This window comes from Saccopteryx leptura, chromosome 2 (assembly GCF_036850995.1).
Source record: "Saccopteryx leptura isolate mSacLep1 chromosome 2, mSacLep1_pri_phased_curated, whole genome shotgun sequence".
Taxonomy (NCBI): Eukaryota; Metazoa; Chordata; class Mammalia; order Chiroptera; family Emballonuridae; genus Saccopteryx; species Saccopteryx leptura.
Genome location: NC_089504.1, coordinates 109916254 through 110204611, shown reverse-complemented (window position 1 = coordinate 110204611; position 288358 = coordinate 109916254). Strand labels below are relative to the sequence as shown.

Genomic DNA, 288358 nt, shown 5'->3' with positions numbered 1-288358 from the left:
AGTTTCCATGTCTTGACCTCTGTGAATAATGTTGTGATGAACATGGGGGTGCATATGTCTTTACATGCCAATATGTTCAAGTTTTGGGGATAGATACTCAGTAGAGGGATTGCTGGGTGATATGGTAGTTCTATTCTTAAATTTGGGGGGAACCACTATACTTTCTTTCATAATGGGTGGTAAAAATTTTCTTTGTAATTTTCTATATTTTATAATTACCTTCAATAAAAACCTATTATTTTGATAATCAGAAAAAAAGTTATAAAACAAAACAAAAAAATAAATTTAAGGAATTTGATTTAACACCTACCTAAGAATTTAAAGCACCAAACAGCATACTGAGTATCCCATAAGCTATGTGTAAAACCTGCACTACCTGATCTGCTTCTCATCACATCTTTTTATAAGGAAGTAACTGGATACTTACCTGGCAGGGAAGATACCATGATCATAGGAGGTAACTGGTTTCCGATATCATCAAGTCCAAGGCAAGATGAGAAAGGCAAATATGTCATGGAGTAAGGTGCTGGTGCCTCTTCCCAGTTTAATGCCTCAGAGAGAACCATTCCTTACCCTGCACACCCAATTAGACAGTCTGTGTTCATATATTCTGCTATGGACTGAATGTTTGTGTTTCCCCCAAATTTATATGTTGGAAACAAACCTGCAAAGTGATGATATGAGGAGGTGGGGACTTTGGGAGGTGAATTATTAATGAGGGAATTTTATGAATGACATCAGTGCCCTTATAAAAGAGATCACAGATGGCTCCTTGGCGCCCTCCACCATGTGAGAACACAGTGAAAAGACACATCTGTGAATCAGGAAGTGGGTTCTTACCAGACACCACCAAATATGCCAGCATCTTGATCTTGGACCTCCCAGCCTCTCAAACTCTGAAACAAATTTCTGTTGTTTATAAGTCATCCAATCTATAGTATTCTGTTATAATAGCCCTAATGGACTAAGATACCAACCACCTCTTCCTCCTTTCAGTTTCCCTGAGAGCTACTAGTGTCAGGCACTGGAAATATGAAGATAGTCGTTGCCTTCTTGTAGCTCTGCTGGGAGGAAGAGTAAAACAATGTGATAACTGCCACAAAGAAGTAGACTCGGATGCTTCAAGGACTCAGAGGATACCTTAGCCCAGCCTCTAATTACCAAGGAAAGCTTCTTAGAGAGATTGATGGATACTTCAAATTTACTCGCAAGACATGTATGTCTCTAACCCCTGCAGCCCACATCATAGCATGAAAATTCTTTTACTTGTCCTTTGTCAATTCCATCTTTCATCCTGCTTAGGAAGTCCTCAGTCTTCCCTTCCTTCCTCACCCAGCTCACAATCTCCTTATCCTCAGCAGCCAAACACACCTTTCCAGAAAACTTGCATTCTTCCTCTTGTGTGCCAATCAGAATTACATAATTTGCCACCATTCTATTTTTACCATTGCTACCAGGAAAACCAGAGTTAAAATTAAGAGTTCAACTGCTACTTAATCACATATTATCTGCCTTTTAAGTGATTTATAATTTTTAGTAACCATGATATTGTATTTCATTATTAAGACTGAGGCCATCATATGCCAACTTCCTCAGCTATATCCAAACTCACTACTTTTATATATCTGTACCCTCTTGTCTTCCTATCTGCTAGTGTCAGGGGAATACACTCAAATTTATAAATACTGCAGGTGACCTTTGATGGATTCAGCCTCTCTATAACCTTGCCTTGTAATGAATTCTTGACTATAGACATGCAAATGATTTCCATGTGGTGGACAGACAACCATTCTCTTCCCAGCTACTCTGGCACCCCCCATCCTCCCAACCCCATGTACAAAGCCAGTTTTGCAATCATTTGTTAAATTCATTTCAATATTCTTTTACTCCATATAAATTTCTATGCTTATAAATGTGCCTCATCCTGAGAGGGAGACCTGCCCGAGCTATGCAGCTGAACAGCCATGAAGCTTTAGACCAGTGGTAGTCAACCTGGTCCCTACCGCCCACTAGTGTCATTCCAGCTTTCATGATAGGCAGTGGCAGAGCAACCAAAGTATAAATAAAAAGATAGATTTAACTATAGTAAGTTGTTTTATAAAGATTTATTCTGCCAAACTTAGCGAAAATTCGACATAAAGTACTTGGTAAGTAATTATTATTATATGCTTTAACTTGCTGTAACTCTGCTTTATGAATTTTATAAAGTAAAGTTACTTCCCTACTTTATAAATCACCATTACCGTGGAACCAGTGGGCGGTTAGAAATTTTATTACTAACAGAGATACAAAAGTGGGCAGTAGGTATAAAAAGTTTGACTACCCCTGCTTTAGACCTTTGAAAAACAATGTAGTGTTTTCCCATAATATCTTGCAATATTGCTCTTTTTAGAGAAAATCCCTTAGTTTCAATGTCCTCTTCCAGATGGAATACTCTAGAGTTCAGTTTTCATATCTTTGTACTTATTCTTCAGTAGAAGGTGTAAGAAACATATTTGGTCATGTTTCCTTCTCATTACATTTTTTCTTCTTTATTCTTTGCAAGTGTCTGGTATTAATTTGGTAATTAGGGTGGATAAATAAGGATTGGCTTGAATAACCTCACCAACTTTCAATACTTGGGTTCAGAGACACTGCAGACCATCCAAGCAAAAATATGGCCTCATTTGCTCCTTGGGGCAAATGGCAGAACACAGCTCATAAAAACTCTTGACTTCTATATACAGTATTAATAATCCAGGTCCTAAGTGACTGACTCGACTCTCATGGTCTCCAGTTGAGTGGCCTTTTGATCCAACACAGGCCAGGTGTGTACCTCTGGTCTAATCAGCTATGGTGAGGAGATGAAGTCATGAAGCCATGGGTGAACGGAGTCAGCACGGAGCAGTTCCTACTGCCAGACTATGGATGAAGTCAGGAGAGACAACTTCAGACATAAAGGGATGAGAAGAGAATGCCATAGATATCCACTGCATTAGTAAAATATTATTACAGAAAACATTTGAGATTTTCTACAATGTTTATAAGATTTAAGTACAAATGTGAAGTTGTACCCATAACAAATTTATGTACAGTATTTCAGCTTCTTTAAGGAGGCTCATATCCTGAGTATTCAAAGAGGCTCTAACTTCTTGAATATTTTACATAGCAAAGCTTGCCCTTTGAGAAGGAAAAATAGTTGACTTGGTTTTTGTTTGTGTTTGTTTTTGATTATGTCCCTTTCTTCTTTATTTAGGAGAAAACGGCAGCTATATTAGAAATCATATGTTTTGGCAACTGATGCTTCTATATCTTTCTGCTGAATGATGAACTGTCAATATCTGAATTTTTAGTAAATGTAAATTAGAATTAACTAATATTTTTTTGAATACATGCACTTGGTGCCTATGCTACCCTGGCAAATAATGCAAAGCATTACAAACACAAACACAAACAAAACAGCCAGACTGTTTTCTCTTCTGCTAGAAAATTTGTAGGTAACATAATAAAATAAAAATAATTTATTTTATCTTGCTCAACATGAGCTTGTATATTTTTTCCACAAAGAGTGTCAGACCAGGAGTAATAAGTCTAATGATCTAGTAGCTACTAACTATCTGTGACACTAGACAAATTACAGTGGCTCTGGCTGTAGTTTTGCCCATGTAAAAGAAATTGTTTAGAGTAGATGTCTAAGGCACTCTAAGTCTAATTATGAACATTTGCTGGATACTGGAGTGCTCTAAAAAAGTTCAGAACAAGGTTAACCTATGTTTTATAGACTACAGTAAAGCCTTTGACTGTGTGTATCATGAGAAGCTGTGGGTTTCTCAGAAAGAAATGGACGCATCTCAGCACTTGGTTGTCCTGATGCATAACTTTATTGTGGACGGGAAGCCACTGTCGAGACAGAAAATAGAGAAACAGGATGGTGTCAGACAATAAATAGTACATGTTATCTCTATTTGTTTAATCTGTACCCAGAACATATATGAAAAATTGAGCTACACTTCAAGAAAGGAGGAGTGAAAATTGGCGGAAGAAATAACTTAGATATGCAGATGACACCATTTTACTAGCAGAAAGTAGCAATAATTTAAAATGATGTCCGATGAAAGTGCCAAACTAAGGCTGTACTTGAACTGAGGACAAAAATCACAACTAAAGAAGAAATACATAACTTTAACATAGTCAACGAGGATATTAAAATTGTTAAAGATTTTACTTACCTGGATTCAGCCATCAATTTAAATGGAGACTACAGCCAAGAAATCAAGAGAAAGCTGAGATTCAGGACAGAAATGGAAGAATTAAGATCATCAATAGCAATGATGTGTCATTAGAGACCAAGGCTAAGATCATTCATATCCTCATATCCCCAGTTGCTATATACGGAAGGTTGGACAGTGAAGAGGGCTGAAAGGAAAAAAAAATTATTCACTTGAAATAATGGTATTAGAAGAGAGCTCTATAGATACTCTGGACTGTCAGAAAGATAAATTGAATGATTCCTAAATCAAATTAAACCTAAAATGTGGCTGAGAGCAAAAATAATAAAGCTGAAGTTGTCTATTTTGGGCACATCATGAAAAGACAGGGTTCTTTGGAAAAGACAAGAGTGCTGAGAAAAATCGGAGGCAGCAGGAAAAGAGGAAGAGCAAATAGGAGGCAGATTAACTATAAAAGAAGCCTGAGCTGTTGAGGGGACAGGCTATATTATTGGCAGCACTCATTCATAGAGTCACCAGGTGTCGGAACTGACTCAATGGTACGTAACCCACGAAGAGGGTCCCCCCCCCCCAACTTTCAGAAATCTTCTTTGCTAATTTTGAATATCAGAGCAGGTAGGTACACAGTTATCTATAGAACTAACACTTACTGTAAGGGTAGGAGAGCAAAAATTGTAAAGAATCTTGAACTCCTAAAAATACAAGTAGACAAACTGTTAACAAGCAAACGCTCAGTTTATTTGAAGTCACTGCTGTCAAAGAGAATAGTGCCTTAACATAATAGAGAGGGAGGAGTCAGAAAAGAATGATACAGGATTTGGGAGGTTTGGGCTCACGGAGTTTATGGCAAATATTTCAAAGTGGGAAACAGATTACGATCGGGCAAGTTTGTGATATATAGTTTAAGGTTGGTGGACATAGTGAGGTAAGAATCTTGAAGTGAATCTTGATAAATAAATCACGGTTTGAAAAGGGAAACTGTTGTCTCAAATACACTGATCTGCAGGGATTTCCTGAAGCAAACAGTAAAGTTATTCATTGGCTAATGGTTTCATCATCTCTGGGTCATTTCCTGAAACAAATAACTAAGTCATGTTGACACAGGTGGTCTCAGTTCTTAGGCCTTCTAGCTATGTTATACCTATGCAGATGGCCACAGTGCTCATGAACTTTAAGTGGATATAGGACAAAATACCCTGTAGCAGAGAAATGTTTGATGAAATGTCTACACCTGGTTGCTCTTGAATTCCATCCTCATATATTTAACTTCTGATTTGACATTTCTTCTTGGATATAGTATATATTTCTCAAATTCCAAATAGAACAAATAAATTCCAAAAATAACTCTCCTTAATAGTCCTCATTTTAATAAATGGCACCACCATCCATCCAGTTATTTAAGTTATTAAAAAACTAGGAAATTTGCTTTTCATTGGACCCCAACATGTTGTCTCTTGCCCAGACAGAGTCATTACATAAAATGTCATGCTGGTCTTTTCTTTTTTTTAGAATATGCATGTTTATGCCTATGTCAGGGCTCTTATACTTGTCCCTGCTTAGACCACTACTTCTCCAGATCTTCCCATAACTCCTTCTCATAGTTAGGATCTCACCATTGAGAGCCTTTATTTCTTCAGAAAGGACATTCCTAAATCATCCTAACTAAAGCCAGCCTCTCTTCCTCATCATTCTACCCTATTTCCATATCTTGTTTATTTTATAGTAGTCAGCAATTTCTGAAACTATATTATTTTATACTTTGTTTCCTTGTTTTCTGTATGTCTTTACCCACTGAATATAAACTTCATCAGGGAGAGATTCTCACCTAGCAAGTTACAGACTCTGTGTTCCCACTGCCTTGAACAGAACCTGGAATACAGTATATTCTCAAGAAATCATTTTGTAATTATTCAAGAAGAAATTTTCAGCAAAAAAATTAATGAATGGGTAGATGGCAGTATGAATTAATATATTAATTACTTAAAATAATAACTATTTAGTGGTAATATAGTCAAAGATGCTAAGTATATAATCTCTCTGTTCTCATTCATGACTAAACATACTTATCTTATTCCTTAAATGATATTAATCACCACCTTTTATCCAGTGAATCCCAATGTTATATAATGAAATTTGTTTCATGATGGAATTGAGTACTATCAAATTCATAATTAATATTTTATTTTTTAAAAGATCTTATTTATTAATTTTAGAGAGAAGAGAGAGAGTGGAAGAAAGGCAGTGGGCAGGGAGAAGCAGGAAGCATCAACTGCTAGTTGCTTTTTGTGTGTGCCTTGACTGGGCAAGCCTGGATTTTGAACTGGCAACCTCACCATTCCAGGTCCATGGCCCATCCACTGTGCCGCCACAGGCCAGGCCATAATTGATATTTTTATCAGACAATTTAAAGAGGCAGGAAAGAGAGAATGATAAGTGATGAGAGGTTCAGGGGATATCTGAATAGTTAATTAAGTAGCTCTGAGCTAAAACCAAAATCACTAGGACAGTTTGGCTTAAAACTTAACAACTTCCCTGACTAAATAGTATTTATTTGTTCATTTATACAGAAACTAAATGTCAAAATAATTTTCTGGGGTTTTGAAAATATATTTAAATACTATTTCTTTATTTCAGAATAACAAAATTGAATTTTAGTGATTAAAATTAAATACACTAATTTTTACATACACTGTACTCTTGCAACTTAAAAGAGCATTGGTTTTCAGTTGATGATGGAGAAGGGTGCCCACAGGCAGTTCTTTGGGAAGTAAATCTGGCTATGGTCTAAGATCACTGATTTACATCAATCAAGAAAGAATCGTGTCATAGTGTAAGTATACAAATGCTGGTGAAGGTTTGGGAAACAGACATAAAGATGGCTCTGAGAGGGCTGATGGAGAATTCAGGAAGCTTGTTCACTTCAAATAAGCTTCACTAGATTGAGAGCATATTTTTTAAACCATAAAACAAAGCTAGATACTTCTTGACAGATGTGAATTGAACACCTGCTATCTTCCAGGCACTTAGCTGGCAATGAGAATATAAAAATTAAAACACAAACAAACAACAACAACAAAAAACTACAGTCCTTGCACTTTGGGATTTTTATTGTTAACTGACTATATAGGTGAAGACCTAAACAGGATCCTAATAACCTAAGGTCTCATGTTCCAACCTTTGGGGCTTGAACTTCATTCTGAGAATAATTAGAAGCTATTGAGGGATTTAAGCAGCAGAGTAGCATGGTTAGATTTTTTTTTTATTGATTTAAATTTATTGTGTTTACATAGACTTAAGTGTCCCACTGAATACATCCCCCCATCCTTGTGTTCCCCTCAAAATCCCAATTACCCCCTTCCTCCCAATGCCCTCCCCCTTCTCTCAAGGATTTGCTTTTCTGCTCTCTGTAACACTGAGTTATGTATATATAATTTCACCAATCTCTTTCCCTTCTCTGATTCAATCCTCTCATCCCCTTTCCCTCTGTCTGCTTTACCTCTGGACGCTTTGATCCTGTCTCTGCCTCTATTCTGCTCCTTAGTTCACATTGTTCATTGGATTCCTCAAATGAGTGAGGTCATATGATATTTTTCTTTCTCTGCCTGGCTTATTTCACTTAATATAATAGTTTCCAGGTCCATACATGTTGTCGCAAAAGGTAAGATTTCCTTCTTTTTCATGGCCCCATAGTACTCCATTGTGTATATGTACCACTGCTTTTTAATCCATTTGTCCACTGATGGACACTTGGGCTGTTTCCAGAGCTTGGCTATTGTAAACAATGCTGCCAGAAACATGGGGGTGCATTTCTTCTTTTGAATCAGTGATTTGGTATTCATAGAATATATTCCTAAAAGTGGGATGGCTGGGTCAAAGGCAGTTCAATTTTTAATTTTTTGAGGAATCTCCGTACTGTTTTCCACAGTGGCTGCACCAGTCTGCATTCCCACCAGCAGTGCAGGAGGGTTCCCTTTTCTCCACATCCTCGCCAGCACTTATTCTGTGTTGTTTTCTTAATGAGCACCATTCTGACTGATGTGAGGTGATATCTCATTGTGGTTTTAATTTGCATTTCTCTAATGATTAGTGATGTTGAACATTTTTTTACCTGCCTATGGATCATTTGTATGTCTTCTTTGGAGAAGTGTCTATTCATTTCTTTTGCCCATTTTTTGATTGGATTGTTTATCTTTCTGGTGTTGAGTTTTACAAGTTCTTCATAAATTTTGGTTATTAACCCCTTATCAGACGTATTGTTGAATATGTTCTCCCATTGTGTGGGTTGTCTTTTTATTTTGTTCATATTGTCTTTAGCTGTGCAAAAGGTTTTTAGTTTTATATAGTCCCAATTTTTCATCCTGTTCTTTATTTCACTTGCCCATGGAAATAAATCAGGAAATATTTAAGTGTCCCACTGAATACATCCCCCCACCCTTGTGTTCCCTTCAAAATCCCAATTACCCTCCTTCTTCCCAATGCCTCCCAATGCTGCGAGAAATGTTAAAGAGCTTACTGCCTATGTTTTCTTCTAAGATGCTTATGGTTTCATGGCTTACATTTAAGTCTCTTATCCATTTTGAGTTTATTTTTGTGAATGGTGTAAGTTGATGGTCTAGTTTCATTTTTTTGCAGGTAGCTGTCCTATTTCCCAACACCATTTGTTAAAAAGACTGTCTTTATTCCATTGTATGCTCTTACCTCCTTTTTCAAATATAGATTTTTATTTTACAAAGAATAGTTGGTCTGCTGGAATTTTAGAGGATGATTTTGGGGGTAGTTTGGTAGCTGAGTTTAGAGGCAAAGGAATTGAGAAAGCATTTGGATGGCTGCTGCGGTAGACTGAGCACAGATGATGAACCCAGAGAGCTGCCCTAGAGATAGGAACACTAAGGGTGTGGAGCTGACGGGACCCAGTGAACGGTCTGATAAAGGAAGTGCATAATTAGGGAAAAGGAGCAGTCAAAGTGCAACAGTGCGTTGGCAGTGAAAAGATGAAAAGTTTGCCAAAAGGATTTTGGCTTTGATTTTTGTTTTATTTATTTATCTGTAAATGTTTTTATGTAAAAACAAGCAAGCATTTTAAAGAAATCTCTATTATATTTATTTTTTCCATAAAATTGCTATTGCAAATTATGTCTGTGATTAAAAATAAGCAAATACTGTAGAAGAAAGGGAATTTTCCTTTTTTATTTTTAGCTTTCTAATTTATTGATTGATGGGGGTGAGAGTGACATGGATTTGTTTTTCCACTTATTTATGCATTCATTGGTTGATTTCTGTATAGGGATTCTTGTACAGGAAATTGAACCCTCGACCTTGGCATATTGAGATGACACTCTAACCAACTGACCTACTTGACCAGGGCTGAGAACTTTTCTTAATTACAAATTTTCTTAACAGTCTATTTAATATTTTTAAGTAAATTAATTAATATATTTAACAGAAAGACTGGTAAAGAGAGCTGTACTTTATGTGTGCTCTAAGTAAATGTTTTTGTGTAGTTGGAAAATGTATGATTCTCACATTTTAAAAGAATGCTCTAAATGGAAAGTCATGAGTAGTAGTGAGGAGACTACCAACATTGGTTTTATATAGTTGGACTCTAAATTATCCATGTTAGAAATGTCCTAAGCACAATCTTTTCTAATTATTGTGTTGCAAAAAGTTATCCTTCAATTAGTCAAATAATTATATTCAGTTAATTCTTTCATAAGTCAGCCATGAAACAGTTTTAATAGTCTCTAAAGTTAAAAATTTTTTTTTCTTAAAGAAGAAAATTAAAGAAACAGGCCTTCCTATTTCATCCATAGGTATAGATAACACTGGGAAATAAAATTTTTGTTGCATCCACAAAAACATAATTCTTACATAATTCGAGTGTGCTGATCTCAAATCTGACATTAGTTTTATCCTGTAAGCTACAGTTCTTTTGCAATCGAGATTTAAGTTTTCATTTTATTGTAAAATTCTCAACATTTAGTTTAACAAAATGAAGTAGAATGTCTTCTTGGGCATCATCTTTGTGAAAATATAATAATTTATATAATGCAGTAAATACACTAATATACTAAAAGATATGATTGCATCAGAATTTGTCTACAATTTCAAACTAGAACATATTAAAACACTTATTTTAATCATAAAATTTGCGCAAAACTTATTTAAATTCTATTTAGACAAAAATTTGTGTTTGTAGCTCTTGCGTTTGTGTACTTGTTGAGGACAATCTCGTTTGATGTTCCAGCAGTAGTCTGCTCATCACTAACAGTTCCAAGATTTTTGGAAAACTTATCAAGGTGACTGTTCAGGAAGTGAATCTTAACACTCATGTTACATCCAATGTTGCAGAAAGCCAACAGCATCTTTTGAACCAGAAGTTCATAGTTTTCTGCTGAGAAGGAAGTTCTTTGTAACTGCCACAAAAGACTGCCATGCTGCTTTCTCCTCCTTATTCATCTTCCTGGCAAATTCTTCATCACATATGAGGGTTCGAATTTGAGGTCCATCGAATACACCTGCTTTTATTTTCTCGAAAGACAAGGCAGGAAAAGCAGAAATAATATGTTGAAAGCATTCACTTTCTCTATTCAAAGCCTGAACAAACTGCTTCATTAAGCCAAGTTTGATGTGAAGTGGGGGAAAAATGATCCTGTCTCAATTAACTGCAGGTTCATTCACAATATTTTGCATCCCTACTTCCAGAGCTTCATGTTTTGGCCACTCCTTTTGTGTCCAGTGTTTCTCCCGAGCTCGGCTGTCCCCCAAACACAGAAAGCAAGGATATTTCATGAAACCTCTCTATTGTCCTAGCAGGAAATTTACCATTTTAAGATCCACACAAATGATCCAGTTATGCTCCAGAAAGGCAAGGACAATTTTTATGTCATTCTTACTAAGTCATTCAATTCAGATTGGCTAAACTGCTGAGGGGTTAATGACTGCTTGGCATCAGAAGAAGTCCCTTTAGATTCTACAACCATTTCCTCATGCATCTTATCAAAATACACTTGATCACCATGTTCACTTTCTTCATCCTTAGAAGAAATAAAACCATTGTATACTGGAACCGGGAGTGTTTCAGAGTGTGGGATAGGTCATATTGCTGAAGGAATATTAGGATATATGATCATATGCCGTTTTTTCTTGCTGATGCCCTTTGTATGGATCAGACAGAAATAACAGTCACTGCTGTGGTCCTTAGGTTCACGCCACACCATGGGAATACCAAAAGGCATTCCTTTGCATTTTCCTTTTGTCCTGTCATGAAGCATTTCCTCACAATTATGACACACACTATGAGGAGCCCAATTCTTGTCTTAATAGCCAGGGGGAACTTGAAAATAGTCAATATATGCTCGTGTCACAAATGATGAAATATTGCGCCTTTGATGTTGAAGTGTGTAACAGCCACATATATAACAGAAGGTGTCAGGACTATTCTTACATTTACGCCTACTCAAAGAAGCCATGATTCAATCTTAAAACAAAATAAGAGGGTTTTTTTATCAGATAATAACTTTTTACATTTAAAAACAACTACAATTATGTAAAAGCGATGTTTGTAAAACATTAATTGCCTTGTGGTTGGTTATGTTCAATCCAAGAGTTGTTGCCCTTTAACTACAATTTAAAAACCAATGCATGCCATTAACTGTAACAAAAAGAAATTAAAATTGCATAAAAACAAGAGCATGCACCAAAAAATGAATTTCATATTTGGAATCAGTGATGCAGAAATAGATAGAAACAGTTCTAAAACCTCATGCAACAGAAAATGAAAAAAAATTGCTCAGGTCATTATTATTGTGCTAAATACATCCTGGTGGATTTCTATACCAAAACATGGTAACTCAAAATAAACCTGTGGTTGCATCTGTTTACATTTTTAGCAAAGTGTTTACAATTTATTGATTACTGTATTTCAATTGTTATTTTACAAAGCAAGGATTTTATAAGTCTTTGCTCATTAAAATGATTTTCTAAATAAATGTGCATCATATAAATTAATGTGTAGGCAATACATTGGGGCAAGGTATAGGTGAAACACATAAAATTGGAAATAGTTTATTTAGTTATACATTTACAAAGTCTATAAGGAGTGGATGCACTTACAGATACGCAAAATCACCTTAAAAGATGGGCTCAGCCTGACTGGGCGTTGCACAGTGGATAGAGCTTCGGACTGGGATGCTGAGGACCTAGGTTCGAGACCCCGAGGTTGTCAGCTTGAGTGCAGGTTCATCTGGTTTGAGCACAAAGCTTACCAGCTTGGATGCAAGGTCACTGGCTTGAGCAATGGGTTACTCAGTCTGCTGTAGCCCCATGGTCAAGGCACATATGAGAAAGCAATCAATGAACAACTGAAGTGTCACAACGAAAAATTGATGATTGATGCTTCTCATCTCTCTCAGTTCCTGTCTGTCTGTCCCTATCTATTCCTCTCTCTGACTCTTTCTCTGTCTCTGTAAAAAAAAAAAAAAAAAAAGATGAGATCATTGCCTGAGGAAGACCTAGTTAAGGTCTAATTGATTAAATTAATATTTCCCAACAATAAGAATTAATAAACATACTAAAACATGACAATCACGGCAAGCAAGGTCCTAGCATTAGGTTATTTCAGTTCATGGAGAATAGGATCCTAGTAGTAGGACTCAATTTGGGGACAGACTGTTAGCAGCTCCAGAATTTCCCATGGGGAGGGCTTTGGGAGGCAAGCCTTTGCCATGAAAAGCTAGAAATCTATCTTGAAATTGCATGTGCAATAAGCACACTGTTCTCACTTCAATTTCACTGTTAAGTTAGGGCTGCTGGAAGAGATTGGGGGAGGCTAAGGAGCTCTTTAACCATCCTTTGGTACTCTGCTGTAGAGCTGCATGCCTCAAGATATCCTGAGGACACTGGGATTGAGAGAAATTTGCCTTGGTTTTCAATACCTATTGTAGCAGTTATGGGCATGATACTTTCATAAAATTATTCAATCTTTCTAATTTTGGTTTGTTTATCTGCAAAGGGGTATAATAGTATCTTGATCTTGTTTGGTTATTTGGATCAACACTGAATGTGTGAAAACACTGAGTATATAGAAAACAATGATTAAATGCTAGTTATCTTTACAGGAGCCTAATGCATTAAGTACTTAACTCATTTTGTCACCCATCTCCCAAATTCCTTATCATTGTATTCATTGCCTATTGCTGCTTAACGAATTACCACCAACACACTGACTTAAAACAACATGAATCTATTGTCCTATAGTTACGGAGGTCAGAGTAAAAAATGGGTCATGCTGGGTTAAAGTGAAGGTGTTGACATGGTAGTGTTCCTTCTGAAGCTAGGGGAGGATTTCTTTCTTGTTTTATCCAGCTGCTGGATAATAAGCTTGGTTTGTGGCCCCAGGTAGCAGTGATGACATTTGGATCTCTGCTTCTGTCATTACATCTTTTCTCACTCTGACACTTCTTTCTGTTTCTCATAAGAACTTCTGAGATTGCACTGGGCCTACTGGATAATTTCAGATAATCTTATAATCTTCCCATCTCTAGATCCATAATTCCATTTCACCTGCCTTCTACCTTTTGCCATGTAAGATATATTCACTGTATTTGTCAGGGGTCCTTCAGAGTAACAGAACCAATAAGTATATATTTTATTTATTATAAAAATTAGCTCATGAGGCTGGCGTGTCCAGAATCTACACTGTGGATCCTATGTTCAGGACCAAGAGAGTTAATGTTGCAGATAAAGTCTGAAGGCAATCTGCTGGGTAATGGTCTCTTGCTCACAGAGCCTAGTCTTTTTGTTTTATTCAGGCCTTCAAATAATCAGATGATGCCTACCCACATATGGAGGGCAATCTATATTCACACATTTGAATGTTAATCTCATCCACAAATCAAAAACACAATGAGATATTACCTCACATTTGTCAGAATGGCTATCATCAATATATCGACAAATAACAATTGTTGGAAAGGATGTAGAGAAAAGGGAATCCTCATGCACTGCTAGTGAGAATGCAGATTACTGCAAACACTATGGAAAATACTGTGAAGCTTCCTCAAAAAAATTAAAAATAGAATTGCCTGGCCCTAGCCAGCTGGCTAAGTGGTAGAGCTTTGGCCCAGTGTGTGGAAGTCCCAGGTTCAATTCTTGGCCAGGGCACACAGGAGAAGAGCCCATCTGCTTCTCCATCCTTCCCTCTCTCCTTTCTCTTTCTCTCTCTCCTTCTCTCTTCCCATCCCACAGCCAAGGCTCCATTGGAGCAAAGTTGGCTTGGGCGCTGAGGATGGCTCCATTGCCTCTGCCTCAAGTGCTAGAATGGCTCTGATTGCAGCGAAGCAAAGGCAGAGGGGCCGAGCATTGCCCTCTAGTGGGCATGCCGGATGGATCCTGGTCTCGGGCACATGCAGGAATCTGTCTGTCTGTGTCCCTCCCACCCCTACTCCCACCCCTGCTTCTCACTTTGGAAATAGACCAAAAAAAAAAAAAAATAGAATTGCCTAATGACCCAGAGATTGCACTTCTAGATATATATCCAAAGACACTCAGAACACTAATTTGAAAGACTATATGCACACTCATGTTCATTGCACATTATTTACAATAGCCAAGATATAGAAACAATCTAGTTGCTTGTCATTAGACAAGTGGATAAAAAAAGTCATAGTACATATACACAATGGAATACTACTTGGCTTTAAAAAAGGAGCTTGATCTGTGGTGGCATTGACCTGGAATGCTGAGGTCACCGGTTCAAAACACTGGGCTTGCCCGATAAGACATATATGGGAGTTGATGCTTCCTACTCCTCCCCCCTTCTCTCTGCTTTCTCTCTTTCTCTCTCTGGCTTGCTTCTCTCTCTAAAATGAATAAAGTATTTAAAAAAGAAGGAAATGTCACCTTTTGTGACAGAATAGATGAACCTAGAGGTTATTATATTAAGTGAAATAAATCAGTCAAAGAGAGACAAAAATACCGTATGATTTCACTTATATATGGAATCTAAAGAGCAAAATAAATAAACAAACAAAATAGAAACACTCATAGATACAGAGAATAGACTGATAGTTGCTGGAGGGGAGGATGCTGAAGGGCTCCGTGAAAAAGGTGAAAGAATAAATAAGTACAAATTAGTAATTACAAAAGTCACAGGGATGTAAAAAGTACAGCATAGGGAATTTGGTCAATAATATTGTAATAACTGTTTATTAGTTACTATAATATTATTGTGATATTTATGTAATATATTGTTATGGAACCAGGTTAGTTCTTAAATATTGGGGGACCACTTTTTAAAGGATATGATTGTCTAACCATTATACTGTACACCTAAACTAATGCAGAAGAACAGTGAATGTAAACTTTAATTGAAAATTAAAAATAAAAAAAATGTTAATCTAATCCAAAACTACTCTTCTATTTGACACATAAAACGAACCATAACAACAAATTTCATGGATTAAGATTTAGATATCTTTTGGAAGAGGGTGGCAATTATTCTGCCTACCACAAATATCTATCCCTTAATAGCTGTCTATTGAGCTCTGTGCTGGCCACTAAATCTATAAAAACAAGTTAGCACAGTTTCTGCATTTAAGAAACTCACGTTTAGAGGAAAGAACACATAAATTGGTAAGTACAATACAACAGAGTAGGTGTGATGATATAATTATGCACAGTATGCCATGGTAATACAGAAAAGAAGCAAGTAATTCAGCTTGGGGGTGGGAAATGCAGGTGGAGAAGGAGGGGGTGACAAAGAAAGCTTTCTAAAGGGGATGGTGCTTAAGCTGAATTTTAAAGTCTATGTGGGAGTTAAAAAAGGGAAAAGGCATTACAGGCAGAGGAATCGACCTGCGCATAGAGAAATAACTACTCTTCCCTGTCTGAGTCTGCATTCACCTAGGAGCTTTCTCGTGATAGCTTCCTTCAAAGTTTTCTTTTGTTGTTGTTCTATAAAAGAAAAATGTGTTGACCAGAGAACTCAACCATGCAGTTCTTCTCACAGTAATATTTCTCAGTATAAATGAATAAATTGGTATTCAGCTGTGTATCAATCTTTGTGGCATGGTAGATGCTATTGGTTACTCAACAAACAATGAGCTTTCCTGAGAGAAATAAAATTTCATTTAGAGATTTGGTACCAATATACTTAGGGATAAATTGGTCTTCTTCTAGCTCTAGGGGATAAGTTATGAGTGTTTTAATTCAACGGAAATGTTTGTTCCTTTTTTGTAGGGATTGATTTAGGGGAGACAGGTGACAAAGTTGTGGTCACTAAGACAGAAGAGAAAAAGAAATTGACTGGGGAGCTTCTAGAAAGTAGAAAGAGAGACACATGAGTAGGTGCTCTCAGCCCTTCTCGCTTGCTTGCTTTTTGACTTTGTCATTTGAGAAAGTGATGTTTGGAGCTGAGGAAGCTATTTTGGTATCAGGAGAGAAACATCATACATGGAGCATAACAGCGGAAAGATGAAAAGAGCCGGAAGCTATAGTGACGTTACTGAGCAGCTGGACCAAAGGTGTTGGGTTAAGGCCAGTGAAGACTTCACCATTGAGTGCTGTCAGAGATTATGTGCAAAATAATCAAGACTGCATTACCTAGATTAATTTAACAACCTCTACATTATTTACAAAAGAGTATTTGTCTTTTTCTGTGAGAGGCTAGTATGCTAGACACCAGGAGCACACAGGGAGAAAAACAAGTCCACCCTGGGAAAAGGTATATTTATTTTCAATATTTTCTAACCTTTTTTATACATGTAATGCCAGTGGCCGAGGTCAGGCAGGTCCACATTGGATTTGGGCAGGTGGTAGAAAAACTGTGGAGCCGAAAAGGGTTGGGCCATTCTGTTTAATAAAGTCTCACAACAGTGGACAGGCACACAGGTAGGGAAAACCACCTCTCAGGCAAACAAACAGCAAAAAGGGCCCCTCACACTGGCAGGCAGGCAATCCACGCATCCGCAATCCTCCTGAGCGCAGGCACCCATAGCCTTACATAGACCACACACACATGGGGCTGCCATGTGCTCACACACTAATCAGGCAAAGGGCTTGCAGCTGCTAAAGCAGCGAATAAGTCTAACACAGCTGCCCCACAATACGCTACTAAGCTTTGGACTTAGAAATCAAGAAAATTTACCATATTTCCACATGTATAAGATGCACCCTTTTTAAAAAATTTGGGTTCTAAAAACTGGGTGCATCCCATACAGTGGTTGTAGATTATTTTACTTACATTTCCCACTTTTTCATGCTTGTTTTTGTGCTCATTGTTGTAGACAATTTGACACCAGCAAGAAGAGTGAAGAAACCTACTATAAGAGAGTTTGTACCTGGAAAAAAGATCCTAGGATAACAACAAGATTGTGATCATTGTCAAGTCATTTAAGAAGTGTGGCATTTCAAATACCATAGATCAGGGGTCAGGAATCTTTTTGGCTGAGAGAGCCATAAACGCCACATATTTTAAAATGCAATTCCATGAGAGCCATACAACGACCCATATACATTATGCATTATCCAATAAAAATTTGGTGTTGTGCCCTGGCCGGTTGGCTCAGCGGTAGAGCGTCGGCCTAGCGTGCGGAGGACCCGGGTTCGATTCCCGGCCAGGGCACATAGGAGAAGCGCCCATTTGCTTCTCCACCCCTCCGCCGCGCTTTCCTCTCTGTCTCTCTCTTCCCCTCCCGCAGCCAAGGCTCCATTGGAGCAAAGATGGCCCGGGCGCTGGGGATGGCTCTGTGGCCTCTGCCTCAGGCGCTAGAGTGGCTCTGGTCGCAATATGGCGACACCCAGGATGGGTAGAGCATCGCCCCCTGGGGGGCAGAGCGTCGCCCCTGGTGGGCGTGCCGGGTGGATCCCGGTCGGGCGCATGCGGGAGTCTGTCTGACTGTCTCTCCCTGTTTCCAGCTTCAGAAAAATGAAAAAAAAGAAAAAAAAAGAAAAAAAAAAATTTGGTGTTGTCCCGGAGGACAGCTGTGATTTGCTCCAGCCACCCGCAACCATGAACATGAGCAGTAGGAAATGAATGGATTGTAATACATGAGAATGGTTTATATTTTTAACATTATATTTTTTATTAAAGATTTGTCTGCGAGCCAGATACAGCCATCAAAAGAGCCACATCTGGCTCGCGAGCCATAGGTTCCCAACCCCTGCCATAGATGGAACTGAGGACGAGGCTATATGAAGACAGTGATTCGTCATCAGACACAGACAAGGACAAGCTAATGCATGGGAATTTTGACAGTGATGAGGAGTTGTATGAATTTTATGATGAATAAAACTTGAGTTCAATAACTTTATGTAATACATATTTTTTCCCAAATTTTGGGCCCCCAAATTAAGATGCATCTTATACATGGAAGCTTCTTATATGTGGGGAAATACAGTACTTCACCTAACATTTTATCCCTTTTTTCCTTCCAATTTTTAGAATTTTCTTATTCTAATTAGGTTTTGGATCTTAAGGAAACTCTTCTACTTGTAGTATTTTTTAACCTAACCATTGTATTAGGAACGTTTCAACTGTGCACAACATTGCTTTTTTTTTTAAAGACATGCAGAAATGTTTAAATTTAGAAACAATATATGATAGTTTAGTTTTCCTTTACATTTTGATTCATATTTCTACATATGAAATGATATCCTTCCAGAGATTCTCCAAATTAAAAAAAAGAAGTTTATATACATACACATCTTTAAAATCATGAATTTCACTGTGCTGAGTACTGCATTTAAAAATAATGAACAAAGAACTGGAGGTGAAACTTACAATGAATATAACTTTCAGCATCATTTTGAATTTTTAAAATATTTTTCATTACTATTAAAGTAACATTCTGTGCTCGCTTCGGCAGCACATATACTAAAATTGGAACAATACAGAGAAGATTAGCATGGCCCCTGCGCAAGGATGACACGCAAATTCATGAAGCGTTCCATATTTTTTGGAAGCCTTGGAGCTAAATGACAGAGAATTTAAAATAGAAATCTTAAAAATACTCAGAGATATACAAGAAAACACAGAAAGGCAATATAGGGAGATCAGAAAACAACTCAATGAACACAAAGAATATATTACCAAGGAAATTGAAACTATAAAAACAAATCAAACAGAAATGAAAAACTCAATTCACGAGCTGAAAAACGAGGTAACAAGCTTAGCTAGCAGAACAGCCCAGATTGAAGATAGGATTAGTGAAATAGAAGACAAACAACTTGAGGCACAACAGAGAGAAGAAGAAAGAGACTCAAAAATAATAAAAAACGAGAAAGCCCTACAGGAATTGTCTGACTCCATCAGAAAGAATAACATAAGAATAATAGGTATATCAGAGGGAGAAGAGAAAGAAAATGGAATGGAGAATATACTCAAACAAATAATAGACGAGAACTTCCCAAGCCTGTGGAAAGAACTAAAGCCTCAAATTCAAGAAGCAAACAGAACACCGAGTTTTCTTAACCCCAACAAACCCACTCCAAGGCACATCATAATAAAGATGACACAAACCAATGACAAAGAAAAAATTCTCAAGGCAGCCAGGGAAAAGAAGAGTACAACATATAAAGGAAGGCCTATTAGATTATCATCAGATTTCTCAGCAGAAACTCTACAAGCTAGAAGAGAGTGGACCCCAATATTTAAAGCCCTGAAAGAGAGGAACTTTCAGCCAAGAATACTATACCCATCAAAGCTATCCTTCAAGTATGAAGGAGATATAAAAACATTCACAAATACAGAAAAGATGAGAGAATTTATCAACAGAAAGCCCCCACTCCAGGAAATACTAAAGGGGGTTTTCCAACCAGATTCAAAGAACAAAAGAAAACAACACCACAAGTAACAGCTCCACCAAGAACACAATAAAACCAAACTTAAACTGTGACAACAAAGGAAAAAAAGGGGGGAGAGAATGGAGATTAACAGTAGCAAAGGACGATGAAGTGCAGAAATACTTATAAGATAGGGTACTACAATGAATATGGTAGGTACCCTTTTCATTACTTAATGGTAACCAACCTAGAAAAAACCACCACAAAAACACTTGACTTAAAAAAGGTAGCAACAGAGGAAAGAAGTATGGAACACAAACAAACAAAAACAAATGATAGAAAAACAAAAGAGAAGAATCAAACTAGATACAAAACTAACAGAAAGCAATTTATAAAATGGCAGTAGGGAACCCACAAGTGTCAATAATTACACTAAATGTAAATGGATTAAACTTACCAATAAAAAGACACAGAGTAGCAGAATGGATTAAAAAAGAAAATCCAACTATATGCTGCCTACAAGAAACACATCTAAGCAACAAGGATAAAAACAAATTCAAAGTGAAAGGCTGGAAAACAATACTCCAAGCAAACAACACCCAAAAAAAAGCAGGTGTAGCAATACTCATATCGGATAATGCTGACTACAAGACAGAAAAAGTACTCAGAGACAAAAATGGTCATTTCATAATGATTAAGGGGACACTGAATCAAGAAGACATAACAATCCTTAATATATATGCACCAAACCAAGGAGCACAAAAATATATAAGACAGCTACTTATTGACCTTAAAACAAAAACTAACAAAAATACAATCATACTTGGAGACCTCAATACTCCGCTGACGGCTCTAGATCAGTCATCCAAACAGAGAATCAATAAAGATATAGTGGCCTTAAACGAAATACTAGAACACCTGGATATGATAGACATCTACAGGACACTTCATCCTAAAGCGACAGAGTATACATTTTTCTCTAGTGTACATGGAACATTCTCAAGAATTGACCATATGTTGGGCCACAAAGACAATATCAGCAAATTTAGAAAAATTGAAATTGTACCAAGCTTATTTTCTGATCATAAAGCCTTGAAACTAGAATTCAACTGCAAAAAAGAGGGGGAAAAACCCACAAAAATGTGGAAACTAAACAACATACTTCTAAAAAATGAATGGGTCAAAGAAGAAGTAAGCGCAGAGATCAAAAGATATGTACAGACAAATGAAAATGAAAATACGACATATCAGAATCTCTGGGATGCAGCAAAAGCAGTAATAAGAGGAAAGTTCATATCACTTCAGGCCTATATGAACAAACAAGAGAGAGCCAAAGTAAACCACTTAACTTCACACCTTAAGGAACTAGAAAAAGAAGAACAAAGACAACCCAAAACCAGCCGAAGAAAGGAGATAATAAAAATCAGAGCAGAAATAAATGAAATAGAGAACAGAAAAACTATAGAAAAAATCAATAAAACAAGGAGCTGGTTCTTTGAAAAGATCAACAAAATTGACAAACCCTTGGCAAGACTCACCAAGGAAAAAAGGCACAGGACTCAAATAAATAAAATCCAAAATGAAAGAGGAGAGATCACCACAGACATCATAGATATACAAAGAATTATTGTAGAATACTATGAAAAATTACATGCCACCAAATACAACAATCTAGAAGAAATGGATAAATTCCTAGAACAATACAACCTTCCTAGACTGAGTCATGAAGAAGCAGAAAGCCTAAACAGACCAATCAGCAGGGAGGAAATAGAAAAAACTATTAAAAACCTCCCCAAAAATAAAAGTCCAGGCCCAGACGGTTATACTAGTGAATTCTATCAAACATTCAAAGAAGACTTGGTTCCTATTCTACTCAAAGTCTTCCAAAAAATTGAAGAAGAAGCAATACTTCCAAACACATTTTATGAGGCCAACATAACCCTCATACCAAAACCTGGCAAGGATGGCACAAAGAAAGAAAACTACAGACCAATATCTCTAATGAATACAGATGCTAAAATTCTAAACAAAATACTGGCAAACCGAATACAACAACATATTAAAAAAATAATACATCATGATCAAGTGGGATTCATCCCAGAATCTCAAGGATGGTTCAACATACGCAAAACGGTTAACGTAATACACCATATCAACAAAACAAAGAACAAAAACCACATGATCTTATCAATAGATGCAGAAAAGGCTTTTGATAAAATACAACACAATTTTATGTTTAAGACTCTCAACAAAATGGGTATAGAAGGAAAATATCTCAACATGATAAAGGCCATATATGATAAACCATCAGCCAACATCATTTTAAACGGCATAAAACTGAGGACTTTCTACCTTAAATCAGGAACAAGACAGGGTTGTCCACTCTCTCCACTCTTATTTAACGTGGTGCTAGAAGTTCTGGCCAGAGCAATCAGACAAGACAAAGAAATAAAAGGCATCCATATTGGAAAAGAAGAAGTAAAGGTATCACTTTTTGCTGATGATATGATCCTATACATCGAAAACCCGAAGGACTCCACAAAAAGATTATTAGAAACAATAAACCAATACAGTAAGGTCGCAGGATACAAAATTAACATACAGAAGTCCATAGCCTTTCTCTATGCCAACAATGAAATATTAGAAAACGAACTCAAAAAAATAATCCCCTTCACGATTGCAACAAAAACAATAAAATACCTAGGAATAAACATAACAAAGAATGTAAAGGACCTATATAATGAAAATTACAAAGCATTGTTAAGGGAAATCGAAAAAGATACAATGAGATGGAAAAATATTCCTTGTTCTTGGATAGGAAGAATAAATATAATCAAAATGGCCATATTACCCAAAGCAATATACAAATTTAATGCAATTCCCATCAAAATCCCTATGAGATTTTTTAAAGAAATGGAACAAAAAATCATCAGATTTATATGGAACTATAAAAAACCCCGAATAGCCAAAACAATCCTAAGGAAAAAGAATGAAGCTGGGGGCATTACAATACCTGACTTTAAACTATATTATAGGGCCACAATAATCAAAACAGCATGGTATTGGCAGAAAAATAGACACTCAGACCAATGGAACAGAATAGAAAGCCCAGAAATAAAACCACATATATATGGTCAAATAATCTTTGATAAAGGGGCCAACAACACACAATGGAGAAAAGAAAGCCTCTTCAACAAATGGTGTTGGGAAAACTAGAAAGCCACATGCAAAAGAATGAAACTCGACTACAGCCTGTCCCCATGTACTAAAATTAATTCAAAATGGATCAAAGACCTAAATATAAGACCTGAAACAATAAAGTACATAGAAGAAGACATAGGTACTAAACTCATGGACCTGGGTTTTAAAGAACATTTTATGAACTTGACTCCAATGGCAAGAGAAGTGAAAGCAAAGATAAATGAATGGGACTACATCAGAATAAAAAGTTTTTTCTCAGCAAGAAAAACTGATATAAAAATAAACAGACAGCCAACTAAATGGGAAATGATATTTTCAAACAACACTCAGATAAGGGCCTAATATCCAAAATTTACAAAGAACTCATAAAACTCAACAACAAACAAACAATCCAATAAAAAAATGGGAAGAGGACATGAATAGACACTTCTCCCAGGAAGAGATACAAATGGCCAACAGATATATGAAAAGATGCTCAGCTTCATTAGTTATTAGGGAAATACAAATCAAAACTACAATGAGATACCACCTCACCCCTGTTAGATTAGCTATTATCAACAAGACGGGTAATAGCAAATGTTGGAGAGGCTGTGGAGAAAAAGGAACCCTCATTCACTGTTGGTGGGACTGTAAAGTAGTACAACCATTATGGAGGAAAGTATGGTGGTTCCTCAAAAAACTGCAAATAGAACTACCTTATGACCCAGCAATCCCTCTACTGGGTATATACCCCAAAACCTCAGAAACATTGATACGTGAAGACACATGTAGCCCCATGTTCATTGCAGCACTGTTCACAGTGGCCAAGACATGGAAACAACCAAAAAGCCCTTCAATAGAAGACTGGATAAAGAAGATGTGGCACATATACACTATGGAATACTACTCAGCCATAAGAAATGATGACATCAGATCATTTACAGCAAAATGGTGGGATCTTGATAACATTATAAGCAGTGAAATAAGTAAATCAGAAAAAAACAAGAACTACATGATTCCATACATTGGTGGAACATATAAATGAGACTAAGAGGCATGGACAAGAGTGTGGTGGTTACCAGGGGTGGGGGGAGGTTGGACAGGGGGAGAGTTAGGGGGAGGGGGAGGGGCACAGAGAACTAGATAGAGGGTGGCGAAGGACAATCTGACTTTGGGCGAGGGGTATGCAACATAATTTAATGACAAAATAACCTAGACATGTTTTCTTTGAATATATGCACCCTGATTTATTAATGTCATCCCATTACCATTAATAAAAATTTATTTAAAAAAAAAAAGTAACATTCTGAGCCATTATTGTGATCCTTGCATTATATATTAATTTATACTTAATTATACAGTATTTAAGTAGCAAGCACTCTCACTGCTGTGAGTGCTTATGCTCTGCTCACTCAACATAAAAACATTTCAAATTACAGTACACTGAGATGTCTGTCAGTGATGAAAGGGAACGTTCCAAAAATAAAGTGATTTTTAAGCATTTTATCAAATGACTAACTTTTGTACTTTTAGCCAGTGAGCATATGCTCTTTTTTCAAATGCTTCTTAGAAACCCTTATGAAACAAAGAGACATACTTCTAATTAGTTTTTATTGGTGGGTTAGTTTCAAGAAAATAGTGTCTACCTGATTCTTTAGCATTTGTTATAATAAAATTAGACTTATAAACCTTGAAGGGGAAAAAAAAGACACCTACTAAGAAGGGCTCCTGGTGGCTAACTGGGCTCAAATAAAAAAGCAGAGCCAGGGCCCTGGCCAGGTAGCTCAGTTGGTTAGAGCATTGAGCCCACATGCCAAGGTTGCTGATTCAATCCCCGGTCAGGGCACATTCAAGGAACAACTAATGTATGCACAAGTAAGTGTAAATACAAATTGATGTTTCTCTCCCTCCCCTCTCCTTCTTCCTCTCTAAGTTCAATAAATTAAAAAAAAAATTGTAAAGCAGAGCCTGGTAGCCATTTCACACAAACTACACTTCACAGAGAAGCCTGTCCTGAACTGCTTGCCTTTACACTGAACTGCCTGCCTGCACTGGTTCTGCAGTCTGAGCCAATCCTTTTAAAGATTTCCTGGAATCCTATTTCAGTGAATACAAATGAGACTTTCCCCAACCAGTCAGAGCTACCAGCCCTGACCAATCAGCAGCTCTATCCTGACCAATCAGGACAGTACCTTTGGACCAATCAAACTGTGAGGATTCAGAGCAATCAGAGACCAGGGGTGGGGACTTCTGTCCATAGAAGCCAGCTCCCCTCTGGCTAGGATTGCGTGCTTTCCCTTTCCACCAGAGACTGAGGCTGCATCTCCCTGCATGAGATGCAGCTCAGAAGCTATCTCGCCAGAGCAGAGTGAAGCAGAATGGCACAGCACAAACCATGGAGGAGAGCAGGCCATTGAGGAGCAAGCAGAGCAGAGCTTTTTAGCTACAGCCATGCTGTATCACAATTGAGCTATTCCACAGCCATGCTCTTTTCACGGTTGTGCCCTATCATAATTGAGCTGTTTTGCACTGAATGAAGTTTCTTTCTTCACAGCACCACAATTTAGGGTTTCTTGTTGGTATTGAATTGGCACCAATGACTACTGGTTAACAGACTTATTTTTCAGGCAAGGATGAACCTTGCCATTCACAAAGATAAACTAATGTATGCTTTCTTGATCTTCTTGATTACTTTTTTATTTTCATTTTGGCTAAAAAAATATATCAATCTGATATTTTCAGGTAAGACTTAATATGATTTTCAGTTTTCACTCATGGAGTGAAAGAAATGTTCTGAAGTACTGCTTCCATGTGTCCATAAAATTAATTTACTACTTCTTTGCCCTGTGATAGCCTTGAAAATGTTCTCTGCTCCAGCCAGTTAGCTCAGTCAGTAAGACTGTTGTTCCAACATGCCAAGGTTGTGGGTTCAATTCCTGGTCAGGGCACATATGGGAAGCAGCTAAGGAATGCACAACTAAGTGGAACAACAAATGAAAGCTTCCTTGTCTTTTCCTCTCACCTCCCCACTCTTCTTTTCTCTGTCTGTCTCTCTGGAAACAATTAGTAAAAGTAAAAAGAAAGAAAAAAAGGAAGGAAGGAAGAAAGGAGAGTGAAAATTTTCTCTTAAGTGCCTGTGTGAGTCAGGAATTTTACTACCATTTTTAGAGTCCTCTGAGATCTAATGGATTTGATAAAACACTTCTTTTTCTAGATGGTTTATGAAATTATTGTTTAAGGAAAATCTAATTCCTGGTGAGCCCAACTTCTCTCTTACTTAGAGAAGAACTTCATTAGTTTATTCTTTCAACAAATATTTATTGAGTGCCTTTAATTGTATGGATGCTAAGAATATGTCAGTGACCAAGACGAAACTGGATCCCTCTTCATCTGTGTTTCAGTTTGGAGGAAAAGTGATGGAAATGAGGTAGCATGTAAGACAAAGACAGCTTGCATTAACTAGGGACCTTCTCTGTGCTAGTTATTGCACTGATTACTATAAATATTTTTGTTTGATCACATTTTCTTTTTAATTTTTCTTAAGTGAGAAGCAGGGAGGCAGAGAGATGCTCCCAGTAAGTCTCCTATGGGGTAATGCTCTGCCCATCTGGGGCATTGCTCTGTTGGGCAACCAAGCTATTTTAGTGCCTGAGGCAGGCGTAGAGCCGTTTTCAATGCTCCAAGGCTGTGCCAGGGCCCACTTGCTCCAACTGAGCCATGGCTGTGGGAGGGGAAGAGAGAGATGGAGAAAGAGAAGGGAGAGGGTGAGGGGTGGAGAAGCAAATGGTCACTTCTCCTGTGTTCCCTGATCAGGAATTGTACCTGAGACATCCACATGCTGGGCTGACACCACCACTGAACCAACCAGCCAGGGCTGTGATCACATTTAAACCTCACACAAATCCTATGCAGAAGATACTTTGTAATTATCCATATTTTACAGATGCGAAACTGGGACTTGGAGGAATATCTTCAGACTTGGTTAAATTTGAAGAGCTTATGATCAGGCAGAACCTCTGCAACTGAGCTGTCCCTCCTGATTTTAAACCTCAGTTTAATGTTGTGTGTGGGACCAGCCTGTTCTGTACCCATGATTTCCTACCAGTCTTGATGCCAGATTTCAGGCGGTTCTGAATGATGGTTGTTCTGTAGTTTAGTTGTAATTTGATGTGGTTATGAGAGGATATGAGTACCGCATTTATCTATGCTGCCATCTTGACCAGAAGTGCTCTGAAGCACTTTATGTGTGTGGCAATCCAATTGGGTGTCTTTGGGCTTAAGTTCTATCCCTCCTCACTGAGAGCAAGTGGGTTAAAGTAAGCCAACCAGAGAGGCCTCTGACATACAGATTATGGTAGATATATATATATATTTGTAATACATTCATACATACATACATGATACAAGAAATATATGCATGTGTGTAACTTTATATACATAGTGGGATAAGTCAACAATGTGTGAATAAATGGAGAATTTCACCAAAGGTGGAAACTTTAAAAATCAATTGAAATGCTAAAAATGAAAAAATATCAAATACAAAGATTTCATTTTATGTTCTTAAAAGTGTCTGGACACAGTAGTTACTGAACTTGAAGACATTTGAGTTAATAGACATTGCTCAAACTAAAACAAGGAGAAAAGAGAGTGAAAGTTAAATGTATTATAATATCCAAGATCTTTGGAACAATACCAGTGATCTAAAACATGAGCTCTTGAAGGAGAGATTATAGACTGAGGGAGTTTATTAAAAATGTCAATAAAGTTTTAAAGGCTTCAGCTCACAGAACCAGGAAGTTTAACCAAATACAAGTAAGATAAATACAAAGAAAACACAAATGTACATTATAGTCATACTATATCTTTAGAGTGCTGAAAGAAAAAAGAAGTCAAGTTACAATATTCCAAATAAGTTTTTTTTTAAAAAAACAACAAAACAAAATACATGTTCAGACATAAACAATGAGAGAATTTGTTGGCAGCTGACCTAAACGACAAAAAATGCTAAAAGAAAATTTTGGTCTAAAGGCAACTGATATCAGATGAAAGATCAACAGGAAGGAATAAAAAGCTCTAAAAGCCTATGTATCTTTTTAACATTATTTTAATATATAATGTTATATATGTTATATTTTACATATGCTTAGAAAGATATAGATTAGAGAGAGAGAGAGAGAGAGAGAGAGAGAGAGAGAGATGCTTGTAACCTGCAAAAAATGGCAAGAAACTGTTATGGAAAATAGGATCCCCTTTATAAGGACAAGGGAAAAAAGCACAAAGTAATTTATAAAATGCTACTAAGAGTGCTAGAGAGCCATTATAAGTGCAATTTAGGCATCAACAGGAGTGTCCTCAGCCTGGATTTTGAGTTCTAGATGTGATTGGCCAATTCCTCCATTTTCGTGCCCTGAATTCTTTTCTTATCCTCTGCATATTTGTATCTATTCCTTATCTCTGCTGTGACAGTAATGCAAGCCGAGGCATAGCCCATGCACACTATTTCCTTCTCCCTCCCCAAAACAATCCTGAATAAAAAAAAACTATCAAATCACAACAATTTACTGAAAGTAGGAGCCTGCATATCCCACGTCAAACAACTGAAAATTTTTTGTAGAACATTCTTGTTCTAAAACGTCCCTTGTTTACCTTGCTGGCCATTTCATCCTTGTACCAATCATCTTTACACCATTACATTAGCTTCTGTTGTTGTCCTGCCACCTTTCTGATTCTTTTTCTCTCTTCTCTTCCTCTTCCTCTTCCCCCATTCTCCCCTTCCCCCACCCCTTTTCTACTATTTCCTCCCCTCCCCTTTCCCTTTTACTCTCCCTTCTTCCCTTCCCTTCCCTTTCTTTCCCTTCCCTTCTCTCTTAGTAACTAAATCAGAATTTTCTCTCAAGCCACCTCTCTCTTTCTTTCGCCACATCTCTTTGCCCAAGGTACTAGCTCACTCATGTTCTCGCTCTCTCTCTCTGGAGCACACCAGCACCTTTCTCCCTCTTATTCCCTCAAAGCACACACCTTTGCTTTCTTCATCTCCTAAGCTCCAAGGGCCCTTCTTTTGCCTCTGTAACTTGTTTTTTGGGGCCATGCAGCCCTGCTGGCTCCCTTTTTTCTACCTCTGTGACTTTTGAAATAAAGTTTTGCTTGTATTTAAAAATATATATATATATTTTTTTCTCATGTTCTCATGTGGAGAAACTTAGCCACTTCTCTCATTTCTTGGTCTTTTTCTCCCTAGGACTGTTGTATTGCATAAAACGCCAGGGACCTCACTTACATTGTAGTCCATGTAAATGGGGCTCCCAGGAGCAGTGCAGTGCACAGACAGCTGCAGTGTGTGGTAGTCCTACCCCTACTTTATTAGGGTATTTTCCTAACCAAAGACTGCTCTGGTGTCAGCTATTATGCTAATATTATTATGCTAATAATCTCCCACTTACATTACATAAAACACCTACACAGACTTTATAGGAGATTGAAAAAAGAATAAGTACAAAACTGTGTAGTTGAATGGGAAGTCTAATGTAAAAATGTCTATTCTTTTCATGTTACTCTGAGGTGTCATCAATTCTAATTAAGATATCAGCAGGTTTTTCTATTTATTTCTGGTGTGTGACAATATTATTATAATATATTTGAATAATTAAACATAAAATAATAGCAAAAATAAATCCTTTGAAAATAATAAGTACAAATATTAGAACATATAATGGCCACTAACACATATAACTGTCATCTATGTGCTCATCTAATTAGCTAGTTTCCCATCTATCTATTTAGCTATCTTTGAATTATGTTTTGTGGGCATCTGAAGCACTTTTTTTCTCTTCTTTCAATAACATTGTCCCCTTTTTCAGGAGCAGGGCATCATCCCCATTGTGCATCCCACATGGTTTTTGTGGAATTGCCAATCATACGACCCTACTCCTTAGCCTAAAGGTGAATGTGCAGTGTAGGCAGGACCACTCAGACAGTAAACTATCTTCTTAACCATAATGATTGGTCCAAGGATAAGTAAATGATTCAAATCACTCAGAGTTTTCTCTGAAAATATTAAAAATGATGCTGAGAAAATATATCCTCTTCTGGGAACAATAATTGGGATGATGTAAGCCTAAAACTGATGGCAGATAGGTTTTCTGCCAGTGGGAAAAGCCCATCTGTTATCAGAGAGAAAGAAGCCAAGTAGAAGTAAGTAAATACAAGAGATAGAGTGAGCAAGAGAGAAAATCCTGGAGGTCTTGAGTCCTTGTTTGACTTTCGAAAGTTCCAAAACCTACCTGGTTCCTGAAGGTCCTTTCTCAATCTCAGAGTTTTCCTAGTATATTTCTAATAACATAGAGATAGATGATAGATCAATAGATAGATCTATAGATAGATAGATAGATAGATAGATAGATAGATAGATAGATAGATAAACTACAGGGAATATTATGCCCTTCTCCTGGTTACCTGACAAAAAGAAGGAAGAGAGACACCATCCTGATTGGTCAGTATCCCTGACATACTTTAAGGTAATTTACTATTGAATGATTTCCCTCTTAGCTAATGATGGTGGTTATGGGGGTGATGGTAATGGTGGTGGTAAGAGTGTTAGTACAGGCCCTGGCCAGTTGGCTTAGCAGTAGAGCGTCAGCCTGGAGTGTGGAAGTTACAGGTTCAATTCCTGGCCAGGGCATACAGGAGAAGTGCCCATCTGCTTCTCTACCCTTCCCCCTCTTCTTTCTCTCTATCTCACTCTTCCCTTCCCACAGCCAAGGCTCCATGGGCTCCGCCTCAGGTGCTAGAATGGCTCCAGTTGCAGTGGAGCAACTCCCCAGATGGGCCAAGCATCACTCCCTGGTGGGCATGCTGGGTGAATCCTGGTGGGGTGCATGCGGGGATTCTGTCTGCTGTCCCCCACTTCTCACTTTGGAAGAATACAAAAAAATAGTGTTAGTACATACTTGTAATCGTAGAGCGGCAGTAGCTCTGTTCTTAGGTGTGCCAGATGGTGCCTATATGCCCTGAAGTACCTGGGTGGGGCTCAGGTTTAGGAAGTAGGGCTCCATGGTTTAGGAAAACAGATGATATAGGCACCATATTGATATAATAATAGAATTGGAGCAGACAAATGCATTAATTATTTTACACAAACTCTAAGGGAGTTCACCAAAGGTGGAACTCTCCAAAGTTCTCCTCTATTAGGAACACTGGAATTGCCCTTATTAGGGGAAAGTTTGTACACATCCCATCTTGGATTTAAGCTATCTGACTTCAATAGTGCATTTCAGGTCACCCAAAGATGATAAAGCCTCCAAGTGTACCACACTATTGAGACAGCTCAAGATTCCCATCCTAACTCTTTCTGGCACACTCTTCCACCACTACCTCTCATTTGTGTCATCTAGATGTTTTTTCCTCCCTGTCTCTTAGGGATTTTGTGCAACTCTCTAGTGAGTCTTTCTTTTATTTTGGATATTCACTCATTGATCCAACTATTTAATTCAAAGCTATATTTAATGAGTAACTACTATGTGCCAATCATTGTGCTAGTTGCAGTCCAGAAGTTTTTTGCCTGGCAGAAAGACAGACATTGAAATTCTTAAATAAATAATTGCTAAAGCCAGGATCACTTAACAAGGCCATGGTATGGTTGGTATAGCAACCTTCTCAGTACCTCAGTGTTTCCTGCCCCTTCTTTTCTGTATTATTCTCGATCTCCTATTAGGCTATAACTGAGGATCTATAGTTCAATTTTCTAATTATAGGAAAATTCTAGCAAGTTCTACCCTCATTTCCTTGCTTACAAAGCAAGGGAAAACTGCCCCAGCTATAACACATGATGCTTTCATGCAGGAACCCTGACCCATAATTCAAAGAACCTGGCTTTTCAAAGGCAGAGATAAGAGGTGGGGAAAATACCATATCCCTGATCCTACCAAAGATATCAACAGGAAGGCAGCAGGAAGAGGTATGGACTTACTGTCATAACCTAAAATAGAACTCAGTAGTTCATTTATATTAGTACTTATATGATCTATGTAGATTAAAAAGTAACTAACCTTTAAATATCACTTTTATAAATTTTGTTTACTCTATCATACTTCAGTTTATTACCATTTAAAAATACCACCCACTGCTTGACCTGTGGTGGCACAGGGATAAAGTGTTGACCTACAATTGTGAAGTTGCTGGTTTGGAGCCCTGGGCTTGCCTGGTCAAGGCACATATATGAAGCAACTACTATGAGTTGATTCTTCCCATTCCTCCTCTCCTTTCTCAATAAATAAAATCTGAAAAAGAAAAGATTAAATTCCTCCTACTATGATTTTATAGCAGAGTATAATTGTGTTTTCTATTGTTTTATGGATTGTATAGTAATACAAAATTGTGACTGAATTAAAAAATACATTTTCTTATTGAAGTAGTATATGCTGCAAAATAGAAATAGTTGAGAAATAAGAAATCATTCCATCTTTTCCTCTCAAATCCTGCTTTGTAGAAGTCACAATTTTTTATAGGAATGTACAATTTTACCCCCACAAATCTCATAAATGAGCTTATATGTATTTACTCACAAACACATACGCATTCTTGTAATTAGCTTTCTTCATTTAATCTGTCCATGTCATATAAATGTTTCATAGTAGGAAGATACTGTAAATACCTAGAACTGTGTATCTATTGAAATACAATTAGAATGATTTTAGGGTTTTTATTATTACGAACACTGCTACAATAAACAAGTTTGTTAATATGTATGTATTTGTGCATGCTATGTGACGTATCTTTAAAACAAATTTCTAGAAATGGAATTGCTGGGTCAAAGAGTAGATATATTTGAAATTTAGATAAATGCTACAGAAATGCCATCCAAAAAGGTTGTGCTAGCGTGGTTCTTACCAGCAGCATGTTTGCGACTAAAAGCATCTGTTTGTCATCGTTGCCAATCTGGTAGTGAAACATGGTAAATAGCATTGTTATTCTGACATGCATTTCTTTAATGAAGAATGAGATCTAGTGCCTTACCATATATATATTAACCATTTGTATTACCATTTCTTTAAACTCAACTCTTTTTATGGCTGGGCTTTTTATGTATATATATTTATATATTGCAGATATTTTCCAAGAAGGAGTGTACATGTTTTTTAGTTTCACATGAAATAACTCTGAAAATTTTAAAGCATACATTTAAAATTAAAATTAGATTGGTGCCAGGGTCATATGTAATGATACAACGATTTCTGATATGAAGAAAAGATATTCAGTCCATGTAATTCCCCAGGCAGCTTCCCCATTCCCACAGTGCAAAGCGGCTACTTGCATTTGCACTGTCATGCTTCATACCTCTTTAACACCCTCTTTGAAAAGATGGACAATATGGTTTGCTATAGCCTCAAACATTGCAGCTCAAAAATATAAAAATCATAAAGGATGGGTTGCCTCTGTGCCAATAGCACAGAAAGCAGCTTTTCTGAGGTTATGTAAGAAGGGGTAAGAAGCAAGATGATAATGTCATGTGTACTACTAAAAGCTGGTATTGGCCCAGATTTCAAGAGCAGCTGTGAAAGGTACAGGAAGCAGAGGTCAAAGCAAAAGAAAATCATTAGTACCACAGTGAGTTTGAATGCTGGACTGCCACACAAAGATTAAGCTAAGAACCTGTTTATCTTCGTTCAAATTCAATTTAAGTGGCTCTCCAATGTAGAGAAAAGCCCCTGAGGAGGACATACCAACTGTTTTAGGTTCAAATTTGTTTGTTGGTGCAAGGGTAGGAGCCTGACTCAGAGTAGTTCAGGCTGAAACAGAAGTCACTGGTTTATGTAAAAGGAAGCTGATAATTAATGACTTTCAAGCATCAGTGAGTTCAGCACTGACTCGAAGAATACACCTTATCCCAGCTCTTTCCTGCTCTTCTACGCATGGGCTCCTCCTATGGTGGGCTCTCCCTAGGGTCGCCAGCAGCATTGAAATTTTCAAAGGAGCTTCTAACAGGTACCACACGACTTCCTCAGTGCCGGGAATATGAACATGAATAAGACATTTTCCCTATTCTTTTTTTGTTTAATAAAAATATATTGTTAAGTCAATTTTTAAAAAATTCTATTTCCTTTACTCAAACAACTAATTCCTTCTTTCCTTGGACTATTTTTGTTCTCTTTCCACATAATACCATTTAGTAAATTCCAGAGCATATACAATTTTTTTACATTTTAACATTCATATTACATTTATACTCGCTCATAAATCTAATCTTTATATTTTTATTAATGCATTCCCATTGTCCATTAATTCAATGTACATTTTTTTACATACACTGCTCACAAAAATTAGGGGGTCAGGGAATGTGCAGATACACCAGTGCTTTCAGCCTTTTGTGTAGTGCATTTTCACCAATGAAATAAAAATTTGTTTTGCATCTCATTTGCATAATCAAACAAGTTTCTTTGACTTGTCATTTGGTTTTCTGATGTTCTTGATTAATAAAAAAATATCAAATGCCTCTTTTTTATCGCTTCATATTCATTTTAAAATATCTCCTAATTTTTGTGAGCAGTATATTTAAAGACTTTAAAAGCAATAACAACAACACAGTTTTAGGTTCACAGTAAAATTAAGGGGAAGTGCAGAGATTTCCCATTTAGCATCCCCCCCCACACACACACACAGCCTCTCTCATTATCAACATTCCCCTTGCTAAAGCTGTCCCTTTGTTATAGCCGATGAGCCTACACTCACATCATAATCACCAAAAATTCATAGTTTACGTTAGGGTTGACTCTTGGTGTTGAAGTGTCTATGGTTTATTACCAATATATAATGACATGTGACAAGGAGAAAATTCTGAGATGTTCCAAATTAAATTACAGCATTTTCTCCTTTCTTCTATCTTCCTTTTGAGTTTTTTTTATTGATTTTAATTTACCGTGTTAACATAGATTCTAGTGTTGCCACAAATGCATCCCCCTCCCCTGTATTCCCCTCAACATCTTCTCTACCCCCCTCCCATCAGGTTTATCCCATCCTAACATCCCCTTTCCCTCTGTCCTCTTTTCCTCTGGTCCCTTTGATCTCTCCTCTGTCTCAATTCTGTTCCTCAGTTCACATTGTTCATGGGATTCCTCAAATGAGTGAGGTCATATGATATTTTTCTTTTTCTGCCTGGCTTATTTTACTTAACATAGTAGTTTCCATGTCCATCCATGGACATGGTAAGGTTGTCAAAAATGGTAAGGTTACCTTCTTTTTCATGGCCCCATAGTATTCCATTGTATGTATGTATATGTGTGTGTATGTGTGTGTGTGTGTGTGTGTGTGTGTGTGTGTGTGTGTATATATATATATATATATATATATATATATATATATATATATATATATATATATATATATACCACTGCTTTTTAATCCACTCATCCACTGACGGACAATTGGGCTGTTTCCAGATCTTTGCTATTGTGAACAATGCTGCCATAAACATGGGGGTGCATTTCTCCTTTTGAAACAGTGCTACAGTGTTCTTGGGGTATATTCCTAAAAGTGGAATAGTTGGGTCAAAATGCAGTTTGATTTTAAATTTTTTGAGGAATCTCCGTACTGTTTTCAACAGTGGCTGCACCAGTATGCATTCCCACCAGCAGTGCAGGAAGGTTCCCTTTTCTCCACATCCTCGCCAGCACTTATTCTATGTAAAAAGTTGATGAGCGCCATTCTGACTGGTGTGAGGTGATATCTCATTGTGGCTTTAATTTGCATTTCTCTAATGATTAGTGATGTTGAGCATTTTTTATATGCCTATTGATCATCTGTATGTCCTCTTTGGAAAAGTATCTATTCATTTCTTTTGCCCATTTTTTTGATTGGATTGTTTATCTTCCTGGTGTTGAGTTGTACAAGTTTTTTTATAAATTTTGGTTATTAACGCCTTATCAGACGTACTGTCGAATATTTTCTCCCATTGTGTAGTTTGTCTTTTTACTCTGTTCTTATTGTCTATAGCTGTGTAAAACCTTTTTAGTTTGATATAGTCCCATTTGTTTATTCTGTCTTTTATTTCACTTGCCCATGGAGATAAATCAGCAAATATTTATATATTGCTGCGAGAGATGTCGGAGAGCTTACTGCCTATGTTTTCTTCTAAGATGCTTATGGTTTAATGGCTTACATTTAAGTCTTTTATCCATTTTGAGTTTATTTTTGTGAATGGTGGAAGTTGGTGGTCTAGTTTCATTTTTTTTGTAGGTAGCTGTCCAATTTTTCCAACACCATGTGTTAAAGAGGCTGTCTTTATTCCATTGTATGCTCTTACCTCCTTTGTCAAATATCAGTTGTCCATAAAGGTGTGGGTTTATTTCTGGGTTCTCTGTTCTGTTCCATTAATCTATATGCTTGTTCTTATGTCAGTACCAAGATTCTTTAAGTACAATGGCCTTGTAGTATAACTTGATATCAGGAAATGATACCTATCACTTTATTCTTCCTTTTCAAGATTGCTGAGGCTATTTGTGGGGTTTTTTGTTGTTGTTGTTGTTGTTTTTTTTTGGTTCCTTATAAATTTTTGGAATATGTGTTCTATATCTTTGAAGTATGTCATTGGTATTTTAATTGGTATTGCATTGAATTTATAAATTGCTTTGGGTATTATAGACATTTTAATGATATTTATTCTTCCTAACCATGAGCACGGTATATGCTTCCACTTGTTTGTATCTTCCATGATTTCTTTTTATCAATGTTTTATAATTTTTTGAGTACAAGTCTTTAATCTCCTTGGTTAAATTTACTCCTAAGTACTTTATATTTTGGTTGCAATAGTGAAGGGGATTGTTTCCTTAATTTCTCTTTCTGACAGTTCATTGTTGTTGTATAAAAATGCCACTAATTTCTGAGTATTAATTTTATATCCTGCCACCTTGCTGAATTCATTTATCAGGTCCAGTATTTTTTTGACTGAGACTTTAGGGTTTTCTACATACAGTATCATAACATCTGCAAATAATGATAGTTTTACTTCTTCTTTTTCAATTCAGATGCCTTTTATTTCTTCTTGTCTGAATGCTATGGCTAGGAATTCCAGGACTATATTGAATAAGAGTGGTGAAAGGGGGCACCCCAGCCTTGTTCCTGATCTTAAGGGGATTGCTTTTAATTTTTGCCCATTGAGTATGATGTTAACTGTGGATTTGTCATAGATGGCCTTTATCGTGTTGAGGTATGTTCCCTAATTCCCACTTTGCTGAGAGTTTTGATCATGAATGGGTACTGTATTTTATCAAATGCTTTTTCTGCATCTATTGAAATTATCATGTGGTTTTTCTACTTCCTTTTGTTTATGTGATGAATCACATTGATTGATTTGCAAATATTGTACCAGCCTTGCCTCCCCAGAATAAATCCCACTTGATCATGGTGTATGATTTTTTTCATATATTGCTGGATCTGGTTAGCTAATATTTTGTTGAGGATTTTAGCATCTAGATTCATTAGGGATATTGGCCTATGATTTTCTCTTTTTGTGATGTCTTTGCCTGGTTTTGGAATCAGAGTTATGTTCACCTCATAAAAGGAGCTTGGAAGTCTTCCTTCCTCTTGAATTTTTTGAAATAGCTTGAGAAGGATAGGCGTTAGTTCTTCTTTGAATATTTGGTAGAATTCACTTGTGAAGCCATCTGGCCCTGGGCTTTTATTTGTTGGGAGGTTTTTGATAACTGTTTCAATCTCATTTGTTGTAATCAGTCTGTTTAAATTTTCTGATTTTTCCAGATTGATTTTTAAAATATTATATGTTTCAAGAAATTTGTCCATTTCATCTAGGTTGTCTAATTTTTTGCATTCATTCTTCATAGTATTTTCTTACAATATTTTGTATTTCTGTTGTGTCAGTTATTATTTCTCCACTCTCATTTCTAATTTTATTTATTTGAGTCCTCTCTCTTTTTTTCTTGGTGAGTCTGAATAAAGGTTCATCGATCTTGTTTACCTTTTCAAAGAAACAGCTCCTTGTTTTAATGATCCTCTGCATTGTTTCTTTAGCCTCTATGTCATTTATTTTTGCTCTGATCTTTTCTTTTTTTTTTTTTTTAATTTTTTTTTTTTTTTGTACTTTTCTGAAGCTGGAAACGGGAAGAGACAGTCAGACAGACTCCCGCATGCGCCCGACCAGGATCCACCCGGCACAACCACCAGGGGTGATGCTCTGCCCACCAGGGGGTGATGCTCTGCCCCTCCAGGGCATCACTCTGCCGCGACCAGAGCCACTCTAGCGCCTGGGGCAGAGGCCAAGGAGCCATCCCCAGCGCCCAGGCCATCTTTGCTCCAATGGAGCCTTGCCTGCAGGAGGGGAAGAGAGAGACAGAGAGGAAGGAGGGGGGGTGGAGAAGCAAATGGGCGCTTCTCCTATGTGCCCTGGCCGGGAATCGAACCCGGGTCCCTCGCACGCCAGGCCGACGCTCTACCGCTGAGCCAACCGGCCAGGGCTCGCTCTGATCTTTATTATTTCTTTTCTTCTACTACCTCTGGGCTTTACTTGCTGTTCTTTCTCTAGTTCTTTTAGATGCATGGTTAAGTTGTTTATTTGAGCTTTTTCTAGCTGCTTAAAGTATGCCTGTAATGCTTTTGCTGTGTCCCATACATTTTGAGTTGTTGTATGCTCATTATCATTTGCTTCTAGGAATTTATTTATTTTTTTATCTCATTGTTAACCCATTTCTTATTTAATAACATGCTATTTAGTGTCCAAATGTTTGGGTATTTTTCAGTTTTTCTGTTGTGGTTGATTTCTAGTTTCATGCCTTTGTGATCAGAGAAAATGCTTGATATGATTTCAATCTTCTTAAATTTGTTGAGACCACTTTTGTGCCCTAACATGTGGTCTATCCTAGAGAATGTACCATGAGCACTTGAAAAGAATGTATATTCTGCTGTTTTAGGGTGAAAGGTTCTGAAGATATCTATTAAATCGAGTTGATCTAGTGTGTCCTTTAAGTCTGCTGTTTCTTTAAGAATTTTCTTTCTTGAGAATCTATCTAGTGATGTTAGTGGGGTATTAAAATCCCCTACTATTATAGCATTGCTATTGATCTTGCCCTTTATATCCATCAAAGTCTGCTTTATATATTTAGGTACTTCTATATTAGGTGCATAGATATTTATAATTGTTATATCTTCCTGTTGGATTACTCCCTTTATCATTATGTAGTGACATTCTTTATCTCTTTGTATTAAAGTCCATTTTGTCTGATATAAGTATTGGTACTCCAGCTTTTTTAAATTTCCATTTGCATGAAATATTTTTTTCCATCCTTTTACCTTCAGTTTATGTGCATCTTTTGTTTTAAAGTGTGTCTCTTGTAGACAGCATATGTACTGGTCCTGTTTTTTTTATCCATGCAGCTACCTTATGTCTTTTGATTGGATCATTTAATCTATTTACATTTAAGGTTATTATTGATATGTAGTTGTTTCTTGCCATTTTATTCTTTAATGCTATATTCCTCTTTTGCTATCTTCTTTTCCCCCTTTGATCTGTTTACAACAGACCCCTTAACACTTCTTGTAGCATTGGTTTGGTTGTAATGAATCTTTGAGTTTTGTTCTTTTTTTTTGTCTGGGAAGCTTTTAATTTCTCCTTCAATTTTAAACGGTAGCCTTGTTGGATACAGTAGTCTTGGTTATAGACTTTGTTCTGCATTACTTTGAATATTTCTTGCCATTCCCTTCTGGCCTCAAATGTTTCTGTTGAGAAGTCGGATGTTATCTTTATGGGGGCTCATTTGTAGGTGATAGCTGTTTTTCTCTAGCAGCTTTTAATATTTTCTCTTTATCTCTTAGCTTTGGTATTTTAATTATGATGTGTCTTGGTGTAGAGTTCTTTGGGTTTTCCTTTAATGAAATTCTTTGTGATTCTTGAACTTGTGTGACTTTTTCCTGCATCAATTTAGGGAAGTTTTTAGCTATGATTCGATTGAACAAAGTCTCTATCCCTTGTTTTTTCTCTTCTTCTTCAGGAACCCCTATGATGCAGATGTTATTTCTCTTCATATTGTCACAGAGCTCTCTTAGAGTTTCCTCAGACTTTTTGAATCTCTTTTCTTTTTGCTGCTCTGCTTCCAGGCCTTTGTTTATCTTGTCCTCTAACTCACTGATTCAATCCTCAGCTTCATCCATCCTGCTTTTAATTCCTTCCATGTTGGTCTTTATTTCTGATATTGTATTTGTCATTTCTGACTGTTTCTTTTTTATTATTTCAATGTCCTTTTTATACTTGCTATCTCTTTATTTGGTTGTTTGTTATAACCATTTATTGTTGTTCTAAGATCTTTGAGCATCCTAACAATCATTATTTTAAACTCTGCTTCTGGTAATTTGGTTATATCTGACTCATTCAAGTCCTTTTCTGCGGATTTCTTTTGATTCAATTGGTTGCATTTCTCTGCCTTCCCATTTTGTCTATGTATAAAAACGGTGTGGCCACTGGAGTCCAATGGGTGTGACCTCTGTGTTCCCTAGGTATGGTCTGTCTGCAGGCCCACCACCAACTCTGCTGCTGCCTCAGGAGTTTGGGTATGGGCATTGCTGGCACCAGCAGACTGTGGCTGTTGCTGTGGTTTCTGCCTCTCCTCCATGGGAGGAGCTGTGTTCACATGCCTGGGTCTACAAACCTCGGCATTTGTTCTTCCCCCACGGGTGGGGCTGTGCGCCATGCCAGGGACCACAACCCTCGGCACCCCAGCCACGGGTGATACCTTTGCTCAGCCATGAGTCTTCACCTATTCCCTGGCTTTCGCCCTGCCCCCGTGGGTGGAGTTGTGCTCACGCATCAGTCTGCAAGCCCCGGCTCTGTGGGCTGGTCAGGTCTGCATGCCCACACTAAGCCATAGGTCTCTGCAGTTCCCAGGCTTTCGCCTTTCCCCCGAGGGCAGGATTGCAGGCAGGCCCTTAGCCGGCCAGCCTGCTTTCATGTGCCCCTTCCACCCCCGCTGGTGAGACTGAGCTCACACCAGGCCTCAGTCATGGTCAGCCTGGCTTCTGCCCCTGCTGACAGGACCACACTTCCATGTCCCGCTGCCACCTGCCCTCCAGCAAGCCCTCAGCAGTGTGGTTGGGGATGCTGCAGCTCAGACCCTAGCACTCAATACTGTATTCCTTAAGGCTCCCTCTTTCTAAGCTCCTCTGCTCTGAGTGCCACAGAAGAGCTTGTTTGGCTGGTGTCCTGCTTCCCTTTGCTGGTATTGCTGGTTCCAGGGGAAATATTCACTTCAGATTTGGGGAGTGACTCAGCCCAAGGGTTAGGGTGGCTGTCCCTCCCTAAAAGTGTTTCTGCTTGTGCCTTCTAGATTACAGTCTCTTCCTGCTACTCCAGTCCTCTTCTCTTTCCCCAGCCCCCAGAGCCCCAGGTGAGTGGTTGTGAAAGAGTTTTTCTGCAAGGTCCCTTTAAGAAGAATCCTGGGTCTGAGAAATCTATCTCTTTCTCACAAACAGTATTCTGACTTGTTTCACAGCTAAATAGTGTCCATATGCTTCTTCTAGGCTCTGGGTCTATAGGCTGGAACTTTGTTACTGGGGCCCAGGACCTTCCCCTTTCCGCTAAACTCACTTCCCGCCATGCAAGTCTTTCCATGCTGCCATTTGCTCCTGGGAGCTGGGCAGCCCTCTCCGAGTTTCTGCTTTTCCTACCAGTCTCAGTGTGGCTTCTTCAGTGTTCCTTGGTTAAATAGTCCTCTTAGTTTAGTCCAAAGTTGGTTTTTCCAGATGATGGTTCTTAAAATTAAGTTGTGATCCACTTTGGTTCTGGGAGGTGAAAGTTGGTACGTTTGCCTACTCCACTGCCATCTTGCCACTCCCCGCTTCTTTCTTCTTCTTCTTCTCCTCTTCCTCCTCCTCCTTCTTTTATTTATTTTATGCTATCAATGGCCTAATAAACCCTTCTTTTAAAAGAATTTTCAGTTGTGAAAGTTAAAAATTTTTTAACACATTTATCCATTATTATAGTATCATATAGAGTATTTGCAATGCCCTAAAGATCCTCTGCCTATTTATCCTTCTCTGATACCTACACTGCTGCCCTTACTGTCCCCTAGCTCCATAACCTCTAACAATCACTGATATATTTCTGTCTCCATAGTGTTGCCTTTTCCAGAATGTCTTTCAGTTGAAATTATACATTGTGTAGCCTTTCCAGATTGGTTTCTTTCACTTAGTAATATGGCTTTCAGAATTTTTCCATGACTTTTCATGGTTTGGTCACTTCTTTTCAGTCCTGAATAATATTCCATTTTCTTGATGTACCATAGTTTATTTATCCATTCATCTACCAAAGGACATCTTGACTGCTTTCAAGTTTTGGCAATTATAAATAAAGCTGCTATAAACATCCATGTGCAGGTTTTCTTTGTGTGTGTTAACATAAGTTTTCAACTTCTTTGACTAAATACCAAGGGATGCAATTGCTGGATTATATGTATAATAAGAGTATGCTTAGTCTTGTAAGAATCCAATAAACTGTCTTACAAAGTAGCTGTACCGTTTTGCATTCCCACTTGGAACGAAAGAGTTTTGCTGCTCTGTATCCTTCCCAGCATTTGGTGTTGTAGTATTCCAGGTTTTGTTTATTCTGATAGGTAAGTAGTGTAGTGGTGTCTCACTGCCATTTTAATTTGCATTTCCCTGACATATGATGTGGAATGTTGTATGCTCCTTTGTTATCTGTATATTTTTTGGTGAAGTGTCTGTTAAGATCATTGGCCTATTTTTTAACCAGGCTATTTATTTTTCTTATAATTGAGTCTTCAACATTTTTGTGTGTGTATTTTGGATAATAGTCCTTTAACAGATGAGTGTTTTGCAACTATTTTCTCCCAGTCTGTGGCTTGTCTTCTTATTCTCTTGACATTGCTTTTCATGGAGCAGAAGTTTTTAATTTTAATGAAGTCTAGCTTATCCATTAGTTCTTTGATGGATCATGCCTTTGATGTTGTATCTAAAAGATAATCACAATACTCAAGATCATCTAAGTTTTTTTCCTACGTTATTTTCTAGGAATTTTAAGATTTTGCATTTTATATTTAGATTTGTGATCAATTTTGATTTAATTTTTGTGAAGGTTGTGAAGTCTGTGTCTAGATTCAATTTTTTGCATGTGGATATCCAGTTGTTCCAGCACCATTTGATTAAAAAGACTATCTTCGCCCTGGATGGGTAGCTCGGCTGGTTAAAGCATTGTCCCGATATGCCGAGGGTGCAGGTTTGATCACTGGATAAGGCACATACAAGAAGCAACCAATGACCTGACCTGTGGTGTTGCAGTGGATAAAGTATCGCCCTGGAAAACTGAAGTTGCCGGTTTAAGTCCCTGGTCTTGCCTGGTCAAGGCACATATGGAAGTTGATGCTTCCTGCTCCTCCTTGCTTGTGTCTTCCATCTCTCTCTCTCTCTCTCTCTCTCTCTCTCTCTCTCTCTCCTGTTTCAAATGAATAAATAAAATATTTTAAAATTAAAAAAAGAAGCAACCAATGAATACATAAATAAGTAGAACATTAAATCAATGTCTTTCTCCCTCTCTTTCTCTCTCCCTTCTTTTATCTCTCTAAAATCAATAAATAAAAATTTTTTAAAAGACTGTCTTTATTGCATTGCCTTTGCTCAGTTGTCAAAGATCAATTATATATATATATATCTGGTACTATTTTAGTGCTCTTTATTTTGTTCCATTGATATATTTGTCTAATCTTTCACCAGTACTACATTCCCTTGATTAATGTAGCCTTATAGGAAGCCTTGAAGTCAGATATTGTCAGTTCTCCAACTTTGTTCTTTTCTTTCAACATTATTTTGGCTATTCTGGGTCCTTCACCTCTCCATGTACACTTGAGAATCAGTTTGTTGATATATAAAAACAACTTGTGGGGATTTTGATTGGGATTGCATTGGATTTATATATCAAGCTGGAAAGAGCTGACATTTTGACAATATTGAGTCTTCTTATTTATGAATGTGAACTATCTCTCCATTTATTTAGTTATTTCTTTTTTATTATCTTATTTACTGATTTGAGAGAGAGAGAGAGAGAGAGAGAGAAAGGGAGAGGGAGATCCATCCATGTTGCCATAAATGTTACTATGTCATCATTTCCTATGGCTGAGTAGTATTCTATTGTATATATATTTACACATCTTCTTTATTCAATCCTTTATCAAGGCACACTTTGGTTGTTTCCATGTCTTGGCCACTATAAATAATGGTCTGTATGTCTGTTTTTCTGCCAGTACTATGCAGTTGTGATTATCATGGCTATATAGTATAATTTGAAGTGAGGTAGTGTGATACCTCTGGCTTCATACTTTTTCCATAGAGTTGCTTTCGCTATTTGGGGTATATTTATGGCTTCATACAAATCTGGTAATTTTTTGTTCTATTTCTTTAAAAAATGACATTGGGATTTTGATGGGGATTGCATAAAATTTGTATATTGCTTTGGATAATAGGCCATCTTAACTACGTTGATTCTTCCAATCCATAAACATGGGATATTTTCCCATTTCATTGTGTCTTTTTCAACTTCTTTCAATAATGTTTTGTAGTTTTCAGTATATAGGTCCTTCACATCCTTTGTTAAGATTTTTCCTAGGTATTTTATTTTGTGTTTTTGTTGCAATTGTAAAAGGAATTGTGTTTTTTAAGTTCATTTTCCAAAGTTTCATTGTTGGCACATAGAAAAGCAATAGACTTTTGTATATTGATTTTGTGTCTTGTGACCTTACTATATTGGTTTATTGTTTCTAATAGTTTTTTGGAGTCTTTGGGGTTTTCTATATACATGATCATATCATCTGCAAAAATGGTACCTTTACTTCTTCTTTCTTGATGTGGATGCTTTTTATTTTTCTCTCTTGCCCAATTACTCTGGCTAAAACTTTCAGAACTCTGTTGAATAAGAGTAGAGAGAGTGGGCAGCCTTGTCTTGGTCATGATTTTAGAGGAAAAGCCTTAATTTTTTCACCATTTAGTATGATATTAGCTGATGGTTTTTCATGGGCTTTATTATGTTGAAGTCCTTTCCTTCTATTCCAATTTTATTGAGTGTTTTAAACATAAAGGGATCATATTGAATGCCTTTTTTTCATCTATGATAAGATCATATGATTTTTGTTCTATGTTTTATTGATATGCTGTATTACATCAATCAATTTCCATATGTTAAACTATCCATGTGCTCCTGGAATGAATCCCACTTGATCGTGATGTATTATTTTTTTAATGTGTTGTTGTATTTGATTTGCTAGTATTTTGTTTAGGATTTTAGCATCTTTATTCATTAGAGATATTGGTCTGTAGTTTCTTTTTTTGTGTTTTCCTTGCAAGGTTTTGGTATGAGGGTTATGTTGGCCTCATAAAATATGTTAGGGGATATTGCTTCTTCTTTTATTTTTTGGAAGACTTTGAGAAGGATAGGTACCAAATCTTCTTTGAATACTTGGTAGAATTCACTAGTGTAGCCATTTGGTCCTAAACTTTTGTTTTTTGGGAGGTTTTCGATAGTTGTTTCTATTTCCTCCCTGCTTATAGGTCTATTTAGATTTTCCACTTCTTTGTGACTCAATCTAAGGATTGACTAGTTCTAAGAATTTATCCATTTTCTCCAGATTGTTGAATTCGGTGGCATATAATCTTTCATAATATTCTACTATGATTCTTTGTATATCTATAGTGTTTGTAGTAAATTCTCCTCTTTCATTTTGGATTTTGTTTATGAGTCCTTGTCCTTCCTCTTATTTCCTTAGTGCCCTGGTGGGCAAATTGCAGCTTGCGAGCCACATGTGGCTCTTTGGCCCCTTGAGTATGGCTCTTCCACAAAATACCACATGCGGGTGCTATCTCAATAAGGAATGTACTTACCTAGTTTAAGTTTAAAAAAATTTGGCTCTCAAAAAAAATTTCAATCGTTGTACTGTTGATATTTGTCTCTGTTGACTAATGAGTTTGCCAACCACTGCCTTAGTGAGTCTAGCCAGTGGTTTGTCAATTTTATTGATCTTTTCAATGAATCAGGTCTTTGTTGTATTACTTTTTTCTATACTTTTTTTGTTCTCTATTGCATTTAGTTCTGCTCTAATTTTTACTATTTTCTTTCTTCTGTTTACTTTGGGTTGCTTTTGTTCTTCTTTTTCTAGTTCCTTAAGATGTGTTGTTAGGTTGTTTACTTGGAATCTCTCTTGTTTCTTGATATAAGCCTGTGATGATATAGACTTCTCTCTTATTACTGATTTCACTATATCTTAAAATTTTTAGTATGTTGTGTTGTCATTTTCATTTGTCTGTATACATCTTTTTTTTTCTGAAGTGAGAAGCAAGGAGGCAGAGAGACTCCTGCATGTGCCCAACTGAAATCCACCTGACAGCCCACCAGGAGGCGATGCTCTGCCCATCTCTGGGACATTGCTCCATTGCAACCGGAGCCATTCTAGCACCTGAGATGGAAGCCATGGAGCGTCTTCAGTGCCTGTGCCAACTTTGCTTCAGTGGAGCCTTGGCTGTAGGAGGAGAAGAGAGAGATAGAAAGAAAGGAGAGAAGGAAGGGTGGAGAAGCAGATGGTCACCTCTCCTGTGTGCTCTGGCCAGAAATCGAACCCAGGACTTCCACATGCCAGGCTGACGCTCTACTGATGAGCTGACTGGCCAGGGCCTGTATATATTTTTTGATCACTGCTATTATTTTTTCTTTGCCACAGTCATTTTTTAGAAGTATATTGTTTAATTTCCACATTTTTGTGGTTTTCTTTACTTCCTTTTTGTAGTTGAATTCTAATTTCAAAGCCTTATGGTCATAAAATATGCTTAGTATAATTTCAATTTTCCTGAACTTGTTGATGTTAGTTTTGTGGTTCAACATATGGTCTATCCTTGAGAATGTTCAATGCACACTGGAGAAGACTGTATAATCTGACATTTTGGGATGAAATGTTCAGTTAATGTCTATTATGTCCATTTGGTCCACTGTGTCATTTAAGGCCAAAATTTATTGATTTTCTGTTTGGATGATCTATCTAAAGCCATCAATGGCATGTTGAAATCTCCAAGTATAATTGTGTTTTTGTCTGCTTCTATTTTTAAATCAGTTAATAGATGTCTTATATATTTTGGTGCTCCCTGGTTCGGTGCATATATTTTAAGAAGTATTATGTCTTCTTGATTCAATGTTCCCTTTATCATTATGAAATGACCATCTTTGTCTCTGGTTACCTTTGTTGTTTTGACATACTCATATGTCATTGTCACATTGACTACACCTGCTTTCCTTTGGATATTATTTGCTTGGAGAATCGTTTTCCAACCTTTCACTCTAAGTATTTTTTTCCTTGCAGCTTAGATCTGTTTCTTGAAGGCAGCATATGGTTGGGTTTTGCTTTTTGATTTAATCTGCCACTCTGTGCCTCTTTATTGGTGAGTTCAGTCCATTTACATTTAGGGCAATTATTGACAGTTGAGAATTTCCTATAGCCATTTTATGTTTTGTTTTCTGGTAGCTCTGTGTCTTGTTTGGTTCTTCTCTCTTTTATTTCTGTCAGTTGTTTTTGTTTGGTGGTATTCCATACTTCTTTCCCCTATTTCTTTTTTTCAGCTGTGTATTTCAGTAGTGGTTTCTCCCCACATCTCAACAGACCTGGGGACTGGACATGGAGCACCTCAGTTCTTCAAGGGAGAGAGCAGCTTTGGAGAGCTAGTTGTGGGGTTTGTTGTCTCTGCCACCTCTGTATCATGAGGTGAGAGAGACAGGATCAGGGAAGTGGGATTTGGGAGCCTGGGGGGGGCCACACTTTAGCTTTCTCTGTCTCTGCTGAGTGTGGACTGCAGGCAGACTGCAGGAAAACTGGCCATGGCCCTGCACTCTAGCCGCTTTAGTTTATCTCCCTTCTCCCCCTCTTTCTTACCCTCCTCCAAGCAGAAGGAGACCCAATCACTCTGGGTTTCCTGCTCTGTACTCCTCAGACAAAATCCAGACAGCTTGAGCTTTCCTCCTCCCCACAGTCCAGCAGAAAAAAAAACCCCAGTCACTCTGGGTTTGTCTCCTCTCTTCTCTACAGTGCACTGTGATTGCATTTTATCTTCCATCCCCCTTTCACCCTGTCCCACCTTTAGTCCATTTGGTGCGTGGGTCTTTCAGGCGTGCCTGTGAGCCCAGCTGGGGTTCCTTCACTGCATTGTAGTTGTTCAATTTGTTGAAACTTCAAGGGGAGAGATCAAAAGTGTCTCTCATACCACCATTACTCTCTTAATTGATTTTTCAAATGTTGAACTAGCCTGCATAACTGTGATAAATCTTACTTGGTTATGATGTATACTTCTTTTTACACATTGGTGGTTTCAATTTGCTAATATTCTGTTGAAGATTTTTGCATTTATTGCTCATGAGAGATATTGGTCTATAGTTTTCTTTTCCTATAGCATCTTTGTTTGGTTTAGATAGTAGGGTAATGCTGGCCTCAGAGACTGAGTTTGGAATAGTCCCTCTGCTGTTAACCTCTGAGGGAGATTGTAGAGAATTGGTATAACTCCTTCCTAAAATGTTTGATCAAGGTAAAATTTTAAAGTATAGTTTTTACTTAGAAATTGTATGGTAGCTTAGGGTGAAATGGCTCAAGTCCTAAGCAGAGTTTCCTGAATTATCATCCCAGGAAAAGGAAATGCTAGATCACTTAGAAATCTTCCCTTAGTTTGTTTCAGAGCATTCCTCTTCTGATTTCTAGAACATTTACTGAAAATCCACTATACAACATCAAGTATTGTTCTAGGTGATTGAAAAACATACATACATATGCATACATATATGGATAAATACATACACATTCTTTTTGTTTAAAATTAATATTTTTATTTTTGACATAATTTGTTGTAATAACTGTATAAAGAATTTGCATATATCCTTTAACCAGGTTCCTCAAACATTAACATTTTATTATCATTTCTCTTTGAGACTTTCAGACATGATGTTACATTATCCTTAAATGCTTCAGCATGTATTTCTAAAAAAAGGGACATTCTTTTATATAACCATAATACAATGATTTAAATCACAAAATTAGCACTGACACAAAACTATTGTCTCATATACAGATCATATTCAAATTTTGCCATTTGTCTACATGTCTGCTATAGCAAAACAAAATGCCGGGTCACATACTGCATCCAGTTTTTATTTAACTTAGAACAATTTCACAGTTCTACCTTGTCTTTCATGACATTGATATTTTTTTTAGGAATACAAGTTATAAATTTTGTAGATGTATATCTCTCAATTTGAATTTGTCAGTTGTTTCTTCATAATTAGATTCAGAACATAGCTTTTGGTAGGAATGCCACAAAAGTGATATTGTCTTCTCAATGAATCACTTCAGGAGGACATAATACCAATTTACCCCATGTCTCTATTTTTAAAGTACTTAGCATCTAGGGTGGGTGATAAGCATACAGAAATATCTGTGATATAGCCTGATTAGCACAATAAGAGAGGCATAAGTGCATGCATGAGACAGCTTTGATTCCTTCTTCATATCCTGTTAGCACCTTTTTCTTTGCTCCAGCCATTGCTGCCACAGCCAGCTGTGCTCTGTCATGGCCTTGCCTCAAGTCCATGGAGCTTCTCTGGCTTTTTGCAGTAGACCTCTCTGGCACCACCACATGGGACTCCTACAGAAGCCCACTCAACTATTGTGGTACAGGCACAAATTGGGGAGTGTGAGGGAGTTAACACTTACTGGGGCTACTTTTTACTACTAAAGAGTAGGGCCAGTGAATCAATCATCTTCTCTTCTGTGTTAGATAACTCTGACAATTCAGAGGCACAATTCACTCAGCTCTCAAGAGATTCTCAGAGGGACCAAGCTTCAGGTATCCTCAAGGAGACCAGCTCAATAATGAGCTCTTGGATCGTCTTTTTTTCCTTCCATCTATTATTTCTCTCCAGACCCCTAATTCCTGCCCCTGGAATCACTTCCCAAAGTAAACTAACTGTATCCAATTTCTTGTCTCAAACTCTGCCTTTCAAGAGGGTCCAAGCTAAGACTTGACATCAGGAGTAGACTAAAAAGCAAACATCCAGGGAAGGCTTCTGGAATTGAATGCCTTGCCAGTCAGACACTTCCACTGCTGATGGAAAGTGTGGGAGGTGATTACCCCTGGCCTGAATCAGTATTACTAAACTTTCACTGGTAGATGATTAAGATGTGGTATAGATAAAAAATCAAGCACTTGCTTATGGACTAGGGATAGTCCTTCAACAGTTTAAAGACAGTGGCATTTATAAGACTTGTGGTTTGATGCACTCTTGTTAAGGGCTCTTGAAGTCTTCTAAGAAAAGAAAAGGATAAACTCAAGTTACTAACTTTCAATTCTACGCAGGCCATGAAAATCAGAAAACCTGCAAAGCATCATTTAAAAGGACGCTTATTGTTTGCATCCACAGAACAAAGTGGGCTGATAAGAAGACACAGGATTGAATTGTAAGGTGGCATAGTTACAAAAGAGACTGAAAATACTTCCTTGACAAGTCTATGCCAAAGGCAAGGCCCTGGTAGGGGAAGAATGGAACCTTGAGACTTGGCTATTATAGCATTTAGGTGGATAAACCTGAGAAATGTAAACCCCCAGCTTATTCTGAACTCTGTGTTGGCACAGTGGCCCCCTCTGCTTTAATTGAGGAGAACAGCCTTCTTTTGTGTGAAGACACTGCAAAAACCTCAGATAAGGAAATACCATATATATAAAGACTTGTAAGATCTGGTCACTATCACCCAAAGGAATTGAAGATATAGGTATACAAGTGAATTGTGAAGATTTTGGGTCAGGAAGGACAGAGTATAAAGGTGTATGGGAGAGAATTTATAGACATTGAAAACACTTGGAATCTTACAACATAGCAAGGAGACATGGAATTAATCTTAATATATAGCTGGAATGGCTTCCTAAAGCTTGTAGAAGATGAAGTCTTATAACAAATGAAGGAGAGATTTTAGAAGTGTCTTGAGTGCTTTAAGGAAACAGTCAGAAGGCGCAGGTTAGAGAGTTAAAATAAATTTAGTTCTAAGGGCCCACAATATGATGATGTTTTCTGTAAGGGCCCAGAGGACATGACCATCTCCAAGGCAGTAAGAAATACAGTGGTGAGGGTATCCCTGGCATCTTTGAGAAGCTCAGTGTAGCTCTTCACTGTAGTTGGCAGTAAAGATGCTTCCATGGAACTGGACTTCATAATATCAATCAGATTGAGTCCATAATATCAGAAACCAGATGGTAATCATAATGATGGGTGGTAAGGCCAGAGGGGCAACCAGAATGTCTTCACCTACAGGGTTCTGGGGTAATGATTAATAGATCATGGTATTCCTCAGGGCAAGTTAAATGAACATCCACTTGGGTGTTATCTGACCTATATGTATAACCAGAAAAAATCAACAGCTGGTGAACAGAAAGCTGATGCCAGCTGTCTCAATAGAAAATTGTAACCTCACACCTGGTTTACAGATTCAAGAAAGTTCTCAAAGTCCATCATTTGAAGAGGAGACTATTGAAAGACCCAGCAATATCAGCATAAGTATAAATATTACACATTCCTCCAATTGTTCAACAAAAGGATATATACCCACTTATGAGGGTAATTGTACATTAGCAAAAGGGAAACATATAGGCATTTTAAGCTTGTTGGATACAGGATCTGAGCTGGCACAAATACCAAGAAGCTAGAAGCACTGTTAATAGCCTCCCAGTAGAGTGGGGAACCAGATGGCTCAAATTCCTCTCACAGTGGTCCATTGGGGGAATCGAACCAGCAACCTCCATGCTCTGGGACGATACTCCAACCACCCGAGCTATTTGGCCAGGGCTTAATTTTTATTGACTTTTAGAAAGGCAGAGAGAGGAAGGGAGAGAAACAGGGAAGGGGAGCATTTGTTGTTGCAGTGTGTCATGCATTTTTCAGTTATTTCCCATGTGTGCCCTGACTGGGGATCGCACCTGCAACCCTGTTGCTTCAGGATGACACTCTTAACCAACTGAGCTAACTGGTCAGGGCCCACTTTGGTTTCTTGACTGGTGTAGTAATAATTTTTTTTTTGTAAGAATTAGTATTTTAAAAAGAGAATTAATATAGCAGGAAGGACCAGTGGAATACCTTGAAACTGTACATTCTTACTGGCTAAGATAGTGAATCAGAAGACTATAATATATATTTTGAGAGGAGATATAGAGACCAATGCTGCTATCACAGACTTAAAGGATTCAGAGGTGTTGTTACCCATTATATTCCTGCTCAACTCACCTATGTTGCTTATTTGGCCATTGTATAAACCAGATCCATCAACAGTGAACTACTATAAACTTAACCTAAGAATATCCCAAACCACACTTATTGTGGCATAGTTACTAGAATATAACCACATAGCCTTTGGTACCTACTGTGTAGTTATTGTACTAGAATAGGATCTTTTCTTTCTTTATATTTTAGAGAGAGAAACAGAGACAGATAGGAAGGGAGAGAGATGAGGAGCATCAACTCATAGTTGCATCACATTAGTTGTTCATTGATTGCTTCTCACATGTGCCTTGATGGGGGCAGGAGGGCTCCAACTGAGGCAGTGATCCCTTGCTCAAGCCAGCAACCTTGGGCTCAAGCCAATGAGCTTGGGCTTCAAGCCAGAGACCTTTGGGCTGAAGCGAGCAACCATTGGGTCATGTCTATGATCCCAGGCACAAGCTGGTGACCCCACACTCAAAACAAATGAGCCCATGCTCAAGCTGGCAATCTTGGGGTTTCAAATCTGAGTCCTCAGTGTCTCAGGCTGATGCTCTATACACTGCGCCACCACCTGGTTAGGCTAGACTAGGATCTTTTCTATCCCTATCAGTAAAAAGGAGCAAAAGCAGTTGCCATTATGGGGGAAGGAAAGAAGTGCACATTCACTCTTGCCCCAAAGCTGTATTAATTTTCTTGCTCTCTGTCACAATATGTGTAGTCCACAAGGACATTGATCAACTTGACATTCTGTAAAACAACATGCTACACTGATGGCATTATGCCAATTGGACCTGCTAAGCAGTGAGTAGCAAGGTGCTTCCACACCCAGTCCCTAGTGCTTCCATACTCAATGGTAATCATAAGTTGACAAAGACAACAGCTCTTCCCCAATCAGGCTAAAGAAACAAAGGCCTCTCGCCCCTCTAAGATGAAGAACTCAGTAACCCACCAGGCAAACAACCTTGATGGAGCAGATTGGTGGAAGAGAGAAAGGACGAATTAATCACTTATGGTCTTGAGACCAACCATGACTTCAGGGGATGTTGCTTGAAGTCCTATATTGAATCTTTTGTAGGTATTGCTGTCAGCTACCACCTTGATGGCTCTATAGACTGCATATAATGCAGATCTGTGGAATACACATTGTAGAGTGTATCAGACACCTTGTGTCCATTTCACATGGCTACCAGCTGAGCCAAAGTGACACCTGATTGCTGCACCAGCTATCTCTTACTTCTACCTTTGGTCTCCTCTGCTCTGCAAGCATGGAAGTAAAAAAGAGTGAACACTCTCTGGAGTAACCATATGTCAGTAGGGGATGAGATGCTCTCTTCTACGTCTCAGCAAACACTTCTGATTCTGGTCCCTCAGAAGCTCTCCAGCAGAGAATAGATGCCATTGCCTACAAAGGTAACCAGGTCAGTAATGACCTCTGCATTGGTTTTCTTCTTCCATACTCAACAATCCTGTTTTACTCCTAGTTCTCTCCCTCCAACTTTTGTTCCCTGGGATTATATCTCCAAATAAACAAATGTGAGTGAGCCCTTGTCAGGTTCTTCTTTTTAAGAAACCCAAGAAAAGATAACAAAGTAAGATAGAGCCTCAAGAATGATGCTATAAGGCTTTTCAGAAGAAATAACAATTGAGTTATGTCTTCAAGTTTCACCTTGGAAATTTTCCATGTGGACAAAAGGGAGGAGTGTTCAAGGTAAAGGTTACAGCATGGACAAGGGCAAAGAGGAAGAAAAAGCCTCAGTATTATTCAGGAAATTTAAGTGTTTCACAATGCGAGAAGCAATAGTCATGTACTGGAGGTGGTAGAGAATGCTGGAGAGATAAACAGGAGTCAGATGACAGAAGATTTTGTGTGCCATGTTAATTGGGACTTCTGTTTGTGAACAGTAAGTTAGCAATTAGATTAATCCTTATAACCAAACCTCTGCCCAGCCTGAAGTAATGTGAAAACTAGCTCCCTTTCCAACTTTGAGACAGACATGAGTTGCCTTTACCTATGAACTTTTAAAGATGAATTTGTTCTGAGAAAGCTGACTGAAATTTCTAGCGAAACTCTTGAGTTTAAATTTTTAGTTTTAGTTATAGTTAATAGGTTTAGTAATTAATGATTTTAGTTTTCATCTTAACTGATGGGTTTAGGAATTAACGCAACGCATGTAAAATGTTGTGTCAGAAGGCCAGCAAGCAATTAACCTTTGTGCCCCAGGAAGACTGCCATTGATCAAGTGGTACCTCTAAAATGCCCAACCTGTACATGTGACTTCAGGAGGCCTAGGAGCAATAAATCTCTTTCCCTGAATCCTGACTCCAGAAGCAATGAACTGCCCACCGCCTTGAATTCCATACACCTTGCCTACCTTTTTCTCCTCCTTTACAAAGGTCAGCTTGAGATGAAATGTTAAGATGGCTTTTAGGGTACATAACCCACATAACTTTGTCAGCTCACAGGCCATCTGAATAAAGCACCCACAAAGATACAAAGATTCAATCCCCATCTCTACTGGTTGGCTGGGTAGTGGCAGACAGCACAAATGCCTACTTTTCCAGTTTCAGTAATATAAAACAAACATTGTTGACTACTTAGCCAAATCCATTTCTTTCTTTCCTCTCCTTCTTCGTTGAGGAGAGCCCAAATTTTGTTTGTGCTTACTGATCAGATAGTCTGGTGTTTGAGGGGAGACTCCCTGGCCTCAGGGAATAGTCTAAATCAGAGATTGGCAAACTTTTCCTGTAAAGCAGTGGTCCCCAACCCCCGGGCCACGGACTGGTACCGGTCCATGGGCCATTTGGTACCGGTCTGCAGAGAAAGAATAAATAACTTACATTATTTCTGTTTTATTTATATTTAAGTCTGAATGATGTTTTATTTTTAAAAAATGACCAGATTCCCTCTGTTACATCCGTCTAAGACTCACTCTTGACGCTTGTCTCGGTCACGTGATACATTTATCCGTCCCACCCTAAAGGCCGGTCCGTGAAAATATTTTCTGATATTAAACCGGTCCATGGCCCAAAAAAGGTTGGGGACCATTGCTGTAAAGAACCACACAGTAAATATTTTAGGCTTTGCAAGCCATATGGTCTCTGTTCCAACTATTCAATTCTGCTGTTGTAGTGTAGAGGGCCGTCTTTAAGACTAATCTTTATTTATGGACACTGAACTTCGAATTTTACTTAATTTTCTTATGTCACAAATTATTATTTTTCTTTTGATTTTTGCAACCATATAAGAATGTGAAACGCATAGCTCATGGTCTGTACAAAAACAGGTGATAGGCCAGATTTATCCATAAGCCATAATTTGTCAACCCCTTGTATAAGCTAATCAGGGTGGTTTCATTTCCTTTGTCAAAGATTATCTTTAACATGAACAGGTAGTAAAATCCTGAACACTATGGACTGAATGGTGGTATTCTGCAAGCTTTCTTTGATTTAAAAACAAGGTAAATATCAATATGAAGGAACAGCTTTTTTATTGCCCATAGATACTGCTAAGCAATGAATAATGCCTACAACTGCTATAGTCATGTTGAGACCATGAGATTTCTCGCCTTTTTACTGAGAATAGCAGAGTAAAGAACCTGATTGAATCTTTATAATATTACTAAGCTGTTGAATTAACCTGAAAAATAATTGAATCTTCATGTGTTGAACTAACTTGACTCTAAACTTCTTGTTATAAGAAGCAATAAAGGTCCTTACCATATACGTCACCTTTTTCCCCCCACATAAGCTACTTTTAATCAATTTTCCTGTTACTTAAAGCCAAAAATATTCTGATGACAAGGACCCAGGAGAATATTACATGTCATTAGTAGAAGAAATTAGAACTATAAATGTTGCAATAGAAAGATAATCAAGAAAAATTCTTAAGTTAAAAAAAGCAAAATGTGTAACAGATTGTACAGTTAGGATGTCATCTTTTTAGGATATATATATTTTTTACAGATATATGTATAATGTATATATATCTTATGACTTATAGCTATGCCATATATCTCATATATGTACATGTATTCTCCTTAAAACTCGGGAGGACTATGATTAACCATGATTAACTCTGGGAAGTGTTATTGGGATGAATAAGGAGAAAAAAAAGTTAATTTTAATTGTAGATACTACTTTATTATTTAAATGTTTAAAATAATGCCCAATTATTACTTTTAAAACTGAAAAGCTGACTTAAAAAAACAAATAAAATTATTAATTTCTAGATAGACAGGTATCCTGAATAGGATTCTGCAGGAGTCTGCGGATGTAGCAATTTAATTCTGATGTCTAAAACAGAGTAAGGCTCTAAATTCAGGTACATGTCTCACTTCTATCTTATTCTCTTAATGTGGTATCTTTAGTTATGCCATCGTCTCTCTGACAGAAGAGCAGGAAATACTAGATACCACAACTACAACAGTTTAGCATCTCTTATCTGAGAGACAGAATATCTAATGGACAGCCTTTGGGTGTTAGGACCGTGTCTCATCTCATTTACCATGTGCATTAATAATTTAAAAGTGGGAAAAGGGGTACTTAGTGATTAAGTCTTCCTTAGGTTTCACTAGTTAGACTTTACCTGTTTGGAAATTATTTAAGTAAGGAAGAGAAAAGAGAATATTAAAAAGATTGAGAAGAAAATAAAATAAAGAAGACCTACAGCATGAGAGGTTTAGGATAGAAACTGGGAAGAAGTTTCTTATTATAAAAACTACCACAGACAGAACAGAGATGAACTGCAGACAGTGTAGACTTTTCATTGACAGTTTAAAAGAAAATTATCATCTTTTATGAAAGTATTATTAAAATTAGAGTCATAAAGATAAAAGAAACTTTAAAGAGCACCTATTCTAAGCCCCTTGGTTTTACAGAAGATAAAAATGAGGCTGAGAAATTAAAGTAACAAAAATCATATATTTAGTTGTAAAGCCAGAACTAATGCTCAGTTTCTTAAAAAAGTCTTCTTCTTTACCACATTTATGAGAATTATTTTATCTGGGATAAAGTAGATGACTTCTCACAGTCCTTTATAGATTAAAGACATTAGTCAAGAACTAAAGCTATGATTTATCAAATGGATTTTTTTCACATGGGGTCCATGGACTATGCTCAGGAAGTCCCTAAGCACTCTGATATTTATGCAAAATTGTGTGTATATATGTTTGGAAACCTGTGGTTCCCAGTGCTTTCACATGGTAGATTAATCTAAGAGCACATATCCCAAAAACTGAATTTTAAATTAATCTCAGAGAATTATATTGGCAAAAATCATGCAATGAATAAAATAACCAGTTATAGAAAGAACCCAAATTCAACAATGAGAGGTGGAGGAGTTAAGGAGACTTTCAGGGTCTGTAGTGTGGAAATATTTTCTGATGCATCTGATTGTACCAGCATATTAAAGCTGTGTGGCTGGGCAGGAAAACTTCCATGTGTTGCGGAATTTTTGAAATGTCCAGGTGGCCAGCTAAAGCTGCACCACAAATTTTCTATCTCTGAATACCTGTCCAGAAAACTTGCCAGTTCAACAACCAAAATATGTAAGAGGTATGCCCTAAAAAGTTAAAAAGAAAAATAAAAAACTGGCAGGCACACAAAAAAATCTAACTTTCTGAAACAGAGCACAGTATGATTGGGCTTACTTCTTAACTTTTCCCTTTCATCACTGACCCAACTCAAAATATACTGACAAATATATCAAATTCGGAGTCACACTAGTATCTCCAAATTTGCAGAGAAACAAACATAATGAATCTCTTTACATTTTTCATCTCCTCAAAGTACAATATTAAAAATAGCTACAATCGGGAAAGGTTGGTGATGTGGGTAAAGTAAACCATGGGCTGACTCTAATGAAAATAAAAGTTAGGACTACTAACTAAGATGGGAAGACTGTCTGATGCGTGAGGTTATTTCCCTATGGAAATGACATATCATTCTCAGCTAGAACGAACACTCAGCAAGGAGAGCATGACTCAGGCTTTCTACTGCAGCCTGTATCTTGCAGAGCTTATCTCTCTTTCATGATTTCTTTGAGGTACAGAAAAGTAAACAGAAGATAAAATAGTCTGTCCTCAAACAAAAATTAAGAGTGCAAACCAAACAGGACTCAGATATGTAGGAAAGAAAGTAAAAAAGTCAGCCATACCGTACATATCACAGCAAATGGAGTATCTGCTAGAGCTATCCAAGTCTGAGCAAGATAACAAGGAAGAGCATAGTAACCATGCAAGCATGTTACAACCAGAGAACACAGGCAACATTCCTCAGGTCACAGACCTGAGATGATGAGACTGGGATTCAAACTCAGGTAGTCTGACCAGCCTGGGAAATCGGGATAGAACAATGTTTTGATTTACTAAACTATTTCCTCAATAAGATAAAGCAATTGAAACAACTTAGTTAGATTTCCAACTCTTAGTTTGATTCTTAGGTGTAAATAAGCCAGTGCGAGAAGAGTCTCTATTTCCTCATTTACTGCCTTAGAGGCCATTAACCAATTAGGTTATATTCTTCCAATGGTGGACCAGGAGCTTGGGAAGAGGTTAGAAAAAGTACTGCTGGGGGACTGGGGAACATTGTGGATGTGACCTGATCATAGTTACCATAAATCCTCACAGTCCTAATGAAATACTGATATAAAAGTCTACTCTTTTAATATCCTCCTGAACAGGAGCCTTGGCAGAGATGCAGCATTGCTAGTCAAGACACTTATGAGTACCATGACTGTCACTGTTTCCAGCCCTAAGTTAAGCATGCCTGAAACATGAAAGTATTCTGCTCTAGAATCAGGGTAACAGGAGAGTGAATGTCATAGTTGGGTCCACTTCCATTATGTGTCAAAACAGCCAAATCAAAGCCCTATTTTTTTTTTTTAAGACAAAGCATAAAAAAATACCCATTTGCTCTCAGCATGGTTTGGGTCAGTGAAGATGTACAGAATTTAGTCCTCTGAGTCCAGTAGTCAATCTGAAAAACTTAAATGACACTAATTATATGGCAGCAGAGGATGGGTAGAGATGTGGAAAAGATGTGGGAGATCCTAGAAAACATGTTTTAACTTTTTAATATTTCCCCCTAATTCATGCAGAGTATGGCATAAAGCTTCTCTCAATTCCTTTATCTGATAATAGCAATGTAAAAGATTTGTTTTCAATAAGAATTAACTGCCTGCTCTGTGGTGGCACAGTGATTAGAGCATTGACCTGGAATGCTGAGGTCACCAGTTTAAAACCCTGGGTTTACCCAGTCAAGGCATATATGAAAAGCAACTATGATGAATTGATGCTTCCTGCTCCTCCCTCTGTTCTCTCTCTCTCTCTCTCCTCTCAGAAATCAACAAATAAAAAAAAATTAACTTCATCTCCTCTTAAAGTTATGATTAATTATTAAGTACTATGTAGATAGTCAATTACAAAAATAGTTTTCTGAGACTGTTGAATTGTCATAGAAAAGCCAATGGTATAGTTGACATTGGATCAAAGAAGTAATTTTATGGGAACAAGAGTCATATCCAGAACCAGCATATATTAACCTAATAGCTTATTGGCAATTATCTACATATTTGATTTCAGGAATTGTTGATGCATCATTAGTTGTTTGCAAATTACCTAATGTGTACATGTTTATAGACTCCCTGGTATAATCCCATGCAGCCATCATGTTCACTCACTATAGATGGTTAACAAACTTACGAAAGGTAGAAGCTAAGAGTACTTAACTCTTAGGCTACATGTAAGGATTAAATGAAATAATGGACAGGAAGCATTTAGAACAGGGACCAGCATATAGAATGTGTATTAGTCACTGCCTCTCCAGGAAATAGAATTCCCTCCATGTGACAAAGGAAGAAGTGTTAGTGAAAGCACTAGGTACAGGCCCTGGCTGGTTAGCTCAGTGGTAGAGTATCAGCCCGGTGTATGGATGTCCTGGGTTTGATTCCCAGTCAGGGTACACAGGAGTAGCACCGAACTGCTTTTCCATCCCCCCTTCTCTCTCACCTTCTCCCCTCCTGTAGTCAAGGCTCCAATAGAGAGAGTTAACCCTGAGCTCTGAGGATGGCGCCATGCCTCAGGCAGTAAAAAATGGCTCTGGTTGCAATGGAGCAAGGGCCCCAGATGGGCAGGTGGGCCTGCCAGGTGGATCCCAGTCAGGGAGCATGGAGGAGTCTGTCTTTGCCTCCACTCCTCTCACTAAACTAAAAAAAAAAAAAAAAAAAAGGAAGGTACTACTTACAGTGAGGTGGGTAGGTTTTTTTTGTTGTTGTTTTTTTTTGTTGTTTTTGTTTTTGTTTTTTTGTTTTTTTCATTTTTCTGAAGCTGGAAACAGGGAGAGACAGTCAGACAGACTCCCGCATGCGCCCGACCGGGATCCACCCGGCACGCCCACCAGGGGGCGACGCTCTGCCCATCCTGGGCGTCGCCATATTGCGACCAGAGCCACTCTAGCGCCTGGGGCAGAGGCCACAGAGCCATCCCCAGCGCCCGGGCCATCTTTGCTCCAATGGAGCCTCGGCTGCGGGAGGGGAAGAGAGAGACAGAGAGGAAAGCGCGGCGGAGGGGTGGAGAAGCAAATGGGCGCTTCTCCTGTGTGCCCTGGCCGGGAATCGAACCCGGGTCCTCCGCACGCTAGGCCGACGCTCCACCGCTGAGCCAACCGGCCAGGGCCCGAGGTGGGTAGGTTTAAGGCAGTGTTGGAATTCAAATAATTTAACAACTGGTTATCTGCCTTAATGACTGTTTTAAGTATTAAAAAACAATATACCAAAAGGTAGTTTATTATTTCATGCATTTAATACCCAAATAAGAACAATAAAAGAGGTACACAAAACTAGATTATGAGTTTTAAATTTTTAAATAAATTAATGAAAAAATATTAAATAAAACCTGACGAAAAACAGTAAAACTATTATTTAAGGTTTTTCCATATTGCTTCTTGACTAGCATTCTCATTTGCAATTTTCTTTGCCTTTATCCTAGCCTCCTATTGGTTTCACCATTCGGGGACAGAATGAACATCACTATGGGTGCTTAGAATACGCTATTGCACAGATGAATGTTAAAAAGAGTAAGGAATGTAAATTTGTGATTCCCACATTGGGTCCAGGTACCCACCTTAGAGAGAACCCTGATTACAAGTGCCATTTTAACAACTAGTTTGCTGAACTTAACAAAAAATTAGGTATTGGTTCTGCTGAACCTATGCGAACCGGCTGAATCCCAGCACTGGTTTAAGGGAACAAGCAAGGGATGGTAGCCACCCAGAGACTAGCTATACCCTCAGGTTGAGGGGACATGGGAAGGAGAGGCAGCTGACAGCTGGAACTCTAGAAGAGGGACCAGTTGGGGGCCACTGTAGTCTAAGAGGGATGAAGCTGCTGACACAGATGCTTTGTCAAAGCAGAGGGGGACTGGGAAGAAATACTCTGACCTATTTCTTCTGCCAGTGCCTTCCATCAACCAAACCGGAACAGCAGCCAAGTTGGCCAGATAGCCCAGGAGATGAAGTCCTTGGTGATCAGTTTGCAAAAATCATAGGCAGGAAAGAGCAATGAATGGATAGGGGGGTGGGGGAAGTGAGGGAGATAATGGAGAGAAGGAGCAATATGGATTAAATACTCTGGATCACTTTCTATTTTAAACCAAACATATTTCTTAAATCCTATTAAAGTTGGTATAACTTTATTTTCCCTAGTGGAAATAAATTGCGTGAAATTTTGTCCATATATAGGCTTATATATCCTTTCCTTTTTTTTCTTACCTTCTTAATTTAATTCATTTTACAAATAATTATGGAATATCTACTTTGAAAAAGCAATATGCTAAGTATTATTTATAGGGTTGGTATTTTTGTTCTTATGGTAATTATTTACAAACCACTCATATAAATTAATATCATTTAAATAATATTATATAGTAAAAATCCCCAGTGTAAATTTTCATTAATGTAAAAGGAGGCAATACTTCTAAAAATGTGGATTTTACATTTCAAATATTCCTAGATTTGGGCAATCCTTTTTGGATCAATACCCACTTAAATATATGATGAAAGCTGTGGATTCTCTTCCCAGGAAAAAGTGTGCATACACATAGAAGAAGGGCTTTCACTGATCACTTTCTTAGTTGAATGAAGGGTCTCAAGCTTGTTCAGCTGAGCCTTTCTCAGGTAATCCTCTTATCTCCCAATTTGTAGTGCTCAGGGGGTTCCCTTGTGCTTACAGGTGCCCAGATTATTGCACAGGATGAGGGTCAAAAGGCAAAGAGTAACGTTCATCTGTACAACAGTGTATTCTAAGCACCGGAGGGATATTCATTCTGTCCCTTAACGATGAAACCAATAGGAAGCTAGGATACAAGTGAAGAAAATTGCAAGTGAGGATGACAATCAGAAAGCAATATGGAAATATCTTAAATAATAGTTTTATTGGTTTTTGTCAGGTATTATTTAATATTTTTCATTAATATTTAAAAACTCTCATAATCTAGTTTTGTGTACCTCTTTTATTGTTCTTATTTAGGTATTAAATGCATGAAATAGTAAGTGACCTTTTGGTATATCATTTTTTTTTATACTCAAAACAGTCATTTATACTCAAAACAGTCATTAGGGCAAAGAACCAGTTGTTAAATTATTTGAATCCCACGACTGCTCCTGCTCCAATATTCCTAATACATGGGCATCCATGAAACATTTTTTCCTGTTCTCCATGCCTAGTTCTTTTCTCCCCTCTATAATCCAATACCGGCCTGACCTGTGGTGGCGCAGTGGATAAAGCGTCGACCTGGAAATGCTGAGGTCGCTGGTTTGAAACCCTGGGCTTGCCTGGTCAAGGCACATATGGGAGTTGATGCTTCCTGCTCCTCCCTCTGTTCTCTCTCTATCTCTCCCCCCCTCCCCTCTCTCTCTAATAAAAATGAATAAATAAAATCTAAAAAAGTAAATAAATAAAAAAAAGAAAAAAAAAAGAAAAAAGAAAATATAATCCAATACCTTCTTTGCCCCATCTCCCAACTTTTCCACTCTTTCCTTTCTTTACTTCCATCTTCTCTCTCTTCCCAGTAAATGCATGGCATAAGGCTAGGGTGAAGCAAATTCATTTCAACTGTCAAAGTGAAAATAACTTCTGTCCATGTTAGAATGTGTCTGAAAGCAGTTTAGAGCTCCAAAGGCAGAACCAGAATTCTTTCTAGTTCTGCATGCTGGGTAGAAGAGTCAAAAACAAAATTCTTGGTTTGGGTCAGTACCAAAAGAATGATAATCATCTCTGACTAAAATGAGAAAAAGCAGCAGTGCCAGCATAGACACAGCTAAAGCCAGCTGCAAATTTAACAGGGAACCTTGCTTTTCCCACTGCCACGCAACAACTGCAAAAATGCCATATTCCTTGAGTACTAATGCTCTTATTAATGACATCCAGGCCCACTCTGCCATTTTCGCTTATTATTGGGCTCCCCAATCACTAAACCGATTTCTTCTCATGATAGCATCCAATTCCTGGTTAATCCCCGTTTTTCCTAATCCCGCTTCAGAAATGGCGTCCAATCCAGAATTTATCCCTGTTCTCCCTCGACTCTCCTGACTCCTTTGGCGGGAATTTAAATCTTACAAAAGACGCTTCACCCTCCTCCCTTTTCCAGTGCTATTAAAGCCTCCTCTAGAGTGTCCTTCCTCCTGAAATACAAATAACTCTGATGTTAGTGGATTGTAGACTTCTTTCCGCTGGTTTTTGGCTGATTTGGCTTTAACACGAGGCAGGTTAGTGTCAGGACCTCTAAGAGCTCATGTTTCATGATCTCTGCTAAATCTTCCTCTGAGCAGTTTAGATTTAGATTTACAATTTTTCTGAAAAGTTTAGGTTTAGAATTACCATTTTTAATAGCTAAAAACAAAGGTGAAAGCTTTCTATAACTGTCCCATCAGTACAATTCCTGGAAGGAATCCCCTCACTCATACAATACTAATATCCGTTTAAAAGTGGTTTAGTCATTTTATCTGGTTCCCATTTCAGCGCGTTAGGTTTAAATTACTCCAATTCTGAATACCTGGGTTACATTAAAATGCAGTAGATGGGGGCGTATGGGACTTGAGGACCTAACATTGTTATGTAGTAACTTTTAATTGAAGACCAAGAAGGGACTGGCTGGGATCATTTTTATAAGGCTTCTTTAGGAGAAAGCTTCAAGCGTTATTCGTGTTTCTACGGATGCTTTCGCCCCTCGGGGGGCATAAATTTCGGGGTGACCTTTATTGAGTGCGGAAGAAGGGGGTGCCTCTTCTGTGTTCATCGGCGATGCACACCTGCATTCAAGCCTGAGATCCCAAAACCTGTACCTGGAGCCGGGTGACGGTTCCATCGGGGTCCCTAAGGAGGGGTCCCGGGGATCTCGGGGAGAAACAGTGCAGTTTGCGGGCATGGGCCGCCTCGTGTGCCTGGGACCACCTAGTCACCGTGCCGCCGCTGGGTATCCCACCGCAAAGGACCAGTCGCCCGCCGACGCCTTCCCCAGGAGACCAGAAGCGCAGATCTGCCTGGGGCCAGGCCCGCCCCCCGTGGCGGAGCCCACGCCCAGCGCCTTCCTCCCGCCTGCCCCAGCGCAGTGCAGCAGAGCGCGCTCCCGCTCGGGCCGGCCCGGCTCGCGCGCTCGCAAGAGCGCAGGGACCCGCGCCCTCCGAGGGGGAGGGGGCAGCGGGGCCATCCCGGGGGCAGGGGAAGGAGAAGGAGGCGCTCGTGTCGTCTCCGGCGGGGCTTGCGCTCGCCCTCGGCCTCGCGTTCGCCCTCCGCCTCACCCGAACACCGCGAGGGTGAAACGCTTTCTCCCGGCATGCAGCGGGAGGAGGGCTATAACACCAAGATGGCGGACAGCCCGGACGAGTACGATACCGAAGCGGGCTGCGTGCCTCTCCTTCACCCCGAGGTGAGGCAGCGCGCGGAGCGCCTTCCTCGCCCTGCAGCCTCCGGCCCTTTCTCCCCGGGCTCGCGGAGGGCGGTGTCCTGCGTGTGGGGGGCAACAGAACGTGCCGAAGTCGGGGAGGGCGGGGAGGCGAATCCAGGCCCCGGCGCGGCGGCGGGCGGATAACGGGGAGGAGATAGCGGGGCGGGCCCGGCCGGGGCGGGCTCTGGGGCGCGGGGCTGGCTGTGCCTGGAGGGCTGAGGTGCAGGTGTGGACGGTTCTGCTGTCGCCGCGCTGGTCGCGGGGCGCGGCGTCCGGGGCTGCTGCTGGGTCGGAACCGCAGCTCAAGCCCCTGCGGTGCCCAAGCCTCTGCGGGGCGGAGGAAGCGCGGCTGGCTTGGCTTTCTCTGTTCTTGCGCCCTGCTGAATGACGCTGTCATCTCTCCCCGGGAGCTCGCTGCGGGGGAGTAGAGGATAAAGGACTCAGTTTCTCGGACGAAGTGATGTCCTTCTCTGTTATGCTATAAGCAGCACCTCAGGCACCTTGTGTCGGATGTCCTATTGAGCGTTTGTCCTTAAGGGATGAAAAAGCGAGGTCAAAACTTTCAGGAATGGGACCCACGCTCCCATTAGTTCGTCAGAGTACCGTGTTTTGTTTTGTTTTGTTTCGGAGCCCGGGGAGGGCCAGGGCTACACGTTGCCCATCACAGCAGGAGCATCTTCCCGTGTCCGTAAGCAGAGCCCCGCTCTAGGGTCACTCACATTCCGAACTTCTGGCTGGCCCAGTGCTACTTCAGGCCTGACAGCCGTTCTTGAAGCATTCTTGTTTTTAATGATCTACAGGGATGTGCAGTGGGCAGCGGCAAAGCCTCCTGAAGAATTCCTGTCGTTTTTATGAGGTTAAAGGATGAAGACAATCTTTGTGTTGTAGGGTGAACATGGAAGCCTGTGTACCTGGGTATTTTGCGTTAGAAGGATTCTATTTCTGTCTGGATTTTGATTTGTAGCATGCTCATATTATTTAGTAAAATGTGAATAAAGCCAAGCACTTATTCATATAATATATTAATACTCAGTTATGCTCTCATTCATTACTTTGATTAATCAAAAAGAGATGAGACAGTTTCTTAGATTCGGTCAGTCTCAATAGAAAAGGCTACTCTGGATTTCTGACAAACAACTGAACAGTAAGTCTAAACATTTTAAACGATTTTTTAAAAAACCCAAGTGATAACATTTTCAGAACTGAGTTTGGAGATATATCTCTTTTAGTTCACACATAGGCCCTGAAAAGATGTCAAGAAACAGAAAAACTAGTCTTCAGATGATATATTGAAAATGTTGCCAAGGACTTATTTCTATTCACCTATTCCTGTGCAAGTATTTTAAATACTTAAGTGTTAATTGTGTGATATTTTAACATCTTCCCTCTTCATAAACCTTTGCTTTGTGATATAGTACATTGTTTGGTACTTTAAGAATAATGTTAACTGGTAAGAAATCCAGGGATTGCTTAGAGACCAGTTTAGAAGTTTAGAGACCAGTCTTTAGGTTGGTATTTAGTAGAATATTACTAGAAATTTGACTTCCTCATCATTGAAAGAGGAAGTTTGTATAAACACTATCTACAATTCCTTTACACCCAATAAACACAGGGGCTGATTAGGTAGATGCTTTGAATCTTAAGCTTTTAATTACAGGGCTAAGGTCCTTTTGTATTTTTCCTTGTAGTTAGTGTTGCTTTCACACCTGGTACAGACTTGGTACATTCTTGCGGTGAATTTTTGGGCAACCTACTGGCACTTCTCTGAGTTTGAGCTTAATCATTTATAATGGCATGAAATAATAATTATTAATGAGCTATTGTAAGGATTAAGTGATAATGTATTCTTTTCTGTTTTAAAATAAGCAGTGTTTTTGGTTTCTCTTGAAAAGAAAACTTATTCTCTGCCTGGGTGAACAAATAAAATAATACTACATACTTTTAGTTCCCTTTTGGAGAGAACATAGATTTTTGGTCAGATAGATTTGGGTTCCAATCCTTAATTTGTAGTAATTTGCTAAGTGACATTCAGAAGATGGAGAAGTTGCCTACCTAATTCACTTGGCTGTGAAGGATTAGATGAGACTGTATGTTGAAGTTCAAGAACTGGCTCATTGCAGGTGCTCAGTTAATGCTCCTTTTTCCTGTACCAGAAGGTGGGAGTGTTAAACATTTAATTTGGTTTAGAAAGTTGTGTGAGTTTAATTTAGTGGAATAGGTCTTTGCAGTAACAAGTTTTATTTTGCTGTTCATCTTCAAATCTAACACTGTAACAAAAAATAGTTTCTCACTAAATATTTCTTGACTAGATGAATTGTTTGACTACATGAATTGTTTGTAGGTTAAAAAAATTAGCCATCCCTTAAATCTGTTCGTATGTAAACTGCTCACAGTTAAAACCTTCTTTAGGTGTTTATGTAATTATATGAACAATGAACCCTTTTTATTAGAGGTATGTGCTATGAGAGAACTTTTTAATTAAATAATCCATTTGTTTAGTCAGTCATTTAAACATTAGTTTATCTTCTTTGGTTCAGACACTGTGCTGGACTCTTGAGACTGGGACTTTTTTGATAAATTTACTGATAGGCAGTATAGTATACTGATATAAAGCCAAAGCTTTGATGACAAACTGAGAATCTAGGTTCAGCCACTTACTATCATCATGATCAAAGTATATTTTCTGCTTTTTAAAAATTGGGTTAGTAATACCTACCTCTTAGAGTTATTGTGAGTATAAGATAGAATAATGTTTATAATGCAGTCATCACAGACCTAGGCACATAAGCTACCAATCAAGTCTAACCTACTAAAGATCTTGACATATAGTGAATACTGGTGCTGTTTGTTTTCTGATCAGATAGGTGATTATTCACTTTATCATAATGGAGGAAATTAGAGGTTATTTGGGAAAGGATGAACTGATTATCAGGGAATTAAGGTGCTAATCCCAGCTCTGTCTTCAGGTTAGTGGACACTGAACTATATACTTTAGTTTCTTTGCTTTTAAGATAAAGAGTCTAGACTAGATGATCTTTTAAGATTTCCTCAAACTCTAATATTCTGATTTTTTTGTTGTGGTTTTTCAAGATTAATAGACTTGAGTATCTATTTACTAGGTAGGTTATATGGGTGAAAACACTGTGCTAGGTTATATGGGTGAAAATAAAATAAATAGGCTAGTTTTTGCTCTAAAGAAATTAATGATCTAGTTGGGAAGATATATGCATATGAAATACTTAACAGAATCCAATTAAGTGCTGAATTGAGTGGTATAGCCTATAAGCAGTGTCAGATATCTGTCAGAATGGTTAGAAGAAAGACTTCAGCAGAGAAGTGGAGACTGTGTGTTATGTTCAACTAACTTGCTATCACCAGTCTTCCATTTCACTTACTAGTAGTATATCCTCAGTAGGTTGTCTCAGCTCTTTCCTAGAATGAGGCCATAACACTTCCTTCTGCCAGAGTATTATAGGGGCTCTCTATTTCAGTAAGATCTGACTCAGAGCTTTGAACTGGATTGCTTAGATTATAGGGCTTTCATCTCTTGCTCACTTCATTTCCCCCCCCTCAATTTCAAAACTTCTGATAATACTGCCTTCTCTCTAGTTTCTAATTTTTTTAGTGGTCATATATTTTGTTTCACATCAATTTTTTACATATTCATGTCTCATTTTTTGTTTAGAATATTAAACCAAAGTACTAATGCATCTCTTCACAGATTTTATAAAAACTACTTTTTAATATGTGCATTTGTGTACGTGTGCATGTGTGTGTGAACGAACCAAGTAGGGCTTACTAATTAATGTAAAGATGGCTTAACAATAGACTCCCTTTTAATATAATTTAGCATATTAACATTAAAGAAAAAATATCATATAATCTTTGAAATTAAAGCAGAAAAAGCACTGTAAAAACCCAAAATATTTTCATGATAAAAAATTCTTAGTTAAATGGGAAAGAGGGGAATATTTGATAAAGGATACCTACCAAAATATTAGCACAAACATTAAACTCTGTGGTACTACGTTGAAAGAGGAATAAGACCAGAACGCCTGGCATCTCAGTGTCTATTTAGCCATGTACAGGAGGTTCTAGTCAGTGATGTTAGATAAGAAAAAGATATAAAAGATTGAAAGATTGGAAAGGAAGAAAAAGCTTTTTATTTTTAGACATTGTATTGATTTATATATCCAAGAGAAACTGCCAAATAATCCTAGTAATAAAGTTGTTGAGTAAAAGATTGTAGGTTGCATTCTAGGGAAGCTGACTCTGGGCCGGAGATGAGCATGGAGAGGGTTTATTAGATTGCTTTTGATAAGCAACGCTTGTGGAAGGGAAGGACGTGAAACAGGACCGTGCAAAGGGAGAAGACAGCTGTGATGCAATCCTAACGAAGCCCCAGACAACCTTATGGCACACCTGAAGCTGGCAATCCCCTTAGAATTGTCACAAGTTGGGGTGAGGGCCAGTTACTGGATGTGAGAAGGCTAGGGCAGGGGTGTAGCCTTGGGGTTGCCAGCTCTTTTCTGCCAAGACACTTTTTTAAGAAGACTGGTAGAGCCTGACCTGTGGTGGCGCAGTGGATAAAGTGCTAACCTGGAACGCTGCTGAGTTCTTGGGTTCAAAACCCTGGGCTTGCCTGGTCAAGGCACATATGGGAGTTGATACTTCCTGCTCCGGGTTCCAGTGTGAGTCTTTGTCCAGAAGGAGACTTGTAAGAAGAACATGAGTGGATGGACTATAGCTCCCTTTGTTGTAGCTGGTTTTGTGGCCACAATACTATGCATTCTACGCCCCCTTAGCTAGCACCTCTGCTAGTCTCCTTGACCTACCTGGTGAGGCACCTAGATCCTCTTTGCTGAGAGGTCTGATTCCCTGGTCACTGGTGCCCTTCTTAGGCCAGAATTTCTGCAACTGTCCAATTACCATCAAAACTAGGCAAGTATTACCAAGAGGTACCTAGGTGCCTACCTCACTTAAATGCCAAATATATTCCTCCCTGCCTACGTTGCATAACAGCAACGTATATTTTTCCTTTCTTTTAAAAAAATTTTGTATTGAATTTATTGGGGTAACATTGGCTAATAAAATTATACAGGTTTCAAGTGTTTAGTTCTATATAGTACATCATCTGTATATGGTATTGTGTGTTCACCACTCCAGGTCAAGTCTCCTCCATCATGATTTATTCCCCTCTTCACCCTCCTCCACCTCCCCCACCCCTCTTTCCTTCCTACAATCCCACACAGTTGTCTGTATCTCTTAAGTTATTTTTTCTTTGCTTATTATCCCTTCACCTTTTTCACTCAGCAACTCAACCCCATCCCTTCTGACTACTGTCAGTGTATTCTCAGTATCTATGAATCTGTTTCTATTTTGTTTGTTAGTCTAAATAAAATAAAAAATCAACTTTTATTTTTTTTTATTTATTTTTTAGTGAGGGAGAGAGAGAGATATGGAGGGACAGACAGAGACAGAAAGGGAGAGAGATATGAAGCATCAACTCATAGTTGTAGCACCCGAGTTCATTGATTACTTTCTCATATGTTCCTTGGCCCCCGGGCTGTAGCTGAGCCAATGACCTCTTGCTCAAGTCAGTGACCTTTGGGCTCAAGCGAGTGACTTGTGGAGTCATGTCTGATCCCATGTTCAAGCCAGTGACCCCGAGCTCAAGCTGGTGGGTCCGCACTGAAGTCAGCGACCTTAGGGTTTCAAACGGGGTCCTCAGCATCTCAGGCTAACGCTCTATCCACTGTGCCACTGCCTGGACATGCAAAACTTTTCTTAAGTAAAAATGACTTTGCCTTTTTCCATTACTATTATTTTTTTGCCCTGTAGTATAGTTAGAGATATACATGTGTACACATATGTAAATTATTTTCTTTCAGAAAGCAAATATAAAATTACTTCGAAAATTGTTTTTCTCCTTTTGATAGGTTATTGGCATACTCTTTCCTTTCAAAAGATATTTTTCTGGGCAGTCTTTAGGATCTCATGCCTTTTTTTTTTTTCCATGCCTTTTTTAATTCAGCAACAATGCTATAGGCCATATAATTATAATTGAGGTTTAAGTACTATACCTTAAGCATAGTAACCACTGAGTCAATATATATAAAATGAAAATGCAACTAATTGGTTACCTCAGCGATCTTCAACCAGTGTACTGCAAGAATTTTTTATTTATTTATTTTTTTTTACAGAGACAGAGAGAGAGTCAGATAGATAGGGACAGACAGACAGGAATGGAGAGAGATGAGAAGCATCAATCATCAGTTTTTCGTTGTGACACCTTAATTCATTGATTGCTTTCTCATATGTGCCTTGACCGTGGGCCTTCAGCAGACCGAGTAACCCCTTGCTTGAGTCAGTGACCTTGGGCTCAAGCTGGTGAGCTTTGCTCAAACCAGATGAGCCCGTGCTCAAGCTGGCGACCTCGGGGTTTCGAATCTGGGTTCTCTGCATCCCAGTCCGATGCTCTATCCACTGCGCCACCGCCTGGTCTGGCGTACTGCAAGAATTTTTAAAACATGTAATACTTGACTGTTTAGTCAAGGGCATTGATCTCTTTTCCTTTAGATTGTTACATAAAAAATATGACAACAGCCAACACAACAATAGCTGTCGAGAGTGAATGAAAATTACACATTTTTTTTTGTCATATCGTCAAAAAACATTTTTGGTGTGTCATGGGATTTTAGTAATTAGTTTATGTGTGCCATGAGATGTAAAAGGTTGAAAATCGCTGGGTTAATTCTTGGATTGTGGCAAAGCCAAAGTTGAATATTAATGACTTTTGGAACCAAAAAAATTATATTTGTTACAAGAAATGCCATTTTACTGTTTTGATTTCTTTTATTTTGCTCACTTTTTATTTAATTTGAGAGAATTATCTGAAAAGTATTTAAGAGTGAATTGTGAGTGGGTAGATATAAGAACAGATAGGTTAAAAGTGTGAATGCTGGTGTTTGACTGCTTGAGTTCAGATCCTGATTTGACCACCTACTGGCTGTGATCCTATGCTACTTATTGAACTGTGTCCCGATTTTCCAGACTAAAATGGAAATATAGCACCCACTTCATGAAGTTGTGAAGATTTATGAGAAGATGTATACAAAGTTCTATGTCTGCATTTAATAGTACAATAAATATTAGTTATTAATGTTATGCTAAGTTAGTATATCTCAAACAATAGTAGTATATATATATTAGATATGGAGGAAACTGACTAAGTAGCTAAGATAATTAAAATAGGTTGTCTGGAGATTGAGGAGAGGATGGGCAGAGGACTCTATGCTTTTTGCCCTATTTAATTTTCTTGAAGATGTGTGTTATGATTTGAGGGATATTTATTGAGCATCTAAGTATGGTCTCCATGCTTTGCTAGGCCATAAAGTAATGAGGAATGCAAAATAGGGCATTGCAAAATAACAAAAGATGAACTAGTCCTACATATCTCTCAGGATGGATGAAGGTGTGTGTGTGTGTACATGTGCACACACTTTGTTAAAAATTGAAAATGCATGTGGACTGCCTTTTTTCCAGACAGTATTCTAAGGATCTGTTCAGGTAGTTGGGTTAGGGTAAGTCATTCAGTTAAGAGGTCCTTATGTAGTGGTTTTGTTTGTTTGTTTTGTGATAGAGACAGAGAGAGAGAGAGACAGATAGGGACAGACAGACTGGAAGGGAGAGAGATGAGAAGCACCAATAATTCATTGCAGCACCTTAGTTGTTCTTTGATTGCTTTCTCATATGTGCCTTGCCCAGGGATGGGGTTGGGGTTACAGCAGAGCAAGTGACCCCTTGCTCAAGTCAGCGACCTTGGGCTTTAAGCCAGCAATCTTCAGGCTCAAGCCAGTGACCATGAGGCCATGTCTGTGATCCCATGCTCAAGCCAACAACCCCGTGCTCAAGCGGGATGAGCTGGTGACCTTGGGGTTTTGAACCTGGGTCCTCTGCATCGTGTAGTGTATTTTTAACAGAACCCCCAACAACTACATAATTCAAAAAGGTATTATTTCCATATCAGAGTTATGTGCAGTTCTTTTTAAAAGCATCATCTATTATTTTATGATTAGATTGTATTACAGGTGGGTAAGTTAATAAAATATCAACTATTTTAAACTTTTGAGTTTGAAAACGATTCAGGGCAATATTATATTTACAAAATATGCAAGTAAAATTTTCACCCAATGTAATAATTATCCAATTATAATCTTCTATTTAAAACTCCTTAAATTAAAGCTTCAGACAGCTAATTTGAAAGTATAGGAACTTTAGCCTTCTGTAAAGAAGATACTGTGAAAAATTTAATTTCCTGAGTTGTAGTGAAACAGTATTTTTAGATTTTGTTTCAAATATTGTTGAAAATTTGTCAAATGAATTACCTCATTTTCTAGGGATAATACATATTAAATATGATAGAATCTTTTTTTGATAAATCAGAATATTATAGTATCTTAGGCTCTTTTTCATTAACACTAATTATTGTTGGGGAAATGGAGATGATAGGGCTAAATGTACCTGAAAGTTTTTTATTTTTATATGTCAAGTAGCTTATGTTTTTTATCAGTTGTTTTATACTAGAAAAAAAATCAAATGAAGAAAAGCAATTACTGATTGAGGTATTACTGTACTATATATACCCTTGTTTAGTTTTTAAAAATTCTCTGATTATGATCATTTGTTAATTTGTGCAGGATTTAATGAAGGATGAAAAAAACTGGTGACCAAAACTTTCCTTATTTTCATGAAAACATTAATAACTATATAAATAAACCTTTCTATGAGCTGAAGACCGAAGTTGCTTGTGTTGTAATCTTTAGGTTGCAAATGTCACCAACCATTTTAAAACTTACTTGGGTGAAAAAAGGGGATTTACTGGCTCATATAACTCAAATTCAGGATGACACAGGTGCAGTTAAACTCTGAGCTGAGAATGTCACCAAGACTCTATCTCTGACTCTCCTCATCTTTGCCTTTTAGCTTCATTTTCTCCTAGTGTAGAGCAGCTTCTTCCTCCTGTGAACTGGGAATCCATATCCCCAGTTGCCAGCATTTTTCTTTTTTTTTTTTTGACCACGTATCTCAAATCTCAACCATCAGAGAGTTTGCACATCATAGCTTATTCTACATTGGGAAGTTGTCCTGATTTAGATTATGTGCCCACTCCTATGACCATGGAATAGGGCACACTGTATTTGACGAAGATCTCTTGGTTGGAGTTGGGGAACGAACAGTTTCCTTAAAGAAGGAATGTTAGCAGAAATACTATAGTATTTCTGTTCTCTATACTCTTAATGTAAAGAGTTGTTTATTTGTTTTAACGTTAAATATTCTATTTGGGCTACTGAATAGCATTCTATATGAATAGCCTAGAACAGGGGGTTGGGAAGCTTTTTCTTTGGAGGCTAGATAGTAAATATTTTTGAGTTTGTGGGCCATATAGTCTATAAAATAGTTACTCAACTCTGTGGTGATTATATGGAAGCAGCCACAGACAATATGGAAATGAGTGGGTGTGCTGTGTTCCAGAGAAACTTTATATGTAAAATCAGGTGGCAGGTCAGATTTGGCCAGTGGGCTGTATTTGTCAACCCCTGATTTAGGCAGTATCTAGAAACTCCAAGAAATTTATATTAAAATACAGTGATACCTCGGTTCTCGAACATAATTCGTTCCGGGAGAACGGTTGAGAACCAAATTGTTCGAGAACCGAAACAATGAAACCCATAGTAAATAATGGAAACTGGATTAATTTGTTCCAAGCCCCAAAAATATGCCTATTTACTGGTGCTTTCTCACAAATAACGACTTCATTGATGCTGTCACCTGCTAACTCTTTTTCTTTAATGAAAATAAGAAGCAGCTTCTCCATTTCCTCCATTATCTGAGGCCTTTGCTTTGTTAACAATGTAACACCTTTGGCAACATTGGCAGCCTTTATAACAGCTTTATTCTTAAGGAAAGTTGAGATAGTAGATCTTGGCATGCCATACTCAGCAGACAGATCTGAAACACGTGTGCCCTGTTCATATTTGGCAATGATTTCTTTTTTCAGCTCAATCGTTCTCACAGCTTTCCGCTTACCTTTGTCTGCATTACCACTTCTGGCTTTCTTTGGACCCATGTCTAAGGGTTAAATTCAGTGTACAAAGCGTGCACAAAGCGTGAGTCTCTCCACAAAGCGTGAGTCTCACCACAAAGCGTGACTCTCACCACAAAGCGTGACTCTCTCCACAAAAACGTGATTCTCTCTCTCCACAAAGCGTGACAAAGCGTGACTCACACTGATGACGCAGGCAAGGCGCGCTTGGCCGAATGAACGCCATTCGGCTCAACTCGGCTAATCTCGGACGTTCGAGTTCCAAATATTTGTTCGGATTCCAAGACAAAATTTTCTCGAATTTCCTGGTCGAATACCGATTTGGTCGAAAGTCAAGGCGTTCGAGAACCGAGGTATCACTGTATGTGGTTTTATAGTGCATTGAATCCCATTAATTGCTGTTGTATTTTAACCTCATCAGAACAGGACTTGTGTGAAAGATGGGTTGGGTAAACTAAGAATGTGTGTGTGTGTGTGTGTGTGTGTGAATCTTACGGAAATATTGTTAGAATACATATACTTGCTTCCATGTGCACCTCTCAAAGTTTCTAATTTAGTATGTGGGTTTGTGGTAAGTATGTTTTGAAAAAGTCCCAGAGGTGACTCTGATTGACACTCCCACTCTTGATCCTCCACTCTCTGATACATGCTTGACATGTAGGAAAAGTTTTATTACAGAATAAGGAAGGAAGCTAGTTTGATATTTAATGTATGAGGCATTGTAGTGGGTGTTTTTCAGATTATCTCCTCAATCTGCTAGATCAGTCGCCAGCCACATGTGGCTCTTTGGCCCCTTGAGTGTGGCTCTTTTACAAAATACCACGTGCGGGTGCAAAGGCCAGCATAGGAGTACCCCAATTAAGTTAATAACAACATACCTATCTATATAGTTTAAGTTTAAAAAATTTGTCTCTCAAAAGAAATTTCAATCGTTGTACTGTTGGTATTTGGCTCTGTTGACGAATGAGTTTGCCGACTACTGTGCTAGATAATGGTAATTGCTAAAACTTTCGAAAGTTGAATTATGAGCTAGGCATCGTTCTAAACAGTTTTGCATGTATATTCATTTGTCTAATTCTCACACCTTTTTTATACCTATTTTACAAATGACGATATTGAGGCATAGGAGAGGATCAATTGCTGGTAAGTGGCAGAACTGAATTTGAATCTAGGTTCAAACTGCTTAAATTTAGTTGCATCTTTTTTCCAGCATAGCAATGTGATGATGATAATAGTTATAGAGTTGATTGAACATTATTTGTCAGGAACTGGCTAGCTGTGGTTGCAAATGTCCTCATTTACTTAAAAAATTAAAAAATAATTTAAAAGACTGTGTTTTTTAAAATTGATTGTAAAGGTAGAGAGAGAGAGAAACACTGACTTGTTGTTCCACTTATTTATGCATTCATTGATACTTGCATGTGCCCTGACCTGGATTGAACTCCTAAGTTTGGTATATCAGGACGATGCTGTAACCAACTGAGCTACCTGGCCAGGGCTCATAAAAACTATATTTTAGAGTAGTCTTAGATTCACATCAAAATTAAGCAGAAGGTACAGAGAATTCCCATTTACCCGCTGCTCCCACACATGCACCGCCTCCCCCACTATCATCCTCCTGCGCCAGGGTGGTGCATTTGTTACAGTTGATGAACCTGCATTGACTGACATCTTATTTTCACCCAAAGTCTATACTTTACAGTATGGTTCACTTTTTGATATACATCCTATGGATTTGACAAGTGTATTGACCTGTGTCTACTAGTGTAGTATACAGAATAGTTGCACTGCCCTTAAAGAGCCTCAGTGTTCTGCCTATTCATTCCTCCTACCTCCTGACAGGCAACCACTGATCTTTTTTAGGTTGTTTTCTGTCTCCATAGTTTTGCCTTTACCATAATGTCATGTAGTTGGGATTACAGTTGTAGCCTTTTTAGACTGGCTTCTTTCGTTTAGTAATATGCATTTAAATTTACTTCATATCTTGATAGCTCATTTCTTATTAGAGCCGAATAGTCTAGATATAACAGTATATTCATTCACTTACTGAAGGACATTTTGGTTATTTCCATTTTTTGCTTATTTACCTTTTATAGTAGTTCTGCAAAGTAGGTATTACTGAACTGTTTACAGATTAGGAAACAAACAGACTCATAGGGGTAATTTATTCAAGTTTACCTCATTAGTAGTTGGCTGAGTTTTTTATTAGAACCCAAACTCTGACTCCATCCCCATAATCCTCAGATATACTCTGCCATATAAATTAATAGGTCAAAACGCAAATGATTATTTTTTACTATATAACGGAAAAACCCTATTCTTGGAGAAACTTTTCTGATAGAGTACTTATAAAATATGTATGTATTTGGTTCATAGTAAACTTAGAAGCACTGGGCCAATAGACAATTCTTTAGTCAACACTACCTGCCTCTTTATATATCTGTGAATGTAAATTAAAGATTTAATATGTATCACATTTAGTAAAAGTTATCCAGATTACATATAGATACTTGGTAACTAGTTGATTGGTTTTATAATTTTACCCAGGTGGTTTTTTAATTTGACCCAGGCATTTGAATAAATTTATTGTGGCATCATCTTGTCAAGTAAGCCAGCATTTGCCTATATCTGCTGTATAAATTTGAGTTCTAACATGATGATTTTTCTTAGCAGCAGTGTATAGCAGCTGAGCTTATCCCAGCTCTTCTCATTCCTGTCTACTACTTCAGCAGCAGATTTTGGAGGTGCTTTTCCTCCTTCCAGTTCTCTTCAACAAGTATTAGGGCTGTCAACTAGGTACTAGAACCGTGATGGCGAACCTTTTTATAAAAACCGCCCACTTTTGCAGTGCTGGTCAACCTGGTCCCTCCTGCCCCTAGTAGGCGTTCCAGCTTTCATGGTGAGTAGGTAGCAAAGCAACCAAATGGTGCAATGATTGGCCCACCATGAAAGCTGAAACGCCCACTAGGGGCGGGAGGGACCAGGTTGACCAGCACTGCAAAAGTGGGCGGTTTTTATAAAAAGGTTCGCCATCACGGTACTAGAAAGATCTTCCTAGTGGCTGTAATTTCTATACTCCAGTATATAAAGTTATTGTATGTTAGCCTTGGAAAAAATCTTGGAGGACTTCAAATCTAGTAGTTTTTGAACTTTTTTTTTAAAGAGCAGCTGAATTGTTATTTATCCCTTTACCTTTTATCATCCAGTCCCCCCAACTCCTCTTCCCTCTGCCAGCTGTCAGTCTATTCCAGTTGTACGTATTCATGTCTGTTTCTATACTGCTCACAAAAATTAGAGGATTTTCAAAATGAATATAAAGCGATAAAAAAAGAAGCATTTAATTTTTTTTTATTAAACGAGAACATCAGAAAAGCAAATGACAAGTCAAAGAAAGTTGTTTGATTATGCAAGTGAAATGCAAAACCAACCTTTATTTAATTGGTGAAAATGCACTGTACAAAAGGCTGAAAGTTCTGGAGTATCTGCATGTTCCCTGATTCCTTAATTTTTGTGAGCAGTATATTTTGTTCGTCAGTTTGATTTGTTCATTAGATTCCACATATAATTGAGATCATATGGCATTTCTCTTTTTCTGTCTGGTTTATTTCACTAGAGAAATATGGCCCTGGCCGGTTGGCTCAGCAGTAGAGCGTCGGCCTGGCGTGCGGGAGACCTGGGTTCGATTCCTGGCCAGGGCACCTAGGAGAAGCGCCCATTTGCTTCTCCACCCCCCCACCCTCCTTCCTCTCTGTCTCTCTCTTCCCCTCCCGCAGCCAAGGCTCCATTGGAGCAAAGATGGCCCGGGCGCTGGGGATGGCTCCTTGGCCTCTGCCCCAGGCGCTAGAGTGGCTCTGGTAGCGGCAGAGCGACGCCCCGGAGGGAGGGCAGAGCATCACCCCCTGGTGGGCAGAGCATCACCCCTGGTGGGCGTGCCGGGTGGATCCCGGTCGGGCGCATGCGGGAGTCTGTCTGACTGTCTTTCCCCGTTTCCAGCTTCAGAAAAATACAAAAAAAAAAAAAAAAAAAAAAAAAAAGGAAAAAAAAAAGAAATATGATATAAAGCCTTAGTATCCAAAAACAGGATAAATAACAGCTTAAGGAGGGAATTGAGGGGGGTTTTAAACTTTTTAGTTCTTTGATGTCCTTGAAGCAACTCAGGGGAACTCTGTGAAGATCTTATTCATCATTCTCATTTTACAAATAAGGGACCTGAATCCTTGCTGGGTTGTAGTCTAGATAAGAGTGGTGGATTTTTTAAAAATTTTTATTTATTTATTCATTTTAGAGAGGAAAGAGAGTTAGAGTGAGAGAGAGAGAAGAGGGGAGGAGCAGGAAGCATCAACTCCCATATGTGCCCTGACCAGGCAAGCCCAGGGTTTTGAACTGGTGACCTCAGCGTTCCAGGTCAACGCTTTATCCACTGCGCCACCACAGGTCAGGCAGATTTTTAATTCAATAGTCTGTTACTCAAAAACTTTTTGTATTATACCATGCTGTTTCTCATGGAATTACTGTTTTTTTTGTTTTGTTTGTTTTTGGTTTTTTTTTTGTTTTGTTTTTACAGAGACAGAGTCAAAGAGAGGGATAGATAGGGACAGACAGGAAGGGAGAGAGATAAGAAGCATCAATCATCAGTTTCTCGTTGTGGCACGTTAGTTGTTCATTGATTGCTTTCTCATATGTGCCTTGACCGTGGGGCTACAGCAGACTGAGTAACCCCTTGCTCAAGCCAGCAACCTTGGGTCCAAGCTGGTGAGCCTTGCTCAAACCAGATGAGCCCGCGCTCAAGCTGGTGACCTCGGGGTCTCGAACCTGGGTCCTCCATATCCCAGTCTGACGCTCTATCCACTGTGCCACTGCCTGGTCAGTTGGAATTACTGTATTTTTAAAAGTTACATTGACCTACAAATTAGTATTACTTTTCTTGGCAGACCTATCAATTAAATTGCTTCTTGGTACCCATTAAAACTCAAGAAAAAATTATAGAATTTTAAAGTGTCATTAAATACCTGTGTGTTAAATTATATCTGATATAGCAAGTTTGTAATTTAAAAATAATATTGCCTATACATTTGTAAGATATACTTATTTACATGAGCACAGTTTTTAAAAAAATGTTTTAAAGTTTAAAAACTACCGTTGTTATTTCTAGGCCTAGAGATAGTGGTTATCTTGACAGATAGTGTTGGCATTTGTCATACTGACAGGGTATTGGTTCTAGAAGTGAACCAGTTTCCAATCTGTTTAAAAGTGAGAAAAATAAATTGAAAATTTTTATTATAACTTTTTTTTTGACAATAAGACTGGTTAGAGATTTGCTTAAATACCATTTCTTTTACTCTTTATGGGAATGACTCAACCTTTCTAGAATTAGTCTAGGGATATGTTTAAAGCCATCTTTAAAAAAGAAGTTAGATTTCTTTTACTAAAAAACCAGAAAGAAACAAATAAAAATCTTACAGATGGGACAATAGATACTGATGTAGGTTTAATATAAAAATGTTACTAGAAAAAATACAGTGATTTTTTTTTTAAGTACATTTGGAAGATCATATTTGTCAATGTCAGTGACACAAAATGGACTTTAGAAAAACTGAGAATAGCTTTCTGGATGAAAATGACATTAAAGAGCATGAAAACATTGTAATAGTGAGCCTTAAGTAGAAATTTATGTTTTGTTTTATGAATATTTGTTATAAGCCTGTAAAGCAGTATATTTGTCATTAGTAAAAAAGCAGTTTGCCGTAACATTTTCAAATTGAAATAGTTTTTAGTTTTTAATTTTATTTTTATTTAGAATTAAATTTAATGAGGTGACTTTGGCCCGTAGGAACACACAGGTTTCAGGTGTACATCTCCATGACGCATGAACTATTACTCATGGGACGTTTGCCCCTCACTCAGCGTTAGACCACGTGCCTTCACTGTATATTTGGCCTCAGTTATTCCCTCCCTCTGGTAACCACTTCACTTTTGTCTGTGTCTGTGAATCCAGTTTTATATCTCACATATGAGTGAAATCATATAGTTCTTAGCTTTTTCTGATTGATTTATTTCGCTTAAGTTAATATTCTCCAGATCCATCCATGTTGTTGCAAATGGCAATATTTAATCTTTTAATTCAGCGGTTCTCAACCTGTGGGCCATAGGCGACCCCTGTGTTTTGGTCGTTCGACCCCCAGGTTGAGAACCGCTGTTTTAATGGCTCCATTGTATATATTTACTACATCTTCTTTATCCAATCTTCTATCAGGGGACACTTTGGTTGTTTCCATGTCTTGGCCACTGTGAATAATGCTGTGATGAAAATGGGGGTGCATATGTCTTTGTAAACAAATGTTTTTAATTTTTTTGGCAAATACCCAGAAAATGGATTGCTGGGTCACATGGTAACTCTAATCTTAATTTTTTGAGGAACCACCATATTTCTTTTCCATTGTGACTGTACCAGTTTACATTCCCACCAGCAGTGAATGCGGGTTCCTTTTTTCCCACAACCTCTCCAGCACTTGTTATGTTACTTGTCTTGTTGATAACAGCCAGTCTAACAGATGTGAGGTGGTATCTCATTGTAGTTTTGATTTTCATTTCCCTAATAGCTAGTGAAGATGAGCATCTTTTCAAGTACATTTTCTGTTTGTGTATATTCATGGGAGAAATGTCTGTTCAGGTCCTCTCCCCATTTTTTTAAAATTATTTTTATTCATTTTAGAGATGAGAGAGAGGAGAGAGACAGAGAGAGAAGAGGGGGAGGAGCAGGAAGCATTAACTCCCATATATGCCTTGACCAGGCAAGCCCAGGGTTTTGAACCAGCGACCTCAGCGTTCCAGGTCGACGCTTTATCCACTGCGCCACCACCAGTCCCCATTTTTTAATTGGATTGTTCGTTTGTTTGGTGTTGAGTTTTATGCTTTCTTTATATATTTTGGATATTAACCCCTTATCAGAGCTGTTTGCGAATATCATCTCCCATTTAGTTGGCTGCCTTTTTGTTTTGTTGTCACTGTCTTTTGCTGTGCAGAAGCTTTTTAGTTTGATATAGTCCCATTCATTTATTTTTGCCTTTACTTCTCTTAGGTTTTAACTTAATATTGGAAAATTCTTGCTTCTAATATTTGACTTATATTTTTTACCTATTTTGTCCTTCCACTCTACATTGTAAAGTCCTTGAAGGAAAGAGACCGTGTTTGATGTCTGTCTGCAGTGCTTCTCTGAGCCACAGTGCAAATAGAAAAATCAGTATTGATTCTGTCTGTATTTAAAATGGTGATGTTTGGAATTTTTTCTTTTTGCATTGTTTTTATTTTTTAAAAGATAATTCATTAAATATTTTTAAATCTTGATTATTGAGTTCTTTTTGCACCATCTGAAACTTCACACTGGCTTCACACTGTGTTAGGCCTGGGGTCCCAGCACACTGGAGAGTGCTTTATGTAGAGTGGGCTCTCAGCACAGGTTTTGTCAGTTATGCAGCATTATTCCATGTTGCTGGTAAGCCACTGCTAGTTTTCATTTTCCATCAGTTGTCTTTTAGTCCTATAGAAGTCGGAATCAGAAGTTTAAAAAATTATTTTCCTGGTGGTAGGGGAGAACAAAATCAGAAAAGAAAATTTAGAAAGAAAGACTATTCTAAAAAAGTGTTTTTCTTGATTCACTGAATAAATATAGAGCATAGAGAAGTTGACAACGAACTCTGATTCAGGGGAAATATTAAATAGAAAAGATTTAAAATATTAAATGATTAAGTCTTATCTATTGGTTTGCTTCATCAGTTATTCAGAATGTTGCACATACCCAGAATACTATACCTGTCCATGTTCAAATTTAACCAGTTCTTTTTTAATGGAATCCAAGAAGAATCTTTAAGAAATCACTTAGTAAACTATACGCATTATGCATGTTGTGAATCTTGGCTTAAGACTGATGTCTATTTTCTTCTGCTAATGTGTATTTCTGATTATTATTGTGGTATTTTAATATTGGCTATAGCATTTTCATAAGGAATTAATTTGTTGAAAGGTTCTATATTTAGCAGTTTGCTTTTGTGAAACGTTTTAATTCTGTGACTTTGAAAATATTCAGATTGATAGTCTTCTAAATTTCTAACTCAAAGAAATTAATACTGGAATTTCTCAAATAAATTAAATGGCTAGAATAATTTAAAGATAACAACATTTTTTCCAGGATAATTGATCTTTAATTTAGTTGTAATTCCAGTTTGGTCCTGGGTGGAGTGTAACTTTCACTACTTTGCCACCATCTTGATTCCCAAAGATGATAATTTTTTCCCTTCAATAAAATGCCACTTAATTTGTATTATCAAATATCAGTGACCAAGAGAGCATGAATTCTTCTAAGGATTTATTTCTTTCCAGATACTTTGTTATGCCTTATCCTTTTATTTATATTTACATTTTGTGTGTGTGTGTGGCGGGGGAGACAGGAAAAGAGGGAGAGATCAGAGTCATAGAAATTTGAACAGATGATGTTAGAACTGAATATTCAGTTTTTCTGTTTGCATATAAAGAAATAGAATTGTATCTCAGTGCATAGCAAATTTTATATTTTAAATAGAGAATTGCCACAGCATAGAAGCTTTGAATGGATGTAATACATATTATATGAAACTATTGTTTGCTTTAATTTTTATATAAAAAGTTTCTTTAAGAGTATTGACATTTTTTAAATGATTCTGGTGGACTTATATTTTATTAGAGCTGTCCCATTGTTCCATATGCACCCAATTGTTAGATTGTAAGTCCTCAGGCTGAATGAGTATAAGAAAAGGTAATACTTGAGAATAATAAAAGAATAATATTCGTGGGCTTGTATCTTTAGGACTTTAGAGTTTATTTGACATATGATGAAGGTTCTAAAGTAAGGTGTTAGAGCTAGAGGTAATGTTAGATACTAGAAAAATTAGCCTAAGAGAATGAGAGTTGATTTGATGATGAGATAAGAGAGTTTTATGGAACTAAAGGTGAATTTCACTTATTCATTAGTCACTAAATTTTAGTCTTGCATCTTTTGTTTTGAGAGTGTGTATCAAGAGGTAGATCTCTTTGAACATGGTTTTTCTCTAGTATGCAGACCTCAGATAAAGATAAAACAATCATTTTGATAATAAGCATTCTTCAAATAGTATAAAAAAGTAGAGAAGTACTGGAATGTTTTCTCTACCTTTTCTTACCTCTCTGATTTTCTTTTTAACAGGAAATCAAACCCCAGAGCCATTATAACCATGGATATGGTGAACCTCTTGGACGGAAAACTCATATTGATGATTACAGCACATGGGACATAGTCAAGGCTACACAGTAAGTTTCTGTTGTAGTTTTTTTCTTCGTCATCTGTATTTTAAATGAAATATGAACACGTATTTCTTTGTGTTTTTTTATATTCTCAAGTTGGTGAGTCATGGTTTTCATACTCTGGTTCTTTAGACCTGATTTCCTTTAGTTCTTTGCACAAATTTAAAATAGCCGATTTAAAATCTTTGTCTAAGTTTAATGTCTGGGATTCCTCAGGGATAGTTTCTATTACTTGTCCTCCTCTCACACATACACTGCCCACACATGTATGGGGTATACTTTTTTGTTTCTTTGGAGGTCTTGTGATTTTTTGTTGAAAACTGAGCTAGTCAAATAATGTAATGTGACAGTTATAGATAACAGGTTCTTCCAGGGTTTGTTTGTGACATTTTAAAACTATTCTGCAAAGTCTGAATCTTTGTCTTGTGTAGCCACTGAGGTTTCCACTCAGTTAATGGTTGGGCTTTGATTGGACAGACTTCTTAAATCTTTAGACTAAGTAAGTCTTGATCTTCGTTGATTGAGTCTTTGTGCATGTTGAGACACTCAACACTCAACCAGGCAGTGACAGTTCAGACTTAGCCTTTGCTTTCTGCTTGCACGGAACCTTCAAGTTGATCAGAGGTGAGAGCATAGGGCCATCACAGGTCTTGGTTGAACATGTGCATGCGACCTTATGCATGTACATGGCCTTCTAGATTCCCAAGAATATGTCCAAGCTTTTTAAAGCCCCTATGGATAGCTCATTCCTTATGTTTTGCTTTTAAGCTTTTTGATTTGTCTGTTGTTTCTCCCAAATGTTAGCCATCCTTTCAAGTAACTGTGATGTTTAGCGCTTGCCCTACCGCACCCCCACCCCTCCCAGGGAAAGCCTTTCATGTATACTTCCAGAGAAGAACCAGACAGGTCAAATAGGTAACTCCATCCCTATTCTGCTTACTACGATTCCATTACCAGGAAAGCAAACTTATTTTTCAAGGCAGCTGGGCAGCACAGAATGTGACCAGGATATGTTAAAATGCCAGCAATTTCTCTGTTCTTTTGAAATTCAGTTGTTTTTTTCAACTAAATAAATGTTCTTTGGATTGCTGAGAGCCTTTTGTTAATTTTCAGAGTTCTGAAAAAGTTGACTCTGACAGTTTTTGTCAGATTTTTAAGACAGGTATTACATTTGTGCAGAGGCAAACTTTCAGAGATCCTTAGTCTATTGACACCACCCTACTTCCTTGCGTGTTAGTATCAAAAATCAAAGCACATTGTACCAGTTGTACTTAATAAACAAATTGTGCTACTCTACATTCATTTTTCCTTTTGAGACTTTGCTTCTTTTGATATCTCCTTCCTCTCCTTTGTCATTAATTTCTTTCCCCCCCCTACCTAGTGCATGATTTCCATCAGCAAATGTATTCTGGCATCTTTTATTTTAAGGGAAAAACATCCTTTCTTTATCCCTCACATATTCTCCTAACTATCCTGTTTCTTGAAAAGTTTGCGGTCTATAATTTCTACCTTGAAAAACATTTATTTAAGTTTTGAAAAATTTCAGTCCTACAGAGAATAATAGCTGTCAGATTAAGCAGATGTTATCATTTTGCTGTAATTGCTACAGGTTGCTGAGTGTGGTCTTTCCCATTTCCTCCAAAGAGACCTCTCTTGAAATTGCTGTGAATCATTCTCATGAACATTCTTGTGCATTTCTACAAATATTTATAAGCAAAATATGCTATTGTAATATGTGCTTAAATTTATATAAATTATATTCTACATTATCCTTTTGTAGCTTGCTTTTATTAAAAAAAAGCTATGTAGCTTTTGTGATTTATCATTGTTAATAAAGACCTAGTTTATTCCATTCCACTGATTTGTATGTAGTACAGTAGTCCGCCCTTATCTGTGGCTTTACTTTCTGTGGTTTCAGTTACCCATGGTCAACCACAGTCCAAAAATATTAAATGGAAAATTCCAGTAATAAACAATTTATAAATTTAAATAGTATTCTATTCTGAGCAGTGTTATGAACTCTCATGCTGTCTTATTCCATCCCACCTGGGACGTGAATCATTCCTCTGTTCAGCGTGTTTGTGCAGCGTAAGCTACCTGCCCTGTTAGTCACTTAGCTGCCATCTTGGTTATCAGATATTGTAGTGCTTGTGTTCAATAACCTGTTTTTTACTTAATGAGGGCCCCAAAGCACAAGAGTACTGATGCTGGCAGTTCAGACATGTCAAAGGGAGGCCTTCTAGGGCTTCGTTTAAGTGAAAAGGTGAAAGTTCTGACTTCAGTCATTTTATCGTCTTATCACAAGAAAGGTGAGTACAGGACAATAAGATATTTTGAGAGTACAAGACAGAGAGCACATTTATATATAACTTTTATTACAATATATTATAATTTTATTTTATTATTAGTTATTCTTATTAATCTTTTGCTATGCTTAATGTGTAAATTAAAACCATAGTACATACAGGGTTCAGTACTATCTGCAGTTTCAAGCATCTGGAGGTCTTGGAATGCATCTCCTCGGGATTAGGGGCTGCTGTATTCTGTCACTCCTTACTAAGGGACAATTAAAAATGCTTCTACTTTTCCATTATTACAAACATTGTATCAGTGAATGTCCTTGCATCTGTTTCTCCTGTACATAAACAAGAGTGTTTCTAAGGTAGAAAAATCAAGTGTAATTTCTGGCTTGTTCAGGGTCCTCTTTTTCAACGCTAGCAGTTATTGCCAAATTGATTTCCCCAAATGGCTATGTCAATTTATACTGCCACTGTAGGAATAGAGTTCTTCTTTCACTACATTCTTGCTAAATTCTAGTTTGGTCACACTTAATAATTGTCAGTTTGATAATTGTGAAATGGTTTTTCTCTGTTTTGATGGGCCTTTTCTCTGATTATAAATGGTTTTGAATATATTTCCTATGTGTATTGACCATTTGAGTTTCTTCCTGAGTGCATTACCATTTTAAATCCATTACTCATTTTGAGTTCTTTTGTCTTTTTATAATTTGAAAAAGTTCTTTATGTATTTTGATAGAGTCTACTATGGACTTAATAGAACCTGTGTCTTTTTAATGCCTTCTGAGAGTCCTATCTGCCTCTCTCCTAGCTTCTTCCTACCCTCCAGTCATGTAGCTCATGATCTGTACTCCTCTCCAGTTGTCCAAATATGTGTGTGTGTGTGTGTGTGTGTGTGTGTGTGTGTGTGTGTGTTCTTCACTGAAACAATGTGCTGGGATTTCTCTGGAAACCTGGACTTCCACAACAGCTCTCTGATCTGTGGTGATTGTTTAAGACAGTGTTTTCCAAAAGAGCTTTCCTGAGCTCTCAGATCATAGCCAAGAGGGGCTAGAGCCAGTTCATGGACCATTGCAGGGGCCATTTCTGGGATTGAGGTCTGTGTTCCTATTACCCAGTACATGGGTGAGCAAGATTTCTCCTGGCTCCCTTGGTATATGGTGCTGGATCCCACAGGTCCCACAGAGCCACTTTTGTCGAGGTAGATGCAAATTATTGTTGGAAGAGGGACAAATTGATGGATGTCTTTTTTCATCATGATGCTGATATGACTCTGTGGTCCATTTCTAAATATTCTTTTTTTCTTCCATTTGTTTAATCTTGTGTAGGTCCACCCTGTTTTAATCATTTTTTAGTCTTCAGAATTGTCTTAGCTATTCTTGGCCTTTTACTCTCACAAATGAATTTTAGGATTCTACTTGGGAATTTCATGAGATAATTTATTTAGGATTTAAATTAGAATTTTATTGCATTTGTAGATCAATTTGGAGAAAATTGGTGTATATATTTTATGTATACATTAAAGACATTTTAATTTTTTTTTTTTCAGACAAAGAGAGAGACAGACAGGGACAGACAGACAGGAAGGGAGAGAGATGAGAAGCATCAGTTCTTTGATACGGCTCCTTAGTTGTTCATTGATTGCTTTCTCATATGTGCCTTGACTGGAAGTGGGGGCGGGGGAGAGCTACAGCAGAGCGAGTGACCCCTTGCTCAAACTAGCGACCTTGGGTTCAAACTAGTGACCATGGGTCATGTGATCCCATGCTCAAACTGGTGACCCCATGCTCAAGCTGGTGAGCCCCTGCTCAAGCCAGATGAACCTGTGCTCAAGCCAGTGACCTTGGGGTTTCGAACCTGGGTCCTCTGGTTCCCAGTCTGATGCTCTATCCACTGTACCAATTCCTGATCAGGCTTTAATGTCTTTCAGTAATTTTATTTACAATGAGAGTAGTGTAATTAAACATGCTTCCTTAGCATGTTTTAGATAGTTTATTTTAGATAGTTTAATATTTTTATGTTAAAATGTTATGGCTATCTGATCCTAAATTGATTTTATTTAGACACTTTTAATGATTTATTTTTTTCTGAAAATAAAAGGATAACTTCACACAAATACATTAATTTTCTAATGGAAGAATTACAGTGTATGGTGCATTTACTAAGTCACAGTAATTATTTTTTCAGTATTCACTAAGCAAGGATTTCACTGTACTTTACTATGTAAACATCCATTTTCTGATGATAGTTCTTACAAGCTAATCAGGTTTTGGCATTTTTGTAATTACAACAAATGGGTTTGTACATGTTAGAAAATTGTATCAAAAATTTTTAGTATATCCAAATGAGAAGGATTTTAGAGGTGATAGGTGATGTATTTAGATCTTTCAGAAATTATGTTGTATAATGGTGGAAACATTTCCAAACATTGTTTTTAAAAAATACTCTCTTTATAGCAGGTGTTTTTCTGAAATAAAAGTAGTTGCTTTCTCACTGATGTCTAAAATAGTCCCTTTGTCTTGAGGGGAACAAACTAAATAGCTTTACACTTCTTAAGAATGTAATAGCTGATAGCATACTATTTTGCACAGTTATTTGGCATTGCTATCCCTTCCCCCTCACTGCCAGAGCTAGCAATTTGAAACACTTGTCTTTTTGTCCCATTATCTTTTTGCTCTCCTTCTTCTTGATGTTCTGATAAATCATTGATATGCTGTTTGTTACTGCATTTTTATGTCTTTAATATTTTTAATGTAATTGTATTTGTTTTTATAAGCTGCCTCAAGTGTTTTTTGAAATAAATATTAATATAAATAAATACATGCAACTGATAGGTGTTTGATTTCTGATATCCTTTTTATTTCCATCTAATGAGATTATTGCATTCTTATAGATGAGACACAACCTCTAAAATGGATTAGTAAAAACTGTTAGGTTAAAAGTAACATTTTGTGTTGAGCAGTTCATTTTAATACCAGGTGTCAAAGTGGAGCATTATACTTTTTGAAAATGTTATTTTTGGCTTTAGATTTTTTTGTCAAATAGTAGTAATAATCTCTGTTTTTCTTTTTCTTTCAAGATATGGAATATATGAACGTTGCCGAGAATTGGTGGAAGCAGGTTATGACGTGCGACAACCAGACAAAGAAAATGTTACACTCCTCCATTGGGCTGCCATCAATAATAGAATAGACTTAGTCAAGTATGTGTTTTCTATATTTTTAGTAATTATTATAAAATTATTAGAAATTATTGTACGAATTAATAATTTCTAAAAATTATAACATTTAAAATGTAGATTCTGTGTATCTTTTTTCCTGAAAAAAACTGTTTTTAACATATTGTATGCTTATTATGTGCCAGGTACTATGCTGAGTGTTTTTTCAAGTATATTTTCTTTAATTTTAACTCTTGAAATACCCTTTTCAGCTGATGTGGAAACTGAAACATACAGAGGTTAAATAAGCTACTGATGACATGGCAGAATAAGGTTGGAGTCAGGACATTACTTCTAGCGGTCTAACTTGCAGCTCACGTTCTAAATAAGAGTTCTATGGGGAAAAGCTACAAAAGGAAAGGGGTTAAAAAGATAATGGGTAATAATAATCTGTTTTAACTATTTATGCTAGTATAAGTGATGAATACATACTAAGGATAAAATGATTTTTATTACTGTTAATCTGCTGGTTTAGTATTCGTAAGAGGTAGTTAGATAATCAAGAGTCAGATGAGAGAAACCTTTGTTAGTAAATCTTTTTGAGTAGTCTTATACAGTAATTTGGACATAAGATCTTTAGATACAGACATGTCTGAAATGAATTGCTTGCAGATGTGCAGTTAAGTTCAGTGCACAGAGTCTATAGGCAAGTGGGATATTAATGTCAGGTAGAAGAAATTGTTTGCCCTTAGAGTTCTAAAGAAAGATTAAGCAAGTAATATGTAAAGCATTGAACTCCATGAATCACTTTTGTCCAGAGAGTGTATTTTCATTTTATTTGTTCCTTTCTTTTTTCATGTATCTCTAATCTTCCCTCTGCTTTCAGTATGGGTTTCCTAATATCTAATGCTGTTTTTGCTTTTTGGAAATGTTTTTATTTAATTTTCATTAGTGAAGGAATAGTATATTTATATGGTATAGAATTTTAGGTCTATACCATAATTTATGGTTTTGTTGTTTTAATTAATTAATTAATTTTGGAGAGAGGAAGGGAGAGAGATGAGAAGCATAAACTCATAGTTGCTTCACTTTAGTTGTTGATTGATTGCTTCTCATAAATTCCTTGACCAGAGGCTCAGGCCAAGCCAGTGATCTTGAGCTTCAAGCCAGCAATCTCTGGGCTCAAACCAGTGATCCCACAGCTTGCATAAGCCGGATGAGCTTGTGCTCAGATCTGCGACCTCAGGGCTTTGAACCTGGGACCTCAGTGTCCCGGGTTGATACTCTACCCACTATGCAACCACCAGTTAGGCTATTTATTTATTTATTTAAAAATACTATTCCATTGTTTTCTGACTTCTGTTACTTTTGAGAAATCAGTCTTAAGTATTGGGCTTTTGGAAGGCTTATTTTTTTTCCCCTGGCTGTTTTAAGATTTTCTCTTTGTTTTTGGTTTTTGCAGTTTCATGATGATGTGTTTGGGAGTGGATTTCTTTTTACTTACTCTGAATGAGATTGTAAGGAATTCTTTATTCTTGGATTGATATTTTCATCAGTCCTGCAAAAATCTCAGCTATATTTCTTCAAATACTATTACTCTGTCTCATTCTCTTTTTGCTCTCCTGGAACTCCAGTTAAATGTATATTTGACCTTTTCATTGTATTATATTCTTACCCTCTCATCTGTCCTATCCTTTTGTCTTTGCTTCATTCTGGAAACTTCTGACCTATTTTTCACTTCATTTATTCTCTGTTTTATCTATAACCTGCTGTTAAATTATTTGTGTGTTTCTAATTTTATTTTTCAGTTCTAGAATTTTGGTTTTTTAAAAATAGGTATGAAATTATTTGTTCCTGAAATTTTCAATCTTTTCTTACTTGGACATAGTAAATATAGTTATTTTATAATATTCACCTGAGAATATATAGCATTTGAAGTCTGTGTGGGTCTGTATTATTATGTTGTTCCTTTGTGTGTCTGGTTATTTCTGAATATGTCTAATACATATTTAGACATTGTGTCTGAAAAATTATTTGTTGAATAATTTGAGGCCTAAGATGAGAAGATTTCTATTTTTCTGCTAGGCCCAACTTTATCTTAATTTTAAGGATTTAGAGCCAGTTTTGCTTCTGATTCTTAATTACTACTACAGAGAAGCTTTTTGGGGCCCCAGCCTTTTTCTCTTGGACAGATGGTACCCAAATGGTTTTCTGACTTTTCGAGGTTTGAACCCTTATCCAAGTCTTGGCCTGGTATATGTTCTTATTCTTAGGCTTTGCTTTTTAGGAAATGTTTCTTATATTTCATTGAACTTTTTCTGTTTTCTGTAATGGAAGGGTTGGCTAAGATTATCTAGCCTTCCACAGCCTCTATAGTTTTTCAGTTAATGTATTTTAATCAAAATAGTGTGATTTTGATTTGTAGAAGTCAAATACATGTATACAATGAATGGTATAAGTGATTTAAAATCAAATAGTACTTAAAGGCTTACAATGAGAAACAGTAATTCCTCTCCACTCTCTGAGTCCTATATCTCAAAAGTAACTTATTTTTAATACTTTAGCTGTTTCTTTCAGTATTTGCTCTTGCATTTTATTTATTTGTATTGCTCCTTTTCACTAGAATATTTTCTTAATTTTATTTTTTAAAATTTAATATGACATCATCTACACACTGCATTGAGCTCCTTCTTCCCCAAGAAAAGTTTCTCTTTGCTCCCATTTTGCCTCTCTTTGCCTTCTTCCCCCTACTACCCTCCCCCTTTTCCCTCTGGCTGTTGTCACTCTGCTGTCTGTATCTCTGTGTTTTAAATATTAAGTTTTTTGACTAATCCCTTCACCTTCTTTCATCCAGTCTTTCCTCATTCCCTTCCCCTGACAGCTGTCCATCTATTCATGCCTCTGTTTCTATTCTTAGAATGTTACTTTCTTTTTTTTTTTTTTTTTTTGTGACAGAGAGAGGGGCAGATAGGACAGATAGACAGGAAAGGAGAGAGATGAGAAGCATCAATTCTTTGTTATGACTCCTTAGTTGTTCATTGATTGCTTTCTCATATGTGCCTTGACTGGGGGGCCACAGCAGAGCAAGTGACCCCTTGCTCAAGCCAGTGACTTTGGGCTTCAAGCCAGTGACCTTTGGGCTCAAGTCTGCGACCATGGAGTCATGTCTGTGATCCCCTGCCCAAGCCAGCGACCCTGCGCTCAAGCTGGTAAGTTCATTTTCAAGCTGGATGAGCCCAGGCTGTCCAGTCTCAAGACAAAAGAGCCCTGGGCTCAAGCTGGTAACCTCGGGGTTTCAAAGCTGGGTCCTCTGCATCCCAGCTTGATGCTCTATCCACTGCACTACCACCACCTAGTCAGGCGGAATGTTATTTTTTTTATTCAAATGATAGCGAACACTATTCTACTATTTAGTTTAGTTTATATATATTTGAGATTTTTCAAATTAGTACAAATAGAACTTTATTATTCTTTTTAGAAAGCTGTAATGTTTGCCCTGTAGAGTAAGCCAGGTGTTTTTACTAATACAAACAGTTCTGTACTTCTTCATATCATTTTCGTTCATATCTATCGATAGAATTCTTAGGAGTAAAAATATTAGAAAGGTGAACTTTGAGTTTTAATAAATATTGCAGCGTCAATGCTGTTGTTTTCTGATTTGTCAGTTATTATGTTTTGACTTTCTATTTTGGATAACTAGATGTCCTAGATCACCTCACCATAAATACTTGAAGTGTTTTATGATTATCTGTTCTTTCCTATAGAATTCTGATTTTTGTCTGAAGTAACAGTTGCTTTATTTTTTAATATAATTTTCTATTTATTGTAACTAATTCTTGACATCCTTTTATTCAGAACTGTAAAACCCCTTTATGCAATCAATATCAGATAATTTATCATTGCTTCCTGAATTTCTCCACCTTTCTGCTCCAGCTCAGACTGTTTGCTCTTTCGAGCTACTATACAACAATTGTCTGGAGACTTTCCTTTGCCATCATCCTGGGAAATCTCTTTGTTTCAGTATTTATTGGTCTCAGTGTTCTGGATCTAGGTTTGTTTGTTTTTTTGTTTTTGTTTTGAGACAGAGAGAGAGTCAGAGAGAGGGATAGACAGGGACAGACAGACAGGAATGGATGAGAAGCATCAATCATTAGTTTTTCGTTGCAACAGCTTAGTTGTTCATTGATTGCTTTCTCATATGTGCCTTGACCGTGGGCCTTCAGCAGACTGAGTAACCCCTTGCTCAAGCCAGCGACCGTGGGCTCAAGCCGGTGAGCTTTTGCTTAAACCAGATGAGCCCGCGCTTAAGCTGATGACCTCGAGATCTCGAGCCTGGGTCTTCCGCATCCCAGTCCGACGCTCTATCCACCGCCTGGTCAGGCCTGGATCTAGGGTTTTTTTTTTTTTTTATCTCTATTGGTTTGTTCCCTGGGTTTAGTAGCACACATTTTCTGATAGCTTACTGAGGGAAAAGTGCTTAGTGAGGGGTACATGTTTTGAAGTTACCATATCTTCTGCCCTCACACCTTATCGGTTGTTTGGTTAGCAGAGACTTCTAGATTAAAAGTAGTTTTTGTTATTTTCTTGCTTCAGGTGTTATAGTTGAGATATGCTTGATTTCATTTTAGTGATCAGAAAATTCACATTCATCTTGAGTTTAAAGATATGTAAGAATGAAGTGAGAAATACAGACAGAACATCTTGAAGCTGCATGCCTTACAGATAGTTCCAGACCACTTACGGATTAGTGAGTTACCAAAGGTCAGTAGACTATAGAGTGAGTTAAAAATCATAGTGTCTGTGTATATTATATTTTCAGGTGGCTAAACTTAATTTCTTACTGTATATAGTCTAGCAAGTTACTTTCCTAAAACAAACATGGTAAGTAAATGCAGTTTTCAATAACAATTCATATTAATAGTCTCAAGATTAATATTTACTGTTAGGTCTGGAATTACACCCTACTTAAAAGCTACAGTGTATTACTATTTCCTAAATGCTGGCAGAATGTATGTGACTCAGGTAGAGACAAAGGACTTGAATATTCATAGCATAGCAAATAGCATAAACATAATATTTGCATCGGACCCTCTTATTCTTTACGTCCTAGGAGAGTGCTTGATGAAATTCGGACCGAAGCAGCATGCACAGTGGGTTTGTGTTGCAGCTTGGGGAATTCAGTGCCTTTATAGTAAGTGGTAATCAAGCTTGCTCTTTGTCCCAGACAAAGACATTACCTCATCTCTCAAGGTTACTTGTTGCAAACATGACTCTGAAAAGTGGCCTGTGTAAAGAGTGGGTAGGGCCTTGCACTTTTGGTACACCTAGCAACACATATGGGAGCACAAGAGACCCTTGGACAAGCATCTCTTGTAACAGTTATGTTTCATCAGCATGCATTAAAGGAATTTGCTGTAAGCAAAGTAGCTGGATCTCTTTCATGATGGTAAGATAGAAAGTAAATGTAGTTTGGAAAGGAGATCTTTAGCCTGGATCAGGTTTGTATTTCTAATGTTTTCAATTGAAAGTCTTTCAACTATTTCTCAGCTTTTACTAGTGTAATAAGATAGAAAAGATTAGCTCACCCTCTTCTCTTCAACAGTCTGTTGTTACCTTAAGATTATTCATTAACAACAGCTAATAATGCATGTAGTCTCTGATTTCAGTTAAAGGCTTTATTAAAGAACATGGCCTTTATTTAACAATAAGGAGTTATAATTTTCTGAGAATACACAATGTGTATGGCTTATTCTTATGACAACATGTAAGTTTTTTTCTTTATCCCCAACTTTGTGAAAGTTTATCGTGCATTGATAGAATTCTGTTTCTTTGTTATGTAGAAATCCTGGTTATGGCCACTAATTTGTCACTTTTAGCCTAGAAACTTGTTTCTTTAGTTTAGGAAAGTATTCAACCAAGAGAGACAGACAGAGAGAGAGAGAGAGAGAGAGAAGGAAAGATAGGAACAGACACAGGAAGGGAGAGAGGTGATAAGCATCAATTCTTTGTTGCGGCACCTTAGTTGTTCATTGATTGCTTTCTCCTAAGTGTCCTGACTAGGAGGCTCCAGCTGAGCCAATGACCCCTTGCTCAAGCCAGCAATTTTGAGCTTAAGCCAATGGACTTTTGGCTCAAGCCAGTGACCATGGGTTTATTTATGTCTATGATCCCACACTCAAGCCAGCGATCCTGTACTCAAGTTGGCAACCTCAGGGTTTCAAACCTGAGTTCTCTGTGTCTTTGGTCGATGCTCTATCCACTGCACTACTGCCTGGTCAGGCTTGGAAGTACTCTTATATTGTGCCCTTAAGAGTACTTCATTTTTATTTATTTTTTCTTTTTAGAATCTCTTTATTTGTCAGATACTGCAACCAGCTAAATTGATTCTTTTTTTTTTTTTTCTACTTTAGTCTAGTTGTACTTTAGAGAGATTTTCTTAATTTATCTTCTGGTCCTTCTTTGTAATACTAATTTTATCTAACATATTTTCAGTTTTCAAGCATTTTTTTAAATCTCTGTGCTCCCCCCCCTTTTTTTCCCCCCAAAATATTTTGTTTTTATATCAGGGGTATAATTTCTTCTCTTATTTTTTGGAGGGATTAATTGGAACTTTTGTTTTTTAAGTTTTTCTTCTCTGTATATTGTCTGTTTATTTTGGGTGTTTGTTTTATTTTGGTCTTCTTCCATATTTGAAGTTTTATTTAATTATCTAGTGCTATTTGACCATTCGTGTTTAGGAGAGACAGAAAAAACTGATTGGAAGTTGTAGGACTTAAAGAGTTTACAAGAGGAACCTCCAAAATGTCCCATTTCTGGGGGTTTTTCTCAGAGTTTGTTCAACTTCTCCAAGAGAGGAGTCTTTCCAATCTGTGGGGAGGGCCGGAGCATCTGTCTGGCTGCTGCTTGACCCAACAAGAAAAATGGTTTGTGATTCTTGTTGTGTTCAGTGAGTGAACTTTTATTGAATTGCTGCATTTTTAGTAAAGTGTTTTTTATATGGTTCTCTGATAATTTCCTGAGTCTCAATCTTCTCAGGTAAAGGGACACAGAGCATATACCTTTTGGTAAAGGCTGATGGTTAAGTGTTGAAATCAACATGAGCCTAAGGCTGAAGCCTCTGTCACCATCATACAGTGAAGTTTAGGAATGCAAGAATGAACCTGAACTTTAAAAGGAGAGTTTGAATTACTACTACGATAATATTAAAAATTCAGGTAGTCACATCTAAAGATTTAACAGTGCAGTATGCACGGTACTGTTGAATCAGTGACTACTTTTCTGGCACTGTCAGCTGCTGATTACTTCCATGTCACTAAAATGCCTATGTGTCATATGAAATAAATACTCACTTTCAGTGAGAATATATATAGGTTAGAAAACAATATTTTTTTAGCAACATATATTGATTTTGAACCAGTGTTTCTATTTACAGTCCAGCTATTTTATTACTTTCTTCAGAGGTAGCAACTGACTTGAATCCCTTAGCTTTTCTAGGGTTTTATAACATACTCTGTTTTGCTGCACATAGGTGTCCCCTCTGGAGCCATTTGAGTTTTAGCTCTGTGCTTTTCATCTTTCAAATACTTGTTGATATCGTGTCCCTTCTCAAAGTCTGGGGATTATTAGTACTTGCAATAGCATTCCTTAGTAATAACCTTCTTCTAGTATTGCAGAGGAATGTGAGTTTAAAAATAAGAAGTACACTGTCTTCCAAGGAGCATAGTTTTGAGCTAGGGTCTTAAAGCTACAAAGAATAACGTTCGTTATAAAAATATAGCACTTCTCTTGTATTAGTTTATCATGAAAAAGTAGTAGCAGTGATTCTTTTTTTAGCATGGAAAAAAAATTCACCTGTTTTGTGAACATCATAGGTATTTTAGGTCCATATTGTAAATCATTTACTGTCATTGCCCTAGCAAGTATTTGAAGTGTAAGTAAAAAAAATTCTCAGAAGTAGATATATTGACTGTAGAAAAGGTAATCAAATGAATCAAATTGGTTATTTTTAATCCCATTTGGAATTTGCAGATAATATTTCCTGTCAAAGCAGTTCTTTGACTGTGCTATACTTCTCTCTGGGCTCAAAATGCAATTTTCAACTAGTATATTATGTCTACCAGGTACCTTAAGAAGCAGTTTAGGACTAGTTAAATGTCTGTGTTTGTATTACAAACATCCTTTATTTTTGTTCAAAATTTACAATATTTAAAACTATGATATTTTAGTCTGGAAATATTTTAAGTTACGTCACACTATTTTACATGATAGAGTGGAGTTAGGTTCTTTATCACATAATGCTGTATGAGCACAAATTAAAAAATATTTATATGGCCCTGGCTGGTTGACTCAGTGGTAGAGCGTCGGCCTGGCGTGCAGGAGTCCTGGGTTCGATTCCCGGCCAGGGCACACAGGAGAAGCACCAATCTGCTTCTCCACTCCTCCCCCTCTCCTTCCTCTCTGTCTCTTTCTTCCCCTCCCGCAGCCAAAGCTCCATTGGAGCAAAGTTGGCCCGGGCACTGAGGATGGCTCTATGGCTTCTGCCTCAGGAGCTAGAATGGCTCTGGTTGCAATGGAGCAATGCCCCAGATGGGCAGAGCATCACCCCCTGGTGGGCATGCTGGGTGGATCCCGGTCGGGCGCATGCGGGGAGTCTGTCTGACTGCCTCCCTGTTTCCAACTTCAGAAAAATACAAAAAAAAAAAAATTTATATAAAGCATGTAAGTATGAGTATATTAAATGTATAGAACTATATATTAAGAGTGATTTTATTAAGCTTAGATCAGTTTAAGAGCCTTAGTAATTTACATACCTCATTAAACATTTGACATTTAAATGCCTTGAAATCGTTTATATTCAAGAGTCATTTCATTGATTATTACCAAAGCAAGCATTATAAGGATCAGCTTAGTCCTATTCATTTCACAGGATATCAAGGCATTATGGCATTCATATATTAATAATGAGGTTGCTGGGTTTTTTTAAGCAACACAACTTTAAAAGCAGAGAACATATAAGGCATAATAAAGAACCCTTAAGTTACACTTTATAATTTATGAACTTCTTTCATGTATATTGTTTAATTTAATCTGCAGTAATCTTATGAGGTAAGTAAAGCTTAAAAAGTTGAGCTTCTAAGCCCTGGCCGATTGGCTCAATGGTAGAGCGTCGGCCTGGCGTGCAGAAGTCCTGGGTTCGATTTCCCGCCAGGGCACACAGGAGAAGCGCCCATCTGCTTCTCCACCCCTCCCCCTCTCCTTCCTCTCTGTCTCTCTCTTCTCCTCCCGCAGCCGAGGCTCCATTGGAGCAGAGATGGCCCGGACGCTGGGGATGGCTCCTTGGCCTCTGCCCAAGGCGCTAGAGTGGCTCTGGTCGGGACACAGCGATGCCCCGGAGGGGCAGAGCATCGCCCCCTGGTGGGCAGAGCATCGCCCCTGGTGGGCGTGCCGGGTGGATCCCGGTCGGGTGCATGCGGGAGTCTGTCTGACTGTCTCTCTCCGTTTCCAGCTTCGGAAAAATACAAAAAAAAAAAAAAGTTGAGCTTCTACCTATGATAGACTGAGTGTCTAGAATGTTCTACAGCTCTTCTAATTCTAAGGGTCTGTATGCTGCTATATGAACCCAATCCTTGTGGTTCTCTGCTTGCTTTTTTTTGTTTTTGCTTGTTTATATAATTGGTATTGCTATCTTTTTAATAACTTAAAAACATTTTTTTTTCCTTTTACTTGGAGAACAAAAAGTGATGCATTTGATACAAAATTCTGATAAATACATTTTTAAACTATCAGAAGAGATTGTTTAGCTTCAAAGTCATAAACTAGCATGAGATCTAAAATGGAAAACTTAATTTTTTAGCCTGACCAGGTGGTGGAGCAGTGGATAGAGCATCAGACTGGGATACGCGGAGGACCCAGGTTCGAGACCCCAAGGTCCCCAGCTTGAGCGCGGGCTCATCTGGTTTGAGCAGAGCTCACCAGCTTGGACCCAAGGTCGCTGGCTTGAGCAAGGGGTTACTTGGTCTGCTGAAGACCCAGGGTCAAGGCACATATGAGAAAGCAATCAATGAACAACTAAGGGTCGCAACGAAAAACTGATGATTGATGCTTCTCATCTCTCTCAGTTTCTGTCTGTCCCTATCTATCCCTCTCTCTGACTCTCTCTCTTTCTGTCTCTGTTAAAAAAAATAAATAAAACTTTATTTTTTACATAATGTCTTAAAATTGAAAATGAAAGTTGTCTAAAGTATTTAAAATTTTGTCTTACAGATACTACATTTCGAAAGGTGCTATTGTGGATCAGCTTGGTGGAGACCTAAATTCAACACCTTTGCATTGGGCCACAAGGTTTAAATCTGCTTCTGAATTTTTTCCCTTTTAGTTTCTTTACTAGGCTATAAATAAGCAACTTTTAAAAAAATAATATACTAAAATGTACGGAAGAACTTATGCCAATAGTATATTAACATCATTATTATACTGTGTATTACTGTTCAGTGTTACCTGCATTAAAATAAAAGTTTATTGTCCAAACTGTCCTTAGGGAATTACCCATGCTGATTTAATTCAGTTAGTTATGTGACTGGGTTAAACTTTAGATTTGTAAATGTAATACTTTTGCACTCTGTATACATTTAAAATTATGTCTGATAATTAAGATCATTATTGGAATAGGATTAATAGAATATATTAGCTACTTATTACATATTTAAAGAAGTTATGAGTATCTCTAAATTTTCTTTTTTTATTTTTTTCTTTATTGTTTGACCTTAGAGAGACCAGAGGGAGGAAGGGAGAGATGGAGGGAAAGATAGGGAAGCATTCATTTGTTGTTCCACTTAGTTGTGTATTCATTGGCTGCTTCCGTTATGTGCCCTTACCGGGGATCAAACCTGCAACCGTGGTGTTTCAGGATGACTCTCTAACTAAATGCACTAACTTGCAAGGACTTATCTCTGAATTTTCAAGGACAGTTATTTCAATTAAGAATTAAGAACTATGACCCCTAAATGTGTATTGATATATGCCTGATATAAAGTAACTTAAAAAGATATTTATGTCATCTATTTCATCATTACCCTGTTTTTAAAAAATCTTTCTAGAGGATACTGTTTGAAATAACAATATATCTAAGTGTTTATTCTTTTATGTTTTAGACAAGGCCATCTATCTATGGTTGTGCAACTAATGAAATATGGCGCAGATCCTTCATTAATTGATGGAGAAGGATGTAGCTGTATTCATCTGGCTGCTCAGTTTGGACATACCTCAATTGTTGCTTATCTCATTGCAAAAGGACAGGTAAAAAAATCCCAATGGTATGGATTTAAAAAAGATGTTTTTTATAGTATTAATGCCTGATATCATTGGTGTTACAAGTGTAATAATCTGGTGATTTTTAAATAACATTTTCTGATGGATGAAGAGAATGAATATATAGTTAGTTTGATATTCAGCTATGTAATATTTCATGTAGATAAAAATAAGAAAGACAATCATGAACCATATGATTAAGTCTATTAAAATGGGCATTTTTATTTCTGAGAGTGATAGAAATGAAACCCAAAAAGTAAAGGAGAAAATTTAGGTTTTATTTTATTTTAATATGTCATCTAAATTTCAACTTCTTTGAATATTACTGGCTATTTTCTATATTAAGTACCTCTCAAGAGGGATTAAATCCTTTTTTTTTTCAAGTGAGAGTAGAGTAGATAGTGAAACAGACTTTCACCTGCACTCCAACCAGGATCTACCTGGCAACCCAGTCTGGGGCTGATGCTCGAATCAGCTGAACTATCCTTAGCACCTGAGGCCATAGTTTGGACCAGCCGAGCCACTGGCTACTGGAGGAGAAGGAGAGAAGGGAGAAAGAAGCAGATGGTTGTTGCTCATGTGTGCCCTGATCGGGTATCAAACCCGGGATGCCTGCACGCCAGGCTGACGCTCTATCCACTGAGCCAACCCACCAGGGCTGGGATTAGATCTTTAAGATGAGTTTTTCAGGATTCTGCTAAATAAAATAATGAAGCTTTATATATATCACAAAACTTATGGTTTAAGTAGTTCTGATTTTTCCTTAATGTGCATTGGCTCATCATGAGTGTAAGAAATTATTTTATCTCATTACAATTAACATGTTATTTTACTTTAAAATTTTGTGCTGATTTTGAATTTGAATAATATTTATTTTGTGAATCTCTTAAGGTATTTGTTGTTGGTAGTGTCAAGCAATGATAGTTGTGTGTTGTGCATTAGGAAAAGAGGCAAAGACTGGTTAAATTAATTGTGGGAAGGGGGGAATTTATTACTTATTAATGTGTTAACAACCCCAAAATTTATGGCTTAAGAACAGCTCCAACCATTTATTATATTTCACAGTTCTGTGGTTTGTCTGGCCTTGACGAGGTGGTTCTTTTTCTTGTGACAATGGCTGGGGGCTGCAGTTATCTGGGGGCTCACCTGAGCTAGAGGATAGCTCACTTAAACATACTTTGTACATTGGTAGGAATGACTAAAAGGCTGGGCTCAACTGGAATTCTGGGACAGTTTGGCCTTTCTTTTTCTCCACACAGTCTCTGAACTTCTTACTACTCCTCCATATGGTCTCTCCAGCTGGGGATGGACTTCTTACATGGTGGCTCAGAGGCCCCAACAGAACAAAAGCAGAAGCTGTTCTGCCTTTTTTAAGTCTTGGGTCTTGAACTGGCACAGCAACATTTCTCCATTCATTCCGTTAAAGCAAGTGACAGAATTAGGCAGTGTTCATTGTAAGAACACAAGGGCTTGAGTACAGGGAGGTAAGGCTAATTGGGGATTATCTTTGGAGACCAGCTCCCATAGGAGATTGTTCTGTTTCTCCCATCGTATCTTCTAGACTGGTGATTGAAGGATAAGACAGTGCTGTAGCACACAACAGTATCTTTAGTGACTTGCTGCATTGCAGATGTAAATTTACAATACTCATGAACTTTTTTCTTTTAGTCTTTAACTGGGTGACAAAAGTGTTATAGGCCCTGGCCGGTTAGCTCAGCAATAGAGCGTTGGCCTGGTGTGTGGAAGTCGCAGGTTCAATTCCCGGCTAGGGCACATAGGAGAAGCACCCATCTGCTTCCTCACCCTTCCCCCTCTCTTTTCTCTCTACTCTCTCTTCCCCTCCCACAGCCAAAGCTCCATTGGAGCAGAAGTTGGCCTGGGTGCTGAGGGTGGCTCCATGGCCTTCGCCTCAGGTACTAGAATGGCTCCAGTTGCAATGGAGCAACGCCCCAGATGGGCAGAACATCACCCCCTAGTGGGCTTGCTGGGTGGATCCTGATCAGGTGCATATGGAATCTGTCTCTCTGCCTCCCTGCTTCTCACTTCAGAAATATACAAAAATAAGTAAATAAATAAATACTTAAAAAGAAAAGTATTATATATATATTTTTGAGTCTTCATGGCCTTTTTATTAGCATATTGGTTTTGGAGTTTGGATAATTTTAGTAATCTTTTTAACTGTGTAGGCTTTACAATTCCTAAAGGGCAGAGATTTCTATATCTCCCAGTACCTTTTGTACAATAAATGCATGATGATAATAAATGTCTGATAAATTATTCTTTTCCATTAGTAAATTTTTTTCTGCTTACAAAAGTAACACATGCTTAATGTAAAATATTCAAACATAAAAGAAGAGTATGTGTTAGAAAATGAAATCTCACTTTTCTCCTCCCTGTAATGAGGTCACTTCCTTTAACAGTTTTCCAGCATTTTTCCATGTCTACTGTAATACAGTATAAAGCACTTCCCTCTGATGTGCATTACATCATACTCTGAAAGGAGTTCGAAGTCCTTCCCCAGCCTGTAGAACTGTGTGTGATCCAGCTCTGGATACCCATGGAGCTTATCCTCTGTCCTCTCCCTCTCCCTGACTCTGCTCTAACAGCCCAGTCTTGCTGTTGTCTCAGGCCTTTGTGCTTGCTGTTTCTTCTGTTTGGTAAATTCTTCCTCAGATAGTCAAACAGCTTTCTCTTTCTTTCTCTTTCTTCAATCAGATTTTTAATCAAATTTTATAGTTTTGATTAGTTCTGAATTATAAGCAATAATAAGTGTACAGTGCCCCCTGTTGCAGGGATTAGGTTCCAGAAACCCCCGCGATAGGCAGAAATCTGCAAAGTAGCAGACTTATATTTATTTTATTATTTATATTGTATGTATATTTTAAGGCTTTATAAACCCCACACTCTTATAAACCTTTCCCACACTGTTATTAACCTTTCCCACATTTTTTTGCTTATTTTACCACAAAAATAATTAAAATAATAAGTACATAAAAATACCAATATACCGCAAAATCCCGCCATATAGCGAAAAACCATGATACACAATTAGATATATATAATTTTAAAATCTAATTTTAAATATAGTGATATAGTGAGACCGCGAAAAGTGAACCATGATATGGCAAGGGACTATTTTTATTTCTTTCTCTTTCTTTTCATTGACTTGAGTCAATAATATTATTTTTGTTAGTATTAACTTTGTGATGATAAATAGAAATACATTTGTTACTTGATTTTTAAGCTTTAAATACCATCTGTTGACTTAGAGCTATTACAGATTAGGCACTCATACTTTTTCAACCTTCCATTTCCCCCCATTTTTTGTTAATTGGATCAATTTTACATTCTTAAGACATAGAACATCTCCATTCAGTTTGTCATTCTATTCTTCACAAATGTTTCATTTTAGTTAAGCTGTTAAGTATATTTAGTGTTCACTACCAATTCTTTTGAATGATGTTCAGGAGAAAAAGGGAAAAATGCTGTTATGGATCTTTGTTGATCATGGAATTTTCATAAGCTTTGATCTGGGCTTATTAATTCTTCCTAATAGAGAATACCCCTACATCCACACTGAACCCAGAAAAGAAGAACCAACTTTTAAATCCCGACCCAAAGAAAGAAAAGGTTGAATTTCATTTTTTTTTAGTACTCTAGAGATGTGGCATAATTTTACATTATTTTATTTATTGATATTTTTAATGACATCACATTTTAAAAAGGAATCAAAAGACTCAGAAAAACAGAAGAAACTTAAGGGTTTACCTGTTTGTTTTAATTGGGCATCAGATTTAGCTGAGCTTTCTTGAAACCATGACAATGAAGGAAGTACAATAAGTTATAGTACTTAACTCTCATGTAAGAAACAAGGAATCTTGTTATTTTTCAGAGAGGATTTTTTTAAAAGTGTTTTTTGAAAAAATTTAATGTGTGTAGTATTGGAAATACTGTGTGAGGTTACAGAAGATGTTCCCCAAAGCATCTAGTAAATCCGGAAATGGATTTTTTTTTGTATTTTTCTGAAGTTGGAAACGAGGAGGCAGTCAGACAGACTCCCGCATGCGCCCGACCGGGATCCGACTGGGATCCACCCGGCATGCCCACCAGGGGGCGATGCTCTGCCCAGCTGGGTGTTGCTCTGCTGCAATCAGAGCCATTCTAGTGCCTGAGGCAGAGGCCATAGAGCCATCCTCAGCGCCTGGGCCAACTTTGCTCCAGTGGAGCCTTGGCTGCAGGAAGGGAAGAGAGAGACAGAGAGGAAGGAGAGGGGGAGAGGTGGAGAAGCAGATGGGCGCTTCTCCTGTGTGCCCTGGCTGGCAGTCGAACCCGGGACTCCCACACGCCAGGCTGATGCTCTACCACTGACCTAACCGGCCAGGGCCCCGGAAATGGATTTTTAATAGATAAGGCATAACATTCAATTACAGTGTTTACGATGAGGGACTAGACTAATGATGTCCAAAATGCATGTTCTAGTTTTTCTAATGTAATGGTTCTCAGCTCTTCTCTGCCTCAACAGACTTGGATAACATTGACGCTTTAGGTGTATTTCAATCAGTAAGAGTGGCTCACAGAGAACTGCTGAAGAGACATTAAATGTTTTACAGAGTACTCACTATAACTGCCTTCTCTCAACCGATTGGTAAATTATATAGATACTGCAGCTAAGATTAGAATTGCTGGTTTAAGATAATTCAGGAATAGGCGGAGAAGAAGAGTAAGAGGAAACTTAATATTTGTTGAATGTCTGTTATGTCTCAGGTTTTGGACTAGGTGCTGTATACATAGTATTTCAGTTAATAATTACAAGGGTCTTATGGAGGCATTATTTGTATTTATATTTTTAAATGAGGAAGCTGTGACTCAGAATTAAAGTAATGTTGACAGTCTTATAGCTATTAAGTGGTAGAGCTGGAAATTCAAAACGATGTCTGTCTTATTCGAAAGCCTGTGCCTTTCCCAGGCCTTGAAGAGTAGATGCATAAATGTCTTTTCATTTAAATGAGTGGTTTTTGCTGATCTGCTCTGCTGGGCACTGAGAATATATGAATTTAATATAATTTTGATCCTCAAATCCTAGTTAATGAGACAGATGCCTCATTATGTAGGATAATCGGTCTAGATTGGAATGAGTTAGGAGAGATAATTTTAGGGAAGTGAAAGGGATAGAATCCCTGATACATCAGAAGGCCTTGGAAGAAGATTTAGGTAACTAGGGAATAGTGTTGGTTGCATAGATGATAGTTTTGATTTCAATTTGCTAAAAAAGGAAAAAAATAAGCAAAAGGTTGAGGGAAGATAGTATCAAGTAGAGCAAAAAGGAGGGAGAGGAAAAGTAATCATGGCTTACTACATGATTTTGCTGGGAATAGTCATGTGTGTTTGTGTGTGTGTGTGTGTGTGTGTGTGTATAATATTGTTAATACCAAATGTTTTAGAACCAAGATTCAATAGATCTCTTGAGAGGAAAGGATAGGAAAGGTGAGTATTTGTGATGGTGCAAGGAGAGAAGAGAATTCTCATTTTGCATACTGAGGGAGGGGTCTCAGGAGTTAATGCCTAAAACTGAAAAATAAGCAATCCAAGTATCTTAAGATGTGGAGGTAAATACCAAAATAATGGACTAAAAAGGTGAAAATAGTAGGAAGGCAGAAAATTGCTTTATCACAACAAACTTTGCAGAATAATTTAACTCTAAAAATGTACATGCATAATGATAGAATGAAAAGCAAACTCTAAAATTTTTGACTTTCTTAAAAAAGACAAGTCTTTTTTTTCTTTGCTTTGAAATGCCTAGTAATAAACAGGGTTTCACTACTCACTTCTACGATGAATTCGTATAAATAACTTTTTCAGAGACTTGAATCATTTAGTCTATCCTTTGTGGCTGAAAGATCAAGAGTACATCAGGATCTTTAAATCCAAAACATTGAAAGGCTGATTAATAGTCCATCTTATAAAGGAAAACTATAAATATATGTTAATTAAATAGATATTTAATATATACATCAATTAAATATTTATATACACATTAATTAAAATATTTAGTGACAATAAATAATTTTATTTTGAAGTTAAAGGGAAAATTTTTTTTTTTTTTGTATTTTTCTGAAGCTGGAAACGGGGATAGACAGTCAGACAGACTCCCGCATGCGCCCGACCAGGATCCACCCGGCACGCCCACCAGGGGGCAATGCTCTGCCCCTCCCGGGCGTCGCTCTGTCACGACCAGAGCGCTCCAGCGCCTGGGGCAGAGGCCAAGGAGCCATCCCCAGCACCCGGGCCATCTTTGCTCCAATGGAGCCTTGGCTGCGGGAGGGGAAGAGAGAGACAGAGAGGAAGGAGAGGGGTAGGGGTGGAGAAGCAGATGGGCGCTTCTCCTGTGTGCCCTGGCCGGGAATTGAACCCGGGACTTCTGCACGCCAGGCCGATGCTCTACCACTGAGCCAACCGGCCAGGGCTGGGAAAAAAATTTTAAATCACCCATGATTGTAGTGTTATATTGGTTTCTCCTACAATATGTAAATTAGACTTTTCCAAGTACATGTGGTAAGAACTTAGAAATTTTTATTGTTTGACTTTTTTTTTCTCTATCAGGATGTAGATATGATGGATCAGAATGGAATGACCCCTTTAATGTGGGCAGCTTATAGAACACATAGGTATGTAACTTTTAAAATACATCATTTTCAACAGAATAAAATGTAAAATAAAATAGGTGACAAGAAAAAGCAGTTAATTTTATACTTATTAATATGTAAATTTTTGTTATGAGCACATAGTATAAAACTTGTTACCTTTTTGGATGTTTGAGTCTCTATACTTACCTTTACCTTGGTAATAGTAGTACTTTATTTTCTTTTAACAGTTTCTGAGAATGAAAGAAGATGTTATCTTTTTTTAAAAAAGTAATTTTTCATGTGATTTGTATATTGGCAGTTTAATATATTAGTTGCCTTAGATCATTTTTGGGATAATCCAGATTTAAATTAAAAAATATAATTGTTTAATTATAGCTATTAATGAATAATTTCATGATAAAAAATAATAGATATCAGGACCAATTATGCTTTCTGTGGAACTATAATACCTTATATGGTACACTTCATATTAAAATGTTACTTCATTAGTGGTTATAAACTTGTTGAGCATAGGTTAGATTGGAAGTGTTCCAAGATGGAATGTAAATACAGCCACAGTCAGGTTAGTATCTGTAATGATTTCTGTAATTGAAATTAGGGTTGTTGTTGTTGTTATTTTTTTTTCCTTTTCAGTGTGGATCCAACTAGATTGCTTTTAACATTCAATGTTTCAGTTAACCTTGGTGACAAGTATCACAAAAACACTGCTTTGCATTGGGCAGTGCTAGCAGGGAATACCACAGTCATTAGTCTTCTTCTGGAAGCTGGAGCAAATGTTGATGCCCAGAATATCAAGGTAAAATATCCTATATTTATTATGTGATGTGAAATGTGGTTACTAAGAAGCAAATTTCTCAATAAAACAGGATTTTTTAATAGACTGTTAAAGATGGAAGAAACTTCTTATTTAAAAGGTCAACTGTTTACCTCCATGCAAGAATTTGTTTTAAAAGATTGGCTTATTTACTTTCACTTTTTTACTATTGAAATAATTTTCAGATTTTGGTGGCCTTTTCAGTAGTGAATTCCTTGTTTTGGAAATTAAATTACATAATTTTTATTTTTAAAGCTGAAGGAAATAGATTTCTGATTTCTTTAAAAGGATCATTACACAAAATCACAAGTTTGTAGTTAAACCACATTAAATGTAATAACTTCTGGTAATTCCTTGATTAGATCATTCATTGTCTTTTAAAGGTCAAGACCTTTAAATTTAATAAACACTTTTATGATGTTTGTAGGAGAACCTCTGTTCTCCAAACTCTGGACTAATTCAGGTCAAGTATACAAAATATCTAAGCAAAGCTCATTTACCATTTATATTCTGAGTATTTATAAATTTGTATATATTTTATGAATACCTGTAAGATTATTGTTGGTAGCCTTAAATTTTGGGTAACTAATCTCATTTTTAAAGCTTAAAGATCTACCTCATCTTATAGCAACAGATTCTTTCTGTGAAATGACTAAACTTTTAAACATCATCTTTTAGTAATGTGCTTTCATAAATAACTTTGTGCTAATGACAAATGTTCTTCAATTTTGACTATAAACCATAGCATTTTCTGAACCATGTTTTTTAAATTTCCAAGGGATATGTGCTAATTAAATATGAAGGGGATATTATTACAAAGATTTAAGCCACATAATCTGAAATGGCAATCAAAAAGTAGGTTATCTCCTGCTGGATCAGGGCACCTATTTATATTTCAATGTTAGTTCTTTCTCTATTGGATTACTCTAAAAAGTGAAGGTTAAACTACTAAAATGATGTAGCTTAGGCTAGTTATAAGGAGTTTAATTTAGTTATTATAACCAATTTGTTTAGAAATGAGTCTGATTAACAATATTTAAAGTAAATATCAAATACTTTATTAGAAACTTAGAAATTGAGAATAACATATATTTTCTTTATCTTTTTTTGAAAGAAAAATTTAAAGTTTTTTTGTTCCTCCCCACAGTGATGAGAGTGGTCTTGTATGCCAGTTAACATACCATTGTGCCTGACGCATGATAGGCATTAAGTATTTGTTGACTAACTCAAGATTTGTGTTGTCTTGAGCTTTACTTCTAAGTTAGTTTTCATGACTTGGGTAGTATACCTCACTTTCATTATGAAATTATAGAGAAATGTTTGCTTTTCCAAACATTTTAAAATAGGAAACTCTGAAAGGTTCGTAACACTGTATTTAGTAAGTTAGGGTCTAGTGCCTCAAGGATAAGAAAGGAGGAGTTTGATTAAATCTGACTATTAACCCCATAAGAAAAAAATCAATGATATTAACTTATGTTTTGTAACTTGACTTGCTTTAGAGTGGTATTTTTCTTTTCTATGCTACCAGACAGCCATTTCCAAAGTGATCATGCCCCAGGAATACATTTCAAGATATTTAGTGTTACATTATTGAAAAGATAGAACCAGTTTCAATATGGCAAATAAGAGACTGTGCCAGGATTCATATTAGTGTGTTAAAATTGCAGTAATACCAAAGAATTATGACAAGATGGCTATATTGTTTTGGAATTTTAAACCAATATATATTTTGAGCATTTAAAAACATCTTTTCATATAAAATTTTAGATAACTTCTCTTTGTTCATGATTAAATACTTGAGGTGTGGTTTGCAAATGTAGTGACTTTTCAAACACATAGTGACCACCTGCACTCCACATTAATAATTTGCGTAAAAGTTTGATTAGTCTTAGTAAAAAAAAATATTCTCTAAGGAATTTAAACAGAAAGATAATTAATGATAAAAGTAGAGATATTTAAAAAGATTTAAATGGTTTGAGCCTTATATTTTTAATGTTTTCTAGGTTTAGACATGTGAATTGTGAATTATTTGGTACCATGATGGGATAAAGTAGAACGTAGCTTCTCTAACTAATGCAGCTCGCTAATACCTTTCAGAATTTAGTGTTAATGATTAAGCTAATTAATGTGCCTGTACAGCCTGACGAGGTGGTGGTGCAGTGGCGTAGGACTGGGACACAGTGGACTCAGGTTCGAAGCCCCGAGGTTGCCAGCTTGAGCGCAGGCTCATCCGGCTTGAGTAGGGACTCACCAGCTTGAGCACAGGGTCGCTGGCTTGAGCGTGGGATCATAGACATGACCCCATGGTCACTGGCTTGAGTCCAAGGTTGCTGGCTTGAGCAAGGGGTTATTCACTCTGCTATAGCCCCCTGCTCAAGGCACATGTAAGAAAGTAATCAGTGAACAACTAAGGAGACTAAGGAGCCACAACGAAGAATTGCTTCTCATCTCTCTTCCATCCTACATGTCTGTTCTTATCTGTCCCTCTCTGTTTCTCTGTCTCTGTCACCAAAAAAAAAAAAAAAGTCTGTACAACTTTCATTTAAATTCATGGTATTTTTTTAAATCATTTTTTTAATGAATATTTAAGTTTTATCTGACATGTATAGTCAGGGTTATCTATTGATAATAGTATTTTAAATATAATTATTTCCCTGGTAGCTGCTGGAGTGATAATATTTTTAAAGAAAATAAAGTCTAAGGAGTTGCTATACTTGCCCAGGGAACATTTATACTGTTTGAATAAAGATACTATTTTTATCCACACTGGTGGAAAAGTAGACTTTTTTTTTAAATGCACTTTTTATATAATTAAAATAATAAAATAAGTATCAGTTGCCTTTTTTACTGGAACCTGGCTTTCCTAATATGCTGAATTCTAGGAAGTCTAATCACCACCTTCTGATGGAAATCATTTATTAATTCATTCAGCAGTGTTCAGTGCTGGGAAGTCTCCATATAACTCTCTATTCTCTCAGAATTTACATCATATTGAAGGAATTGACAATAGTAAATTAAGCACACATGTACACATAGGCAAATGTGGTAGAGAAGGGCTGAGGGGTCACATCATGTGAGAGAGATTTGTGAATGCCTCTGAGGAGATGCCAGTTGCTTTGAGACTTGTTAAATAAGAAGGAATCAATTATGCAAAGATATGTGGGGAAAAAACTTACCATGTAGAGGAACCTACAAGTGCAAGGCTCAGGGACGATGAATAAGCCAGGAATAAACTTGTCATGTTAGTGATGTAGAAGTGATAGCCTGATCCGATAGCGTGGGCAAGGGCATGAAACCACTGAGAGAAGCAGGTGCCAGGTCATGCAGGGCCATGATAAGGGGCTCTAATTGCACTCTCAGTCATGAGGAACAATCAGAACGGTTTATGTAGGCTGGTTATATAATCTTTGTGTTTTAAATATTTTTAAAAGATTACTTTGGTTTCTGTATGAAGAATGCATTAAAGAATTAAGAAATGGAAGGGACAGATGAAGATCAGTTAGGCTATTGCAGTAAGTCAGACAAGTGATCATTTAGCATATTTAGCATATTGTAGGAATGGAGATGGAGAGAAGTGAATTGATTTGTAAGTGATAGTTTAAGAGGTAGATTAGATAAGAGGGTTAAAGAAAACAATATTGATGACTTACATTTTGGTTTGAATAACTGAATGTCTTGTGATGTATATTGAGGTTGTGAAGATTGAAGGAAAACTTTTCTGGGTGAAAGTATTAGAAATTGGTTCTGCTTTGGTCATGTAACTTCAGATGGTGCCTTTTAGTTATGTTGAATGCCAAGCTAATTAAGTAAACTTTAAATTGCTGCAAATTTTGAAAGGCAAAAATTTATTAATTAAAAAAATTAGCCGAGATCCTTTGACCAGGAATTTTACAAATAAAGTTGATTTATATCTGTATATTTTTTTTCACTTTTTACTTGGTATTAATCATGAATTATAACAAAAAAATGTAGTCTACAAATCTGGATATGGCTTTAATAGCCAATAAAAGTTACATTCTTCAAAGAATATGAAAATTATACTTGGTTTTATAATAGTTATATAACATTCAGTTAATCCTTTTCTAAAATAGGTATTTCCTAAATAAGGTAAAGCTTAAGTTTCTTAGAAATCTGTCTTTATATTAACTAGGTATTTTACCCTTGTAAGTTATTTGAATAAGGAGTTCAGTTCTTTTAATGTGTAAACAAATGACTTTTATCAAACGAAGATAAGAACTTATTTTGGAGACAGTTAATATTAAATGGTAGGTAACTTTAAATGGCTGTTTTGATAGTTAGAAAGATGAGAAATGGCCATATTTGCTAGATTAGAGATTCTCAATATGGGACCCACCAATCGATTTTGGTTAAGGGGTGAGTCCATGGACTCTCGAAATTGTTCAAAACAAAAGTTATTTCAGCATTTTTCTGGAGAGAGGGCCAGCGGCTTTCATCTGACAACTCAACAGAATTTTTTTTCTTTTTTCAAGTGAGAGGAGGGGAGTTAGACAGACTCCTGCATGCTCCCTGACCGGGATTCACCTGACAGCCCCTGTCTGGGACCAATGCTTGAATCATCCAAGCTATTTTTAGTGCCTGGTTCAGCGCTCAGACCAACAAGCTATCCTCAGTGCCTGGGGTGACACTTGAAACAGTCAAGCCACTGGCTGCAGGAGGGGAAGAAAGAGAGGCAGAGAAGCAGATGGTCATTTCTCCTGTGTGCCCTGACTGGGAATCGAACCCAGGATGTCCATACACCAGGCTGAAGATCTATCCACTGAGCTAGCTAGCCAGGGCCTCAAAAGAATTTAAGAACCATTGCTCTAGATAATAGTTACACAGAATAAGTTTGAATTTTAAGTAGTAACAATGGGGGGAGTGCTTTAAAATACTAAGAATTTTTTTAATGACTAGTGTAGTGATCTTTTTTTATATAACATTTTATTTGTGAATTTAAAAATATAATATTTTACCCCCTTGCACATATTTTTAACAGATTAATATAGATGAATGTTAGGGAAACAAGTCTCTGAGTGATGCCCAAGCATTTGTAATTTTTGCTTTATAAAATTATCAAAGGACATAATTTTTAGCTTATAAAGAATGTAAAAATACTAAATTTTGTTAATTAACATATTGGAAGACTCATATAATTTCTTGAAATGAGGTAAGACACTGTTTTCAGAAAATAATTTTCATTGCCTCTTAAGTACCTGACCTTGAAGGTCTCCGAGGAAGAATTTTCCTTAGTGTTGATAATGAAATTCAACCTCACTTAGGCAAAATAATATCTTCCACACTCCACCTTCCAAATGTTTATCTCACCAAAATCCTTGAAGAATTTCTGTTATTACGAGTCACATCATCCATAAAGACTCCATGATTCTTGTTGTTACTGCTGTTGTTACAAATGTTTACTATTTTAGCTAACACATGGAGTGATTAAATACAGATTTGATTCAGAACCCTGGTTTTAATACAGTTCTTTAAATTAATTGCTTGTTTATTTTACCAGCTGAATAGAACTATACAAAAGCAGTCAGTTGACTAGAGCAGTAGTTGAAAGATTTCTTAAAGCTCCCTCCATCTTTTTATCTAGGCAATTCCTAGGTGTCACATGGCCCTCTAGTGGAAGGGATGCTCAGCTGGACCGAGGCAACTGCAGGATATTCTCTGGGAGTTGTTACCCAAGGGATTGCTTTTATTCAGGTAATCTTTCTAGTTTGGATTAATTAGCTGGTTCTGACAACTGAGGTGGTAGAATCTTTGAATAGGTAAGGAGATATTTTAAAGTATATATTCCTATTTGCGAAAGACCCACCTAGATTAGTCTATTCCTAATTAAATACTATTGATTTTTTTATTAAAGGATTGATTGGGCTATTTGTTGTTATTGTGGTGATGTTATAGTTGTTGCTACTGGTGGCAGCGGTTTGTGTATTTTGTTGTTTGCTTTTTATTTTTCAGGTTAAAAAAATAAATTGTATTTTATACTTGATAATTATTCCTCATTAAGTAAGGTAACCCAGGGCTCATTATTCCTTTTTTTCATTCAGTTTTTTTGAAATAAAATTTCCATTTTTTAGAGTAATTTTGAATATTCATTCATACATTCTTGAAATTTTGGCAAACTAAATGTATAATTTTACTTCTATACTTAACTAGATAAATAGTGTAGAATATTAAATAGAGTAGAAATGTAGGTATCTAATTTAAAGGAGAAATAAGATTTTAAATTAATAAAGACAAAAAGAAGCATAGATCTAGAATTAGGCATGCTATTTCTTGTTTCTTAATTCCTTTAAAACATTTTAGTTCTATTCACTTATATTCCTTGACATTCTTTTCCTTTAAATAAAAGGGAGATGCAAGTCCATAATTTGAGTTTCATTCTTTTTGTCGTTACTACGCTTACATTATTTTCTTTGGAAATTTCGGATGGGTGAAGGAGTTTAAGACGATCAATAGTGGCAGTACAACAGTGGTAGAAGTTGATTTTTTTCATTTCTTTTCTCATATTCAGACTTTTGTCATCACTAAAATTAAACTGAAGGGTTCTGGAAATTCGGTGTTATAACAGTATATTATATAGAATAACTACTACTAATGAAACCTTTAAAAATATGAAATAACTGATTAACTTCATGACAGCCTCTGATCCAGCAGGTGCTAAAATACCTACTTTTTTATTTGCTCTCTATTATAAGTCAAAATGCAAGCAAAAAATAGAATCTATGAGTAAATACATTTTTTTACTCTACCTTGAATGGGAAAGCATAGTAAGTAATATTTAATTATTTAGATTCTCCTAATAATTGACTGCCCAATATAAAAACAGGATTAATGGATTCATACTACAGTAAATTTATTTTTATGAATGTGCTTTAAAAGTTAGTAACTAAAATATTTTGCTTTTTTTTATTTCTAATATACATTTCTCCTACTTAACATTATCAGGGCGAATCAGCACTTGATTTGGCAAAGCAGAGAAAAAATGTCTGGATGATCAACCGTTTGCAAGAGGCAAGGCAAGCAAAAGGCTATGATAATCCATCTTTCCTTAGAAAGCTGAAAGCTGATAAGGTAAATTCATGACAAGATTTTCAAATTTATAGTCTGTTCGAGTCAGATTGATAGTTATACTTTCTTATCATGAGCATTTGCAGCCTTTAATTTTGGCATTGGTAAATGTAATTTTGAAAATACTATTTCAACCAGTATAAAATGCAGGTAGATGGCAAAGTTTCTCAGGGCTCTGCCTATTTGACTGATAGCCTGCTTGTGTTACTTGATAATTAAGAAGGATATATGTGAAATTGTTTAAATCTCCATAGTCTAGTAACATAAATTTTAGTTCATTGATTCGTCTGTCTTTTTTGAAGTAATAGAGAGGTGAAAGTTTTTCCTGTTTAAGTGGATTTGTTAGTGTGGTAATCAATTGTGAAAAATCAACTACCTCTAATTAATTTCAGCTTTTCATTCTTTTGTGATATGTTGCAACTTTTTTTAAGAGGAAATGTATATTTTTCACTTCTGTAGAAATCCCATTTTAGATCTTTCATATACATTCAATTACAAACTGTGGCTTTTGGCTCAGTTGCCTATTTGTAATTATAAGATTTCATAACTAAGAACATTTTTTTTCCAAAGTCTCTGTATTTCTTAAAAATTTTTCTTAAAAAAGGAAAAATTAGCTGACTGAAAATTTTTATATACCTAAATGATTGACAAGCTATATGCTAACTTATCAGTAATTACCACTTGAATGGCATTAAGCCTTAGTGTTATCTCTGTATGCTCTCCTCAGGTTGTTCTAGTTGTAAAACTATTTAAGACAGGCCTCATTTAGTTGTAGTTCAGACTTCCTTAATTAGCTGAAACATTCATTGGTGTATTACTTAGGCATCAGAAGAATTAGATTTATAGTTTTAAACTTGCCTATTTTCAATGCCATAATTGAGAATAATGAACAATTTTAGCAAGTTATGTTAACTTTTATTTCACTATTAGATATGACAGAAAAGTGGTTTATTACTTACTTTGATGTTCTTTTCTCCAGAATTTAGAGCATTTTTTTTCTCAACAGTGAAAAATGGCTGATGTCTCATAACAGCTAGGCTAGTAATAAAAGTATCCTGTATTACTTTGGGATTTTCATAATCTTTATGCTTTCATTTGTTTAGTGTAAATATTCTAAAGGGTTTTCTTTTTGGTATTAGATGAAAATGACATTGTCAATTCTAGATATTCATTAACATTTAAAGTTACTTATTATAGGGATAATGAACTATTTATCAGGTTTATGTGTTTGGATATGAAAGTTTGGCACAGTTTTATTAACATTTATGTGTTATTGTCACTAGTTCAGAAGTTGAGTATTCCTGTGTTTTTATGGTTTGTTTTGTTTTTTTGGATTAATAGCTTTTTAAAAATTAATTTATTGTGTTTATGTAGATTCTAATGTCCCCCCGTATACATCATCCCCTCCCCCGTGTTCCCCAGTACATCTTCCCCTGTCCTCCTCCCCATAACGCCCTCCCCCCTTCCCTCCATGATTTGCTTTTCTGTTCTCATCCCATCCTATCACCCTATCACCCCCTTTCCCTCTGTCAACTTTCCTTCTGGATCCTCTGATCCAGACTCTGTCTCTGTTACGCTACTTAGTTCATATTGTGTGTCGGATTCCTCAGATGAGGTCATAAGATATTTTTCTTTCTCTGCCTGGCTTATTTTACTTAACATAATAGTTTCTAGGTCCATTCATGTAGTTGCAAAAAATATTCCTTTTTCATGGCCCCATAGTATTCCATTGTGTACATGTACTACAACTTTTTAATCTGCTCGTCCACTGACGGGCACTTGGGCTGTTTCCAGATCTTGGCTACTGTAAACAATGCTGCCATATACATGGGGGTGCATTTCTCCTTTTGACTTGTTGAAGTAGTGTTCTTGGGTTATATTCCCAAAAGTGAGATGGCTGGGTCAAAAGGCAGTTCAATTTTTAATTTTTTGAGGAATCTCCGTACTGTTTTCAACAGTGGCTGCACCAGTCTGCCTTCCCACCAGAAGTGCAGGAGGGTTCCCTTTTCTCCACATCCTCGCCAGCACTTACTCTCTGTTGTTTTGTTGATGAGCGCCATTCTGACTGGTGTGAGATGATATCTCATTGTGGTTTTAATTTGCATTTTTCTAATGATTAGTGATGTTGAGCATTTTTTCATATGCCTATTGGCTATTTGTATGTCCGCTTTGGAGAAGTGTCTATTCATTTCTTTTGCCCATTTTTTTGATTGGACTGCTTATCTTCCTGGTGTTGAATTTTACAAGTTCTTTATAAATTTTGGTTCTTAATCCCTTATCAGACATATTGTTGAATATGTTCTCCAATTGTGTGGTTTGCCTTTTTATTTTGTTCATATTGTCTTTAGCTGTGCAAAAGCTTTTTAGTTTGATATAGTCCCATTTGTTCATCCTGTCCTTTATTTCACTTGCATGTGGAGATACATCAGCAACTATATGCTGCAAGAGATGTCGGAGAGCTTATTGCCTATGTTTTCCTCTAGGATGTTTATGGTTTCATGACTTACGTTTAGGTCTTTTATTCATTTAGAGTTTATTTTTGTGACTGGTGTAAGTTGGTAGTCTAGTTTCATTTTTTTGCAGGTAGCTGTTCAATTTTCTCAACACCATTTGTTAAAGAGACTGTCTTTACTTCATTGTATGTTATTACCTCCTTTGTCAAATATCAATTGTTCATAAAGGTGTGGGTTTATTTCTAGGTTCTCTGTTCTGTTCCATTGATCTATATGCTTGTTCTTATGCCAGTACCAAGCTGTTTTGAGTACAATGCCCTTGTAGTATAACTTGACGTCCGGAAGTGTGATATCTCCCACTTTATTCTTCTTTTTCAAGATTGCTGAGGCTATTCGTGTTCTTTTTTGGTTCCATATAAATTTTTGGAATATTTGTTCTATATCTTTGAAGTATGTCCTTAGTATTTTAATAGGAATTGCATTGTATTTATAAATTGCTTTGGGTAATATGGACATTTTAATGATGTTTATTCTTCCTAGCCATGAACACGGTATATGCTTCCACTTGTTTGTATCTTCCTTGATTTCTTTTATTAATGTTTTATAATTTTCCAAGTACAAGTCTTTAACCTCCTTGGTTAAATTTACTCCTAGGTATTTTATTTTATTTTTTTGTTACAGTAGATGGGAATTGTTTTTTTAATTTCTCTTTCAGACAGATCATTGTTGGTGTATAAAAATGCCTCTGATTTTTGAGTATTAATTTTATATCCTGACACCTTGCTGAATTCCTTTATCAGATCCAGTAGTTTTTTGACTGAAACTTTAGGATTTTCTATGTACAGTATTGTATCATCAGCAAATAATGATAGTTTTACTTCTTCTTTTCCATTCTTTTACTTTCAGTCTATGTATATCTTTTGTTTTGAGGTGGGTCTCCTGTAGACAGCATATGTATGGGTCCTGTTTTCTTATCCATTCAGCTACCTTATGTCTTTTGATTGGAGCATTTAACCATTTAGAGTTAAGGTTATTATTAATATAGTTGTTTATTGCCATTTTTTAAAAAATCTATATTCTTTTATCATATATATATGGTAATTGTGATGAATTCCTTGAGTTTTTTTGTTTTTTTTGGTCTGGGAAGCTTTTTATTTCTCTTTCAATTTTCAAAGATAGTCTTGCTGGATAAAGAAGTCTTGGTTGTAGGTTCTTGTTCTGCATTACTTTGAATATTTCTTGCCAATCCCTTCTGGCCTCAGGTGTTTCTGTTGACAGGTCGGATGTCATCCTTATGGGTGTTCCTTTGTTGGTTGATTAACTTTTTCCTCTTACTGCTTTTAATATTCTTTCTTTATCTCTTAGCTTTGGTATTTTGATTATGATATGTCTTGGTTGGGTCTCTGTGTTCTTTTTTAATGGGGTTCTCTCTGCTTCTTTAACTTGTGTGACTCTTTCCTGCATCAATTTAGGGAAATTTTTATCTATAATTTCTTCAAAGAGCTTCTCTAGTCCTTGTTCTTTCTTTTCTCCTTCAGGAACCCCTATTATGCAGATATTGTTTCTCTTCTTGTCACAGAGCTGTCTTAGGGTTTCCTCGGACTTTTTGATCCTCTTCTTGCTTTTCTTCTTCTGTGTTTTCACTTATCTTGTCCTCTAAGTCTCTGATTCAATCCTCTGCTTCATCTAGCCTGCTTTTAATTCCTTCTAGTGTAGTCTTTATTTCTGATATTGTGTTTGTCATTTCTGTCTGGTTCTTCTTGATGATTTCCATGTCCTCTTTGATGCTTACAATTTCTTTATTGAGGTATTCATTAAGTCCATCCATTGTAGCTTTGAGATCCTTAAGCATCCTAACAATCAGTATTTTATACTCTGCATCTGGTAATTTGATTACTTCCAATTCTCCAGGACTTTTTCTGAGGAATTATCTTGTTGAAGCATATGACTTATGCTTCTCTGCCCACCCATTATTCTGTGTATGACTTATAGGCTTTTAACAGTTGTGATCTCCTTACCTAGTAGAGCTGCTTTGAAGTCTTGATTTGTTTGTTTTCTTCTCAGTTTTCTTAACTCAGTGGTAATCTTGTTTACTGATCTCAGCAGGGGGCTTATTTGAAACTGTATCCAGAAATGAGGTTGGTGTAACCTGAGACTCTGAAGGCTTGATCGGCCAGCTTTTCTCAGGGGGCAGGGTGCTTTCTTCTCTTCAGTAGGGGAAGGTGTATCTCAAATCTCCATGGAGACCTGAGTTACTGCCCCTCCTTCCCACTTCCTGTTTTTAGCTGTATCTTGTTGCACTGATTGAGCTGGAGAGCTTTCTGGAGGTGGGTCACGGGGAACCACTTTAGGCTTGTGCTCTGTGGAGGGATCAACCCCTCCCCCTAGCTATGGCTGCCTCCACACTGGATTAGTCAGCTTCTCAGGTCATCCCAGGCATTTCTCTGCCTGTCACCGTCTCTCTCTCCCCACTTTCCTTTTGGAAGGCAAGCCAGCCCCTCTCAGCACACCTCATTCCCAGGTCCCCAGGTCCCCAGGCAAGTGGCTGTGAGCAATATTTTCTGCTCTTTTCCTTGTAATGAGAGCCCTTCTGGGTCTCAGCTTCACCCCACTTTGTTCCTGGAAGCCCGGGAGCTCCACCATGCCCCACACTCCCTACCAAGCTTGGTGTATCTTCTCTTTGCTCCTTGGTTTTTGAGACCTGTTCTTGTAGTCCAAAGTTCGTTTTTCACACTGATTGTTCCTAAATTAATTTGTAATCCAGTTTGGTGGTGTGAGCTGGGAGTCTGTGCATCTGCCTACTCTGCTGCCATCTTGGATCCTCTGGATTAGTAGCTTTAAATGTATTATACTTTAAAAAAAAACTTACTAGATAAAAATACATGATGGGGCCCTGGCTGGTTGGCTCAGTGTTAGAGCGTCGGCCTGGTGTGTGGAAGTCCCGGGTTCGATTCCCGGCCAGGGCACACAGGAGAAGCGCCCATCTGCTTCTTCACCCCTCCCCCTCTCCTTCCTCTCTGTCTCTCTCTTCCCCTCCCGCAGAGAGGCTCCATTGGAGCGAAGATGGCCCGGGTGCTGGGGATGGCTCCTTGGCCTCTACCCCAGGCGCTAGAGTGGCTCTGGTCGCAACAGAGCAACGCCCAGGAGGGGCAGAGCATCGCCCCCTGGTGGGCAGAGCATCGCCCCCTGGTGGGCGTGCAGGGTGGATCCCGGTCGGGCGCATGCGGGAGTCTGTCTGACTGTCTCTTCCTGTTTCCAGCTTCAGAAAAATACAAAAAACAAACAAACAAACAAACAAAAACCACACACACAGAAAAAGGCAGCATAGCTAGATAGACTTTAGAAAAAAACTTTCTACTATAGACACACACACACACACACACACACACACACACACACACACACACACCAGTAGCCCCACCCTGATTCACTCCAGCAAAGGCCTAGACTTCTTTGTACCCTTACCAGGCTACAATATGGTACTCCAACTTCTCTCTGGAGGTGTTGTCAGAGAAGGCTCAGCTGGGACTTTCATTCCCACTGGCTGTTAATGAGGTTCTGTATCAGTAGAGACCACATTGAAAACAGTCATGAAGTACTCCTAAACCTCTAAGCCAGGAAGTTTATCAGTAGAGGTTCATTGGAGAGCTAGAGGTCCCAGTCTGTTTTTCTCAGGTGTTAGTAGAGGCCAATTGAGTTTTCTGGACTTCACCTCACCTGGCAGGAACGAAAAAGTGCTTCACTCCCCTCCCAACCTACATCAGAGGAATCTATCTGAAAGAGAAGATTTAAATAAAATCTAGTGTCTCAAAGTACCCAAAATGTCCGGGCTTCAGATGAAAATCACTCATCATGCTAAGAACTAAGAAGAACTGAAACAATGAAAAGAGAATCAGTGGATGCCAATGATATGAGAGATGTTAGAATTATCTGATAAAAGATTTTAAAACAGCCATCATAAAAAGGGTTCACTGAGTAATTATGAGCATGCTTAAAACAAATGAAAAGTAGAGTTTCAGCAAAGAAATAGAAATACAGAAATAGAATCTAAAGAAAAACCAAATAAAAAATTTAAACTGAAAATTACAGTAACCAAAATCAGAAGATCTCATTGGATGGGCTCAAGGGCAGATTATAGGGAACATAGGAAAGAATGTTTCCTATACATAGGAAAGAAGACTTTGAAGATGGAACAATAAAAAATTACTCCTTTTGAACAACGAAAGGAAATAAACTGAAAGAAAAATGAATAGAGCCTCAGGGACCTGTGGTTATAAGACTGTCTAACATTAATATGATTGGACTCCTAGCAGAAGAGGGAGGAGATAGAGGTGAAATTGAAATAGTGCTCTTATATACAATGGCCAAAAAATTCTCCAAAGTTGGCAAAAGACAAAACTACAGATTGAGAAGCAGAACAAATCCTAAACAAACTCAAAGAAATCCTCACCAAACACATCATAGTCAAACTTCTGGAAAAAATTAAGATCTTAAAATCCCTTTACCAATAGAGATAGAATAATTCAAGTGACTGGATTTCTCATTGGAAACCATTGAGCCCAGAAAGAACTGGAACATTTTCTAACTGCTGAATGGAAAGAACTATCATCCCAGCATCCCATAGCAGTGGAAAATACTTTAAAAAAATGAAGGATAAATCAACACAGTCTCAGATAAAGGAAAACTAAGAGAATTTGTTATCAGCAGAACTATCTTAAAAGAACGGCTAAGAGAAGTTCTCTAAACAAAAGAAATGATCAAAGCAAGAACCCTGGAATGTAAGATTGTGGTAAGCAAAACTATAGGTATATATGGTAGACTCTCCATCTCATCTTAAATCTTCCAAATTTCGCTTGACAACTGCAGCAAAAATTATAATGATGTTTGATGTAGTTCCAAATCTGTGTAGAGAATATATTTGTGTTAGTATATATTATAAACAAGATAGAGTAGAGGGACATAAAGGGAGGGTAGCTTTCCATACTTCACTTGAACTGGTAAAATGACACCAATATATTGTGATAAGTTATGTATATATAATATTTATAAAAAAGCTATACTCAAAAACACTGTAGATAAATGAAAATAGAACTCTAAAAAGCTTTCTAGTAACTCACAAGAAGGCAGGAAAAAGAAAACAAATAAAGAACAGAACAGACAAAATAAAAAATAAAATTACAAGATTACAGACTTAAATCCTAACATATTAATAATTACATTAAATCTAAATGGTCTAAATAATACCAAGTAAAAGACATGTATTGGCAGTGTGTATTATAAAGTATGGCCCTGATATATGCTATCTATAAGAAACTCCCTTCACCTGTAAGAATGTTATTGAGTTGCTTATATATGAAAGTAATAGAATGGAAACCATATGTTTCCCAGATACCAAAATCAGGCAAAGACATTAAAAAAGAAAACTATAGACCAATGTCCTTCATGAATCTAGACCCAAATATCCTTAAAATATTAACAAATATAAGTCAGGAATATATAAGAGGAATTATGTACCATTTTATTCCAGGGATGTAAGGCCCATTTGATATTCAAAAATTATTTAATGTAATCTACCATATTAACAGATTTAAAAAATTTTTAAGATTGTATCAGTCACAAAGCATTTAATAAAAAAATCACTGTCCATTCGTGATGAAACTCTGAGAAGAATAGGAATAGAAGAGAATTTCCTGAACTTGATAAAGAACATGTTTAAATCCTTCAGCTAATACTGTACTTAATGGTAAAAGATTGAATGCTTTTCCCCTAAGATCAAGTACAAGGCAAAAATAGCCCTTTTAATGCTCTTATTCCACTTAGTGCTGGGTATTCTAGCTAGTGATAGAAAGAAAAGGAAATTAAAAGGCATATAGATCAGGAATGAAAAAATAAAATTTCCCTATTTGTGGTTGATACGATCGTCTACATAGAAAATCCCAAGGATCTGTGAAATAGACTTATGGAACTAATAAATGAATTCAGCAGAGTCATAGTATATAAGGTAAATATACTGTTTTATTTTTATATACTTAACAAGAAAACGTGAGCACCAAAATAAAAAATAAAGTACTGTTTAGAATTGCTAAAGAAACCCCAAACTTTAAATACTTAGGTGTAAATCAAACCAAATGTGTAAAGCACTTATATACTGAAAAATTTTATATACCAATGAAAGAAATCAATGATCTAAATAAAGGGAAAGACATACTGTATTCATGAATTGGAAAACTTAACGTAGTAAATGTTAGCTTTCCCAAAATTGATATACAGATTCAATGTAATTAAATAAAAATTACTGCAATATTTTACTCTAGTCAACATATAGGGGAATAAACTCACAGATCAATGGAATAGAATAGAGTCCAGAAATAGAACCACCAAGATAGGCTCACTGACTTGACAGAAGTGCATGAGCAATTCAATTGAGAAAAGATAAACTTTTCAACAAATAATGCAGGAGTGTTTGGACATGCATAAGCAAAAAATAAAACTTTATTAAAATCTCACACCATACATAAAAAAAATAAAACGGTTTACAGACTTAAATGTCAAATATAAAACTTAGAAAAAAACAAAAATCTTCAGAATCTAGGGCAGGGCAAAATGTTTGACTTGACATGAGAAGCATGATCCATAAAAGTAAAATTGATCAATTAAACTTCATTAAAATTAAAAACTATTGTTACACAAAACACTGTTATTAGGATGAAAGGACTAATTTACAGACTAGGAGAAAGTATTTGCAAGAAACATATTCAATAAAGAACTAGTTTTCAGAATATACAAAGAACTTTCAAAACTCGAAAGTTAAAAAAATCAATCAAAGTAGAAAATGGGCTAAACACATAGCGAGATATTTAACAAATATATAAAAATGGCAGATCAGCACAAGATGTTCTACATCACTAGTAATTATGGAAATGCTAATTAAAACCACAGCAACTAACTTCATTCACCTATTGAAATTACTACAAAAGTTGTGAAATCACCAAATGCTGGTGAGGATGCAGGGAGACCAGATTTTTCATATGTACATGATTGGTGGGAATGTAAAACAATATAGCACTCTGGAGAACAGTTGGACAATTTTTTGGTTTTGAAACTTAAGATGCAATTATCATGCATCCCAGAAACTTCACTCTTAGTCATTTCTCCCAAAGAAATGCAAATGTTTGTTCACACAGAAACCTGTATGTGAATGTTATAGCAGTTTTATTCATAATCACCCTAATCTGGAAGCAACCGCACCATCCTTCAGAGGGTAAACGGTTAAACAAACTGGTACATTCATACCATGGAATATTCCTCAGCAATAAAAAAAGATGAACTAATACAATACATACAATTACCTTGATGAATTTCTAAAGAATTATATTGATTGAAAATAAACAATCTTAAAAGTTTATATATTAATATACTCTATAATTATAAAATTCTTGAAAGTACAAAGTTATAAAAATGTAGAGTAGATTAGTTGTTGTCTGAGATTAATTATGGGGGTGAGAATAGGATAGGAGGGAGGTTATTATAAAAGGACAAAATGAGAAATCCTTATCGTGATGAAAATATTCTGTATCTTAGCTGTATCAATGTCAATATTATGGTTATGGTATTGTATTACTGCTTTGCAAGATGTTAGTCATTGGGGGTGCCTGCTTAAAAGGTACTTTGACTCTGTTATTTCTTACAACTGCATTTGAATCTGTAGTTACTCAAAAACTTTCATTAAACAGATTACTGAATTGTAGAAGCTAGGTGGTAGGCACATAGGTATTTGGGTGTTCAATTTGAAATTCTTTCAAATTTACTCTGTATTTAAAATTTTTTATAATAACATATAAGAGAAAATAGATTTATCATATCCATAAAAGTAGCACATCACCATTACATTTATCTATATAATATAATATGTATGTTAAATGACAGTTTGAAAAAAAAATCTAGAAATCCCATGCATAGGTATTTAAGCAAATGAAAAAAACTTAGGTTACACAAAAACCTGTAAGTAAATATTTGCAGTCACTTGATTCACAATCATCAAAACTGGAAACAGCCGTAATCCCTTAGCTGAGAAATGGATAAAAATACTGTGATCATTCCTGTAATGGAATGCTACCCAGCATTAAAAAGGAACCTGAATACTGATAAACACGACAGCATGGATGAATGAATGTCAGATGCATTCTGAAGCGAAAGAAGCCAGACTTAAATGGTTGCATTCAGCATCATCACATTTATATGATATTCTTGCAAAAGAAAAAGTATAGGAACAGAAATCAGATTAGTGCTTGCCAGGGGCTAGGACTGACAGATGGTATTTCTGGGCTTGATAGAACTGTTCTGTGTCTTAAGTTTCGGCTAGTTACACAACTATGTATGTTAATCAGAACACAGAGAACTGTGCAGAAAAGGTGAATTTTACTGTGTATAAATAATACTTTATTTATTTATTTACTTTAGGGGAGAGAAGGGGTGATAGTGTAGCAGACTCCCGCATGTGCCCCTACCAGGATGCACTAGGCAACCGCATCTGGGGCCCATGCTTGAGTACCAAGCTATTTTTAGTGCCTAAGGCTGATGTACTCCAGCAGAGCCATCCTCAGTCCCTGCGGCCATGCTCAAACCAATCTAGCTACTGACTGCAGGAGGAGAAGAAGGAGAGAAGGGGGGAGAGGGAGAGAAGGAGAAGAGGGAGAAAAGGGGGAGACAGATGAGGGTAGGGGGTGAAGAAGCAGATGGTTGCTTCTCCTGTATCTTAATTTTATTTTTTTGTGGCAGAGACATAGAGGGACAGATAAGGACAGACAGACAGGAAGGGAGAGAGATGAGAAACATCAGTTCTTTGTTGTGGTTCCTTAGTTGTTCATTGATTGATTTTTCATATGTGCCTTGATGGGGGGGGACTACAGCAGACCGAGTGACCCCTTGGTCAAGCCAGCGACCTTTGGCTCAAGCTGGTAAGCCTTGCTCAAACCAGATGAGCCTGTGCTCAAGCTGGTGACCTCCGGGTTTCAAACCTATGTCCTCCGCATCCCAGTGTGACACTTTATCCACTGCGCCACCACCTGGTCAGGCTCCTGTATCTTAATTTTTAATAATGAAGAAATGTGGTCATTGCTGAAGGAAAACAAGTGTCTTTACTAAAAAGAAGCCAAATTACAGAGAATTTTAGAAAAGACTTTTTCAAATGACACGTGTCCACATTCTCTCCCACCAGTACCCCCTTATCTATATATTCTTTCCTCTAGTCATTAATCTCTGTCTTTTAAAAATTAATTTATTGTGTTAATGTAGTTTCAAGTGTCCCACTCAATATAACACCCTCAATCCCAGCATTGTACCCCGCATGCCCCATACAAAGTCTTTCCATTCCCATTTCACCCCCTCTATATTCCTTCCCCTACCTCCATACCCCCTTCCCTCTGTGCCTTACTGCCCTATTATCTGTACTTGTATGTTATGTACAGTATATACTATAATATGGCTAATCCCTTCACCTTCCTTGATCCTGTATTCTCTTCCCCCTTCCCTCTGACTGTTGTCTTTCTTTTCCTTGTGACCCTGGCTCTGTTTCTATTTTGTTCCTCAGTTTTTTGTGTTCATTAGATTCCACATATAAGTGAGATCATATGATATTTGTCTTTCTCTGCCTGGTTTATTTCACTTAGCATAATAATCTCCAGGTCCACTCGTGCCTTCAAAAAGATAAGAGTGCCTTCTGTTTCATGGCTGCATAATATTCCATTGTGTATATGTACCACAGCTTTTTTTCTACTTGTCCGCTGTCGTCGGACACTTGGGCTGTTTTCAGATCGTGACTATTGTAAACAATACTCCAATCAGCATAAGGGGGCATAATTTCTTTGGAATTAGGGTTTTGGAATTTTTAAGATATATTCCTAAAAGTGGGATAGCTAGGTTAAAAGGCAGTTCTATTTTTAATTTTGGGGGGAAACACCTTACTGTTTTCCACAAGGGCTGACAAGTCTGCATTACCATCAGCAATGCAGGAGGGTTTCCTTTTCTTCACACCTTTGCCAGCACTTGTTTGTTGATTTGTTAATGAGAGCCATTCTGACAGGTGTGAGGTGGTATCTCATTGTGGTTTTAATTTGCATTTCTCTGATGATTATTGAGGTTGAACGTTTTTTCATCTGCCTATTGGCCATCTGTATGTCCTCTTCAGAGAAGTGTCTATTCAGTTCCTTTGCCCATTTTGAAAATTGGATTGTTTACTTTCCTGGTGTTGAGTTTTAGAAGTTCTTTATAAATTTTTGTTATTAACTCCTTATCAGACGTATCAGTGAATAAGTTCTTTCATTTAGTGGTTGTCTTTTTATGTTGTTAATGGTGTCTTTTGCTGTGCAAAAGCTTTTTAGTTTGATATAGTCCCAATTGTTTATTTTGTTTTTTATTTTACTTGCCCATGGAGATGTGTCAGCAAAAATATTGCTACGAGAGATATCAGAGTTTACTGCCTATATTTTCTTCCAAGATTTTTATGGTTTCGTGACTTACATTTAATTGTCTTATCCATTTTGAGTTTGTTTTTGTGAATGATGTAAGGTGGTAGTCTAGTTTAATCTTTTTGCATGTACCTGTTCAATTTTCCCAACACCATTTATTATAAAAAGGACTATCTTTACTCCATTGTATACTCTTGCCTTCTTTGTCAAATATCAATGGGCTGTAAAGGCATGGGTTAATTTCTGGTTTCTCTGTTCTGTCCCATTGATCTGTATGCCTGTTCTTATGCTAGTACCAAACTGTTTTGATAATGATGGCCTTGCAGTGTAACCTGATATCAGGAAGTGTGATACCTCCCATTTTGTTCTTCATTTTCAAGATTGTTGTGGCTATTCAGGTTCTTTTTTGGTTCCATATAAATTTTTGTAATATTTGTTGTAGATTTGTGAAGTATACCATTGGTATTTTAATAAGGAATGTATTGAATCTATAGATTGCTCTGGCTGGTATGGACATTTTAATGATGTTAATTCTTCCTATCCATGAACACGGTATATGCTCCCACTTGTTTGTATCTTCTTGATTTCTTTTTTCGATGTCTTATAATTTTCCAAGTACAAGTCTTTTACCTCCTTGGTTAAATTTATTTGTAGGTACTTGATTTTTGTTGTTGTTGTTGTCCTTACAAATGTAAAGGGAATTGTTTCCTTAATTTCTCTTTCTGACAGTTTATTGTTGTTATATAAAGATGCTACTGATTTCTGAATATTAATTTTATATCCTGCCACCTTGCTGAATTCATTTATCAGGTCTAATAGTTTTTTGGTTGAGACTTTAGGATTTTTTATGTACAGTATCATGTCATCAGCAAATAATGACAGTTTTACTTCTTGTTCAATTTGGATGTCTTTTATTTCTTCTTGTCTGATTGCTGTGGCTAGGGCTTCCAGAACTATGTTGAATAAGAGTGGTGAAAGGGGACACCCTTGCCTTCTTTCTTATCTTAAAGGGATTGCTTTTAAGTTTTTCCCATTGAGTATGATGTTGGCTGTGGGTTTGTCATAGATAGCCTTTATCATGTTGAGGTATGTGTTCTGTATTCCCACTTTGTTGAGAATTTTGATCATAAATGAGTGCTGGATTTTATCAAATGCTATTTCTGCATCTATTAATATGATCATGTGATTTTTATCCTTCATTTTGTTTATGTGGTGAATCAGATTTATTGATTTGCAAATAATGTACCGACCTGGCCTCTCCAGAATAAATCCCACTTGACCATGATGTATGATCTTTTTAATGTATTGCTGGATCTGATTTGCTAATATTGATTGAGAAATTTAGCATCTATGCTCATCAGCGATATTGGCCTATAGTTTTCTTTCTTAGGAGTGTCTTTACCTGGTTTTGAAATGAAGATAATGGTTGCCTCATAGAATGAGCTTGGGACTCATTCCTCCTCTTGAATTTTTTGTAATAGCTTGAGAAAGATAGTGTTGGTTCTTCTTTTAATGTTTGGTAAAATTCACCTGTGAAGTCATCTGGTCCAGGACTTGTTGGCTGGAAGTTTTTTGATAACTATTTCCATTTCATTTGTAATTGGTCTGTTTAGGTTTTCTGATTCTTTCAGATTCAGTTTTGAAAGATTATGTTTCTAGGAATTTATCCACTTTGTCCAATTTTTTGGTGTATAGATCTTCATAGTATTCTTACAATCCTTTTTATTTCTGTGACATCAGTTGTTACTTCTCTTTCATTTCTAATTTTAATTATTTGGATCCTCTCTTTTTTTCTTGATGAGTCTGGTTAAAGGTTTGTGAGTCTTATTTACTTTTTCAAAGAACCAGCTCTTGATTTTTTTTGATCTTTTTTTAGCTTCTGTCATTTATTTCCAATCTGATCTTTATTATTTCTTTTCTTTTACTTCCTGTGGGCTTTATTTGTTGTTCTTTTTCTTGTTCTTTTAGATGCAGGGTTAGATTATTTGAATATTTTCTTCTTAAGCTATGCCTGTAATGCTATGAACTTCCCACTCAGGACTGCTTTTGCTGTGTCCCATAGATTTTTGGTTGTTGTGTGTACATTTTTATTTTCAGGAAATTTTTTATTTCTTCCATGATTTCTTTGTTAACCCATTTGTTATTTTATAGCATACTGTTTAGCCTTCAAGTGTTTTTCAGTTTTTCCATTGTAGTTGATTTCTAGTTTCATGCCATTGTGGTCAGAGAAGATGCATGATATGATTTCAGTCTTCTTAAATTTATTGAGACTTGTTTTGTATCCTAATATGTGGTTTATCTTAGAAAATGTACAATGTGCACTTGGAAAGAATATATATTCTGCAGCTTTGGGATGAAAAATTCTAAAGATATCAATTAAATCCACTTGATCTAGTATGTCATTGAAGGCCCTTTTTCTTTGTTAATTTTCTGTCTGGAGAATCTAGTCATTGATTTTACTAGGGTTTTTAAATTCCTTACTATTATAATATTGCTGTCAATTTCACCCTTTATGTCCATCAATATCTGCTTTATATATTTTGGTGCTCCTATATTGGGTGCACAAATATTTACAATATTTATATCCTCTTGCTGGATTGCTCCCTTTATTGTTAGGTAGCCTTACTTTAGCCATTGTTTTAAAGGCTATTTTGTCAGATATAAGTATTGCTTCCCCAGGTTATTTTCCATTTCCATTTGCATGAAATACTTTTTCTATTCCTTCAGTTTCGGTCTATGTGTATCTTTTGTTCTGAAGTGGGTCTCTTGATTGAGAGCATTTAATCTATTTACATATAAGGTTATTATTGATATATACTTATTTATTGCCATTTTAATCTTTCTCTTGATTTCTTTTTTCCTTTGCTCTTTTTATAGCAGGCCTTTTTAACAGTTCTTGCAATACTGGTTTGGTTGTAATGAACTTCTTGAATCTTTTTTTTTTTTTTTTTTGTATTTTTCTGAAGCTGGAAACGGGGAGAGACAGCCAGACAGACTCCCGCATGCGCCCGACCGGGATCCACCCGGCACGCCCACCAGGGACGAAGCTCTGCCCACCAGGGGGCGATGCTCTGCCCCTCTGGGGCGTCGCTCTGCCGAGACCAGAGCCACTCTAGCGCCTGGGGCAGAGGCCAAGGCCATCCCCAGCGCCCGGGTCATCTTTGCTCCAGTGGAGCCTCAGCTGCGGGAGGGGAAGAGAGAGACAGAGAGGAAGGAGGGGGGGGGGGGTTGGAGAAGCAAATGGGCGCTTCTCCTATGTGCCCTGGCCGGGAATCGAACCCGGGTCCCCCGCACGCCAGGCCGATGCTCTACCGCTGAGCCAACCGGCCAGGGCCTTGAATCTTTTTTTATATGGGAAGTTATTTCTCCTTCAGTTTTAAACAATAGCTTTGCTGGATAAAATAGTTTTGGTTGTAGGTTCTTGTTTTGTATCACTCTGAATATTTCTTGCCAATCCCTTTTAGCCTGAAGTGTTTCTGTTGAGAAGTAGAATGTCATTCTTAGGGGGGCTCCTTTGTGGGTAATTAACTGCTTTTAATATTCTTTCTTTGTCTCTTACCTTTGGCATTTTAATTATGATGTGTCTTGGTGTGGGCCTCCTTGGGTCGTTTTTAATGGGCCTTTGTGCTTCTGGACTTGTGTGACTTCTTTCTTTCAGCAATTTAGGGAAGTTTATGACTATGCTTTCTTCAAACCAGTTCTCTATCCATTGTTCATTCTATTCTCCTTCAGGAACCCCTATGGTACAGATAATTGTTTATCTTCATGTTGTCACAGATGTCTCTTAGAGTTTCCTCAGTCTTTTTGAGCCTTTTTTTTTGCTGCTCTGCTTCTGTGCTTACATTTATCTTGTCCTCTGATTCAGTCCTCTGCTTCATCCAGCCTGCTGTTGATTCCTTGTAGTGCAGTCTTTCATTTCTGATACTGTATTTGTCATTGCTGACTGATTCTTTTTTATGATTTCCGTATCCTTTTTGATGCTTGTTCTCTCTTGGTTTATGTTCTTATTGTGATCATCCATTGTTACTCTAAGATCCTTGAGCATCCAAATAACGATTATTTTAAATTCTGCATCTTGTAGTTTGGTTACTTTCATTTAATTTAGTTCTTTTTCTGGGGATTTCTCTTGTTGATTCATTTGGATATTTCTTTGCCCATTTTGTCTGTACATTAGGTAGCTCTGCTCTGACTTTGAAATTTGTTGTGGTGTCTTTATGAGGAAGATGTGCTCAGTGGTACTGACTTCCAGGCCACCTGGTTTACTTGCTCTGGGAATGCTTCTTGAGGGTTATATTTACCCCCCTGTTGTGAGTATTGAGCGTAGTTTGGCCTTTGGTGGGTGCGGTTATTCCTTCAGGCTGGCTGGCTCCAAGGGTCAATCTTGTTCACATGTATTAGACACTGTGTCCTGTTGGGCGTATTTATTCTCCACAGTGTCTGGTGCCTGCTGGACTCCTCTCTTGGAGGTGCCGCTTGTGAAACTAGTTGAGTCTAGCATTGGTGTGAACTGCCACCCACTACTGGTTGTGTTGGTTCTGGATCTTCTTGGGTTGGTGTCAGCAGTTGTTTGTAACCCGTCGTGGCCTATCTGTGTGGAGCTGCTGCTCTCTTTCCTGTTTTTGGCTGGATTTTCTGTGCCTGGGCCAAACTGTGTAAAAGGATCAGCTTCCCTCTGCTGAGAGATGACAGCCCCAAGCTTGTAAGATTTGCCTCCACTTTTCAGCTGCTCCACCTCCTCTTGTAGCTGTCTGGTCATCCAATAGCATCTTCTGTAGGGAGACTGTAGTGTGGGCTCAGACTGGCCTCCCCCCACCAACTCCTCTATAGGTTACAAGCTTGGGGGGTTAGGGCAGCTGAGCTTGGGAATACCACATTGGTGGGACCCCCTACTTCAGGGGTCTCTTGGTCAGGAACTGAGTACAAGGAAAGTGGCCCCTACTTCAGAGTCTAATCCCTCAACACTGCTAGATACTCCAATTCTATACAGCTCACAAATATTCGCTTCATATGAAGCAAGAAAATATCCCCTAATTTTTGTGAGCAGTATATTTCTCCCCAGCAAGGTGAGCATCAGGTTCAGATTGGGTGGGAGCAATAGTCCTGTCTGCTTCCAGCTGGAGAGTTCCTGGTCTCAGGGAGAAAAACTGAGGGAGTCCTGCCCTGGGGCTTGTACCCCCCCCCCCAAAGAGGCTATGTCCCTGGACCAGTCCCAACAATACGCTCCGGGGAACCCACACCTTGAATGTCCATGCTCCAAGCCTCTCTCCCTTCCCTCTGTGGAACCTAGCCCATCGGTGCAAGATATCCAGCACCTGGGCCAGCTGTGAGCTTCATCCTGTCCGATGCACATAAGCCACTGTGCTGGTGCTGACCACAGAAAGTGGAACTAGGTTTGGCTGGGCCCAATGTCTGATGATTCCGCCCTTCAGATACACTGCCACCAAGTCTTGTTAGGTCCTGAACCGATGCTCTGCATCTGGCCTCTGGATGTGCCAGCCTGACCAGTGGGGGTCACTGCCTGTGACTGGCCCTTAGTAACCTTCTTGGAGATACAAGCAAAGCAGAGTTTGTTACTGCCTTCTCTGGGCCCAGGTATACATGGAAATAGCAAGCCACAGACCTAGGCTGGCTTTTACCCACATTAGAACTGGGGGAAAGTCAGCAACAGGTCAAGGTTTCCTGAGATTGCCTCTGCAGCCTCTGTCTGTTTGTGTTTGGCCACTGAAAAAAACCTCTGGTAGAGTCTAGAGCCTGCAGCAATTCAGAGAGGGTGGTGGATATGGCTCCTACCCCATGGCCCCAGATGTCAGTCTGTCCAGACTTTTTTCAGAGACCTCAGTAGGGTGTGGCCCCTGGAGTCCAGTGGTTTTGGCCTCTGAGACCCAGAGATGTGGTTTGCCCAGTCTGGACAGTTTCTACTGAATCTCTTGTGAGGTGGAAGTACCAGTCATAGACTTGGGAGCATGCAGAGGAAAACTCCAGCCTCGACGCCAGAAAACTGAGTCATAACGCGCCCCCTGCTTCCTAGCTGACTTTTCAGAACAGTCTAGTCTCCATAGTGTGGGGCAAGAGGGATTCCCGAGGACAGGGCAGTTGCTTTCCCCCAGGCTAATGCTGCATGGAGGCGCTGCTTCACCCAAGAAAGATGGCCAGTGCAGTGTTGGGGAATGATTCAGCACAGGGGTTCCTGTGGCCGCCCCCCACAGTGTCTCTCCTTTGGCCTCTAACTTCACACTCTCTTCACACAGCTCTAGTCCTCTCAGCTCTCCCCCACCAGTAACCCGGGTAAGTGACTGTGACCAAGATTTTCTGCCCTGGCCCTTTAAGATGGCGCCTACATCTTTGAGAACTTCATCTTTTTCTCACAGACAAAAACCTTGGTTCTTTTCACTGCCAAATGCTGTGTGGGTGTTTTTTCTAGACTCTGGGGCTCTAGGCTGAGGTGTCAGGCCTGGTGCTGAGGACCCACACCTTTCAGAGCAACTCTCCTTGCAGTGCGAGTTTCTCTAGACCCTCCACCACAGTTTAGTCATGAGAGCAGGGCAGCCCTTTCTGTGTCTCTGCCCTTCCTACCAGTCTTGGTGTGGCTTCTTCTGTGATCCTTGGTTATAGACCCCTCTTCGTTTAGTCCAAAGTTGGTTTTTTAAGATGATTGTTCTTGAATTTAGTTGTATTTCAGTTTGGTCCTGGGAGGTGGCATTAGGACACCCATCTCTTCCATCGCCATCTTGGATTCTCTCTAATGTCTTGATATAAAATTCACAAATACTAGAGATGAAAGAACAAATCGTGTTACTTATTTTACTGTAGCATAAAGTTAAACCCTGGAGTTGATCTGTTTAATTATTCATCTGTTAAAATTACATATTTAGTTCAGAAAATGATTTACCATGGTTAAATTGGGAAAGACATGGCCATTTTTGTGAAAAATGTATATAGTTTTGTCACCTAAGGTAACTATAGAAACTTGATAGAGGCATTTAAGTTTGTGAAGGGCTATTATGTGGAAGAGACAATAGATTTACTTGTGATTCTCTGAAGATAAAACTGTGGTAGACGTTACAGGGAACTAGATAGGTCTTACATTTAGAATGGACTTTCTAACAGCCAGACCATTATAAAAATGAAATAGAGCTTCCTCTGAACTATTAAGCACTCTGTTTTGTTATGTTTTCAGAGACTCGTAATTTTCATTCTATGGATTCTGGTACCTTATAGAATTTTTTTTTTTTTTAATTCTCTATCTCATTTTAAGGTTTTGGTACTCTGTTTATATCTATCATTCAAAATGTCTTCTCCAGACTAAGTTTCCTTATCAAATATACCATCAGTCATTCTAATTGTGCTTGTCTTGAGTTATTAGTGCCCTTGGTAAAATGAGGTGGTTGTATCATAAACTGTTTTCTAGTCCATCTGTTGGTGCCGTTCTCTTTTATATCTAACTACCTTGACACATTCATATAACTTCTCATTTTTCACAATTTTAACTAAGTACTTTTAAATTAATTATTTAGTTATGTTTCCAGAAGACAGAGACCATACCTTAAACAATACCTGCACATAGTAAGCATAGTTGAATGAATGAGTTTCACTCTCTTTTTTTTTACAAAGGTAACAGTGGTTCACATGGAGGTTACTTGAAGTATGCAAAACTTTCTGACTCATTGTTTTTTTCTGTACAGGAATTTCGACAGAAAGTAATGCTAGGAACTCCTTTCCTAGTTATTTGGCTGGTTGGGTTTATAGCAGACCTAAATATTGATTCTTGGCTCATTAAAGGGCTAATGTATGGTGGTGTTTGGGCTACAGTACAGTTTCTTTCAAAGTAAGTGTGCCATTTTAAATGTATTTTCAACTAAACATGAAAGATAATTTGGATCTGCTATATAAAATTAATATTTTGTGTGTTCAGAACACTTTATGTAACATGTTTGATTTTAATTTAGTGTTAAATAATTTTGGCAAATTTATATGTGAAATATTTTAGATTTTTAACATTGTTAAACTGATTTTAAAGGTGCTTTTGATGGCAATCTAGCATTACTTTTTAAGACTAAAATACAGTTTTAAAACATTTCAACAAAAGTGGACTTGAGTTTGTTGAAGTCTAAATGTATTGCAATATGATATTGTTTATTTCTAGGTAATTATAATGCTTGAGCTTACCTTCCCATAGATTTTTTTTTTTTGTCATAGACAGTATGCAAGAAAAAGGTATGATTTTAGTAGCAAGGTAGAGTCTAAGCATATTAAGTAAGCTCAGGTTTTATTTTTTTTAATATTTTCTCCTCCCTCCTTTCATTTCTTTTTCTTCTGTCTTTAGATCTCATTGCCTTAAAGTTGCCCATCCAGCAAACTTAGGCAGTTGTCTATGATTCAGAACTTCCCACCTGGCTTCCATTCATACCTTTATTACTTTGTTTTTTACCTATATTTCAAAAAAGAGTTCTGCAAATAATTTACACGGAGATGAGAATGATTTGTAGTATACCAATGTGTTAACTCTCAGGAAGAGGATTAATTCTAGGTAATTAACCTCATGTAAGTGTTTCTAGGAGCTTTGAGGGCTGTTATAAATAGGAATTCACCAAGATTTTCTGTTGAACCTAAATAGATGGTTGATCGTGCTTATGTTTGATGAAACTTATTAATACTTACGTTACCCAAATTCTAAATGCTGTAAATAATGACCTTCGTCTCCACTAAATTAGTTCATTCTACCTGAAAAGATGTGGTGAAGACTTAACAGGAGTTTGTAGGTTAAGAGAAATAATGATGAAATATACAGAAAAACTTGAGAATTGCTTTGTGCTTACTATTCAGAATTGTAACACATCACCAGTGAATAATATGCTAAATGATAGTTATTGAATATACTAAAGTTGAATTCTTTTTTATCCAGAGCATAGAAGTACACTGACATTTTGAAATTGGAAAGTAAATGGGATATAATTTTAACTCTTGGTGAATTTAAAGGTGCTTCAAAAGCTTGCTGAGTCATTTTAGCTGTGAAGTCATCGATTACTGTGAAAACAGTCTTGTTTTTTCAAGTCTTCCTTTATCACCATTTATCCCCCTATACCCGTGATGGCAAACCTTTTTATAAAAACCGCCCACTTTTGCAGTGCTGGTCAACCTGGTCCCTCCCACCCACTAGTAGGCGTTCCAGCTTTCGTGGTGGGCCAATCACAGCGCCATTTGGTTGCTCTGCTACCTCACCATGAAAGCTGGAACGCCCACTAGTGGGTGGGAGGGACCAGGTTGACCAGCACTGCAAAAGTGGGCGGTTTTTATCACCATCACAGCCCTATACACTCCTCCACGCCCCACCACCGGCAATCACCACACTGTTGTAGGTATCCATGAGTTTTTTATGAAAACACATTGGTATTTAAGCATTATGGGCTTCTGGATTTTGGTTAAATCAGAGTTTACTAGCAAAATATGTGTAGTTTTATTTACATATGTAATGCTCATTTTCACAATGAATTATAGAACTTAGATTTTATAAAACTTATGTTTTACAGATCCTTTTTTGATCATTCAATGCATAGTGCATTGCCCCTTGGAATATATTTGGCAACCAAATTCTGGATGTATGTGACTTGGTTCTTCTGGTTTTGGAATGATATCCTTTGGTTATGAAGGTCATATCTAAGCAATTTTTTTTTGTTATTTAAATAAATGTTTAATAATATTTTAACATTAGGACTGAACTACTCACAGTTAACAGTGAAACAATATTTCTAGAAAAATAAGTATGAACAGTATTTCTAGAACTATGTTTGTAAATACTGTTTTTAAAATGTTACATATTGAACACATTCCTTTTGAAAACTGCTTTTAACAACATCAGTAATAATAGCTACCATTTATTTTATATTTAAAAGACATTTTTATTAAATACTTTGTATAATTTAATATACTTCCTGTACATTAGTATTGTTATCTCCATTTTATAGTTGAGAAAATGTAGGCTTAAATAGGTCAAGCTATTACCTTTGCTCAAGGCTACACAGCTAGTCTCTGGTGTTAGGTGGATTCTATAACAAGTATTCTAAATCTTTCTTTTAAACTGATCTTTATGTTTTAGTATCAAACTGTTTTCTCTAAATATTTTCTTAATTTCACAAGTTGTTATTTTGCTATGGTAGCTAACAGTTCATTCTCTTTTTTGGCTCATGAAAAGTATGTAATGCTGTATCTTTAAATATTTGCTAAATCCAATAAATTATTTTAATATAATATACTTTTAAAAAGTAATATAATTTCAAATTATAAATATGTGTGCACATGTGGTAGCAAAGAAGTAAGGTCAGTGCCAACTTCTGATAATTTTACATAAGAAAAGTTCAGTCCATAAGATAGTCTGATTTATTATAATAAAGGCACATATTTCATAAATGTTTGCTAATAAGTCATTTTTAAAACACTACCATAGCCCTGGCTGGTTGGCTCAGTGGTAGAGCATCAGCCTGGCATGTGGAAGTCCTGGGTTCGATTCCCAGTCAGAGCACACAGGAGAAGTGCCCATCTGCTTCTCCACCCTTCCCCCTCTCCTTTCTCTCAGTCTCTCTCTTCCTCTCCTGCAGCCAAGGCTCCATTGGAGCCAAGTTGATCCCGGGTGCTGAGGATGGCTCCATGGCCTCTGCCTCAGGCGATAGAATGGCTCTGCTGCAAGGGAGAAAAAAAACAAAACCCTAAACATTACCATAAAGCAGATAAGATGTGTTTTAAATGGGTGCAGTTTTCAGTGACTTGAATACTTTTAATTAATAGTTGGTTTCACTTCACAGCCTTACATGTTATAACACTGTATTCTTTTTGTTAAAGTTCTGTATTTTAATTGAAAAACTGAACATACTTATTTTATTTTTGAGAGTTAAACACAATTGTAGCTACATTTATAATTCTTATATTTTTATAGTGTATATAATTACTTTCAGAAAGTATAGTACTTTTAAAATACTTCCTCAGCATAAGTATCTAGTGAAATTTTTCCATGTACAATTCTCACTAGCTCATTTGGGCCTTGTATTATTATACGTTGACATAAATATTGTTCTTTAAGAATTTATTATTAAACTTTAGAATTGTCTTATTGGTACATTTGGTCTGAGTAAAACAGATTCGCTTGTTTTCATCACCTCATCTGTTTTAAATGTATTAAAAAAGCACTGACTTCTGAAATGACTTTAGTATTCCAGACATATTTTCTAACTTTATTTCCTAAATTGGACAGTAAATTTTATGTTCAAGAGAAAAGTTAGATTTCCACCTCAAAATAATTTTAGACTGCTGTTAAACTCAATCTGTTATACATATAATTGGAGAAAAATGAAAATTAGTAAATTACCAAATACTGAAAACTTTATGCCAGACTTTTTTATATAGTATAATTTGAATTTTTTTTCTTTTCTGTATTTGAATATAGTTAAAAAAAAGAATTATGCAAGTTTCCACAGTTGGGGAGTTGAGATTGTGAGAGGCAGATTTTGAGGGGCGGCCAGGACAATTAAGTCTATTCAACTTCCTTTTTTGAATAAATCTGCATTTAAAATGGTTGGTATATATTTATTTTTTAAATATAAGCAATAAATTGAACATGCTAATTTTTTAAATAGAAAGTGTAGGATGGGAATACTAACTTTTATACTTGTCTGGAAAGGAGGATTGATCATAGTATTGTCTCAGAGAATTCTTGAAAAAATGATTATAATATAGTTTAAGACATACCTGACATGTACTTTATTATTTATATATGACTTTTTAAATCTTCAATTTGTGTCCCAATGGGCTTTAAATGTGCTTTTACATATCTGAATGTGTATGTGTGTATCTTACTCGTGGAATGTGGGATGAAATCACAAATACCTGTAAATGTTGGTTATCAGAAATACCTTTTACATTTCTCCACGTTGTAAAATAACCATAACTCTAGGTCCTACATGGTTTTAGACCTACATTTTTTTTGTTTTGCTTTGTTTTTCAGTATTAAGTTTCTGAAGCCTGATAGAAAAGCTCAAAAAACTTTCAGGAGAAAAAAACAACCCTGCAGGAATCGAATAGTAGAGAGCCCAGATTAATTTATAATGGACACATAAAGGATATAGACAAGAAGGAGCCATGAGGTTCATGATACATGATAATGGTTAAGATACAGACAGAAAATAGCAGCAGCCATCAGGGACTAGTATTTTTGCTAACCCCGGTTTCCTAGCTGTTGCTTCTACCACTTCCCTCATGCTACTATGGATTACAAATGTAATTGAAGGTGATTACACTAGTTTTAAAAAATAGCATTACAGTCAGTTTTTATTATTCACTGTCATTCAGTTCTGTAATGTCACTGTGAATACACATTGCTCCTAGAGGAAAAAGAAGATTCGCTTCCTATAAACTTCTGGTCACAACATTTTTGTTAACCAGTTAGTGCATAACCTTTTTGTAACACGTGTTTCTGTTTAAACACCAAATTTAGTATTTATTGTTGATTTGTTAACACTGAACGCATAGTCGACAGCACTATAAGCCATGCCTAAACATTATCTAATGTGTGTTTTCTCTGGAAGGCACAGCACAGGCTTCCTGCACTTAGGAACATTCGATAGCACTCCAGCACTACACTTAGAGGCCATTGTAAAAGGCAAAGTTAGCAACAAAAAGCACAAAAATTTAAAAAGTATGGCACTAAACAGACTATTAAAAAGACTTGTTTACACTGTCAAAGTGAAACGAGAAGGCAGAGGGTCATGTCACCTTGTTGGACTCAGCTGGGAATATGTATGTCTGGTGACTCATTACTTGCTTGCCACATTATGTATATGCGTAAATGACTGCGAAGAACACTGAGTATTAATTTTGGGGCTGCAAATAAACTTTTAGTGTGTAGGCATGAGTATCAACTTTATGTTTTTCATAGTATAGCCAACTTAAGTGTTTTTATGATAATGAATTTTATATTGATATAAACTATTTCTTTTTTTTTTTTTTTTTCTCATTTTTCTGAAGCTGGAAATGGGGAGAGACAGTCAGACAGACTCCCGCATGCGCCCGACCGGGATCCACCCGGCACGCCCACCATGGGGCAACGCTCTGCCCACCAGGGGGCGACGCTCTGCCCACCAGGGGGCGACGCTCTGCCCATCCTGGGCGTCGCCATGTTGCGACCAGAGCCACTCTAGCGCCTGAGGCAGAGGCCACAGAGCCATCCCCAGCACCCGGGCCATCTTTGCTCCAATGGAGCCCTGGCTGCGGGAGGGGAAGAGAGAGACAGAGAGGAAAGCGCGGCGGAGGGTGGAGAAGCAAATGGGCGCTTCTCCTGTGTGCCCTGGCCGGGAATCGAACCCGGGTCCTCCGCACGCTAGGCCGACGCTCTACTGCTGAGCCAACCGGCCAGGGCTAAACTATTTCTTTAAATAAGTAAGTTCTTACTCATTTTTTTTTTTACTATTCATTAAATGATTATCACCTCATTATACACCTTACATTTATTCAGTTCTTTTTGGCTTATAACTCTCTGAGATATTTTACTTAGTTCCAAGAACAATTATTTGAGATTAAAAAAACAAAATGCACAAATTGTAATGCTGTTTTCTAACTAATTGTTAAATTGAGGTTCTGAGAAGTTGTGTGTCTTGCTTAAAGTCACATAGGTAGGTGATTATCAAGTCTAGTGCAGAACCCAGCCTTTTGACCTGATAAGCGTATCTTCCAGTTATGCTCCGAACATAATTTTAAACCTTCCTGTAAAACAATTTGGCAACCTCTAGGAAGAGCTTTAAAATTACCCTGATTTCTTAATCATTCATAAGTAAGTAATCAGGGGTAAAGTCAAAGATTTATTTACTAGTATATTTATCATAGTATTATTATAATAGGGAAAAATGGAAACATTCTAAATATCCAACCTTAATACAGGGGTGTTTTATCAGTTACACTACATATGGTATGGAATAAAATAGCTATTAAAATGCTTTTTTAAATACTTAATGATATGGGCTGTTGCTTAGAATATAATAGATGAAAAATACTAAATTATATGTGCAGAGTGATTCAAATTTTAAAATACACAGAGGATATGAACTAGAAGTGAGCACATGTAATTTTGGCAGTGATTATCTCTGGGTGTTAGATTCCCACTGATTTTATTTTGTTCCTTATTCTTTTATTTATTTGAAAATTTTATTGCCTGTGCTTCTTTTATAATAATCAATTCTAAAATTCACTGTTATAAGCCAGTACAGTCAACTGTGGATGGCACTACTTTGAAATATTGACAATAGGTTATTAGAAATTTTTGTGTCTAAAAATAAATTGTTTTCAAGTTCAACTAAGTTTTTAAACTAAGATAAATATGAAGAACTCAGAGCCTGCGGTAATTACGCATATAAAAATGAAGAATGTGCATTAATTATTGTTTTCACCATTTTCTTCTATGCATTTCCTCTTAAGCACATTTTTTCTAGTTTTCTCTTAAGACTTCTTCAGTTTTCTGTGTATCTTTCCTAGATATCTTTCTAGTATCCTTTAAGTTTTTTTAATATCTTCCTTTAGATAACCAATTACAACCTACAATATTGCTGTAAATATTGTATATATTTTTTGTACACATGTGCACAGTTCTCTGAAGTCATTAATTATGATCTTTAAGTTCTTATGTGTATTTGACCACAGTGTATAATGAATGATGTGATGGGAGGGGTGGGATCTTCCTTTTTGCTTATTAAAGAAGTCCCTGCTCTAATACACCCTACCCTCACTCAATTGCAGGGTTTTTTTTTTAATTAAATAAAATTTTTTTTTCCAAGTGAGAGGAGGAGAGATAGAGAAATACACTCTCTCATGTGCCCTAACCAGGATCCACCCGGCAATACCCATCTGGGGCTTATGCTCTGCCTATCTGGGGCCATGCTTGCAACTGCACTATTTTTTAGCGTCTTAGTCTGAGTCGCCATGGAGCCATCCTCAGCACCTGCAGCTAGTGTGCTCAAATCAATCAAACCATGGCTGCGGGAGGGAAAGAGAGAGAGGGAGAGAGAAAGGAGAAGGGAAGGGCTGGAGAAGTAGATGGTCACTTCTCCTGTGTGCCCTGACTGGGAATCGAACCTGGAATATCCTTACACTGGGCTGATGCTCTACCACTGAGCCAACCAGCCAGAGCTAATTGCAGTTTTAGCCTTGATATTCCTGGTGTACAAATAATGGTCACCTCCCTTAGTCCTCACATGGCAGGAAGAAAGCAAGAAAGCTTGATCTCTCTTTTTTCTTCTTATACACCTTTCTATCATGTTGGGGTCTCACCTTTATGACCTTATTTAACTTCAGTTACTTCCTGAAGACCCTATTTTCAAATATAGTCACATTAGATGTTAAGGCTACAACATACTAAGGAGGGGCATACTATTCAGACCATAGAGGATTGAATTTTGAGTTTGTCTTCTTGTCTACAGTTTTCATACTACTTATATAGGTAGGGTGGGATTAAGAAATCCCCGGGCAGCCTGCTTCACTAGAATCCACTTCTCTCCTTGAACTTCAGTTTGAACTTGGTGGTATATTGTGGCTCTTCCATTTCTAAAGTTGTTCTGGTATTTCGTAGGGCAGTTGATTTGATTTGCTGTTTTTGGTTTATTTTGTTGGGTATTATGGTAAATTACAACTTCAATTCACAGCAGGCACTAAATAACAGTCAGATAGATTAAAGAGTTAGAGGTAAAAAAGATTTCATAAACATTTCATAAACATAGATGACATTTTTTATCTCTTACTGAAAGACTGTTTAAGCATAAAAGCATAAATAAAATTAAGACAATAAAATAACACTTCTTTTGCCTCTAAAATTGGCAACATCTTTTTCATAACTCATTGCTTATGCAAATGTAGTAATCAACCATTATGTGTTGCTAGTGGGATTATAAATTGGTTTATCTGTTTGGAAATATATGGCAGTGTAAAATATTTATATATTAAGCCTTAATAATGTTCATACCCAAGATACTGTTTTTACATTTTATAACCTAGTACATGCTTTTGAGCACTTTGGGGAAGCAGAATAGCATTGAAAATAAGAACCTGGGTTTTAATATCTACTCTATCTCCGAATCACTGTAACTGTAGGCTACTTAAACTCTGCCTTGGTTTCGTTATCTATAAAGTGAGGATAGCAGGATTTATCATAGAGCTCTTGTGTAGCTTAAATGGTACATAGTTGGTAACTAATGGTGACTAATAAGTGTTATTTTTATTTTATTGATGTTAATAAATACACTATGATCCCAGTTGTGATAAAATGCACAGTGCCAAAAATAATTTATCTCTGGATTGTGGGATTATTGTTTTTGTCTTTATACTTGATACTTTGTAGTGTTTTCTGATTTTTATCAAGAATAAAGGTTGTTTTGAACTTTTACAAAAAACCATGACATTGCAGAGAGTGACTCTGAATTTTAAAATTCCAGTAAATTTTAAAAATCAGCTAGGCTGACCTATTGCTAAAACTAAGTACAAACTACCATTTGAAGATATCTCTACTGCTAAAGAACAACCCAAAAAATTCTTTGTTCATTTAGTATTTAGTTCCTTTCAAACCTGTGTTTTTTTCAAATATATCTCAAATTATATCTCTTTCAAATCTGTAGTCATTGAGCTGGTAGTTACTCCCTTGCAAATTTCATCCAGGCTATAAGAATCTGACCTGCTTATTTACATGTTAGCACTTTTTTGAAACTGTTGTAGTTTAGTAAAGGTACTACTCCTGAAAAATGCCAGGTTTCAGCATTCTTTGCACATAGATTTACCCAGCTTTATTCTCAGGAGATTTTTAGCTGTTGAAACAGCTGAAAATTTGACTTTCTATTTACTCCTCTATACTGGCACATTTTCTGAAATAAAGATGGTGAAAGTTGGGAGAAATGGAGTGGAGAAAGAAAAATTACTTTCAGGTAATAATAGTTAACTCTTTTTCTTCTCCTGTATTTTATGTGGTTATTTAGTGTTTTGCTATTTACCAACACATAGGATTATTTTATTCAAGATCCTGTTCTTACCTGACTAGGTGGTGGCACAGTGGATAGAGCATCCACCTGGGATGCTGAGGGACCCAGGTTCGAAAGCCCCAGGGTTGCCAGCTTGAACGACGAGGTCACTGGCTTAAACATAGGGTTGCTGGCTTGAGTGTGGAATCATAGTCATGACCCCATGGTCGCTGGCTTAAGCCGCAAGATCTCTGGCTTGAAGCCCAAAGTTGCTAGTTTGAGCAAAGGGTCACTGGCTCAGCTGGAGCCCTTCCACCCACCTGTTAAAGGCACGTATGAGAAACAACCAATGAAAAACTAAGGTGTTGCAACTATGAGTTGATGCCTCTCATCTCTCTGCCTTCCTGTGTGTCTCATCTCTTGCTTAAAGAAAAATAAAAGCTGTTCTTTTTCTGTGCTTTGTAAGAAATGTGAACAGTATATATCTGTGATGATGTCCAAAAATCTTACAAAATTGTTATATGATACTTCTACCTACATAAAATTTTGAAAATGAAATCTTAATATTCCAGATGTTCTAACAACATTGCTTTATTTTTTTCTACTGTTATTTAGAAGTCTTTGATTAGTTATTTTTATAAGTGCCTAGTACATTTTTTAATACTTTCATTAGATAGGAAAATGTGACCATAGAAACTATTTGTTTTAAGCAACTTTATAAATACATTTTCTAAAGTTGTCAACTTGAATGTTTTAAAAAAAAAAACAATGGAGAAAATTTGAAAGCAGTCTTTAAAGTGGTAGCTTTCTAAAGATTTTCATACATATAAATAAAGTAATACGTTAATAGCTTTGAACATGAGAAATTCCTCATTTTTGTCCAAAGGAGTAATTATTTTAAAATGATACATTCATTGAATGTTTAGTGTATTCACTGACTTTAAAAAGTGTCAGATAAACCTACATGATTTATAGTTTTATAAAGAATTGCCCTGCTGGGTAGCTCAGTTGGTTAGATAGAGCATCATCCCCCTATGCAAAGTTGTGGGTTTGATCCTCAGTCAGGGCACATACAAGAATCAACCAATGAATACATATAAATGGAATAAAAGTTAGTGTTTCTCTCTCTCTTCCTCTCTAAAATTAATAAAGAATATTGTAAGAATATATTTGAAGTTTATAAAGAATTCACATTTTTATTTTTTAAACTTAGTTATGAACATATATCTTTTTATGTAATAGATAAACCAGCTTGTATAGTAGATGTAATAATCTGTTTTCATGTAATAAATAAAACAGCTTTAGATAGATGTAATTTATTTTGATGTCATATATAAGCCAGCTTGTATTTTTTATTGGTAGGTGGATTTTTGTGGTAAAATTTTATGGATTATAAATTTACCTATATGATGAACTCATTTATCATTGCCTTTTTAGATTCCTTAACTTTAGTTACATCTCAACTTTTTATTTATCCATCTTCCATTTCTTGCCAATAGTGTTGCACTTTTCTACAATTTCGGGAAATCTTGGAAGTCAGACCCAGGGATAATTAAAGCAACAGAAGAACAAAAGAAAAAGGTAGCAGGACACAATCTAACTAGTCACATGTGTTTCACTGCCAGATTATTGGTAGTTATAGCAGACATTAGAGAACAAAGTAAGAAACTGTTTAGAATTTAAAGAAGTTTCAAACCAAACTGAGATGTATAGTTGGTGCTCTTCTGCTCGTCCTAACACTTCTATGACATTTTATAATGTTATATTTCTCTTATTTATAAGGCTAGTGATTGCAATATGGGTTGAATACAGTATTTTTAACATCTCTATAAACCTTCAAATAATATGCATTCAGTAAATATTTGTTGAATGACTAGAAATTGGAAGATCAATAAATTGGTTGATAGTATAGATCTATCATCCCAGTAACTGAAATTTTTGTATATATGATCCAGGGCACCCCTCACCTGTAACACTGGTACTTAGGAAACCAAATTTATAATCTAAAGATGTCATGTAAGTAGAGAATTTTAAGTGCTATTTTATCCAGTTTTTATAAACAAAACAAATCCTGATGAATTCTCTCTGCCTACAATAGGGTAAAACACTAGTGTGCTTTTATGACCTTCTCCCCTCTGTCCAGGCTAGAGATTGCTACTCTTATGTTACAGATCTTCAGACAGTATTGCTGATAATTGGTTAGTGAGGTTTTCTTAGTCCTAATCTAGTTCTGAAGATTCAGGATTTAGGTTTATTTTCATGTCTTAATCAAAGCCTATACAGACCAGCTCTGAGGGTAGGTAACTTAGTTTCATTCTCAGATGAATATTCCCATAACTAAGTTTAAGGTTGCCTTTTCATATATCCAAGAAATAAAATTCCTATATTCATACTGTGATGAACCAGCAGAAGTAAATAAAAGATTTTTTTTGAGATGAAAACATTAGTTAATTAAAAATTAATATTATGTTTATTAATTGATATTGATGGCATAATAGTTGGTGAACATTGTTCAGTTTTGAATAAAATATATATATTTTTTAATTCACAGACAATAGTTGAACTTGCAGAGACAGGAAGCCTGGACCTCAGTATATTCTGCAGTACCTGTTTGGTAGTATTTTTTCCTTCACTCTTCTATCTATCCTCTTCCCTGGCAGTGGCATAGCATAGGTGTGGGGAGCAAAGAGAACAGTTTCTTTTGCTGAGCATATTTCACACCTTTCAGAAAAGTGAAAGATGGTAAAACAACATCTTCTTCCCAATGTGCTTATTCCCCCTGGTGGTAGAACTTGACTATAGTTTTGATTCAGAGATGCTATTTATTTGTATTCATTCTTACTCTCTTTTTCTCTCTTAAAATGTAACTTAACAAATAGAAAACTAAGTAATAAAGTCTTTAAAATCAAAGATGAATTTAGGATGATCGCTAATACTGTATTTTTCTAACTACATCAGTCTGTATTACAATGTTTATGCACCTTTGAGCACTATTTTTCTATGATATTAAAAATTGTCATAACCATGTTATAGATAAAATATATATGAAATTAAATAACATTTACTTATGGAATCAGCTGTGATAATATTGACATATATTTATAGACATCAGATTTCTATAGATAACATTATTTGTTTTAATTATTTTCTGCTTAATTTTTATAATTCTTGTGAAAAATGTGTAAATTCCTCAATGGTTACCATGTTTGTCTACATGGAAATTGAAATATCCTCAAAATATACGTGAGACTAAATGCTCTTTTGTACCTTTTGGTTATATGTTGCAACTGAAGTAATGACTTAACATTTGAATAATAAAAAAAAGTTAACTTAGTTTAGGATTATAGAATGAGTTTTTGAAACTGGGCTCTGTTGCTATAGATTCTTAAATTGTTATCACTCAATATTCTTTGAACATACAGTCATGATTTTGAATATATACTGCTGTACTTTGGTAGCAACTTTAGGGTGCTGACTAGACTTTTTGTATTTCAAGCATTCTCTGAAAAGGTTTTTGTTTCTATACTTTACAATATGTTATTTACATGATTGGCATTCTTAGCATATAGAACGTTTTTATAGTTTGCTGTTCTGTGGAAATACTATTCTGTCCCATAAAGTCAAGAATGCATTACTGATGTTTTTGCCATATGGCAAACAAATTTTTTATAGAGTTACTCAATACAGTTTTATTGGTAAACAAATATTTAATGGCAAGAACAAGTATATTTTTGTCATAGCATAAACATTTCATTATGTATTGTAAGCAGTGTACTTCAGGATAGATAATTTGGTGTTATAAAGTAAAAGTATATGTATTATAAAATGATTTAAATTGACAGAGGTATTTGTCATTATATGGGTATCCTTCACTTTGTTAAACAGATAAGTTTCTAAGAAGACACAGTATAGATCAGAATTTCTTTAAAAAGAATTACTTTGTAAGTGAACTGAGGAAGAAATCACTATATTCAGGAACTTGTGTTGGTTTTTTTTTTTTTTTTTGAGGAGTGAAGATAGTGAGACAGACTCCTGCATGTGCACTGACCAGGATCCACCCAGCGGCTCCCCCCCCCCCCCCCGTCTGGGGCTGATGCTTGAATCAACCAAGCTATTCTTAGCATCTGAGGCTGACAAGTTCAGACCAACCGAGTTATGCTTAGCGCCTAGGGCCGGCACTCTAACAAGTTGAACCCCTGGCTGAGGGAGGTGAAGAAAGGGGGGAGGGGGAGAGAGGGGGGGAGAAGAATAGATGGTCGCTTCTCCTGTGTGCTGACTGGAGGAATTGAACCCAGGGCATCCATATGCTAGATGGATGCTCTAGCCACTGAGGCAACTGACCAGGGCCCGGGAGCCTTTGTCAGTCTTGGGTTCAGAATTCTAAGTGAAGGGGAAATGTGGCTGAGAGTTATAAGTGGGGGTAAAATTTGTTTGATATATTCTACTGCTTTCTCCTAAATAGATATGGTCTCATTATCTGTGGTAAAAAATAAGTTACCCTTTTCTTTGATCCACAGATCATACTAGTACATGTAGGATCTGCATAGTCCACCTATATTTTTTTCTTAGTACCTCAGAATAGTGTATAACCTTATGCAGGCTATTGGGGAAATGGCAGTGCTTTTGTTGAAACACCAATGAAGGATATTACAAATTTTGTTTTTGGCATAGGTTAATAAATCTAGCTTTTGTCATATATTCAGCATTGGGACTACCAGTCCTTTGAAGGTTACTACTGAGTTCTTATATTCATTTGACTGGTTTAGATATTATAGAGTAAAACATTTTACAATAATTAAAACATGCCCTGGCCAGTTGGCTCAGTTGTAGAGGTTGGCCCATCATGTGGATGTCCTAGGTTTGATTCCTGGTCAGGGCACACAGGACCATCTGCTTCTCCACCCCTCCCCCTCTTGCTTTTCTCTATATATTTCTCTTCCCCTCCTGCAGCCATGCAGCCATGGTTCTTTTGGAACAAGTTGGCCCCTGGCGCTGAGGATGGCTCCATGGCCTTGCCTCAGGTGCTAATAGCTTGGTTGCTGAGCAACAGAAGAACAGCCCCACATGGGCAGAGCATCACTCCGTAGGGGGCTTGCCGGGTGGATCCTGGTCTGGGCGCATGCAGGAATCTGTCTCTCTGCCTCCCTACTACTCACTTAAGGAAAAATAAAATAAAATAATTAAAACAATAAGAAACTATAAACATGAACTCTATAGCCTGTCAAGAGCTGAATAATGTATTTTATATTTTGTTTTGCATGAAGTAGGGACTACCTAAACTTCCTAAGCATGTTGTACTTTCTTAGATATGGCTATACATTTCAGTAGGGTACATGCTGTACCTTAATCTGAGATCTCAGGAAGCACTTTAAGAGACATAAATATGTCTACTTACATTTTTTGCTAGATTTGTTAACTTTGGGAAGGCTCATATGAAATGATTTTGATTTTAAAAGCTTTTATTCCCTCTAACTTTACCTTCCTTACTAAAGAACAATTTTATTTTATTAAAAAACAACTAATATCAGACCATTAATCACAGTAAATTTTCATTTAGAAGCCTGAAGAATGATGCTTTTATTATTCAGAAATTTGAAGGATATGAATTAAATACAGTGCCATTCATCCAAACAGCAAATTGAGCTTTTGATTCTTAATCACTTGCGAATTGATGGTTTTACTCTTTAAGAGTTTATTTATATTTTAGAGTAGCTTTCATCTTTTCATCTTTGTTGTTGCAGTTGAATTTTTTTTTTAACCTTTGGAAGTCTTAGTATAATCCTTTCTTTAAAGATATTTTATAATTGTCTTTTGAGAAAATACAAGTTCTGCTTTCCCCTCCAAGGTATAGTGCCTCTCATAATCTTTTAACATGCCTGTTAACAGATACGGAAACCAGTGAGGTCCAAACATTGTGGTGTATGCAACCGTTGTATAGCGAAATTTGATCATCATTGCCCATGGGTGGGTAACTGTGTAGGTAAGTTTTATTAGTAATTTCTAAACATATTGTTTATTTAAGTTATTCTAGGTAATTAATAAAGTACAATATTAAAGTAGATAGTTGAAAGTTTATTCCTGGACCTTACTACATTCCCCCCACCCCCCTAATTATCTTCTGGTTGACAAAATAACAACTCTTGAGAGAGGGGAGGGACTATAAAATTAGTATCTAGAAAAGATTGATATCATTTCTCTATCAATTTCTTTTGGTGCCTACTTCTTTTTGTTTCATTGGATAATAGTGAAATTGAAAAGGAGGCAGATAGTATTTTTTTTAAAACTAGAGAAAGTAAGGCAATAAAATGTTTGAAAGGGTATTATGTACAGAGTCAGAGAAGAATGACAGATGAGAACTCTCCATACTTTGGTGTTCAATAATAGTATAGTCTGAGGAGATGAACTGAGCGATCTGAGAGATGGCCCTGGAGATTTATGAGGTGACAGCAGGGAAACATTACAAAGATTGTGTAACTCTTGGAGAAAAGCCTTTGAAAAGTTGGATTATAAAGTTTATAAAAATAAAGCTAAAATCAGGATATTTTAAACATCACAAAGCAAACAGTAGCAGTAAACTCAGAATTGTGACTTATTTGAATCATTGGGACTCTTGCCTTCAGAATGAATATTTTTGCAGCCATCACATCATTATGTGTAATTATAAGTATTCTTATATTAAAACTTTAATTAAAACATTAATTTTCTTGAAGAACATTACTAAAATTAATTTGTGTGATATTTTCTAAGTTGTATCATACTTTTCATGACAGTCCCTCCCTCTTCCCAACTCTTCCCACCCTAGGTGTGTTTCCAGTTGTTTTTTCTTAACTGAAAAAAATTTCTTCTGTGTTGTTCTATAGGTGCAGGCAACCATAGATATTTTATGGGCTACCTGTTTTTTTTACTTTTTATGATCTGCTGGATGATTTATGGTTGTATTTCTTGTGAGTACAATTAGTTTTTTCTCTTCTTGAAACACAAATGTTTGCTTACAATATTAACAAAAAAATATGATGACAAATGTCAACTAAAAATTATGTTTTGGGGCCCCTCACTGCAATGAAGCATAAAGAAAAAAACAAATAATAAAATTATAAAACATGTTCAACCTATAGTATAAGCAATAGAATTATCACTGACTACCTTTTAATATGTGTATCTCCTAAAAAAATGTGTTGGCTCAATAGGCTTTGAAAAGTTTCTGGGTTAAATACATCATTTTTTCACATCACTTGCTTGCTTTATTCTAGTGGTAAAGGTATTATGATTGTGCTAGTTGCTCTTTTTTTTTTACCAAATAATTGGAAAAAGATAAAGTTAAGTTTGCAGAGAATTTGAGATCCAAGATGATGGCAGAATAAGTGGAAGCTACACTCACCTCCTCCCAGGACCAAAGTAGAATTATAACTAAATTATAGAGCAGTCAACCTGAATAACCAAGTAAAGACTAGCTGACGAGAAGTCTTATAACCAAGGATTTATGGAAGAAGCCACATCAAAACTGGTAGGAAGTATGGAGACGTGTAAAAGGCTGGCCCCACTCTGAAGGGTGGCAGCTGAGATTTGGGAGGGACATCTCAGCTGCAAAGGTTCCTCTGGGAAGAGGTACCCACATAACATCTGCCTATGAAAATCAGCAGAGATTCTGTGCTCCTGGAAGAGATGGATGTCTGCTAGAAACACAGGTGCCTTCTTAAAGGGCCAGTGCACAAAATTTCATTCATACTCACTCACCCTGGGCTCCAGGGAGAGAGGGCAGAGTGGACTGGAGCCATGTGAGGGGAGGCTGGGGTTTGTGGCTTAGTGGCAGGAGCCATTTTCCCTCATTTCCTGTGAACATGATTCATACCTCGTGCTTGCAGGAGATCTAACCCCACTCTCTGGCCTCCCAGTGGCCCCACCTTCTCAACTCCTGGTGGCTCTACCCTACTAAAGTCTGGACAGAATCCTGAACAGGCTGAGTGGTGGGACTTTGGAACAGGAGCCACACCCCCCAACTTCCCCTAAGCCTGACCAGCACCTCCCCCTCTCCTGTCTCCTGGTGGTCCTGCTCTGTTAAGATCAAGCTCCTGGCAGTACCTGGGACAGACTGAGTTGTGGGGCTGTAGGACGGGGAATTTTTCCCTTGCACACCCTTCACCTGGCCAAATCTTGGTCTGTTTGGGCCTGATAAATTCTGCTGGCCTCACCCTGATGACTTCCTGAGACCCCGCCCACAACAAAGATATGTAAGCACCCAGCAGGTGACATCTAGACTTAGCATACCCTGGGGCATATGCTTAGTGGCCTCAGACCCACCACTGACACCAAGTTTGAACTTGTATGAATCTGGTGAATACCTCTCGCCCCTACCTGGTGACTCACTGAGAACCTATTGCATGCAACTCGAGTACCGGCAGAGGCTCTTTTAGTGTCTGAACCTAAAAGGCAGCTAGCAGGCAGAGGTAAGTGGAGGTGAATCTTGAGGTGCCTTGGGTGTTTTGTTGACCTACCTCCAGATTTAATGCTAGTAGAGACCTACTTTAAGACACAGCTTGATCCTTCTCATTATACACCCAGGCCCAGCAGATGCAGCCACAAACTGGATCACTTTGTAGCTCCAAACAGGTGTCCTTAGGACCAGTCACAGGCAGAACCTTACATTGGCTTGCACCAGAGTCCATTCCAAACAACACACTTAGTGGACACTACCTTAAGACAACATCAGAGCAGGATCCAATTAGTTTGACAAGTATATCCAAAGAGAGGTCTTGGCAGACACCAGAATCTTCCGAGGTTAATTTCACTCTGTGGTCAGCACCTACACAATAGCTTATACACTGTGGTCAAGGTTGATCCCCAACGTTAGGCAGCCTGAGGGTCAATACTATGCACCCATGGACCAATAGAAGTCAAGCCTCAATTACAACAGGAGGGTCCACATAACCCACATAAGGGATATTCATGGAGAACCCCCCACAGGTGATCCTAGGGTCTAACAGGGTACCTGTTGGATACCTGTTACATAAGACCATCCTAACAAAACAGAGTTATAGCAGAACTACCTAATACATAGAAACAAACACAAAGTGGCAGCCAAAATGAGGTGACAAAGAAACATGCCCCAAATGAAAGAACAGGAGAAATCTCCAGGAAAGAACTAAATGAAGTTGAGGCAAGCAATTTCCCAGACATAGAGTTCAAAGAACTTAGGGGAAGAATGGATGAAATCAGTGAGAACTTAAACAAAGATATAGTAAATATAAAAAAGGCATAAAAACCATTAAAAAAAATAAAACAAAACCAGAAATGAAGAATAAAGTATCCAAAGTGAAAAATACACTAGAAAGAATAAACAGTAGGTTGGAACATCTGTATCATAGTGGTACCAGAAGGAGAAAAGAGAAGAAGGAATTGAAAACCTATTTAAAGAAACAATGACAGAAAATTTTCCTAACTTGTTAAAGGAAAAAGTCCAGTAAGTTCAGAGAGTCCCAAACAAGATGAACCAAAAGAGGCTCACAGCAAGACACATCATAATTAAAATGTCAAAAGTAGAAGACAAAGAGAAAATCTTAAAAGTAGCAAAGGAAAGACAGTTACCTATAAAGGAGCTCCCATAAGAATGTCAGCTGAGTTCTCAACAGAAACACAGAAACATTCCAGGCCAGAAGGGATTGGCATGAAATATTCAAAGTGATGAGAAGCAAGGACCTACAACTAAGACTTGGGCAGATAGCTCAATTGGTTAGACCAGGGGTTGTCAACCTTTTTATACCTACTGCCCACTTTTGTATCTCAGTAGTAAAATTTTCTAACCACCCACCCGTTCCATAGTAATGGTGATTTACAAAGTAGGGAAGTAACTTTATAAAATTTATAAAGCAGAGTTACAGCAAGTTAAAGCATATAATAATAATTACTTACCAAGTACTTAATGTCAGATTTTCGCTGTTTGGCAGAATAAATCTTTATAAAACAACTTACTATAGTTAAATCTATCTTTTTATTTATACTTTGGTTGCTCCGCTACCACCCACCATGATAGCTGGAACGCCCACTAGTGGGCAGTAGGGACCAGGTTGACTACCACTGGGTTAGAGCATCATCCCACAGTGCAGAGGTTATGGGTTCAATCCCCAGTCAGGGCACATACAGAAACAGATGTTTCTATCTCTCTCCTGCTCTCTCCCTTTCTCTCTATAAAAGTCAATAAAATAAACATTTTTTTTTTAGGATTTCAAACTCACTATTTATTTACTTAATTTAATATAGTAATGCTTCTCTGTTTTTTTTATTGATTTTAATTTGTGTTTACATAGATTCTAGTATTGCCCCAAATGCACCCCCCCCCCCCGCCCCCTCAACATCTCCAAAAAATTCAAGGAAAAATAAAGAGCTTTTCAGACAAGAAAAAGCTAAAAGAGTTTGTTACCACCAAAGCAGTAATACAAGAAATGTAAAAAGGTCCTTTAAGAAGAAGTTGGGGAGTGGTATAGAAACAGAAACATAATTAAAAGAAGTGGCAAATACATACCTACCAATAATCACTTTAAATATAAATGGCTTAAATGTGCTAATCAGAAGACAAGGTAGCTGAATTGATAAGAAGATTGATGTATATTCTGTCTGCAAGAGACCCAACTCAAACCAAAAAAATACACACACTAAAAGTAAAGGGATGAAAAGAGATATTTCATTCAAATGGAAATTTTTTAAAAAGCTGGAGTAGCAATACTTATATCTGATAAAATAGACTTTAAAACAAAGATTGTCCTAAGAGACAAAGAAGGTAACTACATAATGATAAAGGGAGCAATCCAGCAAGGGGATATAACCCTTATAAACATTTATGCCCCCAACATAGGAGAACCTAAATATGTAAAACAAATCTTGATGGACATAAAAGGAGAGATTCACAGTAATACAGTCATAGAAGAGGATTTAACACCGCATTGACATTAGTGGTAGATCTTCCAGACAGAAAACCAACAAGGAAACAGTAGCTCTAAATGACACACTAGAACAGATGGATTTAATTGATATTTTCAGAGCATTTCACACCCAAACAGCAGAATATACATTTTTTTTCAAGTGTACATGGAACATTTTCTAGGATAGACTACGTTAGAACACAAAACTAGTCTCAGTCAATTTAATAAGATTGAAGTCATCAAGCATCTTCTTGAATCATAATGGTGTAAAACTAGAAACCAATAACAGGAAAAAACCTGAAAAAAACATAAAGATATGGAGGCTAAAGAACATGTTACTAAACAATGAATGAGTCAACAATCACATCAAGAAAGAAATCAAGATACCTTGAAACAATTGGAAGAACACAGCAACCAAAAATCTATGGGACACAGTGAAAGCAGTCTTAAGAGGGAAATTCATAGCATTATAGGTCTGCCTTAAGAAACAAGAATAATTTGAAATAAACAATATAACAACATTTAAAGGAACTAGAAAGAGAACCAACAAAGCCCAAAGTGAGTAGAAGAAAGGAAATAATAAAGATCAGAACAGAAATAAATGTAATAGTTTCTAAAATATATATATATATATATATATAAAAGATCAATGAAACCAATGGCTGGTTCACCCACTTTAAAAAATAAGTTTTGGAAGGATTAGTTCTTAGTCCTTCCACTCCCACAGATATTAAGAATAATATAATATCTGTTATTTTCCTAATAGAAAAGGAGGCTATGTCCTCAAATATATGTATATAGTAGCCATGAAATAAAAACTGTGTATTGTTATAGTACAGTATTTTTTTAATGTTGGCTGCTGCTCTTTCCATTGCTGATTTGATGGGGTTTTTTACTAATGTATAATGGGATTATTTAAGAGTATAAAAATGTGCATTGAAAGTTATTAACAAAAGCTAGACTCTTGGATCATATCTTTTGTTTTTTAAGTGATGCCTACCTACCACAGATGTCTACACAAGGTGCTTGAATGATTATTGAGTAAATGCGAGTATTTCATTTCTGATTTTAGACTGGGGACTCCACTGTGAGACCACTTACACCAAGGATGGGTTTTGGACATACATTACTCAAATTGCCACATGTTCACCTTGGATGTTCTGGATGTTTCTGAACAGTGTTTTTCATTTCATGTGGGTGGCTGTATTACTTATGTGTCAGATGTACCAGGTATGTGCAGGTGTATTATTTGTTCTTTAGTGTACTAACTGAAAACTCAAATGTTTACTCCTTGTTTAAACGATAATAATGTATTCTTTTTCTACTCTCTTTTATACAAACTTCAAGGAATAAAATTTTAATTTACTTTTCCTTTCTACTTTTCTTTCCTTCCTTCTCTCCTGCCTGTTTTTATTTATTTATTTTTTTTCTTATGAACTTTTGACTTTGAATACGACTCTTGACAGAACTTTTTATGTTTGGTTTTCCTGATTCAAATACATCCAATTGTATATAATTGTGAGCTTAGAATGATGATGCCATTAATTTTGTATTTGTTTTAATAGTAATGTTTTATTACCCACAAACACCAATATTTATTTGTCTTGTATTAAATTAAGGATTTTTTAAAAACTCACTTTTTTTTTTTTTTCTTTCATTTTTCTGAAGCTGGAAACAGGGAGAGACAGTCAGACAGACTCCCCAGGGGTGATGCTCTGCCCACCAGGGGGCGATGCTCTGCCCATCCTGGGCGCCGCCATGTTGCGACCAGAGCCACTCTAGCGCCTGAGGCAGAGGCCACAGAGCCATCCCCAGCGCCCGGGCCATCTTTGCTCCAATGGAGCCTTGGCTGCGGGAGGGGAAGAGAGAGACAGAGAGGAAAGCGCGGCGGAGGGGTGGAGAAGCAAATGGGCGCTTCTCCTGTGTGCCCTGGCCGGGAATCGAACCCGGGTCCTCCACACGCTAGGCCGACGCTCTACCGCTGAGCCAACCGGCCAGGGCCATAAAAACTCACTTTTAAAGGGCTGGTGGAGAGGTGGTCTGTGTACATAAGTGTCCATCTCTCCTCATGCACTATGCCAGATAACCTGTTTTTTAAATATTTTCCCCATTTGACTCATGGAGTCAAAATGATATTATAGAAAGTAGCTTGATAATATCTTGATGGAAATCCTAAAACAGACTTCATCATTTTTCTCTCCATCTTGATTTTCTTGAAAATTAACTTATTTACAGTAATTATTCATAGAATTAATGGTTTGCTTTTCCTTATCTCCTAGATATCATGTTTAGGTATTACTACAAATGAAAGAATGAATGCCAGAAGATACAAGCACTTTAAAGTCACAACAACATCTATTGAAAGCCCATTCAAGTACGTACATATTTAGAAATTTATTATTTTCCGTTGGCATATAAATTTCCTTAACCAAATCAAGCAGTTATCCTAGGGAATACATTAAAGAGAAATGTTTTCTTTAGGTATGGCAATAAGATATTAAACAGGAAATACTTCTTTTTCTTAGCAATATACATAAGAGCTTATAAATACTACTGAATTCTAGATTTCAGGCAGATGTAACATTGGTTAGTTTACCATAACTTTAGAATTTATCACATTAACTATAAATTTGTGATATTCTTCTTCTTAATTGTACAATTCAATTTTTTTTTTTTTTTTGTATTTTTCTGAAGCTAGAAATGGGGAGAGACAGTCAGACAGACTCCCGCATGCACCCGGCACGCCCACCAGGGGGCGACGCTCTGCCCACCAGGGGGCGATGCTCTGCCCCTCCGGGGCGTCGCTCTGCCGCGACCAGAGCCACTCTAGCGCCTGGGGCAGAGGCCAAGGAGCCATCCCCAGTGCCCGGGCCATCTTTGCTCCAATGGAGCCTTGGCTGCGGGAGGGGAAGAGAGAGACAGAGAGGAAGGAGAGGGGTAGGGGTAGAGAAGCAGATGGGCGCTTCTCCTGTGTGCCCTGGCTGGGAATCGAACCCGGGATCTCCGCACGCCAGGCCGACGCTCTACCACTGAGCCAACCAGCCAGGGCACAATTCAAATTTTATTGCCTATTAACATTAGTATTTGATCTTTCAACTGCCTATCAATTTATAAATTTTTATTCAAAAAAGAATGTATCCAGAGAAGTAAAATAAGATTTTTAAAAATACAGCAATTGGGCCTGACCAGGTGGTGGCGCAGTGGATAGAGCGTCGGACTGGGATGCAGAGGACCCAGGTTTGAGACCCCGAGGTTGCTAGTTTGAGCCCAGGCTCATCTGATTTGAGCTGAGCTCAGCAGTTTGGACCCAAGGTCGCTGGCTCGAGCAAGGGGTTACTGAGTCTGCTGAAGGTCCATGGTCATGGCACATATGAGAAAGCAATCAATGAACAACTAAGGTGTCGCAACGAAAAACTGATGATTGATGCTTCTCATCTCTCTCCATTCCTGTTTGTCCTTATCTATCCCTCTCTTTGACTCTGTCTCTTAAATAAATAAATAAATAAATAAATAAATAAATAAATAAATAAAAATACAGCAATTGAAATTCATATTTAGGGAAATTTCCCATATTCTAGGGCAGCTACTACTTTTCTATACATGTTACTTAATTTATTCTCTGAATGACACAAATTCCCACATGCTTAGTTATAAATTATATATATAAAATTATAAAACATCATGTATATAAATAGATGTAAATATCGATAATTGAGGTATAATTGGCATATTAGTTTCAGGTGTACAACATAATGATTTGATATTTGTATACATTGCAAAATGATCACCACATGCGTCTAGTGAACATCTGTCACCATACGTAGTTAAACTTTTTTTCTTGTGATGAGAGCTTACCTCAGCAGCTTTCAAATATGCAATACAATATTAACTATCATTATTATGTTGTACATTATATACCCAGAACTTCTTTATAATAACTTATTTCAGTTATTTTGTAACTGGAAGTTTGTACCTTTTGATCCTCTACCCATTTTCCCACTCTCTCACCCCTTGCTTCTGGCCACTGCTCTCTGTATGAACTTGGATCTTGTTTGTTTATTTCTTTGTTTCTTTGTCTAGATTCCACATATAAGTGATAGCATATGGTATTTGCTTTTCTCTGTATGTACTACATTTTCTTTATTCATCCATCCATCGATGGATACCTAAGTTGTTTTCATATCTTGGCTCTTGTAAATAACACTGCAGTGAACGCATGTATTCTTTCTTCATTAGTGTTTTGGGTTTCTTCAGATCAGAAGTGGAATCTGGAACATAAGGCAGTTCTATTTTTAATTTTTTGAGGTAACTTTATACGGCTTTTCACAGTGGCTATCCCAGTCTGCATTCCCACCAGCATTGATCAGGGTTCCTTTTCTGCACATCATCACCAGAACTTGTTGTTTCTAGTATTTTTTGAGTAATAGTCATTCTAAAAAGTATGAGTTATATTTTACTGTGGTTTTAATTTGCATTTTTCTGATGATTAGTGATGTTGAACATCTTTTTATGTCATACCTTTTGGCCATTTGTACTATATGTCATCTTTGGAAAAAAAGTCTATTCAGATTTTCCGTTCATTTTTAATCAGATTTTTTTTTTTGCTATTGAGTTATAAGATTTTTAAATATATTTTGAGTGGTAATCCCTTATCAGATATATATGATTTGCAAATATTTTCCCCCATTCAGTAGATTGTCTTTTTGTTTGTTGTCTTCTTTGCTGTGCAAAAGTGTTTCAGTTGGATATAGTCCCACTTGCTTATTTTGCTTTTGCTTTTGGTATCAGATTCAAAAAATTATCACTAAGACTGATGTCAAGGAGGTTACTGCCTGTATTTGTTTCTAGGAGTCTTAACGGTTTTAGGTCTTCCATGAGCATCTTTAATTCATTTTAGGTTAATTTTGTATATGGTGTAAGATGGTCCAGTTTCATTCTTTTGCATGTGGCTGTCCAGTTTTCCAGCCTCATTTATTGAAGAGACTGTCCTTTATACATACATTCTTAAAATTTGAATTCAATTTGATACCAAGAAACAGTAGTTTCTTAATTATATGAAATATGTATATTTAAAACTTAAGCTACTTACCTTTTTTACTTAAGCTACTTTCCTACCACCTTAAAGCTTCTGCAGTGCTAATTATTGCGTGCTTCTGGAAGTAAAGCAAGCCTTTTAATTAAAAGCAAAACTGGGTAGTTTTGAGAATTCTCCCACAGACACTATAGTTATATAAGATGTGAAATGGACTACTTTTCCAAAGATGTTCTTGTTCTCAAATTTCCTGAACTTATCTTGGACTTTTCTTCTTTAAATTGTTATCTTGCCTGACCAGGCGGTGGCCCAGTGGATAGAGCATCGGACTGGGACGTGGAGGACCCAGGTTCAAACCCCAAGGTCACTGCCTTGAGCATGGCTCATCCGGCTTGAGCGCGGGGTCACTGGCTTGAGTATGGGATCATAGACATAAAACCATGATCACTCACTTGACCCCAAAGGTCGCTGGCTTGAGCCCAAGGTCGCTGGCTTGAGCAAGGGGTCACTTGCTCTGCTGTAGCCCCACATATGAGAAAGCAAGGCACATATGAGAAACCAATCAATGAACAACTAAGGTGCCACAACGAAGAATCGATGGTTCTCATCTCTCTCCCTTTCTGTCTGTCTGTCCCTATCTGTCCTGCTCTGTCTCCCTCTCTCTGTCTCTGTCATAAAAATAAATAAATAAACTGTCACAAGAATGAAATACAAATTTGAATACTTTAAAATGTAATTGTGTAACCCATTCAATTAGCAAAAGAGATAAGAAAAACCAGGTTTGGCCAAGCTGTGAGGAAACATGAATGTACATGTTTGTTTATGGAGTTATAAACATGTTCTTGCAAGTAACCTGAGTTTTTAAGATTAGGGGAAAAAAATTTACCACCAAATGATATTAAACTCACGTATATTAAATTATTGTACTAATTACACTTTTTCTTTTTCTTTTTTGGGTTTTTCTTAAGCCATGGATGTATAAGGAATATTATAGACTTCTTTGAATTTCGATGCTGTGGCCTCTTTCGTCCTGTTATTGTGGACTGGACCAGACAGTATACAATAGAATATGACCAAATATCAGGATCTGGGTACCAGCTCGTGTAGCAACATCTTTATCGTATAAAGCATATTGCTAAGTGGTGCCTGAAAATGTGTCTGTCCGTGTCTCTCTCACACTCGAATCCACATCCTTTGAACAAGAGCATGCTGTATGTAGGGCTAACAGTGAATTTTACAGTCTTTTTTTCAACACTTTTATTAACAAAAGTAAACATGGACAGAACACACTGCCACTTCTGGGAAGAGTAAAGATCTGAAAAAGAATTTTACTGGTTCTTAATGTGGGAATTTACAACATAATCAACTTTTTGGTTTTGTTCTCATAACATTTTTCACAAAAAGAGTTAACTTATTCTGTTGACAGATACTAATCAGAAATGTTTGAGTCTTGCTAAAACTAAATTTATGGTATATGGCTAAATTTTATGGTACAATCTACTAATAGTATTGCGTTTAATTCCACAAGAGTTGATTTAAATTGAGTCAGAATAGTATGTACATTTTAGAATGTACATGTAAATGCTGTGGTGAAAATCATGTGGTTGTATTAGGGATCCTCTGTGATGTATCTTCAAAGGCACAAGAAAATAATGTTCACCAAGACAAATGTGCTAAAATATTTTATTGCTATCAGCTGTTGCAATGCTGATATATTTCTGGTTCAGTGAAATAATTTGTAGTAACCTTGCTCTGAGGTTTTATGGTCTGATAATAAAACACTTGCATGAGTATAGTAAGTCATGCTATTTTGTTCAAGCTTAAAAGCCCTACTAAGTGCATGATACACCTCATAGAATGTATACGAGCATACACTATCCAGTAAAGTATAAATTAGAATTTAATTTGATGTGCAAACAGTCTCATTTTTAAGAGTTAAGGTATTTTCAAGAAAAGGCAGAACAAATAAGTTAATGCAAGATTCTCAGTAATAGAGATAAATGAATATACTTTTTAAATTCTGAGCTGCAAAATAAATTATAAACAAAATGATGGAGTTTAGCTCAAGATGGAGCATGATCTCTGTACATAGCACATATGATAAAAGAAAAGCCAATGGTATATTCTGGTTTTAAAAATATGAGCTATCAGAAAGAATCCCCAAGTTTATTTTAATTTTCTCAATATTGAATGTTTTGAAATTTGTTAATTTTTGTCTGAAACAGTTTCAAAAAGATTTTATTGTTAAATGTGATGCACTGATTAATTTTTGTTGCAGCATTTTCATACTCATGGTGAACTCTTAGTCACTGCTTCCATAAATATTGTTTACAGAGTGAGACTTGGTTCAGTCCTCATTAAGTGCTGTAGCAAACTGTGGTTCGAGCAACCTGTGGGTAACCTGTGAGAGGGAATGGGCTGGGAGGGTGGGAAAAGGGTGTTCAGACTGGTGACAGGTCCTGGGCCAGTGTAAAGATTGTGTATCTGTATATAAATAATTTATCAAATAGTTTTTCTGTGTGTTTGTATGTGTTAGTGTGTTTCAAGCTGCTCATTTTATTTTATCCAACCAAAAGAAAAGGGAGATAACTAATGAGCTTCTAGTGATGTTCAATATTGCTGTTAATAGGCATTCTACCCTGCAAGTTCACTGCATGTCTGATGCTTGGTAAAATTAGTATTCCCTGTAAAATGCAGATTACAGGTCTGAAAGCAATCTAGTGGTATACCCGCCCCTGCCTTAGGAAGAGGAGCAGTGAAATGTATATAGTTGATGTTCAGTATTTCCAAGTACCCTTTTTATATACTAGTTTCTTTGACCATAAGTCATATATCAAGATTACCCTTAGTATATGTGTTTTAATATTAGAAAATTGGCATATGTACTTTATTTTTGAAAAGGGAAGAGATGGGTATGGGGTGGCAATAGCATTGTGCCATTTTGGTCAGGGTGTAAAAAACTGGTTAATTCTACAAATGTCTCCACTAGTTTTGACTACTAAGTGGAGCAAATTTTAGATAATTTTTAAATTTACAATTATTTATAAAAGCCTAGAATTTGTTTTAATTTTTTGTATTTTGAGCCACTTCACATGAAGACTCGGTTGCAATTTTTACTGAATACATTTTTATTAACAGTCAAATGCTATGGTGGTTTTCTAATTTGGATAAGAATATTGTTACCATGTTCTTTCTTTGTGGTACAATATTCTTTTCAGTGCAGAAGAGATAGATGTCTTTCAGTTGAATAGAGAAAAAACCTCTAGCTGTATAATTACATGGAAAATATTAGCAATGTTAATGCTTTAGTACTAACCATCTCCTAGTACCCATGAAATCTGTAACTCAGAAATGGTCAGATAGTCAGGAGCCAACTATGCACAATGTACCTTCTGTTTAATTATTTTGTAGGTCTTGTGTGTGGTACCAACTTAACTCAGTTCTAAAGTTGTATATGAAGGTGACCCTTTGGGAAATAGTTTGTATTAGCTTAATTGGATATATTTAGCAAATAGGAACCTATTTCTCAATTCTGAACGTGCATATCTCCTTTGAAGTTTTTTCTTCATATTTTTGTTTTTCCCAGGAATTTGTTTGAAATATTAATAGGCATAAAACAGCATCATTATACTTAAGCTAAGGATATTTTTATTTTATATTTTCTTTATTTATAACTGTGCCAAGTATTATTTTGCTACTTACCGTGTTACTCTGTGGAAGAAAAACCTGTAAAGTGTTTAATAAATTAGCTCTCCTTACATTAAATTAAATCAGTAAGAATTTTGTAAAATATTAATCAGAATAAATATTGACTCTTAAGTGTGTGCTTGCTTGTTATTTTACTTGATTTACTTCAAGAAATTGATGAAACACTGGTGGTAGTACCTGTGATATGAAAAGATTATATAATTATATCTGAGTCAACTAGGACTCAAGTTGCAAGACTGTAGAAATTGGCAAAAGTAAAAGGGGGTGGGTGGTATTCTAAAAAAAGCTCCACAATTTTTTGTGTATTTGTGTAATATTTTTTTCATAGAGAGATTAAAGTTTTATGTAAGAATCTTGGATTCTGTAGAGTTAATTAGGATCCTCCAGGGCCATGAATCTCCAAGTTTTAAATATAACTATATTTAAAGACACTGTAGTAAAATATTAGAAAATGAAATCTACCAAACATTGATACTACTTGAGAAGCTATGCATGACAAAGAAAGCTTCATTTGAAAATTTTAAAAAGCAAAAATTATGAAGGAAACCTTTCCTGTTCACATGATTATGGTTTGAGAACCCAGTAGTATTAAATATTTTCACATTGGATTAATACTCATTTCATATTTTATAATAACAAAAGTAATGCCTCCACCCTGGCCAGGTAGCTCAGTTGGTTGGAGCGTCGTCCCAGTACACCACGGTTGTGGGTTCAATCCTAGGACAGGGCACATACAGGAATCAACCAATGAATGCACAGCTAAGTGGAACAGATCAATGTTTCTGTCACTCTCTCATTCTCTAAAAATCAGTTTTTGTTTTTTTTTAAAGTAATGCCTTCAGAGCTACCTAGAGCTTATGTAATGATATTTTGAAGTATATAAAATAAAGCAAATTCTATAGCAGGTCATCAGTTTCATTCTGGGTAGGTTCTTTTCTCCTCCACATCCCCCCTTCCCTCGAAGTCTGTCCCATATTGATAGATTGTACCTATGATATGGATGTCTGGTTCTAAGAGTTTATAGAGATTAAAAAAGTGGTATATACTAAGACAAGAAATCTCAGCTTTTCAGTAAATCTTCATTTTTGTAGGTGTTGGTGTAAGTTTTCTATTAAATATCTTTGTTGCTTTTAAAGTAGAAAAATCTGTAATTTCAAGTGGAATATTCAGAACATCGCTTGATCTTGCTTGGCTAAGTCACAAACTCAAGAAAACCAGCCATGTCTCTTAGAACACTCTTTGCCTCTAGGGTATGAATGTTTTGTTCAAATATATTTTACTAGAATATCTGTCATCAGACATTTACCTGGATTGAAAAATACTTTTTAATAGACAGCAGTGTTTCTGGTACTCAGAGGGACTATTTCCATTTGAAGCATCAGAAAGCCTCATTGCTGCTGCTGCTGCTGCTGCTGCTTGGATCTGTAGCTTTATAATTTTCATCAAATTTGGAATGTTTTGTTATTTCTTCAAAATTTCTCCTTTCCCCTTTCAGTTGCACATATATTAGGCTACTTGAAATTTTCCTACAACTCACTGATCGATGCATCTTTACAATTATTTTTCCCAGTGTTTATTTTGGATAGTGCTTATGTCTTTGAGTTCATTTACATTTGTTCTGCACTGTGCGTCATTGATACCACTCAGTGTATTGTTTCATCTCCCACATTGCAGTTTGCACCTGTGTTTGATTTGGGCAATTTTAATATTTGCCATAGCTCTACTTTTTGAATATATGGAGTGCAATTTTAATTAACTTTTAATATCCTTACCTTGCTAATTTTCACATCTGTCAGGTCTTGGTTTTGATAGATTTTTTTTCTCCCCTAGTATCCTATTTCTGTTTCTTTGCATGCCTGGTAAATTTTGATTGGCAACATGCTGATGCCACACACTGTGAATTGAGTGCTATATTGTATTTTTTTGGTATTTCTATAAAAATTCTAGAGTTTTGCCTGACCGGGCAGTGGAGTAGTGGGTAGAGCATAGGCCTGGGATGCTGAGGACCCAGGTTCAAAACCTCGAGGTTACCAGCTTGAGAGTGGGCTCACTAGCTTGAGCATGAGATCACCGACATAACCCCATGGTTGCTGGCTTGAGCCCAAAGGTTGCTGACTTGAAGCCCAAGATTGCTGGCTTAAGCAAGGGATCACTGGCTTGCCCCTCCCCCCCCCCCCCCCCCCCCCCCATCAAGGCACATATGAAAAAACAACCAAGAACAACTAAGGTGCTGCAAGTATGGGTTGATGCTTCTCATCTCTCTCCCTTCGTATGTCCCTCTCCCTCTCTCCCACTAAAAGAAATTAAAAAAAAAAAAATTACAGAGCTTTATTCTGGGGCACAGTTATTTGGAAATTTTGATCCTTTCTGGTTTTGCTGTTAACTAAGGTTTGTTAGGCAGGACCAGAATAGTGTTCAGTTTTGGGTTAATGATTCCTCATTCCTGAGGCAAGACCTGTGTGCTCCATCGAAAGCCTCATGAATCATTTATCTCAGTCTTCACAGGGGAATAGGTTCTACACCCGGATCCATAGGAGTACCAGACACTTTCCTATGTCTTTCAGATGGTTTGTTCCCATGATCTTGGGTAGTCACATCACATGGATGTGCTCTCAGAACTCAGCTGAAGACTTGCAAGGTGTTTGTTGGGCTGTGCTCTGTATTTTCCTGGTGTTCTTTCTCTGCAGCTCTCCAGCTGCTCTGGACTCTCTGCTTCCTTAATGCAGGTGCCTTCCATTTCCACCTGTGCTCTCCCTCCTTGAAATATCATCCCTGTGATTTCAACTTGGCTATAAGTGGAAGTCTGAGTTAATATATGTATATTTTAATTTCTAATATGTAAAATATTGGTAGGTATAACTGCCATAAGCAAAAGCTCTTTGGAATCCTCAGTAATCCAACAATGTTAAGGGGTCCCTAGGTCAAAAAGTTTGAGAACCAGTGGTACAGTTCAACATTTCCTAGTTTTCAAGATGTTAGTGGTTCCATGGAAAACTAATACAGTGTAAGGCTTTCTTTAAGTTGAAACACAGTTCTCAACTACTGGATCTCAAGATCTTCCATATGCTCGTGTGCACTGAGAGTCTACAGGGGTGGATATATAGATAGCTGCAGCAGTCCTAAAATTAACCGTGAAGCAATATTGAGACCAGAGTTCTGCCAGCAGTCCTCCAAAAATATACTAAATCACCATAGGGGCTGAAAATACCCAAATTGGGTTGTTTTTAAAATAAATATATGTATTTGCTATGAAGCACTTTACTATCGATCACATTTGGATTATTTCAGTGCTACCCTGTCAATTTACATCCAAATGATGCAAGTTATTCTTCCCAGATCAGAGTCCACCCAAAGCCAAATAAATGCCCTCCAGCCCTGAGCCCACTGGACACTAAGTGCAGTTCTGGAGTAGCTGTGTTGCTGTGGCTCCCATTTTAAGAGTATTTTAATTACAAATGGATCTCAAATTACTGGGCACTTGGCAACCTCACTTAGAATATTTTCCCCTAGGGATCTACCAGCATCTCCACAATTTGGGAAGCACAATAAGTGTGGGAAATGTTGGCTCTGTGTGGGGAAGTTTAATGTATGTATATATAACAGTCCGATAATCTATTACTACTTCAAACCACTTAAAATGGTACTTTTGTTCACATCTGCATTTGGTCAGGACTCAACAGGAGAAGCTCACTTTACTCCCCTTGGTGTCAACAAGATGGTTAAAAATGAGACTGGAGTAACCGTAACCAGAAGGCTCTCTCACGTGACAATTGATAGCAGGTGGATGGGTGAGATCTCGGCTGAGGTTATGGCTGCGAGACTATATCTGATGTCCCTATGTAGTCTGGCCTGCCTTAAGACACAGTGGCTGAGCCCTAGGTGTAAACATCCTCAGAGAAAGGCAAGCAGAAGCTGTATTGTCTTTTCTTACCTATCCTTGTCCATCAGTCTTTTAAAAATTCCTCACCAAGGTGGGCCTTTGGTCAGAGGGGAGGGGATTAGACTGTTTTGATGGGTGTGTCAAAAGAACTTGTGGACATGTTTTAAAACTTCCCTATATAGAAATTACTCTATACTTCAAGTCAGGATATCTCCTTTTTGCCAAGTTCCCTAGCCTGCTTAAAGAAATGACCCATCGCTCTCCCACAGTCGGACTTAAGTGCTCAAGGCTGTGATGTAAATGAGCATGAATTCTATCAGCTGGTACACCACTCAACTGACTTCTTTCCACTTAGTTTCTTATTTTTTTGATGTCAATATAACACACTCCCTTTTACCTTTTCAAAATAAGCAGTATGGCTTTGGAGAAGACTTAGATGTGTTTATAGATCAGGCTGGTTCAATTTCCCTGCAACATAGGCCAATTTCAGACCCTACCCCCTGGAAAATCAAAGTTTGGATTGCGTCTCTGGTCAAGAACAAAAAGTTTCTGCATAATGAAAACATTCCTCAGTATAGTCTAATGCTCCTTTTCTGCCTGAGCCAGCTGAATGTGCCAGGACAATGCAACACGCTTTTCTACTTAATTCAGGGTGGAAATATATAAGAAAAGCACTCATTTCCAGGATTTAGTGGAGTGTAAAAAGTCTCCCTAAGCCTCAAATTCTACAGTTGTCGGTAGGCAGTTGTTCGTAATGATTGTTTGGTAAAGAAGTCTGTTTGTTTACCAGTGCCCCACCCTAGGTCAATGTGCCTTTATGAAGAGCTTGTTAAAGGGGCCACAGCCCACCCCTATTAATTCTGCTTCTGTGGGGCTGACGTGGGGCCTAGGAATCTGCCTTTTAATACTTCCAGGTGATTCTGATGGAGGGTGTCTAGGAGCCACTCTTAAGGAAACTGCTCCGAGAGGGAGGAGTAACCACTAATCTGGATGGAGAAGCTGCACTGCTGAATGCTAGCTCGGAGGAGTCTGAGCGGTGAGGCCTGTTGCTTAGTAACCCTCCCTCTTGAGGCATACTTACCATCTTAAAAGAGAAACCTTTTCCAATAGCTGTGATGTAAAATAAACACTGTGAGTCAACTGGGCAGTGAGGTAGAATCTCTAAGGAGGAAAATGCAGGTAGGGACCTAGAGGATTTTCCATGAACTGAAATCACAAGAGCTCTTCCAAAGCTTAAGTGAGACACTGAACACCCAAATCAAGTTGAAGTTTTATTTAAAATGTAAAAGAAATGGTTCTTGAAATGCTGATGAATAAAGCAAAAGGATACAGTGCTCTTCTCCTACTAGTCAGCCAGCCTATCCAAGTACAGGGCCATATACAGTACGTAAGTGCGGTAGAATTTCACAGTAGTTTAGTGGTAGATTATCTGTGCCTAGATGATGGAGAGATTCTCAGTGTGTGATCTGGGTCGGTTCTGGGTTTACTCTTTTACTGCGCGTGAACAAGGGCTCCTGCTCCTTGGCCGTAGCCAAAGCCCTTGGGCCCAAAGTTCTTTGCATAGCATCCTACAAAAGAAAAGGAGGAGTTATTGCAAAGTCCATGAGCTCTGCTGGCATTGCTTAACACCCACGTACCAACAGACCACCATAACTTAAAAAACTGCTGACTATGCCAGAAAGAGTTCAACTCATTTAAGAGGCGATACCTATAACTGTGAAGGCCAGATCTGAGCATTCTGGTTCCACAGTGCTCAGCTCATGGTCCCACTGAGTTACAAGGAGGAAAATCAGGCCAGGCGGGTTATATATTTCCCTATCACCTTACATACTCACCTCTATATAGAAGGCATATACTCACAGACTTTGCTTAAACACGAAGTTGAAAGACTTGTGGGGTTTTTGTTTTTCCTGGTACGAGAGTTTTAAATGACCAGGGACTTGACTGTAGCAATCTAAAATTGTTCTGCAGTTTTGTGTCATCTGTATCTCTAGATCTTTTATTTTCAAACAGCCAGTGACACTATCCGTCCTTTCCCCCATTTTCAGAGTACTTTTTCTTTTTTTAAAAGCTGATGACATTTCATTAACAAAAATAGCCGGTGTGGGACATTCATAAGGGTAGAAATAACAAACTAATTTTACCTTTACAATAGATTTCACCTTCTTTCTCAGTCAGAGTTGTTGATTCCAGACTCTTTCCACACTTGGCACAGCGGAAACAGTTTTTGTGCCAGGGCTGAAAGAGACAGATGGGTACATCTGAGAGGCCAGTTTCCAGCAGTCCGGTGAGACACTCAGGAAGGTCAACCCGAAGTGAGATCCCGCCTGCTGACACGCAGCCCCAACCAGGAGGCCGGAACTGGACCGCCCCGGCATCTATATTCTTGGTCACCTGCAAAAGGGCTTAGTTCAAACTGCATTCACAGAAGACAGGAGCTGGGAGCTGTCCCGTGGAAGGGCCATTTCCCTAGGAGCAGACTGAGACCTTGTTGCAAGGCTGCAGCTCAAACAGGTGACATGGTTAAGAAACTTTTCTAAATCCACACACCAGAATAGCATCAAGTGTCCTGACTGCGGTTTGCTGCTTTTTAAAATTTTTTTTCCCTACACTGAATAATAACCTGCAGAGTCCAGATCTGTCGGCCGCCGGGCCTTTTTAGTTAACCACCTTCAGGAGCACCCACTATGAAAACAAGTTTCTTTTAAACATAGATGTGATTTGTCAGATAGGGACAGCACTTCAAAACATCAATGATTCTGATGGAAATGCAATTAAGAAAAAGTTTAGTCGAAAGCATTTACTTATAAAACAGAGTGGCTGGGTCGGGTCATCAGTGCGAAACACCGCGTACCTTCCCGGCTCCGATTATCTTCTCCGCGGCGTACACGGAGTCCCCACATCTGGAGCACTTGTCGGCGCCTCCGAATTTCTGAGCAAACTTAGAAGTGTTTGGGTTTGTTGTAGGCCTGTGAGGTTGAACACTGTGGAAAGGAGGAAAAATAATTATACAAGATTTTCCAAAAGGCCTTTCTAAGTCCATGGGGCAGGCACAATGGACTCTGTGGGACTTAACGCGACACCTTCTCCCGGCTGGAGGCCTTCTCAGGACAGCAGAGGGGAAAGAAAGAAGAAATCAACCGAAGGTGCCAGCTAGAGTTACTACTTTTAACCTATTTATGGGCTCGTTATTGTTACAAAAAGACCCAAACTTAAACACCTGTCTTTCTGAGCCTAATTTCATCAAGTGTCATTTAATCCCCAGTGCTAGCCTCTCCACTGTTAGGAGAGGCTTTATAAACTTTATAAACTGTTAGGCTCTGCTTTATAAAATACTATGTAACACGTATTTTTAACCCAGAGTGCTATCAGTACCACTAAAATCATATACAGCTTCTTCACATCAGATTGAAAAACCAGGCCCTGGCCAGTTTGCTCAGTGGTAGAGCTCCAGCCCTGCTTATGGAAGTCCTGGGTTTATTAATTCCAGGCCTGGGCACACAGGAGAAGCTCCCATCTGCTTCTCCACTCTTTCCCCTCTCCACACTTCCCCCTCTCTTTCTATCTTTCCTTTCCCCTCCTGCAGCCAAGGCTCCACTAGAGCAAAGTTAGCCCTGGCAATGAGGATGGCTCCATGGTCTCTGCCTCAGGCGCTAGAATGGCTCCAGCTGCAACGGAGCAACGGCCAGATGAGCAGAGCATCCCCCCCCAGTGGGCATGCCGGGTGGATCCTGGTTGGGCGCATGTGGGAGTCTGTCTTTCTGCCTCCCTGCTTCTCACTACAGAAAAATACATACACAAAAGAAAGAAAGGGGAGGGAGGGAGGAAGGAAAGAGAAAGAAAGAGAAGAAAAAGAAAAAGATTGATGTTAATTTAAGCAGTTTTTTCATATAGGTCAGTTAAGTCTATAATTAAGAAAATAAAGCTTATTTTATAAATTAATTTCCCAATGTAACTTACATAGGGGAAAGAGTTCCCATTTTCTTTGTGGGAAAATATTTTAGAAAATTTGCCTATTACTATATGTTTATCTTTTTCTCTGGATTGAGTGGTATTTTTGTCACTGTTATAGGTCACTGGGTAAACCATATTTTCTTGCTAAGTTTTTTCCATTCAATATGTAGGTGTGCCCACTATGCAGACACCGTTCTGGGCTTTGAGAAGATGTAAAGGCCCTTCTAGAACCTTGAAAATTGAGCGGAAAAGCTAATAATAATAGCACTCAGCAAAGGGTAATTACCAATTTTTCCTACTGGAAAAAATTATATAGCACTTTTTAAAATCATGTTTGATGAGATCACTGGAAATTTTATTCTAAATAAAATAATACCAATTCATAGTACCGATTCACAGTATTGGTTTCTCCAATTGTCCATAGTGTAAGCATGTTTTTAAAAATGTTTCCACAACCTACTGTATATACACTTTTTTTTTTTTTTTTTGCATTTTTCTGAATCTGGAAACAGGGAGAGACAGTCAGACAGACTCCCGCATGCGCCTGACCAGGATCCACCCAGCACGCCCACCATGGGGTGACGCTCTGCCCACCAGGGGGCGATGCTCTGCCCATCCTGGGGTCGCCATGTTGCGACCAGAGCCACTCTAGCGCCTGAGGCAGAGGCCACAGAGCCATCCCCAGCGCCCGGGCCATATTTGCTCCAATGGAGCCTTGGCTGCAGGAGGGGAAGAGAGAGACAGAGAGGAAGGCGCGGCAGAGGGGTGGAGAAGCAAATGGGCGCTTCTCCTGTGTGCCCTGGCCGGAATCGAACCCGGGTCCTCCGCACACTAGGCCGACGCTCTACCACTGAGCCAACCGTCCAGGGCTTGTATATACACTTTTAAAAGTGATATTTAGCAGCTGTTCACAAAGATACCCAACACTTAACAGTTATAAATTAATTTCCAAATCTGTCAATCGTTATGTTAACCAGAACTTCATATAGTTTATCTCCCACCTGCCTTCTAACCACTTTGTAGGGTAAGGATAATTGTTGCCTCAAATTACAGATGAAGAAATGGGGGCTTAGATGTCAGATCATTCACCAAAATTCTAGACCAGGGATAGTCAACCTTTTTATACCTACCACCCACTTTTGTATCTCTGTTAGTAATAATATTTTCTAACTGCCCACCGGTTCCACAGTAATGCCGATTTATAAAGTAGGGAAGTAACTTTATAAGATTTATAAAGCAGGAATATAGCAAGTTAAAGCATATAATAATAATTACTTATCAAGTACTTTATGTTGGATTTTCGCTAAGTTAGGCAGAATAAATCTTTATAAAACAACTTACTAAAGTTAAATCTATCATTTTATTTATACTTTGGTTGCTCTGCTACTGCCCACCATGAAAGCTGGAATGCCCACTAGTGGGCGGTAGGGACCAGGTTGACTATCACTGGTCTAGAGGATTAGTATTCTGGTGAGCCTCAACTGAAAACTGCAGGTCTGCCTCAATGACAATGTTCTGCCCACTCAGTGCAGCCTCTCCAGGAGCTCCCAGTGAAGGGGTTTGGTCCCCATGACTATTAACATTACCACCTGCCACAAGGTGATCCAGACAGGTACCCCAGGGTTCAGTCATTAAGAAAGTCTTCTTGGAAAAGGTAGTCTCTATAGCTGGTACTGAAGGATAACAAGCATGTGGCCGGGCTGGGAAGGGGAAAAGGAGAGACAGAAGTCGAGACAGTCAGCACAGGGGGCTCGCCAGTTACTGGAGATGATGGAGAAGCAGGAGCAAAGGCAAGTCCACTGGTCTTTGTGACTTTAAAACTGGCCACAGTCTCTAACTTTTGGGGTCCAGGATGAATTTAGTTTTGTTTGGGAAAGGGCATACAAGTAAGTATATGTGTTTTGAAAGATCTGAAATAAGATCCGAGGAAAGGAGTGAATTTTAACAAAGTTGGAAAAGGAGAATAACAATGAACTCTAACAAAGACAGAGGTAAGCCAGGCTTTTGCAGTGATGGCGTGCAACAGTGACTGAGCTGGCCCTCGCACAACTGGTGCCCGGGACACGTGGCTCAGAAATCCTGAGTGTGGGAAAACCCCAGTAACAGACAGGTGGGCCTTGATGTCGTACACACTTCTATCCAAACAGCACAGATTTGGGAGCCAAATGGAAACTGGTTCAAATCCTGGCTCTGCCACTTATCTGTGCAATCTGAGCCTTATGCCCTATCTATAACACAGGGACAAAGTACCTCAGCTCAGTAACTGTGAGGAGTCTGTATAATAAACATAAGTGTTCAGCAGACAATAGGCACTCACTAATTATTATTTCAGGCATGCCATAATGTACCATGTTTAAGATTATTAGCTTTAGAGTTATACAAGGTTACGTTCCAGTCTCTACAATTAACTAGCAGTGTGACTTTACACAAATCGCTTAATTCTGACTGTCTTAATTTGTTCGGGAGTAAGATGGGGGCCCACCTTGGGAGGGCTGTTGGAAGGGTCACATGAACTAACATACTGCCTGGTGTCCAGTCCACAGAGAGGGCACGGTTAATGGGCCTGTCCAGGAAAAGGCCATCCTATTGGACTATTATATCAATTTTGGCCTCTTCAACATAAAATGGATGTGAATAAGTGTGAAGTTCAAATGAGGGAATAACTGAGTCAAAAATAGAAAAGGAAATTCCCGATGAAGAAATGACATAGCCTGACCATGAAATACTAAGTGGAGTTCAGCAGACTTGCCACCTTGCTACTTTGGTGCTGAAATCTTTCAAGATTAACACTATTATCTCAAATAATCAAACACGGGAAATTCCGTTTTTAAGTAATTTTGAATTAAGAGAAAATCGGATGAGGAAATATTCCGACATAAAAGGAGGGACTGAGGACTTTTTATTGACTGCACATGAGAAATGCATCTCAAGACACAGCCACCACATTTCTTCACCATCCGACTTCAGCAAAGAGCTGGAAAGGGAAGTCAGTTTAAACCGTTTGATTCTAGAAGTCATTTCATGACTTCTTGATACACCTTGGAATGCTCTCAAACCAGGACTAGAAATCACTGGCAAAGTCACTAAGAACTTTGTTGGGTCCAAAACTGTTAATATTTTGAGCTTCAAGAACAGTCATTATACCAGAAAACCTGTATCATTTATTTATGTTAAGATGAAAGTCTGAAAACTACGAGATTCCTGTTTGGTAAGCAACATTCAGTTACAACTCTTTTCTGAAGGTAACAGACATGGTCCTAACTCACCTCTCTGGCTTGATGCCCAGCCTCTCGCCTCGGTCCATATTAAGCGTGCCAGCGCCCTGGCCGTAACCATAGCCTTTTGGCCCATACTTCTTTCCGTAGCAGGATTTGCAGTAGATCTCTTCATCATGTATTGCCACCGTTGTGCTATCTAAATTTTTCCTGCAAACCACTAAGGGGAGGGGGGGGAGTCAGAATTTAAAAATGTGGCAAAGATGCCTTTTTCCTCAGAACAATGATGGGACAGACACATGGTCTACAAATGGTAAAGGCACAGGCTCGCTCACATTCCTGGTTTAGTCTATGGTTTCCCAACAGCCACAAGACAGCATCTGGACCGGTCAAGCTACATCTGAGGATTGTTTGCCTTCCTCTCCTGACAGTTGTTACAGAAATGTGTCAGAATTTTAACATCCTGAAGCCTCAAACTTTTCAATATGACTTGCCTCTCTGGCAGGAGGGAGGGAAATTTGAAATGGCTATAATTACATGAACAAAAGGAAAAAAACTAACACTTTGCTCCTAAACCTAGAACACTCCAATCTTTTCACCCTCTCCATACCCAGTGTTGTTAATCACAGCCTAATAAACACTACAGGGCGGCTGAGTGCCCCAGAGGGTTGCCTCTGTAGTCGCACCGCCCCAAAAGCACCCCCTAGGATAAAAACCATTTCAACCTAGAATTCTAGTTCTCATCACTCCTCTCGAGAGCAGAGCATTTGCTGTTCATCTGGCTGCCGGCTTCTCCAGCCATGAGAGGTGTCAAAGATCACCAACGGGCAGCAAACGTGTTTCCCTTCCCTCCCCTCCTGAAGGAGGGGGCGTTCTTTCTTAACGGATTTCTTGCCACAAGACATTTCTACGTATCTCGCTTCATAAAACTCCCAAATGCCCTCATGTTTAATTTAAACATTATTTCACTTTCTAAAACTTCAATTAAGCTTGGGAAAAAAAGAAACTGTGAGGGAGCTAGCTCATTGGTAGCACAATAGGGCAGCTGGAACTCCCACATTAGTGTGGTAGAAAAAGGGATTGCCCTCCCTTATTTGAAAGAGGGGGAGAAACAAAAAGAGGAAGGAAAGAAGGAAGGGCAGGGAAAGGCGACTCTTGGACAGCTGAAAAGAGAGGTAAGTTATGCATTTTCTATTATCTTAGACCAAAGTCTTCTCTGGCAGAACAAAATGATGCCACCTACTCTGGAACCTTGCTGCAGAGACTCGGGTACTGACATACATTTGCTTAAAGACGGTGAACCTTTTGTAAAACCATACACTGTTGAAGAACATCCTAATAAGACATTACAGAGAAATTAATAACAAAAGCTGTTTCGAAAAACATCTATTAACCAAAGCAAATTTAAGCATATGGAAATTTTTACTACATAACCACCTATCCTTCTGCCAGTCCTCACCCATATTTTAACCACTTTGAATTACTTCCTTAAGGCTTTCCTCAGCAGAGACAAGTATAAAGAAGGAGCAGTAAAGATGACCAGCAAAAAAACCTAACCTTTCATAAACACTGACTTTATTATGGTGCAAACATCACGGCTTAACCTAGATGAAACTCAGAATTTTTTTTTTTTTTTTGTGACAGAGAGGGACACATAGGGACAGACAGACAGGAAGGGAGAGAGAAGCATCAATTCTTTGATGCAGCTCCTTAGTTGCTCATTGATTGCCTTGACTGGGGGGCTACAGCAGACTGAGCGACCCCTTGCTCAAGCCAGAGACCTTGGGCTCAAGCTGGTGAGCTTTGCTCAAACCAGATGAGCCTGCGCTCAAGCCAGCAACCTTGGGTTTAGGACCTGGGTCCTCTGCATCCCAGTCCGACACTTTATCCACTGCACCACTACCTGGTCAGGCAGAACAATTTTTATAGTATTTGGATTTCCTCCCTGTTCATATCCTCTTGACTACAAACTTGCTGAAAAATAGATTCCTAAAAAAATAAACTAAGAGAAGCAATGGTCAAACTAAATCTGAGAAATAGTAGCTATCATGGAGACATACACAGCAAACATTCATGTTGTAGCTTTATTCTTCGTAACTGTGACTTTGTGTTGTCTGTTTCTAGCTCTCTGCACAGCAGTTACACTATTAAAGGGTCCAGACACCTTGAATGCTAGTGCCTAGAGGGAAAAGGGCTAAAACTCGAGTTTTCTCTGAAGATTATTTCTTAGTGTAACCACATTTACTTTTAGCATGTGCATTTTCTAACAGGAATAGTCACTGTACAGTACAACAGATAAAAGCGAATAACTGCACATATGGGTGGGCTCATCCCATAACAAATCCTTCATTACAGACAATTTTGTCATTTAGACCAGAAGATGATGAATGCAGTGCTTTCTGATACAACTACTCTCCTGTTTTAAAACTGAGAACTTGGAATACGCAGGGCAGAAGGGGCTTACCTCTTACTGTGTTTCTCTCTATCAGATATTGACTGTCTTCCGAGCATGTACGCTGTGTTGTTTTAGGTCCCATTTCCTGTGTATGTCAGACACTTGATAATTTCCCTTCTATAAACAATAATAACTCCCAACTGGTGTCTCTGGGTGTTTCATATCCTAAGTTCCTTTCCCTCAAATGTACGGCATCAATAACCGGAAATAACTGAATATTCACTACCAGAGAAGACAGAATTTGAGCTTCTAGAAAACTGAACTTCTAGACATTCTGAATATCAACTAACAGTGCAGCGAGAAATATGCAAGATGGTTTCCAAGGGAAGGAGCTCAGCCAGAGAAAGAGTGGGGTGAGGAGCCCGCCCCACACAGGGAGCTGGGACAACGAGCTGCCAGGTAGATGACGCCGAACTCCAGAATGATTGAGGGGTGAAGGGTGTGATAACAGTACGGTCAAGGCCACATGGAGGCTGAGAGCTAAGAGGACACAGGAAGGCCAGGCATCTCGGGTCACTGCTGTCCTTGCTACCAGGTTGCGTGCTTAGAATGTCCAGAAGAACAGAGGGGCAAGAACCACTTGTGCTTCTAAAATCATCTTTGTTAACAAAACCAGTTTTGTTTTGTCCTTTAAATAAGTACATTGAAGCTTCTTACACATCAGTTCTGTCACAGGTCGAGCCTGGGAGATACTCACTGCACAGAAAGCAGCAGCGGTGGAAGCTTCTCCCATCGCACTGCACCTCTTCCGCGTGGTACACGGTCCTGCCGCAGGCCGCACACTTGTTTCCACCTCCCCAGACGGGCATTCTGAAGGAAGAAGAGATTCATGAATGAGGGTGTGTGTCCCCATACCCTGTGACATGTCTTAGATGCTCCCTAGGGAGCTTGTTTAAAGCCAGGGAACATCTGAAGATTTAGTTTTCCTGATTTTTCCATTGAGAGAGAGAGAGAGAGAGAGAGAGACAAAGAGAAGCATCAACTTGTTTCACTTAATTGCTCCATTTAGTTGTGTTCTCATTGATTGCTTCTCGCATGCACCCCGCCTGGGGTCGACCCCGCAACTTCTAGCATACTGGGTCAATGCTTTATCCACTGAGCCACCCGACCAGGGCCAGAAAATTTTCTTTCTTTATGAACCGCTCTAACCACATCTTTAAAAGGCCTGTGTTCCTCCAAAATCATCTCCTCCCCTCTCCCAAATTCCAGGTCTGCCATCAGAAATCTTGGGTTTTTCAGTCACAAGTTTTTTTCCTACAGGACCGAGGACCTGCCTTCAGTAGGACAGTACAGGTCACCAGGCACTAAAGAAACTAGGCCACTGGAATCCACAGCAGGTAAAGTGGGGGTGGGAAGGCAAACAGCCCCAGCACATGCCCAGTCATAAGGTATGGTTTAAAAAAACTCAGCTGAAGAACGTACTCTTGGGTGGAGTTTTTTTTATTACATGTTTAATTCATTGTTACACCACAAAAGTCTTAACATTTAACATACACAAGCTATGACACACTTCCTAAGGAGGAAGAAAGTGTCGTATTGCCCCACAAGTACACACTTTGTATTTGTCTACTAAAGTTATGTGAGATTATAGCATAGTATGTCTGTGACTAGCACAACTGCATGCATGGAGTCTTGCTGTAACCACAACAAACGCCCATCCAGATGGCTACAATTTAAGTTTCTGGGCTTCACTAATCCCAGAGTCCTCTAGTCTAGCCAACGGTTGATTTTCCCTCTTGGATGGGGCTGTCAGTCCGTCCATGCAGATACATGCCACCAAGGCCCCTTCCTGTCAAAGTGAACTGTTTGTTGTGTGTGATAGAATAACCCCTGAGTAACATGCCTGATGTAGTAGTTGAGCTGGAAGTTTAAACCCTTGGCTACTTGCTATGATGTGGGACCAACACGTTCTAACATCTTTCTAAGAACTAGTCTACCCGGACCCACTGTCGATGGTTGGTTGTGAATGGCCACGGACTCAAGTGCCCTCACCAGTATAGAAGTTGTCCTACAAGGACAGCATGCTATATGTGCCCTGCCCTGAGTTGCAGTCTCAAAGTACAGTAAAAGTATTCCCTTTCACCGCACCGTCATTTGCACACTTTCCTTCTGTGAGTGTATTTGCAGCTCCTGTCCGTGAAGTCTCCTTGGTGAGCAGCTCCCTTTTCTAGGAAACAGCTGGTTGGGAAAGCTGAAACCTCCTTACCAGCTCACACCTGGCTAGACAAAGAAGGGAGAGGAGGGCTGCTCAGCAAAACACTGACGAATCTTCAGTCCTTAAAATAAGCAGGAGGGTGGCAGTCTCCACCCCACAGCACTGAGATGATCCGGAACCCACCGCTATGAGGCCTGCTCCAAGGGAAGAGGTCTAGGGAATCGCTTGCTGTGTATGGCATCTTTCTGACACATCACTTATTCTCTTGTCCCTCCTCTGATAAGACTTTCCCCGACTTCCTTCAGGAAGGCAAACATCTCTTCCTTGGTCCATGTGGTTAGAGCAGTGGTTTTCAACCACTGATCTGTGAACTGCTGCCGGTCTGTCAGAAATTCTGTGCCGGTCCACTAAAGAGTTAACCACCCTAATGTATAAAGAGTACAGGCCCTCTAGACGCTATAATCTTCATTGAAAACCACTGGTTTAGAGAAGTTACTAATTAAACATGGTCTCCTGGTGATGGTCCATCATGCTTGTTACCAATTCATGACAAAATTCAGGCAAGCATTTCTAAACTTTTATATAATTCTCATGCCACAACAATCCAGAGCATGATCAGTGAACTTGTTTTGTTGAATAGTCAGAGAATCAATCTGTACTTCAAAATTAAAACAAAAAATATGGTCCTTTACCACACGTAGTTTGAGAAGCTTCGGTTGCAACAGTATTGACTCTATCCTTATGTCCAGGGCCAGGCATGTGAAGTCATGGCAACCAGATCACTGCATTCTCCCTCCGGCCACAATGACAGGCTTAGGAGTGGGTACAGGCCCCACGCCAACTCAACGAAAGCCAAATCCAGGGCTTTGGTTTAGAACTGTGTGAATGTCGGGCTGGAGATGCTGATAGCTGTGTGGCCCCATGAGAAGAGAAGCTCAGAATGAAGCCAGCACAGAGGAAAAAGAGATGGAGAGACGAGATGTAGACACTTTCAGCCATGCCTCGTCTTATCCAGTACTCTTTAGGTGAGCCAATAAATTGTCTTTTTTAAAAATCATTTGGAGGTGAAGCTCCTATTCCTTGAAACAAACAACCAACAATAACACACACAAAAAGACCTGACTGATATGACTAGTTGTCTCTAAATTATCAGTCTCAACTTGCAAAAAGCCTACTTCCCTAATTCAGGAACAAAGGATTGTCATTCCAAGGGTCCACCAGTGTTACCAGGCTCCTGTGAAGGCACCCATACCGGATCAATATCTACTAACAACAGAACACATTTACAAGCTTTCCTTTAGTAGTTACATAAATCTCCCATTCCCTTCCCTGGAGACAGGTGCTGCATTGTTTAACTACACAGTGAAACTTGAGCCTGACTGTAAAACCTGACAGAAACTCTGGCTTGAGTTGGGAGTGCAATTAGTGATATTGACTTAGCCCCATGGCTCCAAAGGCCCTGTGTTCTGGAAGGTTCATGGATGCAACAGACATCTGCTAGAAAGTACACTCATGATTCCTGAGGAAACCAAAAACCCAGTCCAGGCTTGCAAGTAATAACGTTAGAATGCCTTAAAACCGGATAACAAGAATTAATAACCCAGCTGGCTTTTGTTTTACATTATTTTTCTTCTTTTCCAAGTGAGAGGAGGAGAGATAGACAGAATCCTACATGTGCCCCGACTGGGATCCATCCAGCAACCCCATCTGGAGCCGATGCTCTGCCCAGATGGGGCCATGCTCGCAACTGAGCTCTTGTTAGCCTGTGAGGTGGAGGCTCCATGGAGTCAGCCTCAGTGCCTGGGGTTGATGCACTCAAACCAACTGAGCTGTGGCTGTGGGACAGGTGGAGAAAAGGTGGGAGGGGGAGAGAGAGAAAGAAGTGGGAAGGGTGGAGAAGCAGATGGTCACTGCTTCTGTGTGCTCTGACTGGGAATCGAACCTGGAACATCCACACACTAGGCCGACGCTCCACCACTAAGCCAACTGTCTAGGGCCAGCCCAGCTGGCTTTTAAAATATTTTGTTATTGTCTAGCATTTCTCATTGTATTAGACAATGTACTGTCTAATATCAATCTGTTATCTTCCATTTTCACACATATTTTCTTCGGAGCAATCACCAGTAAGTCAGATTTCTAGCAAGATTAACACTGTCCTGGATTATCTCTGAATAACATCTAAAAATACATTTTTAAAAACCTATCTCACCACTTTGTTACTCTCTATTAAAGAGCAGCTTGGACTTCTTTAAAAGGAGAGACTATCTTCCCTTTCTTTCTGTGATTCAAGGTTACTTAAATTCCCTTCTTGCAAGTCAAGTCTAATTTCTATTGTACATCCACAGCAGCCAAATGTGAATGTGGAATCTGTCATCTTTTCAGGAAATACTCATCAGAGTTCTCCAACATTCAGCTCACTTGTAATAAGCATCTTCCCCTTGGGGGTGGGGACTGCATCTCTGTATCCCCACCCCACCGACAGAGTAGGTGGCACATTCATTTCAGTTGTTTTAAAGAATTCTTCCCTTTTTCAACCTGTTGATACGCTTGATTCCCAATTAGAACTTAGGCTTCTCAAGACAAAAGTAGCACTGCCCTCCAAAATTTTGTCACATTTCTGGATTCTAAGTAAAGTTTTCAAAACATTAACTTGTTAAAAGCCCAAGCCAGTTTAAAAGCTTTCCGAAAGGTTTCTGAATAACCATCTCTGTGGTCCTGGCAAATGGTGGGTGTGATAGGAAGAGCAGCCTCAGGAAGCTTCGGCTGAATTTTTTAAGCTGGCTAGTGGGTAGTTGGGTGTTCCTTATAGTCTCTACTTTGTATGTCTGAAATATTTCACAATGGGAGGAAGGGAAAGAGTGAAGAGGGAGGGGAGGAGGTTGGTTGACCAGTGGTAGTCAACCTAGTCCCTACCACCCACTAGTGGGAGTTCCAGCTTTCATGGTGGGTGGTAACGGAGCAACCAAAATATAAATAAAAAGATAGATTTAACTATAGTAAGTTGTTTTATAAAGATTTATTCTGCCAAACTTAGCAAAAATCTGACATAAAGTACTTGGTAAGTAATTATTATTATATGCTTTAACTTGCTGTAACTCTGCTTTATAAATTTTATAAAGTAACTTCCTTACTTTATAAATCACCATTACTGTGGAACCGGTGGGCAGTTAGAAAATTTTACTACTAACAGAGATACAAAAGTGGGTGGTAGATATAAAAAGGTTGACTACCCTAGGTTTAGACAAATCTGGGTGAATTTCACTGTTGTATTGGTTGTACAACCTTGGGCTTATCTATATCAGTTACCTTTCTCATTTTTAAAACAGGGAAAGTTAGCTCTCTCTACCTCTCAGATACTGTGAAGACAAAATGAGGTCAATAAATGCCTTGGCAGACACCCAGTAACTGTTAGCTTGAAGGAGGGGGCAGTGCACCCACTCCCCCCTGCGGCCAGTCCTCCAGTAGGACGCCCCACTGACCAGCACCTAGAGAACAAAGCTCAGAGCAACAAACAGGGTAAAGACAAACTTAGCTTTTAGTCACTCATCAACCTTCTTTTCCTGGATCCCTGAAATGTACTACAAATATTATATAACGATAGTTCTACTTGTGGGGACTGTCTAGAAAATGAAGTCCCAATTTACACTTTCAGGGTGAACTCCTATGGCTGCCAGTTCCTGCACTTGGCAGGGGGAAGTGTGAGGGCTTTCCATTGCCATCACTCTTTGGCATTGCTACGCATGTCAGAAAACCCAAGGCTCATTCTTCACACATGCATTGGCTGCACAACTTCACAACAGCTGACATTAATCACAGCAAACCGCATTTGCTCTGAGCAGTCTGGGCTGCAGGCTTCTCCCCAATCTTGTGTATTAATTCACAGAAACGTTAGACAAGAAAGAAAATTCCACTCTACATAATCTCGCACAAATAGACCAAACAGGCTTATTCTGTTTCTCAGTCTCTTTTTTTTCTTTTTTGGGTTTTCAATGTCTGAAAGAATTTTAGCACTAGGATTTATCCACTGTGTTACATTTAAATAACATGTTTACATCCAAACACCTACGTGCACTTTCTGTTTGCTGCCTCTCCCCAGTCCTAAGACACCACCCAAAATTCTTCAGACTTGCCTCCAGAAGAAAATTACTATAGCCTAACTGAGTCATCTTGTGGTAAAATGACCTCATTCTCAGAGTCTAGATAACCAACAAGAGCCACAAAATGAGCACAGGAATCACTCCCACCACCTGTGGCATTTACTGCCTTATTTTAGACTCTCAGTGACTTGAATCCATGAATTTCAAGTGTATGTGTTACCACCTGTAGTTTGTTATCTGTTCTGATACCAAAGGTTTGGCGTGAATCTGTCGGAATACTCAGATTCTAAATGCTTCCAAAACCTTTGACATTGTATTACTGCGTGCACAGCTTTGGTATTACACTAGAACGTGGTCACAGTCCAATTTCCCAAAAGGGAGAATTTATTATAAACCAATTTCATCTTGAGCCACATCCAGAGGGGTCACTTGCTAAATATATGTTAGTAGCACTGTCCCTAATTACAACGATTTTTAACAAGGCCAGAGTGTAAGAGCTGTCAATAATTAGAAATTAAGCTTTACTCAATGCCCATTCTAAAAACTGTTTCTTCTGCTACCCAAACTACCGGCTTAGTCTACTTCCTCGTCTAAGTGAAGACCATGAACCAAGGGTAGACTCCTCGTGTCTTAGTGACTGGTTCCATGTTTCATTTGACTCTTTCTAGGAAAGCCAAATCCTCAAGCTGGCCTTTAAGACATCTCAGCCTAAGGGTGAATTAAGAGCTTGGATTCTGGAGTCAACAGTCTCATTTCCCTCATATGTAAAATGAGGATAATAGTACCTTTTTTATAGAGTTATTAGGAGAATGAGCTGAGGATATGCTTATAGTAAGCACTCAATTATTGGTAGTCTTTACCATTAATACTTAGTAATGTACAATCTTTCTCGTCAATATTCATCTTCCCCAACCCATCTTATGTATCTATTTCTCCTTATGCTCCCTAATCACTAACCAATCAGGGCAACTAACTTACTTCCCACCTCATCCAGCTAACTCCTGATTTCATTTCTGTACCTGAAGTAATTGTTCTAGGGTAGGGACAGCTAATGAACACTGGACAATGCTTTACTCTCTATGAAGCTCTCATATAAATGTATTAATTCAACCTTGTATAAGCCATACCCTGGGTTAGGAGCTGAGGATAAAAGGGTTATTAGGAAATGTGCCTATTTCTCAGGGAGTTCGACTGTGCGGGTAGAAACACATCCACAAATAGCAGCAGTACAACATAACCAACGACACACAGGCTTGTGGAAAGGGCTCTGAGAATTCTGCACAGCCTGCTTACCCAGGGATGGCAAAACAGTTTCATCCTGCAGATCCACTGAAAGTGGGTTCCTGGAACTATGTCAAGAAAGATTCTGAAATTCGGGCAAGGTTCCACATTAAAGATTATTGCAATTAATAGTGTCTGCCATGCAAATTGCAACACACATGCCACTTCTAAAACATCTCTGGTATAAAAGAAAGAGTGTGAGACTTGACAAAGTTTTAAAGTCAGTTATCAGCTCAGTGACCCTGGCCAAGTTTCTTCACTTGAGCCACAAACTCCTCATATTAGACTTGGAAATAAATGAGGGACATGCTCACACAGTGGCCGCGAGGACGTGGAGGGAACGTGGTCAGGAACCTGGCAGAGAGCCTGCGCTCCACAAACACTGGCTTCCTCTTCCTTCAGTGCTGTGGGGCCTGAACGTGGCTACAGAAAGTTCAGTCGTGACTTGCTGAGGTCACTGACCCCCAATGAAGCAGATTCAGGCTTCACTGAGTAAAGTGGATTCACTCTTGTTTGACCCTCAAGACCTGAAGCTGTCCTCAAAACTCCCATATCTGATTTAAGGATCAAGACCATTCAAATCACCAGAGAATTATCAGTCCTGTAGTACCAAATTATCTGTGCACAGGAACACTTTCTTTGCCCGGTCTTTCTCCTTACCACTAATTAATAATTCTACAGCCTACTAGCACATCTTCAACTTTGAGTACATCCAAATCCTTGACAGAGATCTGTTTACTACCTGCCAAGTTACATACTGTAATTAGAATGGTATAAACTTGGTGACTCTGACCTCCAATCCAACATCTGCCACAGCTATTCACAATCAGTGCCAACTACAACATATTTAATTGTTCAAACAATTTGATGTTTGCATGATTTATACAATGGAGTCAGACTAAGATTTCTATGGCAAGACTACTGTTTATCTGCCAAATGACCTTAAGTTGGTTATTTGATCTAGTTTTTTCTTCTCAAATATGGAGATAATATTTATATCACAAGGCAGTTCTGAGATCAAACAATACATGTAAAGCACTTAGAATACTGCCTGCACATGATAGGTAAAAATAACTACTATATTATGCATTATTATTAACTTATATATTGTTATTTACTTATATAAAGCTTACTATATACTTCATTTATGCTAAGTAATTTACTTATAATAACTTAATCCCCATAACTGCGGTAGGTATTATCATTATCCCCATTTTATAGGAGAAGAAGCTGAGGAACAGAGATAGCGAATGGCTCATAACTGTGAAACCAAAGCAAAATGACCAATTCAACTTAAAAATTAATACCAATAAAATTAAAAAGTTACACCAAATATAAGTTTATTTGACTGAAATTTCTCTGAAACAACCACTGCTAGCAACACAAATATAGTAAGTACTGACTTATATGGCTCTGGCACGGGTTCTTTTTAAATTGAATATTTCCTGTACTGCTTGCGATGTGCTCGTTACCTTTTTCTTTTGGGTGAGAAGCCACCATGAAACCTTCTTTCCTATAGTGAACTGGGAAGTCCAATGTACTTCCTGGTATGTGTCCTCTTATGAGTGAAGGACAAACATAGTACTGTTGGCAATGAGATGGTAAGCAAGGAACTGGGTACCTTTGCGAAGAATTCACAATATATTTCTATTGGTTCTTCCTCTGTAACTTATACTGAAACTTGAATTTTTTTAACAATCAGAATTTATGCACAGATCCTCCACAATCCAGTCTGAGAAAACTCCCCTAAGTCAAGGGTCTGAACCTGGGACCCACAGAATCCTTGAAGTTCTGGGGATCAGCGAACTTGGTCCCATGTAGTTTACTTTATCGGCCTCTGGGAAAGGTCTAGAGATAGAGTCCCAGTCTGAGTCAGTGCTTTCCTGACAAGGCCTTCCCTAACAGCCTTTTCCCCAGAGTCAACAAAGTATAAAACAGTGTTTATTACAGGGAACTCCCCAGGCTGGGCTGGTGTTTGCATATGCCTTACAACAACCCTGCAAGGTATGTATATTATGTGTATCTTATAAGACAAAGTAACTGAGGTAGAGAGCAACTTGCCCAAGGTCATCAAATCAATGGGTGCTGGAGCTGGGATATGAACTTGGGCCTAACTGGCTTCAGTCCCGCCCCTCTCACCATGCCCTGTTGGCAGTTTAATCAGGACAGAGCTCCACAGAGGACTGCTTTCAGCATAGTATTTAGCAGATACCAGTATCAACCAATGTTGAATACATCTAGAGCAATCCACTAAGAGCTTATGATATAAACCTTAGATCAAATCAGCTAATGCATTTCTTGCTTGAGTCCAACTAAGTCTTTGTTCACCACAACTGCAAACTTATTCCCTTCATTCGTTCAATTAACCAACCTTGGCTCCGGTCAAACTGTGTTGAAAGCACCCAAGGGAGACCTGTAAGTTTCCAGGATTCATAGGATGCAGATCCTGTCTCTACCTAACTTCACTCTGAGAGAGCAAAACAAACTAGAATCCAGAGCAGAAAGAACCTTGAGAAATACCCATAATGGTATCGCTGGCAATCAACTGGAAGGCGCATTGACCAAGAAGATAGTGGAGACCATGGAGGACTTGATAAATCTGGTTATAGTTTGGTAAGCAGTTTTGAAATTTTGTGAGATTCACCCTTTAGACCAGGGGTAGTCAACCTTTTTATATCTACCGCCCACTTTCGTATCTCTGTTAGTAGTAAAATTTTCTAACCGCCCACCGGTTCCACAGTAATGGTGATTTATAAAGTAGGGAAGTAATTTTACTTTATAAATTTTATAAAGTAGAGTTATAGCAAGTTAAAGCATATAATAATAATTACTTACCAAGTACTTTATGTCGGATTTTCGCTAAGTTAGGCAGAATAAATCTTTTTTTTTTTTTTTTCTGAAGCTGGTAACAGGGAGAGACAGTCAGACAAACTCCCGCATGCGCCCGACAGGGATCCACCCAGCACGCCCACCAGGGGCGACGCTCTGCCCACCAGGAGGTGATGCTCTGCCCCTGGGGGGGGGGGGGCAGACGCCGCGACCAGAGCCACTCTAGCGCCTGGGGCAGAGGCCAAGGAGCCATCCCCAGCGCCGGGCCATCTTTGCTCCAATGAGCCTTGGCTGCGGGAGGGGAAGAGAGAGACAGAGAGGAAGGAGGGGGGGGGGGGTGGAGAAGCAAATGGGCGCTTCTCCTATGTGCCCTGGCCGGGAATCGAACCCGGGTCCCCCTCACGCCAGGCCTATGCTATACCGCTGAGCCAACCGGCCAGAGCCAGAATAAATCTTTATAAAACAACTTACTATAGTTAAATCTTTTTATTTATACTTTGGTTGCTCTGCTACCGCCCACCATGAAAGCTGGAACGCCCACTAGTGGGCGGTAGGGACCAGGTTGACTACCACTGCTTTAGACTATTGCCCATATCTATCCAAAAAATTCCGAGGCAAAAAAATTATAGCCAACTTTATGACTCTCCTATTTAAATTCCGGGTGTTTTATATAGATACAGCTTTATAACACATTAACTAGAAAAGTTAAGAATCAAGAGGCCATTCTCACTGCTCAAGTACAAAAAGTTACCCCAAATAAAAAGCATTGATAAAATGAAAATGTACTTGGTCTGCAGACTGCAAACAAAACAGGTTAAACAGTTTGGGCAAACATTTAAACAAATATTCAACAAACGTCCTAGTGTGGGAGGGGATGGAGGTGGATGTCTAGACTTAGAAGACACTACCCCCTCCCTCCCAGGGTGCCTACGTGGAGCTCTGAAACCCATGATGGACCTGTGGTGGCCCAGGGGATGAAGTATGGACCTACTGTAGAAGGCCGAGTCGCTGGTTTGAAACCCTGGGCTTGCTGGTTCTAGGGACAAATGAGCGGCAACTACTAATTGATGCTTTCTGCTACCCCCCCTTCTCTCTCTCTCTCTTTCTCCTCTCTCTAAAATCAATAAAATCTTAAAAAAAAAAAAAAGAAAAGAAACCAAGTGATGTGATTTTCTAGACCTGTTGCAGTATTTTGCAACCAAGCATTCTTCCTTTCTTAATTGTACCTTAATACTAGAAAGTTGCAGATAAAGTTGGGAGTTTTAGATATGACGTTTCACTGCTGTTCCTTTTAAGGTTAGGTGCTCGGTGGGCAAAGACCACCAAACAATAGGATGCCGGAACTCTGTGCCGCAGCAGGGCAAGGATCCTGGGCTGTGCGGCTGGAGAAGCCCCCACCTGACTCCCAGGGCTCCGCACCAGCCTCCGGGAAGTCTGCCCTCAGCGCGCACCACACTCGGGGCAGAGGATACCCCAAAGACTCGGATCCCGCCCTCCCCTCCCCCGAAAGGAAACTGGCCGCTGGAGGAGGGTGGCCCAGGGCCACTCAAAGGCGGGTTAGCAGCCACGCGAAACTCTCGAGCCCCCCTCTCTCCCAAAAACCTGGTGGGGACGCGCTGATACCGAGGTCACGCACTATGATCTGCCCTGCGGGCCCCGGATCCGAGTTCAAAGCCGACGCTGCTGCAGTGGCGCAAGTATAAGGAGGGTGTGGAAGGTTTAGGGAGGGAGCAAGGGTGAGGTCGATGGCTGGGGGGGCTCTAAATAGGGACCGCCAGCGGGATGTCAGAGGAGATGGGGGGACGCCGGCAGGGCGACCTGAAGACACTGGGAGGCTGTGGGAACCCCGTCCCCCGGGGTCGATGGAGACGCCCCCACCGCCGCTACTCACATGAGTCGAAGGCAGGACCACGCACCCCGAATAGAACTGAAGCTGGAGAGTGCGCGCGGAATGTGCAAGAGCAGCGGTCAAGCCAGTGCCGGCACCTTTAAAAGACCCCTTGGTGGGCGGGGCCTCTATGAAGCCCCGCCCCTGGTGCCGGCCCCGCCCTGCCGCGTCGGGCGGATTCCCCGACCGTCTCTGGAGGGTCGGGGGCGTCTGGCGCGGGCTGGGCGTCTGCGCCGCGGGCCGGGGGCTTAAGGACCAAGAAACAAAGGCAGGATCCCGCCTCTTCCTGCAGCTTCCCGCCCACCCGGCGACTTCCCATGTTCCCGGACCGCCCCTGTCAGCCTCACCCTCTGTCCCTTCGGGACCGAGAGTTTCTAGGAGTAATTAGGAGTTGGGAAAGGAGACTTCCGGACGGTGCGCCGAGGCCGGGCCGCGGGGCGGGTCCCGCCGCGGGCGCCCGTTCTCCCTCCGGAGGGAACGAGCCGAGGTGGAGGAGGCTCCCGCTGTAGAAAGTCGGCCAGATTGGGGCTTTCCACCACCCTCTTCCTTGCCTTGTTCTTATAAGTAAAAGCAACGTGATTAACTTCCCCAGCGGACAAATATTCTCTGGTTCGATTTCCAGTTTCTGGGAATCCGCAACCTTCCTGTTCTTAAAGAGCAGAATTTTCTCCTCTAGACTAAATAAATGACGTTACGAAAACGCCGCATTCCCCAAGTGTTTTGCTTTTCCCACCACGAGGGCACAGCTACACAGGCTGCTGTGGGGAAGAAACCTAGACCCAGCCAGAAAGGGGGCGCCCCAGAGGGCTTAGGCTTAGCTTTGTTGGTGTCAGAAAAATCCAGGGATGCCAGTGACAACAGAAGGGACCTAACCTGAGCTACAGGATGATGTGTTGTTTTGAAGAATAAAAATGCCAGTCTATCTGGTTCATATTCCAGGCCTATTGCTGATTTCTGTGTCAGAGCGAGGATCCCTGAGAATAGATCTTTGGAAGAATAGGGGGCTCAAAAAAGGCAGTGAGTAAAACTATCCCTCGGGCCACAAATGCAGTAGCCTTCTCTGGTCCAGAGTTTGTCAACCTCTACACTACTGACGTTTTGGGCTGGGTAATTTTTTTTTGTTGTGGGTGCCTGTGCCCTGCTTTGTAGAATACCTTCACCCACTTTCTGTTAGTAGTACCCTTTCCTCCCCATTGTAGCCATCAAAAGGTCTCCGACCTGCCAAATGCCCTCTTAGGGGGAGGGCTGAAGGTATGGGTTGAGAACCACTGCCCTGGTGTATGTCGGCATGATAAAGTGCAGAACGTGTTTATAATAATATTGTTTTATTTCATATGCTGGGGCCAATCCAGGATAAAGTCATTATAATAGCAGCCTTATTCTCTACCAAGCACTGCAAAAACGTAGTGGTGATTGGCATCTCCTGATAACTGTGGCAGGAGTCTGGAAGTATTCCTGCCTGCTCTGAACTTTTCTAAATATGGGCAATCTGTATTTTCACGATATCAGCTTGTGTAAAAGTGATGACTTCTGGGACTGACATGGAAAGTTTGTCCTTCAGAATCTACATTAGCTTTGCTGCTTACATTACTGTACTTATTTTTTCGTGCAGAGGTTTAGGTAGTATTTCTAATGAGTGAAATTGTATCAGTGAATTTCACTGCTGAGCTGGTTTTTAGCAAACTGTTGTCTTCTGTTTTACCTTCTTTTTAATGCCTCCAAGACCTGACCTGTAGCTTTATGACAGGCTCTTGTCCCTAAATTTCATACACACATCTTGTCATTTGAAGCTGGTTGTACTTCTCACCTGAAAGTATTTCTGCTATCTGTCCATAAATGTATTTGTCTTAGTATACTTTACAGTAAGTCTAAAGAAATGTACATTTGATTTTGAATAACCATATTTGTATTAAGTATCAACATTTTAAAAAGTATTTTATTTCCCTTTTCTTTAAACATTTCTTTAAGCTGTTGACTATTTATTATAAATGTTAAATTCTATTTATTTAGAGTGGTACAAAAGAAAAAGTGTGAGCTTTGTAATCAAACAGACATGGTTTCAACATACAGCTTTGCCAACCTACTGGTTCTTTGAGCTTGTCCTAATACTTGACTTCTTTGCACGCACTAGGAGGAGTAAGTCAGAGATTGTCTGTAAAATGCAAAACATTTACCTAGCACATGATAACTGTTCAATAGCAAGGATATCTTGATGTCCTTTTCTGCCTTGAGAAAGACATAGGAACTGAGTTTTGCTGATCATTCATCTTATGTTGCTACTGAAGGTTTTAATAGTAAGAAGGTATAAAGTATTTCCCAAAAACAATTAAGAGTCTTCCAGAAGAAAGTAAATTGTATTTCTGGGAAAGAGCTAGTGAGAGAATTTGCCTTTGTGGACAAGAATAAGCCTGTAGTAGTAATTCCATGTGGTCCTAGTCTGTTTGATTCTTTCAACCTTATAAAAGGCAAAAATGAAGGTTAAATGTGTCCAGCAGGATCTTTTTTCCCCCAAGAAATGCACATTATACTTCTTCATTCTCTGGAATCCATTAATCAATTGCAAATCCAAGCCCTTTGTCAAGGTCATTGACCTAAGACAAGGTGAACCAAGGTTGTCTTTCTTCATGACCTTGTGTTCCAAGTTCGGATTTTTAAAATATTTTTAATGTTTTTATTTCATACTACTTTTTTTTTTAACAAAACCCTGAACCAGATGAGTGTGAATATAAACAAAGGGCCTCTTTATTTTCTTTTAGGGCAAGAATTCCTTCCTAGAAGCCAGCTAGACTATAGAGGAGAGGAATGTTTTAGTACACGTTAAATAAAGAAAAAAAGAAATTCTCACTTTGTTCATCTACACGGTTTATAAAAAAAAAAAAAAAACAAGCAGCTATTCAACCTTATTTCTTAGCCAAGATTTAGTAGAAGTGGTAGAAATTAAAAATTAGCTATAATACTCTGTGATGCATTTTCTTGCAAAGAAGAGAATAACATAAGTTATATATGCTTAAAATTTGAGATGGGTTATTTTATTTTTGATATTTGTCATAGTTGCTTTTTAAAAAAAATGTCTTGCTTTAAACTCCCACTTCCTTATAAATCGCGTTATATTGTACATAACCTTTTTTCCTCCAATAATTGTCATTTCCCTTCAGTACTATCTTCTGTTACAGCTTTATTTACGTTTTCCTTTTCTACTATAGCTTTCTAGCTCTGCTTATGCTTCCTTCTTACAGCAGAGTTTTTCCTAGCTTTACTGGTATGAAAAAAACTTGAACCTCTGAGAGTCTGTCTGAACCACTTAAATGACCTATTTCACTTTTCTCCCATTTTGGTTCACATCCCCAACCGCCAGCCAATATTTCCTCAGCCTTCCCATATTTCCTGTAAGCATCCCTATTCTCTCCCCTGTTGACACATGCTGTGGCTGATCTCAGAGGAACAGGTAGTTCTCCAACTCCTTCCCAAGAATATCCACTCAGCCTGTGCTTTTTTTTTTTTCCTGAAGTTGGAAACAGGGAGGCAGTCAGACAGACTCCCACATGCGCCTGACCGGGATCCACCTGGCATGCCCACCAGGGGGTGATGCTCTGCCCATCTGGGGCGTTGCTCTGTTGCAACCAGAGCCATTCTAGGGCCTGAGGCAGAGGCCACAGAGCCATCCTTAGCACCCAGGCCAACTCTGCTCCAATGGAGCCTTGGCTGCGGGAGGGGAAGAGAGAGAGAGGAAGGAGGGGGGGAGGTGTGGAGAAGCAGATGGGCGCTTCTCTTGTGTGCCCTGGCCAGGAATTGAACCTGGGACTCCTGCATGCCAGGCCAACGCTCTACCACTGAGCCAACTGGCCAGGGCCAGCCTGTGCTTTTGATCCATTTCTTTGGCATTCTTAGTTATATTGCCTTGTAGAAACAGTTTCTCTGTATCTACTGCTTCCTTCCTTTCAGATGACAAAAATGTTGTCTATCCTATATTAAAAAAAAAAAGCTGACAAATATTTTCTTACTTTTGTAGTAGATCCGCATGTTGCCTCTTCAGCACCCATTCCTCTTTACACCCCGAGGCCCGAGTTTTTGATTGGGGTCCCTGTGGTTCAAGGGTGGAGCACTGGAACCAATCAAGGCCTTCCAATCCCTGATTTGGATGTAGGGGGGGAGGTCACATGACCTAAGCCCATCCAATCAGTGTGAATCTCTGAATTCTGCAGAGTACAGAGATAGAGCCATGCTCACCTATTCTGGAAGGTACTGTGTGCATATATGCGGCCTGGGGTTGCTACAGTCATTTTTGCTAGTAGGAAGTCAGACTGAGGCTGATTCAACACAGAGAGGACAGAGCCAGAGGTCTGAACAAACTTGCCACGAAGGTTTTCTACCTACAAGACCTTTTTATGGAAGCAAGTGAATTCCCACTGTTGTTTTTATTTGAGATGGTTTTTCTGTTACTTGCAGTTAAGACTCTCAGCTGACTATGGTGGTTTAAAGCCATGTCTACAAATTCTTTGGTACTCCTCCTTTCTACAGGTTGGACTTTAATTCCCCTCCCCTTGACTGTATGACTCACTTCTAGAAAATAAAGTGTATGATTCTAAGACTAAAAAAAAGCATTATGAGTGTCTCTTCATTCTTCTTCCGACCCACTTCTCTCTCACTCTCTCTCCTGTGTGTGCATATGTCTGTCTCTTCCTCTTTTTCTTTTAGATCACTTGCTCTGGGACAGCCAGCTGCCATGTCAGAAGGATACTCAAGTAGCCTGTGGAGGACCCAAATGGTAGAAAACAGTCCTCTGGCTCCAGGGAAGTTGAAGCCTTCTGCCAACAAAAACAAAAGTGAATTTGGAAAGAGCTTCTACAGTCTGGTTAAGCCTTGAAATGATCCCAGTTCTGGCTCATACTTTGCAACCTCATGAGAGACCCTGAGCCTCTCACTGTGGTGATCAGAGAGCTCCCAATTGCTGAAGAAATTACCATTTTTCAGTCCTTACCCTACTTGACCTCTTAGTTATGGGGTAATGTTAAATATACAATTGTGTATATATGCATGATTGGAATTTTCTAAGAAAGGTTATACTTCTGACGTTTCACACAGATGTTAACTTCTGTCTTAAGATAGTGTTGTGATGAGAAATGGGAATAAATTGTCAAAGTCCCAAACACTAGAAAACTTATTTCTTCCCCCCTAAAAGCTAATATGAAAAACATCATACTAGAGAATGTATTATATAATTTTTGTTTTCTTATTGTGATTAGAAACACCAGATACTTCCAAGTAAATAAAAAATTCTTTTACATAGAATTTTTCTTACTACAGATTATAGAAAAAACATATGTATATTTATGCACCAAATTTCCAGAAAAATATTAGAATTTGCAATAGGACTTATCAAATAGTTTTGATCATTTCCCTGTGTTTAGAAAAAGATTAAGTGGAAAATTAGTCTAATTGGGGATTTTTTTAATTAGCATTTGGGTTGAACAAAGCTCCAGAGAAAACCTCATAAAAATTTCTACTTAAAACATCATATATATAAGGCTTCTCTGGGGAATGATGTAAGGAGAGTTAACAGGATTTTGGAAGCAATGCACAATGCTATAATTGATAGGCACTTAATTATTTGTGGCATATGTCTGCCAGAATTTCTGTATAATTCTCACATATGGAATTAAATTCATTTGTAAAATGAACCTTTTCTTGTAAAAGAAAATAACAACTGTCATTTTCTGGAGCTCTCACCTCATAAGAAAAGTGTTGAGCCATAGAAAAAAGGTTAATCCTTTAAGAAAAAATAATAGCTCCTATAAATTCTATATTTATATGTTTATAAGGACAGCTGACTTAGATTTTACTTTAAACATTATTGACTTACACTGTTCCAAAAAGATTATGGGAATACCTAATTCCCATTCCTAATTCTTAAATAATGTCATGTGTTAAAAGACTCATGATTTTGATTTATTTCTTCCCATAGGCGAATTTGGAGTGCTACAGCCAAACCAAACTCCACTGACCTATTAACGTATGAGCTTTAAATATGTTATGTTCGCACAGACTTGCAACACCATCTGAGTCCTCTGTGAAAGGGCATTGGGCTACCCTGGAGTGGTCTTACTCTCCTGTCCAAATTCTGCTCTACAATTATAAATGGAAAAGAGCCAAAGTACATACCATTAGCTGTTCCTCAAGCCAACAGCTATATTGCAACCTAATGATAGTAACTATTCACTGAATGTTCCTTGCATGTCAGGCATTCTAGGAATATATTTTTCTGGTTTTAACAATAGCTTTGTAAGGTCATTATTGTCCCCCCATTTTATAGATGAGTAAAGTAAGCCTCATGGACATTGAGTAACTTGTCCCACAGCCACATAACTAAGTAAGTGGCAGAACTGGGATTCAAATCCAGTCTGGATCCAAACATCACACTATTTTTCATTACTGAGTGGAGCTTTTCAACGATGACTCTTTTCTGTCACATAAGAGGGGCAAAGAAAAGTACCATTGCTTGATGGTCCTGAAGATTGCCAGCTTATTGGGAGTCAGTCTTCCATCAGACAAACCGAACACACACTTTTGCAGTCTGCAGAATGTCCCACACTACCACTGCCGGGCGGGAGTGAAGGCTGCCACAGCAGCACTGCGACAAAGCCCAGCCCATACTCACCCGGGGAGTAGGTCTGGGGTCGGGTTGTGCCGGGCACTGGGGGATGTAGAAATGGAGGTAGCTATGAAGAAGCAGCAAACAGAGGAGAAAAGCATCACACCCTGACTTTCCTCTTTGGGCAGAAGCCACCAGATGATGGATGAGCGCATTATGCAATGCAGAAACTCCAAAGTTTAATTTGAGGCACAGGCATTTCTGTCCCATGTCCTCATTGGGGCATAAAGATGGAATAAATTGCTTCTACAGAATGAGAATGAGGAGACTTGCATGTGCTCTTGCCTCCATCACCATCTCTCTGAAAAAGTGGATGAGTTATTTAACTTCTTTGAGCTTAATTTTCTTAAGTCTGGCTGATCAAGAAGGTCCCTTTTAACTCTAAAATTCTAGAATATTCTAGCCATGTACTTTTTGACATTGGAAGGTGTTCACATGCATTCATTAAGGTTCTTAGTTTCAGATAACTGAATTCCTGAGAGGAGCAGGGAAGCAAATGATGCTGTCAAGCCAGGATCCATGATCCATGTCTGAGCCCAGTGTGGCACGATTTCACAGGAAACACCACTGCTGCCCACGCCTGCCTCAACACTTAGTGTGCTGAAGCCTGAGAGGACTTTCCGTTTCAGCTACCAGAGGTCTGCTATCCCTGACTGTGGCTGTGGCCTCCTGTTACTCATTTGCCTTCCAAATATGCCTCAGGTGTGTGTATCTTCCACTGGGGCTTGGTGGAAACGTGGTTACATGTAGAACCCAAGCTACAAGAGAGATGTGGGAATGTTTAGCTCTCTAGCCTCTGAAGGACAGGAAGCCTGTCAGAGAAGTGGGTGGGGCTAAAGCGAGCCAGTGTGTAGTGTCTGCTACCATGTGTTATACTGCGGAGCTCAAAAAGAGGGGGGAAGCCTGACCTGTGGTGGCGCAGTGGTTAAAGCGTTGACCTGGAATGCTGAGGTTGCTGGTTCAAATCCCTAGGCTTACCTGGTCAAGGCACATACAGGAAGCAACTACTATGAGTAGATGCTTCCCACTTTAACCCCCTTTTTTCTCCCTCTCCCTCTCTCCTTCTCTCTCTCTCTCTCTCTCCCCCCTCTTTCCAAAAATCAATAAATAAAATAAAAATATAAAAAAGGAGGGAAATATATTCACCTGTGAGATCTTTTATATATGTGTATAAAATGCTATGCAGAAAAGTCTGAAAGGGTATACACTAAAATGTTAGTAGTTTTGCTTTGATCCGAAGTATAATGATATCCTTTTTGTTTCTCTGTATTGACCAGTATTTCTACCATGAATGAGTGTTATCTGTATGATTTCTTAAAAGAATGATGCTTATTGTTAATGTTTCTATGATTCTACACACAGATCTTGGAGATAACTTTGAAGGGCATGTAAATCATTATTATAATTCAGATTATATTATCAAATTGCTAGATATTTGGACAAATTTCTTACTAAAGACTGATAGGCAATATCCTGAATATCCTGAAAGCAGAAGGGGACCCTGGGGAAACATTATTATCCAGAGAAATTAGCTTTTCTTTTTTTTTTTTTTTTTATGTATTTTTCTGAAGCTGGAAACGGGGAGAGACAGTCAGACAGTCTCCCGCATGCGCCCGACCGGGATCCACCCGGCATGCTTACCAGGGGGCGACGCTCTGCCCACCAGGGGGCGATGCTCTGCCCCTCCGGGGCGTCGCTCTGCTGGACCAGAGCCACTCTAGCGCCTGGGGCAGAGGCCAAGGAGCCATCCCCAGCGCCCGGGCCATCTTTGCTCCAATGGAGCCTCGCTGCGGGAGGGGAAGAGAGAGACAGAGAGGAAGGAGAGGGGGAGGAGTGGAGAAGCAAATGGGCGCTTCTCCTGTATGCCCTGGCCGGGAATCTAACCCGGGACTTCTGCACGCCAGGCCGATGCTCTACCACTGAGCCAACCGGCCAGGGCCGAGAAATTAGCTTTTCTTCTCTCATTGTCTCTCACTGCCCATTTTAAAACAATGGTAATTTTTCTTATGAAGTGAGATCTGTGGTATTAATATAGTTTTGTTAATAAGAAAAAATAAATTTGAACTACAGATCATTTGCATGAAGATCATACAACTGTGTAGACAGCAGTGGTCAACAGAATGGAAAGTGAGGAGAGGGACAGACTCAGTGGTGGGATGCAGCAGGTTCACATGGTTTGGCAGAACTAATACCTAATTTTTTGTTGAGTTTGGCCAACCGGTTGTTAAAATGTTCCTTGTAATCAGGCTTCTCTCTAAGGTGGGTGCAAATGACAAATTTACATTCCTTACTCTTTTTTAACATTCATCTGCACAACAGCATATTCTAAGCACCTATAGTAATGTTCATTCTGTCCATAGGTGAAAAAAATTGCAAATGAGAACGCCAATCAAGAAGCTATATGGAAATATCTTAAATACCAATTTTATTGTTTTTTGTCCAGTATTATTTAATATTTTTTCATTAATATTTTAAAACTCTTATAATTTAGTTTTGTGTGCCTCTTTTGTTCTTATTTAAGTATTAAATGCATGAAATAATTAACTACCTTTTGTTATATTGTTTTTTTATACTTAAAAGTTCATTAAAGCCTGTCCAGGCGGTGGCGCAGTGGTAGAGCTGGGATGTGGAGGACCCAGGTTCGAGACCCTGAGGTCGCCAGCTTGAGCGCAGGCTCATCTGGTTTGAGCAAGGCTCACTGGTTTAAGCCCAAGGTCACTGGCTCAAGCAAGGGGTCACTCAGTCTGCTGTGGCCCCCGGGTCAAGGCACATATGAGAAATCAATCAATAAACAACTAAGGAACTGCAACAAAGAATTGATGTTTCTCATCTCTCTCCCTTCCTGTCTGTCCCTATCTGTCCCTCTCTCTGACTCTCTCTGCCTCTGCCGCAAAAAAAAAAAAAAAAAAAAAAAAAAAAGGTTATTAAGGCAGAGAATTGGTTGTTAAATTATTTGAACCCCATCACGAGCTATACCATGTGGGTTTTTGAATGCTGTATTGAGAAATATGGACTCAATTCAAATATTGTCTCTCAGTGAACAACTAAGGTGCCGCAGCTAGAAGTTGATGCTTCTTATCTCTCTCCCTTTCTATCTGTCTGTCCCCCCTTAAAGATTTTTTTAGATATTGTCCCTTCTAATTCCCTCAATGAGTGCTGATTTTTTTCAACCATAAAATGTTAAAATATATTCAATCTGTTACTTAAATTTGAAGACTCATTTTGAACATGGAACAGCTTGTGAGATTTCTAAATCGGTGATTATGATTCATAAAAACATTGCTTCAATAATTTGATTTATTTAGTGCCCCAGAAAATGCTGTGAACTGATTACATGTTAGATTTCTATAGTGCCCTTTCAAAAAACACCTATTAAAAACTCACAGAATACTAATGTTCCAAGGAATATAATTTGGGAAAGTTTGGTCAACATGATTTCTATGGAGTTTATTTCCTGGATTTATCAGAAAAGAGGACATGAACAGCTCCTTAGTTCTTGTTGTATGTGTCTTCCAATGGATTCAAAGCAACAATCAGTACTAATGATTGTGTTTCTGTGACTGACAAGTCTTGTCTTATCAGTGTGGTTCACCCTGTATTGCTGATTCATAGAAGAACATCTTCTGAGATAGTGTTAAGCCAATAGTTTAACACGGTTGTTCTCAATGTGTGGTTCCTGTGCCAAAGGCTTTAGCATCATCTCAGAACTTGTTAGAAATGCAGATTCTCAGGTCCCATACTTACTTATTTGGAAATTCTAGGGGAGACTACAACTATCTGTTTTAACAAGCTTGCCAGTTAATTTTAGTGCATATTAAAGTTTGAGAACCATCTTGTTAACACAGTTAAAAGACTTCTGCTTCCAGCTAAGAAGGGTTAACAGGACAGGATATATCCTCCTACCTGAAACACCTGAGAATCTGAACAAAATATATAAAACAGTTCTTCTCAGACATTGGACATCAGGAAGCTCCTAACAGTCATCTCTGCAAAATGGAAGACAAATGAAATGGCCCCTATTATGGCTCCAGCTTACTCCCTGAAGAGGGTTTCCAGCTTGAAGTTAGAGGAAGGAAGCCAGGCAGGGCCTGGCCATCTCTTTGAGTTAAGAAGATGGAATTAGGAATCCCAGGAGACCAAGGTGGCTAGAATTTTCAGGGCACAGGACCAGATAAAAAAAAAGCTACACAGAGAAAAATGCAGAGAACTACAGAGATTCCCCCTCAAGTCTTCAGATGAGTATTAATCAGAGTGTGAATGTGAAGAAACTAGCGGAAGCAATGGAACTATCTGCCCAAATGCAGTAGAGAAAACAATACCTACAGCTCACACGGGGACGGAGATGCTTGTGCTCCCAGCAGCCAGGGAGGAAGAATCTTCTCACAGACTACTGGTGAAATACTCAGAGGGTATTGTCTCAGCAGTGGGGCAAAGTTGTCCCTCAACTAAAAGCTGCTCTGGCCCTGACTAATAAAACTTAAAAGCAAGTCTTGAGAGTATCAGACCTAATAGCATAACTGAATTCTATAACAAAGCTCTAGAATATTGATAAGGCAAATTCAAAATGATTGATATCTAATCAACAACTACCAAGCATGCAAAGAAGCATGAAAATACAATCCATAATAAGGAGGAAAAAAATCAACAGAACAGATCCTGGATGACACAGATAATAAAATTAGTGACTAAGGACACTAAAACAGTTACAACTGTATTCCATAAATTCACATGTTAAAGTAGAGAAATGGAAAATATTTTAAATGCCCAGATTGAACTTCTAGAGAAAAAAGATATAATATCTAAGATGAAAATTTCAATATCAGACTCAATAGGATAAAAGATTAAATAACTTTAAGATATAGCAACAAAAACTATCCAAAATTGAACTCAGAGGAAAAAATACAAAGACTAGAGAATTAGATATGGGACAACATAAAATGACCTAATGCGTATGTTTACAGTTTCTGAGAGGGGCAGAAAAAAAATATTTCAAGAAGTAATGACCAGAAATTTTCCAAATTTCATGAAAACTATAATTCTACAAATCTAAGAAATTCAATAAACTCTAAGAACCAGAAACATGAAAAGTACATCAAGGTATAACATAATCAAATTGCTTAAAACCAATGGTAATGAGAAATCTCAAAAGCAGAGGGGAAAATGCCATCGTATATGCAGATGGGGATGGGGAGGTAAGAATAATGGCCGATTTCTTGTGGGAAACAATGCAAGCCACTAGACCTGTGATGGCGAACCTTTTTATAAAAACCGCCCACTTTTGCAGTGCTGGTCAACCTGGTCCCTCCCGCCCACTAGTGAGCATTCCAGCATTCATGGTGGGCTGTAGTGGAGCAACCAAACCTCACCGCAATTGGCCCACCATGAAAGCTGGAACACCCACTAGTGGGCGGGAGGGACCGGGTTGACCAGCACTGCAAAAGTGGGTGGTTTTTATAAAAAGGTTCACCATCACGGCTCTAAATGATGGCACAATATCTTTAAAGCACTGAAAGGAATCTGTCAACCTAAAAGTCAAAAACAAGTGAAAAATAACTTTTGAAAATAAAGGTTAAATAAAGTTTATTTTTCAGCTGAAAGTATTCATCACAGCAGACCTAAACCAAAGGAAACGTTAAAAAGTCTTGCAGGCAGATTCAAGAAAGAACTCTGGATTACTATATTTTCCCATGTATAAGATGCACCTTATTTCAAAAAATTTGGGGCCTAAAAACGGGGTGCATCTTACACAGTGGTTGTAGAAGTGTGGCATTTCAAATGCCATAGATGGAACTGAGGACAAGGCAATATATAAGACAGTGATTTGTCATCAGACACAGATGACGACAAGCTAATGGATGGGAGTTTTGACAGTGATGAGGAGCTGTATGAATTTTATGATGAATAAAACTTGAGTTCAATAACTTTATGTAATACATTTTATTTTCAAATTTCAGGCCCCAAAATTAAGCTGCGTCTTATACATGGGGAGATAGTGTACTTATAAAAAGCATTAGAAATAGTACAGATAGGAAAATACAAAATACTTTTTTTCTCCTATATTTAAAATCTGGAAAAAGATCATTGTTTAGCAAGAAAAGCACTCAACATATATAATGTTTTGTAGGGCTGATGATTTATACACAGTACTCCCCTCTCTGCAGTTTCGCTTTCATAATTTCAGTTACCTGCAGTCAATTGCCATCAGAAAATATTAAATGAAAAGTCCCAAAAATAAAATATTCATAAGTTTTAAATTGCATACCATTTTGAGTAGTGTGATGAAATCTTGCACTGTCCCACCCAGGACGTGAATGATCCCTTTGTCCAGTATATTCACACTGCAGACACTACCCACCCCTTAGTCACACAGTAGCTGACCCCGATATTAGACCAACTGTCACAGTATCACAGCCTCATTTTACTTCATAATGCCACATTCACATAGCCTTTATTGCAACATATTGTTATAATTATTCTTTTTTACTTTTAATTATTGCTCTTAATCTCTTATTATACCTAATGTATAAATTAAACATTAGCACAAGTATATGAGTAAAGAAAAAAAACTCTCTGCAGTTTTAGATATCCACCAGGGGGCTTGGAGCATATCCACTATGGATAAGGGGGAACATCTGTGGAAGTAAAATGCATGACAACAGCACCAAGGCCTGGTGATGGGAAAAGAAAACTATTGCAAGGTGTTTACACTATATAGTGTATGTGAAATGGTGTATTATCACTTGAAAGCTGACTATACTAGACAAAGGATGCCCACTATAAACCCTAAAGCAACCACTAAAACAAAGCAAAACACTTATAGCTCATAAACCATCAAAAGAAATAAAATGAAATCATAAAAATACTCAACTGAAAAAAAAAATACCAGAAAAATATTTAAAAAAACGAAACAAAGAACACACGGATGAAACAGAAAACAAACTGCAAGATGATGAATTTAAACCCAACCATATCAGTAAACACTTGGACAAATACACAAGGTTTTTTGGGCCCATATTCTTAGGCAAATAAACAAGTCAACTTTGATCTCCTGTCAGCATTACATTTTTCTCGAAAGGTTGTGCAGTGGAAGATTAGAAACTTGAACTAATCGTGGTTATGAGAGCAAAATGGTCTTGGCAGGGATTCCCTTTCTAACTTCAGCATATCACAGAAAGATGTCTAACAAGTTCAGCCAGGAGACACTGTGCTGAAGGCACTTTTTATTTCTCTTTTCACAGAGCCCTTACATAATTCAGACAGCTGTAGTGCAACACCAAGGCGTGGGACGTTTGAAAGGGATCCTTTTTTCACGAGGCTAAGGCTAAGGAACGCTATTAATAAGACTTTTCTTCTGAGACTCAACCTCTGCAAATCTTGTGGGCCAAACTCTCTTGTTCAGTCATTGGTGACATGGAGCCCATACAACAACCCATGCCTCAACTAGCCATCAGCTTTATAAACTACACAGGTCATCAATATCTTTTGGCTAATCAAAGCCGAAAGAGTTCTAAATTATAAAGCACTCAAATTTTATCTATGTTACATTTGATTAAGGCCTAACTCTGTGACTAAACTTCCTAAGAACAGGGTCTGTGTCTTTTCTATTTTTTGATGTATCCCCACGACCTTGTGCAGTGTCTGGAATATTTGTTAGATAAATGATTAGAAGCATCTTGTATAAACACATTGTTTTGTGACTGGTTTCTGTGCTAAACTTTAAGCTCTCTGAGGGTCAGGATTTTTTTTTTTTTTTGTCACTTCTTTTAAGCTCCCAGCCTAATACACAAGTCTTGGAATATTTTAATTATTGTTGGCAGAATGAATAAACAGATACAGGAAAAAAAATGTGAACTCAGACAAGAGCAAGGGATTATATACCCATCATGAAAGGCCAGTTAACTCAGTTTATGTAAATCGATTTCCTAGATACATATATTCAATGCCTATGAAATGAAACCTCAGTTCTTAGGAGAGATTTTGAAAACTGGGAATGAATGAATCAATCATAACTACTATGTTTTCTTCTCCATAATTTTATGTCATCAAATCGGATGATAATTTTTTAGTTCTAGACTCTTATACTTCTTTGATCTAAGAAGGCCTAAGATTAGGTGTCCAAGGTTTAAAAAAGAGTAGTGGTTTACAAATAGTTATCTAGTTTACACATTTGCAGTATCTGGAGAGAAACAGTTGAAATGTGATTGTTACAGTCAAAAGTTAAGGCAAAAATTCAAGCTATATAAGCTATCTAGTTTTAGGTTATTTCAAGGTCCAATTTACAAAGTACAAAACAATATATCTATATATATCCAGTAAAGACCCAAAAAAGCTCACAGGTGCGTCTAATCCCTGGACCCATGCAGGCAATGCATCTGTTTTGAGAACAATAAGAAAACTTTCATTTCCTCTTTCTGTTTAGCATTGCCTATGATTCAATGAAGAAAATGGAATTTTCTGGAAAATACCTGAGCAGTGTGAGTTCCCTAAGCCATTGTTAGCGGTGAGAAGAAAACGCTGTGACTTCAGGAAGATGTGGCTTCTCCAAGGACATCTTTTTTCAGCACAGAATTGGGGGACAGGCTCCTGACACAAGGCTGACCAAGACCAAACCCAAACCTCAGAAACAAAAACCAGGACTTCCCTTTGCTAATTTGTGACAGTTTTCTGTCTGTCCCTCAATGTTTTTACTGCTCTTAAGTGAAGTGACATATTAAGTTAACAAAGTTGAGCACATCATGCAGAGGAATCTCAGACTTCTCAGGACGACTGTCAACAAATGCACGTTGTTAGAAACCATGCTGGTCATTCCCATATAATGAGTTATAGAGAATGTACAAATGTTTAAAACCAGAAATTTAGTGTTAATGAACTCATTGTTAGAAAACAGGTCTGAAAGAAACAACATTTATTCAGTTTGTTTTGAGTTTTACAAGGAGAAAGGGCTGAACTCAGGGAGAAATGTTTTCTTTTTTATATTAAAAGCTAGAGCAAGGATTTGTGAACTTAATACAACCTAGGAAGAAGTGAGTGCTTCTTTGAAGTCAGGACAAAAGAAATTTGTCCTGTGCGTCCTCATGTGGCTTTCAGCTACCATATCAGCTTGAATCTTGCTTCTACAGAAAACAGTTTTGAACCTGTGAAATAACTCTTTTTTTAAAAGAGAAACACAAGAAAGTATTTTCTGTACAACAGATAGAGTGTGTTGTGGTCAAATCAATAGCATACTGATGTTGTTAGTATTCTATTAGGATATTTATATATCTGCTCCTTCTTCATAATGGTATTTATTATAATGCAATTTTACTTGTGCTATTAAAATAATGTAATATCAATCATTTTAATATTACTTTATGTATAGTCTAAACAGCTATTACACTATACCATGAGTAGTTAGTATTTGTTTGTACCATGTATGTCATCAATGCTCATTAAGTGTTGAAATAAAAGAAATAAACTATTGATTTGTTTTAGTAAGTATTTATTAAGTAATTCCTTTGAATCCTTATCTGGCTTTTAATGTGTTTACTCCTTCCAAATGATGTTCATTCAGATGGCACAGATGCCTGGAACCCACTTAACAGCCTTCTTAATATTACTTACATTAAACACTGATCATCTTACATTATAATTTTAATAGTCTTGTATGCCAAAATTAGTTAACGGTTCTTCTCATGTTTCATATACAGGACCACTTTCTCAGGGAGAGTTTTGCAAATTAAACTAAAAAAAAAAACCTAACCAAATAGTTTTATCATCAACTAAACTTTTAAATGGCATAAATATATATATAGGGAAAAATAAAATAGTTGGTTATTTCATTATGTTCTTTTTTACTGAACTGAATCTTTGAGACATTATTTTATTTTATTTTATTTTTTGCATTTTTCTGAAACTGGAAACCGGGAGGCAGTCAGACAGACTCCTGCATGCACCCGACCGGGATGAACCCAGCATGCCCACCAGGGGGTGATGCTCTGCCCCTCTGGTGCGTAGCTCTGTTGCATCCAGAGCCATTCTAGCGCCTGAGGCAGAGGCCACAGAGCCATCCTCAGCGCCCATCCTCAACTCCAATGGAACCTTGGCTGCGGGAGGGGAAGAGAGAGACAGAGACGAAGGAGAGGGGGAGGAGTGGAGAAGCAGATGGGCGCTTCTCCTGTGTGCCCTGGCTGGGAATGGAACCCGGGACTCCTGCACGCCAGGCCGACACTCTACCACTGAGCCAACCGGCCAGGGCCGAGACATTATTTTAGAGAGGATTGGTAGTAATAGAATTTTTCTCTTCATCCTACAGTGGCCCTGGAAGTTTGCTGTCCCTCATTTAACCATACAGAGTAGACGGGTACGGAGGCTGAAATATGTGGCAGACTGCATTTCCCAAAGACCTTCACCACAGATAGCCCAGTCCTTCCAAAGTGATGCCGATAGTTCTCCCAGCAGGAGGAGCCTGTGTTTCCTCTCCTGGAGTCTAATAAACCTGTTACCTGGTGGAAGTGACCCTATGTAACTTCCAAGGCTAGGTCATAAAAAAGGGATATAGTTTCTGATTTGGAGGATGCTTAATATGTAACCTTAACCAGCATGTTTTGAGTATGCTCAGGCCACATGGTTAGGCTCTTGGTAGGTGTTCCATCCAGACTACAACTTGGACTGCCATTCCAGCCAATACCCAGAATCAACGGGCCATGGAAATGAGGGAACCTTCGAGAGACTCCAGTTCTAGAAACTGTCAGAGTGCATGAGAAAACAAAAAAACTTCAAGAGCTGTCCCCATGAGCTGAAACAACCTTCAGAATTGTAAGAGTTAATAATAATAAAATGATTGTTGTTGTTTTAAGCCACTGAGTTTTAAGAGGACACATTAGGTAGCAATAGATGACTGGAACAAGATGGAATGTTCTCTTCAATTCCCTAAGTATAGGCTTTTGTGGTCTAGAGAATTCACAGCATTCTGTCACAGCATCGAACTATGGAACTAGAAGTCAGAGTGACAGCCAGTTAATAGCAATCAGCGCTCCTCTTACGTCTCAGTTTAGTCAGGACTACGGGGAAAATCACAAAAGCCTGACAATATTAGGGGTATAGTTTAAAAAACAAAAACATATAGGAAAAGCCAATTATAAGCAATGTGAAAAATAATATTGTTCTGGTTTAAAAAAATAATATCGTTCTGGTTATATATATATTGTACATAATTGAACTCACTGAAAGCATAGGTTTTTGTCTGTTTTATTCATGCTATACCCTCAAAGCTTAGGATGGCTCCTGGCACAGAGACTCGATAAAAATATGTTGAATGAATGAATGTAAATGTATCTGGCAGACTAACCATGCACATTTATTTTTGGCTGATATGTGTGGTTTTTCTCTATTGTTTCTTCTTTGATTCTTTAAAAATTCTCTACCATGATCGTGGATTACTTTTATAGCATAGTTGTAAAAGATTGTAGTGTTTTATTTTAAAATAGTAAAAGCTTTTATATACTTACATATAAACATATATTCAAATCTTTATCTAAGCAATATATTCTCATAGGGAAAAAAAGATACATTATAATAAATCTCAACAGAAGGCCCTTCACTATGTGGGCAGGGCCAGTAAGAAATGCAGATTTTCTTAGTTACTGTATGGATTCTCTACAAGGTGTCATAGAAACAGATTTCTGTCAAGATTAAATTACAATATTTTCACTTATTTTACTGTCTCATTATGAGCACTTTATTTAGCTCAGCTGCGATTTCTTTTTTTTAAAATTTTTCAATTACAGTTTACATTTACTATTATTTTGTATTAGTTTCAGGTGTACAGCACAGAGGCTAGACAATCATATATGCTTTTACAGAGTGATCTCCCTGATATTTCCGGTGCCCACCTGGTACCAGACATAGTGGTTACGATATTACGGACTATATTCCCTGTGCTGTACTTTACATCCTCACGACTATTTTGTATCTACCAACCTGTACTTCTGAATCCCTTCACCTTTTTCACCCAGCCCCCTCCGCTCTGGCAACCATCAGTCTGTTCTCTGTATCTATGAGTCTGGTTCTGTTGTTTGTTCTTTAGATTCCTTCTGTCTGCCAATTGAAAAACATGAGATCATCACCTTACACCAAAAAAAAGAAAAGAAAAAAAAAAAGCCACTCGGAGACAGCTTCTTGCCACTACCATTGTTCAGATTTAGGATGGAAAATAGGTTTCAGCTTGCGAGTCAAGTCTGATGCACTAAACTGGTGATCATCTAGCATGCTGTGTGGACACGGGTCCTAAGGTTCCAATCATGCCTGGTGATCAGCAATGTCTGCCACGGATCTGGTACTGAGGAATGATTGCCTCGTGCTGGCGTGACTCAGTCAGTTACTATTATCTTAATCTGTTTTGTATCAGGTCCCACTTCTTTACAAACTCTTGACCCTAACTAGCTTCTCGGGGTGAGTTTAAAATGTGATGTTCACATCCTAATTCCTGGATTTGAGATAACAGTCAGTTTTGACTGAGCTGAGAGATAAGATGATCACTGATTGGAAATTAATTGGCAGTCTAGTTTGACTTCTTTTTTCCATAGTTTTTTGCTGTGTGAGCATGTTATGCCACACGGCAAAGGGGAATTACGGAGCAGATGGAATAAATTGCTAATCAGCTAGCCCTAAACTAGGGAGAGCACTGTGGATTCTCCAGGTGGGCCCATTTTAATCATAAGCGTCCTTAATAGTGGAAGAGAGCGGCGGGAGAGACAGTCAGATGTGACTGTGGAAGAGAGAGCCAGGGGGGCGGCGGCATGGAGGGGCACTCTGCTTCACCTTGCTGGCTTTGAAGACAGAAGAGGGAGCTGAGAGGTGAGGAGGGCAGGTTCTAGAAGCTGGGAAAGGTGAGGTAAAGGCTTCTCCCCTTGAGCACCCAGAAAGCAATGTACCCTGCTGCACTTTGCTCTTAGCCCAGGGAGATCCATGTCATGTTTCTAACTGTAGGGGAGGAAAAACGAATGTCCCTTTGCTTTTCTTAGTTCTTGGCTGAGAACCCCCTACCACACCCCCCATAATAAAAAACATATGAACAAGAGGAAAACAAACAGAAGTATACCTCATGTATATGTGAGAGATACCCAAGCGATATGAGTAACTCAAAAAGGTAGCTTTAGAATTCAGGATTAAATACCATCTTAATAGGGAAAGGGGAGGGAGAAGGTATACCACTTAGGGGAGAGTAATTTTTTTGAATAATAAATGGGTCTATAGAAGACTAGATGGGAAGTATGGTAGTTGTGAGGAAGTTGTTTGAATATGATGTTGACTTCTAATGGGCTCTCTGGTCATGAGACTCAATGTTCCCTTGGTGAAACTCCTGGGAGGGCATTTATAACAATGGGTTCCTTCTGGACGTTCTGTCTTTAGGAAGATAAGGGGAGTTCAGAGAAATCCTCTAGCTGCATTTGCTGTTTTTCAAGTGCCTATGGCTCAAAATAATCAATACAGGGGGTCCTCGGGTTATGACAGTCTTGATGTTTCGAGTTTACGATGCCCACTCCCATAAAACTTAAAAAAGTTGAGATGTGTTTCGGCTTACACCATTAGCATTGTTCTTTCAGACTATGTGGGCAAACTAATTTGGTTGTGTGGCGGAAGAATACACAGTAACGCGGCATTTGAGTGAGGGAGTTGGCATCCCCCAGTACACTTACCTATGCCATTTTGGACTGTTAAAAGTGCAAATGTTTTGTTTGTATTAGTCTAGGGTGTGTTTCGACTTACATCAAAATTCAGGTTACATCACTGTCCTAGGAACAGAACTGTGTTGTAACCCAAGGACTCCCTGTATACCAAAGTGCCATATTTTAGGGATGCATATTCTGTTACCTTTATAACACACAGAACTATAAAATAATATATTTGTATTGTTTAAGCCACAAAGTTTGTGTAATGTTTTATAGCTGCAGTAGAAAAGTAATACACAAAATATGGATTGTTTTACTTAAAAAAAAAAAAACTATTTCATAACCCCCTTGCCAACTGCTGACCTACTGATTTTCTGGATACCATTTTAAAATTTATGACCACTTTCTTCTGACACTTTTAGGTTCAAGTCTCTCAACATATTGTATTAAATTTCATGAGAAACAGGCAGGTTTTATCATTGCTGATAAATGGTTTATTTATTTTCCAAATAATTTTGGTCTATCTAGTAGAACCACATTAACTGGACAATTCTGGAACAGCATGAAATAAAGCATTTGAAACAAGTGCTGTGTAATGTGAAAGAAGAGAGATTAATATTAGCTAGCATTATTGGCTATGGCTTTCAGGAAAAACTGTAGTCATCGAATATTGGACTAAAAAGTCATTACCACTTATTAGCCAACTATTGCTTCATGCGCATTACCGTTTAATCTTTAGAACAACCTTCAAAGGGAATTATGTCTCCATTTTACAAATGAGGATAAGAAGGCTCAGTTCAGGAATTAGCTTGTCCAAGTTCAGGTAGGATTGTAGATGTTTCCTTGATGGATCAGATAACATTTTCCCTTGGGGTAAAAAGATTTGCCCTCTGGACAGGGGTGGATTAAGGTCGGTTGAGGTCCCCGGCACAAAAGAAAATATTGGGTCCCTTAAAAAAAAAAAAAGACAGGGAAAATAAAAATACATGTTAACCATATTTTTTAAATAAATAAAGATTATGTACTATTAATGTTAAAATTGCACATATGAAACCAAACTTAGTGTCATTAGAAAAAAAAGTGTAAAGTTAGGGTTTTGTGGAGCCCTTCAGAAGTCGGGGCCCAGGGTGCGCACCCGTGTGCCCGCCATTAAATCCGCCTCTGTCTCTGGATTCTTATTAACTCAAATCCTTAGTTTAATGACAGGATGCACCTTTTGGAGGTGTTGCAAGCTGACCTTTTCTATCCAGTCACGGGGATGTGCAGACGATTTGTTTCAGTCTTAAGGACTACCAGTGGCTTTGAGAGGCAACAGCCCTAATATATTTAAGATTTTATTTATTTATTTTAGAGAGAGTAGAGAGAAAGGGGGGGGGGTGGAGGGAAGGAGAGGGAAGCATCAACTCATAGTTGCTTCTTGAATGTGCCTTGACTGGGCAAGCCCAAGGATTTTGAACTGACGACCTCAGCATTCCAGGTTGATGCTCTGCGTCAACACAGGTCAGGCAATAGCCCTAATATTTAATTATAGCCGAAGTAATGTTTAAAGCAGTGCTTCTAAATTTTGCCATATTTTAGAAGCATCTGGGGAACTTTAAAAGAAATTCCACCGTCCAGGCAAACTGCACACCAATAAAATCCTAAATTCTTGGAGTAGAATTAGACATTACTATTTTTTTTTAATTTTTAATTTAATTTAATTTTTTTCTTAAGATCCCAAGGGGATTCCAAGTATAGGAATTTCCCACCTGCAACCAGGGACTTCGTTGTTGTAGTTCCGTCCCCAGCATTTCCCTGGTCTGTAGTATATAACTTCAGTCACAGGAACACACATTTTTTTTAAACTAGTTTATTTTGATGGGTTCACCATAAAACTAGTTCCTCCGGGCTAAAAGCTTAATGAGATTCAGATTCTCTTAAATAACAGCTTCATCTTAATGGGTTTTGGATTTCTGAGTATTGGTGAAATTTCCTAACTTTTTCTTAATTTGCATATTTTTCCCCCAGTCACAATTTTAATGCCATCACCCTCTGTACCTTCTCTATTTACACCACTGATAACATGTTTACAGGAAGGATCTTTCTGGTCTTCTACTATTAAGGTGGTTATGTTATTTGGGGGGGGGGGGCAAAAGTAGGTTTACAGTTCATCTGGCAAATAATACAATAATTAATAAATAATTATACAAAAAAAGAAACACCTCACAACTGTAAACCTACTTTTGCCCCACCCCTGCACTGACGTTAAGACAAAAATTCAGAAGCAGGAAAACCTTTTAAAACATACTGTAAATAAAGGAAAGCTAAACAAAGATACCACCAGTCTTAAAATTTGGGGCAGAAAACTCATGTCCCAGTGGGGCCAGGCAGGAAATTTAAATAAATGAAATAGACTAGTATTTTTAAGTAGTGAGTGGGAGGAAGGGATGAAGAGAGAAAAGTTGGGGGGAGAGGAGAGAACAGAAAGACTAGAGGGTGCCCATTGTTGTCAGATCTCCCAATTTTTTAAGAGAAGCCAGAAATCAGCATCAGGCCTCTTCTTCTTCTTTCTTTCTTTCTTTCTTTTTTTTTTTGTAAGGCTGCCTCTTTTTAAGTGTGTGTGTGTAAGTTTTTTTTTTAAGTGAGAGGAGGGGAGATAGATTCCCTCATGCACCACAACTAGAACTCACCTGACAACCCTCATTTGGGGCCCATGCTCAAATTAGCCAAGTCATTCTCAGCACCCTGTGGTCAATGCTCTTAACTCAGGGGTCGGGAAACTTTTTGGCTGAGAGAACCATGAACACCACATATTTTAAAATATAATTCCATGAGAGCCATACAATGACCCCTGTATGTTATGCATTATCCAATAAAAATTTGGTGTTGTCCTGGAGGACAGCTGTGATTGGCTCCAGCCACTCGCAACCATGAACATGAGCGGTAGGAAATGAATGGATTGTAATACAGAGAATGTTTTATATTTTTAATTTTTTTTTTTTTATTAAAGATTTGTCTGCAAGCCAGATGCAGCCATCAAAAGAGCCACATCTGGCTCACGAGCCATAGGTTACTGAACCCTGCTCTAACTCATCAAGCCACTGGCTGCAAGAGGGGAAGGGAGAAAGAAGAGGGAAAGGGAGGGGGAAGAGAAGCATATGGGCGCTTCTCCTGTGTGCCCTGATCGGGATTTAACCCAGGACATCCACACTTGGTCTGATGCTCTATCCACAAAGCAAACTGGCCAGGGGAGTCTATTTAGAGTTTAATTTCTGCTCAGAAATGTAAAAAACACTGATATTTAAACAGACATACCTGTGTTTGGGACTCAGCCCACTCACTGGCCTCCAATATGTTAAGGATTAAGTGCAGACAGTGGTGGATATATAGGGAAAAGCAACCTCAACTGATCTCCTTGGAATTCAGCCTTGGAGCTATCATTAGAACGCACTTTTAGAATGACAAGTGGTGCAATTCTGATTTTTCTTCTTTTTTTACTCTAGATATAAGGCCATTAGCTCCTGGACATTACTGATAAATATGAAGATTACTTATCTGAACTACATTAGAGCATAACAGAATACACATTTCCTGAAACATAACTGTTTGATATTATGATCAGAAAACTATTATAAACTGAGCAATTTTGTATTAGTATAATTGCCTGGAATATAATACTGTTGTATGCTCTGTTTAGCTAATATGTATATTTTATTTTTTATTATTTTATTATTTATTTATTATAATATTTTTATATATATTATATAATATTTAATATTTATATATTATATATTTAATATTTATACATTATAAAATAATATATACATATTATATTTATTATTATTTATTATATTATTATTTTTTTATTATTTTATTGTTTTAGGGGAGAGGAGGGGAGATAGTGAGGCACACTCCCGCATGCGCACCAGCAACCGCATCTGGGGGGGATGCTCCAGTATTGAGCTATTTTTAGCGCCTGAGGCTGATGAACTCTAACAGAGCTATACTCAGTGCCTGGGGCCATGCTCAAACTAATTGTGCCACTGGCTATGGGAGAGGAAAAGGGCATGAAGGGGGAGAGGGAGGGATGGAGAAACAGATGGTCGCTTCTCCTGTGTGCCCTGATCTGGAATTGAACCCAGGACATCCATATACTAGGCCAATGCTCTATCCATTGAGCCACCGGCCAGGGCCTGCTAATATGTATATTTTAATAACAACATTGATTAGTAAAACTATTAGAGAATTAAGACTAATCCATGACTATGGAAAATTTCATAATGGTAAGAGTAAGAATGGCTTTTGAGATAGAAAAAGTGTTGAGAAGAGAGCATGTAAGAGCGAGCAAAGGGAAAACTGAATCATGTCTCTGAGAGAAACTGGTGAAATTATTTATTAAAAGAAGTTTTGTTAAGAATGGAGAAATTTTAGAATTCCATTTTTAGAAATATTTTTATTTCTTGTTTTATCCTAGTCATTATCTATCAAACTGAAAGCAGACATTCCTTTTTTCCTTTGTTGCTTATTATTTGCAAAGCATGCATGGACCAATTCACTGTTTCTCTGACCTTCTTTCTCTGCCCCCTTTTAGCCTTTATTTCCTTTGTCTCATGCTTTGAATTACATGTAATAATACAGGCTGGTTACAGCTGATTTGTTTTGAAGACTGTTCAGATTAATCACCTGCAATGGCAAAAAGCATAAAGAATCTTCTTTTAAAAACTTGTTTAGCCACTGACTTGCAAAAATGAGATTTCTAAATTAACCTACTGCTACTTTCCTTCCAGCTCCACCCTCTGTTCAGTTTCCTGAAGTTTGTTAATGGTAAACTCTTGAGTCCATAATATAAAAGTATGATTCAGGAAGGCCCGTCTACGTTAGCCTGGGCCATCGTGAACATAGCAGCAGCTACAAGAGGGGAAAGGGAAGTGGCGGTAGTAACTTCCTCACTTTCTTTCTTTCTTTTTTTTTGTTTTTCTGAAGCTGGAAACTGGGAGGCGGTCAGACAGACTCCCGCCTGCGCCCGACCGGGATCCACCCGGCACGCCCACCAGGGGGCGATGCTCTGCCCATCCTGGGCGTCACTCCGTCGCGACCAAAGCCACTCTAGCGCCTGGGGCAGAGGCCAAGGAGCCATCCCCAGCGCCCGGGCCATCTTTTGCTCCAATGGAGCCTCGGCTGCGGGAGGGGAAGAGAGAGACAGAGAAGAAGGAGAGGGGGAGGGGTGGAGAAGCAGATGGGCGCTTCTCCTGTGTGCCCTGGCCGGGAATCGAACCTGGGACTTCCGCATGCCAGGCCAACACTCTACCACTGAGCCAACTGGCCAGGGCCTTCCTCACTTTCTAACACCATAGAATCTGATGGCTGGAAGGGATGAAAAACAAATCTGGGTGTGTACCCCTCTTGTTACAGTGCAAGTGAGTGACATGGCCAAGATCACACAGTTGGCCAGTGGAGGCACTAAACTCTAACCCATGTGTTTTCACCTCACTGTAAAGCTCCTCACAGTTTCCAAGACATTTACATATTTGGTTCTTTTAACAGAATCATGCAATGGGAAGGGTAGGAATTGCTGTCCCATTTTAAAAATTATTAAACTGGGTCTCCAAGGGATAGAAATATATTCACGATTAAACAACCAGAAACCAGAGTTGTTCTTCATCATAGTCAACACTTTTTAAAGTTTGAGAATGCCCAAGCTAGTTCCATTTCTTGAGATTCTCAGTATCTTAAAAAATGAAGAAATGCCCAAATGGGTATTTATATAAATATTTATTTTAAATGTTTATATTTAATGTCATTTTTTTTATTTTTTTATTTTTTATTTTTCTGAAGTTGGAAACGGGGAGGCAGTCAGACTCTCGCATGTGCCCGACTGGGATCCACCCGGCATGCCAACCAGGGGCAATGCTCTGCCCATCTGGGGCCTTGCTATGTTGCAACCAGAGCCATTATAGCGCCTGAGGCAGAGGCCATGGAGCCACCCTCAGCACCCGGGCCAACTCTGCTCCAATGGAGCCTTGGCTGCGGGAGGGGAAGAGAGAGACAGAGAGGAAGGAGAGGGGGAGGGGTGGAGAAGCAGATGGGCGCTTCTCCTGTGTACCCTGGCCGGGAATCGAACCTGGGACTCCTGAACACCAGGCTGACGCTCTACCACTGAGCCAACCGGCCAGGGCCTAATGTCATTTCTTTAAATACAACCCCCACCTCCAAAAAAAGCTGTAAGTATAAGCTTACCTGGAGATAGTATCTAAATTCTACATTTTAGACTTGAGTAAATATGAGGGCCAGGTAAAATGGTCTTTTTGGATGGCTCCTGTCCTTGGCAGAGGCAAGTATGAGCCTTGATCCTTTGTGGGGGAAAGAAGGAGAGAGATGCATAGAGAGGCGGAGACCTAGTGTTTTTCCTCTGTTACTATAGCACCTGCCCCAAATAAAACACTCAGAACTTTGGGTTGCTTAGGCAGGTCCATATTTATATGCAGAAAGGGCAACAATACCTGAAATTTTTGGCTTGGAACTACATTTGTATAGGACTGTTAAGACTGAAAACGGTTATCAAAGAATGAAGATTTGGGGTAGGAACTGGCAGATATTATTGGTTGTGGATGAAGGGGGTAAGGTAAAAAGAAAGTGGCTCAATTTTTCTTGGTTCCCTCCTGTTTTAGATTCAGTGTAAACTGAACCACCAACCAACTTCTTCATAGAGGAATGAATAAAATTGCAGCCCAGACCTGGGAATCCTTCTTTCTTCTTTCTTCCCTCCCTACCTTCTTCCTCTTATTCCAGAAATATTTATCAAGTGCTTATTTGTTCTAGGCCTTAGGCTATGGAGCTGTACAGGACCCAGATGGCTCTACTCATGTGAGACTTAAAAGTCTGGTAGGGAGAAAAAGAGGACAAACACAAAACAAATAAGCAAGATAACTTAAGTAATCAATGATATGATGAAAATAAAAACAGAATAAGGAGTTGAAGAGTAATTACTATGCCAGGACTAGGCATTCTTTACCCAAAATGTTGCCCCAAATGTACCTCCCTTGTCCTTTTCACTCTAGTAAAGTTCTGATCAGAGATAAGCAAATTTTTATCAGTCATTTCAGGCAAAGCAGCAGCAGTCCAACAATACCAAAGAATGCCCACCTTAATGGAGAGTGATATATACACAGATATAGGTATACACCCCTGAGAATACAAATACATGAAAAAAAAAAACCGACTATGATGTAACAGGACTGATTGACAATAGAGTAAAGCTGAAATGTAGTCTCTTCAAGGAAGTTACCTGTGCGACTGTAGGTACTGCTACCCATTGAAGCTGCCGGTGCTGGAGCAGTTGGGATTCTCTTGTGACCGCCTATGATTGAAGATGTGAGTTTTCTGTTCAGTTAATCCCCAGTGATAGCAAAAAGTCAGTCAGTCTTTAAAGAAGAATTTAATTTTTGGCAGGAACCAAAAATATTTAGGGACCAATCCTGAATATCCTTTTAGTTTATAAACAAAATGTGAAGCAAATCTAAAAATGTTGAAAACTGGGGAGAGGTATGTTGGAATAAATATATCTATAGTACTTTAAAAAAGACAGTAAGTGTGGTTATTCTGAGGGAGATATTTTATTTGAATAGGTATATTGATATATTTGCTATAAATCTGTTTTATTTATGCAATGTACCACTTCTTAATTTCTGGCTAGACAGATACAGATTCTTGGAGACTAGGAGTTAGTTGCTCAGAGATGATCAGTTCATTAATTTAGTTCATTTTTTTTTTTTTTTTTGGCTCATTTCAAACAAAGTCCCCTTAAAAGATTTCTGTCCTGCCCCTGGCCGGTTGGCTCAGCGGTAGAGCGTCGGCCTGGCGTGCGGGGGACCCGGGTTCGATTCCCGGCCAGGGTACACAGGAGAAGCGCCCATTTGCTTCTCCACCCCCCCCCCCCTTCTTCCTCTCTGTCTCTCTCTTCCCCTCCCGCAGCCAAGGCTCCATTGGAGTAAAGATGGCCCGGGCGCCGGGGATGGCTCCTTGGCCTCTGCCCCAGGCACTAGAGTGGCTCTGGTCGCGGCAGAGCAACGCCCCCGGAGGGGCAGAGCATCGCCCCCTGGTGGGCAGAGCATAGCCCCTGGTGGGCGTGCCGGGTGGATCCCAGTCGGGCGCATGCGGGAGTCTGTCTGACTGTCTCTCCCCGTTTCCAGCTTCAAAAGAAGAAGAAGAAAAAAAAAAAAGAAAAAAGAAAAAAAAAAAAAAGAAGAAGAAAAAAAAAAGTATTAGAAAAAAAAAAAAAAAGAGATTTCTGTCCTTTTATTATAGAGTGTGCCTTAAATAAAGATATTTTAGATTCACTACTACTCACTACCTCTGGCTCTTTCTGGACCAAGTTCCAGAACCTGGGATCTTAGCAAACCTGAGAGAAATATGTATCACTGTGAAGAGCCTCATAAGACATTTTTCCCATTTGGTCCTTTTAAAGAACTGTGCAATAGGCAAGGTAGAAATTATGATCCCATTTTTTTTTGTATTTCTTTTTTTTTTTAATTTTAATTTTTTATTTTATTTTATTTTATTTTTTTAATGGGGTGACATCAATAAATCAGGATACATATATTCAAAGATAACATGTCCAGGTTATCTTGTCGTTCAATTATGTTGCATACCCATCACCCAAAGTCAGATTGTCCTCTGTCACCTTCTATCTAGTTTTCTTTGTGCCCCTCCCCCTCCCCCTTTTCCTCTCCCTCTCCCCCCTCTCCCCGTAACCACCTCACTCTTATCAATGTCTCTTAGTCTCACTTTTATGTCCCACCTACGTATGGAATAATGCAGTTCCTGGTTTTTTCTGATTTACTTATTTCACTTCGTATAATGTTATCAAGATCCCACCATTTTGCTGTAAATGATCCGATGTCATTATTTCTTATGGCTGAGTAGTATTCCATAGTGTATATGTGCCACATCTTTATCCAGTCATCTATTGATGGGCTTTTTGGTTGTTTCCATGTCCTGGCCACTGTGAACAATGCTGCAATGAACATGGGGCTGCATGTGTCTTTATGTATATGATCCCATTTTTGCAGTGATTAAACTGGAGGTATATAAGCACATACAAGGTTATGTAACTGTGACCCAGAAATAGATAGTTTCCAGAATTCCATTTCAATCTGTAGATTCTCTAGGACACTTAGCTTAAGGAGAATTAAAGAGAAATTGGGGAAAATTTATGTCTGATTATAAAATCTGGGCTATTTTTATCATGTTTATCACAATTTACCCAAATAACTTTAAGAGTTTTGTATGTTTGTGTTTTAGTGTTTACGAAATCATGCAGCTATTTTTAAATGATTCGGTATTTATTTTGGACTCCAATCCGGATTTTGTTCACTACCACTGTTTTCCATGGTCAGCTACTCCTGTGTCATGAGTATGATCAGTTTAGGAGAGATTTGGGGACGGTCAGTAATTATTGGTGTTTTTGCCAGTCGGCACTTGATAGCTGGCTTTTCAGGAATACTTAAGGAGACAGTACTTACTCTTGTACACTCCACAGGAACTGCAGTGGTTTCTCAAATCCCAGGAAAACCGTGTGTGTGTGTGACCTAAAACAGCTCTTTGAAGGGCTGTAATGTATAATTTAAAGTTCTGACTACTATTTATTTTCCTAAAGCACTTTCATATGAGTTACTTCTGTAAAATCCTATGAGTGAGAAAATTACTTACAACTTCTTCAGTTTTCAGATTAGGAAAAAGAAAGGCTAAATTTGCCCAGGGTTGTGTTGACAGTGGCAGACAAGAACTCGAACACCCAGTTTATCTTTTGACCATGCTTTTTATATGTTGATATAACAGCAGAGCAATGACTGTAGCCAACCAGCAAGTGTTTTAATATTTGGGGGCAATAACAATTTGTAACTCTTTCATCTGTGCCAGCTACCAGTTCCTTTCCATCTTTGTCCAAAAAAAGAAGAAAAACAACAGCCCTGAATCTTGGATCTTAGGAGCTCCCTTTTCATTTAAAACACTGGTTACTCTCTCGTCAGAGTCCTCATTATCTATAATATGTATTCTGCCCTCAGATTCCATTCACTTTAGCTTTCTAACATGCCATATATCTGCTTTTTAAAAAATTTATGTATTTAACTCCAGTCTTGCTGGTATAACAAAGATTTTATAAGTAAGGACAGACACATTTTCTCATGTGCATTCTTGACTTCAACTACTGGCTTATTTTTTACTTGTGTTTGGCTTTGTAAGATTTGTATTAAAGGGATTATTTTTTCCCTCCTGTCTCATCAGTGAGTCATCTTTTCCTATAAGAAAGATAATCGGCAAGGACTCCTGCCAGATGCTGGCTTCTTTTCATATGTTACATTTAAAGTTTTTTCCTCATGGAAGGATCTCCTTTGGTGTCAAATTTATATTCAGGTACAAATGCGGACAGTTAGGTGATTGTTATCAGGGCCAGCTGCGTGCGTGTGTGCGTGCGTGTGTGTGTGTGCGTGTGTGTGACTGGGGGCCCTTTGTTCCAAAAGAAGGAAAAAATGTCATTCAAGAGACTAAATAATAAAAGCTCTCTACTTTATAATTTTATTTATAAAACATAATAAGAGTAAAAGTCATGCTCAAGGAACAGCATAAACCTTTAAATTATAAAAAAATATGTGTCAATTTTGTACACTAAAATAATGCTATATTAATGCCATATCGTGATCATATAATTTTTTGGCTCAATATTCTGCAAATTTCTTTATTAGATCATTAAAATTTATACTCTTCCATCAATGTATTAAAAGTAACTGCAAAATTTTTGGCTTTTTGTGTGGTTTTAAGAAAGATCTTTCTGCTGATGCAGCCGTTCCTGGAGCTCATGAGAGTATTTTATAGGATGTTATAACAATGGGATAAAGTTCTGATAAATTATTTAGATACCAATTTTAGTATACCTACAACTGAGGACTCTTGGAATGATTTTTCTTAAAAAAAAGTCAGAATTTAGTTTTTAATGTAAATTTACACAATAACATTGAAAATTTTTCTCCGGGATATCCTGTCACTTGTGGAGGTTGTACGAGAAACCACGGGGCTTGATCTATAGATTATTAAAAACATTTTTCAAACTATTGTGTATCTTCAATTACAAGAACAAAAATAAATTTAAAAATAGTTCTCCTTATTAATATTTGGTTTAGCCAAAGCTTCATATGAAAATGGAGATCTTTCTCACTGAAGGTGACCATTTAAAATTTTAATTTCCGTTTCTAAGCCTGTAGATTCGCTTCACAGTATTGCAGCATTTTTCAAAACCAGCGTTTCTAAACTCCAAAAAAATTCAGATAATTCCATGATGGGTTTTATTTCCATGTCCACGTGTGTGCTTTTATTCTGTAATAACTTACTGACAAAGTTGGCTACTTGAGCGCAGGCAGTTATGACCCAGCACGCCAGCCAGAGGAAGAGTTAGTATTTGTGTAGATAGGCAAGGACAGGCTCTGGGGACAGATGGGCAAGCTGGTCTTTTCTCCCCTATGGCCATTTCTGCTGCTGTTATCACTGTTCCCATTGCCAGTGTGGGCTCAGGTCACAGCCCGGCTGCCTTGGGCCTGGGGCACCCCGACTCGGGACTGCTCTGCCTGCCGGCTGCAAGCCAGCCCACGAGGCTGAGCCCTTGTGTGCGGGAACCACAACTGCTTTTGCACAGGGCCACCTAGGTTTCTCCTCTGTTTGTGCCCGTGCTTCTCTGTCCCATCAAACTTCACTACAAAACACAAGTTCAAAAATAATTATTAAGAACTTGAACACAGCAGAACAGAGCACTCAACTAAGTGCATCCCTGTGCAAACGCACAGATTACGTGCCCAGGAAGGCAGCCTTGACCAGTAGGCTTTTCCCAGCAGTGATTCCAGCCCTGAAATCAGAGACTGCGCAATCAGGTTAGAGCTCATCAGCCTGCACTGCCCTGCTTAGCTTTGTGACACTGCCCGACACCAGCCCAGCCCTTCTCTTCCCCAGACCTGCCCCCACAAAGTATACTGGCCTCACTCCGGAATACTACCTACCTTTGCCTGCCTGCTAACCCTGCTTGCTTTGAGAGTAATTTCTTCCTTTATCAGTTACTCCCTGTGTATTGACTTTCCTCCCTTGCTATTTCACTAACTTGGTTATCTACTCCTCTTTATCCCTCATTCCTGATGCCTGGCATCACCTTGCACATAGACTACCTGCCTGCATGCCTTTTGTCAGGCTCTGCTTTAAAGAGAACCCAGATTCTAACAAGTAGTGCAGTGCTTGAAGATGTGATTTTTGATATGGCTAATTTTACTTAATGATTAACTAGACCTCTACCTATACTGGCAACCCCATTTAGAGACACCAACATTTATTCCTTCATTTATTCATTCAACAAATACTTATTGAATACTTACACATGTTAGGCACAGAATAACAGAAAAAGAACACAATAGAAACAGCCTTTATGGTGCTTGCATGAAAAGTGTAACGAAGAGAGATGCAGCAGTGATAAAGCAGGGGTGAGGTTATGGATGAGAAAGGTGGTTTGCAATTTTAAATAAGGTGTCAGGAATGGGCTCGCTTGAACAGAACTGAAGGATGGAGGAGCCATGTAGAAGTCAAGAGAAGAAGGTTGAAATCAAAGGCCAGGTAACTGTGAAGCTCTAAGGCAGGGGTTGGGAAACTTTTTGGCCGAGAGAGCCATAAACATCACATATTTTAAAATGTAATTCCATGAGAGCCAAACAATAATCCGTGTACGTTACACATTATCCAATAAAAATTTGGTGTTGTCCTGGAGGACAGCTGTGATTTGGCTCCAGCCACCCGCAACCATAAACATGAGCAATAGGAAATGAATGGATTGTAATACATGAGAATGTTTTATATTTTTAATGTTATTATTTTTTTTATTAAAGATTTGTCTGCAAGCAGATGCAGCCATCAAAAGAGCCACATCTGGCTCGCGAGCCATAGGTTCCTGACCCCTGCTCTAAGGTATTCGAGTGCCTGACTGTGGTCTGCAAGCGGCTTGGGGTCAGAATGGCTGAGGGCAACAGTCAAGGGCACAATTGTCGGAGATGAGGTCACAGAAAGGCCAGATCAGGTAGGACCATGAAGAACATCAGGACGTTGGTGTTTATGAGGGAAACAGTGGCAGATTTTCTGTGAAAGTGTGACTTGATCTGCTTGACTTCCAGATGAACAGAGCCTTGCATGTGGAAAGCTGTTCTGACCGGGTATCACAGACTCAACCAGTTTTCTAGGTTCTTTCTCTTGGCTTTCAAATAATTTTAAGCAGACATTTCTAAATATTTTTATTTAGTAAGATGTTCAAACTTCACTCCTAACATTGAAATGACACTTTGATTAAAAATTCTTTTTTGAAACATTATATTTATTTTCATATAGCAAGAAATGAAAATTACATATGCCTTTGTCTTTATAAATCAGAGACCTTTTGTGTACTGGTAGAAATACTTTACATCAATGGCTGCCTACATTCTTTGAAGGCTAGCTTATAAAGTTGTGCCCATAATTATTCTTATTGTTTGAAAATGCATAGTTTCCACCCATTTGAATTTGCATTTTGATTTACTTTTCCTTTGTTTTGCAGTTAAATATTATTTTCTTGCTAGCCAAGTATGTAAGTAAAATCTAAACCAAATTGTTTTAGCTAAAGAGATATGACATGAATATAACATGACATTTTATATGAACTCAATTATTCTTTGTCAAAATTAAGTCAGGATGGCATAAAATTAGTTTTCTGGGTCTTGAGTCAATAGTGTTTTTGTTCAAAGTTTTGAAGATCATTTGAAATAAAGTCACTGAATTACTCAGAGGAGGCATCATTCCCAGAACACAACATAAGGGCTGACAACTAAGCAGTGGGCAAATATTTATTCATGTCCCAGAAGGCACAGTGCAGCTTATACCACCCACTCTTCATCTCTCATCCACTCTTTCCTAACTTTGTTCCACTGTGCGTGCTTCTGGTTTTTTCTTCTTTCTTTATACTCTGCTCCCTTCCTCCAAACTACCCACCCTTAAAAGTACACTGAATTGCAGCTGGGCAGGAGGGAGAGGGAGGGAAACAGGGTCTAGATTACAGACTGGAAAAATTGTTCCAAGTCCACTTGTTCTTCCACCGAAAGCTCTGTCTAAACGCTATTGACATATTCCCAGTGCCCAGAGAACTTTCCCACAAACAAAAGAACAAAATGTTCTCTTCTCTTGGCCAGATTAATGAACTGTGAAATTTGCAGTGCAAAACACTTTAAAAAGTGTACAAAAGCAACCACTTTGAATGATCATACTTCAATGTAGCAGTTAAAGTTTATTCTACTCTTAGGTTCACTACTGTCAACTCCCAGGAGGGCAAGGCTTGGAGTCTTTGTTCTTGGCTCTTGTTTCCCCAGCAGAGATTGAAATGCCTAGACCATGGTCGGCACTCAATAAATGTATCTTGAAAAAATGAACAAAGAACAGTCTTTATACGGAGCATTGTGGTATTTTTAACAAAATATTTTGTTTGTTAAAGACCTACTTGAAAGAAGCCAAGTGATTTAGGAATTGCCATTGATAAACTGTGGAATCTTTGGGCTAATATCTGTCCAAGAAAAAAAAAAAATCAAGGTCCAAGATGTCAGTAGTAGGTGAAAGTTACACTCATTTCTTCCCAGTGCAAACCTGGAATTACAATTAAATTATGGGACAATCAACATAAAGAACCAATTGAAGCCTGACCTGTGGTGGCGCAGTGGATAAAGTGTCGACCTGGAAATGCTGAGGTTGCCGGTTCAAAACCCTGGGCTTGCCTGGTCAAGGCACATATGGGAGTTGATGCTTCCAGCTCCTCCCCCCCTTCTCTCTCTCTATCTCTCCTCTCTCTCTGTCTCTCCCTCTCCTCTCTAAAATGAATAAATTAAAAAAAAAAAAGAACCAATTGAAGACTAGCTGAACAGAAGTCCTGTAACTAAGCATTTACAGAGGAAGCAACACAGAGACTGGGAGGAGGGACAGAGACACGAAGAGAGCTAGCCCTGCACCAATGTGTGGTGGTTGAGAATTTGGGGGGATATCTCAGCTCCAAAGGTCTGCCTTCAGAAAGGGACCCAAACCCCGCATGGGGCTCCCCAGCCTGCAGAACTAGAGCTGGGAAGATGAGCCCACATAACATCTGGCTGTGAGAGCCAGCAGGGATTTCATCCACCAGGGAGAGAGAGAAGTCTGCTAGAAACCGTGGAGCCCTCTTAAAGGGCCAGCGTACTTCACAGCCACTCACCCTGGGCTCTGGTGGAGGGAAGGTGGCTCACAGAGGACTGGAGTCAGACAGGGAGGAGGCTGTACAGACAGCTGCCGAGGTCTCTCCCTGTGCTGAGCCCCTCTCCCACACCGGCCACAGAGGCCGTCTTTGCTGGGACAAGTACCCTCTTCCATGAGGAATTTGCGTGGGGAAATGTACTGACCCCACCTTCCTGACTCCCTGTAGCCCCTCTCTGCCCAGATGGCTCCCTGAGGAAGGAGCTGGACACAGCCAGCCCTGGCCTGCACTGCAGACTTTCTTGGAAGGCTCTCGAGGAGGTTTGGGAAAACTCAGAGGGGTGGCAGACATACACAGGGAGAGACTGAGTTTTATGGCTCTAGGACAAGGGTCAATCCCCACCATTCCCACACCACTCCCATACACCCTGCTGGTGCCACTCACTCCCTCTGTGGGCGATCCACTAGTCCTATTCTCCAGACTCCCTGGGGCCCTGCCCTGCTGAGCTCCTGCCCAATGGAGGAGTTGGTGCTGAGGCCAGCATGGCCTGCAGGGCAGACTTATTTGGGTGGCTCTTGAGGAGTCTGTCCAGGCAGACTCAGAGGGTGGCAGAGACGCACAGGCAGGGACTCAGATGTGCGCTCGGGCGAGGGCCATTCATCTCTTGCACACCAGACTGGCACCACCATTTCTATGCAGAGCCCTCTCTCTTCAAACAGCCCAGTGGTAGTCTGTTTTAGCCTGATGAACTCTGCTGGCCTCACCCTGATGACTCACTACGACACGCTCCCACCACAGAAGTCTGCAGACATCAGGCAGGTGGCAGCTGGCCTTGGTGTGCATGGAGACTTTTGCTGGGTGTCCTCAGACCCAGCACTGGTGCTGAGTTTGAATCTGTATCAAACTGGTGAACAGCACTCACCTGTACCTGGTGGCTCACTGAGAACCTACTTCATGCAACTCATGTAACTCCAGAGGCTCTTTCAGAAATTGGGCCTAACAGGCAGCCGGCAAGTGGAGGCACATCTTAGGTCTTTTGCTGACCTGCCCTTGGGCTCAGTGTTGGTGGAAGCCAGCCTTGTATGCAGCTTGACCCCTCCCACATGCACAAAGACCTAGCAGAGAAGGTCACAAACTGTGAATTGCTGTGTGGCTCCAAACAGGTTGCCCGGGGCCAGTCCCAGGCAATGTCTGACATTGGCCTGCACCCGAGTCTTTCCTGAGAAGCCCCAACACCAACACAGCTGGTGGCGGGCAGGGGTCCTCAAACTTTTTATAAAAACCTCCCACTTTTGCAGTGCCGGTCAACCTGGTCCCTCCTGCCCACTAGTGGGCATTTCAGCTTTCATGGTGGGCGGTAGCAGAGCAACCAAATGGCTCCGCGATTGGCCCACCATGAAAGCTGGACAGCCCACTAGTGGGCGGGAGGGACCAGGTTGATCGGCACTGCAAAAGTGGGCGGTTTTTATAAAAAGTTTGACGACCCCTGCGCATGCCTCAAATTGCTTCACAAGAGGCACACCCAAAGAGAGAGCTTGGCAGTCACCAGACCCTGCTGCGGTGAATTCTGCTTCGTGGGCTCAGCCCTTGTACACCAACTCATACACTGTGGCTGAGGTTGATCCTCATAGTCACGGAGCCTGAAGGTCGACCCCACCGATGGACGGGCCAACAGCAATCAAAACAACCACAACTCTGTATAATGTTATCAAGGTCCATCCATGTTATTGAAATAAGTAAATCAGAAAAAACTAAGAACTATATGAACCCATACATAGATGGGACATAAAAATGAGACTCAGAGACATGGACAAGAATGTGATAGTAAGGGTGGGGGGTGGGAGGTGGGGAAGAGGTGAGGAAGGAGAGATGGGGTGGGGGGAGGGAAAGGGCACAAAGAAAACCAGATAGAAGGTGACGGAAGACAATTTAACTTTGGGTGAGGAGTATGCAACATAATCAAATGTCAAAATAATCTGGAGATGTTTTTTCAGAACATATGTACCCTGATTTATCAATGTCACTGCATTAAAATTAATAAAAATAAGATTGAAAAATCTTAAAAAAACAAACAAACCCCACAACAGGAGGGCTCACATAATCCACAGAGGACTTTCCCAGAACATGTTGTTTAGGTGATTAGGGGATTGTGCCCCTGAGCCACACTGAACACCTGCTATATAAGGCAACTATACCAAGATGGGGAGATGTAGCAGTCTGTGACCTGAAACTAAGAGAAAATAATATTGAATTCAAAGTGTAATTGAAAAATAAAAGGACAAACCAGTACCAAATTTACACAAACCCAAATATTCACTTGCAAATGGCTTGTAGCACTCAGGTAGATCAGATAATAATGGATCATTCTACAGGACAGATGAAATTATTTTGGTGTGTGGTCATTTGGCAATAAACTCATCTTGGTGAGCTCATAGGATTGGAGTTCTTTTTTAAAAAATTTTTTACTGACGTTGTGGTGTAGTGTTTATATATACTTGTTTTTTGCCCTCAAGCACTCATTAACCATTCTTCTCTAACTGCACCTTGATTTTGGTTAAGGTACCATGGTGTTGCCTATTCCAGCAGAGACATATGATTCAAGCTCAGCCAATCACAGTGAACACATTTTCTGGGCCCTGCTTATTGGACTAGAGATGGATTCTTGAGCCAATTAGAGCCAAGTCAATAAAACACAACTAATACTTCTAGTGAGACACTGAGAAGGAGGTCCTTTCCCTTTTGCTCCATCGTATAGTTATGAGGATGCTGGTTCTAGTTGTATTGTCCTTTGAGATTAGAGTCTGTTTGGTAATAATGAATCAATGTAGAAGAGAGTGGAATTGAGGGACTGAAAGAAATGTGGTCAAATTTGGGTCCTGGTAATATATTTTTTTATGGAGAAAAATGGAGAGAGACAGAGAGACAGGGACAGACAGACAGAAAGGGAGAGAGGTGAGAAGCATCAACTCCTACTTGCCACACTTTAGTTATTCATTGATTGCTTTCTCATGTATGTCATGACTGGGGGCTCCAGCTGAGCCAGTGATCCCTTGCTCAAGCCAGTGACCTTGGGCTCAAGCCAGCAATCATGGGGTCATATCTAGGATCCTGCACTCAAACTGAATGAGCCTGCATTCAAGCCAGCGACCTCTGTTTGGAGCCTGGGTCCTCAGCGTTCCAGGTCGATGCTCTATCCATTGCACCACCACCTGGTCAGGCAGGCCCTGGTAATATTTAAACCCTGTCTCTGAATCTTTCTATAATATAAGCCAGTCAAGTCAACATTTAAGTCAGTTTATATTGGGTTTTTGATCCTATGACCAAAAGAGTTAAAACTAAATCATATGTCTAAAAGATAAAGTCTACTGAATCTTTTTAAAATTCCTAATATATTTGAATGTTATTTTTTTTTGTCCCTATTTCAAACTGACTGGGATTTTTTTTTGTTTCTGTGTTCTTAGCTTTTAAAAAATCATCAAATTTTGTTTCTTGTGATTATCTATGTAATATGTCAGTTTCATATTTTAATAAGTACTTCATTACTTTTTTCTTATACTTTCCTTGACTATACTTCTATACTTTCCGTGTCTTTGTGCTTTTTATCTGCACTTATATTGAAACCATTTATTTTCAGTCATTTGTCTATAAATTGTTGAGAGAGGGATGTTGAAATCATCTACTATGATTGTAGATATGTAATTTTCTTATTATAGTTTTGCCTATATTTTTAATATATTTTAGCCATGTTGCTAACAAACTACATGCTTCAAGTTGTTATATGTTTAGGTACATTTGTTTTTTGTTATTAAGTAATGTTTTTATTTTATACCCACATATATGTGATATTAGTGTAGCTGCACTAGCCTTCTTCTGGTTAGTATATATATGTTTCTTTCCCAATCCCTTTCCTCTGAATTTTTCTATGTCCTTAGGTTTAAATATTTTCTTTTGTCAACAATGTATATTCTAAAACAACTGTAAATTTTATCTATTAATAGAGTAATTATTATAAGAAAGAGTGAACACTATATAACTAAAAAGCTAATAGAGGAGAAAACAGAATAATAAAAATACTTGATGTATCCAAAAGAGGAAAATAAATTAAGAAATAAAAGAACAAAGAACGGATAGAACACAAACATACTATGTTGTCATTTTCACTATGTTCTTCGTTATATTATCAGGAACAAGTAGTGTGATAAGAGATTTGAACCCAGTAATATCAATAATTTTAATAAATTGTAATTCACATTCTTGTTAAAAGACAAAGATTCTCAGAGTGAATTTTAAAAATCCATCTGGGTTCTTTATCAAATGAGATCACCAGAGAGCTCAGTCCCGACGGTCTTACTCCAGACTAGAAATGCTTGCTTTCGTCTGAGCCATGGTATTATGCTGTCTGCTATAGTGTTGGTTGACATAAGAAATGGCCATATAAGGGATTTTTCTGTATTATCTGTTGACCTCTGATTAAAGACTATGTGGTTCTATGTCTCATATGAGGTTTTATGTAATAAATTCCTCTTAGAGTTACTGCTAGGAAAAGGTTTGGTTTCTTGACAGACCAAAAACTTTCTCTTATTAGAGATCTATAAAATGAACTTTTATTTTTAGTCCTCATTGTTGATAGATCTATTTCTTGCTCTCAGTTCCCCACCACAAATTGGTTGAGCACTGAGCCTATTTGGAAAGTAAGAAATAAAGGATACAAAGATTTAAAAATAGTAATGACAGACATACAAACAAATAATTACATTATAATAACATAAGTGCTATGATAGAGGTATGCACAAAGTGCTAAGGGAATGTAGATTGAAATGATTAAATTTCCCTGGAGTGTTGGAGCTAGGAAGGCTTCACAGAGGAGGTGACACCTGAAGTAGGATATTTTAAACACAAATGAGATTTTATCAGGAGAAAAACATAGAAGAGAGCAGTGATGTCCAACAGAAATGCAATACAAACCACATAGAAAATTTTATTTTTTTTTAGTGAGAGAGAGGGACAAACTAGGAAAGACACACAGGAAGGGAGAGAGATGAGAAGCATCAACTCATTGTTGCGGCACCTTAGTTGTTAATTGCTTTCTCATATGTGCCTTGACGGGGGGGCTACAGCAGAGCAAGTGACCCCTAGCTCAAGCCAGCGACCTTGGGCTTTAAGCCAGTGACCACGAGTTCATGTCTAACCACATAGGAAATTTTAGATTTTCTAGTAGTTACATTAAAAAAGTAAAAAGAAAAAAATAAATTAATTTCAATAATATATTTTATTTAACCTAATAATCTATTGTCTTTCCACTATATTCTTTATTATACTATCAACATTTAATAATTTTAATAAAACATTATTAATGAGATATTTAACGTTAACTTTTGGTACACAATATTTGAAATCCAGTGTGTATTTTACATTTACAGCAACAGCTCAGTTTGGACTGCCTGTGTTTTAAGTGCTCTGAAGCAACATGTGGCTAGTGACTACCATATTGGATAATATAGAAGTAAAGCATTTTCCAAGACAGAAAAGAAGCAGGATGTCTTGGAAATCTAAGCAAACCCATCTGGGTAGAGCATGGGATGTGAGTGTGTGTGTGTGTGTGTGTGTGTGTGCTTGTATGTTGAAGAAGGGGTGGTAAATAGGAGAAAGGTAGATTGGGGCAAGAGTATGAAAGATATTTGACTTTATTACTTTGGAACCATCAGAAGATTTCAGAAAAAGAATGACATTTTCATGTCTGTATTTTAAAGCTCTAATTCTAGAGACAGTGTGAAAAGTAGATTTTAGGGGGGTTGGAGAATGGAGGTCAATTAAAAGACGTAAATGCAGTTTACTCAAGAGGTGATGAGAACATGAGTCTCTGGTTTTGAGATGGGTGGCGAAAGAATTTGCTAGATATTTTCCAGTTAGTGTTAGAACTTGGCAACCATCTGGATGTGGGGAGAGAGAAAGGGTAAGTATAAATGACATTAGGTTTTGAGCATGTGTAATTGTTTTAATACCATCAAAGTGAGAGGAAATTAAAAAATAAAAATAAATTTTGAAAGTGCAGTAATTATTTTGACCTGTTGTGCATATTGAGTTGAGGTTTGTAATAGGCATTTGAAAATACTGAGCAGTACTATGTTTAATAATGGAAAAAACAGCATTGAGAATTTCTACCTAACTGTCATCCAAATTTAGTAAAATTATCAGTTCAATTAAAAAAAGACCATATTAATTTACAAGTGGGAGAATGAACATGTTAAAATTTATAAGAAAATATTGAAAGAGTAGAAGAATATTTAAGAATAAGAGTAGAAGATTATCTCAACCAGATAGTAAATTCGGTACATGTTAAAATATAGTCCAACATAATCAAACTGTATAAAAAAAGGATAAGAAAAGACACTGTCTAAAAGCAGAAGGTATACTCAAATGAGACTAGAAACAGAATTTAGAAGAATGTCTATTTATATAGGTACAGGCAGGGTAAGAGGACCAACAGGGAAGTTGAGGCACTTTGGTGACAAAGCAAGGAAGGACTGGTGGTAAAATATTACAGTCCTTCTCTCCTTCTGACCTCTGATGTCCTGTTTCCTGCCAGTGCCTCCTATTGGCCAAAGCTGATTTCATGTCAGGAAGCCAGAGGGCCTGGGTGAAGCAGGCCTATGGCTCCATTCCTGGGATGCAGGCCTGGGCAGAGAATCTGAGGGGGTCAAATTAGGCTATCTAGCCTAACATATATGATGGCCTTTCAATTCATTGCAGAGAAAGACTTTAAAAAGAAATGGCATTAGTTTATATACTTGGAAGTAAACAATTGAATTACATAATTCAAAACAATATAAAGCAAAGAAAAAGAACTCATCGACACAGGTAACAGATGGAGAGTATAAGAGGGAAGGGGAGGTGGGGGAGGTAGAAGGGGGTGATGGGAAGACAAATGGTGATGGAAGGAGCCTTGGCTTGGGGTGGGGAACACACAATACAGGACACAGATGATGGATTATAGAACTGTACACCTGAAACCCATAAAATTTTATAACCAGCATCACCCTAAAAAAGTCAATAAAACACTAAAAAAATAAATTCTAGATTGATTAAGGGCTTAAATGTTAAAAGTAACACTTTTCTAACTTCTCTTTGAGGGCAGCCTCCTTAGGAAAGAGGGGAAAAAAACTACAAAAAGAAGATGGACTTATTAACATAAATGTATATATGTAAATAATATACATGTATAATAACAAATTTACATATGCATATGTAAATTATATACAGGGTGGGCAAAAGTAGATAAACAGTTGTGAGCAACATTCTTTTGCATTAATAAAGCTATTGGATTAATAACCAGCATGTCTTTTTTCATATGAGCAACTATAAAACTACTTTTAATCCTTGTTTTTAACAAGTTTTGAATGGCAGAAGTCATTACATAGGCAATATAAAACGAAAAATAATAGACTAGGAAAAATAACTGCAATGTATAAGAGATAAAGCATTACTATATTCTGTATTCAAAGACTACTAAAAATTTAAAAGAAAGTTAAACTTAATTTTTAAAATGGGCAAAGGTATGAACAGGCATTCCACAGAAGAGAAAATGCAAATTGTTATAAAACGTATGAAAAAAGTGTACAGCCTGACTTTTTGTCAGGGGTTCAAAGACAAACAATGAATGTAGTTTTCACTTGTCAGGTTGGCAAATTTTTTCCCATGTTTTTTCTTTTATTAAAACATGACAGGATCCACATGGTAAAAAGTCAAGTGGTACCCAAAAATATGTAATGAAGCAAGCCTCCCTTTTATTCCGACTCATGAGTCCCCAGACTGTCTCCAGGGCAGCCACTATGAAACTTTCTAGTGTGTCTCCCTGTCTAGGTATCCAGGGAGAATAGCTATAACCAAAAGTTACAAACAGGACCCTATCATAGCCATTATTTTGGACAGTGGTGTTTCATTTCATAACAGCTCACTTCATAATATTTAAAGCTACATAGTATTCTACCCTTAAGCTGCGCCATAATTAATCACTCTTAAACTTTCCAAACTGTTGCAATTATCAACAACACTACAGAGAATAATATTCTCTCTGTTCAAGTATACCAGTAAGACAAATTCTAAGATGTGAAATTAATTGCTAGATCAAAGGTGTGTGCATTTCAGGTTTTATGGATATTACCAAACTGCTTTCCAAAGTGGTCACTGACATTTCATTCCCAGCACCTGTAGGCGTCCAAGAATATGCAGACTGTTAGCACCAGGGCTGCAATGGGTGAGAGACAGACTTTCACTTTTTCTTTATGCCCTTCTGATTTGTTTTACTTGGTGTCATGCCCATGAACTGCTTTGTAGTTACTATTTTTAAAAAATAAAACAAGTACCAGTCTGACATTCGGTGGACATATATGGGAAGAAGATCTAAATTAAGCAGACAGCAGGCATAATGAAAAAGCTGTATTTAAATGCATTCTTAAATTGTAAGCCTTTTTGGAAGTAGGAACCCTAGAAATGAAAGTAAGTAACAAAATATATCAACTCCTGGCTAAGTGGCAATTCTAGAGTTACCTTGGCATAGATAAACCCTTAGGGATGGGAAAGCCCATTATTCCCACCATTTCCCTGCTGAATTTCTCTTTTTCCCTCCATGCCACTAAAAGATTGGAAACAAATCTCTTCCGAAGTGCCATATGAACATCTCTTGAAGAAGATGATTTGTCTGGACCATTCGCAAGAAAGCACCTTTGACTCTTCCTCATTAAGTGCAAATTATGTTTTAAAAATCTTTCCCATGTTCACATCTCCATTAAAAATATTTTTCCGTCCTTTTGCCTTTTCACGGGGGCCCCTATCAGTATGGTTCTTCAGGCTCCTGGAGGGCTGAGGCCCTGAACTCTGCAGCAGCACCGGAAACAGTTCACCAGGGGTTTCGTGACCAGGTATCTCCTGTGCATTACTGTCCCCTATGGCGAGTGTCCTGTACTGAAACCAACCCAGAGGGCCCTGCAGCTGTGGGTGGGCCTAGGACCTCAAGGAAGATAAGAGGGTTTATATCACCTTCTGGAGAAGGGGGTGGGGAGCAATGTTTGGGGCTTTTGAGAGAAGAGGGCAGGAACTAATGGTGAGACCGGACAGAGCGATGCAGGAAAGAAACAAAGGCTGAGGGCCAAAGGAGTGCACAAAAGGGTGACATGCGAGATTTTTATTTTAATAAGTGATAATACTAAATACGTTATCAAGGACTCTAAAAGCCACATGAGTAAGCGTTTGCATTTTGGACTGATTTTAGGAGGAAAAGAGAGGTGGTGGGGAGGGAGGGGAGAGAGGGAGAAAAATTTCTTTTTCCCTGTAGGAAAAACAGCCAAACTCATTTTACTGTGGTATGCAAAACATTTCACAATATCCTGTCCTTACCGAACGCCAACAACTATCAATATCAACCACAGGAGATATAGAAAATGGGCGTTCTTGTCTTTAAAAAGTTTATTGTATATCAGGCACAGTGAAATTACAACTGTGATTATGATTGCACGCGATTAACAATGGAAGCCATAGAGAGGAAACAGCTTCCAAGAGGGTGATTCATTCTACCTGTGGAGTCAGGACAGATTCTTCCAGGTGATGACATCGAAGAGGGGTTTTAAAAGAGGACTAGGAGGCAGACAAGGGGAGAGGCTGGGAGAGCATTCGGGGCACATGCAGAGGCGGGGCAGTGCCACCGAGCTTGCTGGCTACAGGCGGCAACACGGCATTCTTCGTGGAGGAGAAAGTGGAAGGGGGGGTCGGAGATGAGATTGCTTCATTTGGCCACTTCCTCTGCACTTATCCCTCTTCTGGTAAACTCCCAGTAATCCTCCAAGATGCTGGCCAAACGTCACCTCTTCTTGGAACCCTGCACCGTGGCATGCTCCATACACCCTAGATTAATATTTTAATTATTTGCACAGCAAGGTTTCCAACCTGAGATTTGTCAGTTCATATTTTGGGAGTTAGACCGGGTCTGTTAATCCTATGGGTCAGGCAGCTCTTCCAAAAATGAGGACCATTCTGGGAGGAAATTCCACTTAAAAGAAGGCAAGAATAATGAGTTGTCCTATAATACTAAAGCCTCAGTTGTTACAATGCAAGGCTGTTTGAGGACTGCATTATATCCGTGTGACATTAGTAAACTCTCAGCCCTCACCTTCACTCTGCGTGTTCTGGACCCGGAGACACTGGTGCTGGGACTCTTCTCTGATGTCAGAAAGCACTAGAGAGAGATGAGAATGCTTCATTCTGTGTGTCTAAGCGATAGCCTCTCTCCGTCCGAGGTGCCGGTGGCAGCTGGGACACCCTCCTTGAAGGGTGAATCCCAGCTTTGCGGGGCTCCTTATCCAGACTTCTAGTTTGTAACCGTCCCCACCTGTCCCCTTTCTTCCCAAACCCTGCAGGCAGCAGGTACTTTCTCTGGATTACCTTGGTGTACCTTTCTGCTTTCTCGGTCCTCCTCTACCTATTTAACCCGTTCCTTACATTAAATTTTTTCTGTTAAAACCACTAATATAGCTGCTGTTTTCCTACTAGACCCTGACTGATATACAGTTTCACTCTGTTCTCCGTGGACTTATATCTGAATTTTATGGGATGTGAAGATAATTTTCTGCAAAAATAGTATAGTTTTATGTTCCTTTTAGAGAGCGCGTTCTCTTCATTTGGCCATAGAATCTTTCTAAGATTCTTACGTAGAAGAATTCTCCCGTGAGACTCAATGGAATTACTCCAAGTTTTTAGGGTTTGATATAGTGGTAACCGGTTGAGAAGGTCAGGAATGGAGGAGAGGAAAATTTGGCTGATGGCCAGGCAGGTGAAGTAAGTGAATAAAGTAGGTGAAGTTCAGTGAGACGAGAGGTAGCCACTGGTACACCAGAGACCGATCTGCCTTACTGCAGAAAAGGGAGAAGGACTGCTCTGCTCTGGCCTCTCGCAGCCACGTGGGAATGCGGGACTGCTCTCTCCTACATCTTCAGGAAAACTCCAAATTGAGATTTTTTTTAGGTAAAATTAGTTAGCAACTAATTAAAAAAACAACAACACTAAATATGCCAGTCAAAACTATGCAAGTCAAGCAACATCTCTTATCATTATAAATCATTGGTCAGTAATTTTCATACCTGTAGGAGCTAATAAGATATAATACTTGCTGGAGCCTCAGGAATCATCTTTGCAGGGTACTTTGTTCCTGTAATTGCAGATGTGGGTAAGAACGAGTGACACAGAGTTTATGTTTATTTACATCTCTTCTTCCTTATTATACGGTGAACTCCTTGGGGGGCAAGGATTATGGGGGCAAGAATTATGTCTAATTCACTGTTGTATGCCTAGTCCCTGGCATAATACCTGAATGCTTTAGGTATTCAAGGAGTTTTAATGAATGGCTGAAAGGATGAGTGAGTTATTAACAAAGATAATGTAATGTGTAAACCACAGCTTGGAAATTAGACTTGTGTTCTACTCTTGGGTTTACCAAGTGTAGACTTTGGGAAACCACTGAATTTATCTGCAATAAATTTTCTCATTAGAAAAGTGGAAATATGGTGCAGCCACTGTGGAAAACAGTATGGAGATTCCTCAAATAATTAAAAATCAAACTGCCTTTTGACCCAGCCATCTCACTTTTGGGAATATATCCCAAAAACATCACATCGAGTCAAAAGGAGAAATGCACCCCCATGTTTGTGGCAGCATTGTTCACAATAGCCAAGATCTGGAAATAGCCCAAGTGTCCATCAGTGGATGAGTGGATTAAAAGCGGTGGTACATATACACAATGAAATACTAGAGGGCCATGAAAAAGAAGGAAATATTTTTTGCTACAACATGGATGGATCTGGAAACTATTATGTTAAGTGAAATAAGCCAGGTAGAGAAAGAAAAATATCATATTACCTCACTCATCTGAGGAATCTGATGAATAATATGAACTGAGGAGCAGAATAGAGACAGAGGCGGGATCAAAGGATCCAGAAGGAAAGCGGACAGAGAGAAAGGAGATGATACAGTAACAGGATGGGATGAGAGCAGAAAAGCAAATTCTGGAGGGAAGGAGGGAGGGTGTTATGGGGAGGGAGATGGGGAGATGTAGTGGGGAACACGGGGGAGGGGAGGATGAATTCAGGGGGACACTAGAATCTATGTAAACACAATAAATTAAAAAAAAAGTGGAGATACCAGTACCTACTTTTCAAGGTTTTCTGTTTTTAATATTTACTAAAAACCTCTCTTTCAAAGTTGTATTATTTATTCTTAATTAATTAAGATACTAAGGATGCAGGTGACTTGAGAGGGATTAGCTAAGAATGGGGCCGGGAGGGCTCTGATGTTTCGTCCTTCCTCAGCAGCTTGCTCTCCCATCTCTAGCTCAGCTAGGACTGAAACCTTGAGGCACAGTTTCCGGGTCCAGAGAGATTTCTCTTGTCTGTGCTAACGGTCCAGAAACATGGACTAAAAGGGAATTATTTTATTTACGTTGACTTGAATTTTCCCAGAACAACTCTGCTGTATTGAGCACTCACTCACCATTCGATAAAGAAACCTTGCATGCGACCCACATTTGTACAGCTCAGATCTTTTCAAGTACTTTTTAAAGGCTGTATCTTTGATTAATTTTCCTCTTCTGGAATATCTGAAGGTATGATTTGAGAAAATTGCCCTCTTATAAAATGTACTTTTTGGATTTTTTCCCAGAAGTTACTTACTTTTCCTATTCACAAATGATTTGAAGTAATGAAACGAGTGCTTTCATGTTGCTCCAGGACTTAACGTGTCTGAGGTGTTTATGTGGTGAGACAGGCTCTGGAAACCACGAGGGAGAAGGCGCCTCCCTCCCACTCGCTCACTGCTCACGTGCTCTTGCCTCTGTCCAAGGCCTCCACAGCATCTGCGTTAAACACCATGACCCTGAGGTCCCTCTCTTTTATTTCTTCCTTGTGCCTCAGCTTGGCTGTCAGCCTTAAACCAAATGTGAGTTTGGTCAGGTGATGAGGGAGCAAAGGCTAACTTATTTTAGTGTGTACAGTTCCTGGGAAAACAACTTTGTCGAGTTAGACTAATTGTAAATACACATGTTTGTTATTCAGTTAATTCACTTTGACCTGAATTGGTATAACAATTAAGCTTTTTAAGGATACATATTTTGGACTCTTCAAGTCTCCACAATTATGTGAGACAATTCCTTAAAATAAATATTTCTCTCTATATAGCTATATCTACATATCTACATATATATGTAGATATAGATATATGTATATATGTATACACACATATATACATATATATACATGCCTACATATTTATCTATCTAAAGATACCTACATAGATAGACCCAACAGGATGTATATATGGATAGACATATATATAGATCCAAGAGGGTACATTATGTTGGTTCTATATATCTGTCTATATATATACACACAGATGCTGTGTTGGTACTATTTTTCTGGAGAACCCTGACTAATATAAACCCATAAAAGAAATATATAAATTAAATTTTATCAAAATAAAAAAAAAACCTTTTACTCTTTTGAAGACAACATGAAGCCTGACCAGTTGGTGGCACAGTGGATAGAGCATCGGACTAGGGAGCAGAGGACCCAGGTTCAAAACCCTGAGGTCGCCAGCTTGAGTGCGGGCTCACCAGCCTGAGCATGAGCTCAGGGTGGCTGGCTTGAGCGTAGGATCATAGACATGATTCCATAGTCGCTGATTTGAGCCCAAAGGTTACTGGCTTGAAGCCCAAGGTCACTGGCTTTAGCAAGGGGTCACTAACTCTGCTGTAGCTCCCCAGTCAAGGCACATATGAGAAAACAGTCAATGAACAACTAAGGAGCTGCAACGATGCTTCTCATCTCTCTCTCCCTTCCTGCCTTTGTGTCCCTATCTTTCCCTCTCTCTGTCTCTGTCAGAAAAATAAAAGGCACAATGAAAAGAATGAAAGTCATGCCACAGACTGGAAGACATTGCTTGCAATGCATATATGTGTGTGTGTGTGTGTGTGTGTGTATACACACATATGTATATATATACATCATATATATGTATGAAAAAGAACTGTGTTCAGAACACATGAAGAATCTTACAACTCCGTAATAAGAAAGTCATAATACACGACCAGTATATAAACAGGCACTTCACAAAAGAAGATAGGTGAATAGCCAATAAGCATATAAAAAGATATTCAACGTTAGTGGTGTCAAAGATAAACAAAGCCAGGCACTGAAGTGGTGAGGACAGATGTTACTCAGAAATAGTATTGTGATCAGGAGAAGAGTCTGGTGTGAACTTAACACTGATTTACTGAGAAGTGACGTGTTTTAAAGAGAGACTGAAGGAACAGGGAGTAGAGTCATGGAAGTAGAAATATACAAAAAAAATACAAGGAAACCAGTACGGTTGGTTAACATGACCAGGCCATCTGAGTTAGTTAATCAGCATCCATCCAGAAAGAAACAAATTTCTTGTATCTTTATGACAGGCAGCAGTGATGTAATTTAGAGCAAGGAGTCCAGTGAAGCTGGGCCTTCAACCTCCCAGGGGGACAAGGAGCAAGATGAAAGTATCTCCCAGAATGTTTGTGTTTCAGAGAGATGGCTCTCTGATCATTGATAAAACAATTTTCAGTGGGAGATTTATATCTCAAAGGGCAGTGAAAGGATTTATAATTGAGAGTTACCTAACTTGTACGAGACGATTTGGGACTTATCTGCCTGTTACCGTTTTAAGGAGATCTGGGATCATCCTAGGGATGAGGCCTTGAGTTGTTAGAAACCAGGCTAGTGTCTGTTCAAGTCTCCTAGTGTGGGGGTGGGGATGGGGTAGACAAAATTATTTGTGCTAAGAATCTGCAGTTTTTGTGATTCAAGTTTGAGGCCTAGTCGAGAAAGTGCGCAGAGAAGCCTGACTAATGTTTAGTCAAGAAAAGATTCGTTGTCATTGGTTGTTAGGAAAACTACAATGATATAACATTATACACCTAGAATTATTAAAAACAAACAAACAAAACCTCAGGACAATAGCAAGTGTAAACATATGGGGCAAAGATTGCTGTAGGGAATGTAAAGTGGTACAAATACTTTGTAAAACAATTTGGCAGTTTCTTGTAAAGTTAAATGTATAGCTACCATATTACTGAGAAATTTTGCTTCTATATATTTACCCTAGAAATGTGTCCATCAGAAAGTGAATGGGTGAACAAGCTCTGGAATACTCATATAGTGGGGTTCTACTCAGTGATAAAATACAAAAAACTAGAAATACATGCACAAATAGCTGATTCTCAAAACCATGCTGAGTAAAAGAAGCCAGACAAAAAAGTACATGTACTGTATTTTATGCAAACTAAGCTATAACAGGGATCGGATCAGTCTGGGGAAGGGTGGAGGGAGGGATGCATTTCAAAGAGTGTGAAGTAACTTTTAAAGGTGATAGAAATGTTTAATATTTTCATTGGGATGATAGTTCCATTGGAAAACTCATGAATCATACACTATAGTCTATTGCAGTTTAACATGTACCCCAGTCAAGTATTAAACATTGAGATTTCAAATATCCACTAATGCAAACATTTATTTAACACCTTTATTAAACTGAGGAAGTAGAAAAAATTTTGCTTGTAATTGTGGTATCGAAATCATAGATTGCCAACTTCTTCTATAAAGAGGTAGTATATATTTTAGGAAGATCACATGCAGTTTCTGTTATATATATAAATATATATAAAAACACACATATAATATATAGGTATGTTTTAGATAAGTGTATATATAATATACTATATATAATACATATTTATATATTATACATATGTAATATATATAACATATTTATAATATGTACATATATAGTATGGTTATACTTTTTAAAAACATTTTAAAAATGCAAAGACCATTCATACCTTGTGGGCTGAACAAAATAGACTGTGGACCAAATTTATTTCCATCTAAGTTGTCTAATGCAACTATTGTTTATTCATATCCATTTTATTTTAATACTGATGTTGCAAAATGGACTCACCATCAGGATCTCATTTGATAAGTTTAGCACTGCTGTTGGTTCTCAGTCTACCACTGGGTGGGTGCTAACCAGCAGTGGTTTCCAACATGGTCACTCAAGTGCCACCAAACTTCAACCTGCACATCCCACTTTAAGGAAGATACAGTAATTTGGAAAGGAAATTAAGGAAATATAATGGCAACTAATGTTAATATAGCACCTTCCTAGCGAAATGAGATGGTAATATTTATTATGTTTTTGATCTATAAATTTTCCTGGGCAGAAAAAAAAAAATCAATATTTATAGAGACTTTATCATTGACAAAACAAGTTCATTTATTTTATTTAAGTTTATCTTTATAGTAAATCCTAGCCTTGGTAGGCTTAAAATCTAATTGTCAGCCTAGAACATTATTATTTATATTTTAAATAATCCAGTATTTTCTTCTTCTCTATAAAATGTATTTTTAATCATCAAATGAATTTGTAGACAAAGCCAGATTTGTAGATATTTTTATATTAAATCCAGACGACATTTGAACTGCAGGAAGCATGTCCCTAGCACTGCCTTGCACTGTCTAGGTCAATGGACAATTTTTTCAGTGTGAAAGTCCATAGTACAGAAATAGCATGTGCAGTGTGCTCTGTTAACATGGCCTAAAACTTTATATTTACATTTACCTTCTTTTGTGATAAAACAATTGTGTAAAACAGCTTTAATTTTTTCTATAAAAATTTAGATGCCATCTTTAATATGTTTTAAAACCATTTTTAAAGATTAGTAAACAGTGGAATTCAGACTGCATCTTCTTAGAAAATTAGATAAAGCAAAAATGTTCGAGTAAAAGATTGTTTTTCATCCTGGAAAATGTTATTCATAGATAATGAAGAGAACATTTTAAAAGTTACAACCCCCCCCCCCCCAACTATACATCCTCAATAGAGTAAATTACTAGATGTGCTTACATGAAAATCCAGGGCAATCTTTAAAAGATTTCTTGTGGATCACCTCCCTTAGATTAAAATATGAAAATAAAAATCACATGTTGGAAGAGTGACGAGTTACATTATTTTCTTTGCTACTTTCTGGGTATAATTTACTTGGGCATGCACATTAAACTAGGGATAATTTATATAGTTTATACAGAGCAGTAATTTCCCATGTAATTTTACCCAGTTTCTACAGGAACTCATTTTGAGCTAACTGCAGTAGTTAATAAATCATTAGAGGGAATTTTCTTCATGATAGGTATAATTAATAATCAAGACTTCTAACTCATTCCTTCAAAACCTCCTATAGCAATAAAATCTCTCACATTTCTAAAGGGAGGAATAGGCACCACCATATGTAGTTTTGCAGGAAATATAAATTGTATTAGAGATAAATACCTTGGAAGCATAATGTCTTTTCAAATGGTTTTATATTTCTCTGACTCATAGAAATTGAATTAAACTGTTGAAGATTTCTTTGAGGCAATAAAATTCTGAAGAGAACAAAATAGGGAAATAGAAAATACTTGAAAAAATAGGAAACACTTGAAAGAAATTTCTGTGTTTCCGTTTTTTGGAAAGGACAAAAGGGGAAGTGTGTCGTAGGACATTTACTGGGGCATGCTTTGAAACATCTTGTGGTTTTATAATTCCTCCTTTCAAAACATACATTTAAAGCCTCCTAGGAGAGCCTATTCTTCAAAATGCATTAATATCCGATTGTTTGGAAAATTGGTGTCAGGCAGACAAGGTGCCCCTTTCTTCATAAGGCTTGATTCACATCTCTCTTGACCTCTGTTAGTCCTAGGAAATTTGTAACAAAGATATTCTGATGATAATTCTAGTCTTGTATGTTGGACTGCAGACAATAGGGCTGCTAGTAAAATCATAGTTAGAAATGTACAAACCACACTGTATATGTGTAATACTAGCACATGAAAAATAAAACATTTCAGATGTCTGTTATCATCTTCAGGGCTCGGGACGGTCTGAGATCCACCTCTGGCTCCTTTTTCTGGTGCTGGCGACGGGAAACCCAGTTTCCAGGCTGCGCTGCAGATGGTCTGTGCTGCTGAATTTGCTTCTTGACACAAAGCTATCAAGGCTGTGGAGACAGTCACGGTCACACAGGGATTTTCTCCTTTTCTGCTAGCAGGGTCTTACTCTGTGGGGCTTCATGCCTCTTGGAAACAGGAGGTTTATCGGTCAGCCAGTGTTACTGGTAATTTTTAAAGATATTCAGTTGTCAAGATATCTTAACAGAGTTCACACACACATACACACAACACATAACATGCATATGCACATGTGTGTACACACACGCTCATTCACACTTACATGCAAATTAGAGTGAAAAATTTTTTCTATTGCCTCATGACAGAAAATTTATGGATGCTAAACAGATACGAGTCTATGAAGGAAGACTTGGTTACTCACCATAGGTTTAATGAGGCAGAAGAAGAAATAGTCGTTAATTCAAATTTTAATGCAAGCATATGTCTACACATTTAAAAGCAAACATAAAACCCTGAACCAAACATCCTGTGCTCAGATTGCAACTGAATAAAATAACTAATTTCAGCAGCCGCACTAGTAATTTAGCAGCAGAAGTGAGCCTATAAATTTCTATATCACAATTCTCGTGGAGGATGGAATCCTGTGGACAGCTGACCCTGAGAGCCATCTGTGGGAAGCTTATGACCTTGGCATTCAAGATCATCAGACTTGTCAGAAAGAAGGATGGCACTAACATATTTGTCCTTTTGACTCAAATATCTTGTTTCTTTATTTGTGATTTAAAATATACTGTGGAATTTTACTTCCATCCACACCAATGTCAAGGCTTCTGAATTTTTAAAAAAAATAATGTTCCAAAGGAAAAAATAATGACATGAAACAAATTGTAAGGGAGCCTTGAGAAAGACTGGGAACAACCCTCCGCCGTACGTGCTGACTCCTGACTAGTTTTGTTTGTTTGTTTGTAGCAACACAGGGAACAATACAGGCATTGAAAATGATTGAAAATGTCTTCAAAAGCTGCCACATGCCATCCCTTAAAGTCTGGGTTCAACCTCACTGTCACCCCAAATAAAAATGTATGGGTGTAGGTTCTCCATCATAACATTTTTTTCCCCTTAAAATGAGGGATTTGTTCTTCTCTCTACCTATTAATCCAGTTCGAAGTACAATACATTTTTCTCTATGGTGTAAGACATTTAATATGTATAATCATATAAAATTAAACTAAGTTCCATTATACACAGTATAAAATTCATACTATTGAAAAAACTCTAATTGCTTTCTATTGAATTTAAAATAAATTTAAAAAGAAATGTCAGCCACTCCAGAGCAGGCCTACAAGGGCCCCATGATTGGTCATGTTCACCTTTCCCTCCTCCCTTCTTCATCTCCTTATCAGCTGGAGCAGTACTTCTGTCTGTCCATGAACATATGAAATGTTCTCAGTGCAGGACTTTTGTTCCTAGATTTGGATGTTCCTGGCTTCTTTTCACCATTTAGTGCTCAGCTCAAAAATTCCTTCCCACTGTGCCCTGGCCAGTTTGCTCAGTGGTAGAGCATCAGCCAGCAAGTGGGTGTTCTGGGTTCAATTCCCAGTCAGGGCACACAGGAGAAGCACCCATCTGTTTCTCCACCTCTTCCTCCTCACTTCTTTCTCTCTCTTTCTCTTTCCCTCCTGCAGCTATGGCTCGATTGGAGTGAGTTGGCCTCAGGCACTGAGGATAGCTCCATAGTCTTCGCCTCAGGTGCTAAGAAAAGCTTGATTGCTGAGCAATGGGGCAAGGTCCCAGGTGGGCAAAGCATTGCCCCCTAGTGGGCTTGCTGTGTGGATCCAGGTTGGGGAACATGTGGGAGTCTGTCTCAGCCTCCACTTCTCTTACTGAATAAATTATATATATAATTATATATAATATAATATATATTGTATATACCTACAATATAGATATTATATATTACAATATTGTATATATAACATAATATATAATATAATATACATATATATTATATATATATAAAATAAAAAATTTCTTCCCAGGGATGCCTTCCTGACCACTGTCACTGGAGTAGGCAGGCCACATTTCACTTTTATCAGATCACCCAATTTTATTTCCTTCATAGCACTTTCCATGATCTGAAATTAATTACTTTTGAGAAACTTTTCTCAGAGTAATGTCTATCTCCAGTCCTCCTACCTGAACTTCTTGATGATAAGCCCCATGAAGACAAAGAGTTTCTGTCTCCTCACCGTTGACCCCAGCACCCGAATGCAAAAGGAGAAAGGATGGTTGTGTGAGGGGTGGTTCCTTTCATTCAGCGAGCTTGGCCAACTTTTAAAGCATTAAGCGATTTCAGTGACACGTTTATCACTCTTTTCTTTTTTTTTCTTTCTTTTTTTGTATTTTTCTGAAGTTGGAAACAGGGAGGTAGTCAGACAGACTCCCGCATGCACCCGACCGGGATCCACCAGGCATGCCCACCAGGGGGCGATGCTCTGCCCATCTGGGGCATTGTTCTGTTGCAACCAGAGCCATTCCAGCGCCTGAGGCAGAGGCCATGGAGCCATTCTCAGCGCCTGGGCCAACTTTGCTCCAATGGAACCTTGGCTGCGGGAGGGGAAGAGAGAGACAGAGAGGAAGGAGAGGGGGAGGGGTGGAGAAGCATATGGGCGCTTCTCCTGTGTGCCCTGGCCAGGAATGGAACCCGAGACTTCTGCACGCCAGGCCGACACTCTACCACTGAGCCAACTGGCCAGGGCTATCACTCTTTTCTTAGTTGATACAGCCTTTCTCTTGGCCCTAATCCTAAACCATTTGTGGCTAGTTAGGATGCCCTATTCTCAGTGGCTTCTGGTAATACGTGTTTATTTCTCACTCACGTCCCAGGTACAATGTGTGACTTCTGGTGGATCGGCTTCCGTGTGCTCATTAGAGACCTAGGCTGTTTGTATCTGTGGCTCTGCCTACCTTTAGAAATTCACTGCTTTCTCCCTTCAGTCAGCAGATGGGGAAGGAGACTGGGGAGAAGACGTGAATGTATCTTAACCATTTCATCTACAAAGAGATACCTCTCAACTCACTCTCATTCCAACGGCCAAATTCAACCGACCAGATAGGCCGCACAAAACTTCCAGAGAGACTAGGGACAGTAGTCCAGCTGTGAGCCGGAGAAAAGGACATGGGATTTGGTGAATATTATTAAATTAAGTAAGAAGGCCATTAGATGGAGGTGGCTCTAATGCCATGGCCTATAGAAACGAGCTACACTCGAACCTGTAAGTGCCTCCCGGTTATGAAATCACAATACTGAGGACAACGAGTCACAGAGAGCCTCCCAGCCTTTAGGCTCTGCCCAAGCAGATCTCCTTTCTTGGCTCCTGCACTTGGTCTTTCCCCTGGTGCAGTGGGCGACACTCCTAACTATGCCCAATCAGGCACTGATCCATTGGAATTTATTTTTGTTCAAATAAACTCTGAAAAGTTTTACCATGCCTTAGTTTACATTTTAACAACACACAGCCGAATCCTTCAGGAGATACTGCCCTCTTTCTCCCACCTCCAGCTATAGCCAAAACTCTTCTTTGGGAATAAGAGCCTTTCTTTTAAAACCTCCCTTTAACCTCTGGTTACAGGCCCCGATTCAGTCAGTTCGTATTCCTCTGGAGTGCTGTCCCTACTCCCCTGAAACCCTGTTTTCATTAATTTTATTTAAAAAAATTTTTAAAAAATATTTTATTGATTTTACAGAGAGCAGGGAAGTGAGAAGTATCAACTCATAGTTGCTTCACAACAATTGTTCATTGCTGGATTGTTGTTTGTCATCTGTGCTTTGCCTGGGCAAGTCCAGGGCCTCAAACCAGTGCCCTCAGCGTTCCAGGTAAATGCTCTATCCACTGCGCCACCACAGGCCAGGCCATTCATTTTGCTTTAGCCTTGTAAATGTTCATTTTATTACCTCGGAACCTCTAACATGAATCCCCTCGGTCATGGTGCACTGCCCTATGGTCATAGATTCATCTAACAGCTTCAGTCTGTATTTTCTCATATCCCTGACTCATCAGACCCACATCAACATTCGCTTTGCACAGCTTGGCCATCCCTTTCCTCCTCTGCCCCAGGTCACCTGCACTCAGTTCACACTATCCTATCAGCAGTGTCTTCATAGGGAGAGTTTCCATACACACCTCCATATTAACTGCATCACCATTTTCCCTAGAAAGTTTGGACAATACTTAAAAACTCTCTCTTATATTGTAACATCATCTTTCTGACAGTTGATCACCATATTTTGGGAGGTTCCATAGCCATTTATCCAAACCTGCTCCTGTAACAGTTGTGTGGTAAGATTATGTAGGGGCAATAGCATGTGCTTTGGGATTCACTAGATCTGGATTGAAATCTGAATTCTAATTTATTAACTGAAGCACCCTATGGAGATGGTGATATTAGTACATAGATTTATTGTGAGGATTAATTAAAATAAGAGTGCTTAGCATAGAGTAGTTTCTCAATAAATATTAATGGATAAACTCACTTCCCTCATTTATTATTCCCATTCATAGAGGGGAACTCTGGAATAGATAATACCGTGGCTGGCAAAATGGAACAAATGACTGATTTGACTTTACAATGGCAGGTAGTCTCTGAATGGAACTTCTGCTTTGCACAGTATGGAGTGGACTGACTCAGGAACTGGCTCATGAAATCTGCATTCTGACAGCTGTAGATAGTGTGTGTGGGGGGGGGGAGGGGGGGTTGGGGCTACCACCACCACCCAGGGCTGTGTGGGAGAGTGCCATTCTTACAGCTCCTGTGATGTCAGTGACGCCTCTGGGAGCTGTTTATTGAAATAATCCTGGAAAATTGATTGACTACAGTTGAAATAACTTTCTTGATTTTTTTCATTACAATTCAGAGAAATAAGATTTTCTAGCTATATACTTTAAATTACTCAAACTCTACTTCAATTCTTTTCGTGCTAGTTTTAAAAACATAAAACAGATGATAGTAACAGAGGATCATAAAGTTAACATTTAAATGTGCAAGTAATTGTAAACATTTAACCTAATTTAATTATTTCTCCAATGTGTCAAGTTATTGCAAACTCACTGGTCAAGTAGAAAAAAAAATGAGAGCATTTTTGTTCTTGATAATTCTTAGATACTTGATAGTCTTTGAATACAAGAAATATAATGGGTCATATGGGTTATCTCGTTCAACAAACAAAAACTTAGTCTAATAGAGGCTCCCCTATAAGCATAAGTGTAATTTTCCAGACCTGCTCAAACAAGTACCATAATAGAATATATTTCATATTTACAGACATGAAAGTGTACTGGCCGTACCATGGAAAAAGGTGGTCTTTTTTTTACACGAAATTATAAATTCTCACCAGAATAACTGGTATGGATGTATATAGTTATTGTCCCTGGTACCATGCAGTTATAAATGTTTTACAGATATTTGATGTAGTCCAGAGAAAACGAATTACAATAATTCCCTCCTGCATTGTCAATTAGGTGAGCAGATGTAACTTTAAGAGGCAAGGTCTTTGGGGAGCTATTGCCTGTTACTGAAATTAAAATTTGGCTGGCTCTTTGGGGCTCCCTACTCAAATCCCCTAATTACATTTACCAAAGCAAATCACTTTTAAAAAACACAACTGCTGTTCTATTGTTAAAGAGTTGGCAATCACCATCTAACATTCTATTAAGGACGAAGATAAAATGATTAGATGTCAGTTCCTTCTTTAGGTGGCCAGGAGCCTTAGTGGGGGAGGAGTGTGCCTATTTTAATTTTCTCAGTCCAAACAAAAAATGAACTTGCCCCTACTAATGCTGGCTCTGCTATTTGGCTCATCCTCTGACATTTTCACAACCCTCAGGTGTCTGGCTCTATCTTTCAGATTCAATTTAACTGAGGAAGACATAAAATAACTTAAAGATGGACTTGTTAGCTCCCGATGCTATCAAATTAATAAAAGGTCTTGTCCCTGTATGCACCCCCCCACACACACACAGACACACATTTTTTATTAGGAATGAGGATTTCTTTGTCTGGCTCGGAGTTGTGCATGCTCTGGCCTTGGCCAAGCTCTCTTCATTTTCTAAATAGAAACTTAATGCACATAAAATTAACGCCAAATCTGATAATGGGTGATTTGCATAAATTAGAAGACATTTTTTATTAATTTCTAAGGGTCTTATCTCTACAAGAGAGTACATATAAATTTGGACACTAATTAAGCCAGGATTACCCTTGTTAATGAACATAAGCAGGCATTAAACTCTCTAATGAAGAGGAGGGGGCGTGCTCAGGGGCAAAGGCTCTAGCTAGGTGCTGGCAGAAACAATCAAGTTGTGTTATGATATTTCACAACACAGGATGGCTCATTTGTATTAAGAATGTTTTTGTTAGTTTAGTTTTTTGTTTTTTTTCAGAAAAAAATAAAGCAAAAAATATCAGAGACAGCTTTCCTTTGAAGAAAGAGATTTCAAAGGAAAAAAAAAAAGGTCTCCTGTTCCTGGTTCAAAAAAAAAAAAAATTGATATGAGTAACTCATTCCAGGAAGAAATCACTCTCATTTTAAACTGGCGTCCAGGTACAGTGATCATGCTGTTCAGTTGACCTTAATTTTAGGGATACTGCCTTTGGTGTTTCATCTGCCCTCGTAATGGTTTCTCCCTATTATTGGTTGTATGCATTTTATTGACGCTAAAGAGAGATGTGGAAAACTTGGAGCAGATCGAAAGCAAAGTCATTCAAGAAAATTAGAGAGTGTAGGAAGGAACATAGGGAGAACCCCGAGCAGGGTTCTGAAGAAGGTAAAATCTGCCACCATAATTTGAGCTTCTCTTTCTATACTTTTTCTTCATTTGCCATCCTATGTTTCATCACCTTTCTAAGGTTCTTTGTTTTACTTCCCTTAAAGTGTCTCATGTTCACTCTCAGAGGGGGCCTGCTCTCTCTGGAGTGCCCCTATCCTCTGAATCTCTCCCCATCCTTTTCTACTTATCAAACCTTCGTGTTCGGTGGCCCAGAGTTGGCTAAAGACCATTTTGGATTCCTGGTTAATCTGATGAACAAAGTCAGAGCAAATATTTATATTAGTGGCTAGAATGAGTTTGAGTGAGTTACTCCCCTGAAAGGAACAGCAAGTTGTTACACTATAAAACACACAGGCTTAAGTCTCATGTTCAAGTTGTGCCTGTAACACTTTCAAGATGTTGTGACCTTAGACAAGTCAATTAAGTTTTCTAAGCTTCAGTTTCTATATCCATAAAATGAGGATAATTGAGAGATTCAAAGAATACCATCTATTAACTAATATTTGAGTGTTTGCTGCATGCCAGGAACCATTCTAACTGCTATACATCTATTCATGCAGCATCTGCCCAAAACAGTGAGCATCACTACTCACGTGCTGTGGATGAGGAAAAAGACACAGAGATCGTGATTACTATAAACCATCATCTCTCTTGCCTGGATTATTGCAATGGATTCCTGACTGATCTCCCTATTTCTACCTCTCTCTCATCTCCCTATTTCTACCTCTCTTTCTCCTCAGTCTGTTATAAGACACAAAAGAATAATCCTGTTGATCCTTGAGTCAGACTTGTCACTTCTCTTTCCATCTCATCCAGAATAAAAGCCACATCCACCCTGTGCTCAACAAAATCCTATGACTGCATTGTTTCTCTGTCCTCACCTCACCCAGTCTTTCTCTTCCTCCAGTCAGTTTCATTGGCCTCCTACTCTCCCTCTTCCCCCACTTTTGGGCCATCGACTGGCTACTTTCTCTTCCTGAGTGATTTTCCCTCTAGTATCTCCATGGCCCCTTCCTTCACATTCTCTTCTCAGAAATCACCTTCTCAGTCAGCCTTCCCTAGACACCTGATCCACAGTGACAGACCTGCACCCCCACTCCTTCTTACATCCCTTCTCTACTCTGGACTTTTTCTCTTTAGCACCATCTTGGTTTAATATACATACACATCGTGGTGGGATTCAGCCGGTTTGCTCCAGTTTGGCAGAACTGATACCTAATTTTTTGTTGAGTTTGGTGAACCGGTTGTTAAAGTGGCACTTGTAATCAGGGTTCTCTCTAAGGTGGGTGCCTGGGCAGCGCCCAATGTGGGAATCACAAACTTACATTCCTTACTCTTAACGTTCCTCTGCACAACAGCGCATTCTAAGCGCCTGTAGTAATGTTCATTCCGTCCATAGATGAAACAAATTTGATGGAACTATGCTTGTAATATTTATTTATTCATTTCATACAACTCATTATGTCTTTGATGAAATAGTACATTTTAATTCCCCCACATTTGTTACTCAGTAAACAAACATCTAACATAAAGAGAAAAAGCACCAAACAACTATCAGACAAGCTGTCATCTGAAATATCTTAAATAAGTTTTATTGTTTTTCTAAGGTATTATTTAATACTTTTTCACTAATATTTTAAAACTCTTATAACAATCTAGTTTTGTGTACCTCTTTTATTGTTCTTATTTAACTTTAGGTAAATGCATGAAATAATGAACTACTTTTCTGTATGTCAGTTTTTTATACTTAGAATGGTCATTAGGGCATAGAACCAGCTGTTAAATTATTTGAATCCCAACACTGCATACAGGCATTTACTTAGTTGTTCATTGTCTATCTTCCTCACTATCATATTAAACTCTGTGCAAGAGGGAAGAACTTTTGTTCATTGCTATATCTCTAGTGCCTAGCATTTTGGTTCATTGAATACCTATCAAACAAATGAAATAATTTGCCCCATGTCATATAACTAATAAGAAGTAATATTTGCTCTTAGGCTGTATGATTTCAGAGCCTTACCATGAAGATTTATTACTTTGAAAACTAAACATTTTTATGTGTGTGATAGAGACAGAGACAGAGAAACAGATAAGGACAGACAGACAGGAAGGAAAAGATATGAGAAGCATCAACTCGTAGTTGTGGCACCTTAGTTGTTCATTGATTGCTTTCTCTCTCACATGTGCCTTCACCAAGGGGCTCCAGCAGAGCAAGTGAGCCCTTGCTTAAGCCAGTGACCTTGGGCTTCAAGCAAATGACCTTTGGGCTCAAGCCAGAGACCATGGGGTCATGTCTATTATCCCACTCTCAAGCCAGTGAGCCTGTGCTCAAGCTGGTGAGCCTGCGCTTAAGCTGGTGACCTCAGGGTTTCAAACCTGGGTCCTCTGCATCCCAATCTGATGTTCTATCCACTATATCACCTCCTGGTCAGGTGAAAACTGTAAACTATTAAGTAAATAATAGTTCTCATGTGTTACTTTGGGAGATAGTGGTGGTATATGCGAAGAACACACACTTCACTTGCTTAAGCTGAGAATCTGGGAGGACTTGATTCCTTGCCTATTACCAAAACACTGTAGGGGATATAGGACTCACAGAATGGTACACTGAGATTGCCTGCAACTATCATTTTTCTGTTGTGTCTCTAATATCTAGTCATATTCGGAATGGCTTAAGTCAAGTCTAGCCTAGGAGCAGACCAGACTTTGACTCATAGATGCTATCTGAAAGTCTTATGGCAGTTTTAGCTGCCCCGCCCCATAGCACTTTTGGGCTGCTGTTCTTTCTCTGCCTTTCCCTTCTACTTTCCCTTCCAGCCAATTCCCCAGTGTAGGTAAATGGCCGGAGATTAGATGCTACCCTGAAACAAGTCTTTGGTGCAGACTTTGGAAAGCCAAGTCCTGCAGGGGCAGAACGCTGCCCCAATAAGCACTGATAAGATTGTTTAAGGGAAACAGCTAATCCCTATGGCCTTTCCCCTACATACCTGAAAGTATTACTTAATCATCCTTCTCTGCACCTGAAGCCATGCTCTGCTAATTTAACCCAGGCTCTGCTAATTTGCTTGATGAGCAAAGAAAAGAATACAATGAGGCTGCAGAGATCTGGGCTCTCAGTCCTAGAGGCTGGGAGTCCCCTGTACCCATCTTTTCTCTATGTTGTGTCTTGCGTGTTTTTTCTTAAGTCCTGCAGCGCCTTCCTTTGGTGCACACCCACTGCTGAACTGGTCTCAGCACCCCAGTTCTTCAGCTATCCCACAGTCTGAGGGTGACTACTGATCTAGTCTAGGCCAGATCAACCATGCCCCAACCCTTCCCAGCTCTGAAACTGTATATTCAAAATCTAAAATACTTCTACATTAATAAATTGCTCTGTTCACACTATCTGGAGTTTTCAGTCCCAAACTCAAGACTGAAATTAGGGGAGAGAAAGAAGATTAGAAGACCAGACAGTGGTCCTGAGGTGGAACAGATTAAGGGCTGTATGACTACTAGCCAGGTGCTATTTCTCCCATCCCTGGGTGGTCTGCTCCTCGCAAGCCTCATTTGGAGTCCAGAGGCACTCAAAAGAGCCTGTTCTCAGAAATATCCTGATGTAAAATTTCTGTCACATATTTTACTTACTGAGGGTTACCTCAATGGCTTAAGTTATCTTTTTAGGGACTTTTCCCAGCCTGGTCTAGATGAACCTATTCACCTTCCTTCAGCTGTGCACCTTGCTGGCTCCTAGCTTAGTGGACACTTTTGGTCTAACTATTCAACAGTAGAAATCATTATCCACAACTATATTAACGTTTTAAGAATCAATTCCTAGGACCCCAACAAAAAGTTTATTTGTAACTTGCAAGTTCAGGCACTTTGAAGGGAAAAAAGTGTCTTAGCCGTTTTTAGAAACTTAGTGTAGACATTTTTAGGAAAACGGTTCAAGTGTAGCAGCATGCAAAAAAACAATCGTGGCATGTCCTATGCTTTTTAAAAATTGAATTCACTCTGTGTTTTAAACATCAAGTTGAAAGGAATAAATGATCTGATTTCACCTCTCTTAGAGAGTGGGAGGCCCCGTCTTCTGTGACCTCTGGTTTTGCGTTTCATCTCTCTGCACGATCTCTTCCCTCCCAGCCCCAGAGGACTGGCTGCTTCGGCTCTCTGGAAGCCTTGCTCTGTTCAAGAGTGGCATGAATGTTATTTATTGGCTAAGGAGTGCAGTCCTGCTGATCTTGGTGATGGTCCAAGGTGATTCGCATTGCAGACTGTTCTCCTGATATTATTTTTTCCATTGCATGTAGGCAGCTCTTATTTCTTTTTTGACCTCTTGGAAACCAATCTTCTTAAAGAACAGAAAAGGAGTATAATAACACCTTTTCACTCATAGCTAAGCACTGATTGGGGCAGGGGAAGAAACAGAGTAATCATGATGAGAACAGCAGTTAACAGTTTTTAAACTTACAATATGCCATGCACTGTAGATAAATCTATACTTTATGCACATTATCTCATTGAATCCCCGTGGTAACTCATTTTACAGATGAGAAAATGATACCCAAAGATGTTAAGTACTCTCTCTATGGTCAACCAGATAGTTATTAGTGTAGTTATCTTTCACCTAACAAAAAAAACTGTGTGGGTTTTTTCTTCTTTTTCTTTTTGCCTTCCCTATACAGAGCAACGACCCTTTTTTGGATTCTGGTTCTATATTATAGAATTTCAGGCAATTTTTTCTCTCAGCTTTGTTTGTTCATCTCTTATTTTTCTTTACTTCCACCTTTTTTTCTAGGGCACATATTAGAAAGAGAAAGTTTTTTTGGGAATGGACAAAATCTACTTCATTTTTACTATGCAACTTTCTAAAGATAAGAGCTGAGGCAAATTCCTTAGTCCGTTGAGCCACAGTACCCATATTTTAAAAATTCCTTGTTTGTAGAATAGCTGCTGTGATGAAACATAATAATGCATGTGGAACTTGAATATTAGTGGCCTTACATTGACTAAAGTTTCTGCTTTTTATGGGCAGTATTTCATTCAATGGAACTTACATCCACTTCCAAAAGCCCTAGGAAATAAACGTGAATACTTATTAAAGTATCTTAAAAAGAAAGGAGCAATTGTGTAAAACATTTATCAAAACTTCTTAAAAATGCTTTTCTCCCCCTAATTATAGAGCAGCTACCTCAACTCTGTCCAAACGTGTTAGTTCTTCCTCCTCATTCTTTCTCCCTCATGTTTCTACCCTACTGCCATGTTACCTGGTCTTGCAGGATGACAGTTCTATCATCCGAGCTTTGATAAGGACAAGTGGCCTCACATTATTTCCAAATCAGCTTTCTTGGCACAAGTACATGCAACAGCCAAAAATCTTCTCCCTTTTCTTCCCTTCCCCCCACTTTCCCCCCACTTTTCCCCCTTCCCCCCACTTTCCTTCCTTACCCTACACTGTCCCCCCTTACCCTACTTCCCCTTTCCCCCCACTTATCCTCCCATCCATCCCTCTGTTCCACTTGTTCCTAAGCAAATGAATACCTTCCTCAAGGATATAGTACTGTGTTGGAGCAAGCCTTTTCTTCTTTTTGCCTTATGTTTTATGGCTATCTCTGTCCAATTTCTCAAAAAGACCATGAGTTTATTGACTGAGTTAGAAATGCATTAGGATGCAAGTAACAGAAGATTTAATCCAGGGCGATTTAACAAGAGGTGTTTTGTTTTGTTTTTTAATGTGGAAAAGACCGATTTGAAAGAAACCAGCAGCTAGAACGGATTCAGCAGCTGAGTCTTTGCAGAGCCGATGTCTCTGCTGTCGTGGAGCCTTTCATTTCATCAGGAAAGCCTTTCTAGAAGTGTAAGCAGATATTTTCTTCTATCTCACCGGTCCTAGACTAGTCAAATGGCCACACCAAGCTTCATGGACTCCGGGGAGCCACGGAGCTCCAGAGGGGCGGGGGCTGGAAGGAAAGGAGTTTTAAGATTAGGCCTTGAATCTGCCTACTCTTTTCAGACAGGACACATTTCTCCTTTAATCTTTCCTCACTGTGCCTAGTGCCACTTCTGGAACATAGAAAGTACTCAATCCATATCTGTTAAGTTGGTGAATTTATGAGTAAATAAAAAAAAGATGGACGAATGACTTCTCAGGGTACATAAGACCTCAGTCTTTATTTATAAGACTGACTGGAGGCAAAAGGTGGTGCAGAGAATTCTTCATGCCGCAGTGGAGAAAAAATCGTTTAAATAATTCATACCCTGATCTTTAGAAACTCTTCAAAAGGCTTAGAAAGGTTCAAAGGACCTGCTATGATCTTTGATAGTCATATGATAGTTGTACTAGCTGCAGGATTAGGGGAACTATTTCTAATGAAATCTGGAGGCGTCGATGATCTAAAAATGATAAAGTTTTGGCTTTCTATTGTGTACTGCATTGAAAGACATTTGTTTTTAATCTAAAAGTTTTAAAGTCAGAAAACAGAGGAAAGAGTGGGAGGAAGTGAGTGGAAGATGACGGCCTCAGTAGCAGTCCTCACCGCCTAGGTCCCACTTGGCTTTACTGGGCTGTCTTTTCTTTTTAGCGAGTGAGAGAGAGAGAGATGAGAAGCATCAACTCTTCGCTGTGGCACTTTAGTTGTTCATTAATTGCTTTTTCATATGTGCCTTGCCTTGGGGCTTCAGCCAAGCCAGTGACCCCTTGCTCAAGCTGTGACCTTGGGGTTTCAAACCGTGGTCCTCAGCATCCCAGGTCAACACTCCATCCACTGCGCCACCACCTGGTCAGGCAGGAGCATCCTGGAATCTTAGAAAAATCTCATGCCCTTCTTGGAAGTGTAGAGGCACCCCTCCTGTGAACTAGCCTTTTTTTCCACCTCATTTTATGTCTTCATGGCTTTCTCTCTTTTTTATTTCTCACCTTATTTTTTAGACCTTTAGAAGCTGTGTTATATTCATCGTGAATAAGGCAGGATATAAATAAATGCAAGTTTTATTGTGATCATGCACAGCACTATTTTCTATGCCTATTTCTGAAAAGAAAAGCCATAATGACTTGCATTTTTAAATAACTGAACATATTCAGAAATAGTCACAAAATTTTAGAAAGATCTGACATCAAAGATAATCAAAAGTGTTAAAGATAATGCTTGAAACCATATCTAGGCTTCTTTGAAGTATGACACATTGTAACTTCATGGGTGGTTTGTAATGGAATGCCAAGCTGTGAATACAGGCACCTCACATGGTGTTCATATTTATAACGGGCAAATCTGTCATTTTCACAACTGCCAACATCCCCACCCCCAACACTCACCGTAATATTCCATGGACAATAAGAGAATTATAATTATTATCTCATTTGAATTTTTGCATTCAATGAGGTAGATAGGAAAATAAGACATCTTTTCTTTTTGTACTATTTGGTTGGGACCTAATGAAATAAATATGATATAAATATTGCTTTTCATAACTGCTTGTTAGATAAGAAATGAATCTAGTCAAAGCCTTACTTTAAAAAGAGCTAGTCTTAGGGGCAGTCTTTGTTTTGTATAAATTCTCAGCCTGCATTGTGAAGTGAGTACTTCTGAAAAGTTAACAAGTGGCTTAGCAGTTGATGCATAAAGGAAAAGAACTATCACAACACCTTAACTGTTTGCAGATGTCCTGGGCAGGAAAATAGATGCTTCTTCTGTTTCGTAGTGCAGTCTTTGCTTTTCATGGTTAGTGATTTCTTTTTTATTCTTGACAGGATTGTCTATAAGTGAATCCAACTGATTTTTTGTTTATGACAAGAAGAATTTCAGCTTGAGGGGAGAACAAGGGAAAAAATGAGAATTGATAGTAATGGAATGGTTGTTTATCCTTGTTTAGTGAAACTAAGGGAATGTGATGGAACAGGGAGCACAAAGGAAATGACATCAGAATTCCAGAAATCTCTGTATCACGGCAGAACCACTCTGGAACCTGCATTTAAATTTCTCAGCTTTCAATGTAGGCATCAATCTTTGGACATCACAATCCTGTTCAATGAGACTTATTAGTGTACTCGGAAACATTGGAAAGCTTTATTTCAGACTAGCTGGTGGAGCTATTGTGGTCTGCTCTGCCCCATTCTATTGACTCTAGCCCGAGTGTTAGAGAATGTATGAGGATAAGAAATTCCACTTGCCTGCAACCCCCTAACACAGAGGAATATGAATTCTTTCTATGGAATCTGTTGTAAGCCTCTAAAATACAAATACAAATCCCCAACAAAAAGACTCTGCTTTCAGGAATCATTTCTATAGTTTGTCACAAACCTCCAACAAAACAATGAATGTAGGCAACCATCTTCAATGGTTTCTAACATTGCAAAGGGCAGTAGAAAAATTATGTGACTCTTTGGAAGTTTATAATAACCAGCTAAATAGTAATACTATTCTTTTGTTAATAATATTCAAAGTTTTATCAGATCAAGCTTTAGGTCTTACTCTGAGTTCATAGTGAACAGAAGGAAAAGGGAACCTACAGAAGGTACTACAGGAACTTACCATCAAAATCCAGAATATGAGAAACTCTGTAGGACAATCTTGTTTCTCTGACAAATGAGTTATAAAGGGGGAAAAAGGAGAGGGAAGCTCCAGATGAAAAGAGACAGTACATATCAAACAAAAACAACATGTGAGCCTTTTGGCCTGGGATCTGATTTGAAAAAGCCAACTTTTTAAAAATGGATACAACTGGGGAAACCAGAATGCTAATTGATTATTTAATGATATTAAACAATTATCAGCAATTTTTATGTGCACTGATGGTATTGGAATAGTATTTCAGACATCCTTTTAAGTTGTCAGTGATTTGCTTCAAAATAAGTTGGGCGAGGGAAGATGGCTGGTTCAAATGAAAGAAGATCAGCTGTGAGTTGGTTAATTAATATACTTGGAAATGGGGTTCATAGGACTCTTTTTCAACATTTACATTTGAATTCTCCAAAATCAAAAGTAAACAACCAAGCAAATGAAAAATTCCCCACAACACACACACACACACACACACACACACACACACACATACCCTCTTTGTAAGGGTTCAGTGTGTTCTGACAATTTCAAGCCTGGACCGGGCATGCTCTTCCCCTAGGACCTTTCCTGACGGTGCCATCCTGGTATCTGTGGCCTTCATTCGTACCCACACAGTGCTCTGTGCTGTGCTTACTCCTGGGTCTTTGACATCATTTTCTAATTGCTGAGTCACCTGTGGAGTAAAATACTTTCAAATGAGCTTTTTTGTTTCCCATTTTTATTCTTATCCCTTAGCCTTTACCCTACTCAGCCTTCGAAACATTTTGTGTTTATTGCCTCAGGGAAAGAGTATGGAGTATACATGGAGACAGACAAAGGAGTTGATTTTTGTCCTTTGAGTTTTCCCAAAGCTTGGGCATCATGGAAATAAAAACCCTTGAAGAGATAATAGATTTGGTTCAAGATGTGATGAGTTAAAGAAGAGCTAACCTGTAACCAGGATTCCCTGAGCTGGAGTTTGGGAAAATAGAGGGGCCTCGTCTTCTGGGAGACAGAGGTAAGTGGGACCTAGGATGAGGTACTAGGTCTGGAGCCAGTCTCCTGAGAGAGCTTGCCCACACTTGAGCATCCTATAGGGTGAATGCCATTTGGCACCAGCATCAAGGACCTGTGTAGGAGCTGAGTTAGCAGCTTTGGATGGTCCCATTTTGATGTGGGTTGTATTGTATATTGCTTTAGCTGTCCTCATTAGTGCTGGGTCTGTCAATGTGGGGAAGGGGTAGAAATGGAAGGAGTGTTTCTTGGTGGGAGCTAGAGACAGGTGGAACCTGGGATGGTGGGATATGCCCAAGCTCTGAACACATTTAGAAATTAAACAAAGAAGAAGGAAACTTTCCAGGAACTTTTGGTATTGAAGAGGATCCTTTTTTAACTTTTTCATCTCTGGTACTGAAAACCCTATCAGACTAGTAAGTATTTCATCTACAAAGTCTATATCTAGATATGCAGTACCATCAGAAATCTTTGCTGTTATACTCTAAATGCCACCAGAACTTGAAAGATTTCCAGTTAAGGTAACAATAAAGGCTTTGACTTTCACTGTTATAACTTCCTTTGGTTTGCTGGCCATTAGAAAAGACAAATAGATAAAGGGTGGAGAATACAAATCCACGATGAGAGAAAGATTAGTGCTGTTGTCTGATCTTAAAGAACAATTCTGTAAATGGTGATCATTTTCATTAGAAATCTGTGGACTCCTTTTGGCAAATAACTGATCAGTTCTCTATTTAATATTTTATTATTTGAGGAATGCATATCTGAACTGTTGATGGTTTGTTTTACTTTATTATCTGTCTCTGAGCTCTTATTGTTATTTGTAAAATCATGGGATAGGAGTACATTATGATGAACTAAAAAAACCCACTACTGTTGTGGTCTCTAGCAAATAAACAGCTAGATTTGTCTTTGTTATAAGTTAATTTGTTCAGATAAATTTTTTTCATTTCAATCATTTCCATTCCTGCAAATCAAAGAAACATTATTTAGAGTATTAGGATTATGTGCAGATCTTGCTGTATGTTCATTTGTGATTCTGTTCAAAGTCAACACGATCTAATAGATTTGTGTTGTCTGATGACTATTTCATTTAATCCCTCCTTGTCTAAAGCAATAGTACTGGCATTACAAGATGTTAATGTGAAACAGCTTGAGAACTTAAAGAAGCAATTGAATAAATAATTTACTAAAATAGTATTAGAAAACAAATATTTAGAACTTGTCCTTTTATTTTTGAAACTTTTGTAGAAGGAAAAAAGAAAATTTCACAACTTGTTTCAATTTAATTTAAAAATGTTTAGTCATGTTTGTGTGTTTAGATATTTTTAATAAATGTTTTTGTAGCAAAAATTAGATGAAGGAACTTGGTGATTCACTGTTACTGAGAAATTTGTTTTTCACTATTTCACATAAAATTACTGCTAAAGTAAAAGAAAAACAAAACAAAAACAAAAATAACAAATAAAGAAGAAGCAAACAGGAGCCACAATATCACCCTTCTTATTGATATATCCTAGGTTGGAGATATAGAATATGGATCTGGATGTACTGCCTCTCCCCGCAGGCAGAGCTGGATGAAGGTCAGCTCTCCCTCTGGAAGATGACGGGGTCCCAGCAGGTTTTTGGCAGGCCCCACTACTCATCCTGGTAAGACGTTTGCTCCTGAGAGGGAAAGGGGAAATGAGTTTAGTCTTCCCATTATACTTATATATCTAATAAAATTGAGCTAGAGAGCCAGCAGGGTTACATTAGTAGTGCTTTTCCCAACATTAAAAGAAATACCAGGAAACGGGAAAAGTCTCTCTCCTCTAATAGTCAGCAACCAGCACATTACTTATATCTATTCATCTGCACATGACTTTGCTCAGTACCCAATGAACTGATCCATGTGGGCCAGCCAACTTATTAAAACCCCTAGACTTTTGGACGTGCCACAGTGGAGATTCTGAACATTATTCCCCAAAGAGACAATCAATGGTGGCTGTAAATAAAACCTTTAAGTCTCCCACTTACCTAGGAAAGTGGTGAAACACATTACCATCATATTATTTTTTTGGTTCATCATAAATGTATAATATTTTTTTGGGGGGGCAAGGATAAGGCTTTATTCAAAGTTGGATTAGTGTTTATCAAAGCGTAAGACTCAATAACTATTTACTGAATTGAATTATAGTAACATTTTATTAATGATATTTTTAGCAATCAAACAGAGAACTTGACCACTGAGATCAAGTCAACTTGTTTTACCAATTATAATTCCACAATCATAATTCTACATGCACTCACTTCTAGGTTACCACCTATTACTAGTTTTGTCAGAAAATCTTCAAAGCAGATACTGTTTTGTGTAGTTAACAAGGACCTCATTCTCTTAAGTAGTTGAAATAGTGAATGGAGGATATAAATTTACCAGTATTTTTTTCCTTTTGTGCCCTAGAGTTATAAAAAATAAGGTGATGTGTTTTAACCATGTTTCTAATTCAACAAAGTATCAGCCAATAAATCAAACATTAAGTATTTATGGAACTCTTAGAATTGCTATACAATTTTATTAACTTAAGAAAATTTTGTGCTTAATTATCATGTTTTATTGGTGGTTTCTTCTTTGAAAAGTTTACTTTTTTTTCTTCAAGTTGAGGAAAATCTCATGTATGTATTTCATCTTGTATTTCATCATATATGTACAGTCATCCCTCGCCATATCGCAGTTCACTTTTCATGGTCTCACTGTATCTCAGATTTTTAAATTGTATATATCTAATTTTGTATTGTGGATTTTTCGCTATATTGCTGGATTTTGCAGTATATAGGTATTTTTTACATATTATTTTTATTATTCTGTAAAATAAGCAAAATAAGTGTGGGAAAGGTTTATAAGAGTGTGGAGAGGATTTATAAAGCCTTAAAATATATATAAATAATAAAATAAATATAAGGTCGCTACTTCGTGGATTTTTGCATGTCACGGGGGGTTCTGGAACGTAACTCCCACGATAGACAAAGGATCAATTGTACTTTATTTATCAGTTTTGACCACTCAGCACCAACATCCCCTCCTACCTACACTTTATATTTTGGGAAATTAATTCTCTGCATTGTGTCCAGTCTCAGCATGGTGGTAAACTCAGTTGTTTTGCCATTATGGACTGTACTCGATTCTTGGTGTCTCCTTCTGTAGAATCCTTTTTCTTATAACTCAAAAACTACCAAGAGGTAAGTCCATAATTTTATCAGAGTCTCATGCAACTTGGCATAATTGCGTAATGCTTCTGGAAATCCTGGGCGCTCCTGCTTGCCAGAGGCAACATCTGGGCAAGGGTGGCAGCCGTTTCTGCTGCCAAGACTTTCTGGAGTCACCTGGTTCTAGTTCAAGACTGGTCTTTCATCTCTTCTTTGTAATTTGTGGTTCCCTCAGATCCTTTCAATTAATTCTTCCTTTTGTGTTTATGTTTGTCAAGACAACTTCTGTTGTTTGCTACCACAGAACCTTAACTGATTCACACAGCTTGGAAGGAAACATCACGAAGTGGTAGAAACCCTGAGCTAAGAGTCATGAAACATGAATTACAGCTGTGGCTTTGTAACTAACTTGTTTTGAGACCCAGGAGAAATTCCCTAACTTCTATGAATTTTAATTTCATTATCTGTGGAGGCAATAGGCCAGATAACTGTGAAGGCTCAGTTTATAAAACTACATCTGAGACTCATCTTATTATTGGTTAGGGACCACCACTGAGAAATAACAATGTTCTATTTACAGTAAGAACTTTCATAGATGTTTTTCTCGATGTTTCAGTACATGAGGTGCTATAGTACTCCAGATACGTTAGTCCTTGACTGAGTATTCTGTAGGTCATCTCTTGGGTGGGGTGACCAGATTCCTCAATAGAGAGAGCAAAGGTGCAAGTAACTGCCTGTTCTGGAAAAATGTTACCTCAGCTTCTTGGGTGTTTATGACAGAGCTAGCCTCAAAGATGATTGATGGGATTAGCTTTGCATCCAGAGAGGAGGAAATGCTGACACATCACATTAAAATTAAATCCATTCAGCAGTTATTTGCTGTGAGTAAGGCACCCTGCCTTTCTGAAAGCTTAAAACCTGTTGTAAATTTGAAGTACACATATACTATTTCTGGTTTAAGAGTTGTTGTCACTGAATGCTTTCTAATATTTCTAAGCTTTTCCTTGTTTATGGTTTCATTGAATTTGAATTATTCCCATGTGGAGTAGCACTTTCAGTGATCCATGAATGGTACAACGCCAGCTGTCAGTCGCTTCAGATTTGAATTGGACTTGGTGGTTATTATACTTGACCTGTATTTCACAGCTCAATAACTCAGTAAATGATACTACAGCAACACAGCATCAAAAGGAAGTTGAACAATTATCCGGACACTTCTAATAATTTCTACAATTTGAATATTATAAAATACCTGCAAAATCTACTTTGAGATCACAGTGAGTGAATGACCTGTATGTAGTTTGCTTGATTACTGAGATCAGAGCACACCCAGTTTGTTCCTTCGACCTGTGTGGAAGTCCATAGAACTAACGGGCCACTTGGCCTAGAGTCTTATTGAGACATTTACTTCAACCAAGCTGATAATTTTTTTTACTTCTGAGATTCCTGCAATGGCTTTCTATCTCATTTAGAAAAAAAGTCAAAAGTTGTTGAGCAGCTTGGGAAATCCCTATGATGTGGATCTATTGACTCTTTGCTTCACCTCTTTCCATCTTCCCTTTTTGTAGTCCACTCAGGCTTCGCCGGTCAGCTGTTGTTCTTTGGAGATGCTGAACTCTTGACTGTCTCAGGGACCGTGCCTTGCCTGAATGAAGAGTACGTCTAGCACCCTCAAGGCTGTGTGAAGGAGTTCTTTACTGGAGCCCACCACCAAGCCACTGCCATCATGCACTGCATCCTGCTGCCATGGGAACCAAAGGGTCTGATGGTGGGCGGTAGGAAGTCAGCTGCCAGAGGTTTGGTTGCTGGAGTCACTGATGTGCCAGCATTGTCTATCATTCATCCCAGCCAGCTCCATACCAGTTTGCTGTTCTGCAGCTCAGACACCGGTTGTACTGATGCCAGCCCTGAAGTGCAGAGTGCAACACCACCATCCATTAAGAGTCGTAACTAATATTTGTTGAGCACTTACTATGTGCTAAGAGTTTTACTCATTTAATACTCTTAACAGCTCCATGAGGGAGGTCTTATTTATTGTTCATATTTTATAAATGGCCATAACAGAGTCTTTGAAAAGGGTTAACAATTTTTTATATAAGCCAACAAGTATAGAGCTAGCTTCCAATCAAGGTATCGTGATTCCAGAAGTCATGAACATAATGGCTCCCGAATCACCCCATGATGTGGTGTTAAAGTGGAAAGAACACTTTCTCCCTCCGTTTTGTTGCTTTAAGCCCAATGTATTCCTGCAGGTTTCACTTAAAAATTATAACTGTAATTTGCTTCAGTTTTTACTTTCTGCACCAGGGGACAAATCTGTCAAGCTTTCGGCTAAAGTGAGAATCAAAACCAACTGGGTATTGTAATTAGATTCAATGTCATATGTAGCAAAATGTGGGAAGGTTTGCTTGTCTGTATGATCTAAATTAAAATAATGATAAGGCTGATGATGATTTTTGAGAAACACCTCACGGTTAGGGCAGGAAAAATGATGGAATCAGCAACGTCAGCTCTCCCTCTCCCCACCCCCGTTTGAAGTGAAAAGCACCTTCACTTTGTCATGTTGTTTGTTTTACAATTTGAACTTCTTGGTGTGCTTTCTTAAAAAAACAAAAAAGAGTTCTGGTGTTTAAAAACAAAAATGAAAACAGATAATAAAAAAAGCCATCATTGATATTCCGTCCTCTTCTCTTTTTTGGGTTGGGCACCGTGGGGCCCAGTGAGAATATAACTCAGGCTGTAGCCTCATGGGCATTTGTCAACAAGGACAGTATGTTTTGACAAGGACCAACACAGACGTCCTGTCCCCTCAGCCTTCTGGACAGAGGTCGACTTCCTGGCCAGGACGCCTTTGAAAAAATTTTTTTTTTCAGGTTTCTCTTTTGAAGTACCGGAATAAACAAATCCTCCTTTAAATTCTTTCTGTTGACTTTGATTGTTTCTCTTTAGTCTGTGGATAAAAATAAAAATTAAAAGAGAAATCCCAGCTATTTCTGGTACCGGCTGTTTGACAAGCTCCAGGATCGCCACACAAAGCAGCTGTGTGGTTCCAGGGGCCACGTGAAATCCTGATTTGCCGGAGGGATTGTGGCTGAGGTGGAAGCCCTGCCGGGACTTGCAGAGATAGGTGGCACCGGGGCGAGGAATTCTGCTCCAGCAGCTGCTGTGCCTTCAAATCTGTGAGAGCAACACCACCTTAGGGTTCCCACAGCCCTCTCTTCCACTTCCCATTGTAGCTGTGAAAACTGTTTACAAAAGAAGAAGAACTTATGTGAAGGTATGAAACGGAAATTATTTTATCATTTGGCTAAGTACTTGTCAAATGGCCCATTTTATGAGTCCAGAGTAAAATGTAGTGATACAAGGATATAAATACCTATTTACATTTTAAAATCACCAGCTTAACAGATGAGTTTTGCATAAAATGTAACATTAGAAAAAAGAAATCTCAGCATATATTAGAACATAAAACACTGGAGAAAATTTTCTTGCATTTCCTCTGTTAGAGTAGTAACAGAAAAAAATTATCTTGTACTAGTGTATTCAGTTGAACAGGATGTAATTACTGAAATGGTCTTTATATAAGGTCTACCGGAAAGTTCTGTCCGTTTCTATCACAACAACTTTCGATACATAAGCACGTTTATTTGGCGCATGTGTGCCTCTCCATTTTTACCACTTAATGTATACATACTGATATAGCAAATTAACTAAAACAAAGTTTAGAAAAGAGGCCGGCGATGTTCAATAGGAAGAACATCATACATGATAATGCCAGGCCACATGCTGCTTTGGGGACTCGTCAAAAAATTGCAGAACTAGGCTGAGAAATTCTGTCGCATCCATCATATTTCCCGGACTTAGCACCCTCCGACTATCACTTGTTTTTGTCCTTACAAAATTTTTTGACGGGCAAAAAATTCAAAAATGAAGAAGATATCAAACAAGCACTGGTTCAATTTTTCACATCAAAAGATAAACATTTTTCAAAAATGGGATATACAAATTGCCCTCGTGCTGGCAAGAAATAATTAATAGTAATGGCAATTATATTATTTAATAAAGTTTATTGATGGCAAGAAAAATTTGTATTTTGTTTTATTCCAAAAACGGACAGAACTTTCCGGTAGACCTTAATATGTTTCTGAGTTGATATCTGGTAATTATTGGTCACTGGTTTGTTCTTTTTTTTCCAACTATCATTCTAGTCTGCAGCCTGTTTTTTCCTTCAAAGAGGTGGAAAATGAATTTCTGAGTGCCTGGCCTTGTAACAACCCGTAGTAAACTCTAAAATTGTTTGCAGAAAAAATAAATGAATGTACACATTTCACAGTCCACTGAGAAAGAGCAGGTTGAAACATTTATTTGAACTCTGTACTTTTGAAATAGGAGTCTGTTTTTGGAGTTTAGTGACCTTTAAAACTCTGGATAAATACATAAATTCTCATACTTTATTTCCATTAATTCTGCTAAATTTATGGGAAACCAACAGGTTATTTTGGCATAAACCATAAACCTCTTGAAGTTTAAACTTAGAAATGGGTCATTGCAAATATACAATATCTAACTTGCCATATAATTGTTTACATTCGTCCAATTTGAAGTGTTTACTTTTGATTTAGATTAACCATTTAGAGCCCGAAATGGTTCCAGTAGGAGGTAGAATCCACCTCACCCCCACCCCCGTGTCTGTGAGAATGACTACTTTGAAATAGGAGCCGAGCTGAAGAATTTATCCCTCTCTCCAGATGTCTATTGCTGGAACACAGCTCTTAAAGAGATTATATTTCTGGTGGGGACCAGATTGCTGATATTATTTCTGACTTCAAAATATGTCAATGATAAAAATAAGGTTCAACATATGGAGTTGAGCTTTGTAGACATGCAACACTTTTATATGGAATGACCCATCCTCCCAAACCAATATCAAGTACAGGTTATGATATGTTTCCTTAACATACTATAAACAGATAATTTACTTTATCAGTGTTAGAACATTAACCTCAGACGGGATCTCAGAAATCTAGCAGCATTAGATGCACTAATCTCAGAATCAATATCTAACTTTTCTCTTAATTACTGCTTTCTGTAACTTCTCCTTATAAGGTGCCAAATCTAAATTTAGGATAGCTCTAAAAGTTTAATAATTCTGGCTCACAAAGTGGTGAAATCTCCTTTCTCTGTGTCTGGCTAAATACTAGTTTGCATAGATACTTTTTGTAGGGATGCAAGGGATGAAGCTAGGACTGGTGGTTAGATTTTACAGAGACTGATTTTTTTTGTTATCAGGAATAATTTTCTACTGGTCAAAAACAGTCTTGGCATAGAGTGGGCTGCTTTATGGTGGTGGCAAAAATAAGTTACCCATAGTTGGAAGGTTTTGCATTAGACTGTATAATCAATGGGCAGAAATATACAGGAGATAGATTCAAGCATCTGACAGATGTTCAGGATAGATAATACTTAAAGGATTCATCCAACCCTGAGGTATTATGAGTCATGGTATGATATACTTCTTCAGCTGTCTCTTTTGGACTTTACCTGTGAATATCAAACTGCCTATTTAACATCTCCACTTGGATGTCTCAAATTCAACATCTAACTCGAAACCCTTAATTTCTTCTTCCAACCCTACTCATTCAGCCCTCTGCTTCGTATCAGTGAGTGACTGCTCTACACAGTCAGGAAAATTCTTTAAAAACTCTCTCAGAGCTTCTCATCTAACCTCCTGCTCACTTTGCCTACTCTCTTCCTCTGTAGAACTGTGTAACTAGCTCCCCAATTCCTTGGTCTCTGCTCAAGCATCACCTCTTCAGAGAGGTTCTCCTGGACCATGGTGTCTGTGACAGAGCAATCCCTGTCACCCTCTTTGTTATTCTCTATCTCCCTTACCACCTCTATTTTTTTTTGATGAGTAACTGATATTACCACATATTTAGTTGCTTGTTTAATTGATTATTGTCTGTCTCCCCAGCTAAAATGTAAGCCTGTTTAGGAAAGAGAATTTGTTATGTTGACTGCTATATCCTCAGTTCTTGGAACTGTTTCTGACACATGGTAGTTATTCAATAAATATATATTGAAATGAGGTAGATGAGTAATAATAGAGATTTAAACAGGAAAATAAAGAGTAAAAATATAGCATAAGCTATGTATGTATAGGTCAGAGAAAGAGGGATAGTACTTAATGAATTTTTTATACTAAAGAAAAAGTAAATTAAGGACTCTGATGCCTGTTTGTAAAATGATTCTTCCAAAGTAGCCATCTTCCTATGAACCTCACATAGTCATTACTGCACATGCTCACTCTTGGCCTTCAAAAGGAATGGAGACATTGCAAACTCCACCAGCAGTGAGCGTGGTCAGTTTCCCTGGAGTATATGGGTCCTCACCACATTCCCTGTGGCTCAGTCATATACATATCAGAACTGATCGACACCAACTAGTAAGTATCCAGGTCAAAGGAACAGTCACTGATTTTATCTCTGTCAGTCTTGTAAGTGGTAGATGAATCTATTTTTTATATCTAGAGGGCAAATAAAGCTTTCTTATTTACTATTCCTACAAATTGGATCTTCCCTATGCCATAACTATGGGCTAGGGTTTCTAATCTGCACAAATGATAAAGTTTTGGGGTCTTTGTTTAAACACAGCAAACTTCCTATCTTAATTAAACTTGATAAGATGGCAGAATTACTTTCAATTTTGTCAACTAGAAATGGCACTTCCTTCCTTATTCTTTAAGCTTTATTAAAATAACATTTTTCCTGAAAAATAACAACTAATTTGTATATTTTTCTAAAATTAATATTACTATATTTTAAATCCATTTTTAGTTTTTTAAATAACAGAAAAATAGATATTCTCAGTGAATACATTTATATTCTTCTTTATGTAACAGTCTGAATAGTAGTTGGAAAAACAATTTTTTTTGAAATATGAATATATCTTACAACTATCACAGAATTAAAATTTGTTGAGAACAAAATTAGTGGGAATTATTTATTATAGTTCTTGGAGATGCTTGTATTTTAATGAGAAATGCATCAGAGAAAATAAAAAAAAATTGTTGCTAGATTCCTCAAGGAATGAAGTTTATTTTATAAGTCACAGTAAGGGTTTTGCATTGAATAGGGGGAAGGATGTGGTAAATCCAGGTCCATTTTGGAATGCATTTAACAACTCATAAAATATCAGACTCTTTGATTCAGTATGCCCACTTCTAGGCATTTGCCCTGAGGAGATATCACATAAGAATAAAAAGATGTAGGCACATGCATGTTTCTTGTAAATCTTTTTTTAATGTATAAAAAATTGGAAACATCCCAGATTCCTATCTATAGGGGACTGATTATATTATTGCACATCAATGCAATAAAATTCTTAAGCCATTAAACTTCATGTAGCTCAATATTTATTGACATGGAGTGATGTTTTGACATAGTGTTGAGTGGAAAAGAAAACAAGTGAAAAATACTCTAAGCATGATTCCCTTTGTGTAAAATTATGTCCTGCTCTTTAGAAGTACATTCACTGAAATATTATTTGTGGTTATTAATAGATAATGGGATTCAGTGATTTTTTTTTCTGGGCATTTTTTCTTGTTTTTAAGTTTCTAGTGTGTGTATGTATAATTCTAATAAGAGCAATACAAATTCATAAATGTATTTTTTTTAAGATTTTATTGATTTTAGAGAGAGGATAGAGAGAAAGGTTGGGGGGAGGAACAGGAAACATCAACTCATAGTGGTTGCTTCTTGTATGTGCCTTGCCCAGCGTTTTGAAAGGACGACCTCAGCATTCCAGGTTAATTCTTTATTCACTGCGCTACCATGGGTCAGGCAATAAATAAATTTCTTATAATTAAATAAAATGTAATAGATAATATATTATTTAGCCCTGGCCGGATAGCTCAGATGGTAAGACCATCATCCCAAAGTGCAGAGGTTGCCAGTTTGATCCTGGTCAGGGTACAAATAGGAACAGATAGATGTTCCTGTCTCTTGCTCTATCTCCCTCCCTCTACCTCTAAAATCATTAAAATAAACATTTAAAAGAGGGAGAGAAAGAAAGAAAATATACTATGTAGACCTATTCATAGCAGCGAGTCTAACCATTGCCAATAGGGAATTAATTTGTTTAATGTAAGAAGAAAATTGGCAATAATATTATATAAAGAATTTCTTTATGGAAATAAAAATTTTAGCCTGATCAGGTGGCAATCCAGTGAATAGAGCATTGGACTGGGATGCAGAGGACTCAGGTTCGAAACCCCAAGGTCACCGGCTTAAGCACGAGGTTCCTGGCTTGAGCATGGGATCATACACATGACCCCATGGTTGCTGGCTTGAGCCCAAAGGTCACCAGCTTGAAGCCAAGGTCTCTGGCTTGAGCAAGGGGTCACTCGCTCTGCGGTAGTTCTGTGGTCAAGGCACATAGGAGAAAGCAATCAATGAACAACTAAAGTGCCACAACTACGAGTTGATGCTTCTCATCTCTCTTCCTTCCTGTCTTTCTGTCCCTATCTGTTCCTCTCTCTGTCTCTGTCACACACAAAAAAAGAAAAAATTTAAAAACATTTTAAAAGGTGATCTAAACATGACATAGTATGTCATGTGAACCCAATCTAGAAGATATATTTTTAAAAATAATATTTCTAGAATTCTAAAAAATTTTCAACATCTACTATTTTCTTATAAAAATAACCCTTCATATGGATGTTTTAGATACTTAGCCATGAACCAGTATCCTGGGGTTGGTACTGATGAAAATCCCAAGCACTAACCTGTTTTTGGTAGTGAACAGTGAGTGTTCGGCTGAATGATAAAGTTGCTTGTCTGATTGCCACTGAGTGTGACACCTGCTCAGTAGGTACGTATTTGGAAGCTCTTCACCTGTACAGTTTTTTTTTGTTGTTGTTGTTATTTTTCTGAAGCTGGAAACGGGGAGAGACAGTCAGACAGACTCCCGCATGCGCCCAACCGGGATCCACCCGGCACGCCTACCAGGGGCGACGCTCTGCCCACCAGGGGGTGATGCTCTGCCCGTCCCGGGTGTCTCTCTGCCGCGACCAGAGCCACTCCAGCGCCTGGGGCAGAGGCCAAGGAGCCATCCCCAGCGCCCGGGCCATCTTTGCTCCAATGGAGCCTTGGCTGCGGGAGGGGAAGAGAGAGACAGAGAGGAAGAAGTGGGGGTGGAGAAGCAAATGGGCGCTTCTCCTATGTGCCCTGGCCGGGAATCGAACCCGGGTCCCCCACACGCCAGGCCGACGCTCTACCGCTGAGCCAACCGGCCAGGGCCACCTGTACAGTTTTAAATGCAAAGAAATGAATAGTATTTTTATTTCGTATTGGCTTCTATGGGTCAAGATTGAAACAGTTGTTCCTACACTTTTAAACACAAGATTGCCAGAACAGCCTCATGAACTAAGAAGTCTGGGAAGCAATAGTTGAGAGAAGCTATCCAACTGCTATGATGAAGACAATGAGAGATACCCACATTCTACAAGGACGATTCCATGATACAACTATATTATTAGAACACTTAAAAGTCAAAGAAGTTGAAGCCATCAGACTTCTAAAAGAAAATATAGGCAGTAAGCTCTTTGACATAAATCTTAGCAAATTTTTTGAATCTGACATCAAAAGCAAAGGAAACAAAGGCAAAAATAAACAAGGGGGCTACAGCAAACTAAGAAACTCTGGACAACAAAGGAAACCACCAACAAAATGAAAAGACAACCTACTGAATGGGAGAAAATATTTGCAAATCATATATCTGATTAGGGGCTAATATCTAAAATGTGTAAAGAATTTATACAATTCAATAGTAAATAGTAAAAACAAAATATGATTTAAAATGGCAGATCTGGAGAGACATTTTCCAGAGACACACAGATGGCCAAACGGCACAGGAAAGGGTGCTGAACACCACTGATCATCAGAGAGATGCAAACCAAAATCACTATGAGAAAACACCTCAGCTGTTAGAATGGCTCTTATCAAAAAGACAAATAATCAATATTGGCAAGGATGTGGAGGAAAGGGAATGTTTGTGCAGTGTTGTTGGGAATGTAAATCGATGCAGTCACTATGAAAAACAATATGGAAGTTCCTCAAGTACCTAAAAATAGAACTATAATTGATCCAGAAGTTCCACTTCTGGATATTTACTCAAAGAAAAAACCCCACTAACTTGAAAAGATATATGTACCGCCATGCTCATTGCATGGATATTACTTACAATAACCAAGATATGGAAACAACCTAAGTGTCCATTGATGGATGAATGGATAAAAAATTATGATCTATATATACATATATATATTCCATATTTATTTTATACATATATTTCATTTTATATATATTTATAAAAATTCAGCTAAAAAAACCCACATAATGAAATCTTGCCATTTGCAACAACCTGAATGGACTTCTAGCCAGTGTGCTAAGTGAAGTAAGTCAGAGAAAGACAAATACCTTACAATCTTTCTTATATGTGGAATCTTAACAACAACAAGCTCATAGATACAGAGAACAGATTGATGGTTGCCAGGGGTAGGGGTGGGAAAAATTGTGTGAAAGAGATAAAAAAAGCCACTTCTTTACTTTTTACACAAAGTATTTCCCTATATTTGACAGTTCATTATTTTTCCTAGTATTTGATTCTATTTTAACATACAAATAAATATTATAAGATATTATGTGTTAGTGGATAGAAAAAAAAAATTTTAAAGGCTTTTAATGATTCATTCATTCATTTGTTCATTTATTTGTGTGTTTTGCTGGTGTGGCTCTAGCAGGTGCAGTGTGCTCTGGCCTGGCAGCTGCAGCAGCACTTCCCTAGGTCACAGCTGAGCCCTAGGTCATCGGCTTCCCTTCCGCTGAGTAGGAAGCTCTGCTCCCTTACTTCTCGGTACTTCCGCAGGGGAACTACTGTACTCCTGGAAGCCCCAGCCTACGATGGCTCCTCCAGTTCTTCCAATTTTGGTGTAAACACTAAATCCCTATTACTAGATGCCTTTCTGCCAAAACACCTAATGTGGTTTTCCTATTCATACTTGAACTCTAATTTATCACTCAACTCATGTGTTTTTTGGGGGTAATTACATGAGAAATGCAATTGTCTCCCACAGACCTTTGTGCTGATCTTAATCCCGCATGAATGTAATTGTTTCCCACATATCTTGAGAGTGGACTTTGCCACTGCTTGCACAGAATCTCGCAGACTCTTTTTACTCTTCTGTGCACCCCTCTCCCAACTGTAAGATGCTTTTGCTTTCAACCTCCTGCGCTGCCACCTATCCTGTGGAGGCTGCCCTCAGGCTACCAGTGCAGCTTTCCCCTCAGACACAGAGACCTGGGGGGCCTGGGTTCATCCCCTCGGGTGAGGCTTAGCTAATGAGTGGGGATGTTGGGAGTTACAAGTCCAGATCCTTGCCTTGGGGCATAACAGCTCTCAGGCTGGATTTATACTCTCCTGTGGGATCAGGTTGAAATCATACTTTCCTGGGAATTTGCTGAAACCCAAGTCTTCCTGGTTTTCTTTTACTCTGTGTTGTCTCTCTCTTGCTTGCGAGAGCTCGTCCTTGCTCACCAATCCTCATCTCTGTCTGCTTCTGGAGAGTACAACTAAGACAATGGGTCAAACAGTGTTTTCCAGAGACTCAATCATTCCCCAGCATTGAGTCCAACAACACAATACCCTTGTCACCTGTGTTAGACCGAAAACTCTTCCCTCCTTAAAGGCAGGTGAGAGTCACAGTGGGTTCTGGGCCTTTATCTTTTTCCCCACTGAAACTGAAAATAAGATTTATACCAAGTGAGCTAAATTGGTGAATAAATAAAGAATATAGGGTCAGTAGCCATTAATTGTATGTGGGATTGTATCTAGATGTATTAAGTGAAAATTTTGTGTCTCTCATTGTAATTCCTGTGGATAAATTAGTCTGATATTGCCAGATAAAAGATGTTTTACTTCTATAAACCACGATTAAGGGTAAGATGACAAAATGCATTTCACCTTAGTTATTTTTTCTTAAATAATTTTCTTAAATAGTTTTCTTAGTTATTTTTTTTAAATAATTTGTTTATTTTAAAATTTATTGATTTTAGAGAGAGAGGAAGGGAGAGAGAGAAAGAGACAGAAACATCAACCTATTCCAGTATGTGCCCTGACTGGGAATTGAACCAGCTACCTCTGTGCTTTGGAACGATGCTCTAACCAACTGAACTATCCAGCCAGGGCATCCTTAGTTCTAAAGAATAAGATGAATAGGACAGTACTGCCTCTTCACTCAATTATGATAAACTGCCCTATCTTTTATTAGTTAGAGAGCAAAGGGAGTGGCGGTTCTTTTTGTTGCCTTTTATCTTTATTTGCATAGCTCTTGAAATGAGAGGACAGTGGGTTGTAGAAATCAAGCTTATAAACTTGGAATCAATGTAATATGATGATATGTCATCTAATTGAGGCCTTCCTTGTCTACATAATAGAGCCATAGTAGGTAATATAGAATATTAGTTTAATTGGTGATATTTTACTCTTCAAGCCTACCATGAAAATTAATTTCTCATTGATTTGCTTTAGTTCTGTGCATCAGAAAGTGGATCACCCATTGAAAGGAATTACAGTATTAATTAAACATGCTTTTCCGCCCTAAGTCATTCATTCTTAGAAACCAATAAATATTTATTCAGTAGTCTGTGGAAAAATGAAATCTTCTCATCAGATAAAATTTTCACATTCTATAAGTGATTTTTATAGCCCCTGTATATATTTTCTGTTCAAGAAGTAACTAACTATTCAGAAATATAGAGAGTATAATTTGTCTAATGAATTTTCTGAAAGTGTAAATATAATTTAGAATTTTATTCTTGTTTGCTGGATATTTTTTCTTTCACATTTATTTTTCACAACTCGGTGTTGTCAATAAAGATAAAAGAAGGACCTAACAGTGTTAGGTTGGCCGAAGGAGGGGCGCACAGGCCTGTGGTTGTTCTAGAGTTTACAATATACATTTAAAACTAATCTTAAATTCACTTTCAAATAATACTATATCATTTTATGAGTAGTTTGAGTACCTTATAATAATAAAATAATCTTAATTCCTTTCTCCCCCCTTGTCTCATTGCTGTCATTCAGTTCATAAGAGAGTGTGTGTATGTGTATATATATATTGATAAGTATGTGAATATATATACATATATTCTTATGTAGCAACATATATAATGCATACAAACAAACATAATCGTATTATTTTCATTCTGTCTAATGAACTCCTTTTAACATCTTGCAAACAGGTCTACTGGCAATAAATTCCTTCAGTTGTGTTTGTCTGAGAAACTCTTTATTGCTTCTTCACTTTTGAAGAGGAATTTTGCAGATTACAGAATTCTAGGTTGATATTTTTACCTCTCAACAATTCAGATATTTTATCCTACCCTTTTCTTGCTTGAGTATAGTTTTGCCGAAAAAGTCAGATATAATTCTTATTTTTGCTCCTTGATAGGTAAGGTATTTAGATATTTTGTCACCATGGGTTCTTTCAGGCATTTTTCTTTATTATTAGTTTTCTATAGTTTAAATATGATATGCTTAGGTGTTTTCTTTGTTGTTGTTTTTTTTTAATTTTGCTTTTTTTCTGATCTGGATCTGTGGTTTGGTGTCTGACATTAATTTTGGGAAATTCTCAGTCATTATTATTTAAAACATTTTTTCTTCTCCTTTCTTTCTTCTCCTTGTGGTATTCCCTTTTTGTGTATGTTACACCTTTTGTAGTTGTCCCTCAAGATCTTTTTCTTTTTTTTTTTTTTTTTCTGAAGCTGGAAACGGGGAGAGACAGATAGACTCCCGCATGCACCCGACCGGGATCCACCTGGCACGCCCACCAGGGGCGATGCTCTGCCCACCAGGGGGCGATGCTCTGCCCCTCCGGGGCATCGCTCTGCCACAACCAGAGCCACTCTAGTGCCTGGGGCAGAGGCCAAGGAGCCATCCCCAGCGCCCGGGCCGACTTTGCTCCAATGGAGCCTTGGCTGCGGGAGGGGAAGAGAGAGACAGAGAGGAAGGAGGGGGCGGTGGAGAAGCAAATGGGCGCTTCTCCTATGTGCCCTGGCTGGGAATCGAACCCGGGTCCCCCGCACCCGCACGCCAGGCCGACGCTCTACCGCTGAACCAACCGGCCAGGGCCCCTCAAGATCTTATATATATCAAATATATATATAAGATATATATAATTATATATATATATAAATTTTTTTTTTTTTGCCTTTTTTTTTTCTTCTATTTGCCTTTCAGGTTGGGAGGTTTCTGTTGAGAATCTTAAGGTCAGAGATTCTTTCCTTAGCTGTGCTTAGTCTACTAAAAAGTCCAGGGGAGCAGAGTGGGAAAAGGGAAGTAAAGAGGGACAAATAAATGGTGATGGATAATAATTTGACTTTGAATGATGGGCACACAATGCAATCAACATATCAAATGCTGTAATGATGTTTACCTGAAACCTATGGACTCTTATTGATCAATGTCACCCTATTAAATTTAATTTCCAATAATAATAATAATAATAATAAAAAGAAGAGAAAAGGAAAAAAAAGCCCATCAAAAGCATTCTTAATTTCTATTATAGCTTTTTAAATCTCCAGCATTTTTTCAGGGATTTTTCTTGAAATTTACATCTCTCTACTTACATTGCCTATCTGTTCTTGCATGCTGTCCACTTTATCCTCTAGAGTCCTTAGATATTAATCATCATTGTTTTTAATTCCTAATCTACCATATCTGAGTGTGTCTCTGATTAATGTTTGCTCTTTCTCTTCAAATTGTGGTGGGTTTTTTTGGGGGGGGGGGTATTTTTTTTAATTTTAGTATGCCTTGTAAATTTTTCTTGATGGATGTATACTTGTTGTATCAAGTGACAGGAACTGCTGTAGATAGGCTTGAGTGATGTGGTGGTGAGGTATGGGTGAAGGGAAGTTCTGTATAGTCCTGTGATTAGGTCACAGTCTTTTAGTAAACCTGTTCCTGAACTGGGAGCTTAACAAGTGTTTCCCAATTGTTTCTGACTCTCCTTTTGGTGGGACAGGATGGCTAGAGTTGGATATTTTACCTTCTTCCCCATGGAAGGCTAGAGGGACCTGGAATTGTGTTTTTCTGTTCCCCCAGGTCAGTTAGGCCCTGACAGAACTCCAGCAGATGGGGCTGTGATTATATTGTTTTCCCTGAGGGAAGACCTTGTTAAGGAAAATAAAATGCTCAGCATATTTTAAATGGTTTCCTTTTCTCTCTCCTTACCAGGTGCTTGAGGGGATTTTTCTCGATATTTACTTTGAGAACCTGGTACAGCCCCAGAATATAAAACTGTAAAACTGTAAGTGTGGGGGCCTCCTGATGACTGGGTCCCTGTGGAGTTTTTATCTCAGCTTTCTCCCACTCTGAACCTCCAGAAATTTATTACTTACATTTTAGGTTTCCCTGCCCCAGCAAAGAGATAGGAAATGAGTGTAAGCAAACCAAAACTGGAGTATTCATTGGACTGAGTAATTTTGAATTAGGATGATTTCACATTTAACTAAAGGTAAATCCTTCAAACTGGGTTAAACAATAGTCAATGGCACTGATTCACATAATGAGAAGCCCAGATGCAGAGAGGGCCCGTTCTGTCAATGCCTGGCTCTTCCTTCGCTGCTCTGTGATCTCTGGTTCTGCCTGATTCTATGAGCTTCATCTTTAGGTTTGCATGACCTGACGATATCTAGAAGAAGAAAAGAAAGCTTCTCATTCAATGCTCTTTTTAAAGTGTGGGTAAATCTTTACCAGAACTCCCCCCACCACCCTCCTTCAGTGCAGATATTTACTTACTTCGCCTTGGCTAGATAAGTGATAAGGAGAGATGGGTTATCCGACTAGCTGCTGCTGATCGTAGGAGGTAAATAGATGTTAGAGCGTCAACAACTGTGACCACAGCAAGAAAAGGGTAGCATTCTTAGGATCTGAAGTAGGCAAGTGTTATTTATGTCATCTTGCTTCATACAAAACAATTATTAGTGTCATCCTGGGGGATGGTGAAGTGGTGTGAGGTGACAACTTAGAGAGTAACAGGTTTGCAAGAAGTGCAGGGCGTGGCTGGCGACACCTCTCCACTGGGAGCCTCTGCTTGAGAGAGTCGTGGTTGCCACAGAGTTGGTGAACATTTCATCCTGGGCCCTCCCAACTCCAGCAGGCAGACTGTGGCTCTTCATGAAACTAAGGTTTATGCATTGAGTCAGACTCAAGCCACTTGAAAGCTTACCTTCATCTTCAGTATATTTTAAATTGATCATAGCAAAATTTTACAAAATGAGTTGGCTTTGAGGAACAGAAAATGACATTTTGGTCACAAAATTAGAGTGTCTACTAGCTCTTTCTTATACAGGCTTAAACTTGAAAGCACTTTACTCTAAATTATCATGGGCAAAGTAGCAGAAATGACTGGGTTCCAAGGTAGAATCTGGCCTGGCCATACCCATTGGAAACTCTTTTACTAATGTGGAAAAATAGTGTGGCTTTAGAAGCTAGTAAAGATAATTTTTAGTTGAAATTTAACTGCAGACCTCTTTTTTATTTCCTTACAGTTCTAGTGCTTCTGGCTAAGAGCATTCATGCACTTTAGTGTAAAGAGAATTTTCTTATGCTCAAACTTAAACCTGTTTAGTAATCTCTCTAATCTTGTTTATATCAATTTATTCAGCCTAAGAGTTGGGTAGAAGAATAATTAGGGTGAAGAAACCAAGAAGAATATCCATCATTCAAAGGTTCCAGCAGAGGATTTAATGTTTTCCTTTTTGGACATGCTTTGAAGGAAATGGTAGAAAATGATACATATACTTTCTTGTGTATTTTGATGTTTTTGAGCTTTTCTGAAATTTCTAGCACACGCTAGTGTAAGGTCAAGTTTGAGGGGCATTAATTTTTTTTCATTAAATATTTCTGAAGAGTGACATGTATCCACTGATTTTAATGTATACCATGTTCTAAAATAACACTGAGCAGGCTCTTTCCCCAAGCTTATAAATATCAAATAATCCCAAAACACATTCATGTAAGAGCAAGACCTTCCAGTAATCAGCTAGATCAGAGCTATAGAATAAAAAGATTAAATATAAACTGAAAGAGTTAAGTGAACCAAAAAAATGTAAAATATGCTGTGAATTACAGGTGCTATCTGGCCAGTATTTAATTAGATAAAGGATAAGATTAAGCTTCATCAGGAAATGCTCACACTTTATACACTGAGTACTTACAATGGCATTGTTTTAAGCATTTTTTATTGTAGTATTTCATTTAAGCCTTACAACAACCCTGTGAAGTAAGTACTGTGATCCCCATTTCATAGATAGATGAACTAAGATGCAACCAGGTTAAATAAAGGATCGCATAGCTAAAAATGGGTGAGCCAAAATTTGAACCCAGATTGATAGCAGTGCCCATATACACCATTTAATTTGACCCTGGACATGGTGGGATTATTGTCTGAAGAGAACAGCTGCTGTTATAATTTTCAGTAATGCAAGGTTAGTTGTAGGACTGTTTAGAGTTTAAGGGCAGGGATGATAGAGCCAAATCCCTGCCATTTAGTAGCCAGGTGACTGTGGCTACTTTATACCTCTGAGCTGTAAAACTGGGCTAGAAAATGCATCCAGCTATTCCCCAAATTTAATGTGCGTAAGATCCCTAGTAGGTTGTAATTTAATACAGTTGTGGGCAGGACCCAGGAATCTACATTGTAAGTAAGCACCGCAAGTAATTCTGATGCAGTCTGTCCTCAGAAACCCTCTGGGAAATACTGAATTCCGTCTCATAAAAGAGGTGGGGAGATCAGGCCTGTGAAACAAGACCTGGGCACAGTCCTGGCACATGGTCGGTGGGCAGCAATGGCTGTGCTTGTCTGTTTCATGTTACAGAGACAGACCTAGGTCAGCACAGAGTGAGAGTAGTTTTAGATCTCAGGTGATATTGAAGATGAAGGGACATAGTATGTTAGGATGATGATGTTCAATATTCTGGTACCTTTTTTTTTTTTTTTAATTTTAATTTTTATTTATTTATTCATTTTAGAGAGGAGAGGGAGAGACAGAGAGAGAGAGAGAGAGAGAGAGAGAGAGAGAGAGAGGAGAGGCAGAGAGAGAGAGAAGGGGGGGAGAAGCTGGAAGCATCAACTCCCATATGTGCCTTGACCAGGCAAGCCCAGGGTTTCAAACCGGCGACCTCAGCATTTCCAGGTCGACGCTTTATCCACTGCGCCACCACAGGTCAGGCTTCTGGTACCTTTTTAAAAACTGGTTTGAGAGAGAGAGGGAGAGAGAGAGAGAGAGATCAATTTGTTGTTCCACTTATTGTACATTTCATTGATTGTTTCTTGTATGTCCCTGACTGGGATCTGAACCCACAACCTTGGTGTATCAGGATGATGGATGATGCTCTAACCAGATGAGATACCCAGCCACAGTATCTTTTGTTTTTGGTTAGGAATCATAAATGAGTAGAAGGGGGACGTTACCAATTCCTTTTGTTGTCATCCCTAAATCTCCTTGAAAGTACTCAATTAGGCTTGACTTCAGCTTTAACAAGAGATGTACTTTATTGTAAGAGTCCCTCTGCTCTTCCTCTCTCCTGTTTTCCTTACATATTTGCACGTGCCAATTTCTTTCACTGGGAGACATCTTTCACTCTACAATTTGCTATGAATAACAAAATGCAAATATCTAGATGAAGTAATGTTTAGTTTGACTATGTTTCAAAGAAGTGTCATCAGCTTAACCAATGTGCATAACCATTTAATAAGTCCTTCCTGGTTTTTATAGGGTGAAGTGGTGAAGGAAACTGTACCTAAAACAAAGGAAGGAAGTCCATGGGGATGGGGCAGCTGGCCAAGGTGCAGAAAGAGTACTGAGGATGACTCATGAACTACGCACGTGCCTAGTGTTCAAAGTTGTTTGCAGTGTTGTATTAATCTTATTAATATTTTGTAACTAGAATCTTGTGGAAATGAGAGAATCGTTAAATTTTTCACTTGGATCAAAAAGGTGCTTAACAGAGAGAATGTGTGGAAATAGGAGACCTAAGATCAAATTGACTTGGGGAACGTAAGTCCGTGTGGCATTGACAGAAATTAGGGGTTGGGCTTTATGTTTGCACAGGTTGTGGTTTTTGGGTTAGGGTTTAAGCCAGCTTTCTTGGTTATTGGCATTGAAAGGCTACTGGATGACATTTGGATTGCATGTCATTAATCCAATGACTTTACAGCAAGTTGGCTAAATCGAAGAATCCTAATAGTGTACCTTTACCACCTAAATAACAGAAGGCTTTTAAATATGTTTCTTTTTCTCTTCTAAATAGGGAGAAATCCACACATAAATCTAAATAGAAAAAAAAATCTAAAGATAAAATGGTGACTTGGTTCTTATGCTGTAAAAGTATACAAATGATAAAAATGCCTTTTGTGCTAGATATTCTACATTAATTCAGCCTCCATTTCTTCCAGTTGGAGAGGTTGAAAAGTTAAACTACAATTCCTAGACTCCCTTGCAGCTAGGGTTCTGGATGTGAATTCAATTCTGTCAATTAATGAACCCAAGAAAGGTTTGAAGAATGCAGGTAAGGTAGAAATCATCTTCTTATAGGTTCTTGACTATTCCTGCTGGCACGTAAGGTTCTAGAAGTGTGAACCTTTCTCACAGAAGCATTCCAGGGTCCCTTCTCTAGCTTCCTGGGTGTTTAGGGGGCAACTGAAACGTTAGTCTTTCCCATTTGTGAGGATGGTTTTCTACTCTTTATGTGAGCCCTTATGGCCATACATATTCTGTGAATCTGCCCTTTTCTAGCCATAGATGATTAATATATGCTTAGCTAGGCCAATCAGAATCTCTCTCTCTTCTGTGATTTAGAATTAGAACACAGATTCTCGTTTTGTGGTCTTTAAATTTCATGTGCATAATGTTCATGAAGAGTCTGTGGAAAAGGAAGAATTTAGTGCTCTACTTCTGGTGGGTCCCAGAAATGTCTATTTCCAAAAAGCACCTCCATGAGATTCTGATGCAGATCACACATTGAGATGGCTCTAGTTGGTTGTTGGGCAAGTCAACTGATAGGATACGTGGAGCCAGGACCACAGCAACCATTGTTTGTCTGCAGAAGCAAAGAAAAGTGAGTCTACTTTAGACAAGTGGGCATGAGGGAGGAGAAGAGACAGAGGCAGGGTGGTAGAGGGAGATAGGGAAAGAAAATAGGGACAGAGAGAAAGAAGAGAGAGATGGTGCTTTTATTCTTTTTTTTTTCTTTCTTTTTTTTTTTTTTTTTTGTATTTTTCTGAAGCTGGAAACGGGGAGAGACAGTCAGACAGACTCCCGCATGCGCCCGACCGGGATCCACCCGGCACGCCCACCAGGGGCGACGCTCTGCCCACCAGGGGCGATGCTCTGCCCCTCCGGGGGGTTGCTTTGCCGCGACCAGAGCCACTCTAGCGCCTGGGGCAGAGGCCAAGGAGCCATCCCCAGCGCCCTGGCCATCTTTGCTCCAATGGAGCCTTGGCTGCGGGAGGGGAAGAGAGGGACAGAGAGGAAGGAGGGGGTGGGGGTGGAGAAGCAAATGGGCACTTCTCCTATGTGCCCTGGCCGGGAATCGAACCCGGGTCCCCCACACGCCAGGCCGACGCTCTACCGCTGAGCCAACCAGCCAGGGCCGGTGCTTTTATTCTTGATAGTTCTTGTTCTCCAGTAGACCCTTCTGAGTCCTGGCTATACTCCCTGCCCTCGGATATCATGTTATGTCCTAATTTTTAAATATAATTATGAGGCATATAAAGATGTTTTGGTTAACAATGCGGTGCATATATGATAGTGATGCCATAAGATTATAATAAAACTGAAAAATTCCTGTCACCTAGTGATATCGTAGCCATCATAACATCATAGCACAATGCATCACTCATATATTTGTGATGGTGCTGTGTGAGCAAACCTATTGCACTGCGAGTCATATAAGTGCATATCATGTACAGTTATTTACAGTACATAATGTTTAATAATACAACTATGTTACTGCTTTATGTATTTACTTTTTTTTCTTTTCAGAGAGAGAGAGGGATAGACAGGGACAGACAGACAGGAATGGAGAGAGATGAGAAGCATCAATCATTAGTTTTTCATTGCGCGTTGCAACACCTTAGTTGTTCATTGATTGCTTTCTCATATGTGCCTTGACTGTGGGCCTTCAGCAGACTGAGTAACCCCTTGCTGGAGCCAGCAACCTTGGGTTCAAGCTGGTGGGCTTTTTGCTCAAACCAGATGAGCCCGCGCTCAATCTGGTGACCTCAGGGTCTCGAACCTGGGTCCTCTGCATCCCAGTCCAATGCTCTATCCACTGTGCCACTGCCTGGTCAGGCTATGTATTTACTTTTAATTATTTCCTAGTGTAGTCTTCCCACTTAAGAAAGCAAGTTTGCTGTGAAGCAATGTGCCACGCTATGTGGCAGCAGTCTCGTACATCTTGAGTTTATCATGTCTCTTAATTGCATCATTTTCTCCTTTGCTTGACTTAATCTCATGTTGTTCTGTACAGTAACATGAGGTACAGGCCTCTAGCCTAGGAGCAATAGTCTACACCATATAGGTGAGGTGTGCAGTAGGCTATACTACATAGGTTTGTATAAGTGCACTCTATGATGTTCACACAACCACAAAACCACCTAATGATGCATTTCTCAGAACTGTCCCTGTGGCTAAACAGTGCATGACTGTGCCTGCTTTTAATTTGAACTTATTTAAGTTTTCTTTTTAAATGATCTTTCTCAGGGATAAAATGGTTTACCACTATTTAACCCAGTGCAGAGGGGAAATCCTGAATAGAAACTGCCAATTAATTGAAAGGACATCTCTTTCATTCAGTCCCCAAACCTCACAAATATAAGTGGATTCTGCTATCCAGGCCCTGGCTGGGTGGCTCAGTGGATAATGTGTCTTCCCTTCATACCAAGGTTGTGGGTTTATCAGGGCCCATATGAGAAGCAATCAGTGAGTACACAACAAAATGGAACAATGAATTGAGTTGATATTTCTCTCCCCTCCCCTTTCTCTCTCTCTCTCTCTCTCTCTCTCTCTTTCTATCAAATCAATGGGAAAATTTTTTTTTAAAGTAATACTTGTATCAGAAGTCAGAAAACATTTTCCATAAAGGACCAGATACTAAACATCTTAGGCTCTGTGAGCCATCTGTTCTGCTGCTGTGGCTTGAAAGCAGCCATAGACAATACATAACCTAATGAGCATGAAGGTGTTCCAATAAAACTTTATTTACAAAAACAGGCTGCAAGCTCAATTTGCCAGGATGATAGTTTGTCAATTCCCGATCTATAGCATTGAGAAATTGCTAAGCAGTATAGAAAAATATATATAGCTACCTAAATTTCTATGAACTTTGGTAGACATACTGGAAATGATAATTTAATTTGTGGTTCAGAAACAATTAAATTGTAGTAATAACATTTTCCAAAGAATTATATCCACTTCTTTAAATAACTTCCACTTTTCCTTCTACCTCAAATATTAAAGGACACTAGGATAGAAGAGAAGAAGAAAAAATTTAGGTGTGCCAGGCACACTAGTTAAAGCGCTAGCTGCATATTGCTATGAACACAATGTGGTTTTTAGTATTTTGCAATAAAGTAAATGTTGAAGTTATTTCAGGAAATACTATAACCATCACACAGCTGTAACCAAGTAGTGCCAATTTAGTCAAGTAAAACATGGTGCATTAGAGTGCAATTTAATGTGTTGTGGAAGATTTTCATGAACTTGGAAGCCTGGTTATGACCACAGTGACTACACCCAAGAGAAGCCAAAGGAATTTTACAGGATACCTGAAAATATAGAATAAGAGCATGGTTGCCTTAGGAATAATCAGCACTCCTATTTATTGGGCTATTTAGTTTACTTCAAGAAATATTAAGACAAATCAAAGCAGAAATACTTAAATAGCATTAAATAGCAAGAAATTCTACCTATGGAGAATGACAAAACCAAGCTCCCTGAAGAGATATGGCCCCAATGGGATATATATGGGCAGAAACAGGTGATGGAAAGGGGATAAATAAATGATGTAATCATCCTAGTTCTAGCAAAAAGTGGAGCTTAGAAACAGTGAAGTCTTAGAGACGCAGGGACTTGCTCCTCATGACGGCAGCCGCCTCAGTGAGAGACAGCATGCTCCTTTGAGGCTGTCTCTGGTTTCGGGCGGCTCCCAAGACTCTCACCTTGTCAGCATAAACAAGGGGTGAATGACCAGTGTTCATGCTTCCTCCCATGATGTGGGGCCATACAGATGGTGTCATTGTGTTGGCTGATTTAGGAAATTTGGACGGGGTTATCCTCCAGTGATGAACACTGCTTGTCAGCTGTGAGCGGGTCAGAGTTCTTTGCGCTCTGTGGAATACCCGTGCTGGCCTACAGAGACGCTCCTTCCTCACATGGTTTTCCTCTGTCTACCGTGAGCGGGCATGATCTGCCTAGAATTTAGTATCAGTGATTAGTACTTGGGCCTGACAGTAAAGTGTGCATTAGAATCTGCAAACAGGCACATAATGCTACTCTCTTAGAATTGAATTAGTAAAATAACACAAGTAACACGAGGGATGAGTACCTTAAAAAAAACAACAGTGAAGTTTCATAGGTTGAAAGAAAGCATGGCAAGGAGTGGAAATTTAATCCAGATAGAGGGTGAGAGAAAGTGGTACCCTAACTGATGTTACTGCTCTATTTGAAGGATGACTCTGGTAACAAGAAAGATGAGGGAGATAAGCTGGAGACAAAAAGAACAACCTGGAGAGTAAGAATTATCCTTACGTGCC

General features: G+C 38.4%; 2 protein-coding genes and 1 non-coding gene across 3 annotated transcripts; 2 read left to right on the top strand and 1 right to left on the bottom strand.

Moving 5' to 3' along the window:
- The first annotated feature begins 19056 nt into the window (after positions 1–19056).
- LOC136396405 (U6 spliceosomal RNA) lies at positions 19057–19163 on the top strand. The gene has a single exon (XR_010749693.1). It is a non-coding gene; the product is annotated as a U6 spliceosomal RNA (small nuclear RNA).
- A 45922-nt stretch (positions 19164–65085) lies between these two features.
- Positions 65086–165750, top strand: ZDHHC17 (zinc finger DHHC-type palmitoyltransferase 17). The gene is made up of 17 exons (XM_066368509.1): positions 65086–65357; positions 84695–84798; positions 90169–90291; positions 100510–100587; positions 101397–101541; positions 108154–108218; positions 108831–108993; positions 115969–116094; positions 136693–136835; positions 138538–138640; positions 147445–147567; positions 148538–148600; positions 151873–151966; positions 152847–152930; positions 157972–158129; positions 159179–159273; positions 162900–165750. Exons 1-17 carry the CDS (start codon positions 65265–65267, stop codon positions 163036–163038), a joined length of 1899 nt encoding a protein of 632 aa, XP_066224606.1. The 5' UTR covers positions 65086–65264; the 3' UTR covers positions 163039–165750.
- A 5027-nt stretch (positions 165751–170777) lies between these two features.
- On the bottom strand, positions 170778–191548 carry CSRP2 (cysteine and glycine rich protein 2). Its single transcript, XM_066368508.1, has 6 exons — positions 191397–191548; positions 179841–179953; positions 176740–176908; positions 172374–172503; positions 171664–171757; positions 170778–171087 (listed from the first exon to the last, which is right to left on the bottom strand). Exons 2-6 carry the CDS (start codon positions 179950–179952, stop codon positions 171011–171013), a joined length of 582 nt encoding a protein of 193 aa, XP_066224605.1. The 5' UTR covers position 179953; positions 191397–191548; the 3' UTR covers positions 170778–171010.
- Positions 191549–288358: the final 96810 nt, after the last annotated feature.

What these genes read in the sequence shown, in the direction of transcription:
- CSRP2 (XM_066368508.1), bottom strand. Translation starts at nt 179,952, where the DNA reads ATGCCCGTCTGGGGAGGTGGAAACAAGTGTGCGGCCTGCGGCAGGACC. An exon ending in CTGGGCATCAAGCCAGAGAG is followed by an intron (nt 172,504 to 176,739) that starts GTGAGTTAGGAC and finishes TCCTTTCCACAG; the next exon opens with TGTTCAACCTCACAGGCCTA. An exon ending in AGGTGAAATCTATTGTAAAG is followed by an intron (nt 171,088 to 171,663) that starts GTAAAATTAGTT and finishes TTTCTTTTGTAG; the next exon opens with GATGCTATGCAAAGAACTTT.
- ZDHHC17 (XM_066368509.1), top strand. Translation starts at nt 65,265, where the DNA reads ATGCAGCGGGAGGAGGGCTATAACACCAAGATGGCGGACAGCCCGGAC. An exon ending in GATTTATGGTTGTATTTCTT is followed by an intron (nt 152,931 to 157,971) that starts GTGAGTACAATT and finishes TTCTGATTTTAG; the next exon opens with ACTGGGGACTCCACTGTGAG. An exon ending in TCTATTGAAAGCCCATTCAA is followed by an intron (nt 159,274 to 162,899) that starts GTACGTACATAT and finishes GTTTTTCTTAAG; the next exon opens with CCATGGATGTATAAGGAATA.